Source organism: Phascolarctos cinereus, unplaced genomic scaffold, assembly GCF_003287225.1.
Source record: "Phascolarctos cinereus isolate Bilbo 61053 unplaced genomic scaffold, phaCin_HiC Scaffold_726;HRSCAF=1367, whole genome shotgun sequence".
NCBI classification, from domain to species: Eukaryota; Metazoa; Chordata; class Mammalia; order Diprotodontia; family Phascolarctidae; genus Phascolarctos; species Phascolarctos cinereus.
Genome location: NW_027556098.1, coordinates 28,818,748 through 29,107,105, shown reverse-complemented (window position 1 = coordinate 29,107,105; position 288,358 = coordinate 28,818,748). Strand labels below are relative to the sequence as shown.

The window sequence follows — 288,358 nt, the reverse complement described above, 5'->3', positions numbered from 1 at the left end:
CTGGAAACCTTTGCTACTGACTTAGGTTGCTGGAAGAAACTCTGTTGGCTTTCATCACTCTCCAGTAGTCAGTCACCTGAGCACTCATATCTCAGGATACTGATTCACCTAAAATCATGGAAAAAATAAACACAAAAGAAACAGAGGTACCTTTGGTGAGGCTGGGAGTGGCAGGAATGGCCAGTTCCATTATACCACCACTAGGAGTAGCTTCAAGCAACCTTCTTGAAAGTTATCAGAGAAGAGAGAAAAAGATTGACTCTTTAAATCTTTTGTGGGCACATTCAGTTCTAGCTCAGTTTCTCCTGAGTTATCATTCCTTCTGGCTTCTGAAACAAGAAGACTCTTAGTCACCAAACAATAGCAAGCAAGCAATTACTCATGGCCAGAAACTGACTTTCTGATATTTCATGCATTACATTGGAGCAGGGGAAGAAGTAGCTATACATGCTCTGCAAAACGCACCAAGAAGTGCAAGTCTAAGCACGCTCCAAGGACTGGGACCTCATTGGCTAGTTTCCCCTTAGCCGGTAAAGACCAAGGCCTCCCACTGCATCCTGGGCCATCTCCAGTTCTCCTGATCTATATCTGGCCACTGGACCCAGATGGTTCCGCAGGAGAAAGGGAGACTTGTGACTTTGCACAAACCTCCCTCGCTTAAATCCAATTCACCTGCATGTCATGACATTACCTCCCTGCTTTCATGATCTTCTTTAAGAATGAAGGACACACAAAAACAACAACCTCCATAACGTGTAAAATGAGAGAAGCAGACTCCATGGCCTCTGAGGTCCTTTCTGTTTCTAGATCCATAATCCAATGATCCTTCTATCTCTTTTTCTGTCCCAGAAAAGGTGGTTTCCCATCCTCCTCCATACTCCTTAAAGTGAGGTCCTGCAAAGGTCTCTCCTTTCTCATCTTTCCTTCTCTCCCTCAGAAATCTCATTTTTCTTTTATAGCCACCCACTTCTACTGCTTCCTCTACAGAAATAACTCCCGAATATACTCTGATAGCCTGACTTCTCTTTCAACTCAAGTCCCACAACTCCAGCTCCTCTGAGATATCCTATCATACCTTCAAACTCATTACATTCAAACCAGACTTATCATTTCTCCCCAGATCCTCCTCTTCCCCCTCCTCCTCCTCCTCCTCATCCTTCTGGCTTCCCTCTTACTACCTGTAGCATCACCATTCAACTAATCTTCTGTGCCAAGATCTTGATGTTACTTGTGATTATTCTCTCTCTTCAGGAGTTCAAATTTGGCCTCAGGAAATTACTGATTGTGTGACCCTGGACAAGTCACTTAACCCTGTTTGCCTCAGTTTTCTCATCTGTAAAATGAGCCAGAGAAGGAAATAGTAAACCACTCCATTATCTTTGGCAAGAAAACTCAAATCAGGGCATAAAGAGTTGGACATGAACTGAAAATGACTGAACAATTCTCTCTCGTATCCCATAAATCACCAAGTCCTAATGATTCTAACATTGTCTCCCTTACTGTCCTCCACTACTCAGAAACCTCATAACTACTTTTCATGGATACTTTCTTCCAGACATGACATATATCAAATATCACCAAAAATAATATATTTGCCTATGTCTTAACATAGAAGAAGTGACTGGTTACTGATATGGGAGTCATATCATAATTAGCTATGTGTACACAGTCAGACCATTGACTAAAACAAAAAGAAAAATCAGCATCAAGTTAGAAGAAAGGCTGAAGATTTTAAGAAGACACTACAAGCAATTGAGTTTATTCCCTCTTTACCTATTCAAACGAGATGTAGATGCTGAAAAGTGGGAAATGGTAAAAGACAAAGATATTGACCTTGATAATCACTATTTCTTGTAAAAAAAAAATTAACTGGTATAAAGGAAGGGACCAAAAGTTTCCACAAAACCACATTAGACAGCAAACACTTAATCCTCACTTAAACATTTGATCTCCTTAGCAAACACCAAGATATGCCAGCCAAGGGCAATACCAATTTAGAATACAAATTCACTGTAGAGGAGAATGATGGAACATTATAAGCAATAATTGCTTATGAAACTGTGAAAACAAGTCTAAAGAAAGCTTGGCATGAAACCAAAATGAGCAACCTCATCCCAAGAACATTCAGAGATGAAACTGGCAAGAAGACAACAGACATAAGATAGAACAAATTTGTCAGTTTATTTCATATAATGATCTATTTTCATCATCAGTAACAGACAAGCCACCAAATTTGGACTCCAACATCCCTGTCCCTGATGTGCTATACAAAGAAGAAGAAATGGCATTTAAGAAGATGAACTCAGAAGAGTGACTGGACCAAGCCATATAGAAAACAAGGAAGCTTCTGTTGGAAGTTATGCAGTCTTGAAGATAATTGATGAATGATTTTACAAGGTATCTCAGGGACCAAAAGAATGGAAAAATTCACAGACAATATTAATTCCCCCCAAAGCACTTGAGAATATCAATAACTACTAAAATGTGTCTGATTTCTCATCTTTGTGAAATCTTAAGAATAACCTATGTGCTTTTTGAAGGAATCCCTGGCAGACCTTTTAGAAGGCAGACCTAAAATAAGTCTCTACAACAAAACATAAAATCCCATCATATTTATTGTCTGTTGACTACCAAGAAATAAATAAATATATATATATACATATATATATAATATATTATGTATATATATATATATATATATATATATATATATAAATGTATATATAAAAGCAGTTGATGGTTGGTACAGCAAATCACAAACTTAAAAGCGTTCCTTTAACAAGGAATCTCTCAAATATGTGCTAAGCTTCCGTCAGATTCCTTGACAAACAGGACCACAGAAATAATTGTTCAATAACCCTTCCAATTATTAATGACTAGAGAGGCACAAAATAAAAAGACACATGATCCCTTAAGGTGTTTGCCAGTCTCATGGAGGGTGTCTTATACAAGATACAAATGGAAGAGGGATTCTTTTTAGCAAATTGACAATTTCAAGTATATGAAATTGAAAGGCACAACCATGTGCAGTGCATTTGGAATTAGAAAGAAAACAACTGAGCAAAAATCTTTACAGCATATTTGTTTGATAAAGTCTGATATCTAAGCCACATAGGAAATTGATACAAATATGCAACGAGTCATTTCCCAATAGACAAAGGATAAGAAGAGGTATGTTATCAACAGCCATATGAAAATTTCTGATTATTACATCAAGGCCCCAAGGTCTCATTATTGAGATCCATGGTTATTTAGGTGATCTGCCTAAAATCCATGCAGGAAAAACTGAATGGATTAAAAAATAACTATTGTTGAGATGATGAAAAAATAGTTAATTATCCAATATTTTGAGTTAGTGTCATAGCATGTATAGTTGGGGTGAGCTCTATAGTTAATGAATTGGCTCAGAATTGATTAACAGGAAGAGAGCAAAATAGATTTCATTTGGAAAACTACGTAGTACTTTTTATAGATCATGAGTTGCTCTCTGGTACAAGCACCTATCTTTTCATCACAAATGCTCTTCCAATAGTACACAATAGTTGTGAATTTTGGATTTGCACAATTTCAAAGGAACTAAAGTTGTAGGTGACCCAAAGGATAAAGGATGCATAGTGGATGCAGCAGCCTATTTCCAATGATTATCTAAACTCAAGAATGCATATGAGGGATATCATGGAGGAGGTATATGAAGGGAAAGAGGAAAGGAACAAGCATTTATTAAGCACCTGCTATGAGCCAATCACTGTGCTTTACAAATAGTATCTCATTTGATCTTCATAATAACCCTATGAGGTAGGTGCTGTTATTATCCCCGATTTACAGGTGAAAAAACTGAGGTATACAGAGGTTAGGTGACTTGTCTGGGATCAGAAGTGCCTGAGGCCAGATTTGAGCTTGGGTCTTGCTGACTCCAAGCCCGGTGCTCCATCCACTGTACTACCTCACTACTTTATGACCAGAAAAGGAGATAGATGGGTAACTGCAACAGGCAAGGAATAACAGATGAACAGGCTGAGGAAGAAGCGACTAAAAGAAAGCAAGGGCCGAAATCTTAAACTAGAACCAGCAAGATGTGATGAGGAAAGAATAAATACAAACAGAGAGGAGAAGGCCCAACTTCATGACCCCTTTTGGGATTTTCTTGGCTGAGACACTGGAGTGATTTGCCATTTCCTTCTCCAGCTCATTTTACAGATGAGGAAACTGAGGCAAACAGGGTTAAGTGACTTGCCTAGGGTCACACAGCTAGTAAGCATCTCAGGCTGGATTTGAACTCAGCTCTTCCTGATTCCAGGCCTGGCCCTCTATTCACTGTACTACCTACCTGCCCCATTCAATGTATAGAGAAGCCCAATCTTAAAGTGGAAGGGGGAGATGACAATGAAAAGAAAAACAATAGCAAAACCCTATGCCCTCTTTCCTCTATGATGACTGAGGTGCTTTGCTTAGGATAGCAAAGAAAAGTTATCTTGAAATAACTCACTCTACTTATTTTCTTTCCTATCAAACATCCTTTTTCTCCTCCTCAGCTTCCACCCCCACCCCTGCCAAACATACTGTTGCTGACAGGAAAAACTCAAAAAACAATTTGCTAATTTAAAAATACTAAATATAAAGAACAATTAGATCCTTCTTTAGGAAAACAATAAGAGAAACCAATCACAATTTTCCTTGGATTTGGAGGGGAGAATGGAGGGGAAGGGATTGGGAGGGGGATACTTCATACTCAACAATCTAACCCGAGAATAAATATATAATTTAAATTTGTCAATCTGACAACCAATTATTTTTCTAACTACATCCATCAGTACATGAGTGCTATTTTAAGATAAAAAGTTCATCAATTCAACATTTGTCTCCTATTTTAGTTTCAAAATTATCCCACACTTAGCTAAGCAAAAAATTTTTTTAAAAAAATATGTAAAACCTAGTCGCTTACTTTAAAAAAAGAGAGAGACCGGCAAAGGATAAAACAATTTATTCAATCTTAATGATAATGAATGTTGCTGAGTTTAATTGAATCTGGAAACTGGCAACTTTGTTAATTATGCATTATTCCTGTTTTATGGACAGAAAACATTTTTACATTTGTCAACAGAACTATCACAGCAGGATGTGAAAGGCAACAGGGGTCTGGCTAGTCAAACTGTGGAGCAAGGGTCAGAGTTAAATTGTAGGCAGAAGTCTTGAGCCAGGACCCTCACGTTACTGATTACTGTGTATGGATCTGCTTATACTCTCTTTTCCCATACAAGTAATAAAGAAATCTCAAGAAATGCTGGTTCATATAAATTCTACAAGATCAACCTAGTTGTTGTTGCTCTTCATCAATGTTTCCCTAGAACTCATCTTGTAAAGAAGGGCACTAGAACCCAAAGACAGGCATACAGTCTACAGGGCTAAATGCACAAATCTGGCAGGCCAGTCTCCATACCTGCCCACTCACTCCACGCTCCTTCACATCAGCTTTTCCTCCATACTCAGGCACACTCTTGTTAGCCTAGACTCCCCAGTTCACTCCTCCTAACTCATTCAAGATTCTTTCAAATCATTCTGCTTGACTCTACACCCACCCACCACAAGCATCAAGGATCTATCCTGAGCCTTCCTAAATAACCCATGGGATAATAAGCAGTTCTGAAGAGCTATGAGTCCTCATCAATTCTATGTATAGTTGATGCCTTTTGGAAGCATTCTTCAAATCTAACATAAGGGGCTTATGGCTTTGGGAGTTTCCAGGTTCAAAAGTTTCCAGGTTCCAAAAACTAAAAGAGCAAGGCAGTAGGGCTACAGTATCAAAGGTAAAAGCTTTGATGTTTGAGTCAAGAGTATGGGGATCAGGAGGTCAACATCTGGCTTCTTGGGAGTCCCTGTTATCTGTGTTATCCAAAGAAAAGAAATGAACAAAGTTCTCAGAACTGAGAGTTAAGGAAAAGATGAGGGAGTCTGAGGCATCATTTTCCAGAAGCCAGGAAAAATTCTGCAAGAAAGATGTCCAAACAGAGTTGTCAAGCAACTGGGTCTCAGTTGGCAAGGTAAGCAAAAGTCTGGAATCCAGAGAGCCCAGAAGAGTGAAATGAGGCCAGTCAGCAACCTGAAGAATGTGGAAATAAGCATGTTCCTAGGGCACCTAGTCATTATTGACTAGGGCAATATTATTTTGACCTCTGGCCTCTTTATGCCTTCTGTTAAGGGTAAGTAGGCATAGACCTACAGGTCACAAAATACCAGAATGTTAAGGATAGAAGGGGCCATAGAAATCATTTAATCCAACCTTTTTTATTTACAAATAAGAAAAATACTAAGTAGTAGAGCCAAGATTTGAACCGGTTTTCTGACTGCAAGTCAAGAGCTCTTTACACTACATCCTATGCAAGAAGTAATTGCAGCTGGTGAAGTACAAAGGCCTCAGGTGTGCTGTGATCATAGCTACTTTCAGAGTAAGACCACCAGAATGTTCTTACAGCAACCTTTTGTAACGTTCTGCAACAACACGCTCTTTGGCTATAAGTGACTAACTGGCCATTATTTTATCCATATTATACAACAATTGTAGACAATTATCATAAGGATATTATACAACCATTTCAGACATCTAATCCCAAAGAACCAAAAAACTTCATCACCTAGCCTACAATATCTAGTTGGCCGCAGACCTAAGATAATGATTCACCTTCCCATTTTATTCAGTCAACCACCCAGACCATCTTGCCGTCTTCCTGCCATGAATGCCCCACTTATCTCCACCTGTACCAGCACATTTCCCACCAGCCCTCTGCACCCCAGACTTCCAGAAAAGCATATTACTGTGTAAGTACTTATGGGTTAATCAAAAATAATATCGATAAACATTCTAGGTCAAAGAAATACATGCATTCTGTAACATATGAGAATGTGCCATCAGATGTGCTGGTTGAATTAAAATCAGCCGTTCCACAACCATTTGAGAGCCTATTCTGTTTAAACATTGTGCTAGATAGGGAAGATTGGAAGAAATCTTTCATTTCCTGAGTCTTTGATTAGAAAAGCAATTGAATCCCCTTACAGTAAGATCCTGACATTTCAGAGGGAATGAAGCATTTAGACTCCCATCAAATCTGGATTAGTGAAATTTTATAAAGTATCCGTATGTTCTACTAGAGTTACTAAAGGTTCATGGGCTATGGTGCATAATTTCAGAGTTGACCTGATAATTTGTGATTTGATTAAATTCAACAAGTATTTTATTAAGCGCCTGCTATGTGAGGCCTACCTTTAAGGAGTCTGCATTCTATCATGAGGATTAACATATACGTAGAATATTAAATACAAGAAAAGCTGCATGGTATAACCTTTTACAAGGCATTTCTAATCATGAAAAGTTTGGATTCAATGATCTCTGAACTCCCTGTCATTTCTGAGCAGGAAGGAGAGATAAAGGAAGGGAGGGAGGAAAGGAGGGAGGGAAAAAGAAGGGAGAGAGGAAGAGAAGAAGGAAAGAAGAGAGGGAGGGAGGAAAGGAAAGAAAGGGAAGGGAAGGGGGGAAAGGGAAAGGAAGGGAAGGGGGGAAAGGGAAAGGAAGGAGAAAGGGAAAAAGTGGAGGAAGAGAGGAAAAGGGGGAGGGAGGGAAAGAGATGTAAAGGAAGGAAAGAAAGGAGGACAGAAGAAACAAAAGATTGAAGGGTACAGACCTGGAATTGCATTGGTGTTCTAATAATGCAGGTTATCAACTATTCTGTAATTTAAAACATTAGAGAATTGTCTGGTGCACCAAAAGGTGAAGTGACTTGCCCTAGGATCACAGAGCCAGTAGGTGTCAGAGGTCACATCAACAACTTGGATCTTGATAATGAGGAAGGCTCTCTATCTACCACATACTGCTGCTTCTCTTTATTAATACTAACGTTGGTTTTTATTAATCATAATGTTTTTTCTGTTTTCCTAATCTAGGTTGGCTTTAATCTCCTCTCTGTCCTCTTGATCGAAGGGTGGCTCAATTTAATTTTTTTAAGCCAACAATGATTAAACAAACACTAAACTGCACTTCTGGAAAGTAAAGAAACCCTACACAGGACTGCTATGGAAGTTAGTATTGGGCAAGTCTGCTGAGCTAGTCATCCTACAAAAGCATTTAAGACTGTCACAAAATTTCTTGGAAGATTCCAGCCAAGTGCATGATGTCCCAGAGGGTATCAACTAAAACACAATATGTATCAATCTTGCCAACAAAAACAATCTCTGCTAGATGAAACAGAATTAGTTGGCTTTTTAACTCACCTCTCTTGCATTAGGAGTGGGCCAAAGCCATCATCCAAAGCAATACAGCAGTCGTCCTCTTCCGTTCCACGGGGAGAAGATTTCTGGGACTCCCCTTGAACAGCTGCTATCCTGCAGAACTCCTTCAGCAACCTCAGCTCATTAAAGTTGCCAGTAATTGGTTCAGCTCCCGTATGTCCATGTACATTTGCATGAGCTGGAGCTGATGTTTGATTTAATTCCATTTCTAGCTCTCTGGAAATGACTCCTCCATCTTTGTTCTCCAAGTACATATTTCTGATGTAGCTCCTATTGCCTAAAAATTGGTCCAAAAATACACATATATCCAACTGTCAGTATCACATTATATAACTCTATCTTAGGACTTTCATGCCATGAGACTGTCTTACAGGCGAGAGAGCCTAATTATGAGGTCTTTTGATTGTTTTAGTAATGTAATCTCTTTGGATCAAGTGTTGTATATCAAATTGCACTCTGAAATTAAAGAAAGCTAATGTGAATTTAAGGTATATTAATAATCAGACTCAGAATTTTCCACATTTGTCTTAAGTCACCATGTAGATTTACCACCCAGTAGCCTAGGTATTGTTGACTACATAGCAGCATAGAGAGACGCTCTGAGATGAGTAGTTTTGGGGAGAACCATGTTTGCCCTAAGTAAAAAGAGTGTCTAAATGAGAAGGGTCAGTACGTGGTTCCAGTTAGAAAGAGGGCTGGGTCAGGAGGTTGGAATCCATTCATAAACTTTTCTTGCTATTTCCTCTATTTTCATAGGTTTGTAATAATGACATGAAAGAGAAAGATGAGGGCAGGGGGGAGAGAGGGAAGGAGAGCACCTCAAAACATCCCAGTAGAAGAAGAATACATGATCCATTTTAAGTTTTCCTATTATTTTAACTAAGTTATCTTCCTACTACTAAAGTCATGAAGTAAACTATGCTCACTCATTTGAATTTCCAAAGACCATAAACACTTTGTCAAAGGTAGGAAGCAAGTTATCGCATTGGGAACAATACATTGGAAGGTAATAATAACAATAATAATAATAATGTTATTGAACAAGCTGCCTGAAAGGAGCTTAACATACATAATACCTCTGTTAAACATTGCCTCTTGCCCAGTTCTATACTCATAGCTTATTTACATACTAAAAATATCTAAAACTGACACAAGTAAAGTGAGAATGCTAGAGTATTTAATGTCCAGATAGAAAACTATTCTCAAACCCTGCCATCAACATAATAATGTCAAGAACATTATTCACATAAAATGTGGCATTTTTCAGGGAAAATGTAAGCCTATTATGGTTCTGCCTAGCCTTAAACCTATTATCATCTCTTATAAGCAGAAATAATTGGCTTCATATGAAAGCAGTTGAAACTGTATCTTATTAATCATGTGATACATATGAATGATTCCAAGCTATATGACTTCATCCAATACATATATATGTATATATATATATATATATATATATATTATATATATATATATATATATATTTCTTTCATCTTGTGGAATCTTTCTCCAATAGTATCAAAATGGCATTTGGTCTTAAGTAGAAAATTCTTCATTTATTCAAAGGAAATATAAAGACTAAAGGATTCTAACATGAATCCAGAGGTCACATTGAACAAATGAATGAAAGTGATAACTAAAAATACTTTATTCTTCTCCAGGAAACAGATATTGAGCACAAAGATATCAAGTCGAAAGTTATGGCTAAAAATGTCGAGACATTGTGTCATTCTGAAGTCAAAGCTGAATGGGAAGAATACATTTTAGATCATTAATGCCTAGACAATATCAATTTTATATATATAGATAGGTATTGATATATATCAATCAATATACAATTTTTTAATTATAAAATGAATGAAAACAGATTTGGAAAATACCCTAACAAAACACTAAATAGTATTTACAAAACATAAGTCCTATCATGTAAAGCAACTATAAAAAAACAATTAATACCTCTTTACCAAAAAAAGTGAGAGAATTGATGAGCATACTTAGAACAAATGAGAAACAGGTCAAAAACCTACCAAAATAGTTTTTGAATAAGAAGACATCACTTCACCATTGGATTTGTTGAATATTTATTGAAAGTGGCTTACTTCATGAATGACTAAGAATCAAGAATGGAATGAACTTGGCCAGAGGACCTTAAACAAATTGTGAAGTAACATGGATTTGTTCGTGGAAAGGGAGGGGCTTATGATTATAATTCAGGACCAAGATATTGGATGCAAGAAACTAAAGCAATGTTATTCTTGAAGACCTTTGCCTTAGTGATCAAATCAGATGACACAAGGAAATGGTAAAGACAATGGTGAACATATCACTGTAGGCTATAAAACTGAGCACTTACCTAGCAAAATGTGACCTGGCAGCTGGAATCACAAATCAGAAATTTTTAATGGACTGACAAACAACAAATCCTCAGATTATAGATATAGACCTTAAAACATCCTGGTGAATTTAGCCAATAAACTGCAGAATAACCAGACAATTGTCACATACCAAGCAGATGTTCTCAATTTCCTGGACTGAATTCACAGAAACATAAGAATAATATTTTTAATATATGTCAACATTTTTAAGAGATGACAACATCCCAAATACAATGTGTTTCCTGAAGAAGACATCTGTAAGGATCTGTAAGGATCTTTATCCACTGTTTTAATTTGTCCTCTAGATTCAACTTCAAAGCCTCACGATCCATATTCTTCTGGGTACACATTCTGAATGTTACACTTTTCAAAGGTGTTATAAGGACTTGATAAGAGAGTAACGAAGAGTGATGAAGAGAAAAAGCCATGAGTCTTGAGTAGGAGAGACATATCAACAGGACTTCAGTATATGGAGCAGCCTAATCTGAATGCTTGCAAAAAGCCAGGTTGGTGAACTGGGTAGGGCTGGGGGTAAAGAGAGCTTTCCAGGAATACTGAACAAGTTGAGAAAAGACAACTTGGTTATAGGTTGAAGCAATGAAAGTGGCAATGAATTGTCTGAGAGGACCAGAGGGAGAAAAATAAGAAGAAATAAAGGAAATGAGGTGACCTAAGAAGCCTAGTGATAGACTTGGAAGCAAGTGATATTTTGGTTCTATGAATCAGAACTAAGAACCATCACAGAACTTTATAAAGAATAAATATATAGTCAATACAAAAAAAAAATGGAGACTATATTGGTCTGACCATGTCACTCCCCTATACAATAGCTCACTTCTACCTCCAAGATCAAATAGAAAGTTTTCTTTTTGGCTTGTAAATCCTTCTATAACATGGTTCCTTCCTACTTTTCTAGCCTTCTTATATTTTATTCAGTTGTGTCTGACTCTTTGTGACCCCATTTGGGGTTTTCTTGGCAAAGATACTATAGTGGTTTGCCATTCCCTTCTCTGGCTCATTTTACAGATGAAGAAACTGAGGAAAACAAGGTTAAATAACTTGCTCAGGGTCACACAGCTAGTGAGTGTCTGAGGCTAGATTTGAACTCCAGAAGATGAGTCTCTCTGACTCCAGGCCCAGAACTCTATCCACTGTGCCACCTAGCAACAATCTTACATTTTACTCCCTTCCTTGTACTCTATAAATTCGCTTTACTGGCCTTCTTGCTGTTATTTGAACAAGACACTTCACTTCCTGATTGCATCCATGCCTTTTCACTGGATATCTTTCATACCCAGGATGTTTTCCTTCTTTATTTTCACCTCCTGGCTTCCCTAGCTTCCTTCAGAACTCAACTAAACCCAACACTTTGTAGGAAACTTTTCTTGGTCTCCCCACAACTACCAATATCACTGTTTGTGATTTCTCTCTGGGATTACCTTCCATTTACAGTGTATATATCTTGTATGTACAATTTTTTTTGTATCTTGTGTTCCCTATTAGAATTTGAGCTTCTTGAGGGCAGGAACTTTCTATTTTCCTTTCTTTGTACTCCCAGCACTTAGCACAGTACCTGACACATAACAAATCCACAATAAATGCTGACTGACTGACTGACTGGTTAGAACTGGTAAAGTGACAAACATTGGTACAGAAGTCACTATCCTGCTCAAAAACCTGCCATGGCTTCCATTACCCAGCAAATTATGGCCATATTCCTTCCCAGTAATTCAAGGGTCTCCATTATCTAGCCCTGCCCACCCATCCATCCTTATCTCCCACCACTCCCCCAAAAATACTTTTACTATGACAACCAGGCCAGTTTTACCATCCATTGAGAATGGCATGCCCATTCGTACCTCTAAGTATTTGCTTATGCTATTGGAAACTCCCTAAACCCTACCAATTCATCAACACCCATTTCCAGTTCTCCTTATACATTCCTGACGAAACTTAGCCAAAAAAATACAGTGTCTTTTCTTGATTACCCAGAGAAGATATTATCTGGACCTTACATTTTAGGAACTTATTTATATTTAATTTTGCTCAATTACCTAATATCTTGATCATTCTCTATTTTTCTTTTTAATTGGCTTTTGAGTTTAATTTCTTTGAAAAGACTGTAAATTCCTTGGAGGCAAGGATCTCCTATTTCTCTTATATATATTACATTAATTATGTATTGATCATATATGATTAATTACATATTAATGCATGCTTCTTTATTTCAAGATTTGCTACTGCCTCCTCTGGAAAAATCATATTGTTAGCTGCTAACTAAGATACAAAATTTAGATAAAACAGTCCCTATCCTCAAGGAATTTAAAGTCTAGTAAGAAATAAGATAAAAATACAGATAGCTATAATAAAAATAAAGAAAATAAGTAACATTTATATAGCATTTTAATGGTTTTGAGGTATTTTATAAATATTATCTCAACCTCTCCTCACAACATCCCTGGGAATTAAATTCTATCATCATTCCCATTTTATAGGTGAGGAAACTGAGTAAGGCAGAGATTAACTGATTTGCCTAAGATTCTTGTAGCTAGTAAGTATATGAAGTGGAATTTGAGTTCAGGTCTTCCTGACTCCAGATCTGGACCACCTAGCTGCCTATATAAGTAAGCACATAATAGTTGCTCAGTTAATATTTGATTGACAGCTAAATGGAGAATCTTGAGAAAGGTTGAAGTAGTCCAGGAAGTAGGTCACCAAATTGATCACCATGGTAGGAAAAATGATAAGAAAGGGCTTCAGAGATGGGGAACCTGTGGCCTCAAGGCCACACGTGGCCCTGTAGGTCCTCAAGTACAGCCCTTTGACCTCTGAATCAGGGCACATCACTTGATCTCTCTGGGCTTCTGTTTTCTCAGTTGTAAAATGAGGGGATTAAACTCAATGGCTTCTAAAATTCCTTCTACCTCTACGACCCTGTAATCCTAAAACTGACCCAAGAGCTCTCCATGGAGTGAAACAAAGACAATGGATATTAGGACTCTTGGCCCACATCTTTTCTTCATAATTTTGGTTAGCCTTCTGGACCACAGATCACAAGGAATGTTTATTAATTAATTAATGTTGGTATTCCTTTTCCTGACGAAGTACTTCTATACTGCTACTTTATATTCACAGCATTTCATTTGTTTACCACATTTGTACATAGTACAAAGGTCCCCAAGGGCCACCAAGTACACAGAAGTTTTTGAACAAATTGGAATAAAGGTATAAACAAAAGCTGTACCCACAAAATGTATTGCAAAAGAGTGTAAAGCTTTTTATTGTTATGTCAAAATCCCTTTATGAGAACTTCTAGCACCAGCAGCTGTGGTATGCAGATAGACAGAGGGGAGGAAAAGATGAGGTCATAAATTTTTGGTATCACACAGAATATTCAAGAATCACAGTAAACCAAGATTTTCACCAAAGTAACAAGATGGAAAATATAACAACTCCAAACATTCTGCTAGGTTTCCTTTCTCTCCTGTTGTCCCCTGGACTCGTCCTCCGTGGGTCTCAAAGTTCTCTGAGATTGAGATAATAAGCTTATACTGCACCCTAGCGGAAAGCCTCTCCCAAAATGCATAGAGAGGTCCATAGATTGTTAGAACTAGAAAACGACCTTGCAGATAGATCACCTATCTCTATCTTCTTATTTAAAGAAAACCGAAGCCAAGAAAGAGGAAGTGCCTTGGTCATGTAGGTTAGAGAAAGAGCCAGGATACAAATTCAAGTGTTCTGACAGACTGTCCATCATCCAAATATTTGAGCATCAAATCACTGAAAGAGACAAGTGGTGGTAAATTCATCCCATTCTGTCAGATATAATAATAATAAATTAATGCTAGTTACAATAAAGGATGGAAATACTCTTTTATCTGTTTTTACCCTTCAAGCCTGTATGAAAACTCATGTTTTTTGCAATGACATTTCCCATCTTTTCTGTTAAAGCAAAGGTGAAGGCAAGAAAAAAAATTCTTCAGTTTCATTGAACTGACAAAGAAAAGGGAGAAGGCTGTTCTTCCTGCAGTTAAAATGGGGGCAAAGAGGAAAGGTAGATATAGAGAAATGAAGAAGTAAATCTAAGAACTTCATGAATTAGTTTTCTAAGAAAAATACATATTTCTCTAAGGTTTTAAAAGGAAAGTTTCTTGAAAATAAGTATAATGGGAGTAGACTGACCAATGGAGGGTCAATCCTTGGAAGATGAATAAATATACTCTGCTTGGTTTCAATCTACGATGGGGAATTTTGGAAGCCAGTTTCAGACTATGCATGATGAGAGACACAAAGAAGGCCTTGTACTGTGTGATGACAAAAACATCTTCCAGCTAGGGAGACAGAAGACTCAGGGGTTGAATAGATGTAGAAGGCACTCAGTTTGTCCTCAACAATTGCCGAATCATTGGTTCTTCTGGCTCCTTAGTCAATTAGATGGTCAGAAACTAATTCCCCAAAGGCTTATGTGGCAGACTGAAACCAAGCAGAAAATATCTATGCATTCTCCAAAGATACTCCCCCATCTTAAGCAAGTCTGCCCCATTTACATGGGTAAATTCTATAATAATAGCTGAAATCTCATTTGATTATCTCACAAACATGTGAGGTAGGTATTACGAGTATCATTATACCCATTTCACAGATGAGGATACTGAAGGATAGGGATACGGTTTTGTACAACCTTGCCCACTCCACAAACTTCCTAAAACTTAAAATGGACCAAATTTTAGCTAATGGCCCATGAGAAAATGTAAGATACTTCATAGTAAAAATAACTGACCTAAGAAACAGAAAAAAAATTAAGAATCACTAGACTACCTGGATGACAAAAAAAAAAAGCCTACTCATCACATTTCAAGAAATCTTACCCAGATCTCTCAGAACCAGGAGGCAAGGGAAAAATAGGAAGAATCCTCCAATCACCACCTAAAATAAATTCCCAAATGAAAATTTCCAGGAACATCATTGCCAAAATCTAAAGCTTGCTGGTTAAAGAAAAAAAATACTACAAGTAATCAGAAAGGAATGAAAGAAAAGTATCCAGCTCAGCAATTGATTGGTATGATCTTGGGCATTTATTATTTGACCTCTCTAGGCTTCTATTTCCTCATCTGTAAAATGAGGTGGTGCATTGGACCTCAAGCTCAAGGGTCCCTTTCAAGCTGTAAATCTATAATCCTACTAACCCATTTGGTATTGTTATACTATATTATATTATTATATTATTACATAGTATTACATTTACTGTGTTATGCCAATCTTCCTGTCATGTAACTTTAAAAAAAAACCTACACTGTCTTTAGATTGAAATCATCAACAGTATACTAGTAAATAAATGTCCATGTCTATTTTTTTCCAGTCTCCTATTATGTTCTATTTCATTATAATAAAATTTGATAAGGAGAGTCTTCAGGAGTCTAGTGATTAGGATCTCCACTACTAGACTTTGCAAAAATAAAGTTGGTAGGTACAGAAACAAAAAATCCGTAACCCTGATATTCTTTGGTCCTTCTCAGATCATAACCAAGCCTTTTTCTTGGTTTCTGCTATAGCTGCCTATCCCTGAACAGTCAGACAGTGTATTTCTTTTCTTGAGGCTCAGATGATCTTAAGGAAATGGTGATGATAATTTCTTGAAACTCCTTACTATTAGCAATCCTTTGAGAGTAGTAGGTGGGGGGCAAAAAAATAAGTTGAGAAGGATGAGCTTTCTACTGATTTGGTTTGTGTTACAGTTTAAGGTTTGGATTAATTTAGCACAAAAAACACAATAAAACTTTCATTTCAAAGTATGAATGAAGTTTACTCCCTTCAAGGATGGAAATATTTTTCCAACTTATTAGAATATATGCTCTGTGTGTTTTAAAATAAAGCACAATAATCCTTCTGGCAAGGTTTGGGCTAGTTTCCTTTCAGGGAGAGCCTAAGTTGCTAAAGATCCTGGGAAATGTAAAGCTCAAGAAGAGAGAAAGCTAACAAGTAGAGGAAGACTGGAGGGCAGAGTATCACCTAGGATGGGACGAGAAAGAAAGCCCTCAAAAGAGGGAGAAAGAAGATACCCCAAGAGTTGGAAGGTGGTGGAATTCCCTTTCCCCCACCCACCCACCACAGGGAACAGCAATGTGTGACCACTGTGGGTCATCTGAGGTTCTCCTCCCAAAACTCAGTCTTCCAACAAAGATTCCAAGTGGTGAAAACTAAGACCACGTTTGTTTGTTTAAATTATTGATTGAAGGCACTCACAGAAACATTAAGGAAAAAAGCAGACATGAGAAAATGGCAGACTTTATTCCTGGCCCCCACCTGGTCCACTGAATGCTACCGGCTGAGTTCTTTTTATTTCACCAAAGACTACATCTGACTGCTCTAATCTTACTTCTTCTAAACACCCCTGGCTAACCCTTACTTGTGTATTTCTTTGTGATCCTTTGTTCATGGAATGATGATGTAATCATGAGCCATTCATATGTTTCCTAAGTAAACTTCTAAGAACAGAATTATTTTGAAACTGGGCCTTATAAAATGGACCTCATCAGACCATAAGCTTAAACCTGTTGTGACCCCTAGTGGTTACAAGATAAAAAGAAAAATACATTTAGGAGTGGATTTTCTCCCTGCCAGACAATGCAACCAGCATGTGGCTCCAGAGGGGGTGAGCAGCTTTTAACCTATGTAATAATAACAGCAAAAACAACAACAATAGCTACATTTTATAGCACTTACTAGTTGCCAGGTACTGTGCAAAGAACTTTACAAATATTATCTTAATTGATCCTTACAACAACCCTGGGAAGTAAATACTATTATTATCCCTGTTTTACAGATGAGGAAACTGAGGCAAGCTGAGGTTATATGTCTTACCCAAGGTCACATAGCTGGTAGGTATCTGAGGATGGATTTGAACTCAGGTCTTCCTGCCTCCAGGCTTAGAATTCTATTCACAGTACCACTCAGATGTCCATATACAAAGTGTCATGTAATTAAAGCCATTAAAAATCATAGAATCCTTAGGAGACTGTGAATAATAGACAAGAGTCTCACATCAAGACCCTGTTTGGGAAGCTTCAGGAACTAACCATTGCCTCTAAAACAAAAAAAAAAAAAACTCTATTTGGTCTTTCAAGATTCTCATAACCTGTTTCAACTTGACCTTCCAGACTGATATCATATTGCTTCCCGGCACACATTCTATGTTTAAGTCAAAGAGGCCTACCTAATGTCCTCCATAGAGGATATATTGTTTCCCACCTTTGCACAGCCTTATCTCTATACTTGGGATTCTCTTTTTCCTCACCACAGTCTTTTAGAATCCCTAGCTATCTTCAAGGCTCAGCTTAAGTATCATTATCTGCATGAGATCTTTCCCAATCCCCCCATTTGTTAGTTTCTATTACCTAGTGAGACTTACTAGGCCAGTGAAGTGAAATTTTCTCACTATATATGAGGGAGCTCTTAAAGTAATCCTTATGATTTAGTCTACAGTCTTGTTAATAGCTTCCTGGTGGAAGAACGTTAGCATACCTGCATACCAGGGTGACCCCATGGAGATGCTAGCTTAGTATAGCCTAATTTGGCTAAATTTCATTTGATTGTAGTTTTTTTTCCCTTGATTTCTAAACATGGGGTTTTTTTTCAATTTCTAAAATCTTTTATTTAAAGTTTTAAGTTCCAAATTTTATCCCTCCCTTCCCTTACCCCTTTCTGAGACAGTAAGCAATCAGATATAGATTATGTATGTACAATTATGTAAATGAGTTCCATATTAGTCATTTCGTAAAAGAAGGCTTGAATAAAAGAAAAATATTAAAGAAAGTGAAAAATAGCATGCTTCAGTCTATATTCAATCAATATCAGTTCTTCCTCTGGAAGCAGATAGTATGCTTCATCATTGGTCCCTTGGGATTGTCTTGGACCATTGTATTGCTGGGAATAGCTAAGTCATTCACAATTCTTCATCAAACAATATTGTTACTATATACAATGTTCTGCTGGTTCCATTCACTTCACTATGCAGCAGTTTATATAAGTCTTTCCAGGTTTCTCTGAAATCATCTTGCTCATCATTTCTTATAACACAATAATTCAAATAGGTTCTTTTCCCTTTTTTTTTCCTGCTACCTCTGGAATATAGATCTGCAAAAACCGTTGCTATAAATAATTCTGTGCAAATAGGTCCTTTCCCCTTTTTTGTATATCTCTGGGATATAGATCTAGCAATGGTATTACTGGATCAAAGGGTATGCAGAGTTTTATAGCCCTTTGGGCATAGTTACAAATGGCTTTCCAGAATGGTTAGATTAGTCATAACTCCACCAACAATGTATGGTGTCCCAATTTTCCCACATCCCCTCCAACACTCAACATTTTTATATTTTGTCATATTAGCCAATGTTAGGTGTGAGGTGATACCTCAGAGCTGTTTTAATTTGCATTTCTCTAATCAGTAGCAATATAGAGCATTTTTTTCATGACTATAGATAGCTTTGATTTCTTTGTCTGAAAACTGCCTGTTCATTTCCTTCGACAATTTATCAACTGGGAAATGACTTGCGTTTTAATAAATTTGACTCAGTTCTCTATATATTTGAGAAATGAGGCCTTTATCGGAAATACTTGTTGCAAAATTTCCCCCAGTTTTCTGCTTACTTATAATTTTGGTTGTATTGGTTTTACTTGTGCAAAAACTTTATAATTTTATGTAATCAAAATGATCTATTTTGCAGTTTGTAATGCTGTCTATATTTTCTTTGGACCTAAATTCTTCCCTTACCCATAAACCTGATGGATAAACTATACCATGCTTTGTTACTTTGCTAATGGCATCACCCTTTATGTGTAAATCATGTACTGACTTTGTCCTTATTTTGGCATATGGTGTGAGATGTTGGTCTATACCTGCTTTCTACCATACTGTTTTCCAGTTTTCCCAGCAGTTTTTGTCAAATGAGTCTTTGTTCTAAAAGCTTGGATCTTTGAGTTTCTATGGTCTTTTACCATAATGTAATTTGTACCTAATCTATTCGATTAATCTACCATTCTATTTCTTAGCCACTACCAGATTGTTTTCATAATTATCATTTTATAATGCAGTTTGAGATCTGATACAGCTAGACCACCTTCTTCCTCATTTTTCATTGATTTCCTTGATATCCTTGAGCTTTTGTTCTTCCAGATGAATTTTATTATTTTTTCTAGCTCTATAATTTTTTTATAGTTGCATTGGTATGGCACTGAATAAATAGATTAAGTTAGGTAGGATTCTTATATTCATTCGGCCTACTCATGAGCAATTAATATTTTTCCAATTATTTAGATCTGATTTTCTTCATTTGAAAAGTGTTTTAGGGGCAGCTAAGTGGTGCAGTGGATAGAGTACCTGCCCTGGAGTCAGGAGGACCTGAGTTTAAATCTACCCTCAGACACTTGACACTTACTAGCTGTGTGACCCTGGGCAAGTCACTTAACCCCAATTGCCTCACCAAAATAAATAAAAAATCTCAAGAAAGAAAAATGTTTTATAGTTATGTTCATATAGTGCCTAGATTTGTCTTGGCAGGTAAACTCCCAAGTATTTTTTACTACCTACAGTTATTTTAAATGCAATTTCTTTCTATCTCTTGCTTCTGGATTTTGTTGGTAATATATAGAAATGCTGATGATTTCTGTGGGTTTATTTTGTATCCTGCAACTTTGCTAAAGTTATTAATAATTTCAAGTGGTTTTTTAGTTGATTCTGTAGGATTTTCTAAGTATAACATCAAATCATCTGCAAAGTGATAGATTTGTTTCCTCATTGCCTATTCTAATTTAATTTCTTTTTCTTCTCTTATTGCTACAGCTAACATTTCTAGTACAATGTTAAATAACAGAGGTGATAATGAGCATACTTGCTTCACCTCTGATTGTATTGGGAAGGCTCCTAGCTTTTCCCCATTACAGATAATGTTTACTGATGGTTTCAGATAAATATTACTTATCATTTTAAGGTAAGTTCCATTTATTCCCATACTCTCTAATGTTTTTAATAAGAATGGCTGCTGTATTTTGTCAAAGGCTTTTTCTACATCTAATTTTTTTTTTTGGCTAGGCAATGGGGTTAAGTGACTTGCCCAGGGTCACACAGCTAGGGTTATGTGTCTGAAGACAGATTTGAACTCATATCCTCCTGAATCCAGGGCTGGTGCTCTATCCACTGAGCCACCTAGCTGCCCCTTTTTTTTTCTGCATCTATTGAGATAATCATATTATTTCTGTTGGTTTTGTTATTGATATGGTCAATTATGCTGATAGTTTTCCTGATATTGAGCCAGCCTTGCATTTCTGGTATAAATCCCACCTGGTCATAGTATATGATCCTTGTGATATATTGCTGTAATCTCTTTGCTAGTATTTTATTTAAAATTTTTGCATCAATATTCATTAGGGAAATCAGTCTAGAATTTCCTCTGTTTTGGTTCTTCCTGGTTTAGGCATTAACACCATATTTGTGTTGTAAAAGGAATTTGGTAGGACTCCTTCTTTGCCTATTTTGCCAAATAGCTTATAGAGTACTGGGATTAATGGTTCTTTGAATGTTTGGTACAATTTGCTTTTGAACACATCTGATCCTGGGGATTTTTTCTTAGGAAGTACATTTATAGCTTGTTCAATTTCTTTTTCTAAGATTGAGTTAAGTATTTCATTTCTTTTTCTGTTAATCTGGGTAATAATATTTTTGTAGATATTCATACATTTAATTTATATTGTCAAATTTATTGGGCATATAATTGGGCAAAATAGCTCCTAACAATTGTCCTAATTTCCTCTTCATTGGTGGTAGATTCACCTCTTTCATTTTTGATCTTAGTAATTTGGTTTTCTTCTTTACTTTTCTTTAATTCAAATTAACAAATGGTTTATCTATTTTATTGGGTTTCTTTTTTACAAAATCAGCTTCTAGTTTTATTTATTAGCTCAATGGTTTTCTTACTTTGAATTTTATTAATCTCTCCTTTGATTTTCAGGCTTTCCAATTTGGTGTTTAATTGGAGATTAATTTTTTTCTTTTTCTAGTTTTTTTAGTTGTATACCTAATTCATTGATCAGCTTTTTACCTATTTTATTGATGTAAAGCAAGTAGAGACATATATTTTCCCTTAGGTACCACTTTGGCTGCATCCCATAAATTTAGATTTGTTGTCTTGTTGTCATTTTCTTTAGTGAAGTTGTCAATTGTTTCTATGATTTGCTCTTTGATCCATTTGATTTTTAGGATTAGATTATTTAATTTCCAATTAATTTTTAATCTCTCTTTCCATTGTCCATATTGAATGTAATTTTTACTGCACTTTGATCTGCATTTACTACTTCTGCTTTTCTGAATTTTGTTGTGAGGTTTTTATGTCCTAATACATGGTCAATTTTCATCTGGTGCCATGTATAGCTGAGAAAAAAAGGTATATTCCTTTCTAATCTCTTTCAATTTTCTCCAGAGATCTATCATATCTAACATTTTCAGAATTTTATTCACCTCCTTAAACAACTTCCTTATTTTTTGGTTAGATTTATCTGAGAGGGGAAAGTTGAGGTTCCCCCACTAGTAAAGTATTACTATCTATTTCCTCCTGTAACTCATTCAACTTTTTCAAAAATATAGATGCTATACCATTTGGTGCATATATATGTTCAGTATTTAAATGACTTCATTGCCTATGCTACCTTTCAGCTAGATATAGTTTCATTCCTTATGTCTTTTAATTAGATCATTTTTGCTTTTGCTTTGTCTGAGATCATGATTGCTAACCCTGCTTTCTTTGCCTCAGCTGAAGCATAATAGATCCTGCTCTAGCCACTTACCTGTACCCTGTGTGTATCTCTCTACTTCACATGTATTTCTTGTAAACAACACATTGCAGGATTCTGGTTTGTAATCCATTCTGCAATCCGCCTCTATGTTATGGGTGAGTTTATCCCATTCACATTTATAGTTATGATAATTGTGTATTTCTCTCCCTGCTATTTTTCTTTATCCTCTCTCTTACATCCCTTTTCCCTCCTCACAAGTGTTTTACTTCTGAACACCACCTTCCCCAATCAACCCTCCCTTGTATTAGTCCCTCCCTCCCCATTAAAACATGTTTTAATGAAACCTTTGGTCCAGGAGTGTGCTGGTCAATTATAAGAGCTGGCTCTATGAAGAAAAAAAAAATGTACACAAAACACATTTTGCATTATTAACATTTTCTCCATCACTTTTTAAAACCTAGACAATCAACAAAACAACAAAAGCAAACTCTGATTAGTAGCCAATTTGCCAATTTCCCAAGATGTAAATATTTACACTGAAAATTTAACCATCAACTTAAACCTATAAGAGCTGGCTCCAGCACACCTCTGCTTTTGTCTTTATATCACAATGATTTCCCTCCAATAGATTGAACCCTCTCTTATAACAAAGAAAAACAGTTAAATAAAAACACCAGAGAGAGTGGTAACATTTGAGAATGCATTCAACATTCTATGCTGGTAGTCCCAATTGCATGGGCCTGACGTCAAGGGGCCAGTAAATTTCATTACTACATCTGTTCTCTGAGACCATTAATGGCTTTTTGGTTACTCAGAATTCAGCCTTCCATTTGGCTTAGTGTTTTACCTCCAGGAGAAACAGTATTCTTGATCCCTCTTAATTCTACAGCCTTCCCTCTATTGATTATTTCCAATTTATCCTGTATAGAGATTGTTTGTACATAGTTGCTTGCATATTGTCTCCCATTAGACTAAGAACTTCTTGAAAACAGATAATACCTTTAACCTTTCTTTGTATCCCCAACACTTAGCACAGTGCCTGACACATAGAAGGCATTCAATGTTTACTGAGTAAAATGAAGACAGGCGCTAGGAAAACTTTCAGGTGATTTTCATTAGGCTTCAATGTCAGAGAACAACTTTTCAAAATCCCCCTAGTGACTGCTTCTAAAGTTACCATCAAAATTTTAGGTATTATTAGGTTCAGTGGTTGCTCCAGGAGAACTATAACTAACATAGGAGTCACTGCAAATAAGTTCACAGTGAAACCCTTGGCTCAAAGGGCTAATTGTATGTAATTCTCTCCTTACTGGTGCAGACTGATTACTCACAGTGCCCCACACCTACAGGAGAGGTAAGCTTGAGTTGGTGAGAGGAGGAGGAAAAAAGAGATCCAAACCATTCTGGGTTTCCAGCTTTGAGAGACAAGCCATGCCATCCCAACCTCTTTTCAAATCACTGTATAGAGAAAAAGACTCCGGGGAAAAGCCAACATGTAGAGAAGCTAACAACTCCTACCATGTCCCTATCCCCAGCTTGCTAGCCTTTGGGAAATTCCCCTTAGGTAAAATCTAGGATTCTCCCCCTTGGATGAGCCAAGTTATTTCACTTCCAAAGGAAGAGTTTAATCTGTATTATCTGGTATATACGTTCATATGTATACATCCTCTAATTTCCATCTTGCTACCAACTTGTGTTCACTGTAGAACTGCTACCTGGTGGGAAGCCTTGGCTGTATAACTTGGGACACTCCTTTCCCAGTAATGAGTAGCAATCAGGAGGTTAGCTTGAACCTAAAGATTACTTCCTTTAAACTAATAATATTTAAGGGAGCAGATAGAATTCTAGCCCAGTAAAGTGGCCACCCTCTGGCCCCAACCTCCTGCTTCCCTTTCTGGGAAGGAATCAAAGTCTCCCTTGAAGAAGGGTGGGAGAAAGAGATGCTAGAGATGTCTGTTCTTGCCTCCTTTGAGCCACATCTAGAAAATTATGTTGTAATTATATCTGGACATACATAACTTACATGAGCAAAAACAATAGCAACACACACATACACACACACACCCCTTACAATAGAATAGCAAGATCAGAGGACTATAGGCTTCTTAGAGCTGAAAGTGTGTTTTTAAGCTAACTTGAGATCAGTACTTCCTACCACTTGTGGATTCCTTGAAAGTACCAGGAGATCAAAGGAGAACATCTAATTGTTTTGACTCTGTTACAGGGATGAATCTTTGCCATAGTTATTTTTGTTTAAGAGCCCTAGAAAATTGAGGGTCCCAAGACACTATACTGCATTTTTATTTTCCTGGGTCAGAAAAAGGGGCAATCAAGACAGAAGCAAAAGTCTCCATCTTTCCATTCCAAAATTAGAAACTAAAAAACAAAATTAGAAGGGGCTACATTTGATTTTAAATCAGTCTAGCATAGACTTGAAGCTCAATTAAAAGTTAATAAGGTGGGAATACTTGTAGTAACTGGGGCAGAGTGAAGCAGAAGAATTTATAGAAAGACTAAATATAAAGGAAAAGAATTTTGAAATACTTCTGAACAATCATAACTCCAGGAGACTGACGTGAGCACGAATACTTCCCTCTCCTTGGCAAAAAGGCATTGGATGAGATGTGTGGAATGAGATCTCCATTTTCAGACAAGGCCAACGTACACATTTGTTTTTTCCTAACTAGACTTATTTGTCACTACGGCTTTAGTTTTTGAGTAGAGCTGGAAGAATTGTTGGGGACCAGCTAAAGTGACAAAAAAAAAATCAATGAAACATTTGAAAATACACAGTGGAAAGCAGAAGTTTATAACAGAACATAGATGAGTACGGCAATGTTGGTACTTTCCTGTCAAATTTAATGTGTACTTTGAAAAAAGAACAAGCTGTTCATAATGGAGATTAATGGTTTCATAATCTTTTTCCTTTATATTTGGAGATGTTTGTATTTATCACAATAAAAAAAGAAAGGGGTCTTTTTTGGGGAAGTGAGGCAATGGGGGTTAAGTGACTTGTCCAGGATCACACAGCTAGTAAGTGTCAAGTGTCTGAGGCCGATCTGAACTCAGGTCCTCATGACTCCAGGGCAGGTGCTCTATCCACCACGCCACCTCGCTGCCCCTATTTTGAGAAAAACAAAGAGGTGTGCCAAATAGTAGGGACTTGAAATATATGTGGGAGCTGGAGAGAGCCTGGGGGAATAGAAGGGATTGTGTCTATGCCATGTCTGGAGGGGTCAGCCCTGCCCACAAAGCTTCAGCCAATAAGAATCAAATGAAGGGCTAGGGGGTAAAGGATACTGGGGGGAGCTGGCACTAAAGCTTTGGGAGAAACCAGGGCTAAGTAAAGGCAAGGATTCAAACAGGATGAAGAGTGTCCAGCTTGTCTTAAGTTGTGTTGAGGCTGTGCCTCTGGACAGGAGCAGGGTCACACAAAAGATACAACAGCTGGTGGCAGGAAGTCCCCAGACTGTTGCTGGCTATGAGAAGGATCCAGACTCCAGAATAGGAGTTCTGCACATTAACCCTCCTGGAAGTCATGAGTAGAACAACACTGAGGCATGTTTGCTTACCTCTGGTGGGAACAGGTAGTCTTGGAAACAGAGTCCAAAGGTGCATAAAATGTATCCAGAAATCCCTGAGTATGGGACATGCTCAAAAGTTGGTCAAGGGATGCTTGTGCCTAAGGAGAAGCTACTGGCACATTGCCCTCAAAGTGGCCATTTAAATATATTTTTACTGCATTTCTTTTGCTTCTTTGCTCATGAATAAATATTACATACAGTTAAGCCATGCTTGTGCCTGGCTTTGTTAAATCATGTTCTCATTTTTGAAGTTTTTTGAAGTATAGTAGGGAAGGGAGGAAGGCAGTTTTCCCCATGGGTGGAGGCACTGACCCCAAGAAAGGGTGGAATTAAATAATAAAAGCTCCCAGCTCTGTGACATAGAGAGTTGGGTAATTTCCTCTAAGCACCCTCAGGTTTGGGGGCAGCACTAAGTTGCCACCTTGACTATGGAATTTTCCCCAAATAGAACAATAGATTGTAAGCTCCTTGAGCCACAGACCACTTCGCTTTTTTTTTCTTTTTGCCCCCAGTGAAGTACTTAGCACATAGCTGTGGAAAGTGTGGTTGGGAATGCGTTCTCTCATATCACTCATCAGGGAGATAAGCAGCTGCTGGGGTATTGACAGCTGTAGGCTGTTGACAAGGAAATGTGGTGAATGGGAGATGTAATTAGGGGCAGAGACTCACGTGGGAAAATTAGGCACTCCGGATAGGCTGTAAATCCTGCATTACGCAGCCAATGGGGAAACAGCGGAGAGAACTGCGATTCAGGGCCTAGGGATAAAAAGAATTCCTCTCCCTTCTGTAAGGTGTGCAGGTCCATGGGACACTCAGCCTTACTAGGTTGTTAATAAAAAGTTGTTTTGGTGTTGCTTTTTTTTTTCCTGGTTCACCAACAGTTTCTTGGAAATTTTGTTGCTAACATAGCTATTTAACAAATGTTTGTTGATTGACAGTCAACACCTGGGCTCTCATCCCTGAAAAAGGTATGCCCCCTGGTACTTAAAAAATAAGGTGGAAAGAGAAAAGCTGAGTACATGCTAGACCTTAGCTAATCCAGACTCCAGGCCAGTGTGGGCCCAATTTCTGATAATTACAACAGCAAAAAGAACAGCTAGGGAGTCTTCACTTATAGTTCTAATTCCTGTACAAGCTAGAGAAAGCAAAAACCCTCTATGGTCACTGACAAGAATCCTGGAAAATTATCAGGAAAAGCAGCACAGGTGGCAGAAATATTTAAGGGAATTTTTAGATGTTATTAGGAACCCAGAAACAGAATCATAAGTACAACAGGACCATCTGGGCTTTGGCTCGGAGTAATGAAATGTGTAACTTTGGCCTTTTTAGTGAGATCTAACATGGAATAATGAATAATAGATAGTTGGTCTCTGAGTCAAGACATCCAGGATTTGAGCCCTACATTGGCAACGTTTTCTTGAATAAGCCACTTAACCTCAGTGGCCTGTAAGATGGGGTATGAGCAGGCACCAAACTACACTGGCAGAGGTAGTCTGCTCATCCAGAATTCCTATACCAAGGAAATCACAGATCTTGGCCCTTACCCACTCTCCCCCTCCAGCAGGTAGAAACAACTCCATCGAATAGACTGATTAATGTAAAAAGGAAACAAGCAGATGGTAACTCTCTCTGACCTGACCCTGCCCTGCTGTCTTCCTAACAGTAGCCTCTCCTGCAGGGCTTCCCAGAATCCAGTAGTCTCTGGTCGAGGGTCTCCACCCAGGAAGTTGGTGTGCCAGGGTCTCTGTCTGCCCCTCCAGTGAGCAGTGTTTTAAGACATCTCCTCTCCATGATGCTTTGCTTGATAAGGCTTAAGCTCCCTCCTTGAGGTCTCACTCACCCAACCACTGGCTCCAAACAAGCAACAGCCCAAAATAGGCACTAACATTCTGTGATACTTTCCCAAAGTACCAGAATTGCAAGTTATAGCTGCCTCACCAAGAGACTGGGACAGGGATGAATGTGGAATCATGAACTTCACCTGTTGTTTAGTGTAGTGCGGTGTGATCCCAAGGGGAAGGTCCATTCCCATCAATGGTAAGGGCCACAATGAACTCAAAAAGAGGGCTTCAAAATGCAAGAATAAATGCATGAGGACTAACTGTGATAGACTCAGCTCTTCTCAGCAATGCAAGGATCTAAGACAACGGCTAAAGACTCATGATGGAAAATGCTATCCACATCCAGAGAAAGAACTATGGAGTCTGAATGCAGATAGAAGCATACTATTTGCTCTGTTTGTTTTTTCTCATGGTCCCTCCCATTGGTTCTAATTCTTCTTTACAATGTGACTAATGTGAAAATATGTTTAATTTGAATGTATATGTAGAGCCTACAACAGATTGCATGTCATCTTGGGGTGGGGGAAAAGGAGAGAAGGGCAGAAAATTTGGAACTCAAAATCTTATGGAAGTGAATGTTGAAAACTAAAAATAAATTAATTGTTTTAAATGGAAGAATCAAAAGGATAACAGAGAACCTCTAGAGCAGAGTGGAAAAGAAAGGCCATTAAGCCAAATGTATTGTTGATTTTTAAAGGTTGCAGGCACAGCCTACCTGGTGCCTGATAGAACTGTCTAAGAAAAGAAACTTTTTCTGAAGAGGCAATTCTTTCCTGGGGTAGGGGAAACTTTAAAAGATTTTCTAATTTAATTTCAGAGATCTTAGAATCCTGGTGTGGATTTGGGAAAGATACCTAGAATCACTATATGTAAACATCAAATATAAGATGCATTTATTTCACAAACTGTAATTTGACATTTTAAGTATGATGAATTTAAACATAGAGACAATATACAATTGATGGATTTCAAGGTTATGAGTGGACAGAAAATTATTTTGATATTACTCTAATTATATACACTCTATTTGAGAAAGCATCCAGTTAGTGATATTATAATATTTAGAGATACTTAAGACATGTTTGATCTTCATTGTGCATAATAATTGATGGACAGTGCTGCCATACTTTTGTAGCTGACATATTGATAATTATACTTTGTGGTAGTTTTCTTCAATGTAATTTTATTTCTTTCAATTAACAAAAATCTACCTTCTCTCCCTCTAGTTCCCTTCTCCCAGTTGAAAAAGAGAGGAAAATTCCTTATAACAAATATGCAGTCAAGCAACAAATTCCCACACTGGCCCTGTCCAAAAAAAAGAAAGTCCCAATCTGCTCCTTGATTCTACAACCTGTCAGGCTATAAGAATTTAAATTGTGGTTGATCATTGTGTTGGCCAGAGTTAAGTCTTTTAAAGTTGTTCATCTTTTCATTACTATTATTATTATTTAAATTGTTCTCCTAGTTCCACTGACTTCACTCTACATCAGTTCACAAGTCTTCCCATGTTTCTCTGAAACCATACCATTCGTCAGTTCTTGTAATATTCTATTATATTTATATACCATAACTTGTTCAGCTATTCCCCAATCAATAGACCACTCAATTGGTTTCCATTTCCCTTACACCACAAAAAGAGTTACTGTAAATATTTTTTGTACATTTGGGTTTTTTATTTCTTTCTCGGATCTTATTGGGGAATAAACATTGTAGTAATATTGCTGGTGTGAAGAGTTTAGTAACCTTTAGAGCATAGTTCCAAACTGATTACCAGAATGACTGGACCAGTTTATCGCTCCACCAATAACGTATCTGTTTTACACAACTTCTCCAGCATTTGTCATTTTCTTTTTTATCAGCTTTTCTAATCTGATGGGTGTGATGGGGTACCTCAAGGTTGTTTTAATTTTAATTTAATTTAATTTACACTTAATTTTAATTTAATTTACATTTAATTTTAATTTAATTAATTTAAAATTACATTTAATTTTCAAAAATTGCAGTGCTCCTTACTGCTCTCTCTTATAGTTTTATTATCCATTCAAAATACCTGCTAAAGGTTCTCTGCCTCCCCCAACCGTAAAATCACATCCTTCTCCTCTCAAAACTAAACCCAAAACTCACTCCCAGTTGCCTTGGCTCAGCATCCTCCTACCTAGGACTCCCAACTATTCCCACCACCCATTTTTGTAATTGCAATCCCAGAGGTTTCATTCTGAACAACAACACGTTAACTCGCAACATGTATTTCCCCAAGCCTCAGAGGCACTTGGAGTACAAAAGTAAATATGAAAGTAATTTTGGGAGAAATTGAAGAGCACTAAAAAACTGGAAGAATCAGGAAAGGCCTCTTACAGGAAGTAGCGCCCTGAGCAGATCCTTGAAGGAAACTAAGGATTCCAAGAGTTGGAGAGCAAGCATACAGCCTAGGAGTAGCCTATGCAAAGGCACAGAAATGAGAAATATGATATCACACATTGGAGAGAGCAAGTAAACAATTTTGGCTGAAACATAAAAGTGCCTGAAGGGGAATAACGTGAAATAAATATGTAAGCCTCAGTGAGAGCAATACTGTGAAAGTTTTAAATGTCAAATAGAAGAATTTGGACTTTATCCTATAGGTAATAGAGTATTACTGAAGTTTGTTGACCAGGTGAGCAACTTGGTCAGATCTGCGCTTTAAGAATTATCAAATTAGAAGCAACTAGGTGGCACAGTGGATAGAGCTCCAGCCTTGGAGTCAGGAGAACCCAAGTTCAAATCCAACCTCAGACACTTGTCACTTACTAGCTGTCTGACCCTGAGCAAGTCACTTAACCCCTATTGCCTCACCCCCCCCAAAAAAAAAGGAATATCAAATTGGGTGCTATGTGGAGGAACGAATAAACAAGGAGATCCTGGAAAAAAAAATAATTAGGAAGCTATTGCAATACTCCAAATGAGAGGTGATAAGGATCTAAACAGTAGTAGCAGCCAGAAAGTGGAGAAAAGGGAGAGTAAGTGGGAAAAGAGCTCAGAAGTGTGAAATCTATAATAATAATAATAATAATGATAACATTTATGTAGCACCTATTATATGCCAGGCACAATGCTAATATTCACAAATATCATCTCATCTAATCTTCACACAAACCCTGGGAAGTGAGTGCTAATATTATACCCATTTGACAGATGAAGAAACTGAGACAAACAACAGTTAAATGACTCACCCACAATCACACAACAAATGTATATACTACGAAGCAGTAATCATCAAAATTATTTGGTACCAGCTAAAAGACAGAAAAGTTGATCAGTGGAACAGATTAGGTAAACTAGAGCAAGAAGCAGTCAAAGAGAACAAGTAGAGTATTCAATAAACCCAAGGACACCGGCTACTGGGTCCAAGGTTTACCACTCACCAAAAACAGCTAGGGAAACTAGAAAGGAGTCTGGAAAAAATTAGGATTAGACCAACATCACATACCATAAATCACAATAAGCTCAAAATGAATACATGATCTAAATATAAAAATTCATATCACAAAATACTTAAAGGAGAAGGAAGGGGATGCCTTTCATAGCTATGGACAAGGGGAGAGTCATTGACCAAACAAGGAATAGAAGTGATCATGAAGGATAAAAAAGGGGGGATTTTGATTGAATAAAATTGAAAGGCTTTTTCTCCAATGGAATCAATGAAATAAGAATTTGAAAGGAAACTTTTAAATTTATCATCGAATTCAACAACTCTCTTAACAACCCAGTGTGCTAAATCCTGTAGATAATATCCACATTTTACAGATGAGAAAACTGAGGCTGAGAGATGTTGAGTGGGATCACATAGCTAGGAAGTATTGAAGGCAGGAAGTGAACTGAGAAAAAATCTTTGCATCCAATGTCTCTGCTAAATGCCTAATATCCAAGATAAAAAAAAATGATAGCGGACACAAATCTATAAGAATAAGCACCACCCCAATAGAAAAATGGCCAAAGGATATAAACAGGCAGTTTTTAAAAGAAGAGATATAAGCCATCAACAGAATACAGCATGGTACTTGTGATTTCGTTTATCTAGGTGACTTCTACATGAGGAAACTCCCTTCGCCAATTCAGATGGCTACCTTCTCTGAATTTGTAGTCTTAGAGAGCCACTTAGATCAGAGATGTTAAACTCAAATTGAAAGCCTTATATAAAGATCCCTGTGGGTGGCATATTGACCTAAAAAACCACATATTAACAAAATATGTGTTCTATCATATTTTTATTTGTTAAATATTTCCCAATTGCATTTTAATCTGGTTTGGGCTGTTCTAGGGAGTGTTGGTGGTGGGGAGATAGTTGTTTGACACTTCTGGCCTAGAACCCTGAGAGGTTAAGTCAATTGCCCAGGGAAACACAGCCAGCATATGTAAGATGCAGTATTTGAACTCAGATTTTCCTGACACTAAGGCCATTATTTCATGCTGCCTCTCTATCAACAAGAATATGAAAAAAAAACTACAAATCACCTTAGTAACACAAATACAAATTAAAACATGCTCATTAAATTGGCAAAGATGCCATTATTATCCCCATTTTATAGATGGAGCTACTGAAAAAGGCAGAAGTTAAGTGACGTGTCCAGGGTCACAGTTAATCAGTATCTGAGGCCGAGTTTGAGCTCAGATCTGTCTGAAATCCCCATTTTAAGTGAGGAAACGGGTTCAGAGAGGCTTACTGGATAAGGGCCTCATAGCTAAGTGAAGTTCAGGACCAGAACTCAAGTCAAACTTCCAATCTCACCACCACACCCACAAGTTATCATAGGCACACTATGCCTGGGGTGGAATCAGAAAGTACTAAACACCACAGATGTGTGTGTCCAGTTTGGAAACCCTGAGCTGAAGGGTGAGGGGAGCCCAGCAGAGATGGAGAAAAGATTAAGAAACAGCAATGAAATTAATGCCATGGTGATTGTTGGTCATTCTTAAGATAAGGAATTTTGTTGCATCTGTGTTTAGGAGTGCGAGGATAGAAAAAACAGAAATGGATGCATTTCTTATGCATAAAAAATGCTATAACTGGAGACTGAATAAGAACAAATCTGAGAGCTGATAATCATATTCTTAACACCTGTCATCCTCAAGATGCTTTTCCAACTTTAATAAATCTTCATAGTCCTCAAAAGGTAGTTAATACCCTTCTCTGGGAGAAACAAGTACAGAGGAACACGTTTTCTAAGGCTACCATGAGGAAATCAATGTGGAAATCTAGAATTCGGCAGACATAGGTGCCCACATAGCAAGCAGACAGCATGCCAGACAGGCAATTAGAACGATCAGAGTTCACATCCTGCCTTGAATACTTCCTAGCTATGTGATCCCACTCAACATCTCTCAGCCTCAGTTTTCTCATCTGTAAAATGTGGATATTATCTACAGGTTTTAGCACATTGGGTTGTTAAGAGAGTTGTTGAATTCAATGATGTATATAAAGTACATTGCTACCTTTAAAACACTATTTAAACATCGGCTCTTGTTGTTACTGAGGTTTTCTGAATATTGTATTATATAAAGAGATACATAACAAATTTGCTCTTTCATATACAATCCTCTTTTTTTACTTCTTTCATTTAATTCATGGTTTTTGAAGGTTAAGTTCATAATAAAAAAAAAAAAGGTCAGCCAGGTGGCACAATGGATAGAGTGCCAGGGTTGGAGTCAGGAAGACTCATCTTCCCAAGTTCAAATCTAGCCTCAGAGGCTAAACTGTGTGATCCTGGGCAGGTCACTTCACCCTGTTTGCCTCAGTTTCCTCGTCTATAAAATGAGCTGGAGAAGGAAATGGCAAACCACTCCAGTACTTTGCCAAGAAAACCCCAAATGGGGTCACAAAGAGTCAGGCAACTGAAAAACAACTGAACAACAACAAAAAAAGAAAATTCAAAATTAAAGAAAAAAAATCTCATACTGTAGATCTCCTTTTTCATTTCAATGCTATCACTCTAAGGAGGCCCTCCTTACCCCATAGTGGGATTACCACGTCCTGCCTAGTTCTCTCCCTTTAGTCTTTCCCCTCAGCAATTCTTTCTGCAGAGGGCCACCAAATTAATCTTTCTAAAATAATGCTTTGATCCTTTCCTTGCCCATCTTCTCTTTTCCCTGTGGAATGAAGTAACTGGGCAAGTCACTGTAATGCCAGCCTCAGTTTTCTCATCCATAAAATGAAGAGGTTGGATTTGATGGCCTCCAATATCCCTTCTAGCTCTAAATCAGTGATCTGATAGCCCTATGAAAATCTGTAACTTGGCATCAGTTTAACCCAATCTACCTTTTTAATCTTGGCACCCTATTCTCCTACACAAACCGTCTACTCTTGACAGTAATCTACTCACTCCTCCCCTACCCCATACCTTCCAGCAAATGTGTCATTCACAGGTATGTGTTTGCTCATGTTGTTTCCAATGCTTGGAAAATCCTTCTTGCTCATCCCAATTCTATCCATCTTTCAAAGCCCTATCCAAATCCCATCTCTCCAAAAAGTCTTTTCTGACAATATTACCCATGGTAGCTCCCTTCTCTGAGTTCATATGATCACAGGATTTAGACCTGGAAAGGACCTTAGAGATCACATGGCCCAACCCCCTTCATTTTATGTAGGAGAAAAATAAAGGCTTCCATTTCATATCCATCAAATTGGTAAAAATAACAAAAGGGAAAAACAGCAATATTGGAAAGACTGAGGTAAGACAGAGACATTAATACACTGTTGGCTGAGCTGTGTATTCATTGAACCATTTTAGAAAACCACTTGGAACTATACTCCAAAAGTCACTATGTGTACAAGCCCTTTGACCCTGCAATTCTACTATTAGAAATATAACCCAAAGAAATCAAGGACAGAGGGAAAGGACTCAAACTTACAAGAATACTAATAGCAGCCTGTTCTGCTGTAGTAAAAAATTAGAAATAAAGTAAGTGTCCATTGGTTGGGGAAAAGCTAAACCAATTGTGGCATATGAATGTAAATAGAATGTTATTGTGCCTTGAGAAATTATGAAGCTGCCAATATAATATACATTTATGAATCACCTACTATGTGCTAAGTGCTAGGGATACAAATAAGAAAAAGAAAAACAAACTCTGCCCTCAAGGGGTTTGCAATCTGATGAAGGAAGACAACACACAAAAGAAAGTTAAAAAGGGGTGGTAGAGAGAGGAGGAGAAGGTACTTAGTAGATGATGGCTGAGTCAAATCCAAAGAGTTCAGATGGTGGGAAATGAAGGAAAAAGAGAAACACTGAGAGGCAGTGTAGTATTTTACGTATACACACGTACATATACACCCTGTATGTGTATTTACTTTTATGTGTGTGTGTGTGTGTGTGTGTGTGTGTGTATATAAAGAGAGAGAGAGAGAGAGAGAGAGAGAGAGAGAGAGAGAGAGAGAGAGAGAGAGATGTGTGTGTGGATGTGGATGGTATGTGCCTGTATATATATGCACATGTGCATATGTGTGTATACAAATGTATATACAGGAATTGTTACAATGCGGTGTGCATGTGTGCATGGACATGTATTGTGCATGTGAGCACACATGTGAATATGTATATATGTTACAAAGCAGGAGTTCATAGGGAGAAGGGAAGGTGGGTTAGTGGGCAGCGAAGAACATCCAAATGCTTTTAAATGCACAAAGGAAGAAAAAAAAAATATTCAGAAGAGGGCACAAATAGAACAATTTTGTTCCCATCTCAATTTCTTTTTTTGAATCGTGCATAGCAGACATTCGGTGTCTTCTTACAATCCTCTTCATTGGTCTTTGTATCTTGAAATGTTTGTTTGTTGATATTTACAATAAATAAAAAACATTTTAAATGGGGCCCAGAAAGATCGTCGAATCATAGATTTAAGGCTGAAAGGGACCCCAGAGGCCATCTAAGACAACCCTTTCATTGTACAGATGAAGAAACTGAGACCCAAGTAGTATAAGTAACTATTAAATATTTATTTATTAAGCTATTAGATAGCAGGGTTGGGATTCAAGTCCTGATCTCTCAACTCCAAATCACCAATCTCTTTCCAATATACCATAAGGCTACTCTTTCATGATACTTGTCAGCACCACTTACTTAGTTTCTTGTGTTGTTAGTTTTTCTTTTTATTCCCACGTAATATTACCCTAACTAGATTATAAATATGCTTTCTGACAACAGAGATGTCCTATACTTATTGTATGGACTCTACTACCCTACCCCTGCCCCCCCTGTGTCTAGCAAAATGTCTTCCACGTAGAAGGTGATCAATAAATGTTTATTATTTCTTCCACAACATTCTCATGGCTTCTCTGGATCCTAGCAATGCAACTAAGTCAAATCTACAAGCATATGGGTTCTGAAGCATAAGTTTGCACTGATATCAACAATTCTCAAGTATCTTTAGAAAAATATGTATCTGTAGTCCACATCTCATTGAATGCAATTCATTCTAGACTTTGAATTTAGCCATTCTACTCCTTCCTCAGCCTAACAGTAATCAGTTCAAAATGTCTTTGAACAGATCAGATGAGAAAAGATTTACTCTCTTTGTCCCGTCACATCCTGCCTTCTTCACGGCCCATACATTCTCCCTCATCTGTAAAATGAGGATAATAATAGCACTTACCTCACAGGGGTGTTGTCAGGATAAAATGAGATAACATTTGTAAAACACTTTGCATACCTTAAGGCATTAAATAAATGCTGGTTATTATTATTATTACTACTACTATTATCATCAAGAGTACCATACAAAGGCAAAGATAGAAAGAGTAGAACAGGGGCTGCTCTTTCTGTTTCTTTCCTTGATCATTTAGATCAAAGGAATGATTTCTTGGCCTTCATGAAACTTGTAAGATTTCTGCCGCTACAATCTCCCAGCCCACCAGGCTTCTGGGTACAATTGTCCAATCAGCGTCACAGAGATTTAAAATGTCAAAGAGCCAACCATTCAAAGCCACACACATCCTTCAGCAACTGCTATTTAATTGCTTAGAGAACATGTATGCATTTTATCTTTCACCATATTCTGCAATCCAAGCTCTTCCTTCCTAAAAAGTGCCTATAAGCTGTGGGAGGCTCTACCTTTGAGGCTCCTATCAAGCAGGTAAAGTCTCAACCAGAAAATTGCTCTCATTTAAGCTTTTGTATGTATTGTATTATATTCTATAACTGTTCTGGGCCATGCCATGGAAGGGGCCTGGTTTGGCTAGATATCTCTCCCTTTCACCAACAGGCATTTCTCAATTAATGATGTCTCCATCATTCAGTTAATTTTCCAGTACAGTGAATAAATCATTGCCAATATGGATGGAAAATGTGTTTTTGCTGTGAATATTTTAAGGACCAGCTCCTTAAAGGTCTTTAAAATCTTTTGAAGGAACAAAGTAGCCAAGAGGAAAGAAAGGGAGAATAGAAATGTGCTGCGGTGAGAATTCTTTCATTTGAAAAAAAAAATACTCCAGCAATCAATTCTCTCTCCTGCTTTAGCAGTACTAGTCTATGACTTTTCAAAGGTCCTGAAAAAAATGTTCTAGTCATTGAATTTCCCTTTTTGTTTAAAAGCACAGCTTATTCTATAAAGCTTTCATTAAAACATTGAATTATTTATGGGACTGTCTTAGTAAGGAAATGGTTACATGCTCCTTTGCATTTTATGTGCTCCTCAGGATTCATAAACCATGAGGATAGCTAAGACATCCAGGGTCTCCAAGGGGACTGGGGCAGGGGGAGAAGGGGAGGGAAGAGGGAACCCCTCCATGGCCTGTCAGTTAAATGAAACAAATATTAATTAAGGCCTACCATGTGCAAGGTACTGGGAATAATACCAAGATGAAAAATCAATGCACGGTGCCTGTACTTACGGAAGCTTACATTCTAGGAGAAATTCTAGTGAAAACACAAGCAAACACAAGTAAAACTCACCATTCCACCGGGTCAGTTCTCCTGCCTTTAGGTAAAAAGAGAAGGCCATTCTATAGTTCTCTAAAACCTACCTGGTCTCACCTTTAGGGGAAGAGGGCAATCACCATCCTACAAGCCTTCCCCCAATGGTCTTCTCAGCCGAGCTGCCTAAAGCCCAGAGAGGACTTTACCCTGAGGTCAAACCCCTGTTGACAAAGAAAACCTTCCTGAACTCATTCCCCAACGGTTAACACACTCTCCCTTAGTCATACCTTTCCCCATTCCAGTGATTTTGAACCCTCAGCTGTCATCATTCAAACCCCATCCAGATTGACCCTTCCACCATCCCTACTTTCTCGTTTATTTTCAATCTCTCCCTGTCTACTGAGTGCTTCCCAACTGCCTACAAACAAGCTCGTGTCTCCTCCATCCTCAAAAAACCCTCACTTGATCCTTCCATTCTCACTATCACACAATAGCTCTCCTCCCTGTTGCGGCCAAACTCATTTGGAAGGCAGTCTATAATAGGTGCCTCTACTTTCTCTCCTCTCACCTTCTTAATTCTCAGCAATCAGGCTTACAATCTCATCATTTGGAGAGTGAAAACACTCTCCAAAGTTAACAACAATCTCTTTTCTGATGACTCTAATGGGCTTTTTCAATCCTCATCCTTTTTGACCCTCTGCAGCCTCTGATACTGTTGACCACTCTCTTCTCCTGGATGCTTTCTTCTCTCTAGGTTCCCATGATAGTACTCTATCCTCTTTCTCCACCTACCTTTTGGATCTCTCCTATTTTGCTGGATCTTTGTGCAGGCCATACCTGTGAACTGGGTGTCCCCCAGGGCTCTGTCCTGAGCTGCCTTCTCCACAATCTCATCCGTTCCTATAGATTCAATTCTCACCGTTATAGGTTCAATTCTCACCGTTATGCTGATGATTCTCAAATCTAACTTCTCCAGTCTTAACCTCTCTCCCAATCTCATCTCCAAATGCTTGACATCTTAAACTAGACATTCTGCAGACATCAAACCCAACACATCAACTCAACACACGCAAAACTGAATTCACCTTTTGTCCCAATCCCTCCCCTCTTCTGAACTTCTCTATTGTCAAAGGCATCACCATCCTCCCAGTCATCCAGGCTCAGAACTTGTTTTGTCCTTGACTCCTCACTCACCCCCACCCAATATCTAATCTTTTGCCAATCTTGTCTATTTTAAGTTTATAACATCTTGCATATGCTCCTCTTTTCTCATCTGACACTTCCACTGTTTATTTATTTGTCCATTTATTTATTTACTTTTGGAGGCAATGGAGTTAAGTGACTTGCCCAGGGTCACACAGCTAGTAAGTACCTGAGGCCAGATTTGAACTCAGGTTCTGCTGACTCCCAGGCCAATGCTCTATCCACTGTGCCACCTAGCTGCCTCCCTAACTGCCACTACATTGTTGCAAATTTTCATCACCTCACACTCAGACTACAGATAGATCTGCCTGCCACGAGTTTCTCCCTACTCCAGTCCATCATCCACTCAGCTGTCAAATTAATCTTGAGATCTGGCCCCGTCATCTCCACTAAATCAACTCCAGTGGCTCCTTATCACCTCCTGGATCAAATATAAAGCCTGCAGCTTAGCATTCAAAGTCCTTTACAACCTAGCCTCCTACTGCCTTCTAAGTCTTTTTATGCCTCACCTTTCCCCACCCCTCAATATACTCTGAAATACAGGGACAGTGGCCTCCTTTTTATTTCTTTCACAAGACACTCTATCTCCTAGCTCCAGAACTTTCGATGGCTGTCCCTCATGCTCAGAATTCTGTCCCTCCTCAACTCTATCTCCTGATTTCCCTGGCTAAGTCCCAGATAAAATCCTACTGTCTTTTGAGAAGTCTTTCCTAATTCCCATTAATACCAGTCCCTTCCCTGTGTTTATCTCCCATTTATCTTGTATACCTCTTTTTTGGATATAGTTGTTTGCATGTTGTCTCCCTCATTAGACTCTGAGCTCCTTGAGACCAGAGTCTACCTTTTGCCTGTCTTTATATCCCCAGCACTTAGCACATAGTAGGTGCTTCATAAATCCTTATGAGCTGACAAGATAGATTCTCATGTGAATTTTTCAAATAACGTAAATTCTGATATCACATGTAAATTATTATTTTACTATACCTTGCTAAAACTATACATGACGAGTTTAGGTGTTGTATAATATATAAATGTTATTTTTTTATATTTCCCCACCTAAAAGAAATGTGACTTGAAGATTAAAATATTTAAGAATTCAATTTTCAAAATTCCAAATAGTGTTCACAGATTTTTTTAGTGTTAACTTGTTAACCCCTTTTTCCTTAAAAAATATTTCATATGTTATAGTTCTCAGAAAAAAAAAGGGCAAAGGAAGAGCCAAGTAAATTGGCTCCAGGAAAATATGAAAAGGGAGAAAACACTTTCAACTCAGGGAAAGAGTGGGCACAAAGAAGGAATCAGAAAAGGCTTCATGAAAGAAACAGAATCTCAACTAAGCTTAGAAGGAAGAAAAGGATTTTTTTATTATTATTATTACTTTTTTTTTTGGTGAGGCAATCAGGGTTAAATGACTTACCTAAGGTCACACAGCTAGTTAAGTGTCAAGTGTCTGAGGCCAGATTTGAACTCAGGTCCTCCTGACTCCAAGGCTTTATCCACTGCACCACCTAGCTGCCTCCGATTTTAAATTTTTTTCTTAATTTTTTTTTGGGGGGGAAGAAAAGGATTTCAATTGGCAGAGATGAGAATAGGTGAATCCCAAGCGTAGGAGGGGGGATGGCACATAAAAATGCAAAGAGGCAGGTAAATGTAGGTTGGGATGGGGAAGTGACTAGCAGTTGAATTTAGCTGGAACAGTGTAAATGGAGAAGACTATCATGAAATCAATCTGGAAAGGTGGATTGGAGCCAGATTGCAGAGAGCCTTAAATGCCAGGCTAATGTATTTCTATCTTATCTTGTAAGCAATAAGGAGCCACTGTTTGATTTTGGGTTGAGGATGAACATGGTCAGCCCATCACAGCTAACTGGAAGAAAAAGGATACTGTAGGATCGGATATTATCTTAGATCTACATAGTAACTCATGGGGGGCCCCCACATACAACTGTTATATATGCTCCTGAATTTCATAAATATTCTCATTTTTCTGTACCTTAACTCTTATAAGGTAGTTAGGTGGTGAAGTGGATAGAATGCTGAGTCTGGAATCCGGAAGACCTCAATTTAAATGCTGCCTCAGATACTTACTGACCTTAGTGTGATCTTAGGCAAGTCACTTAACCTCTGTCTACCTCAGTCTCCTCAAAAGAGAAATAATAACAGCACTTAAGAATCAAATGAGATATTTATAAAGTACTTAGCATGGTGCCTGGCACACAGTAGGTATTGTTTCCTTCCTTCCTTCTTTTGCCTGCAATACAGTGACACCCATTGCCTTCTTGCTTTCCCAAATAGTTAGCAGTAGGAAAGGACATTTTTGCTCTGACTATCCTGTTTTGCCTGTGCTAAGAATGGGCCAGGTATATGACTATAATCTTCTTCCTAGGTGGAACTGGAAAGTCACAGAGATATAATCCAACAGAAGAAGATTCTTTCTCCAGATTTCAACCTAGTGTCTCTTATTCCTCCACATTAATTTCCAAACCTCCTGAATTTTCCCTTAGGAATTCTATTTGTGACTTTCAATCTGTTCACTCTTTATTTTCTATAAAAATCCTGTATCTCAATACCTTCCCAACACTCAGATCACAGCATCAGAGAATGTTAGAGCTGGAAAGAGATCTCACAGATAGCTCTAGTCTACACCCCCACAAAGAAAAAACAATTTGTTCAAGATCACAGAAGTAAGAGATCCAAGACTTGAACCCAAGTGTCCTGGGTTCCATGCCCTTTCCACTCCTACCATGCCAGCTCAGAAAACTTATTTATTCTAAAATATAATTTCTTTAGTCTTGTTTTGCATAAAATATACTGTTGTACTTAGTAAAAAACTTATCATTCAGATATTAAGTGGCCACCCTTCTTATTTTAAAGAACATTTTCATTGAAGCCCTTAGGGAGACCATGAAAGTCTCTTTCAAATATCTGAAAAACCACGATGTGATAAAGGGGTTAGACTCCAAAAGTGTTGCTCCAAAGAACTGGGAATATGGGTGAAAGTTACAGGGTGGAAAATTTCAGCTCTACCATGAGAAGGAATCTTCTAATAATTATAGCATCCAAAGATGGCTCAGGCTGCCTCTAGAGGTCATGAGATCCCTGTTAGTAGAAGTGTGCAAATAGAAGCTAGACAACCAATTATGAGGGATGTTGAAGAAAGGCCCTGCATCAGATAGAGAGTTGGACTTGAGGAGTTTACAGATCCCTTCCAGCTGAAATTTTCCAATATTACTCTCCTAAATATTCACTGAGTACTTTTCTAGTCAATTCAATTTAAGGGGAGGGCAGAAAAATTAGATATCATACTTAATAACTTAAAATATAAAATTCAAACTCCTGAGCCAAAAGGCTTTAAATTTTTTTCCTCCTCAGTTACCAATAATTTTTTTTTCTCCCTCCTCACTAGCTGGAAAATTAAAAAAAAAAAACCTTCTACGAAATATAAGTAGTCAAGCAAAACCAATCCCTACAATGGCCATTCTCATTTTGCATTTTTAGTCCATCCCCTCTCTGTCAAGAGGTAGATAGTATTCCATGCCATCTATCCTCTAGAATCATAGCTGGTCATTGTGTTGATCTGAGATTTTTAAGTCTAAAAGGTCTTTCTGCTCATGCTTCAGTGTCTGAAGATGTCTATGTCCCTTGAAGTGTTAGAAAGAAATCCCAGAGGGCTAGTACCAACGAACCACATGCATGTGATTTCAGAAAATAACCCTAATGGGCCATGACCCTCAGCTGATGAAACAAGACTATCCATGAAACAGATGTAGACTTCAGTAAATACTCCAACCGAACCCTAAAATGTCTTCTCCAAAAGGTTAGAAACTTCCTCAGCATTTCGTGCATACATGCACAGGAGATCAAAGAGCTGGCCATCACATGCAGAATCATCAGCAAGAATACTAGGCTTCTAGCGTCAGTGTGCACAGAAGGGGATTGTTCATAGATGAATATATGCTTTTTAGGCTAGCATGAAACGCAAATGATTCTCCAAAATACAGTATCCAAGTACCCAACCCATCACTATACCATGGTTCTGCTGCTAACTGTGAAATTGTAGAACAGGCAAGAACCAGGATAAATTTGGAAACCAAATATTTCCTCTGTTGGGAAAGAAGAGGAGAAAACACTGCCCCTAGGCAGAATGTGGCCATACTTAATATTACACAGTAGGACAGGGTCAACAACAAGGGTGTTTAATCATCCTCCAGCTTTAGTTATTTAATGAATGAATTAATAACACCCCTTCTTTATACTCATATGGTCACTGCCTTAGTTCAGGTCCTTATCACCTCTAGCCTAAATGATTTCAATGGCCTTCTACTTGGTTTCCCTGCCTTCTCTTTCTAATACATCCTCAACACAGGTGATGACAATTTTCCCAAAGCAAGGGTCTGGCCATGTCATTCCACTATGCAAAGTATAACGGCTTCCTATTATCCTTAGGCTCAAATACAATCTCTGTTTTGATTTGTTGTTTATTTTTCATTTAAGACCCCTTACAACCTAGCTCCAACCTACCTTTCTAGCCTTATTATATATTCCTCAACTTCACCAATTCCATAGTCCAGACAAACTGGAATGTTAATCAGTGAGTCAATAAGCATTTCTTAAGCCCTTCCTATGGTGCCAGTCACTTTGCTAAATGCTGAGGATTCAAAGAAAGGCAAAAACATGGTCCCTACTTTCAAGGAACTCACATTCTAATAAATACAACATGCAAATAACTAGCTACATATAAGATAGATGCAGTATAAATTGAAGGTAATCTTAAAGGAAAAGGACTGGAGAGAGGAGGGGAAAGTCCTCCTGTAGAAGGTGGGATTTAAGCTAACACTTGAGGAAGCCAGGGAAGTCAACAGACACAGGGGAACACATACCAGGAATAGGGCACAGTCTGTGCAAAAAACATGAGGATGGGAGTTGGAGTGCTTTGTGATATAGTAAGTAGGTATCCTCACAAAAAAAAAAAACACTCTATCTCCCATCTTCGTGTCTTTTTCCGATGCCTGGAATGCACTCACTCCTTGTCTCCAGATTTTATAATCCCTAGTTTCATCTTTAAGCTCAGCTCTACAACTGCCTTCTATACTTTCAGCTGCTATTGCCTTTCCACAAAAAATCTGTCTTATATTTAGGAATATATTTTGTATATCTATATGTAGACATATACATAACATAAACCCTTGGAGGGCAGCAACTGTTTCTTTTCTGTGCCCAGAACCTATCACGGTGCCTGGCACATAGCAAATGGTTGCTAACTACTCATTGATAGATTTATCAAATAACTTATTGATAATGATGATTGCTAACATTTATAGCATTTTATGGCTATGAGGCAATTTATATACATTATTATCTTATTTGAGTCTCATAAAAATCTCATTTCCTCAAGTGAATATGAAAGGCTAGCACTCAATAATTCATCCAAGTTCATATCTGAGTAAATGATAGATCTGGGATATGAACCTAGGTCTTCTCAGTTCTAATTCAAAATGCTTCAATGACCTTCATGTCTTTCTTTTCTTAGTTTTTTTTATAACATTATAGCTATCTCCTCTTTTCCCCCTCACAAAAAAGAAAACACAATCATTGTAACAAATAAGCAGAGTCAAATAAGCTATAAATATCAGCTATAATCAAAAACATATGTCTCATCCTAGTACCTAGTATTTTCAACACAAACTTACCTTAACCTACAGAAACTCATGCTATTTTGGCACTTCCCACATTTTCACATAAAAATAATAACAACTTAAAAAGAAGGCAGCACTATCTGGTAAGTAGACAGTAATCCCCCACCTGGGGATTCCTTGGACTATACACCACCATCACCACCATCATACTACCTCCTGCCAAACGTCATTTTGTTTACATTCAAGTAATGAAAATTAATTTTATCTCTAGCCTAAGCAAACTCTAAGCAAAAATGTATGTATTTTTAATACACATCACCAAATAATCATGTAATGCAATGCAAAACTGAAGAGGTGAGTCGGATTATCCATGCTATTGCTTTTCTGTCATAAGATACTTCAATGTTCAAGCATACTGTTTGACAGAAACCAAGGAAACAGACTCTAGCAACACAAAGGGCTTCATAAGAATCTGAGAAGGTTTTCATAGTTGAAATATTTGGCTTGGACCAGAGAATTTGCATGACCAAAAAAGGAATAAGTAAGGCATAGATGGGGCAACCAGAATTCTATTAATATCTCTATCATTATATGATCCGAGTTGAGTTACATTATCTCTGGATTTCAGTTTCTCCGTCTCATTGATTTCAGAAAGCTTGGTGTTTTTTTTTTTTTGTAAAAAGCAAATCTCCTAATTACCACTGTTCCCTATGGCCACTCAACAGGAAGTGAGCCATGTAGAGAGCCAAGAGCTTCCAAGGAGAGGGCTAATTACCACGAGGCATCTATGGGTGGCATTCTGCAGGAAACATAATTAAAAAGAATATCAGCATTAGAGTGACTAATACATGGGGGAGGGGATAATACCCACTTTACAAAGTTACATAGTTGTAGACACACTCCATGATTTCAGTGAAATATTCCTCTTCCTGAAAGATTCAACCAACCCTGGGTATTATTATTCTAGCAGGGGTAGGGGTGTGTGGGTGTGGGTGTGTGTGTGTGTGTGTGTGTGTGTGTGTGTGTGTGTGTGTGTGTGTGTTCCCACTTACCCCTGCCCCACTTCCTCCTACCCCACTCACCTCCCATCGCCTGTCGATGAAATTACAGAATTACAGAAGGGAATTGCTAACAGAGAAACTAAGTATTAATGTGTATACTTCCTGTAACCCCTTTAGGAAGCATAGTTTTCCCGCATGGAATTAAAGAACCTGATTGCCGCTAGATGTCCAAAGACAGGCCATGCCTCTGGCCTTTAAAAAGCAAGCCTGCCAGTCCTAAGAGCCAGATGAGACAGTGCAGAGAAGGAGCAACTTTGTAGACTGTGATCCCTGGCTTCTACCAGAAGGGGTAGGGGGGGGGTTGGGGTGGGGGGGTTGACCAGATTTATCTCCCCAGCCCCTGGCCATGGTGTCTTGCAGTAGATCCGTGATGGGAAGGAAACAACAGATTCAGAATGATTCAATGAAGGCTGCTTCAAGGAGTGTGATCAGGGGCAACACAGAAGAAAGCCAACTATGGATTTGAGAAAGTAGTAGACCTGGAAGTCAGTAATCAAGCTGCCCAGGGAGCCCAGCTGAGCAATCCACCCCATAGGGATGCTGTGCCCATAAATGAGCAGCATGAGAACACCATGAGAAGAAAAGGGACAGCAGAGTTCGCAGAGTATTAACGGTAGGATGCAAGAAGGAAGAGAAGCATAGAAGTAGGAGGGATTAACTTGCCAAAAAGGGCCATCTCTTCCTCAGAGACTAGAGTAAGGAAGAAAGTGTGAAATTTAAAAAAAAACGTATAGAATTAATATAAAAGGGTTTTGAGTTTCAGAGGAAATAAAAGAACTCAGAAGAGAGAGCTTTGATTTTCTTTTTTTTTAATTTTTAAATTTATTTTAAATTTAAATACAAAATAAGAAAAGAAAAGAAAAGTTTCGATTTTTGAAGTGAAGTAGGAGGCAAGGTCATCTGGTGAGAAAGGCAGAAGCTAAGAAAGTTTCAAGACAGAGGTAGAGGTTTGGACACAGGGGACTGTGTTAGAATCAATCAGAGAAGAATAAAGGAACTGCCAGGTTGCAATGAGGACCCAGTTAAGATTGGATAGCATGAATCTGTAATGGACCCAGCTGGAAGGGTTATATAACTTTTCAACAGTAGCATTCAGTTAGGAGTGCAGAAGGGAAGTGGAAGGGTGACCAAGGATTGAAAATTGGCAGGTAATGAACAGTGATAAAGAAGGCAAAGGATTCAATTCAAGGGTAGAGTACAGCTTTTACATAGTTAAACTGGTCAACTACAGGCCTGTGAAGAGAAGAAACTGAGGCAGGGGTAATAGTTTAGAACAGAGACACAGAAGAATTAGGTTGATTGAAGATGAAGACTGGTATTAGAAGGAATAAGGCAGAGGGAAAAATGGAAAAATATAGGGGCAGCTAGGTGGTGCAGTGGATAAAACTCCAGTCTTGGAGTCAGGAGGACCCGAGTTCAAATCCAGCCTCAGACACTTGACAATTACTAGCTGTGTGACCTTGGGCAAGTCACTTAACCCTGATTGCCTCACCAAAAAAGAAAAATAGGAAATTAAGAATGCAAGATCATGGAAGTGGCACAATTAAGGATATTAAGATCTTAAGTATGATAACACCTATGAGTAGCTGAAAGTAGAATAAATGATAGAGATAATGAGAATTGAGAAGGGTGATGAAATGGGAAGTTAGGGTTATCTGAAAAGACATGGACATATGTATTAACATCCCCAAATATGAGAGGAGTGGAGGTGCAGAGGAAGACTGTGAACCAAAACTCCTTGAGAAAAGAGTGAGGGTAACCTGGACAACTTTTAGAATTAAAATAACACTATTTTAACTTGAAAACTACCTATAAAGAAAAAAGACAAAAATGAGAATTATATGCAAATTCATTTTTAGTAATCTTATTTCACACATCTGGAGATGGTACTCAGGACAACTCTAGTATATAGCAAAGTTCCCAGGAAGATGTCAGACAACACCTAAAAATAGCTAGGGAAACAAGCAAAAACTAATAAGCTATTATAGATAAAAAGTGACCAGAATACAGAAAGCACACCTATGAGTTCTTCTAAGCAAAGGAGTCTCAAACATATCAAGAGTGAAACTACACAGAGATTAAGAAATATTGGGATGAATCAAGCCAACCTAACCAAGACACATGAGTGGAAAAAATATGAAATTACAATAGATGAAGACATAAATTGGAACTATGACTGTTCAAGGTTATCACTAACAAAAATGTTTAAGGTTTGAAGATGAAAAGGAAAAGCTTGAGGGTTTCTGGTTGTAAAAGTAAGGCTGAATCCTTTTAATTAATGCTTCATACCTCCACCGTAAGTGCTTTGGTCTTTCTAAAAGCAGGTGTCAATTTTCATTCATTTTCCCTCTACTTAGTGAGGGAAATTCTGGAACTTAAGTGATACCAACATCTTGAATGTGATTTAAAGGTCACACATAAAACACCATAAACCAATTCTGCAGCAAGGTAATATGAAAAAACAAGTTTTTCAAGATCAGTTTTTAAAATTTAAAAGTAATTTTAATGTAATTAATTAAAATGTAACTTTAAAATTACAATGCTCTGAATGTTGTTTTTTGGTGGTGTTTTTATTTTAAAGTTCAGGAGATATAAGGCATCTGCAAACACTAACACAGGAGTTCTTAACCTGAAGTTCTTAGACCCATCAAAAGATTTCTAGGGGTCCACAAACATGGATGAGAAAACAGTTGCATCTTTATTTTCAAGAAACACTAATTGAAATTAAGCATTTCCCTCAATTATTTTAAAACATTATTCTGAGAAGGGGTCCATAGTCTTCACCAGACTGCCAATGGGGCCCTTTACACACACAGAAAAAATGTTAATAATATAAGAAAAAGAAGACTATTTTTCTTATATTGAATCACCATCCTTGTGCTTTTAATGAATTGCTGCAGGATTTTCTATTTCATGTTAATCTATTACCAATCAACAAATATTTCTTAATTGCCTACTATGAGCCAGGTTCTTTGCTAGGTGCTAGGGATACAAAAGACAAAAGCAAGACGTAATTTCCCCTAAAAGAGCTTATATTCTAACAGGGAAAACAACATGCATATTATACGCACTTCTATAATAAACTACATACAAAGCAGATACAAGGTAACCTTAGGGCAGGAGTTTCTAACCCGGGCCCATGATTTTTTAAAAATATATTTTGATAACTGCATTTCAATATAATTTGTTTCTTCTGTATTTTTAGGTATTTTATGTATTTAAAAACATTATTCTGAGAACGGATCCATGACACAAAAAAGATTAAGCATCCCCTACCTTGGGGAGAAAGTATTAGAGGCTGGGGGCACCAGCAAAGGCCTTGGGAACAATGTTGTGCTTAAGCTCAATCTTGAAGGAAAAGCCTTTCAGAGACATTCTGGGCTTGGAGGAGAGTCAGCACAAGGGCAAAGAAAGGGGAGATGAAGTGCGTGTGACAAACCGTAAGGCCAGTGGGCTATTGAGTGTGTAGAGGGAAATAAAGTGGATGAAAGTTGGAAAGGCAGGGTAGGGCCAAGTTGTGAAATTTAAATCCAAACAGAGGAGTTTACATTTAATCCTAATAAGTGGCCACTGGAGTTAATTTAGTAGTAAAATGATATAGTCAGACTCGTGCTTTAAGAAAATCAATGTGGTAGCTGCGTGGAGAATGGATTGGAGTGAGAAGAGATTTAAAGAAATTATGCAGTTATTGCAATATTCAGCTGAGAAGTGATTAGGGCTTAATTAAAACAGCAGCAATGTGAATGGAGAGAAGAAAACATACATAAAAGATGTTGTGGAGATGATAGATAAATAGTATAAGATTTAGCAGTGAATTGAATATGTTGGGTGAAGATTACAGAGTGACAGTGAGGTTGCACACCTGGGGGATTCTAACGACACTGATGCCCTCAAAAATTACAGGGAAGTCCAGAAGAGTGATGGGTTTTGAAAGGAAAGATAATATTTTGGATTGGATATGTTGAATTGGAAATATTTATGAGATATCCAGTACAAAATGTCCAACAATCCACTGTTGATGTGAGTGCTCATAACAGAGATGATAGATAGAAATACAGATAGATAGATAGATAACTGGGAATCATCCATATAGGGATATCAAACCTAGTGAAGCTCATAAAATGAGAGCATAGAGAAATGATACAAGAGAGTCCAAGACAGAGCCTTAGGTTACACCTACAGCTGTAATGGGACATTGAAGAAGATTCAACAATGGAGATATGAAAAGGATCAGTCAGACAGGTAGAAGCAAGAGAACAATGTCATGAAAATCGAGGGGAAAAATGGATTCAGGGAGGACAGAGTATTCAGGAAGAGAGAGTGTTCAAGGCATCAAATGCTGCAGAGACATTAAAAAGGATGAGAACTGAGTAAAAGCCAATAGATGTGACCTTTGAGAGATCATTCGTAACTCTAAAGAAAGCAGTCTTACCCTGGAGAGATGTGGTTGGGAGCCAGACTGCAAAGGATTAAGGATTGAGGGAGAAAAGAAGTGGAGGCAACAAGTGAAGCATAAATTTATGATGCAATCCAACAGCTTTCGCATTCAGTTACAATTTGTACTTAAGATACATTGCTACCCTAGAATTAATGCAAGATCATTTCATTCCTGTTAAGTTCAGTAATGATGTCAATGACACATTTTCTTAAGTAACACTTTATGTTGAATGTCAAATTCATACTTAAATGAACTGATTATTTCCCAAATAAACTGGTTATTCTGTTTCAATGCTGTGTAAAAAAGGAAGAAAGAGAAAGAGAGGAAAGAGAGGAAGGAAGGGAGGAAGGAAGGAAGACAGAAAGAAAGAAAGAAGAGGAGGAAAGAAAGAAGGAAGGAAAGAAGGAAAGAAAGGTGAGGAGGGAGGGGGAGGAAAATGTAAAACTCAAAAGCTTATGGAAGTGATTGTTGATAAATCAAAATAAATTAATAAAAAAAAAGAAGGGAAGGAAGGAAGGAAGGGAGGGAGGGAGGGAGGGAGAAAGAAAAAACATACTATTATTATTTGGACTTTCAAGCCCAGCTAAATATACTACAACTGTAACTAAACTATATAAAAGCAATTTTAACACCTAAAACCCACCACAGTGGGGAGATATGGAAAAGTTGGAGGGATATAAGCAGGTATTACTGTAGTGACCCATTAAAGCTAAATAAATCATTCAAACTTTTTAGTTCAAATTTCTAATCCACAGCACTTGTTACTTACAGAGTTACCATCAGCAGGTTTCAATCCCCACAAAAGTATTTTTATACCACATATAACCTGGAAACAAACCTAAGTCACTTTTTCATAGAGTAGTTTCATATAATGCAGTCTGGTAAAATACAATATCATTCTGTCTGTTAAAACCAACAGCTGAAGGTTCTTAGCATTATTATAAGAAAGTTGGTTTCTCAGTCATTAAGGAGAAGCTTTGAAAGCAGCTATTATTCAGTTGAACAGATTACACTTAAATCAGAAAATATTTTCTGGAGTGCTAAGCATTGTATATTCGTAACAATATTAATCTTGTGCATATCTGAATGCTGCTTCATAAACCAGTATTTTTTATTTCTGCTTGTTAAAAATCCAGTCTTTTCATCTGACTAGGCTATAAATATACCACATGCACCCATAGCTCTCCACTCCCATTCTCACCACCACTACCACCACCACCCCTATCACATACATATATAACCCCACCATACTAATATGGAGCAATTAAGATATTTTCATTTTACCTGAAATTTTGATGAATTTTCTTGGAGAATTCAATTTAGGAAAAACCCTATCCAGTAGTTTCTAAAAGAAGGAGGGGGAAAAATCTTAAGATTAAAAAATTTCCTCAACTAAGTTACCAGCATGGTGCTTAAGAATATCAGAACCAAAAAAATATCTTGAGTAATCAAACAGATCACAGAAGAATCAGCCTCAGCTCTTGTTGAACCCAGCCCCTCCTGTTTCTAAAGGAGGAGTTACCGCTGACACATACATATGTAATTGAAACAAGAATGCCTAGGTTTGCTCTCATATGATCCCAATTTTGTGGCCAGCCCTCAGAGTCAATGTCATCACTAATACCCAATCTCTTAAAATAAATATATCCTAATCAAGAGTTAATTGTTTCAGGAGGAAGAGAAGTGTTAATTGTTCAAAAGCGCAGAAGGATTAGAGAAGAAAGTAATCTGAAGAAGTTCAGGACTTTACAGAGCCTAGCCTTCTGTACTCATCTAACAAAGACAAGATTAAAACAAGCAAAGAGAAGGATCTGGGTTTAGTATCCCACAAGCCAATGTCTTCAAGTAATGATATACTAGAGAAAAGTCATTTTGACAATTATCTTTATCTTTCTTTGAAACTCAGTGATTTTTCTTTTCAACCCTCATACTAACTTTCAAGCCCCTGATCTACACTGTCAAAATAAGCCCCACCACTGCCTTTATTTTATCTATTTCAAATAACTGAAATGCAGTGGAAAAATGCAAACTAGAGTTCACATTCTTCCTTTTTTTTTCCTTAACTTTTCTACATATTAAAAGAAGCCTCTTCATAGAACTTGGGTATTTTCCTGTCATTTCTTTTCATTTGTTATGATCTTGCTAACTGATTACCTATTCAACAGACAACGAAACAGAGCAACTGTGGGACCTACACTCTCCTTTATCCCACAGGCACTTTTTCAGTCTCACCTCTTGTGAAAGTTCTAGATTTAATAGCTTTGTCCACAATATAGAAGAACCAAAAATAGTTACCTCTTCTAAGAGACCTAGATAATTCTTATTAGGAAACTTCACTGCAACATTTTCTGTAAATACAGAAAGATTGTTTCAGATTGACCAAAGATTAAAGGACTGACTTGCAAATGTTAAAAAATAAATAAATAAATGTAGCTAATTACAGTTCAAGGGCCTCTCTTCTTTTAAGCATGCGCACAAAAACAATAGGTTCTATTACAGCATTCTGAAAGATGAACACATTTACCTAACTTGCCACCAGCTGAACATTTATAAATCTCTTACTGTCCAAATCACCTACATACTATAAGATTTTAAACAGAAATGTTGGTGAATATGGGTGTCTGACAACCCAAAACCACAGCTTACAGTAAATTTGAAAGAAGATTCTGTGGTTGTACCAGGACTGTGACCACAGCTAAAGTGTGGAATCCTAGAGCCACCAACAATGAGAGGCTTGAACTCTCTCACAACACTGTATATGGCCCAAGTCACCCACAGATTTACTTCATCTACTTCAGGATAACAATGTGCTACACCTGGCCAGAAGTACTTCTCAACTAGAAAGGAGGTTACCAAGAGTACAGGGTTGGTTAAGAGACACTTTGTGCACCTCAAACAGGTCACTTAACTTCCCAGTCATTCAATGGGGATAATACCTGCCATATCCAATGGGGTTGGTTTTTAGGAACAAGTGATATAGGAGATACAAAAGCTCTTTGCAAAGTCAAAGGGCACAATACAAATATAAGATAGTGGCAAAATTTCTGAATGAAGATTTTTCCTTTCTATTGATCTTTCATTTTCACATCAACTTTATTTCTGAATACACATCCATCTCTCTTTCTAGTCAGTGTAACAAAGGTTAAAAAATTGTTCAGCAAAACCAACAAAACAACCATGATATTCTCCACATCCAATGCTCCACACCCCATCTGTTTAAAAAAAAAAAAAGGAAAATTTCTCAACTCAGTAAAAAAAAATTTTTTTAAATACCAGACTCATTTTTGTTGTTGTTGCATTGTTTTCAGTCACATCTGCCTTGTCATGATCCCATTTGGTGTTTTCGTGGCAGAGACACTGGAGTGGTTTGCCATTTCCTTCTCAGGCTTATTTTACAGATGAGGAAACTGAGACAAATAGGGTTAAGTGACTTATCCAGGGCTGAAGCTGGATTTGAACTCACAAAGATGTCTTCTTGACTCTAGGCCCAGCACTCTATCTCTCTATCTAGTGTATCACCTAGTAACACCAGAGTGTTGTCCGCCTTCAAAATCATTACCTTTGCAATTCACCGATGCTATCCTTGCCCAAAACATCTTTCACAACTCTCTTTGAAGACTGTGGCATGTCTTTTTGAATACTCTCAATAGTGGCAAATCTTCTATGAATGGAGCAATCAAAAGTCATTTGGCACCAACACTGGCAGGGCATCAAGATGAAGACTACCCTGCTTGGCTAAATCCAGGATGTGTTAACTAATGAGACTGACCTACTTGTGTTGCTTATAAGAGGGCCTTGTGCAAGCCAGCTCAACTGGAACATATGTGGGTTCCCACCATGACTACTTGGAAACTCACTTGCCCATGTGCCAGTTCTGGAATGATTGCTATAAAATTAATCATATCACATTTGTAAATGTGAGTGATACACTGGATAGTCAGTTGTCTTCTGATTCTTTTAAGACAGGTCTAGGATCAAACCACAGTCCCTGAAGGCAGACAAAGTACTTAGAGGTTCTTTATCACCACAGTAGCTGAATAATATTCCCTTCACATCATCCTGACCTTCATTTTATTTCCTTTCCTCACTTCCTGATTGATACCCTTAGAAGTCCTGCAACATTTTTTGAAAGAAAAAAAATTAACTGCCTGGGATAGTTACCTGCTCAGGTCCTAGAAGGAGATTGGATGACGTAGTAAAAAGAGCACTAAACTAGAACACAGAAGACCCAGATTCTGCTCTTAGAGCTATTAGTAACTCTATATGACGGAGCTGGTCACAGCCTTTTTTAGAGTTTAGGCTACCTCGGTAAAGCAAAGGCATTATATTTCAAGTTCTAATAGTCTATAACTTCCAGCCAGCATCATAGAATCCGGGCAAATAAAAGAGCTGAGACTCAAATTGCTGGTCTCATTTCCCTAATTCTGGTAGATTTTCACGAAGTCTAGCACTTAGCACAATATCCAGCATATATATCTGGTTGTTTAGTTGTGTCCAACTCTTTGTGACCCCATTTGGGGTTTTCTTGGCAAAGAATCTTAAGTGTACTGACCATTTCCTTTTCCGGCTCATTATACAGATGAGGAAACTAAGGAAAACAGGGTTAAGGGACTTGCCTAGGGCCACAAAGCTAGTAAGTGTCTGAAGCTGGATTTGAACTCAGGAAGATATGTCTTCCTGACTTCGGGCTTGGTGCTCTATACACTACACCACCTAGTAGAAGCTTAATAAATAATTATTGATTTGAGTCATTGGAGTCCCAGGACTCAAAAAATGGAGGTGAAAGGGTCATTTAATAAACTGAATTATATTGCAGTAGGCATGGTCCCAATCAAATAACAGTAACAAGGTCACACTAAGATCAAAGGCCCCGGGCACACATCTCTGTTTGAAGAACAGCCACCCCAACATCCCCACCCCCCACTCCCAAACCCTTCTTTGCTTCTTCTATCCCAATGACTAACACCAAGAGAAAGAGAAATATACCGAGCAAGAGTCTTTGCTTCATTGAATAAATGGTTATTTAGAAATGGAATGATGTATTTCAACATTCCCTCTTCATGAGCCCTTCTCCGGTCCCTCCCATTCTGCTGCCACCTCACCATTTCCCTGCAGCTATATTCCTCAACAATTTTCCTGGACACTTCAAGTACCCTCCTTCATTGGGTCGATTACCTCAGCTAACAGACCTAGGCAGCTGATCATCCCCCTCTCAAAAAAAAAGAGGTGAAAACACATACCTCCAGTGACAGCCTCACCCATATTCTTGTACATAAATGCAGGTGAATTTAGAGCAAACATGTCCTATTGAGTAAGAAGGGATCCTCTGGCTAAACTCTCCTCCTGCTATACTCCATTATGCAAGGATCACTTAGCTTAGCCCTAAATGAAACAGGTTTCTGCATTCCTAACAGACTTTTCCTTGTGTGAGAGTTGTGTGCTGAACCAGAAGGGATAAAGAAGAGAGGAACCTGGGATCTCTGCCATGTCGGAATTCTTCTGATGATTCCACTGAGATGAAGAGAATAAATAAAAATTAAACTAAAAAATTAAGTTGAAAAAAAGAAAGGAGATGAAACCACACTGTATTCTAGCAAAGGGCAGCATTGACTTGTTTACTAATGGGGGCTAAGTATCCTGAACCAACAGGAATGTGTGAAATCCCTAGAAGACTTCTCAAATTCAGGTTTGCAATTAGCAGCATTTAATGTAACTAAAACTCTGATTCCTTATGTCACTCTAACAGACAGCATAGGCTTCTAATTCATTTGTGTTTTGGGGGAAATAGTTTCCAATTACTGTACCTTTGTACCAGGGAAGCCATTTCACACATGTGAACATGAAGCTCTTTTACCATTAGAACGAGTTAGCCATCTTGCTATTTAATTATTAAACACTAATACAATGCTATTATTTCATTTTGCAAATAGGGCATTTGAGGCATAGGATGTACATAGTTTCTTGTCCAAGGCTGCACATTTAGAATCTACAATCATATATTAGACCTAGGAGAGATCTTAAAAATCATCCAGTATAGAGGTATCAAAGTCCCTGCCCAAGGACTCCAAATGCAGCCAAATTACATTTAAATGTAATTGGGAAATAACAAAATAAATAAAAATATAACATAGTTAATGTATGGATTTCTAAATCAAAGAGATTTAGATCCTTTATTATTTGAGTCTGATAACACAGCTCTGGTCCAATCTCTTCCTTTTACAGCTGGAAGGAGGCCCCAAAGAAGTTAAATGACTTATTCAAGATCACATGGGAATAAGTGGCAGAACCAGGGTTTAAAACTTAGGTTCTCTGATGTCAAAGCCAGGGCTTCCCACAGTACTAGAAGTAGCTAGGTGGCCCACTAAATAGAGTACTAGACCTGGAAGATCTGGATTCAAATTTAACCTCAGACATTAGCTGTGTGGCCCTGGGCAAGTCACTTAATCTACCTTCCTCAGCATTCTCATCTGTAAAATGGCGATAACACCACCTACTTTGCAGGGTTTTTGAGCTTCAACTGAGAAAACATGTAAGTTATTTTTGCAAACCTTAAAGCTATATAAATACTATTATTATTATTACACATAATCTCCAAGTCACTTGCATAATTCTGGCACTGTCCTCTCCAAGCATATTCTGTGAGAAAGACTAGCACCTCCCTAGTCCAGAAAAAGAGAAATACTGAACACAGACAAAAGGAGAAGGCAGGGAGGGAAGGGAAGGGAAGAGATGGTAAACATGAACAATTACTTATTATTACTCACATATGAATTATGCATCTTTTCCTAGGGTTTCTGAATAGCATTTATGAGTAAATGCCTTGGGAAAACGGTTTTCTGAAAACGATAATTTTGAGAATGGCACTTCTACAGCAATTTAAGATCTTTTCTTCACAATAGACACACTGTTCCATACATACTCCAATCCCTGCTGCTCACTCTCCTATCACTATCTAAATCAGAGAGGGGGACAGAAGGAATGTGAGAATGGTGGTACTGGCTGAGGGGAGAGACCCTATACCCACAACTTTCAAATGTGTGGCATGGACAGAACCAAAGCTGCAGCTAGGGAGTAACATGCTGACAGTAGCAAAGAATGAAAAGCCCAGAGGCACCTGAAGTCCCCAATTATGAACCTGCTATTCACTTACCTATACGTTGTAATAAAAGGAACTAAAGAAAACCTGATACTGCTAATGAAAAATGTTCTTTGTTTTACAATCGAGATATGACGATAACTAAAACACAGAATTAACTTGCCTAAAGAGCCTTCTAAACAAACTCTCCATAGGATTAGGGATGTAAGAGTACTATACCACATAAAAGTTGGGGAAACAATGGAGTTTCTGATGGAATACCACCCACCCACCTAAGACCTACAAAGATTAGGAATATGCCTGAAAGGAGACCAGAGGAGCACTGTGATGGAAGTAAACAGCCTGACCTGATTAAAGCTGGACTCTTTAGGCATTAAAGGAATTTTGAATTGAGCATTACCCCCTAAAGAATGAAATATTGAAAGAATGCACTGAAATCTACCCTAAAGCAATGAAATAGAGGTCTAGCCAAAAATTCAGTCTTGTGATCCTGCTTTTTAATCAGCAGAGCCTTTACACATTTGTTAAACCTGCCTACCAGCCTTCTTCAGCTGCAGCTCTCTCATTGGTCACTTCTCATTCCCAAGCATCACACCAATATACCAGTCTGAAGAATTCAAAAGATCATTCTGACAGAAGCAGAGACGCTGCTAGGCAACAGTTTCAAACACAAAGGAAAAAAAGTATTATGTATTTATTAAAACAAGGAAATGCGACACGCCATTTACTAAAAGGGAGGAAATTCTTAACCCTGGTGGTCAATGGAACGCAAAGCCTAAGATGAAGGCTTACTAATGACTAAGAAAAACACAACTTTAAAAAAAGGAGCATGCAAATAACAGAGATATCCTACAAGAAATCTAATTAGCAAACTACAATTTTGTTGGGTTCCTAAATGGTAGTTTTCACAGGACTCTTGGGCTTAATATTATGCCCTGGTCATTCCCACAATACTGAAATATCAGAGTTTTAAATAACGTTCTGGGAACCTACAGAATGGTTAAAAATAAATCATTTCTCGGCCCCGATAAACAACAAATGAGTCTTAAATCCTTTCCATGAGTCTAGACAAAGGAACTTAGTAATACAAATAAATGAGTTATCTGAGCCTGTGATATAAGTTAAAATGGAAATCAAAACAATAAAGAATCATGAGATTTCATGAAATTGGAAAGAAAGGCTCCAGACTTGATAGAGGAATTTCCCATTTGAAGTTATTTCTTAGATGCTTTTCTTTATTAGCCTCAAAGTCAAGATCAGGTAATCTCTAACTCTATGGCTTATATTATGTGAATGTCATGTTAACAGTAAAATATGTGTGAAATAAGATTAAACAGTCTCATAAAAAACACTACAGCACTTCTAAGAAACAATCCTTTGATCTCAAGAGCTTATACTCTACATGCTCCATTAACTAAATTCAGAGTAACTCATATCCTTCTCTTCTCTCATACTTACTCTACCACAACAAAATTGAAAGGAGCACTTTTGATTGTATTTAAGTTCAACACAATCCAAATAACAATTTCATCAAAGATTTTTCCTAGCATCCCTAATAGCTTCCCAGATGAGTTCAAGAAAACTTAGAAAATGTTAAACTATTAAATCAATATATAAAAGTGTATTATGCTAAATAGCAAATGAGTGACCTGCAGGAATGGGCCAAAAAAAGGCAGTAAGGAAAATAATTTTCAGTGGTAAAGGGAAAGTTAGCCACCACTAAAGCTTTAGGCAAGTTTACTTTTCACTGGAAAATAGGTCCTTTCTCTTTCCACTACCAAGCAACTCTTCTTTTCACCCCTACCTCAACTCCACACCCAGGTACTTAGTATGCTCTAAGACTGGTGGAAAGATCCCCACCCAAGGCATTCCAAAATTAACTCTTTTCTTTCAAAAGATCCATTCTCTCCTTGCCTTTTTTCTGACTACACAATTAATTTCCTCAAGTCTACATCTGACCTTGTCCTCCTATTAATAATCAACTCTAGACGTGGCTCCTTATCACGTTAAGGATCAAATCTAAAATCCTTTGTATTTTAGACTTTTATAACTTGGCCCTCTCCAACCCTCCTAGTCTTTTTACCTTACTTCCCTCCATATATAGTGTGATGATCCAGTGACACTGACCCCCGTGTTGTTCCTCACTGTACTCCATCTCCTGAATTCATAAATTTTTACTGGCTGTCCCATAACTGGACATATTCCTTCAGTGAAATCCCCACCTTCAGCAAGAAGCCTTTTCCTGGTCCTCCTTAAACTTGGTACCTGCAATTTATCTTCAACTTATTCTGTATATATTTTGTTTATTCATAGTTGTTTCCATCTTGTTTCCCATTAGACTGTGAGCTCTTTGAGAGTCGGCACTCTTATCTGCCTGTCTTTGTAATCTCCAGCTTTTATCACTGTACCTGGCAAATAACAGGAATTTAAAAAATACAAGTTGACTTAACCCTACACTAAGGTATGAATCAACCTAGGCTTAATTACTTGCATTTTAAAACAGGAATGAGTATCTAATTTATAGAATGGGGAGGGGGGCCCCCAGAAGAGTATAGTTTTTGTACAAAAGGATCTTGAGTTCTTCTCTAGGCCAGCATCTTCAACCCACCCCCCAACAAATCAGCAACCTTGGCAAACCATTTCTGAAAGACTATTCTACCTGCTACAACATAGCAAAGATGACAAACCTTCTAAAAGGAAGCATATTCTAGTAAGTATAAAGAGTTTAGGTTTGAGGAGATGGTCCTAAGAGTTTCCTAAAAAACCATTCAACTCTGGATTGAAAATATTTCTAAATGATTGTTTGGGACTGAGACACATACTATATTAATTACTTTGGAGAGGGTATGAACAATGAATTGAAAGATGGGAGATAAGGAGGCAGACGGATCAGGTAGGTGGCTATTACAATTGCATATGTGAAATGTGTATGTGATGAGGGTCTGAACTACATTAAAAGCAGTGGCAGTGAAAAGGAGACAGAATCCACCTGTTGGAGGTATACCAGACAGGCCTTCACAACTTGGAGTGGGGCTGGGAGGGTGAGGAAGGGAGAGGGAAAGATGATGACTCAAAGGTTTCAAAATGGGTGCCCAGGAAAATGGTGGCACTTTCAATGAAGTTTGAGATATTGATATAATATCCAGGTGGAGATGCCCTTCAAGCCATTGGAGGATTAAAAAGTTGGAGTACAGGACAGCTAGGTGGCCCAGTGGATAAAGGGCCAGGTCTGGAGGCAGGAAGACATGAGTTCAAATCCAGCCTCAGACACTTACTAGCTGTGTTATCCTGGCAAATCACTTAACCTTGCTTGTCTCAGTTTCTCATCTATAAAATGAACTGGAGATTACACCAGCATCTTTGCCAAGAAAGCCCGAAACAGGGTCATGAAGAATGCAACACAAGTGAAATAACTGAATAACAACAACAGGAATGGAGCTCAGGTTATGGATTGAGATAGATTTGAGTCTTTTGTAAAGAGGCAAAAAATTTTAGTTATGAGAACTGATAAAATGGCTACAGGTGAAAGTGGGGAGAAAGAAAATGGGCTGAGACAGAGGTTTCAGTGACTCCCATATTTAGATGGTTACAGAAAAATGCAGAACTAGTGAGAGACCAAAAAGCATAGGTAAGACAGGAGAACAACTCTTACTGAAGCAAATGGAAGAGAAAATATCAAGAGAAAGGGATAATCAACAGTGTTGTGATATACAAAGGTCAAAGAGGATGAAGACTAAGAAAAGGCCAGTGAACATGACAAAGTAAGTGGTCATGAGTCATGGAAAGAAAGTAGTTTCAGCAGCAAATGCGGATGGAAATATATGTGTAAGGGGTTAATTTGTAAGTTCATGTGGAGTAAGTAAAGGCAGCAAAGACAGTAATGTAGAAGGAAAGAAAGGATACAACAGTTTGAGGAGGTAACAGGATAAATGAAAAGGTTTTTGGATGAAGTAATAAAATAACCATATTTACATATTATTCTAAAATATATGAATGCTTTCCTCACAAAAACTCTAAGGTAACTCAAATATCATTATTTCTCTTTTGCTTATGGGAAAACTAAAAGTTTACAGAGGGTAATACAGATAGTCACACAGCTAATAAGTGTCATATATGAAACATAAACCCAACTCTGTCAAATCTAAGTTCAGCACTCTTTTTCACTTCATCACATTTTCTCTGGCCACGTTTTCTCAACTGTTGAATGTGGAGGTAGAATTAGATGATCTAATGGTTCCCTCCAATTCTATGACTTTTTCATAGAAGCAAGCTAGTGATAAGAGTGCTAGGCATGGAGTCAGTGAACCTGAGTTCATATCTGGCCTCAGACACATACTAGCTATGGGATCCTGGGTAAGACACAACTGCCTCAGTTTCCTCAACTGTAAAATGAAGATAATCACAGCACCTATTATTGCAGGGCTCTTGTAAGGATCAAATGAGATAATTTTTGTAAAGCAGGCACCGTGTAAATGTTTTCATTTCCTTCCTTCCACCTGCATGTAGGCGATGGGGAACCACTGAAAGTTTCTGGACAGAGGAATACTTATTGAAGTTTAATAAGGTAGGCATATGCAAGAAAGACTGAAAAGGGCAAATAGGCGGAAGGACAGAGATCAATTCGATTTTTGTAATAATCCAGGTATGAAGTGACTGAGGGCTTGAACAAGTGGCAGCTGAAATAAAAAGGAAAGGACTGATGTAAGAAAGAATGTGAAGGCTGAAGCAAGATATACTCATAGTTGATTCAATATGAGAGAATGGAGCAAAAGGCAAACCACATTGAGGTATTATTAGCAGGCAAAGTAACTGTAAATCTACAGATCAGATATTCATTAATAAAAATAATGATGTTGATGATGGCAATAAATAGCTGATATTTACATATGTCATTAAGGCTTGCAAAGTACTTTGCAGGCATTATTTCCTTTGATCCTCACAACAAACCTGAAAGACAGGTACTATTACTACACCTATTTTACAGATGAGAAAACTGAAGCTGAAAGAGAATAAAAGATTTGCTCTGGGTCATACTAGTAAGTGTCTGAAGCAGAGTTCAAAATCAGGGCTTTCTAATTCCAAGTCCAAAATTCTATTCACTATGCTACCTAAAGTTTCTGAAACAGTTCACAGCTTCCTCTTGAGAAGTATAATTGTTTTGGATATGTCTAAGCTAATATTCCAACAAATGGTTTCAAATTGGGGAAATCCCATAATTAATTCTGGTGGTAAGAATTATATGAAGTTTCAATAAATCTACACACAAACACACACAACACAACACAAAACTATAGCCGAGAGCCTACCATCATTATACATTAACACTGATGGCTTGTTACACAAATTGGTAATGGAACATACTAACTCCTAATTTCTAGTGTACAGAGATTTGCCTGAAATATGCCATTGAAATATTTGCAGAGTCAGATGAGACAAAATAATTCTTATCTGTGCCATGAGTTAAGAATTTAAATTGCCAAAAGTAGTATCTGCCCTAATAATTTTTTCTTCCTCTAGTAAAGACTTCTGCTGTATCTTATTGACTCTGAGCAGAAAGACTGTGACCCTGCCAGAATTTACAAACAGGATCGGGGTAAAATGCCAGATTATAAAGGATACAAATTACTGACCTAAACAGTAGCCTAAACACAAATAATGAGGATGTGGCCACCTGCTGTATTAAGTAAATTTTCTATTCTTCAAAGAGAAAATCTTCTCAAATAAGTTTTAGGAAACTATTACATATAAAAAAAGTACAAGACCTTAAGGAAAGACAGAATTCAAGAAAGAAAGCACCACAGCTCTATAAAATCCAGGCCAAGATGGAGATAAATCTGACTATCCCCTGGCTTGGTCACAAGTTAAAGGAGACGGTTCTATTACTAACTACTTGTGTCACTATGGGCAAGTTATTTAACATCTCCAACCTTAGTCTTCTTATCTGTAATATGAGTGCTATATAATCCCTAAAGTCCCTTTTTCAAGTAAATTTAAGAGAAGATTGCTTTCTCTATTTTTGTCTTTCATTTGATATAGTATCTCCTCTCCCTTCATAAAGTACCTTTCACCAGCAATAAAACACTTTCACGTTCTTGGAAGTTACAATATTTAATATCATTTTCTCAATATGTCACTCACCAGAAAGGACTGACCACTGCTGTGTTAAAGACTAGGGTTGTTTTTTTTTAATAGTAAACATTGATGCTATTCTAAGTAGATAAGAAGTTCAGCCTAAATTCTTGTGATGGATGGTTTATTTGAAGGGAATAATAATTTTTGCATATACATGGCACAAATTAATTATATACAGTACACTTTCCATGATAAAAGTTATGATGCTGTTCACAGAAAGGTATCAATTTAAGGTACATAATACATAATCTAAAATATACACATAGGGAGAAGAGTGAGAACCAAATGGCCTTTTTTATTATTTAATAACCTCAGGATGTATCTCAAGGAATACTGATAATTTAATGTTCAAAAAGTTTTTAATAAACAAACTTCTAGTAAAGTTAATCAAAATATTTATAATACTATTCAATAGTTGCACAATATTTCCAATATACAATCAAGAAGATGCACAGTACAACACTCAATAAGAAAAAAAAATCTATTGCACCCACAATCAAAAATGTTTCACTTCCTTATTTTTGGGATGCTGCACTATCATATTTATATAAACATTTACAACACTTTAGTAAACACAAAAGTTCTAAATGTAATGCAGCATAATGAGCATAGGAGAGGTGAACCTCACCTTTCAAACTGAATGTTAATTGTCCATATACAGTGCCATTTACTGAAAGTCGATTTATAGGTCATAAACCATTATTCCTATTGTGAACAAACAACACACTTTCCCTGTCTCATGTTGAGAAGATTAATATTCCTTTGTTATACACAACTGGTATTCGGCACTTCACACAGTCCTGTAGCAGAATGCCAATGCTGGCTTTCTGTCTCAGTGCTTGACATAACCCGATGTCTTATGACAAAATATTTTTCATTTCAGTGTCCTGTTAAATAATCTTGGGTAGAGTCCGACGCAAATGAATCTGCATCTTCATTATCTGAATCATCACTGCTGTCATCAGCAGCTGGTTCTCCTGTGAGCGCTATCCGGGCATAATCATCAGTGTCTATAGATTTGCAAAAATGAATGGCATATTTCAGTTTTTCCTCTAGGACTTGCTTACAGGAATACCTGGGTAACTTCAGCAAAAAGAAGCAAGTGTATGATTCTGGAAGGAAGTGGTCAGGTGGATTGTACTTATCCAAAACCTATCAGTGAAAAAAAATTAACTTAGACCACATAACAAAGAATAATTATAAAATTCAGTAAACATTTTAAAAATCCATGATACCAATATCAAGCATAGCAACACATTAACCAAATTACATGATTTCATATAAATATAAAATATATAAAATGTAAGAAATATAGCATCAGTCTCTTTTTTTCTATTCTAGATCACTTGGACATAAGGACATTTTTATTAGTTCTGGCATAATGTTGGTGCTTTGAATTATTCTATTTTTTTTATTAAATTCTGGACATTTATAATGTAGAGGGAATTGAGTTTATAGACATGATTAACTTTTTTTTAAATGAAAACTATATTGAACTAATTTAAAAAACACAAATATTAAAATTGTATTTGTGGCTAAGTTCAAAAAAAACCCTCAAAAAAGGGGCAACAAACAGTAAATTACTGCTCCTGCTACTTTACTCATATCAAATACATAACATGACAATTAAAGTCAAATGCTTTCATCACTTAACTTTTTGCTTGCACAGCAGGGACCCTTTAATACTTGGAGGGTACCAAATACACACTGTCATATCTCAATTCAAGTGAGCGATATTTCAAAAAAGTCTCCTCCATTTCAGTCTCCCATGGCCAGAAATATCATGAAAGCCCTTCTGTTTGGATCAATAAGCTCAGCGGTCATTCCTGCCACTCAGAAATCTAGGAAACAAATCTAGAGACGTATGTGTAGAATGGAAACCGGGGACCCCTTGAGAGGGAAACTAAATTATTTCAAAGCACTTTCTGATCTGACAATACTCATTTCAAAATTGTAGCCTTTTGGAGGAACTGGTCAAAGGATAGCTTCAGAATTAGGAATCAGGGGGCTCCAAATCTTATGGATTCCTAGAATCAGCCAGGAAAAAAAGTGGCATGAGATATTCTTGTAGAGTACTCTCAAATATGATCCTTCAGTAGATCTATTTTTCCTTTAAAAGGGAGTCGAGTCCCATTAGACATATTGTGATGAGGTTTGAGGACAAAGGCACTATATCTTAATTTCACAGAGTCCCAAAACTCTTAGCATTAAGGCTTTTGGGACACCCATATAATTTATCTCTGTAACACACCACCTGGTACATAGTAGGCACTTAACAATGCTTGATTATTTACATAACATTCCTGTTAGGTTAGGACAGGTAAAATTCATTTTACAGCCAGGAAGACTACGGCACAGAACTTATTACAGTTAACAATGATTCAGACACAAAACTAATATTATCTGTAGCCTTCTGATTTTCTAGGTCAAATGATTTATGATTCTGAATGAAAAACAATGTATATTTTCTTAAACAAAACAGCCTAGAGAAAACACATACATCAACTAGTACCTATATGGCACCTTAACAAAGCTGCAAAATTTCAGAGTATATTGATATCCAAATTTAAACAGAACTTTAAGCTATGAAGGATACTTTCCTCAGAACTGGCGGGGCACATAGTATATCACCATTTTACAGATTAGGAACCTAAATTCTGAAAGTTAAGCGACTTCTTCATGACCATACAGCTAGTCTCTTAGACAAGACCAATGTTTAACTTGACCTAATATCTCATGACTCCACTCTATCCCTGACACCATGATATCTTCTAAATGGTGGTCGGACAAATTACCAAAAGGTAAGGGAATAGCTTTATTCAGCCATGGATAAACCTTTTCAACCTTCTAGGTTTGCCAAATCAGTAGAGGTGTGTGATGTTTTTCAGATGTATTACATTTCAGGGAGAAGAGGAGGTGCAAAAATACTGAAGAAACACAAAAAGATTTAAAAAGGAGCTAGTCTAAATCTGTGAGATTGACCACTGACAATACAATCTATTAAAAATTACTTCCAGATATGCATAGCCAGAACAATAGATATCTTTCCATTTTCCTGAGAACCTAAGTGGATTTATCAAAGTTATTCCTGTCGTATATTATTTATTAAATTAATTTTTAAGTCACTGAAGGAACTCCCACTGTCACAGAACTCCTGCTTTCAACAACCAACACCATCAGCCTTACCTGAATAACAAAGTCTCTACCTCTGAAATCAGCAATTGTTCTAGGAAGTCGTGTTCTGCCCCACACAAAACGGAGGAAGAGAGAGCGCTCTGTATTAGAGAAGGATTCCATCACTTCCCAGAACCACTGGATCAAAGAGGCAGTAGGTTCAATTCCTTTATATGTGGCTACAGATTTTAAAAGATGAAGTGGAATATCAGGGCTTCCACATACCTGCGAAAACAATGTCTCATTAGAACTAACAGAAAATTTTCAAGCTTTTATATTTTCCACACAAAAAAACAATTCTCTTCTTCCCTGAAAGTCTTACATGACTAACATACACTACCTGCTATTATTGGTGAAACATTTAACTGCTTGACTCCAGAGATTTAAGTATTAGAGACATGCTGTATTTAAAGTCAATACAACCCTTACATTAATTTTTCTTTGTGTTAGAACTATCTACCCAATTTAACTTTGTTTTCTAGCTTCAATTAACATGCATGCATACACTTTAGGCCTGCAAATGAGAGCTTAAAAAAAACAAAACTAGAGCAATGTTTTGGCATCAAGATAAGTTCTACCTATATCATCTAAGAGACAATCCAATGAAAATAGAAAATAAAGAAACAAACATACCATAGTTTCCAGTTCATATCCAGTAAAGAGTGAAAGAAGAGGAACAGGGACAACACGAGCCATCCCTTCCCGTACTGCAGCAACTTGTTCATCAAATTCATGGAGCCTAAATAAAAGTATACATTATGATTGATGCTGGGGCTTTAAATTCTTGTCTTTGGTGGGTTTTTTTGCTAGTCCTATCAAATGCCACAGTATTGGTGTTTCATTTCCTTATCACATTACAACTTAATAAAAGGCCTCAAATAACAATTTTTTTTACAATATTTTGCCCATTTAAGATAGTACAAAAGTATTATTCTTTAGAAAAATACTGTTGTAGAAAGCTATATAAAAAGATATGAACATTTAAAAATCAAGCAGTCAACAACATTCAGTTAGACCCCACTGTATACAGAGCCTTGAGTAAGATACAAGAAAAAACACAAGTCCCCTGAAAGAATTAAGGAGAAAGTTTCTCTTACCAAAGAATAAGTAATATAAATGACATGACTGTCCATTTATTTATATAAGTACCAACTAAGAGGTTAGTTTTATTTATACACACACATATATACACATATACACATATATATATGACAGAACAAATGTTTTAGATCCAAAAGGTAAAAATATCTGTCAGAAAACCTACATGATCATAATCATAATAATCCATCTATAAACATTTACTGGACACCTCCTACATATAAAGCACTGTACAGGATAGAAAATAGTATGAAACAGGGCAGTTGTCTTCAAAGAGCTTATAATCTAGTATAGGAGACAAGAAGTTAATGTACTATGTTACAACACTAAGAAACAATTATTATCAGCTACACACCCCAAGGCCATATGGGATGGATGTTAGTGGAAATTCAAAGAAACAGAAAGACAGTCTCTTTTTCTCACAAAATTTCCATATAGACTTGATGACCTCTGAGCTCTCTTTGCAATTTCTATACCATGATTCAATTCCTAAAAAAGTATATATAACTGCTGAGTTTTGTTTACCTTTCATCTAGCTATTGTTCTAAGAAATCTGAAACCTGGATCCTATAACCAGAAAAACAGCTTTGAGGATATAAAATTATAAATAGGCAAAAAAATACCAAAGCATTTATTATCAACTGACCAATCTGCCTCTATCTAGCACATTCTACTTACAATTTCAGACAAGCTGCATAAACTCTGGGCCTCAGTTTCCTCATGTAAAACAAATGTAATGAAATAGCAGTCCCTTCTAACTCAGAATCTGTGAGCTATGATTCGATGATCTTGGGAAATTTTAGACTTCTATGAGGAGCATTTTGTCATATACAACCAAAACATTTTAAGAAATGGTGAATGTTACAGGAAGTCTAAACAATCAGGAAAAATAATTCCCACAAACCTGTAATTTATTGCCAATCTAACATACTCAGCACGGTTATCCAATGTAATGTGGGTATATTTAGAGCTCAACTGAATATCCTGACCACTTGCACTTGGCACTGTGAAGGGAAGGCTCATTGCTTCAAACTCCTCAGAAGTAGCTTCATTGTCCCGGATGTACATCAGCCCAGGAATAAAGTCTTTATCAACCTTTCAAAAGAAAATAATACTCTGCATAGAACACCAACCAAATTATTCATCCAACAACAATAAACATGGATGCTGATTCATATGAAACCATATGCTTTATTTGGCACATTTACAGCACAATCTATTTATTAGTACTTTGTACTATCTGTGCTCATAAATAAATTTTTAAAAATTGTTTTTTGAACAAGCATTCCTGGGAGAAAAAAACATGAAGTAATTTCATTCAAAAGAGCTTCTCCAAATTGACATCTGACATTGTACACAGTAACAGCACTACTCTATGATGATCAACTGTGGATGACTTGGCTATTCTCAGCAACACAAAGATCCAAGACAATTCCAAAGGGCTTATGATGAAAAATACTGTCTACCTCCAGAGAAAAGAACTGATGGAGTCTGAATGTAGATCAAAGCACACTATTTTTTACTTTCTTTGTTTTTTCATGGGTTTTTCTTGGCCACAGGGTTGGATTTTCCTTTCATAACACGACTAATATGGAAATATGATTTGCATGACTACACATGTATAACCTATATCAAATTGCTTGCCTTCTAGATGAGGGAGGAAGAGAGAGAAGGAAGGAATCTGGAATTTAAAAATTTCTGAAATCAAATGTTAAAAATTATTTCACATGTAATTGGAAAAAAATATATTAAAAAAACTAACTTCTGTAAAAAAGGCAGGGGTTTAGACTCCATGACCTCTCAAATACTTTCCATTTCCGACATAGTAAGATTCTATGGATCTGTAATTTTGAGCTACATGACTATTAACTTCCCAAATAAACTAGTTTAGCTACAACTCAGGCTATATAAAAATTTTTCAAAATTAAGAAATAATACCAGATGCCATTTTTTTAGCCACATATCTCTGCTTGACAGGAATACATTTCTTTCCCAGCTCTACATTTTTTTTTGCCTATCATTTTAGGTAAATACAATATGTTATACCTTACCTCACTGAGATCAGCAATTGTAAGACTCATTCCAGCCAGTTGCTTCCAGACAGGTTCAGCAAGGTTGAGGCTTAATGGACTGCCAGTTCGAATGGCAATGCCTAGTAACACACCTGATAATTTTTCAAAATAAAAATGACAGAAATATTTTGAGGATAGTGTCTAAGTATTTTCCCATATAAATTACAACAGGGAATTCAGCTGCTCTCAGTAGGATTTTAGCACTTTATTAATGCTATCAAAGTTCACATTCCACACAGTTCGTTTTTTGTTCAAAGTGCTTTGCCTCATCTAAAATCTGTAAATCGAGCATCTTTTATTTTTATAGTGGTTAGCAAATTTTTGACAGACATTGGTTGTTCCAAATTTCCAATTTGTTTTTTCATCCTAAATGCTCTATTTCTAAATGGCTAGAAATTTTTCAAGCTTTTTTTCACCAATGGAAAAGAGTTAGACACGTTTATCATCACATATCTTGGAAATCCTATTTTTAGGCTATATTAGGGTTTACAAAATGCTTTCCCCACAAAAAAAGACCACAATTTGGTGAGGTTAAATGTATAGGACTTTCCTATAGTTACAAAGGAAAAATTAGGAAATGAGGCCTCAAACCTAAGTCTTCTGATTCAACTTCCAGGAGTCCTGTCCTAAATTAACAAAGCATTAGATAGTTTATCACAACCTACCCAAGAAACGAAACATATTTGTATGCAAGGAAGATTTGGCAGCTGGGTTCAGTAAGAAGCAATCTCTATTGGCTCCAGACTCATCTCTGCCATTTGGAGTTACAATTAGGAGAGGAGTAAGTCCATTCTGAAGTTCTTCACACATTTCTGCTATTGACTCACTATAACCACCTCCACAATCATCCACAGACTCACCTTGAAACGAAAATAAAAGTTGACAGAAATTCATAGACTGTAAGAAAAACATATGTATGTTACATATGTATATAATGAGCATTCCTGATATCACCAATCACTAATGACTTTTTTCTCCTAGGATCTCAAATAACACTTTGTTTCTATAACTCTCTTATGCACGTACTCATCACTGTTGTTTATGAGTTATAACCCTCTACTAGATGACGGAACTCCATGAGAGCAAATTATTTCTGTTCTCCTCAACCTACATTCCTAGTAGTTATCAAAGTGGCAAATGTTTGCTCAATTTTAACTTTCATATTAAAACTTTTAACATTTAACTTTTCACATTAAAATTATTTTTTGCACTAAGCTGAATATTTACTTAAGTTAATAACTGAATACAACTTCATGGTCCTCATGCTTTTTGTCTATTTAAATAGCATGTTATTTTTTTTCCCACTTTTTGTGAATAAGATCAATATATCATAGAGCAGGCAAGGTAAATTAAAAAAAAATTATAGAGGGAAAAATTCTTACCGACAAACTTGACTTTCCACACTCGATGAGGTAGGAGGAGGCTGTCTGGACTAAATGAACTCATTTTAGCACACATTTGGCCAAAAACAGACTTGGTACCGTCAGGGCCAGCTAAACCACCCTTACTCCTTGATCGTTTTACCTGAAACATAAAAAGACGTATGTACACTGTAAGGGTGGTGCAACACAAATTTGTATAACTCATTTTTTTTTTTTGGTCCATTAACCAAAACAAATAAAATGTAAGATATACTGCATGGAGAAAGATGCAAGATTCAACTATAAACAATGTACCTATATACCTATATTCCTTAATGGAGAAATTACTCCACATGTCTAGCCTGAGTCTCATCTCAATGTTTCTTGTTACAAAATATCTCCTGTATCTAGAACTTCTAATTCATACCTATTGCCACAACCTTAGTATAGGTTTTGGTCATCTCTCACTTAGACAACTGTAACCCAAATCTGAGTGCTTCATATCTAACCCCAGTCTCCTTCAAATTAATATCCTGTGCCAAAGTCGGTTTTGTTGCCCATATTTTCTGACCATACTGACCAATGAGAATTTTCCACTGAACTACAGAGAAAGTCCAAATCGTTCATCCTCTGATTTGAAAACCCAGACAACTAAAGCTCTGAAACGCCAAAATGTGACTATTTTAACAGAATTATTTCTGTACTATAATAAACCTATTCTTAACAGAGTACAATGTGCAGGACTTAACCTTTCCTTGATGCCTCAAGGTCATCAGCTTACACAGTAGTACAATATACAGTGTTGCTCTCAGGAGTTCCTGGAGTATACAAGGCTGTTTGCCGCATACTAAATATCCCTGAAGTGCTATCTTTGCCTTTGAGAATTGTATCTGCTTTTCAGTCTTTTGTATATTCCATTGTCAATCTGTCAGCTGACACTTATTACCAACATCCCACATCCTTCTATCTCCACTCTGAGCCCCAATCTGCTATTGCAGGAACTGAACTAAATGTAAATAAGCAAGAGTAAGGGCCTACACTGTAAGCCCACGAACATTAGTTCATTAAGTTCATGCACCAATTCTACTTACTCAGGCTCCTCCTCTTTTGCTTACTCTCCTGCATTGAGGAGAGAGAGAACTGCCAGAAGTATGACCTCCAGGTAAGCATGGTTTTATTGCAAAGATTTTTTTTAGATGATGATTTTGGCTATTTGTAAGTAGTGTTTTCCACTCCTAAGGTAATGGAGCTCTTTTAGGCACTTAGAGATTACTATTCAGTGGATTAAAGTTCATATTATAAACTTTCCTCCTCTTGTTAAATGCCTGTCTTTTTGAGTTCTTTAAGTTTAATAAGATTCTGTGTGCTAACTAGCATGTATCAGTTACTACTCACTTAGCAAATCTAATGAATAGTAGGATTTGCAAATTTACTATGAGTGATTTCCAAAGCTACTAACAGTACCATATCATATCCATCTTTTTTCTGCCGAGCTTTCGAATGTTATAACACATTTCTATAATACTGATCTTTTTTTATACTTCAAAAAGCCCACTATTTCCCAAGTGTGTGTACCTTTTCTCTCAACACAGAACATAATCCCTCCATGCTTTAGTAAACAGTCTCTATGAGCAGTGATCAAAAACAACGCCTCCCCCCCCAAAAAAAAAATCCCCAAGTAACTAACTTTCTAGTGATGAACTGCCAAATTTAGCTAGACCATTCCTCTGAGAGAGACTTGTATGGTCAATCACCAGAATGACACTTAAAACCTTTCCATATTACCGGGCATAATCACAGAGATTGTGCCTTTGGTATTACCTTCAAAAACCAAAAGTATTTAAGTAAACTTTACTAAGGTTTGGTGTCATGCTACTGTTCAGAAATTAGTCCTAACATAACAAATTCAAAGACAGACGCCAGACTATACATTTTAATAAGGAAGAACTACTACACATACTTACACAAGGATCAAAAATTAGTTTTACATCTAGAAACTAATCCTCAAATTTTGAAATTCGACAAATTTTTCAGCTTTCAGAAAAAAAAAAATAAATGGAAGGGGAAATGCCCTAAACCTGTTGCTTTCCAATTTAAGGTCAAAGGCTGTCACTCAAGGTCTAAAGAAAAATATCCTCAAGAAGGACTTAAAAATGATGAGCACATCTATCCAAGGTACTTCCTGGGCCACATATGGAGTGTACAGAAGTACTCACAAGCAAATAACCCCTTCCCTGTACACACACACACACACACACACACACACACACACACACACACACACACACACACCCTCAAAGGAAGCAGAGTACAAAACAAAGGTCAAGCTGGAACGGATTTTATGTAGCCTAAGAAGCAAGCTTCCATTGATATTCATACCAAGGGCATTACCCAGTCCAATATTCTTTTCTTTTTCAAGTTATCACTACAGTGAAGTAAAAATGCATATAATAAGAATTATAGATCTATACACTACTACAATGGACAACAATGAAAAGTGCTAAATGTCACAACAACCTAGTACCTGAAACTTGTTCAACTCACTGTAACACTATTACAATTAAAGGACAGCATAGTTAGGGACAACAAAACAGGAACCTGTTATTATCTTAGCAATGTCAACCTATTGTGGATAACTTTGGACTACTCTGTGCCTTAATTTTCTTTTACGCTTAACTGAGATATCTATCTTCTCAGTTATTGCAGATGGGACATACTGTAAAGTCACCATAAGATAAGTGTATTTCATTTTATACAATATTCCTAAAAGTAAACCAAATTGATGATATAACTTTAAAAGAATTCCATTGATAATGATCACCTTTCTATATCCTCACATTAACACTGAAGCCTTTAACCTTAAATTGGGAAGCAGCAACATATTAGGGTTTTTTTCCCTTCAGTTTGTTTTTCTCTCTGAAAGCTGAAAAATATGTCTAATTTCAAGTAAGGGTTGATTCCTACATGTAAAACTCATTTTTGATACAGTTATAAATGAAATTATATGTATAATAGGTCAATTTAGATTTTCACAGACTATAAAATCTTAGTTAACCTAAAAAATCAGCTACCATTCTGTTGTAACTAAATTTTTTAATTAACCATAGAACTTTGTTTTTATTTATAGTGAAGTTCTTTTAAAAACTGTTATTAGTCTACATTCCTACTTCAGTTAAGTATAGCATGTTAAACCTAATTTAAACTTCCTTTAATAGATGATTTGTCAAAAGGTTCGGTTTTGTTATTCCATGAGTCTTTATTATATATATGCATTATATGATTTATGAAACTAAGCTGAATTGAAATTAAGCTAAATATCTGTTAAATATATTAATCTGTTTTGATAGGGCCTCAAAGTTCCTTTTTGACGTAGTCCTTGATATAAATTCACTATTCTATTACTTCTTCCATAAAAACCTACTCCAATGAGCCAAACAGAATACAATACGTAACATGGAAATTCTTTTTTTTATATAGTTATAATGTATTTGCTATTTCAAAATTCACTCCAAAAGTGAAATTTTAATTTGAAAATGAGTAAGAATTTTTTCAAATAAATTTTAGTAGTACTTTGTGTTTTTATATGACCTAAATTTCTACATCTATCACTCACTTTCTCCTTTTCCAAAGAGTCACCATCTTGTATAACAAATAATTTTTTAAAGTAAAAACAAAAAAAAGAAAAAATCAGCAGCGTATCAATACATGTAAAAAAAATCTGACAATATATGCAGTGGGGAATATCAATTCATAAAGGTTATTGCCTAATGAAAACAAGCTGTTCACATGGTGTTACACCAAGCTAGAAAGAATTATAGTTCTAGCAATGGCTCATCACAGGAAGAGTCAGCCATATGGTAAGTGTTATGACCAAAGCAAACCAAGAAACCATCTACTAAGCCCCAGTGAGGATGTGATATACATCAGGAGGTGTGTCTCACAGTAATTAAACTGTGGATCTTTAATATGTTTTTACTTGTATTTCTGATAAAAAAAAAAGGACATGTGAGAAAAGGGAAATTCTGATTAACTAAGGGTTGTCCTTAATTAGGACTTTACAGCAAGGTAAAAATCATGTGTTAATACAAAAGATATCTAAACAAAGGATTTTTTCTTTGCACTATTTCCTTTTAAAAAACTCAACTGGAATTAGGAAGATATCTGAAGAATGGACTAATTTCATTTGTATATTAAATGTCAAATAACTTTCAATGGAGGCTTCTAGTTTGCTTCAAGTGAAGAATACCTTTACCATATTCTGAAGTGCTAGCTTCTTCACAATAAATAAACAAACAAATAAATGAATAAGTGAATAAATGAATGAATAAATAAATAAGTGCCCTTTGAAGTGAATAAATTTAGTTACATAGCAGCCACTAGAGCTCCTGTTTTCTAAACCGTACTGTCGTTTGTTATGGTTACAAAACCTACATCAAAATGATCTTAACAAGAAAAGGCCATTTTATTCAGTTAACTGAAACAATGCATTAATAATGTGGAGCAAATATTTGTGGAAATAACTTCACTGGCCTCTGGCATAACATTAAATATTCCAACGTCAGCGAACAGGAAAAGAGACACCCATGACCACTTCCATCAATGTAATCACATGTATTACCCAACAAAGAACAAAAGTTTAGTAAACTTTATTCAAAAGGACCCTAGTATAACTGTGGAAAGACTTCTAGTCATGTAATCAACAGCAGGGTAAAAATCATGTGTTAATACAAAAGTTATGCAAACAAAGGATTTCTTCTTCATATTATCTTTCCTTTTCAAGAATTTACTAGTGTTAAGAAGATATCTGAAGAGTGGACTAATTTCACTTGTACATTAAATGAGAAGTAACCTTTAAAGTAACCTGTCCTTATAAATAGACTATTGGGTCTATTTAGTCAGAAAAAACCTTGTTTCAAATCCTACCTCTGACACTTACTAGTAGCTATATTAATGCTAGGCAAAGCACTAATTCTGTATGTGCTTCAGGCAACTTTCTAAAACTTAGAAATCAAATACAGTGACAATCTGCCTTGGTGGAGGGAAAAATCTATACTCAAGAGTTTCTAAAAACCAAGAAAATCACAGATTGACCTCATATTTGCAGTACTCATCAACATTATAAACAATAATTTATCATTTTTTCAACATTAGAGTCCTATAAGCATCTGATGTCATCAGGAGTTCAGTGCTGGAAACAAGATATAGGTAGGGGAGCAAGGAACCAGAAGCCTACATATATCTAATAATGCCATTCTTTTTAGCATTTCCCAAGGGATTAATAAAAGTGCCTAGAAGAGACACTTGTTCCCAATATTCTCTTTTCTTTATTTCTACCATCACTATGACATATAATCCATCAATTGCAAAACATCACAGAAAGTTCCAAGTTCTGTTACACTAAAAAAGCATATGTTTCTTTTACCTGTATTCTGTTTAACTCTACTACAGGACCGTGTTGACGATCTCTCACCATAGTTGCTTGTACAACTTTTCGGAAAGCTGCTTCCTAAAAATAGGTCAAAATGGACAACTTTAGGATAAAATATAAAAAGTATTTTTAATGATGTAACACAAGAAACTACTGAAAATTCACTTATGTAATTCATTTAAAACTTTTATGAAAGTTTAAATATAAAAATTATGTTTTGCTAAACTCAGATAATAACTTAGAAGTTCTCTTTTTTAATGTAGTTGAAGTCCGAAATGAGTTGAAGAACTTTCAGATCATCTCTCTTAATTATTAATACTATATATGGATACAAGGCAAGGCAGATATCAAAAGGAAGAAATTTATGTGAAGTGAATAAAGGTATTAGAAATGAGAAAAGACAAAATGTTCCATTCTGGTAAACCAAGGGTGGATGGGTGTGTGCACATGTAAAATCTCTTTCTGCTTTGACCTGTGGAACAAAAAAGATGCAGAAGTCATTTGTACTCAGAGGGTTGCCTGAAAGAATTGATAATCCAATCAAGTTTTTCTGGGACTAGCAGAAATCCTTCACAGATAATCTATCAGCAAGAATTTATTACATATCTACTATGTTCCAAACGCTGTGTTTAGCACTAGGCATACAAAGAATTAAACTTTCTACTCTCAAGGAGCCTACATTCTAAAGGAGGGACATGTATATATCTAAGTATATAGGAAATAAACATAAAGAGCATAAACATGAATAAATACAAGGTAATTTAATATAAGATAACTGGGGGGAAGAGAGTGTAAGCATCAGCAGTTGGGGTAGGAAGATCCGGAAAGGCTTCATGTAAGTGGTATGGCTTGAGCCGGAATCTTGCAGAGAGAAGAGATGAACAAATGCATTCCAAGCATGGAGAATAATCATTGCAAAGGCATAAAGATGGGAGATGAAGTTGCATGTGCAAGAAAGACAGAGAAGGCCAGTTTGGCTGGACACTATAGTATTGGTAGGGGAGTAACTGTCCAACAAAGCTGAAAAAGATAATCTGGATCCCAGCTGTGAAGAGCATTATAAGCTAAAGAGGAATTTATATTTATCCTAGAGGTACATAATGTCTTGAAGCCATGTAGCATCACTAGAAGAAAAGTAAAGTTTAAAATAAGGGCATTTTTGTTCTGGGAGAAACGTAGGGGTTCATAGAAGAAAGTGTGTAAATTGGTCGACATTTCTCCTCCTGATCTATTCTGTGTCCAGTTTATTGTTCATCAACAGTATTTGTCCAAGACAGGAGGCACTGATGTAACAGCTCTTTAAGTTTTCCATCCAACTGCATGTGTCATCTAGACAATAAGCATATATTATCTATCTACTCTTATCTATAAATTTCTTTTCTGGAGATTTAGACCAAGCCATTAAATGTGATTATACATGTGAGGATGTACTATAATGTTCCACGGCTTGACACAATCAAAACAATGTTATCTACATGTAGAAGGAACTGGGACCAGTCATTCACTCAACTAGAATTATTAAACGCTTACTCTGTGCTAGACCCTGTGTTAAGTGGTACATCACACCAGCTATTGGGAATTCCTCTTCCATTTGTACTGCATAGGTATTTTCCATCACAGTAGCTAATATGTTTGGCTAGCATCTCCCTCCACTGTTTTATTTGATACCTTATATTAATAATGAGAGAATCAAAAGATTTCATTATTGTCACATCCTCAAGAACTCCTGTAGGATGTTAGCACATAACATGAAAACAATAATTTGAAGGAGAGTTTTTAAAGCAGTTATTTTGCTCTAAGAAATAAAAATAATCAAACTTTGTGTAAGTCAACAAACTATAACCAAAGTCTTATATTCTCTATATGCCTTTATGCTAAGATGGGCTATTCTATAGAAAAATAAGTAGGCAAAAACCTACTTATTCCCTTCTCATGCAACTTCATTACAGATAACTTTGGACCAGAGGTGGTATGCACATGCCTATAATCCTTCCCACCAAGGAAACAGGGACTAGTGGATTAAGCTCTGAAACTGGTGGAATGATTGAGCTCAGAAATTCTAAATATCACTGGGTTAATCTAATCAGGCATTTGTATGGTCTAGCACCAATATGGTGAGCACCTGAGGGCCACCAGGCTCTCTTAACATGGTGAACTGAACCAGGGCAGACACAGGACAGGTCAAAGCTTCAATACTAATCCCTGTGGGAGTAGGCCAATCAAGGACCACTGTACTTTTATCCTGGATAAGATAGGGAGACCCGTTCTATTTTTTTAAGATGTCTTTGATGCATGGGTAGATTATTTTCAAAAAAGATTTCTTTTTACAAAGATCAGAAAGTAGACATATGAATTGGTAGATATTGATAGTCTCTCAATCACCTTTGTTTGGTGATAAGGCTTTTTTCCAAGCATCTAGAATCCATCCTCCTGTCTTTTCAGATATCTTGGGAATCAATCTCTCAATGTCTTCAAAATTATATTACCTACAGTATGAAAAGTCCACTTGTTCTTCCCAGTACCTGGAACATAGTAGATACTTAGTGTTGTTTGATTACCTTTGCTACCTTAAGCATTATTTCTACTTCTCTCATGTAGCAGATCTAGGAACTGTGATGTTAAATGTGGTGATTTCACTGCTGTCAATGGGAGAAGTTTGTTATAAAAAGCTGAGCGGTTCTTTTCCATTTTTTAATCTGTTGTCCTTGTTTCTATATGAACTTTAAATGCTTTGGGATGTTACAACTTAACTGGCAGGCAAGTATTATTATTCCCAGGAAACCAAGACTCAGAGAGATTAAGTGAATTGTCTACCATCACACAGCTAATCAGTACTGGAGGCAGGATTTTTAACCTGGGTCTCCTTTATAATTTTAGTACTCTTTCTGCTATACCACACTGCCTAGGTAAGGTCAAAAGATTTGTTCAATAGAAACCTAAATGTCAATAGCTTCTGAAAATAACAATTATCACAATACTCTCTGCAAATGTCAAAGTATTACCGTTTTTACAGTCTTTTACTTTTTGTGATTACTTTGAACATCAACCCTCTCAGAATGACACCACATTAAATACTTGTTAATTTCCTGCTCTTAAAAATACAACTTGGCAGGAATTTTTCATTATCTACAAATCTTCAAGTGGGGGGGAAAATTGTCTTATTTTCTTTTTAACAACCTGTATTGACCACAATCCTAATTCAATCAGATTTTTCTACACATTTCAATGAATGTTTTCCTCAGAAATATTTATTTATCATTTCTTCAAGAAACATTCCCCAATAGATTAAGTGGTCAAAGGATATAACAGTTTTCAAAAAAAGAAATGCAGACTAGCAATGATTATATGAAAGAACGCTCCAAATCACTACTAAAGAAGTGTAAATTAAACCATCTCTGAGATTTTACCTAAGAGACATCAGACTGGCAAAAATGACAAAAGACAAAAACATTAAATGTTAAAGGGGCTATGAGGGGAAAAGGCAGACTAATGTACTATTGGTACAGCTGAAAAATGGTCCAAATATTCCCGTGTGGTGTAGCACATAAAAAATGGGAAATTATACCCCCAAAGTCATCAAATTATACAAACTATTTGACCCAATGATATTAGTATTAGGCATGTACCTCAAGGAGGTCAGAGGGAAGGTCCCGTACATATAAAAATTTTTATAGCGGTACTTCTCTGTTAAAGCAAAAAACTGGAAAGAAAATGGTGACTAACTAGGGACTGAATAAATAAATCAAGGCTTAAGAAATATAATGTATTATTGCTACTAAAAAATTATAAATATCAGTTGGAAGGCTTCTTTTTATGAACTGATATACACAGAATGAGGACAAACAGCAAACAATGTATATGATAGCTACAATAATGTAAGAGAACATACCACTGAAAGGCCACGGCCAACTGTGACCTCAGAACACTAAAGGTGAAACACAGCCCCTGCCTCTCTGCAGAGATGGGAGACTCAAGGCGTTGAATAAAGTGAAACATGTAAGACATGGTCAATGTACTGGTTTGTCTTTTTGCTTCACTATATATATATGGTTTGCAAAACACTTCCTGTATATTATCTCATTTTAAACTCACAACCACCTTTCAAGGTAGATGTTATTATTACCCTCATATTACAGATGAGGAAACTGAGACTGAGAGAAGTTAATTGACTTGTCCAGAATCACAGTTCTTCAGTATCTAAAGTAGGATTTGAATTCAGGTCTTCCTGAATCCAAGTCCAACACTATTTACTACCCCACCCAGCTGATGGACAAGAGAAGATTCTATAGGAAAGCAGGAGAAGTGAGTCAGTGAGGGCAGTGCTATTTTTTTTTTAAAGTTTTAATAAAATTGAGGGGGAAAAAGTTAAGGAGAAAAAAAAACCAAGCTTCCCCAAATCTCTTCTCTTAAGTCAACTGTCTCTTATTCACAATCTGATCATCTAGTCCATGGGATGCAGTTTTTCTGAGGGGGTTGAAGGGAAAGTAGAGCAACTTCAAATTACCTACTTTTGCTGGTTGTAAGAGAAAAGAAATTTAAATTATTAGTTAAAATCAAAACTTTAGATCACTATAATTTTTCCTATCCATGTTTCTCTCTAGACTCAATAATCACAAATACATAAGATATGATTATAAGAATTATGTAAAAATTATGTAAAACAAAATTGTTTTTAAACCTCAACACTGTACACTAGTTCTCCCGAAACCTGTGTGTATTACACAAATATCAGAGTTCTAAATAAATAAGATCTTTTCTGAAAACTTCGTTATTCCAACATCATTCTCAATGTATGCCTTCTTAATGCCAATACCTAATATTCAGAAGGGAATCCTATTCCATACAAAATTCATAAAATCCTACTTCAGTCACTAACATAGCACTTCTACCTAATAACTCAAATATCGTCTCTGGTTTATACAGACCTTAGTGCTTGTTTTCTAGCTATTGCATTCATAGGATCACATATCCAGCGCTAGGAGTCACCTCAGAAACAATCTAGTCCAACTCACTGCTTTTTTAGATGAGGTATAAGAGGCATGGGAAAGTTAAATACTTTGTCCAAGGTCATTCATGTACTAAGCTTTAGATGTGGAATTTGAACCCAGGTCATATGACTTTAGAGTCTCATGTTTTTTTCCTTATCTCCCTTGATAGATAAGTTTCTGAAAAACAAGAACTCTATCTGATTCATCTTTTCAAAGAACACATTCAGCATCCAACCCATAGGACAATGCCTGGCACATGACAGATGCATAATAAATATTTCTCAAACTTATCAAAGATGATTGGCTCGTGAAGGGGTATGAGAAATAATCCACTTCAAAGGTAAAATTTATAGGTGAATTAAAGTAACTAACCTGAGGTTTCAAAGCTAGCTAACAAGAGAACCAGAACACTCTGTATTTTATAGATAAGAACACATCATTACCCCTTTATGACAACTCCTAACCCAGATATCTAATTTTAACAGAAAACCTCAAAGTGATCCCTGCACAATAAGCTCTCTCAAAAGGACAATTTAATTTTACTATTTGCTGAACACTCCAAAAGGCACCATTTTTAAAATCTTATTCTATCATTAGCCTATGTATTCCCTAAATAATTTCTGGTAAAACAACATCTGATGTCATTTACTGTCTGCCATGTTATAATTCAAAGAGAAATATATATGGTACCTTTACATAATTTGTAACTAGAGTTTATGATACTATGGAACCTGCTGCTGGACACTCACTATAACCACAATGACCAAACTAGTTTTCTAACTTACCCTGCCATAGTCTCTAATAAAATAAAATTTAGCATAGTGTCTTTAAAAAAGGCTCTTCAAAAGGTTTTCATGGTAATGACAATCAATTATTGTTATTATTTTTGGGAGGCAATTGGGGTTAAGTGACTTGCCCAGGGTCACATGGCTATTGTCTGAGGTCAGATCTAAAATCAGGGCCTCCTGACTCCAGGGCCAGTCCTCTATCTACTATGCCACTTAGCTGCCCCACAATCAATTATTATTAAACGATACTGGAAGCAGAAATTATTTTACAGTATCTAGTAAACTAAACTGTTTTACTTCTTTTGTGTCTCCATATTGTTCAGTTTATAGTTTTTTTTAAAAATCATATTCAAGTTTAATTAATCAAAGGTGCCATTTAAAATGCTATAGCAAGGATTCTCATAAGTACCTTTCCCTGAGATATCAGAATTCCCCGTAATGTGTCAAATCCAACTGAAGGTCCTTGGCCAGTTTCATCAAGACGCCCCTCAAGGTCAAACATAGGAATGCATGGACAAAAGAGTTCTGAGATATGATGCAATAACAACAGTCTGTTCCGCAAAGATATTATTGGAATTTCCTGTAAATGGTTATATTCCATAGGAACCTGGGAAGGGGGAAAATTGAAGAATCAGAAATGCTTAAACATCAATATGTTTAAATATAAAATATTCAGAAGACTGTACAGAATTCCATCCTCCACTAAGCTATCAAACTGATCTTCCTAAAGTGAAAGTTTGACCATGTCACCCTACCAAAAACCTGCCCCTGCCATCTAATAAATTCCAGTGGCTCCTCATTACCTGCAGAATCAAATGTAAAATCTTTTTTTTTTTGGCTTTCAAAATCCTTTATAACCTGCCCCCTTCAGACCTTTCCTGTTCCTAATTAAAGTTAATGTTTTCCTTCTGAGATTTTCTCAAATTCATTTTGTATACATCTTTTGACATATAGCTATTTATTATATTGTCCATCCCCCCCCCATCACCACACACACACACTCCCATAAATTACATTTTAAGCACCTCAAAGACAGGAGCCATTTGTATCCCCAGCATTTAGCACAGCATCTAGAACATTATAGGCAATTAATAAATGCTTAACGATTGACTTGATCTTCCTCTCCCATATTTACATTTCAAATTGTCTATACTCAATTCTGACTTTTTCATAAAGAATACTTGGAAACAATTGATTTCACTAAAAGTCTATTCCCCCCCACCCTACCCCACCCCCATATGATTATATTTGGTTCTGCCAAAGAGGTGATTCTTGCTTTTAAGTCTTTATCTTTGCTTTTTGGAATATTTGATTAATAAGTTCTTTTCTCTTTCAGGGTGGAAGCTGCCAAATCTTGTGTCAAACTTACTACAGCTCCTTGGTATCTGAATTCTTTATTACTGGCTGCATGAAGTACTTTTTCCTTTTACTTAGAAGCTCTGGATTTCAGATAGAATATTCCTATGAATTTTCATTTGGGGATTTCTTTCAGGAGGTGATTTGAGGATGCTTATTTTCATTGTACCCTAACTGAAAGAGTTCTGGGAAGTTGTCACCAATAATTTTTCTGAAATATGGTATTCTGGCCTTTCTTAAGGTCACAATTTTCAGATAACTTGAAAATTTTTAGATTATCTCTCCTTGATCTATTTCTCTAGTCAGTCGTTCTTGATACTATGCTTATTTTTTTGTTTTGGTTTTTTCCCCAATTTTTTAGTTTTACTATTTCTTGTTGCCTCACTGAGTCAGTTATTTGTTTGACTAATTCTAATTTTCAAAGCATTCAGTTCTTGGGTGAGGTTTTCCACCTATAAAATCAACTCTTGGTTTTAAATAGATGTTACTTATCAAATTAGTAAATTAAGGAAAGTTTGTATTTTTTAAATTTTGTCAAAAGCTTTTCCTTCATTAATTGATATGTCTCCATTGTTTTGTTATTGATTCCTCTTATTGACCTAATCATCTCATTTAACAGTTTTGTTGGTTTGTGACTGGGAAAAACAGTTCTTATTAATCTCCTCTAACCCTTTATTTGTTACTTTCCTTTTCATTTCTAATACAACAATTTGGTTTTCCTTTCTTCTAAAAAAATAAAACTGATTTAATTTTTTCACTTTTTAATTAGTCCCGTCCCCCCCAAAGAAACATGCTCTAGCTTTATTCATCAATTCAATGGTATTTTATTCTTAATTTTATTTCTTCTTTGATTTTCTGAATTTCTATTTTGGTGCTTAGTTAGGATTTTTTTTAAATTTAATGATTCTCTACTTTTTTTCCTTTATGTTTAACTGCATGCTAATTTAATGATCCATTCTTTCTCCCTTTTATTGACAAAAGTGCTTAGAGAAATAATTTTTTTCTTATTTACTTTGGCTACAAATCAGAAGTTTTGTCATTTCTTTTTTTCTTGTCATTTTCTGTGGTGTTGAAATTATCTGTTGGTACTATGAATTGTTTTTCGATACCAATTTTTTTTTAGAATTAAATCAGTCTTCATTTAAATTAGTTTCTTCAAATGGCCTCTTTTTGCTTATAATTTTTATCATGTGGTCAATAAAAATGTTTTAACAATTTTGCTCTTCTGCATTTGAGGTTTTAAAACCCTATCACATGGTCAATTCTCATGAAAGTGCTATCTATGCACCTTTAGTAATCACCCTTTAGTAATCACCACAATGCTACCAAATCTAACTTCTCTGTAATTCTATTCAGATCCTTAACTTCCTTCTTGTTTACCTTTTTGTTAGATCTGTCCAGGTCTGAAACAGATACATTAAGGTCCCAGACTATTATGGTTTTACTGTTTTTTCCTGTAACTTTTTCTGTTTGTATTTACATGCTATCCCATTCAATGCATATAAATTAAGCACTGGTGATGTTTTATTGTCTGTGGTGCCTTTAAGTATAATATGTTTTCCTGTCTATCACTTTCAACAATGTGTATTACTACTGTCTTTATCTGAGATCATGATTGCTGCTCTCTTTTTTTTTTTCAGTTTGCCAAAAGCATAAGTAATTCTGCTGCAGCCCTTCACTTTTATTTTCTGTGAATCTTTATTTTTCAAATAACGTTCATTCTAAAAAATAAATTAGATTCTTCTTTGTAATCCATTCTGCTATTCCCTTTCATTTTAGGAGCTAGTTCATCCCATTCACATCACATATGAAATATGAGTGTCCGTTTTACTTCCTTTCTCCATATCCTCCTAGACTTTCTCTCTTTTTGCCTTCATAAAAATGTGACCAACACACTTGCAAGCTATAAAAGAAGTGATTTACTTTCACTCAACTGCCCCTCCTCTTTTTGCCTCAGTGTCCAATTATTGGTTCTTATACTTTTTTCATTCTTAATGCCTCTATTATGATCCACCCTCTGAAGTCAATGTTTGCTTTGCTTATGAATATTTACTCCGTGAAATATACCTACTCTCTCAAAATCCCTTCCTCCCTGTGCCTGACTGCTCTAGTACCGAATTTATTATATTTCTATACCAAACTTTTGGGGAGGGGAGCGATGGGGGGGGGAGAGAGGGAGAGAGAGAGAGAGAGAGAGAGAGAGAGAGAGAGAGAGAGAGAGAGAGAGAGAGAGAGAGAGAGACAGGAGAGAGAGGGAGAGAACGTGTGTGTTAGAATGAAGTTCAAATGATGCCTACTTCTCTAACATTTCATCCTCCAATTTTTGTCCATTTTTCTTTTATACCTCAATTTTGGAAAATAAGTCCCCTCCCTTCTTCTTTACTTTCCTAGTATATTGTTCCCCTCCTTTTATCTTCCCCTTTCCTTAAGACTGTCACAAACAATAAACCAGCCCAGCCCTTGTGCTTGTCTTATTTAACTCTATAATCTTCAAAAACATCAGGATTTTGAAGGATCACTTTTCTCCAATAATGATAATAATGACTAGCATTTAAATAATCCTTTAAAGTTTGCAAACAGCTTAACAAATATTTCTCAATTTTTCCTCGCAACTCTGGAAAGTAGGTGGCATTATTATTTTCATTATTCATTTATTTATTACTATTTTATATATTTTATATATTCATTTTATTATTTATTTGGTATGCTATTATATATTCAGTGTATTATTTATTATTATTTTATATTACTGTATTCTTATAATCATATTGTGTTATTCTGTATTTATTATTACATAAATTATTGTTGTTGTTGTTATTATTCTTGTATTAATTTTCATCTTGCATATGCATTGTCTGAGGCTGGATTTGAAGTCATGTTTTCCTGACTCTTGTTCCAGTATTCTATTCACTACACTACTTAACTGTATAAATAAATGTAAGCACTAAGTGTTCAGTTCACCCTTTCCAATTTATCAAAAATTTTACCTTCCTAAAATTTTCTGGAGTCATATATTTGCATTTGAAAGTTTCTACTCGACTACATTCTTTTCAGCAGAAATGCTTCTGTTCAATTAATGGGATACAGGAATATATTTAGTCTTGCAGGTTAAGTTATTCTTGCTTGAAAGCCTTTATCTTTTATTTTTTCAACTATTGTTTTCTAAGATTTTTCTCTCCTTCATAGCAGTTGCTGCCCAATCTTCTGCAATTCTAACTATGGTTCTTTAAAGTTTAGCTCATTTCTTTCTTGTATTTTTTTTTAATTTTAGCTGTAAGCTCTGGATTTTCACAATGCCATTCCTAGGAGTTTTTCATTTTATGATTTCTTTCATAACATGACTAGTGGAATCTATCTATTTTACTTTGCCCTCTGGTTCCAATGAATCTGTACACTTTTCTGTTATGATTTTTTGAAATTTATCCAGACTTTTTTTTTTTAAATCATGGTTTCCAAGAAGTTTCATGATTCTTAAAATAACTCTCCTTGACCTGACCTCTTATAAGGTCATTATTTTTCATAGTAAATATCTTATAGTTGCTTTTATTTTCCATAATTTGATTTTTTATTTTGTTATTATATTTAGTTAGTAGAAAGCTAGATGGCAGAGTGAATACAGCAATGGGTCTGGAATCAGGAAGATCAGAGTTCAAATCTGGCCTCAAACACTTACTAGCTGTGTGATCCTGGGCAAGTCACTTCAACTCTAATTGTCTCTGTTTCCTTATCTGTAAAATGGGGATAATAACAGCACCTAGATCCTAGGGTTGTTATGAGGATCAAATAAGATAACTGCAAAGACTTAGCACTATATAAATGTTAGCTATCATCATCATCATTACTATTACAATATTTATTGTCTCCTAAATTCAACGAATTAATTCTATTTGCTCTCTTCCAATTTTTAGGGAGTCAGCTACTTAGGTAAGGTGTTTTGTTTATTTTCCTTCTGATTTTTTCCTCCAGAGCTCTTATTTAATTTTTATCTCTTGCTTATATGTAATAATTCAAAGGTTCACATATAATTCACACAAATTCTTTATGTACTGAAATATTTGTGCTGATAACTAAAATGTAGGTTTAAGTAGTGATAAAAACTTGTCTGATGGTGTCACCAGTTTGGCTGCTTAAACAGCATTCCAATCCTGTGGACTTTAATTACTACTGAAAAGAAATGTGTGTGATGTGCCTTCAAAAGAGTTGTAGCTACTAATATACAAATTTTTTGCTCTATTGGAAAAATTCCACATATACTTTACAGAGAAGAATTAAAGCACAATGTAGAAAGACAAAGTCAAAGTGTTCTCTGGTGTAAAAACTAGAGTTCTTAAGTAACATCATTACTTATCTTCTAATAAGAACAAAAAAAATTTCTAAAACTGAGAAGAAAATCAATGAAAAAATATGATTAGATTTAAATATATTAGCTTTAATGCAATTTTTCAGTTACACAAAGAGAATTAAAATTAAACTAAAATTAAAAATTAAAGCAAAGTTAAGCTACTGTGGTCTTTTTCAAAATTTCCTGAATTCAAAATTTTACAAGTGTATTGTCTATAAATGGGCACTTTACCTGCGTAGGAAGCTTCCCAGCATTGGCAGGTTTACTAGTGGACCACGCTAGGGTGTGTGCTGAACCACAAGCCACCCTATTGATCTTTTTACCCTGAAGTGCTGCAACCAGCCGAGGTCTCTGGATTGCATTAGTTGTTCCATCCCCAAGTTGCCCTTCATCATTGTCACCCCAAGTATAAACTTCACCTAAATAAAGATTAAAAATTACTTTTAACATACACACTGGTCTAAAGGAAAGGTTTACTTTAAGGGCAGTTTCCTTCACACGACAGAAATGAAGTGTTAAAATCTCTAGGATTCACTCAAAATTGGAACAAAGCTTATAAAAACATGCTCTAGCTACTCAATAATTTCAGGTCCTCTGTTATTTGTCACATATAAGAGAAAAACTAACAAAAGGAAAATCTATACTAGTGGATTCTCCAGCTCTTCTCTATAACTCTTCAGGTACTTTTTACCTTCTAAAAATAGACCTTGAAAATATTTGCTATATGGCATAGCTATCTGGGAGGGTTTTAGAGAAGAGTCACTGGAAGAAATTCTGGAGATATAAAAAACAACAGGTAGCAATAAAATTTATTTAAAATATTAAAAACAAGGCTTGATTTATTGGGACCATATCATATTTCACAGCATAAGAAGATATGCCATGCTAGACAAATAATGCTGAATATCATGAACATAGACTAAGGACATAATTAGTAACTGTTTTCATGTTAGAATCTTATTAATAGCCATGTAAAATCTAGACTATAAAATCTTGGTTTATAATAATAAGCATGTTTACCCCTATACATAGCTTGACACTATATATTATCTGATATCAATATATATTCTACAGTATACTGATGCTCATTTTATCAACTATTAACTTAAAATCTCAATGAATATTTCCAAAATGGGTTTACCTAAGAATATCTGACTTATCTGTAAGAGAAGTATCTGAACGAAAAACACCTATTCCTTTAACTATAGTGTCTATAAACATTAAAAATGTCCAAAAGCCTAGAGTATAAAAAAGAACAGTTTATTTAAAATCAGTATTATAGGATTTAGAGAAATAACTTTAGAGATCACTGAGGCCTGGAAAGAGTTAAAATAACTTGACTAAAACACAAAGTTATATTGGTAATAAAAAATAACAGAACTAGGATCTGAATCCAGGACTTAAAATTCCAAATCCAGTACTCTTTTAGCTATATCATGCTGAATTCAACCATTTTGAATACATCATGAATCTTAGGATTATGACTGAAAACTATTCTTGCCACCTGAATAAGTTCTTTACTTAAAATTAGTTGATTTGTAATTTGGAACATTCTGAGTTAGAAATGAAGATTATTTTTTCCATATACATACCGTCTTCAGTGCAACACACACAATGTAACGAACCAGTAGCAATTGCAATTACTTTCTTTCCCTGTAGTCCTTGCACTTGTCGAGGCCGTCTAACATGGTCATCTGATCCATGACCCAGCCTGTGATAATCACCTTTACCCCTGTGAACAAGAGAAACTGACTATTTACATATATTACATGATATCCTGTCATTCCCACTCCCATTCTCAGTCACAAATGACTTCATGCAGACTAAAGTTTTTAACTATTTACAAGTTTACTGCCTAATACAGGGCTGTTATATTGAAGTGGGGGGGGGGGTTCTAAAACTATAGAATCTTATAAAACCAAACCTACCAAGTATAAACTGCTCCAGACTTGGTAAGTGCAACAGAAAAACTGTGATCCACACTCTACTTTAACCACTCCAAGACCTGTAAGAGAATCAATCTAAAGAACAATAAAGATAATTAAAAATAATTAAATGAGTTTCTATTGTATGTGGCTACCACCAAAATATTACAAAATTAATGGAAGTATTAAAATATTCTTATCTAAAACAATATTCTAAATCAACAACTACAGGCTTTATATTTCAACTATGGATTTTATTTTTTATATACTTCAGGGATAACATAATCCCTTCAAAGTTTACTCCACCATTACACATCACAACCCTTCCTTTCAAAGGGTTTCTCCATAACCCACTAAGCATTATTATTTTTTATCTACATGCATATACAGCTAAAGATGTTGATATCTGTGGCCTATACTTTCTCACCTTAGTTTACTAGCAGAAGGAAAAGTGGTACAGAATGTAATCTTTTCCAAGAAAAAAAAAATTCTTCTTTAATGTGTATTGAACTAAAATTATACTCTGGTTCACTTATTAAATTATACTAAGTGAACAATAAAATACAATTTTGTTTTGCTTTGTTTTGTTTTGGGGGGCAATGGGGTTAAGTGACTTGCCCAGGGTCACACAGCTAGTATGTGTTACAAGTCTGAGGCTGAATTCGAATTAAGGTCTTCCTGAATCCAGGGCCGGTGCTCTATTCACTGCGCCACCTATGTGCCCCAAAATACAATTATTTTAAACATTATGACATATCTAGATTCCTTTTTGAAACAGGCAATGAGGAAAGAAATACCTTTAAAATAAGCTTCTAGATCAAAAATATTTATAGTAGCTCTATTTTGTGGTGGCTAAGAACTGGGAATTGAAGGGAGGTCCATCAATTGGGAAATGACTGAACAAGTTGTGATACATGATTGTAATAGAATATTATTGTGCTACAAGAAATGACAAGTAGGATGATTTCAGAAAAAATCTGTTAAGACTTACATGAACTGACACAAAATGTAGTGAGCAGAACCAGGAGAATGTATACATAGTACAGCATAACTGTACAATGAAGAACTATGAATGAAGTAGCTATTCTCAGCAATACAATAACCCAAGACAATCCCAAAGGACTCAACACAAAAACTGATATCTGTCTCCAGAGAAAGAATTGATGTTGTCTGAATACACACTGAAACATACTATTTTTCACTTTCTTTTTTTGTTCAAATCTTCTTGCACAAAATTACTAATAAGGAAATGTTTTTATGTATAACCTATATCAGACTGCTTCCCATCTCAGGAAGGTGGTAATGGAGAGAGGGATAGAATTTTTAACTCAAAACTTAAAACAAAGAATGTTAAAAATTGTTTTTACATGTAATCAGGGAATATTTTTTCTTCAAAAAAAGAGCTTACAGCAAGATATATTCTTTAACAATCTCTAATCTTAAATAAGGAGCCATTATTTTGAAAAGTACATAATCATGTGGCTTTGAATACCAACTTGGGCTCCATAAAAACTTGATTCTGGTCCATTACACAAGAAGAGAGTAGCAGCTTGTGACAACAGCACAAGTTTCTGAATATTAACCTTCTTCCTGAAATTAAACTGATTCCCCTCTTGACAATTCATCTTAAATCAGCACCTGAGAGCTACCAGACACTAAACTCTTTTCTGGTAATTACTAGGTCAGTGCTTTACATGTTGTAGAAATAAACCTGCAATACCTTCATTGGCACTTTACAGCCATCACTGCCTCCTCTGCCAAGTTTTCCATAGTCTCCATCACCCCAGGACCACACGGTATCATCATCAGTGAGGCAAAGCGTCTGTGCATCCCCACTGCCACAGGCAATATCAATAACTCGATAGCCCTGGAGGGCTTCCACCTTGCAGGAAAAGAAATCATCTTATGTTTGAACCTGATATAATTAACTACCTCATTTAACCACTCAGATAAAACAAAGCCAGAATACAAAGGGCAGAGCAAATCTCCTAAGTGTATTTGACAATTTTAAGGTAAAGCAATGGAAAAATGTAGTGACACACATTCCTACTAGACCATACAGGAAATAATTTGTAGTAATATTTAAGAAATCTTAACTTTAGCAGAAACAATTCTCAGTAAGAGAGTAAAAACAATAGCTAGAAAATCTTATACTGAGGTTATTCTGATGAAACAGCACCTCTCTAAGCAGTCACCACCACTCTAAATAAATTATTAATTTATTTTACAAAATACAAAATGCAATGAGTCTTCTGAAGTTATAGTCACTGAGTTTAAATGTCAGGTGACATGTACAGTATTATCACTGTTTCATTATTAAGTGAATATTGTAATTAAAATACTAGCTAGCCAATTTCAATTAATCAACAAGTATTTGTTAAGCACCTGTTATCTATCACGCACTATGCAGCGTGCTAGGGATATAAAGAATGAAACTATCCCTACTCACAAGTAGCTCATACTTCTTGTGGGAAAGACAATGTGGAAAACAACAATTACATATATAAAAATATACAGCATAAATACAAAATGAATAAATATAAATATGTACAAAGATGTTATTCAATACAAGTTAGTTTGTGGAAAAGGGCACTAGCAGTTGGGGAATCAAGAAATCAAATAGAGGGGAATCTTCATAGAGAAGATTGTGTTTGAGTTGAGTCTTAAAAGAAGAATGGACTGAGGTAGAGTTATACATTCTGGGAGATAGATTATCATGTGTGAAGAACATAGAGAAAGTCAGCTTGAATGGATCAAACAGTACAGGAAGAAGAGTAATGTTCAATGAGGGTGGAAAGATGGGTGGGAGCCAGGTTGTATAGCACTTTAAAAGCTAAAGTGACTTTATATTTTATCCTAGAGACTAACATGAAGCCCCTGGAATTGCTTCAGTAGGGAATTCACATGGTTGAACCGGGAAGACTGGAAGGGTGGTGGTGCCCTTGACAGAAATAGGAAAATTTAGAAGAAAAGAAGGGGGAAAGATAATGAGTTCATTTTGAAAATTTTGAGTGAGATATCTCCAAGATATCCAGCTTAAAAAAGTCCAATAGACAACTGGTGATACAGGAATGGAAGCAGACCAACAGATCTGAGAGTCATCTGCAGAAAGATAATAATTACAAAGGAATTGATGAGGTTAGTGAAGAAGTAAGGAGGAGAAAGAGAAGATGGCCCAAGGCAAAATCCTGAAGAACATCCACATTTAGGAGTGTTAGTGAGACAGTGAGAACTAGGAAAGAGTAGCGTCATAAAAACCCAGAGAGGAGAGAGTGTGGGAGGAGAGGGTGGTCAGGAATGTCAGAAAAAGCATACAGGCCCAGAAGGATGAGGACTGAGAAAAGACCATGAGATTTGGCAATCAATGTTAACTTTGGAGAAAGTAGTTTCAATTGGGTGATGAGGTTGGAAGCCAGATTGTAAAGGGTAGAGCAGTAAGAAAGAAAGAAGTAGAGGTAGCAAATGGAGTAGTCTGGCTGAAAAAGGGAGGAGAAATACAGGACAAAAGCTTAAGGAGATGGCAGGCTATAGTGAAGGTTTAAGGATGGGGGACACTTGGGAATATTTCACAGCCACAGGGAAGGAACCAGCAAAAAGGGAAAAGCTGAAGATTTGGCAGGCAGCAAAGGGGAAGGTGGAGAGGGAAGATGATTGAGAATGCAACTACTGAGATAAGAGGGCAGGATTCAGTGCATTTGTAGACAAGTTAGCCTTGACAAGAAGAAGGGCCACCAAACTGTCAGAGACTAGGGAAAAGGAAGAGAGAATGAAAGATGATTTCCAGGGTTTTTGAGATGAGGTGAATGGGAGAAGTGGAACTCAAGCCAAATAATCTCAATTTTCTCAGTAAAGTAAAAGGTCAGGGCCTTAGCTGAGAGAAGAAGTAAGGGGCAGCTATGGGAAGCTTGAGGAAAGCAGGGAAGGCAGAGCTTCTATGGAGACTGAGAAATTAACTAGGAGAACTAAAATGAATTCCCCATGGCAATGAGGACCCAGTTGAGGTACAATAACATTAATCTATAATGTACCCAGGCAACAGAGTTGTGAACCTTCCTCCAGCTGCCTTCTGCAGCTTATGAATAAGAGTGGAGGAGGTAAATCAAGGAAATAATCCAGATCTAAGGTTGGGCAATAGGCGAGCAGACTGAAAAAAGGGCAAGGGATATGAGAGTAGACACAGTGAACAAGAAATGGTCAACTACTACACTGAGATTAGAGATGGAGGAAAATCAAGTCAGAGCCAAGGTAATGAGAAAGTAATAAGGGCTGGAAAAAGTAAAGATCTCAGTGAAGATGAAGAATATATTTACAATGGATAAAGCCTAGAAAAAAGTAGGATTACAGGAGGCAATGGCAAGATAAGGGAATATCACTTTAAATGCTATTTAAACTGTCAATTTAAATGCTATTTGTCAACATATACCAAGATGACATATTTTAACCAATAATGAAGTCTCTGTAATAAACTTATATTCCTTCCCTTTTCCCTAACCCCTTGTCCCCACCCTACCAGTTCAGCCTATTTCCTTAAAAGAGAGAGAAAATAAAACACAAATTTCTCAGTTTCATATGATTCCTGACGCATCTTTCTTACCAGCTTAGGTTTTAACTGATCTTCACTATCACCATGACCTAGGCGGCCATATCTTCCTTTACCCCATGTATAGAGGTCACCAGCTGCTGTAATACATGCACTGTGGGCTCCACCTGCAGCAATATCAACGACTTCTATTCCTCGCAAAGATTCAATTACACGTGGGCGATCACAGGGACTGCAAAAAACAAATAAATAAAAATACACCAAAACAAAGTTACAATATATGTGTGTCTCCTAATTAAATAAATGCTAAACATAATGAGTGTTACACTGTTTACTAGTACAGCTAGCAAGATACATTTGCCCATCCATACACATACACAGAGCCAAGTACGTTTCCAAATTACCTTACTGCCACACGTTAATTAAGCACAAAGAATTAACAATATTTTTCAACATCAGCTAAACATTTAAAGTTTTATTCCTTTAAGTCATATCACTTTAAACACTGAACCCTTAAAACTTAAAAAGTTCAACTGTTATTAGGACTACAAAGTTTTGATATACAAAAATCAGATGTCAGTTACAATGAATAGACAAGTAACCATAATAGCTAACCATTTTGCTAAACCATATAACCTACACATGTCTAGTAATGTCTACACATAAGATTATCCATAATTTGGGGTTAGGACTGATTAAGACACGAGTTAAGATCAGAGATATTTAAAGAGGACATCATGCCCCCTAAGCCACTGTTTGAAAAAAAGTTCCTCCCAACTGAGTTGGAGTTGTATTGAGCAGTTTTTCTCAGTAAAGCAGTCATTAAAAACTAAGTAAGCAGTCATTAAAAATAAATCAATGTCTATGACACACCCATCATCATGACTCCCTTCCTTAACCTACCCAGTCCCAAACTTCTCAGAAACATTTTAATTTAGATATGCTTTTTAAACATAATTGTATCCATAAATAGGTATGTATTTGAACATTTTAATATTTCAGGCAAGTAATGTTTTCATAACTTTTATATAAAAACAATCATGTTTTAACATTATAAATGTTGAAACTATTTAGGCATAATTTGTATTCAAACCCATAAAACAATGTTTATTTGTATTACCTTCTGTTTCCATGCCCCAATTTTCCATCTTCAGCTTCACCCCAGGAATAAACTTCTCCTTCTGATGAGAGTGCTAAGCAATGTTTTCCTCCAGAGTTCACAGCTACTTTCTTTATAAACACATGCTGAATAGATTCAAGCAATGTTGGAGTAGAAACTGATTCAGTTCCTCCAATTCCCAGTCGGCCACCTGCTCCATACCCGGTAGCATACAGCTAAATCCCACACCCCCCAAAAGCAGAAGTTATAAATCTGATGAACTAAAACAAGTAGTCTTACAATTGGTTAACAAAAATCTAAACATTGATCCTGGACATTTTCAACATAGGAAAAAGAAAACTTAACATTTTAAAATGAAGTAAATCATCTTTATAAAGAGTATTTTATAAGAATGACCAAATCAAACACTTGGTACAGGCTTCTAAGTAGCACTGGCAGGGGGAAAACAATTATGTTTAATTCAACATTTATTAAACACCTACTATGAATAAAGAATAGATGTGGGGTACTAGAGATTCAAAGATGCCCAAAAGTCCTTCCTTTAAGGGGTTTAACAATTTAATGGAGTGGGAAAAAAATTATGTCTAAAAAGAGTAAGAAATAGGTATAAAGGAATGTCAAAACTGTTTTTAGCTAAAGGGTTTGGGGAATACGAGAGGAAATCATGGAAAACTTCATGGAGAAAATGGCACCTGAGCAGGACTTTAGAGAATTTCAAAATTTGGAGGATTTCAAAAAGCAGGGATGAGCAAAACATATCTTCCAAACATGGGGAAATAATACTGAATCACACAGGTAAATATGTCCAAGATGCAACTGAAGAATAAGAATTCAGATTAAGGAATGAAACTGGATATTTTCCTCATCCTCCTCCAAGGCCCATTTTCTTCCATGTAGCCTTACTGGATCTACACTTCCTCAACTGTGTTCTGACCAAGCTAAGTGTTATCTTCTTCAAATAGTCCTAGAGTTCTTTGTCATAATCTCTCCTTTGCCCCCTAACATTCCTTTGATGTTCATCATATTTGTGTTTCAGCAAGCCATCCCTAAGCAAAATGTGTAATCACTTACGAGCTAGACCTACTTCACATCTGTCTTTGCATGCCCAGCAATCTAGTACAGTGCTCTCTAAATAATTTAAGAAAAATGTCATTTGAGCTGAAATATAAGACTTAGGAGTTATCCATAAAAAGAAGTCATCAGTAACCCATAAGCCAACTAAATAGATGAAAAAGGAGAAATAAGACAGGAAGAGAACTAGGACATCAAAGTGTCATGAAAGACAAGAGAACAGAGTACCTGGTATAGAAGTTTATCAAATTTTTTTTTGCCATTGACCCATTTGTTAGTCTGGCGAAACCTATAATCCTCTCCTCAGAAAAATGTTTTTAAACATTTTTAAAGTGAAATTCATAGGATTACAAAGAAAACCAATTACACTGAAATAGTTATCAAAAATATTTTTAAAAATGTAATTGACTCTAGATTAAGAACCCCTGATCTGAAGGGATAAGTAGATGCTGCAAAAAGAGTAGACGGGATGATCTGTCAAATTAGATTGAGCAATCAAGTGTTCATTACTCTTCTGTCTTTTCTAATAGACTGTCCTAACTACCATCTCCCCCCATCTCATCTTTAATGTATCCTTATCAACTTTTTAAACACACGAAGAAAATATGAGAAAACTGTCCTAGGCAACAAAGCACAGACAGACTGAATCAACAGCTCATTGTCAGAGAAAACCTCCATGTTTAAAACCATATGATAAGCAGTAGTTAAATTTCAATTTCATCAATAATTTTGCAAAGAGTCAGAAGAAAGAGCTTGAAATACACAATTTATATAACCAAGGCTAATTCTTCAATCATGAGGAAAGAACAATAAAACAATAAATTCCAAAAAGCAAAGGTGCTCAAAGCTGCAAGCCAAATAAATATAGCCTGCAAAGGTGCGTCCAATAACCACTCTGCTGACCTCAAGTATGACATCTACAATTGCCTATTAGATATATCAAACTAGCTATCCTAGAAACATCTTAAACTGCACATATCCAAAAATGAACTTATTATCCTTCCTCCAAACCCCTCCTCCCCAACTTTTCTATTACTGTGGCATTACCATCCTCCCAGTCACCCAGACTCCCAATCTTGGTGTCATCCTAGACTCCTCACTCTCTCTCACTTACCCATTCCCATATTCACACTACTGCCAAGACCTGCTGATTTCACCTTCGCGACATCTTTCAAATACTCCCTCTTCTCTCTACTGCTACCACCTTGGTAAGACCCTCACCTCTTCACGCCACTGGCCTAGTGCATAGCTTGGCCTAGTGCATAGCTTACTGATTAATCTACTCTCTTCCTACTGCAATCCAACCTCCACTCAGCTATGAAATTAACCTTCCTAAAACGCAGATGTGACCATGTCACTTCTCTACTTAATAAACTCCAGTGGCTCCCAATCACCTCCTGGATCAAATACAAAATCCTTTATTTAGCATTCAAAGCTCTTCAATGCCAAGACCTCACTTCATCCTTCCTTTACAGTCTTCTTACAACTGGCAGCCCACACCCCATGTATTACTCTGAGGTCCAGTTGCACTGGTCTCCCTTCTGTTTCTCTCATAAGTAACTCCATCTCCTGACTCTGGCCATTTTTACTGGCTGTCCCTCTTGCCTAGAAAGTTCTTCCTTTCCACATCCTGGCTTCCTTCAAAGACCCAGTTAAAATCTCATCTTATATAAGGAGTCATTCTCAATCCCCCTTCAATTCTTGAGCTTTCTCTATTAATTATTTCCTATGTGTCCTAAGGGCAGCTTATTTGTACACAGTTGTTTACATACTGGCTCCTTCATTAAGTTATGAGGTCTTCAAGGGAAGGGACTGTCTTTTACCTTGCTTTGTATCCCCAGTGCTTAGCACAGTGCTTGGTATACAGTGTGTGCTTAATAAATGTTTACTGAATGACTAATAATTAACAACAAAAAAAAAGATTCTCAGCAAAAGAGAGAACTTGAGGTATTTCTGCACTCAAAATCAAAAATAAAACAAAATCAGAAAAAAGCTTAATTTTCTAATCAGAATGAAAACCACAATTAACAATGATAAAATCTAACATTTGATAGCACTTTGCTTCAAAAATTATTATCTCATTTGATCTTCACAGCCTGGGAGATCAGTGCTATTATTATCCCCATTTTAAAGTTGAGGAAACTGAAGCAAAGAGAGGTTAAGGGATTTGCCTAAGGTCACATTCTTTGTAAGTTTCTGAGGCCAAATTTAAACTCAGGTCTTCCTGACTCCAGGCCAAGCATTTTTCTTTAGTGCACCATCTAGCTGCCCTAATTACAGAATCACAGAATTTCAGAGTTACAGTATCAGAGACTACCTAATCCAAACCGTAACAAAAAGGAAACCCTATACCAAACCCAATAAAGAGTCATCAAGTCTCTTCATTACGACTCCTAATGAGGGGAAATTCACAACAACTCCACGCAAACCATTACATTTTGGACCCCTCTATTAGGAAATTTTTTTCTGACATCAAGCCTAAACTTTTCTGTTTGCAACTTCTCCCAGTGTTCTTGTTTCTGCTTCTTCATGACAACCTTTTATAAACAAAGCTATCATGCTATATGAGTTTTTTTCCTTCTTCAGACTAAACATCCTCACATCTTTCAATATGACAAAAGTTCAAAGCTCTTCAATACGTTTCCTAAATTGTGTCATCCAAATGGAACATGATATTCCAGAGTGATCTGACCAGGTGAAAGTATAGTAAAGCTTCACCTTCTTATCCTTGAAAGCTCTCTCTACATGCAATCCAAAATCACAATAATTTTTTGGCGGCCACATATTGTCATACTGCTGACTTATGCCAAGTCCATTAAAACCTCCAAATCTTTTCTTAACCATGCATCCCCTATTTTGAATTTGTATTGTCTTTTTTTGAAAACAAATGATAAAATGGTGGTAAGATGAAATTCAATAAGAATAAAGGCAAAGTCCAACCACTGCTAGAGCCTGTCCAGATGTTTCTGGAGAGTTATTATCCAGTTAACTTTCCTTCCCTACTTTTTGTCCATCTGCAAATCTGATACAAATGTCATCTATGTCACTAAATGAATGCCATCAAAGTCACTGATTTTCTTCCCTTTTGGTCTAGACTTGTGATTTAACAGAGGTTCTTAATCTTTTTTGTGTCATGGACCTCTTATGCAGTTTGGTGGAACCCTTCTCAGAATGAAGTTTTCAAATGTATAAAGTAAAATATATAGGATTACAAATGAAGCCAATTATACTGAAATATAACTAACAAAAAATGGTTTTAAGTTAATGGACTCCAAGTCAAGAACTCTTAGTATAGAAGACGCTCCTAGGTAAGGAGGATATAAAATGAGATCCCTCTACCTATGCAGAATTGCACCTTCTCTACAATTTATAGTCTTAGAAAGTAGCCAAGAGGTGCTGAAATGATTTGCCCTGGATTTATGTATCTGAGCTAGCCTTTTATCCACTATACACCCTGCCTCTCACTGATAAAAGTTTTAAATAATATGAGGGCAAGCCTAGACGAGACACTACACTGTAAACTTCTTGACAAGGTGAAATTGAACATAAAAATTACTCTTTGTTATTAGTCATTTCGTCTAACTGTATTATCAATTAGCCCATATGTCTCCATCTTTTCCACAAGAGTGATAAAACCAATTAAAGCAACATATATTTATTAAACACTGATCACAATAGAATATTTAAGTCTTAACAGCTATTTTCATTACTTAAACAATGACCTTAAGTTACTGGACTCCAGGTCAAGAACTCTTGTTTTGTTTTGTTTTTCACTTTTTTGGTGAGGCAATCAGGGTTAAGTGACTTGCCCAGGCCAGATATGAACTCAGGTCCTCCTGACTCCAAGGCTGGAGCTACATCCACTGAGCCACTTAGCTGCTCCCCCCCCTTTTATTTTTTTTTGCTACTTTCTAAGACTATAAATTGTAGAGAAGGTGCCATTCCACATAGGTAGACAGATCTCATTTTGTACCCTCCTTACCAAGAGTTCTTGACCTGGAGTCCATTAACTTAAGGTCACTGACCTTTGCATTTATATCCCATGAACAAAATTTAGTTTTTACAGTCATTAATTATTTCCTGGGAACGTGCTGCAAATTGGGTGACAATCTTATGAAACCTTCAGTTACTGAAGATGTGAAACTCAAATTTTAAAATCATGTTCAGGACCGAAAAGTTTTAGAAAGTCATCCACTTTCAAACATAGCATTTCAAAGGTAATTCAAGGTAACTTGAGATACAATCTGTATAACTGTGCTACCAAGTTGTAAAACACAAACAAGTCATTAACTCTGCCTAAAAAACTACAAAAAACTAAATATATCACTTACAGGAATAAATAGTTTTTACCTTCCCATCAGCGGTTACTGCAAAGAGAGTCTGTTCCCCCCCAATTAACTGTACAGGCCGCAATGCTGCGAGAGCTTCACAAGGTGTTGGAACTTTGACTTTTGCTCCTTCAATACCTCCAAGCTGGCCTCGGTGATTGTGACCCCAACCGTAAATGGTTCCACTGCCTCCAGCAGAAAGAGTCCAATCATCGGGTCGCCTACAATGGACACAACATTTTATGTGAAAAAAGTACATACACAGAAAAACATACCATTTACCCACACATTAAAGCCATTCAGAGAAGCAAATGTAAAGATATTAACACACCATTAGTTTGTTTATATTATAATAACCTGTTCATCCACTGGACAAGTTGTTCATCTTGTTCTCTCTTAAAAATGTCATGGCTCTCATGGAGAACATCCAGATTTTCACTGTCGGCCATTAACTCCCTGATTTTCTTTGCCACCTGGTCAACATTATTATGATATTAGAAATCAAACATTCTCTTCCAGTTTAACAAGGGCAACAATAAGAAAATAGGAGTAACAATGAAATTTGTACCTCAAAATAAAAAATGATTATGATTTTTTCATCTCACAACTAAATCAATACAATTCTATCAAGTCTAAAACATTAAAAATGAAATGTTTAAAGAAAAAATGCTATCTAAAATTTCTAGTATTTTCAACAATTTGTTTATATTTATTTATATATTATTCCTTGGCAGAAGTACATCTAAATTTTGACAGTCACCTTTGCTATAGCAAAACGTATGAAATTTCATGGATTCAAAAAGCAATTTTACAAATTATTTCAGAATAATCTGCAATACCTCATCAAGGAAAAGGCGAGGTAATGGTGTTCGTTTGTCCAAGGCTACTGCAACTCTGGAGGCCATACAGTATCTTCTAAACCAAGCCCATTTGTGTGTCTCAGCACAGCAAGGAAGAGTATCCAGTTCTAGGTCACAAGCAAGAGCTACCAGCACCTGCAACCATCAAAAAAAAATAAAACTTAGAAAATAATTATAAAAACAACTTTCTTATCAAAATTACATCTTATGAAGTCACTGAGAAGACTAAAGACATTAAGTATGAGTACCTTTAATCGCCTCCTTTATGACTCAGCAAAACTATCTAATCTCTCTTCCTTCCATCTGGTTTCAGAAGATATACCCCTGCTCATCATTAAGCTAATCTCTCCACCTAAGCCTTGATTCCTCACCACCAAGTCTCTCTCTAACATGTGTTACTCTGGCTTCCACAACTAGCCAGCCAAGTCATAAAATCCATTTGCATTGTTTCGGTCTTATTAAAAACCTATATGTATCTGTCCACCTCCACCACACTTTCTTGGTTCTTTTTTCCTACTTTCCTCCTGATTCCTCATCTAATTCCTAACCCCTTAACATGGATATTCCCAAATATACACTCTGAGCCCTGACATTTTTCTATCCTCTTTCCGTCCTCTTAATTCACGATGTCAAAATAGAAGCCCTATCCCATTGGCATCATAAACTCAACATATGCCATGCCCCCAAAGTTTCTCTTCTAACTTCATTATTTTGCCTGTGGAAAAATAATTCTAGCAAGCACAAAGCTTTGATGTTATACTTGATTCTTCTCTCTCTCCCTCTCTTACATCTCATCATCTATCTAGAATTGTCCAATTCAAAATCCATAAACATTTATTAAGCAACTCTCATGCACCAAGTGCAAGTCTATCTATAATTAATTAAGTGCTTATAATATGGCAAGCACTGTGTTTATGATGAGGTTACAAAGAGAGAAAAAAATAGTCCCTGCCTTCAAGTAGCTTACAGTCTAAAGGGGAAGTTACATAAATAAATACACACACAACATATATAGTAGATGTCAGGTAATCTTTGAGAGAAAGGCTCTAGCAGTTTGAGAGGGGTGGGAGGAGGAAGCTTCCTGAAGAAGTTGGGATTTGAAGTGAGTCATGAAAAGAAGCTAAAAATTCTAAGATATGGAGATGAAATGGGTGAACATTCTATGAATGGGTGACAACTAGTGAAAAATCATGGAGACAGGTGTTGAAATGTACTTGGGGAACTATAATTAGGTCAGTTTAGTTACAGTGAAAAGTATATTGAGGAAAATAAAGTGTAAGAAGACTGGAAATGTAGAAAAGGTTAGAACTGTATATGTTTGAGTGTGGGGGATGATGAGCTGGGGAGAAGACTGAGATGTGTTCAGACCTTTACTTGAGGAAGATACACTGGACTGGGAAGACCAGTCCAGGCAAGGGGTGATGAGGGCCTGAACTAGAGATGTGACTAAGTAGGACACATGCAATAAATGTTGTGAAGGTAGTAATTACAAGATTTTACAAACAGAATGGGTATGTGAGGTGAATGAGAGTGAGAAGTATAGAATGACACCAAGATTTCAGCCTGGGTCTCTGGGAAGATAATGGTATTTTAATCAGTTACAGGGAAATTCAGAAGAGGGAAGGGATCTAAGTCAAAAATGTTCCCTAGGTAATTGGTGATACATGACTGCAATTCCAGAAAAACTAAGGCTGGATATATAAAGTTGGGAATTGTCTTCATAGACAATCCCCATGGTGTTGATGAAATCACCAAGTAAGACAGTACAGAGCAGAAAGAGAAGAGAGCCCAGGACAGAGCTTTGGAGGACTCACATGGTTAGTGGTCTAGACATCCACGAAGACCTAGCAATGTAGACTGAGTAGTAGTCAGACAGGTAAGAGAAGAACAAAGAGAGAGCACTGTCACAAAAACCTGAAGAAGAAGAAGAAGAAAGAGGATCCAGAAGATAAAAGTGTCAGATCCTATAGGTAAGTCAAGAAGAATGAGGACTGAGAAGAGGACATGAGATTTGCCAATTAAGAAATCATCATTAACTTTGAAGTGAGCAGTTTCAATTGAATGATAAGGTTACAAGCCAGATTACAGAGGATTTAGAGAAGAATGAAAGGAAAAGTCAAGTACAGATGACTTTTCCAAGCAGTTTAGCTGAGAACAGGAGGAAAGATATAATATATAACTGGTGGAAGTGACAGGGCCAAGTGAACATTTTTTTTAAATATGAGAGGCATGTTTGTAGGCAGCAGGGAAGGAGTCAGTAGACAGAGACAGGCTAAACATCAACGTGCTAGAGAAGACAGTAATGGGTGGGACCAAGGGTACATGCAGAGGGTTGACCTTGGCAGGGAGGAGGGTCACTTTTTCATTTGAGACCAGAATGAAGAAGATAATGAGGGAAGATGCATAAGGAATGTGACATAAGGAGAAGCAAAGAAGAGGTAGCCTTCAGCAAACTGCTTCAATATTTTTGATGAAGTAGGAATGCAGATTTTTAGTTGAGAAAGTAGGAGGAAGGAATATAATGGGAGACTTGAGGAGAGAGGACGAATGAAACAACTGCTGTGAAGAGTGGTATAGAGACTCAATTAGGGACTAGTAGGACTTATTTGTTGAAGAGAGGGCCTGGTTGGAAATGGATAATAAAAACTTTAGGTGCACACCATCACCATGGTTTCATTATTTCCCCTAGCTCAGTAGCACGTGAGTAGAATTAAAGGAGGAAGGTGGCAAGAGTAATGCAGGTTTGGAGTTTGGCAAGAAGGGAATGGAGACAGGAAAGAGATTTAAGAGTATAGGAAAATGTAGAATCGAAATGGTTCACCAAGGGCTTGAGACTGAAAAGGGAAGAAGATGTAGCAAATGCAGGAGTGATAGCTTGGGAAAGAACTAAAGAGAAGAGGGAATGGAGGTCATGGTAAGGATAAAGAACAGAATTAGGTGTCATAGGGAAGACACTTTTTATTATTATAAAAGATCATGTCACGACAAAGATATTTCAGAATTCATGAACATAAAATAGAATATTGGTGGGGTAATAGCAAGATTAAGCTTATGAAAACTCTGTGTGTAGGTTCAAGTAAAATGGTGTAGGACCAACTATGCAGATTAAGGAACTGGAAAGTCAAGGTATTCCTCCCCTCTCCTCTCCAGTCCAGTTGTCATTGTTCTGTTATGGGTTCTCATTACCACTTGCCTTATAATGATTTTCCTGATCCCACACTCCTCTCATCTCTCTGTCCTACTATCCCTGGAAGATAATGCTTCTTGTGCAAAGATCTAATGACACCATTTCTCTTCTTAAAAATTGTCAAAAATTCTACCCTTTTTATCAAGGAAAAGACATGATATTTGTCCAAAGTTACAGAAACTCTAAGACACCACATGCTATTTTCAAAACAATTTGTGTATCTTGGAATGCAAGGGAAAAAATCATACTGCCAGTTAAGTGATGCAATGTATAGAGCACTAGGCTTGAAGTTATGAAGTCCTGAAGTAATGAATGCCTGAGTTCAAATCCAGCCATAGACACTTACTAGCTGTGTGACCCTGGAGAAGTAACTAACCCTCTGTTTGCCTCAGTTTCCTCAACTGCAAAATGGAGATAATAATTATACCTCCTTGCATGGTTGTTGTGAGGATCAAATGAGATATTTACAAAACAATTAACACAATGACTAGCACATAGTAGGCACTATTTAAATATTTACTCTCTTCTGTTCCCCAAATTAACTTTCCTCCCATTTGTTTGATTGCTTCTCTATCTTCTTTGCTGGACTGTCATCCATGTCATTTGACCTAGACTGTCTTCTCTTCTCCCTCTACATTATTTTACTGGGTGATTTTATCAGCTCCCATGGATTCATCTCTGCCTCTTGGCTTCCCTGGCTTTCATCAAGTCTCAGTTTAAAGTCTTACCTTCTGTAAGAATCCTTTGCCAGATCTCCTTAATCTCAGTGCTGTGCATCTATCTTGTTTATACATAGTTGTTTGCATATTGCCTATACCATTAGATTATGAGCTCCTTAAGGGCAGGGATTGTTTTTTGCCTTTACTTTTATCTCCAGTGCTTAACACACTGCTTGGCACATGGTAAGCACTTAGCAAATATTAGCTGACTGACTCTGCCTAGCATTCAAGGCCCTATACATCCCTGGTGTCGCATTACCTTCATTCTTTTTTTTCCTTTAAATTCAGATTACTGATTTCATTGTAAAAAAATCTTGGTGGGGAAGCTTCTTCCACCACTATAACTGCACTGATCTGCAGCTTATAGTCTTAGAAAGAGGCCTAGAACAGTGAGCACTGAAGTGACTTACCCAGGCCACACAGGCTAGTATGTGTCAGAGGCGAGACTTGAAAAGAGGTCTTCAAGATTCTGAGGCATTCTGTCTCTCACACACCACCTTTTCAAACTTATTTCAAATCATTCCTTCCACATATTCTATGCCCCAGTCAATAAGGATTATTCTCTGCTTCACGCAGCTCCCAAAAAAATAACCTATACATTGTCTTCATGCCCTTGCTCTTTTTTACCTAGGCCTAGAATTTCCTCTTCTATCTATTTGCTGGTTGAATTAATTTTTAAAATAATCTTCCTCAATTACATGTCAAAACAATTTTTAACATTTTTAAAAGCTTTGCATTCCAAATTCTATCCCTTCCTCTCTCCTCTCCCTGAGATGGTAAACAATCCAATACAGGTTATACATGTGCATTCACATAAAACATTTCTCTATTAGTCATTTTGTAAAAGCAGATTCAAACAGAGAGAGAGAGAGAATAGTATGTTTCAGTCTGTATTCAGAAGTATCAGTTCTTTCTCTGGAGGCTGATGACAAGTTTTATCATAAGTTCTTTGGGATTGTCCTGGATCATTGTATTGCAGAGAAAAGCTAAGTCCTTTACAGTTCTTCACCGTACAATATTGTTGTATTTACAACTTTCTGTTTGCAATGTTCTCCTGTTAAGTTCCTACTCACTTCACTTTGCATCACTCTAAGTCTTTCCAAATTTTTCTGAAATCATGCTGCTTGTCATTTCTTATAGCAAAATAATATTCCATCACAATCATATACCACAGCTCGTTCAGTCATTCCCCAGTTGATGGACATCCCCTTGATTTCCAATTCTTGGATACCACAAAAAGAACTGCTATAAAAATTTTTGTACAAATAGGTCCTTTTCCCTTTTTAAAAAAACCTCTTTGGGATATAGACCTAGCAGTAGCATTGCTAGATCAAAGGATATGCAGAGTTTTATAGCCCTTTGGGCATAGTTCTACTGGTTGAATTCTACCACATATTTTTAAAGCCCAACGTATTTGTAAAAATGTCAACAAAAAACAGTTTACACAATTAGGGCTATAGGAACTTAAAGTAGTTCACTATTACACCCACTATCACCCTTACTCCTCTTTTTTTAGAGGGGCAAGAGAAATGGGAGGCAGTAAGAAGGGGAATAATTTTCACCTCCAATGTTAATATCTAATTTTATCACCGTGGAAGAAATAATGTTAAATGCTGCATACTAAATTTCACTTGGCTTATTTTTTTAATATCTATCCCATTCAATTTGTTCTATGTCACTTATTTTAAAAATACTACCTTAAAGAAAGGGCTGTGGAGCAATTGTTTGCCTCCTCTAACAATTGGATCTTCATATTCAAATTGCCTTTGCAAAGCTTCTGGAAGGCCTTTTACCAAAGCTGCTAGAGCACTACCTGTAAAACTCTGATAAGGAAAAGAGAAGAAATAAATTAATCATTAGACATACTGGAACTCAAACCATTGGAACAGTTAATGCATAAGTATCAATATCAAGATATAATATTAATAGCATAGTGCCTGGCACCCAGCAAGCACTCAATAAATGCTTTTTCATTCATTCATTCATTTATTCATTCTATACTTTAAAAACAGTTAAATGGGGGACAGCTAGGTGGTGCAGTGGATAGAGCTCCAGCCTTGGAGTCAGGAGGACCTGAGTTCAAATCTGGATTCACACACTTGACACTTACTAGCTGTGTGACCCTGGACAAGTCACTTAACCCCAACTGCCTCACCAAAAAGCAAAAAAAAAAAGTAAAATAAAATAAAAACAATTAAATGCTGGTTAGCATTATCAAACAGGTATGGAAGGAAGAGATAAAAATGACAAAAGGACAGTGAAAAAAAGTCAGACAAGGAAATAGAAATTGCTCAGAGAACCTTAGATAAAAGGATTTACAACTTTCTATTTGGAGTCCTTTTTATAGAAAAAAAGAAAGTAGATTTAAAAAAAAAGAAGTAGATTAGGAGCAATCCTTCCTTCTCAGGCTTATAAATTTCTTCTGTTTTTTTGAGTGATAAGGATGAGGTCCATTGTTATCAGCAATTGATGTTACCTAGCATGACCAAGCCAGTAAGTACTGGACTGCTAAAAAAAAACTACAATGGTATACTAAATGAATGTGTATGCAACATGGCTCTGCTTGGACAACTGCAATCTAGTCACTATGAAATTGTAAAGATCACATGGACAATAAAATAAATTATCAGTAACTTCTAACTGAAAACTTATACCTATATTTCACTATAATCTTTTAGTGTAAGAAGTAGTGTGATATAGTGGATAGGTAGCAGGCCTCAGAGTCAGGAGACCAAGATTCAAGTCCCTTCTCTGACATGTGTCCAGTTGTGTGACCCTAAGGAAGTCATTTAATTTCTCAGTGTCTCAAACAACTGTTAAAACCAAAAATTTCAGAGCAGATGCAACCTGTTTTAGCAAGAGATCCTCTCTCTCACTTACTACTCATATCTAATCATCTGCAATTTTCTCCATAAAATCTCTCTCACATATTCTTACAGCTACCACCCTAATCAGACCTTCACCAACACCAACTCTCATTTGGACAATTTTAATAGTGCCCTGCTTCAAATCTTACACGACAACTCATCTCCTTTATAGCTGTCAAAGTGCTTTTCCTAAAGTGTAGGTCTGGCCATGTCCACACCGTACTCAGTAAATTCCAACGGCTATTTATTACCTTTATGGTCAAATATAAATTCCTCAGTCCTTAAAAGCTTTCACATTTCTCCGTTCCTATCATTCTAGTCTTTTAACATATAATTCTCCTTCCTATATTCAGTGATCTAGCTACACAGGTCTATTTGTAGGTCACAGACAATGAGTCACACCTTTGCTGTACCCCATGTAACCAATGCTGAATCCCTAGGATTCCTTTAAAACTCAGTTCAAGCTCCACTTTCAGGAAATTCTTTCTTGTTACCTCCATCAACTAGTGCCTTCCCTTCTAAGGCTCCTTCTTCAAACCATCCTGTATTTATCTTCTATCTTCTGATTTATGTACATGTTATCTGCCCTGCTGTAGCATCAGTTCCTTGAGGGAAAGGACTGCTTTTGTTTCTTCCCGGTTTCCCTAGTACACAGCACAATGCTTGGCATATAGTAAGAACTTAATCAGTAAATACTTAGTGACTGAATGACTATCCTAAATTGGTTGAGGAAGTCCCTCACTGGGAATCCTAGGCAAATAAAATCATGGGTCTGGTTGAAAAAAATCTTGTAAGGGGCAGCTAGGTGGCGCAATGGATAGAGCACCAGCCCTGAATTCAGGAGGACCTGAGCTCAAATATGCCCTCAGACCAAACACTTGACACTTACTAGCTGTGTGACCCTGGGCAAGTCACTTAACCCAACTGCATAAAAAGAAAAAAAACCTGGGGGGAAAAAAAAGAAAAGAAAAAAATCTTGTAATAGAGTAGGAAAATAGATGCATAAATCTTTGACACAACTTAAGTTTATAGAGTGGTATGAAGATATCTGCAAGCTTCAAAACCTTGTTATTCTCATTCTAAAATTTCTCATTTCTTTTCCTAACTTACATCATTTAATGACTAATACAGACAGATAAAGTTTTAAGAAATCTTCCTACCATGGCTCTTGTTTCTCCATCATTATCTCCAAGTATCCTATTTATATTGATTGATTGTCCAAATTCAGTTGTAAGCAGTTTCCTCAATCTTTGAAGGGCCCACATCCTGTGACCAGCAGCTGAAATCAACAAAGAAGAATCAATCTGAGGCTTAAAAAGCCATTATACCCAACTAAGAAAATGCTCATTCATGTAAATTTTACACATACCTAGAGCACTCAATTGAGCACATGCTGCAAGTGATGCTGCCAGTCGAGGAACAATACTTCTATTGGAAGCTAAATTTAATCGAAAGTCCAACAAGCATGTGACCAAGTCCATTGAAGGACAGGAAAGAATACAGCGATCTGAAAGAAGATCTTTAGGGCCTATAAGATTAATAATTACAAACTGATTAGTGCTTGAAGAAGTTACAATAATGCAACTTAAAAGTCCATCTGTTTCACACGTTTTTTACTAAGCATTTAAAGATGAAAACCAAGAATTAAATTAGTACCGCCACAAAATCAGAATAATTAAGAAGTTGTATTGCCTATATTAAACATTTTAATCTTAAATTGGCCATAATCTTTATCATACTGTAACTCAAAAAAAATAACATTTTAAGTACGAGTTGTTAGGAAAGTTTGACTGCAGTTTTAAACTATAAAAGCTTAAATTCAAATCTATTCTTAAGCTTAAAACTTTAGAATACCTTCTATTATACAATAGGTGATTATATTTCCTTGGTTAGATTTCTCTTAAATAGTTTCCATCACAATATGATGTAAAGCTAGCACTCAAATTACTATGTTAAGAAAATTAATCTGCTAAAAAATAAGAAAAATATAGGTTTACTTTTAAATAAATATTAAAATACCAGCATTCCATGAAATATGTTCAAATTAAGCTATAATTTCTAATATAATACATCCTGCTTTACCTGCAGCTGGCATAATGGGATAGACAGTGAATCGCCAACCCCATCCATTCACTGATCCATCACTGATGAACTTCCATTTTAATTCATCTCCAGGAATTCGAAGCTCACTGGACCAATCAGACCATTCTCGACCTTAAACAATGAAATAACAAACAGTTTTTACATTAATATAATCATCTGGAGTCCATAGCTTTGAAGAGGAAAGGGAGAGAGAGAAAGTGAGAGGGGGTGAGGAGAGGAAGGGGAGGGAAATAGGGAGGGAGGGAGGGAGGGAGGGAGAGGGAGAGAAAGAGACAGAGACAGAGAGCATGCAAGCACATCTGTACAGCAAGGATCTTACTTTCAAAAAGCTAAACTGGGATAGTAATTAGTAACTTCAGAAGTCTGCATTCACTGCAGTACAATTCAAAAAGACTAGATAAAGAAACCAAAAACTCTACTGCTAAAAGTAGAAATCAAACATGAATATTATACCTTGGAGAATAATTTTTTACAATTACCATATACACAATAAAAATTCTTCACTGATTAAACTCTGAAAAAAGAATTTACAAGTGATGTGCATCTTTGAAAGATTTTAAAACTTTTCATACAATGATAAAACACTAGTGCAGTGGACTGAAGATGAAACATGCTACCTACTTATTGCCAAAAAAAGTGATGGCTTTAAAATAACCAATGAAGGAATTTGTTTTGCTGGACTATGCACATTTGTTAATGAAGGCTTTCTTTTTCTTTTGTTTTTTTTTTATACATTGTTCAATCCTAAGAGACAACGGGAGAGATAATAAATGCCTATAAAAACTGGAGGAAAAAAAAGGAAAAAAATCTGAAATAAAATGGAATCTGATTCCCCAATCAATTTAAATTAAATAACTTTCTCATAAATATACATCCATTGTAAGATAGATAGTTTATTTTTAGAGTATTTTAGACATCCTACAAATGTTGCGGCATTTAAATATTGGCACTTTATTAGCACGTGAACTAAAAAATGAAAACTCTCTTTAAAAATGTTCTCACTCAACAAAATTGGCTAAATTTTCCCATCATTCCTTTTTATTTGTTGAATTATTTCAGAAGACCATCTGAATGGACACTAAGCTCACTGAAAACATGTTAATTATTTATGATGAAAATGTATTGTTGTCATTCATTTATCAATAATAATCTTTTCAAGTTATTTTAAAACCTGCTTTAATTTCAATGAGTATTTGATGCACAGGATAGCTACCTTACTTAAAAGTTTTTGAAAAACCTAGAAAATGGCTTAATTATCCAACCTAGGTATTTTCCAATAATATTTAATTAAATTGTAATACTATTTTATATAAGATAAAAGCTATTATAATTTAGTTTAATATTTTCTTGATCACCTGATCGAACTGAAACTATCCTGTTCACACCATCCATTATTGTGAGAGGATCATGACGCCGCTCTGTAGAACACTGTCGGTCAAACTCCACTCTGAGTCCTTCAGCACCTAAAGAACAAAAGGCACAGCACTATAAATTTCCTATATTACCACTCTTTCTTATTATGTGAAACAAGTGGAAAAAAAAAACCAAATCCAGAAGCTCCATGCATCCACAATGGATCATTACTATATCTGTTCAATTTAACTCAACAAACATTTATTAAGAGTCTCCTCTCTGCTTTAGTGAAGAGAGTTTCTACAGCAGGAATTCCCGACATTGGTATACTGACAAGTATGGACTATCACCTGCCAAAAATAAACAAGATATTATATGGTATTAGAAAGATGAAAAATTATGATTTCTGTCCTGAATGAGCCTCAAGTGTACTAGGATAAGTAGTAAAATCAAATAGAAAAGGAGACTAATAAATCAGAAAACTGGAATCAGTATCTCAAAAAGCTATCAAAAAGAGCTATGGACAAAGGCAATTCAGAAAGCTTTTGATCATCCTATTTCTTTCTAGCTTCATTTTCATAAAATTTCATCATTATAGGACACTTCCCACCAAAAAAAATGCTAAATTATTTATGGTTAGCAAATTTCTAAAGCATATTTTAGCTTTATTTAAAGCATTTTTTATTTTTAAATTTTAAAGCATATTTATTTAGCATACTTTTAAAGCATAAACCTTTTTACTCTCTTAGAATGAACTTGCTTATTTAATAACTAATGGCAAATTAAATAAAATATAATGGAAAGCTTATTCTATACCTCAAACCCAAAATAAACAGTCTTTTGATAACATTTTTATAATCCATTTTTTAAAAGATTCTAAATCCAATGGATTGAGCCCACATAAGTTTTTTAATAAACAAAGTTAATATGAAACACCCACCAAAAAAATTACTGACTCACAATAAAGATAGATAGATAGATAGATAGATAGATAGATAGATAGATAGATAGATAGATAGATAGATAAAGTATCACAGAACATTAAATATTCTACCACTATATGGCATTATTACTTTGCTACTTAGGGCATCACTGACAGAAACTGCCTCCAACTTCAAATTAAACATTTGATACCTGAAACATAAAAGGCTACTATATCAATTGTGCTGAATTTCTTCTGAGAAAGATACTACATATCTCTGTCCAAATGTTACCAATTTATTTTGTGTTATTATGTTTTCTGGAACAGGAAGTAAACAGGCAAGTTTCCTCCTATGCATAAAGTGAGTATCTTAATAATGAGTAAATTGTGTTAGCCTTATACTTTAATAAGCAGCACACTTAACAAATTACAGAATATAAAGACAATAAGAGAGGAGGGGTAAGCATAATTCATGTTTAGTCCAGCAACTATCTAAGCATATAAAGTTTGGTAGCATCTTACACCTTGTACAAGTTCTAAAAATAATTGTTAATGAACTAGAAGTGATTTTTTTTTAAGGCAATTGAGGTTAAGCAACTTGCCCAGGGTCACACAGCCAGTGTCAAGTGTTTGGTCTCAGCCTACATTTGAACTCAGGTCCTCCTGACTTCAGAGCCAGTGCTCTATCCACTGCGCCACCTAGCGGCCCCTAAAAGTGATTTTTTAAAAAATTTGATAACTGACATTTCAAACAAAAAAAAACTGACTCAACAGCTGATCACTGTAAGAAACCATCAATGAATTCTGCAGATTAGAATAATCTTGAGAATGGTTCCTGGATAGTAAATGTAAATCCAAATTAGTGATGAAAAGTTAAACTGATAATTTAATTACATCTAAAAACAGGAGAGGGCTATTCTTCAGCTTTCTAGGAAAAAATTAGCCTTGTTTCCTCATGTATCAGGCAGTCTTGCCCTCTGTTTCTTTCTTCATAATTTTCCTAATTTTTTTCTTTCTTTTCATTAAAATTGCCTAGAAGGTAATTAGGGCTTTAAAAGTGAGAATTATAAAACATAACACACTAATTTAAGATTTCTAGGCTCTAAATAGTGGTTGTCTTCTCAGAGCAACCAAAAAAAAAGTCTGATAAATCATACTTAATAAGTCATACTAAGTAAGTCACTTCAAATTCTCAGCATCTGTTCCTTATTCATAAAATGAAAAGCTTGGATTAAGTGATCTTGGTAGTTTTTCTAGCTCTGACATTCTACAATTTTCTTTAGCCCTTTTAATTTCAATGTAATAGGACTTTATTTGCTAGTTAATTCAAATAAGGGATTCTATAGAAATTCCAATTTTGTGTTTGTTTGTTTGTTTTGCTTTTTGCTAGGCAATGGGGATTAGTGACTTTCTCAGGGTCACACAGCTAGTAAGTGTCAAGTGTCTGAGACTGCATTTGAACTCAAGTCCTCCTGACTCCAGGGCTGGTGCTCTATCCACTGGGCCATCTAGTTGCCCCTTCCCTTGTTTTTTTTAAAGCTGTAATTATAGTATAGTCACTTACACAATTTGAGGAGGTGATATTTATTCCCACTTCTTATACCTGTGATTTTATTAAGTACCTGGTATTTTGACAGTGCCACTGGTAGAGGTATCATCAGTATATGGATGGCTACTTTCTACCACAACAGGCTGGGAAGAGAGTCGGCCACTCTGAGAGTCTGTAGCAACATCTTCTAACTCTGTAACACAGAGCTCCAACAACATGTCAGCTACCTGAAAAAAAAAAAAAAAGAAAAAAATGTGAACTATAACTATATCTGGGTCAAAAAAAAGTTAAGTAGGAGAGTTCTCACCACTACCACAACCCCCCCCCCATTGTCCCACACAAAAACTTCCAAATCAACACCTCTTTTTATGTCAATGCAAGGACAGGATGGACTAAATAAAACTGATATGTTTATTTCCCCCAATAAGGATGAATTCTCTTGGGAAAAAAATTTTAAGCATAAGATAAGGAATTAACCATATTCTTGATAATTTAGTTCTGGGGAGGCTGTTCTCTAAGGGGAAGATGGAAAAGGAAAAACAGGCTAAACATCTGAATGGAAAGGACATAAGGCAATTTTAAAAAGGCAAAAAGGGAGTGGGGTGGGAATTTGTATCCTTTCTGAAGATAGTCCCATAAAGACTAGAGCACTAATGTCCTAAGGAAACTTAACAAGTACAGATGAAGAGACATTAATGAAACATCTGGCTTCAGGGCACAGAATGAGGAAGTCGTACTTTTCAACTAGCTATAGAAAACATTTCTGTATGGGAAACTGAGGTAAATGTAGATGCTTCCAATTACAGCTTGGTACAGCATTAGAATTTGAAATATTATTGATGGAGAATGTCTAATAACTTTTTATAACTAAAGTAAAATGAACACAAAGCAGTCCTAGGATGAACTAGGAATCTAATAGTCAATTCAAGCTACCAGGCCTCAATAGTCCTAGAATCCTCATATTTATTACTAAAGACGCTGTTAAATCATGTAACTCATGATTCAAGTGATTAATAACAGAGTTCTGGTGAAATTCAATTAGATTAATATAATCTACATCATACACCTCAAAAAACTGAGACTTTACAATAACTACTTCTTTTCTAGATGTATGATTTCATCAGCAAAGGGAGTTGGGGGAGAAAATTCCTTTTACTAATGCAGAACCAGCAGCTGTTTTGTAACTTGTGCATTTGGATTTTTTTCCCCTAGTTTGAATAGCATACTTTTATTTCTGAAAGTAATTAGAAATATTTGAAAACCATATATTTTTAAGAAAAAAAACTTGTTTTTCCTATTTCTTGTAGCGTTGTTGGTACAAGGGGGGAAAAAAGCTTCTGGTTTGGATATGAAGAGTTCCTAAATGAACTTTGTATTTGTAAAACTAATCATGACTATCACAATTCTGACTGAGCACAAAACACTTTGAAAAGAACAAAATGCTTTGCCCAGACACAATTCGAAAATCATTTTGCACTGTAGGGAATTAAGGCTTAGTAAACCACATAAGAAAAAAATAATTCTGCTGAGGACAATTTTTTCACACTGAGGTTTTAAGTATAAATCCTAAGTCCCTAATTAAGTCACTATCTCGCTCATCACAGTGGCTCAAATCTCTCAGTTTCCCCTGCCGCTCCACTCACTCAGCTGAGAACCTTGCTTCATATCTCACTGAAAAAAAGGGAGGTTATTCACCAAAAGCACCCTTTGTTCCTATTCTTGTCAGACATCAATCACACTTCTGCCACTATATCCTCTTTTGCTTCTGTCTGATATAATGAAGTGGCCTTTCTTGCCAAAGCAACCACCTACATGCTCAAGCGATCCCTTTCTTCCCCGTCTTCTCCAGCAGTCTGCCCCCTCTATTATCTCCATTCACTGATCTTCAGTCTCTCCCTGTCTGATAGTTTCTTCCCTACTGCCTACATTCTCACGTCTCTCTCATCTTCAAAACACTCTCACTTGATCCTCACATTCCCACTAGTCATCATCCCATAATTATCCTCCCTTTTATAGCTAAATTCTTTGAGGATCTTCTACATTAGGTGCTCTGTTTCCTTTTCTCGCACTTTTCCCTTAACTCTCTACAATCTGGCTTCCAACTTCAATTAATTGAAACTTTCTCCAAAGTTACCAATGATTTCTTAATTGTAAATCCAATGGCCTTTTCTCAATACTCATCTTTCTTAATCTTTCCTCTTCTTCTTGATACTCTTTTTCTAATTTTTTGATGACACTGCTCTTTCCTAGTTCTTCTTCTATTTGACTATTTTTTTCTGTCTCCTCTGCTAAATCTTTATCCAGGTCATGCCCACCACAGGTGTCTTAAAGGTCTCTTCTGGGGCCTCTTTTCTTCTTCCTCTATACTACTTTACCTGGTGATCTCATCAGCTCTCATAGATTCAATTACCTCTATGATAAAGATTCTCAGTTCTTATTCAGCCTTAACTTGTTTCTTAACTCCTAGACTCTCATGTCTCACTCTCTATTGGACATCTCAAATATCCCACAAACATCTTCAGCTCCACATATCCAAAATGGAATTCATGATCTTTCCTTTAAAACCCTCCCCTCTTCCAAACCTCTCTATTACTGTTGAGAATGCCATCATCCTTCCAGTCACCCAGGCTCCCAACTAGGTGTTATTCTAGACTCACTCTTGCCCACCTGCCCCCATATTCTATATGCTGCCAAAGCCTATTGATTGTAACATCTTTCAACAACACCTCTTCTCTCTTCTGATACTGCTACCAATATGAAGAGGCCCTCACCTCCTCACACCTGGACTAGTACAACAATCTGATGGATGGCCTGCTCTCTACTGCAGTCCAGTAGCTATCCAGTAGCAGTCCAGTCTCAGCTATCAAATTCATATTCCTAAAACATAGGTCTGAACATGTCACTTCCCTACTCGATAAATTCTACTGGCTCTCACTCACCTCCAGGATCAAATATAAAACCCCTTATTTAGCATTCAAAACCCTTCAAAGCCAAAGACCTCACTCCATCCTACCTTTCCAGTCTTCTTACAGCCTAGATTCATCGCCCCATTTACTACTCTGTGATCCAGTTGCAATGGCCTCTTTTCTGTTTCTCTCCCAAGTAACTCCATTTCCTGACTCTGGACATCTTCACTGGCTGTTCCCCCCTTTGCCTAGAATGTTATTTCTCATCTTCACCCCCTGACTTCTCTAGCTTCCTTCAAGACCCAAGACCCAATTAAAATCCCATCTTATACAAGTAGTGGTTCTCAATACCCCTCAATTCTTTCTGTTATTTCCTACTTAACCTAGATGCAGCTTGTTTGCACACAGTAACTTGGTGGTTGTCTCCTGCACTGGACTGTGAGATCCTTGAGGGCAGGGTTTGTCTTCTACCTTTCTTTGTATCCTCAGCACTTAGACCAGTGCCTGCTGTGTAACAGTCATTTAATGTTTACTGAGTATTATTAGAACACACACCATCAGGAAGCCAATATGCCATGTAATGTGTTTTTAAAAACATTCAATCCCTAGATATAGCTGTATCTCACTTAAAACAATGTGATCCTATCCAGTTACCTGAATGACAAATGGGTATAATTTACCACTGGCTTTTCATTTCAGATGTGTTCTATGAAAGTAATTCCTTTAGCTGCTCTAATTACTTTAGTCCTTAAATAAAATACAGGAAGTACATATAGGTAGTAAACTGCCCTCAAAGAAAGCAGTGATGACATCTTTCATAAAACAAACAATCCTACCATGCAAAACAAGAGTCACAATCTATTTATAGACCACATTTTTTTATCTTAGATAATCCAGAGAAGTTCACCTGAGTCTTTATATGTCCACTAATTCAAACTTCATGCTCTCCTTCCCCAAAATGGGAAGATTAATTTAAATGTAATTTCAAATAACATTTCCAAAGTGAAAGACCATGTTTTAGTACAGAAAGATAAGTAATGCTGAGATTCCCAAACTCCCACTGAATTAAAATGAAATCTCTTCGCCAAATGAGAAGCTTAAGGGCTTATTAGCCTATGTATAAATTGTAAGGATTACATTTTACATTAAATCAAATATTCAGCAATAATTACCCAATTAAGTATACTTTACCTTTTTTTTAAAGAAGTATTTTTTTAAGGCAATTGGGGTAAAGTGACTTGCCCAGGGTCACACAGCTAATAAGTGTCTAGTATTTGGTATGAGGCCAGATTTGAACTCAGATCCTCCTGATGTCAGGGCCCGTGCTCTATCCACTGCGCCACCTAGCTGCCCCCTTAAGTATACTTTAAAGAGAAAACAACAGTAATACTGATTGAAAAAGCTGGTTTTGGCCCAATAAATTAGTTTGGGAAAATAACTAAAAACATGGGCCAGGTATCTGCTGTTGAAACACAATCAGTATTCATCAGTGAAGAAAGAAAGGCACCCTTCTTTTCCTACAGAGAAAGACAAACTATTATAATGACATGTTGGACAAGAAAGGCGCCAAGACTGCATGGTGGTAACCCCATCTTACCATTGTATTTGCAAAATAAACATACCCTCTACATCACTGCAGCATTTGGTTACTCTGTTCCTATCCACAATACCTCCAACTTTGTAACACATATTCATGGTATATAAAATTTGGTAAAACTGCTACAACACTGCTGCAAACTCCACTCTCTGCCCAAGTAGTTAATAAAATGCTGGTGGTCCTACATCTAATATTGCCAACAAAATAAGCATGCTGTGGTGTTGTTTTTTAATTTTTTTAAACTCATCAACATTTAAAGAAGAAAAGAATCAAAATACCACAATAGGCATAAACCTACTTTCAATTTTACATAGTTAAATAATGAAGAATGTTCAGCTTTCCTTGATTGGACTAATTTTTCCAATTTACTGAATAAGTCTTTAGTACTCTGAAATCCACTAAAGTCCTAGAGAAAGCCAAAACAATTAGTAAAGAAATTAAGTTTATGCACTACTTTCCTTTTCTCCTGTAAATAATTTTAAGTTTTAGGAAAATGCTTTTATGTTTCTAGTTAAAGTGTGTGATTCTGAGTAGGAAAACATCTGACTAGACTAACAGCCAACCAAACATTATAAAAATTGCTTCTATCACACTGGAAGAAGAGGAAATCATTTTCAATGAATACTATCTTTCTTCTCTAAAAGATCACAGGTAGATGTTTGCATGGTCCATTAAGCGATCAGGGATGTTTTTCTCTCAGGAAAGGCTTTATACGTAAAAAGGTCATTTATGCTTGACTTCCAGTTTGGCTCACAATTTGATGATGAGATTCATAACATTTGAGTTGCTCTGACACTCTGAGATGTTTACGGGATAATGAGCCACATCTTGGAATGCCACCATAACTTCAAAATCCTATATGGTTATAAGAACTTCTAGATTCTGGCACTTCTGCCAGGCCTGCCATTCCAAGAATAGCCCCTCCTATACTAGGCATGCCTCCTGGAAAATTCCCAGTCATACTTCCAGGAAAACGACCAAATATGGCTCCCACATCTCTTTTTTTTGGGGGGAGGGGGTTGGTGAGGCAATTGGGGTTAAGTGACTTGCCCAAGGTCACACAGCTAGTAAGTATCAAGTACCTGAGGTCAAATCTGAACTCAGGTTTTCTTGATTCCAAGGCTGGAACTTTATCCCCTGTGCCACCTAGCTGCCCCTTGGCTCCCACATTTCACTGGGCCTCCTTCTCCTTCTAGGACGTCTGAGGTTCCTTCTAGGACTTCTTCACCCTGTCTTTCCTTTCTTTTTGATCTCTTGCTCCTCAGTGTTTCTTCTGTATTTTCACCAATGTTCTTTTGGGCCCTTGGATGAACTTCCCTCAGTATAATACTGACTTCTTCATCATAGCGTAGTTTACATACCATGAAAAGATCACAGACTAATTCTTCTCAGCAGTCTAGATGAGTCAGGGTTTATTTCAGTTACTCTGTCACTATTGCTGATAGTGTATGATCTTTGAAGTTTTAGAAACATAGCTGATCTCTTGGCATATAAAATACACAAGTAAGAATTCAGTTGGATGTCTCCCTGAGTAATTCAATGGCTCTCTAAAGTTCACTATTCAGAGCTTCAATGAATACCATCTTCTTTTCATTGGCCAGATCCATCATCTCATCTGTTATCTCTACAGGTTCATTCCCCTTTTCCTGAAAATGGAATCTGATTCCTTCATTCAATTATTAATTACTATTATTATTAATTACCCACTTTCTGATTCCTCTGGCTTTGAGAGGTTCCTTTGGTTTCTTACTTTGCTTTTCCCCCCATGATTCTTTCTTCTGATTTAGTTTTATGTGGAACAGGGTTTAATTTTACCATCTATACTTTCTACCTAGTCTCTGAGGAAGTGGACTTGGCATACAGGAGGCCCAGTTCCTGTTGGCAGAGCCTGACAAAAGCCTGGAGCTCACCAAGCTTATTACTGTCCAGGCTACTGATGTCTAACAAAGCTGGTGAGATGAGACCCAGGCACACTGGCACACTGTGAGGACCAGCAGTTGTGCTTAGATGTGACAAGGCTGGAGAAGGGAAGCCAAGCTATAATCTTAAAGAGCTGCTTACAGGAACTGAGTAGGTTAAGTTACTCACCCAGGGTTTTCGGAGCCAATGTATGCCTGACGTAGGACCTGAACCCAGGTCACCCTGACACCAACGTGCCAACCCCTGCTGCTTCTCCCATAATTACCTAATAACAAGTTACTATAATACTGCATTAAAAAAGGAGGAAAGAGTGGTTTCCATGGAAATCATAATTCTGCGTCTCTCAAAAGCATGTGAAAGACAATTCTGCTAATATTCCACAATAGGATAAAAAATGCGCTACTTAGAAAAGTTACTGTTACTTTTGTTGGAACTCATGCTACTACTGATTTTTTTTTAACAACTCCACACTAATCTTGTCTTTGCATAATTGTATTTCCCTTTCATTGAATATTCTTTTGGTTGTAAGACTAAAAGAAAGAGTTGAATGTTAAAAATTTCTAATTTCTAAAATATTCTTAAAATTCTGTAAAATACATAGGAAAAAAACAGATCAGCATCAATACTATATGGATAAAATAAATAAGCAAAAAGTAAGTATGAACACCCATTTTGCCACTAGAAAATCTGTGAGCAGTTGCCTCATGTACTTATTCCCCATGGAGCAAAATTTTAACTACTAGAATTCAAAAATTAATAATTTCATTAATTACCTGGCTTCCTAAAGATATGGTCAGAACCTTCTACTGATTGTCAAGAAGTTTCTTTTCTGGGGTCTATAAATAATTTTGCTCTAAATTTTTTGACTGACGTTTATATGTGCAATTGCCAAGCGATACTTTTTTTGTTTTTGTGAAGAGGGGGAGGAATCTAGACCTGTGATTTCATCAGCTGGGTACAACACCTGTTGTGGGCAAGCCATCTATCAATGCAAAATGGTAACTTATCTATAATTTTCAGTCTTAGGGTTTACTGGGTTCAGCAACTTAAGTGATCTTCCTGTGACTCTTTAGTTACATCAGTAACAATCTGGGAAAAATCAAGCAGTACAGTACAACTGAAAAATAAAATGGAAAAAAAAAGAGACATTTCTAGTCCGTGCTTTAACTCACCTGTGGATAAGCAGTGCCCATACCAGAGAGCACAGCTGAAAGAACATCTTTTCCCTTCTCACCAGCCCGGTTAGAAACAGACAGCTTGAGCAAGTCAACCATGACACGGGTATCATCTGGCACTAAGAGACTAGTAAACTCATCCAAATATTGTGGTTCGGGACCTGATACTTTATTTTGGCTTTCAACATCCTGAGAAATTAAAGAATAAAGATTATGAACATAATATAAACTACATAGTTTTACATTTTAATAATGAATGCATTCATTTTTAATAAAAAGCACTTAAGGAACATTATGAATTTTATTCTACAGTGTAAAGTCTACAGTACGATAAAATACCTAGAAGTCGAATATTCAATAAGTATGAATCATTTATAGATAGCAGGCTCCTAAATAGCCACACATTCACAAACTTATATTTTCTAAACAGCCTTGATTGATTCTTTTCAAAGTCTTACCAAATACAGGCACTTCACCAGGTAAATTTTCAAAATATAAAGAAAAGTGAATCAAATTAGTAATGTGACCAAGCTAGTACTGAAATTATTCATCGCAGTGGTATGCTTAGAATTAACAAGCCCTTTCTTCTTACTTCATAGAAGTCTTTGCTGCAATTGGATGAGACTCATCTAGAGAATGGATTGTGTCCATTTTGGGTTATTTTTGCTGTTCAGTTAACAGTTGTATCCAACTCTTCGTGACCTCTTTTTGGGATTTTCTTAGCAAAAATACTGGAGTGGCTTGCTGTTTCCTTCTCCAGGGTCATACAGCTAGTGTCTGAGGTCAGACTGAACTCAGGAAGATGAAGATTCCTGACTTCAGGCCTGGAACTCTATCCATTGCACTACCTCGCTACCCATGTTGGGTGCATGAGCACAAATACTTTGAGGGTTTTTAGGAACGAAAATACTTTTCTAATTCTATCTTTGTTCTTAAAATGTAGTAAAAACAATGGCAATTTTTAGCATATCACCAGAAAAGGAAGCAGCAGCTAATGAAAACAGTGAAACAAAACAAAATGTGTGGGACAAACAAAATATCACACATTATTCAAGTATCACTGATTTTTCCTTATAGAATATTCCACAAGCATTTAATCAGGAAACAAATAACTAATAAACAACTAGAAGTATAAATGTACTTTTAAAAAATTCTAATGTCCAATATGAAAAATGTACTCCAAGATTCTTTCACTGTAGTATTTTTAAGTATAGCACTGTAAGCAAATGTAAAATTCATTATTTAAATATACATCCACAAAAAGCACATTGGTAGCTTTTCTAGTATTTAGTATAAACATATTATTTGATAGCAGATCTCTGCTATTATTTTACCATTCAGCTCTAGGAATTAATTTATCTACAACAAAAGAGCTCCACCTCAAAGAATCTGCAACACGTAAAGCCAAAACTAGTGGCTTCCCCTTATACAGTATGCTTTAAATATATCTACTGATTTGGCCTACTTAGCAACAATAATCCAAATACTCTCAGTATAATTTTATATATCTGGTCTAGACACCTCTAATGATTCCTTCCGAAAGTCTTCTTCTAAGCAACTATAGTACCTGCTCTTAAATTTGAGCCTGGTGGCTCAATATTAATACTATTTTTAAGTCTACAAATCAACAAACTACTCTAAATCAAATTCAATGGCAAGTAAAACAATTAATTTGTAATGATATACCTGCCTTTTTTCCTTCAAGATGAAAAAAGAAATTATATCTGATTGTACATTATTACACATGAGGCCTAGAAGCAATCAAATGTAATTTAGCAAAAATACTGATGTTTCAAATCATGTATAAATATAAAAGTTAAGATGTTTAATTTAGTAAGTGCGAATTTAGACTTTAAATTATTTTATAATATTTTAAGAATATTTTTAAAATTATAAATTCTTAATAGTCAATTCTTTCTTTGGGCCTTACAACCAAAAGTATACAATTAAAGGAAAATGCAATTATACAAAGACAAAATTAGTATGGAATTGTTAAAAAAAAAATCAGCAGTGGCATGACTTTCAACAAGAATGATAATAACCTAATATAAAATTAAATGGGCTAAGGACATAGGATCTTGATAATCAACGATGTTATTCTCTTATACAAAAGGAAATGCTATCCCCCTCTGCAACACAGGGGAGTAGTAAGTCTACTTATTTTGTACTTTGAAAAATAATTCTTGGGTTAATCCTTTAGCCCAGGAGATTTCTGAGGTTGATGACAAACTAAGATTTTAAATTTACAAAAAATAATTATCTTTACACTGAAAAATGGATTTAGGTATGTTTTATGTGAGAATATAACTACTGGCATAATAAATCAAGGTTTTCAATTAAATTAATAATAATGGTTATTACTTCTTTGGTTTTAGTCATGGTCTCTGCAATGATACTGGCAGCTCCAGGATCATCAGTCACTGGAATAAACGGTCGAGAGGAGGCAGAGGAAGCTGAAGGAGTCACTGCTGATGGAGTCACAGCATCTTCTGAAGAAACCACCTAGTTTAAAAAAATTAAAGCAGAGAAAGAATAAGAAAGATAAACCAACAAAATCCAGCAGCAACTACATGTTTTTGAAATATTAAAACTATAGTCTAAAATAACATAACTCCCCTTTTTCCTTTTCCTTAACCTTAACCCACCACTAGCAACCACCACTTCCAAAGGCCTTGACATAATAAACAAGTCAATTTCCATCAAAATATTTTTAAGCTTTTTAAAATAATATTATACCCTATGCAGCTAGGTGGTGCAGTAGACAAAGCACCAGGTCTGGAGTTAGGAAAACCCAAGTTCAAATATAGCCTCAGATAAATACTAGCCATATGACTCTGGGCAAATCTCACTTAATTTCCATCTGCCTCACATTCCTCATCTGTAAAACAGGGATAATAAGAACAAATACCTCACAGGGTTATTCTGAGGACCAAAGTGGTAATAATTGTCAAACACTTAGCACAGTATCTGGCACGAAATAAGCAACATATAAATGTTCATTACCATTACTGTTATTATTATTGTTACTATTATTTCAATATAGACACAACAGTCTATTTAAAATAGTAAAAATATAGAAATTATATTTGTACCCAGTCAGCATATTAAGGCTGATAAACTTTAAACTATCTCTTTCCTTGCATTCCTTGCATTCCAGGGTAGGTGTTTTCCCCTATGACAACAATAATATCACCAATTATTTTCTACAATTGATTGATTACCTCCCCTCTCCTGTCCTGCCATGGATTTGGGCTCAGTCTTTCTTCTACATCCACAACCATCACACAATCTTCACCATTCGTAGAACTTCCCACTGAAGACACCTCTGAGGGAGGTGCGGGTGATGAAGAAGATGGACATTCCACTGGTGCGATCATAGTAGCAGGCATTAAGGCTCCAACCACGGCATCTCTAAAAGAAATTTCAGTTTAACATTTAGTGCACTTTGCCATTTTCCTGGCTGTAAAAAAAATAAAAATAAAAAACCTAGAAGTATAACATGATCTTACTGTCTAAAACTTGTGCTCCAATCAGACAACAAATGTTAAAGGTCTTCAGAAAAATAAAGTGCTTTGCTTTACAACAGCAACATTTTATTTCTTGACTAAAAGGAAACATATTTATGACTTATCGAAGTGAAATAAAATTTATGAATTACAATAAAAATGACACTTGTAACCTCTTCCCAAAAATAGGCCAGAAGACATTCAGAAGAGTTTTTCTTGAAGGACAGAGATACTTTGATGATGCTATCAACAAAAGCCAGCCTTGGATTGAAAAAGAGACCAAGTATATGAACGTAATTGAATACTATTGTGCTATAAGAAATGATGAGCAGATGGACTTCAGAAAAACCTGAAAAGACTTTTATGATCTGATGCTGAGCAAATGAGCAGAACCAGGCGAACATTGTGCACAGTAACAGTCACACTGTGTGATGACAAACTTTGAAAGACTTATCTCTTCTTAGCAATGCAAGGATCTAGGAAAACTCGAAAAGATTCATGAGGGAAAATGCTGTCCACATTCAAAAAAAAAAGAATTATAGAGTCTGAATGAAAACTGAAGCATATTATTTGCTTTCTTTTCTTTTTTGTTCCTTCTTTCTCATAGTTTCTCCCATTGGTTCTAATTCTTCTTTACAACACAACTAATGTTTAAATAGGTTTAATATGAATGTATATCTTGAACGTACATCAATTTACATGCCATCTTGGAGTTGGGGGAGGGGAGAGATGGAAAGAAAATTTAGAACTCAAAATTTTATGGAATGAATGTTGAAAACTAAAAATAAATAAATATATTTATTTTTAAAAAAGAAAAAGAGACCAAAAATTTTCAACCTGTATACTGCTTGTAAGTGGGTGACTTATATTGAAGCTATGAGCTTTAATTCTGGTATAATTCATGTCAAAAGACTGAAACAAATATCAAATGATAAACATTCCGTTTGTAGGAGAGATGATACCATGTTAGGTGTCCTTCATAATAGATTATAGGTGTCCTACATAATAGGTGTCCTACATAATAGAACTACAAGAAAATCTTGGTTCATGTTCATGCCTTTGGTAAAGATATCATTACAGTACAAAGAGGACTACCATTAGCCACCAAATAGCATACACTGATATTGTACTAATGCCCCTAAGTCAAAAGTAATATTTACAAATAACATTTAATAGTCCTAACATACTTAGGGTTTTAAATCTACTTGAACAATGAAGAAAAGTGTACATGGCAAGTCTTAGTGCTTGTAAGTTTGTTTTTTAAATAAGTTGACAAACCTACCTTGCATACATAATTTGCAATGCTGTAAGAATATGAGATAATGCTTGCTGTTTGGCAAGATTTCCATCCAACGACAAGAGAATCTTAGCAAGGGAAGGGCGATTAGGCTTGGAACTATTTGCACCACTGATTTTGTTACTGGCAGCAGAAGAATCCGCATCGGAAGGAACACCTTAAAAATGGAAATGGAAATTTTGCGCTTAATTTTAAAATGATAATATTATTTGTTTCTAAACAGTTTTGCCTTTCTAATTCTAGCTTCTAAATAATTCCATTTTGATGCATACATTCAGTAATATTAGAGTGGATGTCTGGACTCAATAAACGTTTACTTTATTCATCTACATACATAAATAAATTAAAGACTATTACTCCTAAAATATACTTTCCCCTTATCACATTAAAATTTCAACACTTTGACAAAATGTTTGAACATCATAAATTATGAGTACTAAAAATTCTACCTAAAATAATTAATATTCCTAACTGAAGGGTTACATTAGAAAAATCTACAAATTTACTTTCCCAAGAAAATGGAAACAATATAAAACCCTATGTACAGAAGCTAACAAATATGCAAACATTGTATAGACATTGCCTTTCATTAAAGGCAGGATTCTGCAGAGTTAGACATTTACCAATTATTTGGTAAACTGTTTTAACTAATTTGAATCTATATATATCATGCAGAATATGGCATTTTATTATTAGTCATTCAATTAAGGACACAATCAGGAAAAGGGCAAGAAGAAAGGTTTTCCTTTCTTTAAACATGAGAACATGAACTTCTGTAATCTTTCTAATCATTAAGAGGAAAGCAGATTCCATTATTTTATCTTTCACAAATTCCCATTTTGACTTGGATAAAATAAACCCTCTTCCACAGCACAAGGAATTTTCTTTCTGCTCTGATCCATACCTCAGTTCAGACAACAACGGTCCCTAAAATGTTAGTGGCTATAATCCACACTTGTAAGATCTTATGTCTATATTCAAACCAACTATGTTACCTAAGTAAGAAGCGCCTAAAGGGTCTCTAGCAGTTTGGAAGAGGACAGGTTCATGGACAGATGGGGTTGCTACATCTACTGTTGTCCATGCCACACTGTGTGATGAGCCACAAGCTACCCGGGTGATTTTTTGGCCTTCTAAGCCTTGTACAAGAGTGGGCTTTCTGTTGACAGTAGTGGTCCCATTGCCTTGCTGTCCATGATCATTGTCACCCCAAGCATACACCTGTAAAGAAAAACCAATTATTTCTAAACAAATAATTATTTTACATAGATCTATTTATGTTAAAAATACTTATTCAAGCACCTCAATAAATTAAATTAAAAATTTTTTTTTACAATATTGTTCTATTCACTAATAAAAGCTAGGTTTTTTGTTTGTTTTTTTGCAGGGGGATTAGAATTTTGAATAAAAGAAATAGGTATGCTTATCACTAAATTCTAACTAATCTTTCAGTTTAAATATTACTATTTCAGGAAGAATAGTCAATGCTGTGCTGAATCTTGACAAGATGGATCATCACAGAGGATTTCATGATGCTATAAATGAAATAAATCATAAGACCTAAATGGTGATGAAATTCAAACTATTAACCAAGAACCTGAGAATCTTAGTTTTACTTCTCATTTGCATTTTTAAAAAAGAAAAAATAATGAAGTTGGTATAACAAGGTAGGACATCCTAAGAATCATGCTAACTGAAAAATCTTTCTGTAAATATTAATAAGGATCTATGTATACACTTTATTTTCTTCTTAGTTGTTTAGCCTGACTTTCACATATTCCTAACAAGACGTATCTTTAAACAATTTAGTAGGTAATCTCTACAGTATTTTTTACATTTCACAAATCTATAGTTTGAGCTGTAATCCTAAAATTAGCAATCCTAAAAATAACTATTAATATACAAAATAGTATAAATCCTACTGTTTTTAACATCTCTTTAAAAACATAGCTTTGGATAATCAATTTATTATCAGTATTCTCAAACAGAAAAGCAGGCCACTAATCCTACATAAGAATTCCCACTTAGCCACATACTGCTCTGCTGTATTTTTATTGATTTTATTAAACATCTCCCAATTAAATTTGAATCTGGTTGGTCTGAAGCTGGGAGTTTTGCAGGCCATGAATTTTCCACCTTTGATTTACAGTATATAGTCAACAGAAACACCTAATACCAGTATAATTTCTATTGTTTTGCTATTCCATATATGTTAAAAGTAAGCTGTCCATACTTACTTGACCTGTATCAGTGACAGCTAAGCAGTGAAGGGCACCTACTGCCACATGAACTATCTTCTTTCCTCGTAGTCCTTCTACTACTTGTGGTTTTCTCACATGAACATCGGTGCCATGACCAAGCCTAAAGTAATCCCCTTTACCCCTAAAAAAGAACAACATTTCTCAAAGTTTGAAATCCATCATTTCCTTCCCATAGGTATTCCCTCCTTTAACATACCTACCAACATCTCAGTTTACGGTATTTGTGAACTGCGAAAACCAAAAAATTTCATCACATCATGGTGATGAGCTTCTCTATATTTTCTATATATAAATATTCAACTGCAATGGTCTTTACATAGAACATCATTATCAGACCCAAACTCAAAGCTTATTTCAACTTGGTAGGCTGTTGGTGGGCTTTGAGAATTCAAGGTCAATCTTCACACAACAGGGCACACTGGAGAGGAACTTTAGTAAAAGAGTAACAAAGTATGCCATTATCTACCTAATAATCAGAAGTAAATTTTATTCACAAAATCACAGTATGTAACAGTAGCTAATTTAAATACCCACAGGATAATTAAAACTATAATAATTTTATACTACCATCACATTCATACACCATGTAGATGTTTAATATTAATACATTCCTAATAATGATATAAACTCATTTCACAGATGATGAAACTGAGGCTGAAAGAAGTTAAATGACTTTCCTAGAGTTACACTGCCAGGAAGTCCCAGACTATCTTTATGTCACCTAGCAGCCTTAATGACTATATCTAATCTAAGTGCACTTAAGGTATTTTTAAAAGACTGTTATAAATTTAGAGAACAAATCAATTCAATCCATCCTACGAGGCAAATATTTATATAAGTTTACTCAAATAATCAAATGTAAATTACTTGCCGATATTTTTAAATAAAGTGGATCAAATAGTAATAAAAATCTCTTCCTCAAATGCCTCTCTGGTTTGCTAGGGTCTAGCCCCTAATTCTCTGTGTTGACTGTGATTTTTAAATAAAACTTAAAAAAAATATATTTCTGATACCTATGGAAGCCACTTTTGGTTTCTTCACTTACTTGTGGAAAAAACAGTCATTTTTTTTCCAGAAATTTAGAAATAGATATGAAAACTACTTTTAGCTCATTTCTTAAATGGCTTCTTCTATAACAGCTTAAGATAACTTCCATTTTAACTACAAAGTAAATAAAACAACAACAAAAGCTTGTGGCAGTTTTTCTACTGCCTTGTTACCATAATCTCTTGACTAGAAAACATTTCTATTCACAAGATCTTAACATGATTTAACTGAAGGATGAATAAAGCATGAGGAACAAAGACTTGAACCAAAAAAGAAAAGTATTAAGTTTATTTTCACATGCAAAACAAAAACAAAAATCTAGTATTTCCAGCATGTTGTAACTGATACTGAGCAAAATACTTTACATACCAAGTCCATACTACTCCTGACTTTGTAAGTGCCAAGGAAAACTGAGCCCCACACTCAATCTGGCAAACTCCTTGTCCATTAAGTCTCTCAATGTTTTGAGGAATGTTACATCCTTCACTTCCTCCCCGGCCCAGTTTCCCAAAGTCACCGTCTCCCCAGGAAAAGACCAACCCTAAGTGGAAAAAAAAAAAGAAATAAACATATACTTCAAAGAGACATCATGGTGTTGTCGAGACAGAGCCAGTCTCAGTGTCCATAAATTCTGCCTCTGACATATATCATCTGTTTTAGTAGTCACTTAATGTTTCAGTGTTTTGGGCAACTCTGGACTGTAAGTTATGGAGAGATGCTGACCTGCATTATTTGAAGGCATTTCCTTCCCTGGGAGTTCCTATATCCATGAAACTAAACTTAAGATCAATATAACATTTTCAACCCATTTAAGTTTTGGGTAAAGCATATTCTTACCTTCATCTGTCAAAGCCAGCGTCTGGGCATCTCTACTTCCACAAGCAACTTGAATAACTCGATGACCAAGAAGAACTTTCACCTATTGGAGTATTGGGGGGAAGAAGGAGAATAATAAGTCAGGTTAAACACACACACACACACACATACCCCAAAGTTACTGCCCATAATAAATCGTTTAAATCATTACAAATTTAGATTTTTTTAAAAAATCAGATTATTAATTAATCCCTACCAAATGTTTCTTCCCTTAAAGTTCTCTACTTTTTCTGTAAAAGTAAGCAATTAATTTTATATAGTCACCATTTTGGGTTTCAGCTGTGTGGTATTATCCCCATGTCCCAACCGGCCATATTCTCCAAGGCCCCATGTATATAATTCACCACTTGATGTGATGGCAGCACTGTGAGAACTGCCACATGCTATATCACGAATACGTTTGGTCTTCAATGCCTCTATCAATCTTGGTTTATCACAGTTCCTAAAACAAAATTTTTAAAATGATAGTTTCTATAATCAATCTCTAATTCCTAAAGAAGCAACAAAAATATCAATGGTATTGATTCACCCATACAGAGCCACAAACTCAAGAGTCAGTCTGTATATGTTGACTGATTGTAAACATCCCAAAAAACTGTTAAAACTGTCAATAAGTATTTTAAAGCAAGTATAAAAACTGTTTCATATCAGTAGAACCTATTTTAAAATGTCCAACAAATGCAAAAATCAGAAACTACCAAAATAGCTATTTCTCCTCATTAGCAAGAAAGGCTAGATATAATATGCTTACATTCTGCTGAAGTGTCCAAGTTTTCCATCATCACCTTCGCCCCATGAAAATACCTTTCCATCAACAGTTAAAGCCATAGCATGCCGGCCACCTACAAGATTTAAAGGGTATGTTTTTCATATTATCTGGTCTTCTTTAAGAGGTATAAGAATCAATTCTTATCAAAAAATCTAGTTTGTTGTTCTGATAAGGTGGTGTGACCTGGACCCCAAAAAGCCCTAAGACTGTCTAAGTAACCCAGCCCCGGACCCTGTGAGAAAATTCTTTCCTTGTCACAGGCACAGACAAAATTGATCCTGTAATTCCTCAGATAAAAGCTATAAGTACAGGGTGCCAATGACTGTTTCCCAGGATGCCTGCCCAAGGATCCTGTCTCTGGTGCCTGCCCAAGGTCCATGCCTCTGGCAACTAAACAAAAAGTGCCTTTTCTCCCTCAATGTCTGGTATCAACAAAGCTGTCTTTCCCTAAATCTTCCCATCCATAGATCACTAATGCCTGCTCCCAAAGACACCATGACCCCCTGCATTACCTAATTAGCATCCTTAACATTCATTCCCTGCCTTTTTTCTATATAAGCTTTAGATTCACCCACATTAAGCTGCAAGTTCACCAAAGGAATTTCACCTGCTACCAATGGTGTTGCAATAAACTTTTGCCACTTGACTGAGAGAAGGCTTGAGTATGTGAATTCATTCCGGGCAATTCTGCTTTGGCATTCTTGGGGTCCCAGCACCCCAAACCTCTTTAGTTCCAACTAAATATGGTACTTGCAAATAAATTTTGTTAACCTACCATTATGACATTGAAAACAAGGCTAATTAATGATGTTATTTTAAATAAGTGACTATTCCAGTAAAGAAAACAAGACGACATACACCACCCATTTAAAAATGTCTTATTAAATACGTAAGCTTTTTAGATTTTTTTAAGAAGAAAATATTAATCAACATGCTAAAGAAAAGCACTTTCAAAAAAATGCATAGTAAAATGTAAATAATTTATAAATAAATATTGGTTTAAACAAAGGCAAGAATGAATGCAAGAAATGGAATATTTTACCAAATATTAGCTTTAAATATATAAAAAGAAATTTAAAATAAGAATTTAAAAAATTAATTCCTAGAGTCTGAAAAAGCTACTCCTGTTAAAGTTCAAACTCCCAACGATGTTAAGATTAGCTAGAGAGATGCTACTTTGCAGATCTCATAGATATAACCATTTCATTAAAAATTACTTTCATACAGCATGGGCTTAAGCATCTATAACTCATAAGATTTGAAGTGCTAACTGCTTAATTCTACTAATGCTAAATTGATGACAACAGTATTTCAATTTCTACATAGTCTTTTTTTTAAAATACTTTTTTTTTTTGCTTTTTTTTGGTCAGGCAATTGGGGTTAAGTGACTTGTCCAGGGTCACACAGCTAGTAAATGTCAAGTGTCTGAGGCTGACTTTGAACTCAGGTCCTCCTGACTGTAAGGCCAGAGCTCTATTCACTGCGCCACCTAGCTGCCCCTCTACATATTCTTCTAAAATAATAACAGTCAAACATGCTAACAAAAATGTTAAACATTAGCCCAAATTTATATTTAAAGAAGTAAAAATTGGTGCCAAAATCTTTCTAAGAAAGCGTGAGAAAACAGCTGAAAAACATCATCCATAATAAGTTCATGGCTCTAAGGGAGATATATTAAAACTGTACCTGAGTGAACAGCAACTTTCTTTACCACATAATTGCTGAGAGCCGTAATCTGCCGGGGAATGGGCACAGTTCCACTAGATATGCCTAAACCCAGTCGTCCATTAGTAGCTTCTCCACAAGCATACACCTTACCCTCCACAGTCACTAAAAACAAATAAGCAATAGGAAATCACATGAAGATAAAGTACAATAACTAAATTAACATGTCAGAAAATTTTTTAAGTCTTCTTTATGTATATAAATTTAAAATAGAAAGAAAAATAAACAATAAAAATTAGGATCACTATACCTGCAAACAAACTCTTAGATCCACCTGCCACTTGAACCACATTCAAGGCAGAAAGAGTTTCAGAGAATGAAGGAACTTTTATCTATATGTACAGGAGACAAAATAAGGAAAGATATGCTACTACTTTTAATTATGCATTAAAATCATACTTAAATTTGAACGTAAATAGCTCTAAAAAGCATATTTCCTTCCAATTATTCATCTGACAGCAATTTTCCCTTAGATTTTTTTTATGTGAAAAAAATTTTCAAAATCTCAATTATAGATTTTTTTAAACTACTGACTCATTTACACAGAATATTGCCCTAAAATAATAATACATTTTGAAATTAAAGCTCAGTGTCTATTTGTAGAAATAACATTATTCCACTCGATTAGAAATTATTAATTATAGTTGCACTTAACAGATTTTACACAGAATCTATATTAAGTTTATACCACCATTTAAACTGTGGTCAGAGCTAACATACACTGTCCTTCTTATGGTGTTAGTTATCTCTGGTCCAAAAGGAACTCTCTCAAACTTAATGTATGTCTAGCAAATCTACCTATAATCGTATCAATGTCCTAAATGATTGGGTATCTTATTTTTCCTCAGGAATATAAAATATTTGACAATTTTTTAAAATACCTTTGAGATTTAAGTTGATGACAAAGGTAACCTCCACTTTTAAAAGCAGAAACTGAAGCATATAGCTACAATTTACTTCGTTACATGAGGCAGTACGGAAACTAGAAATATAAAATCAAGCTGTCTGCCTTTAACACAGAATTAAAATTATCTGTAATTGACATGGGACATTTCAATTCATAATCCAGATCTTAGCATGATTCCTTTCTATATGTGAATCAAAGAACTTCACTGCTTTATTTCCTTGCCATTAAATGGTAGAAGCATCAACTACATTAACTTATCACCATGGCTAAGGTTTTGGCACTACTAAAAACACAAGGATAATGTCTATGCTTTTTGGGGGTTTGGTTTTTCTTTTTAGGCAACTGGGGTTAAGTGACTTGCCCAGAGTCACACAGCTAGTAAGTGTCAAGTGTTTGGTCTGAGGCCGTATTTGAAGTCCGGGCCTCCTGACTTCAGGGCCTGTGCTCTATCCACTGCGCCACCTAGTTGCCCATATGATAACATAAAAAACTAATTCAACATATGCCAATAAAGGCTAGTAAGTTCAGAAAATTTTCTATGTAGAACAAGAATGTTAAAAGAATAAACAAGTCACTTTTAACAAGAGATCAAATTCCCTCATGAACAAAGAAATTTTCCTTGTGTCAAGGCATAGTCACAGATTTTTAAAGCTCAAAATAATAGCTTCACAGAAAAGGGCCTTTGTTAATTTTTATCTTTTTAAGGCACACTAGCAAATACCTTAGAACCTTTTAATCCTCCCAATTGATCCTTGTCGTTCAGCCCCCAGACAAATACTTTGGTTCTTATTGTAGCTGCTGATTCCAATCCAGAAGCTTTCTTCCTAATAAGACTAAATGACGGAGCAACAGAGACAGAGAGAAAGAGAGACAGAGAGAGGAGGAGGGAGGGAAGAAGGAGTGGGAGAAGGAAAGCATGGTAAATAACATGTTATCTTTAATAACAAAATTGATTTCCTGCACTAATCCCTCATTTTGTAAATATGCAAAATTCTGGCCCTATCAGAGATCATCCAGTCCACTGTCCACCCTCTGTCCCAACAGAGATAAATCCTATATGATTTTTTTTCCCACTAGTCAAGGGTTAACTTTCTAAGGATGAGTGTTTTCATTTTGATTGTATTTGATGCAAAACCAGAACACTTAAAATAAGTATCTTCAAAAAAAGTTAATCTTTTTTTCATTCAATCAAATTACTGAATGAGTACATATTATGTGCAAGCACTGTGGAGGATGAAAGGAAAAATAAGACAGCTTTCTTTCAATCATGAAGCTTAAAGTCTAGTATGAACAGTATGACATTATACAAATAATGGTAATGATGATTCAGGGTCATCATTCAACAATAATTATTGATATAAGGTAAAATGGATATTATGTGAGGCCTGTTTGAATGGGGATTGATCACTTATGACACTAGAACTTGCTTTCTTGAAAAAATCCCTATCATCTTTCTGTTTGGTCATATCTCATAAAGAAGGAGGCACATGCAATGCAGCTCCATGATCTATTATGCAAAAAAGTAGCAAAGAAGAGATGTCTTGTTCCTCGAGGTACAAATGAGGCAGGTAGCTATTTAGTCCTCCCTTATCCCTGACCACAACATAAACTGAAATTCAATTCAATATACATGTATCAAGCACCTACTACAGGATAGGCACTGAGAGCACAAAAATCAAAGAGCACTTGTCATCAAGGTGCTTATGTTATATTGAGTACTTTGTACAATATTCACAATATACAAAAAAGTACATACAAGGAAATTTGGGGAGCAAGTATAATGACAATGGGCAGTGGAAGGAGGTATATCAAGAAAGGTTTCACAAAGCAGATGGCACGTAAGTTGAGCCTCAAAGGAAACTAGAGATTCTAAAAGACAGAGGTAAAAAAGAAATACATTCAGGACATAGCAGACAGAATGTGCAAAGGCTGGGAGGTGGGAGAGGGAGTTCTGAACTCAGGAAACATTAAGTTGGCCAGTTTGTCTGGAGCATAGTACGCATGCAGAGGAGTAATGCAAAATAAGCCTGAAGAGACAGGCTAGAACCAGGTCATGGAAGGCTTTAAATGTCAGCCAAGGAATCTGAATTTTAATCTAGAATTTATGTACATTTTGATGAGGAAGTGACCTGAGTCTTAGAAGTTATGTGGAGAACAGACTGAAAAAGGGACACTAGAAAGAGACAAACTAGAGGCTAGTACAATAGTTCAAATGAGAAGTGATAACTGACTAAACTACAGCAATGGCCATGTGCCTAGAAAGAAGGGGATATTTGCAGAATTACTGTATAAGCAGATCCAAGACTTAGCAAATGAATGGATTAAGGGGTGAGGGGTATCATAGATTTTGATCTGGAAGAGACTTCGTTGGTAGTCCATCTAAGAAACACCTCGTCTTACACATGAGGATATTGAGAATCATAAAGATTAAGTGATTTGCCCAGTATCATATAGGTAGGAGGTATCAGAGATAGGATCTGAACCCAGGTCCTTTAACTGCAAATCAATGGTCTTTCCACTGCACCACTCTCTTCCTTCAAGCCTCCATTACCATGCTGTCTCCTCTATGAAATTCTCTCACTCTCTCATTTATACACACACACACACACACACACACACACACACACACACACACACACACACACACACACACACACACACACACTTCTTCCATCTACTTGTTATCACTGAAACCAGGCTTTCCCCAGATGACAGTACATCCTTGTCAACTGTACCTTCAATTGCACTCCTGACCTATTGGTCTTACAGGGGCATGTGCAATATTCCTTCTTCCCCACTACCATTTTCAGAGCCAATCTTTTCTGCAAATGCTCAACAACCCTATTCCTTTGAAATTTACAGTATCAACATTTTCCACCTTATTCAAATAATGGTCAGTACTATCTACTGGCCCCCATGTCATTCTCCACTACCCTCCATTTATCAAGTCATTGACTGCCTTTCCTCCTCAATTTCTGCCTTTATACTAGCAGACAACAACATGGATACAGCCAAACATTTCATGGACTCTTAAAGGGAATGGCAATATTACACAGTTGTTTGTAACAACACTTTTGCCAGTAAGAGTTTTTATTCATTCATTCATTCATTCAACTCAGTGCCTAAAGATGTTCCCAAAAGCATATTTAAGCATAAGAAAATATGCTATAGAAGACATCTTCACTCTAACAGGTGAAAAATATGACAATAAAACACTGCTCAATAAAACTGGCATATAAGTCTGAATGACACACATGTATTGCATATTTAGGAGGCATTCATCTAGATATTAGATAGACTGATAAAATATCTAATACCTCTTCTGAAATCTGGGTTAGAATTCCAATGACAAATTTATTTAAATATATTACCTCCCAGTGTTAGCTTTATCATCATCTTCTTCTTCATTATCTGAGGCTAAGAAAGGAACAGCAGCCAAATCTTCATCTTCTGCCCGAATTCGTCCCAGTATAATAAGACCATGAATTTTACAATCTATTCCTGAGCTTCTGCATTGCTTTATGGCAACCTCAATATACCTGTGATACTAAATAATTTTTTTTAATTAGCCATAGTATTTTTATATAGATTTACATATTATATTCCAAATAAATGAGTGGAAAGAGAAAAGAAATCTAATTTAAGGCATATTTGGAAAGCTGAAATAATTTTTTTTAAGTATAAGGCATTATGTGAAATGAAAATATCCTTCCTTTAGTAAAGGTCTATCTTTTAAAGTAGGATTCAATTTATTCATTATTCATTCAATCAATGCACAATGCCACAGCCAATGCAACTGCATGGAGACAGGAGATGATGTATGTAAGGAACAGAAAGAAGGCTAGTTTCGCTAAACTGCAGAGTGTGGGATTCATAAAGCTATTGATATAGGTTGGGGTCAGGTTGTGTAGGGATTTATAAGCTAAAGAGAGTTTTTATTTTATCCTAGCAGCAATAAGAAACAACTCAAACTTGGTCAGACCTATACATAAGGAAAATTACTTTGACAGCAGGGTACAGGACAGACTAGAGTGGTGAGAGAATCAAGTCAAGGGAGTCTGATTAGAAGGTTACAGCAATAATCTAAGAATTAATGAGAGTCCAAATTAAGGTGGTAGCTATATGAATAGAAAGAAGGGATCAGATGCAAGAGATGCTGCAAAGGTAAAATTGGCAAAATTTGGCAACTTACTGAATTCACAGGATGAGGGAGAGTGAAGAGCCTAGGATAATACTGAGGTTACGTACCTGGGAGAACAGATGGAAGTTAGGAAGAGAAGAAGATTTGAAGATAAAGATAAAGATTTCAGTTTTAGACAAAATGAATGAGAGGTATCCAGGACATCCATCTACTGGTAACTGGAAAACTGAGCAGACTAGGGCTTGATATATAAATCTGTGAGGCATCTGCATAGAGAAGATAGTTAAGCCTATGGGAGCTGATGAGTTTACAGAGAGAGGAAAAAGGAAGAAGAGAAAATGGTCTAAGACTGAATCTTGGACAATATCCACATATAGGGGTGTGTTACATATAACAAGATAGCAAAGGAGATTGAGAAGGAACAGTCAAATTGGTTTAGGGAGAAACAAGAAAAAGTACTGTCATAAAAAAACCAAAGTGGAGAAAATATGCAGGAGGACAAGGCAGTCAGTAGTACCAAATGCAACAGACATATTCAAAAGGATGAGGACTGAGAAAAATCATTAGATTTGGCAAATCACTGATAATACTAGAGAAGACAGCTTCAGTTGAGTGATGAGGTCAAAACCCAGACTATAGAATAGTGAGAATGGACTGGAGTTTGGCTAACAAAGGGATGAATGATATAGGACAATAGTTTGAGCGGATTGTAAGGTCTAAAGAATAAGGGAGACATGGGCATGTTTCAAAGCAACAAAGATGGATCCAGTAGAAAGGGAGAGGTTGAAAATGGAGGGCAGGGATAATTGAGGATGCAATGTACTAGAGAAGACAAAGAGGGAACAAGATCAGTACACATGCAGAAGAGCTGACTTTGGCAAAGAGAAGGAGCACCTCATTGTCAAAAGACTGGGTAAACAGGAGGAAGGATGTCAGGAAGGTGATGTCAACGGGTTTTAAGCTTAAAAGAATGAGAAAAAAGGTGCTCATGTCAAACGATCAATTTTCTTAGTAAAGTAAGAAGTAAGGACCTCAGCTGAGAGAAGGAATGAGAGAGGGCTGTGGGAGGATTGAGAAGAGCAGAAAAGGTCTAGAACAGTTTCTGCGGGGAGTGAGAAAGAAAATAAACTAAGGAAAAATAAAGGGACTTTCTTAATGTAGTGAGGGCCCAGTTAAAGTTGGATAACACAGATTTGTAAGGTACTTAGTCAACAGAGTTATAAGACTTCCTCCAGCTGCATTCAGCAGCTAGTGAGCAGGATTGAAAAAGATAGCTAGTGAGAATAATTCAAGCCTGAGGTTTGGCAACAAATGAGTAGCTATAAGACAAGAGGTCAAGGGATTTGAGAGGAGAGGACAGTGTTAAATTTAAATAGCTATGAGGCTGAGACTATAATGAGAGTAAACTGATAATTGTGCCTTTGACAGAAATAGGCAAGTTTGGAGCAAAGATGGACAGCAGGGGGAGGAGGAGAAGAGATAATGAATTCAATTTTGAACTTGCAGAGTTTGAGATATCTCTGAGACTTTAGTTTGAAATATCCATTAGAAAATTGGTGGTATTAAAGCTCAGGCGAAGAGAATTAGGCATAGGTAGGTAGGTAGGTAGGTAGGTAGATAAGTAGATAGATAGATAGACAGACAGACAGACAGACAGACAGGCAGGCAGGCAGGCAGAAAGAAAAAGACAGATTTAATTACCATAAAGACAATCATTAAATTCTCTGGAAGTGATGAGGTTACCAAGAATATAGAGGGAGAAGAGAAGAGGGCCTAACACAGAACTTTGGGGACTACATTTAGAATACCAGATGCAGATGTTTAGCCACCAAAGGAAATTGATAAGGGGCAATGATAAGATATGAGGTAAACCAGGAAAGAAGAGTGTATTAAAAAAAAGTGTTGCAAAAATTGAAGAGGAGAGAGTATCAAGGAAAGGTTATCACTAGTGTTCAAATGCAGCAGCCAGAAAAGCAAAACAGCAATTACAGAACTCTCCCTGTGTTCTTCTGTGTATGTTTTTTAACTAGCTAAGTTAATCAGACCATTTATTTCAGGAAAGTAAAAACATCTCCTCTTTCACACAACAACTATACTACTACTCAAAGTGGTCTTATGTAAACTTTTCATAGAATATACAAGGACTGTATATAATAAACTTTTTACTAAATATCTAAACATAATACATACTATGTCAAGGTTACTTGGAAAACGGAATCCATAAGATCAAGAATAAAAGCAACTAATCACTTGAAACCACACAGTGCGACCGCAGAAGCAACATAATTGAGTTGGATTATGTGAACACCAGTTTGACTCCCATGTGTATGAAGTCAGAGGATCAAATTTAAAAATTTAAAGAACAAATATTTATTAAGCAGCTGCTTCATAAACTCTTTACAACACTCTTTACTGCCTTTTAAGAGATTTTTTTGTATTTTTTAACAAAGACAATTTTTCTTAAGAGCATAAAAATAAATTTGTTATGGACTTTTTTCTCAAAATAACCTGAAAATTTACAACTGTAATTTCTTACAAGCATAAAATAATAAGATAATATACTAAGATGACATTATCTAACCCTGAATCATCAAGAAAAAAATAAAAATGGAACAAAAGAGACTAGACACTAATATGGAACTGAAAGCATTAAATAGTTTGAACTGCTGAATTATAAAAGACTGATTTCTTGGTTAAGATCTTACACCTACCTCTGTGCAGTCACTTAGAAGAGGCACTGTGGTGTCAGCTGGGTTAATATTGATTGTCTTCAGTTCAATTAAGTTATTTAGGGAATTCCCACCTAAAGAAAAAAATAAAAGAATCACAGAAATGGATTTTATAATCTGAAAGAGAAGACTTCTTTTTCCAGTGATCTGATTCAATTACCTGAAACTACAACTAGTGAAGGCATGTAGCTACTGTCAGCAGGATCTACTATCATTTTCAGTCTATGAACAAGAACATCGGGAAAATCTCCAGTCGAATCCAATGCTTAAAAAAAAAAATATTCTTAGTTAATTAATAATCTAGACATTTTTTTAAAAAATCAATTCCAAAATCTCTAGTCAGGTTTAATACATGACAGTCTAGGCTATCTCTATGCACTAGTCTGAAAATCAGCTCAGTTCTAAATAGTCATTCTCATACAGTTTCATAATTTTTGTTTTGACATTTACAGATTGGACATATTCATATTCAAATGCAAACACAGAAAACCACCCCAAAGCTAAATAAATGATTTTTCTGTAGTAGAAAGATAGAGATATATAATTTATTAAGCTCTTACTATGTGCCAGGCAAACCTTCTAATAAGGTAAAAAAAGGAAAACAGGAAACCTGGCAAGGGGAGAAAGTCGCAAGGTGGGGGGGGGAGAGATAAAGCTGCTGGTGAGGAAGTGTCAAAGTTCAGAGTCAAGCTAGGAGTAAAGTGAGCCTCATGGGGTCCCTCATGAAATGCTGGCCCTGGCTAAAGACCAATGAAGATATCTTGAGAGTGGAGAAACTGCTGGCGCTACACGTGTGCACACACACACGCGCGCACACACACACACACACACACACACACACACACACACACGATGTCTACATAGAATGTAAGTTCCATAAAAGTAAGTATGACTTCTTTTTCTGGTAATTGCATCCTAAGTGCCTAACAGTACCTGGCACATGGTATTGGTGCTTAATAATTGCTTTTTGATTGATATACTTCCTTCATCGGTGAAAATAATATATATTTGAATTTATGCACATAGTTCTATGGCCATTTCTTAGGAGAAGAAAAATGATCAATGCCATAAATATTTTTTTGCAAATATATTAAACAAATAAGCATATTTACTCTAAAGAGAACTCTGTTATACTGTGTTCCAACAGATTTTTTCCAGATATTCTCAAAATGAGTATGTACTAGAAGGTCTTCATCAATTCCTTTCAAGCTCATTTTGAAAATTTAAATTAACTGAAAAAGCAGAACTATATTATACAACTATTTCCATTCACCTTGCCTTGTGACCCAGATGACTGCCAGCATGGTTCACTGTGATCAATCAGGCGAGAAGCCTGATTTACTGATGAGGACACATTGAGATTCTTAACAATTCTTGACCAATTATCCAGGAGCATTCCAGGCTGACTACTGTGACAACGTTTCAGCTGTTTCCCAGAACGCCCACAAAATACAGGAGACTGACCTGCTCAACATAAAATGAATAGTCAGCTACATAAATAGTATTATCCTGTGAATCACTGGACTTTAGAAAAAGCTTTTATAATTAAGAGTCTTATTTTGATGAATTTGATGCTCCCATATTCTGAAATTGAAAAAGTGGTAGCATCACTATTCCCTTACACAACCAATCACATTTATACATGCACTTACATCATGGGTGCCTACTCATTTCTCTCAGGTTTTTACAATGACTACAGCTGTACAAACCACATGGTTCCAAGCCAAAAAGAATAAGTACAAGACGGTGAGTACAAAAATAAGAAATAACTTGCGCTTTCTCAAAATAAAAATAAGCAAAGCTGTTTTGTCAAGATAACAGAACTGCACATATTCAAGTATCTATACGTGACAAGTAATAATTAACTATCAAAGAAAATGTTAAAACTGCAAAGATTCTCTTCACCATCTAGTCACAGATACTCATTTACAGAAATTCATTTACTTGCCCAATGACATAAAATTACTGCAGGGAGGTTGGAGATCAGACACAGGTTTTTCCTGATTCCCAATCTAATGTTCTTTCTAGTCCCCTGTACAATTCAATCTAGTTTGACTGGTATATTAAAAAAAAAAAGTACACGTAAGTACGGTATCTCCCAACTCCCTTTCATATTGCTGAATCTTAGAACAAAACAGCAACTACAGAGATGAACCATTAACTATGTACACTGCTGATATGCAAGTGATTAAATTCATTTGAATACATATTGTATATTTGATAGCTGTCTTCTCCGTAATTTTTTCCTTGATGTTTTTGTCCACACCATCTTTATTTCTCTAACACTGAATAACTTTTTCAATTTAAATTTCTGAAAACAGACATAAGGTCATTTGGTAAAAGTTAATCTTCCTATTTCCTCAATAATTCTGCATTTTTCAAACCATCACTGAAGTATACTAATTGAAGTATTTATTGACATACCGGCTTGAAGAAAATCATAGAGATACTCTCACTTGACATACCTGGTTCATTTATTCTGCCAAAAGTATGTCTGGTATTATGCTTCCTGGTTTTAAAACAGGTTTCACAAAAGTCAAAATCATCACAATTTCTGCATTTGAAACGAGGCCCATTAATAGGAAACATCTGGCAGCCATCACACCTAACAATTGGAAAATACATGACAAATTCTATCATTTAAAAGATAACAAATGAATAAATACAAGCAGTCCCAGTTTGTTATAAAAAATGAGGTTCTTGATCTATAATCCACAGACCACCAAGGTAAAGAGATTTCAGAGGACCCAAGAACTTGGAACCTTTACTTTCCTTTGTAGTCTTATATATCTTATTTTATTCATTTTAAAACATCCCGAGAAGCTATGCCTGACAGCTTCACCAAATTGATAAAGGGGTTCATGACACAAAAAATGTTAGGAACCCCTTTAGAAAAGTTCAACCACTGCTCCACAATGTTAATGTCCTTCTGAATGTAAGAAAATCAACACGTACGTAACTCCAGGATGAATACTGGGCACCAATTCCATTTCTGACAATAATCCTGTCCAATGAGACTGCTGAGGAAAGTCCACAATGACATCCTTTCCATTGGCACTAAAAGCTAAAACATAGCAGAAACTTCTTGGTGGAGGAAACGAAAAACTTTTCAGTTAACAAAAAGACTTTAAAATTAAAGCTATAACTTTAGTCATAAAACATTTTTATTATACTTATGTATACTTAGAAAAATTATCACCTATCATTAATACCTAAGAAATAAACCTACCACAACCACAGCAAGAGTATCTTACTAAACAAAAATATTAACTAACAACAAAATCTTTGCACTGTCACCTTTCAGTGTTAGAATGTTTAAAATGATCTCATTCTTAAAACCAGCAAAATTTAAGAAGAAGAAAGAAAGACATTTTAAAAGAAAAAGGTAAGTAATTTAGTATTTTATCCAATTTTCAGAAATATTAACTTAAATCCCCTTCCTCTTCTCCATTTGTCACTACAGGTGAAAATTTCTCAAAATAGGACAATACACTTAGGAGTTCAAAATTAAAAGGGAAAAAGATACTAGTATTTTAAAATTTCTTCTGCAATCTTTAATAACTTGACATTGCTAAAGTTCTTCAAAATCTCAGCTTCTGAGACTATGGGTAATTTGTTGACATGTTACTGATTTCACTAAAGAATGAAATGGAACATTTTTACTGCCAACTAACTAACCCAGTTGCACAAATTTTTATATAGAGAAGCAGCATCCAGATTTTATAACACACATACACACAAAAAAACATGGGAAAATATGGCTATTTTAATACTTAGCACTTTGGGGTCACAGATTTTTCTAGACATAAAATATGATATGTATTGATGGAAAACTAACATTTTGTATATTATTCAAATGGATAGATACATTACCTTTCACGACTCCCACACTTCTATGAGTAACTGATCCCCATTTGTATTTTGGTGTGGTTACTGATGTTTTCACTCTAACTTTATCACCAATCTTGATATGGGAAGGAGAACTCTGTGGTGGGAAACCTAAGAATTTCAACCAGACAAACACACTGTTTCTAAAAATGTTTTTCTTCAGATTAAAATACATAGAAGAATTTACTGAAAACTGCCCTTACCTATAAGTTCAACATGGATATACCTAACCCAATAGGTACTCCCCTTTTGTTGCCAATCACACTGCACATTGAGGTCGTGTAATCCATCTCTGTCCAATTTAATCACTTTACCTATATCTCCTTCACAAACTTCTTCATATGTTCTGCAGCACCTAACCATCATTCCTACCTAAATTAAAACCAAGAGAGCATATCCAATCACAGCTATATGAACTGAATGGTTCACACAAGCCAATATCCAATAATCTGGAGCCTAAAAACACTACTCACCTGAATGTTTTCTCTAACATATACTGCATAGTCATCATTACTTAAGAAATCAGCTCGTTTTTTATAAGTTTGACTCTCCGTTACAACAGCACAACTAGACTAAAACACAAAACCAAAAGAAAAATTTAAAGGTATTTAACCCCAAATGTTATTCTACAAGTGAACAGAATCATTTACATTTTGACAAACGTCAATATCATTTCCAGAACTGAATCTAGAAAATTGTAAATATCTAAAATTCCTGAATTAGCCTCAAAGTAATCTGTAAGATAAAAGCTATCCAGAACAGAAAATTAGGACGATGTTCATTTCAACATATTTAATGCCAGAATGTCAGATAATCATAGGAACAGAGTTATATCTCTGTGCCCAAAGCCCTTTATTTCTCATTAGACATTAACTACAACCCATTCAGACAAGAAAAATAACAACCAAATATTTATTGATCTACTACTATATACCCATCACCTTACTAAATGCTATGACAAAACCAAAGTACAAGACTTTTTCACTCTTCTCAAGGGTGAATCTAATTGGGGGAAAAAAATCTAACAAACAAAACAATCAGTCAACACAAAACAATATGTGTTAGGCATTAAACTCTGTTACCTTTTTTTTTTGCAAGTTTAAGTTACCCAAATAATGTTAAAATTAATTACTGATTCAGCTTTTAAGAAAGATTACAGAATCACAGATACTGAACTGGAAAGTTCCTAAGAGGGTGGTAATCTATTCTAACTCCTTCATTTTACAAATAAGCAACATGAGGCTAAGAGAAGTTAAGTGACTTGTCCAAGGTCATACCAATGGTAAGCAGGAAGGCTGGGTTTCAAACCCAGGTTCACCGAATTCAAATAAAGAAGTCTTCCCACTATACCACATTGCCTCCCCACATACTAACCACAGGGTAAGAAGCCTCAGTCTCTTCCACATCTTCCACTATTTCTTCATCTGAATATTCATCAGAGACTGTATCAGCATCTGAGAGATCAGTAATTTGTACATCAGGATGATCCAACAGCCAACCAACCAAGGCTTCAACACCTTAAAAAAAGTGCATAGATAGTATTAGTTCATACAGACTTTAATGTTTTATAATATTAACAAAAATTAAGGAAAGTTGCTGTCATTATATTGACATTTAAACTTAATTCTATATATAAATGCAATAAATTGCATATGAAAAAGCAATACCTGGTAACCCAGAAGCACTTCCAGTAAGAGACTTCAATGCAAATTCAATGTTTTTCCTAGGAAATCCCATTTCCATGAGCTGTACTACAATAGGCAAGGCAGGAATAGGAGACTGTTTTCGCTTTTTTACTTTTACAGGTCGAATATGCTGTACTGTGACAGGTGTTGTGGCCTCACTAGAACTACACTCTTCAAACACTGGAGTGGATGGATGGGTCGACTCCACAGCCAAACACTGGCACACAGCCAAAGCAGCAGCCTATCCACAAAGGGAAGAAAAACCCATCATTTGGTGATAAGCATTCTGAGAAATGAATATTGTAAAGTCATGTTATAAATTGATGACAATGATATTCTTAAACATAATTAGTAGGTCTTTGAGAGTCGTGATATATAATTTATTGTTGGAAGGCCTGAAACATTTTTCTCTTAAACTTTCTAAACAAAACGACAGAATAGAAAAAGCATGCTCAATATATTTATTTTGATACTTCAAAAGATTCATGATTTCATAAGCATGGAATATTCTTTTCACTGATGGATATTACAACTCCCTCCACACCTTTTCAGTCTGCACAATTCTATGCCTTTCAATAAAGGATTTACCGCATCTCTTTCAATGAATACAGTATTTACATGTCTATGTTGGGTTTCATTCCCAGCCCTGCCACCAAACCCCTATGACTATTTCACACACTCCTCCATCAGACACCCTGGGTACACAGTTCCAATTATAGTTGACACTTCTGTGCTATACTGAGAAAAAATAATATCCAAAAACAATTTGTATCCAGATAAAAATTTTTCTTCACAGTGAATAAACAGAACAGAATATAATTTTGAGGTACTATGAACATGTGGAAATCCGTAAGAGAATCATTCTGGAAGCAGAAGTAATCAAAAATCATTTATCTACATCTAAGAAACAATGCTCTTTTATCAAGCATAAAGATTATAAGCCAGCAGTATACAGCTTTTTTACCATGGTTGGAATCAATGAAGCTGAAAACGAAATGGATGTATATGAATTCATCCAAAACACCGCAAAAGTTCTGGGTAAAAGTATCTCAGCCAAGTCACTGAATCAGACATAATGATTAACTTGGAAAAAGTACACATCATTGGGATCACACAGCGCTGAAGAATGGCATGGTGAAAACTAATAAAAGACTAGAGTCCTGAACCCTCCACTAATTCTTGACAAAACAGCAAGAAAGCTGATAAAAGAAGCAACAGCTTGACCACAGTGAATGACAGGAAATACCACTGGCACTGAGTATCTCCTTTCAGTTGTATCCCCAAAAAATCCACAAGACTACACATAATGACAAATTGAGGTCTACTGCCAAAAAAAAAAAAGAAACATGTCTTGGGGAAAGAAAGTTTTCCACTGTTTCTTCAGTGGAAAACAGAAGTGGCATTTTTATAACGTGATGTACATTAAGAAATTAACTAAATTAAGAGTGGAGATTTTTACTAATTATAACTCTAAGCATCTTTCCAATTCTTAAATTCAGATAATAAAGTATCTGGGCAATCATTTGAATTTAGCCAATCAATTCAAGGAATAACAAGGTGAGGTGGAAGGTATTTCTTAGAAAATGAAGTTGGAAAACTGGGTTTAAAAACTATATGAATCATTCAAGATATACATAGACTCATTCTTATTTCAAATTCTCCAAATAATGTTTTTTAACAAATGTAATTCTTTTACATTTAAGTTGCTGTTGTTGTTCAGTCGATTCAGTGTGTCCAACTCTTCTTGGCAAAGACACTGGAGTGGTTTATCATTTTCTTCTCTAGCACATTTTACAAATGAGGAAACTGAGGCAAACAGGGTTAGGTGAGTTGCCCAGAGTCACATAGCTAATAAGTGTTTGAGGCCAGATTTAAACTGAGGGCTCTCTGACTCTAGTCCCAGCCTCTATGCACTGTGCCACCTAGCTGTCCAAATCTGAGTATCGTTTTCAAAATAAAATTTCACAATTGAGGACCAGAGACAAAATGGTGGAGAGAAAGGAGGGACTCACCTAAGCTCTCCCAAATTCCCCTCCAGACACTTTAAATAATGCCTCAAAACAAATTCTGAAGCAGCAGCACCCACTAAAGAACAGGCCAAGACAACTCAGAAGGTCGGCAGGAAAGGTCGACCTCACCAGGGTAAGAGCACAGCACAGGCCGCTCCCCAGCAAAACAGCTGCAGGCTTTAGGGGCAACTGAATCGGCAGAGGCAATAGCTTCAAGAGCTCTCAGCCCCTAGACAGTAAGGGGACAATTGGTCAGAAGATTACAGGGGATCCTTCGCCGGCACTGGCTGCATGACTCTGTTGCAGCATCCATATGCAGATGTGGGTTGCAGTCCTAAGTCACAGTGAGAGGGTGAGGAAGAACATTAGCCCATCAGAATTTGCAGTCATAAGGGAGCAGGAACCCTGATCACAGTTCCAGCGTGGAAAAGAGTGCTTATGGCTGCTCATAGACCAGAGCACAATTCAAGAGTAATAAACACACTTCTCCTTAGATCATACCACCTTGGAAGAACTGAAAACTTACAGATGTGCAGAACTTGCTCTGAAAACAGCTGCATTAAAAAACCTAAAGCTTAGAACAGTGTCCCTTCCACCTGGGAGCAGAGCTCAATTTTAACAAAAAGCTAAAAGTCAAAAACTTAGGCTGGAAAAAATGAGCAAACAACAACAAACAAAAAAAGCCCTGACCATAGAAGGTCACTAAGGTGACAGGAAAGATCAAAACAAACTCAGAAGAAAGCAATGTCAAAAGTGCTACATCCAAAGCCTCAAAGAAAGTGTGAATTGGCCTCAGGCCCAAAAAGAACTCCTGGAAGAGCTCAAAAAAGATTTTTAAAATCAAATAAGAGACAGTTGGGGAAAAGTGATGCAAGAAAATCATCAAAGAAGAGTCAAGAGCTTGATAAAGGAGGCACCAAAAAAAAAAAACACTGAAGAAAATAATGTCTTAAAAAACAAAATAGGTCAAATGGTAAAAAAGGCACTAAAAAATCCACTGAAGAGAAGTAGTACTTAAGAATTGGACAAATGAAAATATAGACAGACAGACAGATAGGAAGGATACAAAAATTTACTGAAGAGAAGAACTTTAAAAATTGAATTGGCCAAATGTAAAAGGAGGGACAAAAGCTCACTGAAGAAAATAATTTCCTAAAAATTAGAACTGGGCAAGTGGAAGCTAATGACTCCATGAGACATCAAGAAACAATCAAACAAATCAAAAGAAAAACAGAAGAAAAGTGAAATATTTCATAGGAAAAACAACTAAACAGGAAAACAGATCAAGAAGAGATCATTTAAGAATCACTGGACTATTTGAAAGCCATGATCAAAAGAAAAAAAGAGTCTAAACATCATCTTTCTAGAAATTATCAAGGAAAACTGCCCTGATATTCTGGAACCAGAGGGCAAAAAAGAAACTGAAAGAATCCACCAATCACCTCCAGAAAGAAATCCGAAAACAAAAACTTCCAGGAATGTTATAGCCAACCTCCAGAGTTCTCAGTTCAAGGAGAAAATAGTGCAAGCAGCCAAAAATAAACTATTCAAATGCCATGGAGCCATATTCAGGATGACACAAGACTTAGCAGCTTTTACATTAAAGGATCAGAGGGCTTGAAATATGGTACTCCAGAGGGCAAAGGGGTTAGGATTACAATCAAGAATCACCTACCCAGCAAAACTTAACTACAATCCTTTAGGGAAAAAAATGGAAATTTAATGAAAGAGGACTTTCAAGTATTCCTGATGAAAAGATGAAAGCGGAATAGAAAATCTAACTTTCAAATACAAGGCTTATGAGAAGCATAAAAAGGTAAAAAGGAAAAAGAAATTATAAGTAATTCAATAAGGTTAAACTGTTTACTTTCCTACATGGAAGATGATACTTGTAATTCCTAAGAATTTTCTCATTATTGAGGCAGTCAGAAGTATACATAGACAGAGGGCATAGGTGTGTGTTGACTATAATGGAATGAAGTCTAAAAAAAAAAAAATAAAATTAAGGGGTTAGGAAGAGGAATGCACTGGGAGAAGGGGAAAGGGAGGTGGGATGGGATAAATTATCACACCTAAAGGAGGGAAAAGCACTTGATCATAACATTACTCTCATCAGAAAGGGAATAACATAGACATAGAGTTAGGTACAGAAATCTATCTTACCCTACAGGAAAGTAGGAGGGGAATGAGATAAAAGAAAGGGGGTGGGGGGCAGGGAGGAGGCTGACAGAAGGGAGGATAGATTTGAGGAGGCAGTAATCAGAAGCAAAACATCCTATCCATTTGAAGATGGATAGGATGAAAAGAGAGAGATAGCAGAATAAATGGGGGAAGAATAGGATGGAAAGAAATACACAGTAATCCTAACTGTAAAAAAAATTTTATAGCAAGTATCTCTGATAAATGCTTCATTTCTTAAATATATAAAAAAACTGAGTCAAATTTATAAAAATAGGAGTCATTCCCAATTGATTTATAGTCAAAGAATATGAACAGGCAGTTTTCAGACAAAAGAAATCAAAGCTATCTAAAAAATAAAAAAAATGTTCTAATTCACACTACTGATTAGAGAAATTAAAAGAACCCTAAGGTACCACCCCATACCTATCAGATTGGCTAATATGACAGAAAAAGAAAATGACAAATGTTGGAGGGGATGTGGGAAAATTGAGACACTAATGCTTTATTGATGGAGCTGTGAATGAATTAATTTGACCATTCTGGAGAGCAATTTGAAACCATGTCCAAAGGGCTAAAAAACCACGCACACCCTTTGACTATACCCTTAATAAGTCTGTATCCAAAGGAGACCAAAAACAAAAAGGAAAGAACCTATAAGAACAAAAAATATTTATAGCAGCTAACTTAGTTGTATAAAAGAACTGGAAATTGAGGGGATTCCCATCAACTGGAGAAAGGCTGGGACAAGCAGTAGTATTTTGGGGTGGTCCTCATGGAATGGTTTATTACAATTTCATCTCATAAGGTGGGCAGCAACAGATGAGATTAAAGAACTGGACAGTAACAGGCAGAAATTGTTAAGGAATACTATTTTATTAATAAGAAGTGATAAGCAGGATGCTCTCAGAAAAAACCTGGCAAGACTTACATGAATTGTTACAAAGTGAAATGAGCAGAATCAGAACACTGTACACAGTCAGTAACAGCAATGTGGTATGATGATCAACTGTGAAAGACAGCGATTCTCTGCATTACAATGACCCAAGACAATTCCTAAGGACTTATGACAAAAAATGCTATCCATCTCCAGAGAAAGAATTAGAGTCTGAAAGTAGATGGAAGCATACTTTTCTTTTTACTTTTTGTATTTAAATTGTTTTGGTTTGGGTTTGTTCTTTTTTGGTTTGTGTTTTCTTTCACAACATGACTAATACAGAAATATGTTTTGCACAACCGCAACCTATATCAGATTTCTTGTCTTCTCAATGAGAAAGGAGGGGAGGGAGACAGGGAGAGAATTTGGAACTCAACATTTTTTAAAACAAATGTTAAAAACTGTTTTTACATGTAATTAGGGAAAAAAATTAAGTATTAAATAATGAAACTTTACATACATACATATACTGAATGAATGTATCTTGTACTGTTGTATATTTCATATCATTTTAGCACAATGATGGGTACATAGTTGAGGCCAATAAGTATGTTATTGTTACTTACTCACTATGAATATCAGCAGCTGCAGTACTGAGCAGCTAGACTGGTGCAGTGGATTGAATGCCAACCCTGGAGTCAGAAAGACTCATCTACTTGAGTTCAAATCTGGCCTCAGATACTTACTAGCTGTGTGACCCTAGGCGAGTCATTTAGCCCCATTTGCCTCAGTTTCCTCATCTGTAAAATGAGCTAGAAAAGGAAATGGCAACCCACTCCAGTATCTTTGCCCAAAAGACCCCAAATGGGGTCATGAAGAGTCAAACACAACTGAACAATAACTGCAGTACCATCCAATTAATTTCTTAGGTAGTTGTAAATTCAGTGAAAATTCCAAATAAAAATATGTTTAAATAGTACAAAAAGAAAATAAAGAACTTTCCCAGACTCAAAAATCTGTACATAATGGCTTTAAATGTCATTATGTACATTTTTAAGTATTCAAAAAAAGATTCATAAATATACTACTTATCAAATAACATTATACTGTTAACAGAACCTAGAAAAGTACCTTAAAATACAAGAGGAACTAATCTGTTTGTTAAATGACTGTACTTTTAAAATACATATTGGAAACCAGAAAAGTAGGATAAAATCTAAGAGCTATGAGCAATCCTCCAATAAAATTCGAAAAACTAGAAAATGACTGAATTGGCTCTGCAACTAAACATGGATATGAAGAACCTAAGGGGAGAAAAAACCCAGTAAGTAATTATAAAAAAAAACTGATGTGTAATGATCATAGAAACTAGGATTATTCACTCATGAGAAGAAAAGCTAGAGACTTAGTAACCACCTTAGTATGTAGAAAGGGTTCCTACATAGAGAAAAGTGCCCAGATATGGGGGGGGGAGGTGTTTGAGAAAAAATACAAGTAAATTGTAGCACGAGTGAAGGCATGGTATAGTGGATTCAGAGCCAGACTAGGAGTTAGGGAGAGCTGGGTTCAAGTCCTGTCTCTGACCCAGTGGCCAAGCAATTCAGCCTCTAAAGACCCTAGAAAACTCTCTAAGTAGCTAAGTGGCAGAGAAAGTATTGACACAAAATGATACAAGGAAATGTCTATACTAGTGATATCACAGGTACAGTCCCTAACCCTGTGACAGGTAGAAAGTCAGATAAAAAGCACTTCCTTTCAAAACTTGTTTAAAAAATGTTAAAAAATTGTTTTAACACGTAATGGGGGAAAAATAAAATAATTTTTTTTAAAAAAGCACTTCCTAAGATTGACAGCATTATAAAAAAAGATTACATATGGTTAAGGCAGATGAATGTTGCGAGTATAAATAAGAACATACAAAAACTTTAAGCTTTCCTAAAAACATTAATTACAGTAATCACAACAAAACTATATAATTATTACAACAATATAATTACTACAACAATCTGTTTCTTTCAAAAATGAAACTTTATAAGCATCTTTCTCCAAAGTTATCAACAATCTCTTAAAGGCTCAATCGAATGGCCTTCCCTCAATTCTTACCTGTTTTGAGCTTTCTGCAGCCTTTTACATTGTCAATAACCATCTTCATGATACTCTTCCATATAGGGTCTTTTGACACTGCTCTTCCATGGTTCTCCTCTTACCTATGTAACCACTCCTCCTCAATTTCCTCTGATAGAACTTCATCTAGGTTATGTCATACGGTGGGTGTTCCACAGCATTTTGTCCTGGGTCCTCTTCTCTTCTCCCTCTATACTATTTCACTTCATGACATCATCAGCTCCCATGGATTCAATTATCATCTCCATGCTGATGAGTCCCTTCTGACCTCCAGACTCACACCTCCAACTGTAGACATTGTAAAACTCAACATGTCCACTACTCGCTCAGGCTCACAACCTGTCATACTTAAGTCCTCTCTCATGCCTCATACACAATCTGTTGCCAAATCCCATTCACTGTACCTTCACAACATTTTTCACATATGCCTCTTCTTTCCTTTGACACTGCCATCACTCTGGTACAGGCTTTCATCACCTCATGTTTGGACAACTGCAGTTGCATTATGGTTGGTCTTCCTGCCTAGTTTCTCCCCACTCCCATCCATATTCCACTCAGCTATCAAACTGATCCTCTTAAAGGGCAGGTCTACTATGTCACATCCCAATCCAATAAACTCCAGTGCCAGATTCAAACATAAAATCCTCTGTTTAGCTTTAAAGACTTTCATGACCTGGCCTCTTCATACTTTCCCAGTCTCCTTAAACCTTATTCTGCAAATGTACTGTCTGAGTCAAAGACACTGGTTTCCTTGCTGTTCCTCACTCAAGACACTTCATCTCCTGACTCCATGTATTTTCAGCAGCTGTCCCATGTTTGGAGTTCTCTCTCTCCTCATTCCGACTCTTGCCTTCCTTCAGATTCAAGCTAAAATTCCACCTTCTTCAAGAAGCCCTCTTAATACTAATGCCTTCACTCTACTGATTATCTTATTTTTACACTCCTTTGTAAGCTGCTTGAAAAAGCAGGAACTACTTTTTTACCTTTTTTTGTATCCTTACCACTTAGCATAGTGCCTGGTGCGTAGCAGCAGGCATTTAATAAATGCTTGTTGACCTGACTTTGAGAAGTACTTGGATAATAGCTAATAAAGTATCTAAAAACCATCACACAAAAATTTCCTGGCCAAAAAAAGATTCCCTGGTCCTAAATCCATCAAAAAAAAAAAAGGAAAAATATATAAATACCTTCCCAAGCAAAATCTAATTATAACAAATACCATTAAAACTTTTTTAATAACATGAACTGTTAAGGGGTCCCCTGAACTTGTCTTTTTCAGCTGCCATATTTTCCAGAAACACTGCACCCAGAGCATGCAAGAGACCCTGAATGTATCTAGGATGAAGCCCCCTGTACACACCCTGCCACCAGCTGACATAATTTGTTGTTTGCGTCCCAAACTGGACTCTCTGTGTGTTCTTGAGAGTCAAGACAGATGCCAGCCAGTCTGTGCCAGGCTAGGAAATTTGCTAGTGCAGCTTGAGACCTGTAGATACGCAAACTTTCCTATCTTCAGAGTTAAGCAGTTCCCAAGGTTTGAAAAGAATGCAGCTTTTGCCATTACCTTGCTCCTCCCCTTCAGGAGAGGTTTTTTTTCCCCTTTTTCTGCAACTTTCTCCCTCCTATGCCATGCCTCTTACTGGTATCTCCTCCCTCCTTTGTTCTGTTGTTATAAATACACAAACTTCTATATTAATTGTGACCTCTATGAGTTCCACATGCATGTTCATACTCTTGTAATAAACCTTGTCCTTCCTTCCTTCCTTCTCCCCCTTCCTCCTGTCCCTCCCTCCATCCACATAGGGAATCTTACCCTTACCTGTGGGGGCTCTAACCAAAGGAATATAAATTTTGACTGCTGAAACCTCACAAAGGGTAAACCTTGGAGTTTACAGGCTAGATTTCTTTTTAAGGACCATGCCTTAAACCCAAATCACTCCGGCTCCATTGACTAGCCAACAACAGGTCCCAGCCCATGCCCTATTTGGTCATTGTTTGGGCTCCCAAAGCTCAGAATGAGTGTAAATAGCAATTGTTTCTGTTCTGGCCAGAAATTGTGAGGGTCTTTCCCTCTCAGACTGATTTTTTTTTTTTGGACTAGGTAAAAGAGGCCATTCTTTGTCTTGTTTCTTTTTTTCTCTCTCTTTTTTTTTTTTAAAAGGCAATTGGGGTTAAGTGACTTGACCAGCATCACACAGCTAGTGAGTGTCAAGTGTCTGGTTTGAGGCCAGATCTGAACTCAGGTCCTCCTGACTTCAGGGCCGGTGCTCTGTCCACTGCACCACCTAGCTGCCCCCTTTGTCTTGTTTCTTACCTGTCCTTAATCACTGAATGGGTATCACCTCAGACAAACTGAGACAAAGACTTTAGCTTAAAAAGGCCAACATCTCCCACTGCATCCTGAGTCATCTCCAATCTTGATCTATATCTTACTCAGTGCAGGAGAGAGTGAGATGACTTTGCACAGCCCTGCCTCACTTACATCCAATTCACTTGTAAGTTATGACATCACCCTCCAGATGTCAAGGTCCTCTTCAAGAGCAAAGGACAAAAAACAACAATAAACTTAGTTTTCACATAAGTTTCATGGCATTGTGATTGCCTGTTGGCAAAGTGGTAGCAATGGAACAGAACCAAGGTGACATGGTGCTTGTTTTTTTTAACTGCTCAAGTATTATATGGTATTACTGTGTCTAAATTTCTAATGCTGAAATAAAATTGTCACTTTTTTAAAAGGGCAGATGAAAATGCTACCAAGTATCTCATTTTTCCAAACTAGTTTTGCAGTTTCAGTGTATCATGAAAAACACTGTGATCTTACAGCAGACCTGCACAACTTGGTAGTAGGCAGAGGCCAAAATTAAAATAGGCTAAACTTCTTCAGGCTGCAGATAGGGTAAACTTACAGACAGACTGATGATGGTTGGTTTTGCGGGTCACATGACAGCTGCCTAAAATCCTACACCGGGCCATGTGTTATGCAGGCCTGCTTTAGAATTATACTTGAAAAAACATACACTCTGAAGAATACACTTAATACAGTGTAATAAAAATTAATCAGGTTGCATAATTATACCTCAAGTTCCTGTTTGTCAAATATTGCCTTTACAGGTGATGGCTGTGTGGCAGATGTCAACAACTGCTGTAAGAGGATCATTGGAGGTTGAGGTCCTTCAGGAGACATATCTCCAATATCAGGGGATGCTGCTGTACCATCATCTGAATTTTAAAGCACATCATGGATGTTAAAGGAATAATCAATGTTCTCCAAATGAAATCCTACTGAATATGAAACATTCACATAATCAAAGAATATAAACATTGTCATTGAGCTATGATTTCCAATTAATCTATGCTTTGAGAAGGACGTGCAACTAAAAATACAAAGAATGAGGATACATGTAAAATAATATATGCTATTGGAAAGAAACCTTTTCATTCACTGATATCTTTTAACAATTCCTATTCCCCTCTTTCTTTTTCCAAAATACAGATACTCCCAAGGTTCTTTCCTCACTGCTCTTTTCTCTTCTACCCCCAGGAATCTAACCATCACTTTCGGGGGTGGGGGGGCGCAGTTGCAATTGGGGGTGAGGGGAGGGGCAGAGAAGAGAATAACTCTCAAATCTTAATCTCTAGTTTTTAATCTCTTGACTAAATTCTAGTCCTTTATTTCCAAATGGTTGCTAGACATCTTCACCTAGAAGCAACTGAAGTAGTTCACATGTAACATCTCAAAGCCAGCATCATATCCCACCAGCCCAATGCAGGAAAACAGCACTGATCTGGAGTCAGAGAACCTAGATTCATATTCTTGCCTCTGAGTCTTACCACCTATGTAACTTTAGCCAAGTCACACCCTGTGCTTAAGTTTCCTCATCTATCTATAAAATGAGGAGTTGACTAGATGGCCTCTGAGGTCCCTTTAGCTCTACATGTATGCCATAAGCATTCCAGTGAATGCTCACCTGGGCAGAAAACCTCAGTCATCCTTTTTCTCACTCTACTTGCTCCACTCCAGCCAGTAGCCAAATTTTGCCTTTTTATCTTCTCCATCTCTCTCACACTCACCTCTACCTCTTAGACTCCTGTGTTTCCTTCAATATTCAATTTAACTGATACCTTCTATATAAAGGCTTTTCCTGATCCTCAAAAAATGGTTTTCTATATATTTATTTTGTAAATATTTATACATGCACATGTTGTCTCCCTCTATAGAATGTTAAGTCTGTAGAGTCAAATCAGTAAGTATTTATTAGGTGTCTACTATATGTGAGGCTCTGTGTACTGGGAACGCAAAAATTGATCTCTATATCTACTGCTATGCAACACTACTTCAAGCTGTCATGGCCTCCCAGACTATTTTAATATTTCCATTAACTGGTTTCCCAACATACACTCTCTCTCTTTCCATGCCAATTTACCTTAAACAAACCCCCATCAGAATAATCTTCCTAAACAAAGCCCAATCATATGACCCCCAAACAAAATCTCCAAGTGACTATCAAATAACTTCTTAGCTTGGCATTCAAAGTCCTTTCTGATCTTAAGGCCTAGCCTCATCACTTATTTCCCTACACATTCACTAACTATAACCAATCTGAATCACCTTTCATTTCCTAAACTTTCATATACTTTTCTGATTCCATACCTTTCTTCCTCTACCATGTCCTTTCTTCTACTTCCTGTTGAAATGACAGCTGTCCCTATAGGGCCAGCTCAAAAGCCACTTGTACCATGAAACTGTATATGATCTCCAGTAGCCAAAAATGATTTTCCCCTCAGCTGAAATTTTATGGCACTCTGTATCCCAAATGAAAATGTACGTAAAGAATTTTCCAAATCTAAAGTGTGATATACATTTCAGCTATTATTATTCACACCCTTATTGTGATAATTCTTATGTTATTTCTTGCATTATGGAGATAGGTAATATAGTAGAGGAATCACTAACTATTTGAAGAACTGGATTCAAATCCCAGCTCTATCACTCAGTACTGTGTGACTTTGGAAGAGTCATTTAAATCTCTTCAAATCTCAATTTCCTCATTTGTAAAATACAAGAGTTGGACTAAATAATCTCAAATGATTCTTCTAACTTTAAGAAAGCCTATATTTACTTGCCCTACTAAAATGAAAATTCCTCAAAGATTGTCTTATATCTTTGTTTCCCTCATATTACCTGGCACAGTGCCATACAAATAATAACTGACCAATAAATGATGCCTGAATTAAATTTTAAAATAATTTAAAAAGGAAGTACTTCTCAGTACTTTAACAAGAAGAGAACCTTAGGTGATTTACACTACTATCAGCATTTAGCACAATGCTCGGCACATAGCACACATTAAAAACAAATGATCACTGACTGCCTACCTTCACTTTAGTTCCAAACCTGTCATTTTCTATTTATTTAAAAGAAAACATTTCTCTGGACTAATTTTCGTGAATAAAAAAAAGCTGGTAAAAAAATGCACATTAATTTTTCTAAGAAGACCTGAAAATAAGATACCTGTAGAGATGACTCCATTCTCTTGTATTGCTGGTTGAGACAAGATCTGCCTCAGTTTATCCTGATGGGAAAGCAATGCTCGCCCTGCTTTCAATACGTATAATTTCAATTGTTGGCATCTTAGCAAGTCCAAGTCTACTTGTCCTATAGAAAACAAGAGTCATCAGAAAAGTACAACATACCATATCAAAAGCTTCACAAATGATTAGACATTTTGGGGGCCTTCCAGTAATGTTATAAACATAACATCTGGCCTCTCCATTTACAATACTAACAAAAACCTGTTGCATATACAAAGACCTGATCAGTCAAAAACCTCATACTCCAGCTAGTAGAGACAAAGGGCTCCCATATGGCAAGAAAGCACAGTGACTCTGCAACTTTAAGTCCTACCATCAGAATCTACCTTGGCCTTGGCCTCAGCCTCTCCACATCTGTGTTATCTTGAAGCAGTTACTTAATCTTCCTGGGAGAGTTACCTCCTGTACAAAATGAAGGGGTTGAACAAGGGAGCCTCTGAGGACCCTTTCAGTTCTAAACTGATGATCCTAGGAGTGCCACAAAAGTCTAAGGAAATATCTCTGGGCACCACACCAAATGGACAAATCAGGACATATTACTACCTACCCCCAGTCCCTAGGGAGAGAAGCTTTGCGTTTTGACATTAGATCCATGCATTTCTGGAGCCCTAAGTCTTCAGAAGAAAGTGCGATCCAGAAATGTAGAGGATAAAAAGAGTTAAGGTTATAGACCAATGTACAATCATGACTCAACATTATGACTCCATGGCCCCTCTCACACTGATGTGCAAACTTCTGGTTTAGATACATTTCTATGTACGGAAAATTCAAACCAAAGCACATTTTTTTCTCTTTGCACTTGCTACAGCAGAAAGATGATTCTCTAAGTCAGTTGTGTTCTTTGTAAGGAAAATGAGAATCATCCTACCACAGAGTAAAGTATTAATCTGACTATTTTTACAGAAAAGCTCCATGTTCTTAGCTCTATGATTAAGGAGAATATTTTTCCTATTTGGTATAAAAAATGGGTAAAAAAATTTTAATTAAAGCAAGCTCTTTGAATCACTTTACCACTAAGGATAATGCAAAAATCATTCTTTTAAAACAAAGATAAAATGAATATATGTCTCCTATTAATTGCCTACCCACATTGTAAGTATTTCATTCCTTTAATTCATCAAATTATGCCCATCTGATTATTCAAATTTTTTTTAAAGTAAAATACATCTTTATCAGGGGATCCATTTTTAAGTAAGAGTCAATACTGGAGAAATTCTCATGCAGAACCTATCTAATCATAAGATCACCAGTTTAGAGCTGAAAGGCCTGTCAAGTCCAGCCCACTCATTTTTAACAACAGGAAACTGAGGCAAACAGTAACTTGCCCAGAGTCACACAACTAATAAGGGTCTGAGGTGGGATTCCAACTCAGGTCTTCCTGACTCCAAGTTCATTAAGTTCCCTTTATATTATGCCATGATATAAGTTTATCCCATTCTGCAATTCATTTAATTCTATACATATGTATCTGTGAAAGATAAAAATATATTTGGCTTATTTTACCTCCTCCCATCTCAGAATCTCTTTCTAACTGAGGATGCAGTTATTTTCTGATTTGATTCAGAAGGCTAAAGACAAAGCAACCATGAGCCCATTATTAAAAATTTAGTTATATGGGAATTTTTGCCCAATACTTTTTTTGAATGGGTGGGGAAGGAAGGAGATATAGAGAAGAATATGCCTTTTGAAGCCTGAATAATATAAATAACAGTTCAAATTGTAACTACAGATACTAAAGCTGAACAAAACTGTTTGCTTTTTGCTACTCTGTAGAAAGGCTACATGCAACTGTTAGCCTAAAGCATATGTGCTATGGTTTACTGGCATAATCCAACTCATAAAAACTCATTATTACAAATCACAGAGTCATGAGCCTGACAATTAATCAGTAATGGTTACTGGTCATAATGAAAAGATCTAGTTTTTTGGTGGGGTTTTTTTTTAAACAGACTTCATCTTTGCTTCTAAATTCCAAATTCCCCTCTTATGCACACCACCCTGTTCAATCAGCATTTCATAGGATCTTGTGAATTAAAGAGAAAACATACTAACCTGTGAGGCCTTGGTTAGTAGACTTCTTGATTCTGTGTTTTTCTAATTTACTTCCTGCCAAGTTGACCAATTGAGCCCAGACAGAGAGCATGGATTCCGTGAATGGCAGATTGTTCACATTAAATGCCACAACTGGGAGCTGAAAATAAAGATAATAATCTTCAAAACAGAACTGCTTCTGTGACTTACAAACCTTCATTCACACTGCATTCTATTTATGATCCTTTCAATCTTACTTAGGATCATAAATGAAAAGCAGAAAGGAACTTTGAAGTCTACTTAGTTTAACCACTCCTACTTTAAAAGATGAAGTTACAGGTCTTAGAGATGTTAAGTGACTTGCCTAAGGTAATAAAAGCAGTAACTGTCCAAGACAGGTTTTGAATCTTGGTCTACTAACTCCTTTTCCACTGTCCTGTGCCTTATGTTCTGTCCCAGAACTTAACTAAAGATGACTATTACATGAGAATGAATCAACTTTAATTAATTAGTTAATTAATTTAATCAAAAAATTCAATAAGTTTAATTCACTACATTATAATATATACCATGCTACATTATGCTATTATAATACTATAAAAATATTTGAACTGTGCTTTTAATTTCTGAATATGCAAACACATCATATTTTATTCTGCAAGAAAATTATTAGCTCTATTTCCTAGATATGAATATTGAGGCACAGAGAAGTAATATTACTTATTTCCCCACAGCCAGAAAGTTAAAGTTAATAGCAGAACCAAAACTATACCTCAGGAGCAAAGTCTGCTAACTATAAACCAGTTAAGTTAGGCTTCAATTCCTTGTTGGGGAGGGGGGAGGATGGATTCTATATTAATACAGTAAAGATATGGTTAATGAACCTTAAAGGAAGCAGGGCTCACAAAAAAAAAAACCAAAATAGTTTCATCAATACTAGATCTTGTAAGATTAATCTCATTTTTCCTTTCAGACAGGTTAGAAGACCAACAGAATAGGAAAATATTAAAGATAAAATTTACCTAGACTTTAGCCAAGTTTTTATGAAATCTGATGAAATCTTTAATATGATTCTTGTAGATAAGCTAAAAAGTGGAAGGCTCAACCAGTAGTATCAAACTCAAATAGTAAGGGATCTCTGCAGGCTGTATACTGACTTAGAAAACTAAAAAGCAACATTATCTATGTTTTACTTTATCTTTACTTGTTTTGTTAAACATTTCCCAATTATATTTTAATTTGGTTTGGACTATATTCCAGAGCTGTGCAGGACTTAAGTCTGACACCTCTGGGATAGACGAATATACAATTAGCTGGATTCAAATCTGGTTGAACAGTAAGATCCAAAAGGATGTGACAGTCTTAGTAGACTACAAACTCAATATGAGTAAACAGGCAAGATATAAAAACACCAAACAAGTTAACAGATTTTAAACTGCCTTAAGAGAAGTATATGATACAGGAACAGAGAGGTTGTTCTGTTGTCCCATGTCACAACACAATCTAGCGCACTTTTCAAAACTGTCAGAATAAGCACCGGGGAGGACAACCAAGCTGGTAAAAATCTCAAGATTCTCATCGCATAACAATCTGGAGATGTAAAAGACTAGAGATTTAGCGGAGACATGTCTTCAAATATTTCAAGATTTGTCACACAGAAGTGAGATTAGACAAATTCAGCTTGGCTCTAGAGAATGGTATTAAGAACAATGAGTGGAAATTACAGAGGCAGACACAGAATCAATCAACCAGAGCTATTCAAGCATGAAGCAGATTGCCTCAGACATTCTTCACCAGATATGGGTGGGACCAATAGCTTCTGAGGTCTCTTTCCTGTTTTCTAATTCCTAGCATTAGACCACATTTCTGTGCTGTGATTTCTCTCTATTTACAACAGTCAAAATCCACAAAAGCTCACCTACCGGTTTTAGCTGACTCAATGGACAAATTCTACACATTCGCATATCACAGAACTGGACTGTGATTTTGCCTTTAGGAGTGATGCGTGTCACTGTGCCTTCTCCAAATTCATCATGTACCACTTGGCCACCCAGCCTCAAGCGACTGTCTATTCCACCAATTACAGCTAGCACTGCCATTAGGCCACCAACTTCAGGGTTCTCAGAATCAGGAAAGTAATCTTCTAACACAGCCTAACACAAAACAAATACAAATAAATCATTAGTAGAAAATCAACATTCTTATCTGTATTTTAGAAAAATAGTCAACAAAAAAGCTGTTTAAATAAAAAGCAATTGCTTTCTAAAATACAAATTAATCCAATTAAATTAAAATACCTCTGAGTCAATTATACATTTTAAAAGTAAATTTTTTATATTAAAAATATTCTAGAAAGAAAAAAATGAGCTTATTTTAAAACGTGGAAACTACCCCTTCCGACTGTTTTCCTGCAAAGATGTGGGTGATGGAGTTTAGCTGAGAGTTGATGTACTTGTTTATGAGTCCATTCCACTGGCTCAGTGAATGTAGAGTCCTTAGCAAGGCCACTATCTCCTCTGCCAAAGTACTACTATGGGTTGCAGTCAAAGATGCCTGGGGTCTGGCCTTCCTCCTTCTCAGAGTTGATTCTAAATTAAAAAATAGGGTAAAAGATTAAAAGTGAATTTATAATTCATCTAATTAATCAAATAATGTAAAAAACCACTTTACCTCTGAGTAGTGGTATGTCTGAAGAGCATGTACTAAGTAGGCTGCCCAAGAAGCCAAAAAGTTTTTCCACAAGAAATTTCATATCTCTTGATCTTTCTGTTTTGTCCCAGGATGGAAGTACTGCTTGCAATAAATGCACTGCTAAGATCTAATGAAAACATAATTATGATCAATCATTTTTCAGTCAACATATTATACTCAACCATTTTTTTCTTTTTCTACAATTGAAGTACTCTCATCTCCTCCTCCTCTCCTTAAGATTGCGATTTAGCTCACAGTAATCCCTTCCTCCCGTTATCTGTGAACATAGTCTCATCCTTACCTACCCGAGCCCTATCATTCCAAAACTAATATACTAGTCTACCCTCCAGCTGTACTGTACCTCTGGAATGTTGGACAAGACATGCCTTTGTACCTCAGTTTCCACAAGTGTAATATGAGGAGGTTGGACTAAATTACCTCTAAGGTCCTTCTCTGCTCTAGATCTATGATTTTATGACCCTCTGCTCTTATCAAACTCTCCTTCACCCGAGATGTGGTCATCTATCTTCTAGCCCAAAGAACTCTATTTCTTTCCAGAAGTCACTATATCCTGGTTACCCTCTCCAGTATTGGGTGTTCATGCCTCCTACGTGTCCAGGAAAAGATGAAGGCATATTTCTTATTCTTCACTGTCATGTCAAGACCACCAAGCAGCAACTTCTTTTGTTTTAAGGTTTACTCTATCCATCCATATCCTTCAGTCATTATTCTAATTACAGTCTCTCTGCCCCTAATCCAGCTCTTATATTCAGGATTTCAATATAGATTCTTTGATATTTCTTAAACAATTTGGTCTTTTAGTTCATCAAGGTCCTTAAATCTCTTCACCTTCACACCATCCTTCTACTTCAGCCACCCAAAGACAACGTCATGCCTTAGATCTCCTAACCACCCCTAACTGTACTACTTTTATCATCTTAAACTCTGAAGCTTCTCTCTGTAATCCTAGCCTATTATACCTTCTTTCCCCTTGCCTTACTGCTGCTAAATCCATTCCTTAACCTCATTGGAATCTCTAGTCCCTTCATACCTGTTTCCCAACCTTCACTCCTGCTTCACCTCAACTTTTCCACTTCAAAGTCTTAGCTCCACAGTTCAATTAAATTATATCATATACAAATTATCTTCTACCACTGAACCATTTACCCCTTGTTCTACGCTACTCGTACTTTGCCAAATCTCAGTTATGAGTACCCATTGCACACAGAAATGTACAGACACACAGAATCCTCCTTTTCTTTTGCTACTCTGAAGTGCTGCTGAACATTGCTGGAGGAAGCCACACACCTGTGCTGACCTTGCCCTCTATAAATTTATGTTATCTAATCTCAACTGAGTTTTCTCTCCGTTTCATGGCAATCATTTTTAAGTCTTGCCTGTTTCCAAACCTTCTCTGCCCTCCTCAGAGAACAGGAATCACTCTACCCTTTCCTTTCTATCTCTAAGGAGAGGACCCTGCCATCTACTTCACTAAGAAAAATTGAGACCACCTATCTTCAGCTCTTCTCCCTCAAAACTCAAAATCCTTCCATGTTGTCCCTCATTCTTTCCAGAATTAAAACCTCTTTGCCAAGGCCAAGCCCCTATGTGGGCCCTTCAGCAAGTCTCCTCCAAGAACGATTCCCAATTATTTCCATTCATTCATTCTTCCTCTCCTTTATCCACTCTTCTCTTCCTTTCTATCTACAAACACACCCAGAATCTTCCCCCAAATCTTAAAAAAAACCTTTTCACTCGACCCTATCAATATGTTGAGGTACTATCCTACATCTCTTTTTCTTTCATGTCCCAATTACTATTCATCTATCCTTGTTTACACTGCCACATCTCTCACTCAACCCCTTACAATCTGACTTCACACTCAATCATTCCACTGGGAGGAAAAAACAATTTTCTTCAAAATTTCCTATGATATCCTCATAGCTTAACCCAATAGTTTTTTTCTTAATCCTCATTACACTTAACTTTCTGCAGCATCTTTATTGTTGGCCACTCTCTATTCTTGGGATATTCTATCCTCCCTTGGCTTTCCCTGACCCTGCTCTCTCTTGGTCTTGGTCCTCCTCCTAACAGTATGTTTCTTCTTAGTCTCTTTTGTAGGATCATCTACCTCCAATAAACTATGGTTAGCCTGCCAAGGTTCTATTCTAAGCCCTCTTCTTCTGCTGTCTTTCTATCTCATTTAGACCCCAAGCATTCAAATACCTTCCCCAGACAGATAATTCCCAAATCTACATATCCATTTCTCATCTTTCACCTAAACTGAATCCATATAATGTCATCTGACTACTGGACATCTCTACCTGGACATCCCATAAGAAACTCAAACTCAATATACCCAAAACAGAATTATCTTTAGCCCAAAATTTACCTACTCCAAAATTTGCTATTTTTCTGGAATGCATGCCATTCGTCCAGTCATCTATGTTCACAATTTAAGACAGCTCTGACTATTCCTTCTACTTTATCCCCCACATCCAATCAGTTGTGAAGTCTTGACAACTCTAACTTCACTTCTCTCAAATCAGTCCATTCACTTAACCATTGCCTCTCGTTCAGGCCTTGATCACTTTGAACTAGAACTCATTATCTTTCTCCCCAAACCCTGCCCTCTTCTGAAATTTCCCTACTACTGCAGAGGTGACCACCATCCTTCTAGTCACCCAGACTCAAAACTTTTATGTGGCTCTTGACTCTTCTTTCTCACCAGACTCACATATCCAATCAGTTGTCAAATTTCTTTCTCTACAATATCTCTATCATACATCACTTTCTCTCCCATAGATAACACCTTAGTTCAGGCCCTCATCACCTCATACTTGGACTACTGAAATAGCTTCTTAACTAACTGGTCTCCCTGTCACAATTCTTAACCCACTTAACTGCCAAAGTGGTTTTCCAAACACAAGAATCTGATGATGCCATCTCCCTATTCAATAAATTTTAGAGTCTCCGTCCCCCTTACCTCTAGGATGAAATATAAAGTCCTTTATTTTGCATTTAAAGCTCTTCACTACCTTGCCCCTTTTTACCTTCCCAAACATCCCACATTCTGTTTCCCTCCACCAGCTCTAATCTACCCATACTGGTCGAGTTGCCGTTTCTTGCACACGGCACTCTATATATGCCTTTGAACTCAATGTCCCAACTTTCAAAATCTGTGGTTTCCTTTAAGACACAATTCAAGCACCTTCTCCTTTTGGTCCCTTAGCTACAAATGCCATCACTGAGGTTACCCTTCAACTACTCTCTATTTCTTTTACATTGTGATTTATACAAGTTGTCTCCTCCTTAGAATGTAAGCTTCTAGAGGGCAGGGAGGTTTTGCTAATAAATGTTCATTAATTAATTGTATTACAATACCTTTATAATTTACAATGCTTCTTTCACTCCCTCACTTAAAACAGCCTTCTAACATTTGCGAAATTAAGATCAGACCATGTCACTTTCTATTCAAAAAATGTTAATGACTCCTGACTGCTTCTATAAAATATTGCTTCTGTATAAATACAAACAAATATAAAATATTCATTCTATAAAATGCAAACTCTTCCACTTGGTAGATTTAAAGACTTCCACAACATCATTGAAAAGCTAGCTTTCAAGACTTCTTTCCTGTAACATTCCTTCAGGCACCCTATGGTCTAGCCACCCTATGGGCCACTTCTTATGTTAATGAGGCCTTTTCGGATTCCCAGTTGTTAGTACTCTCAGGCTCTTTCTATTACCTTTTTGTTAACTTATCTGTGTACATGCTGTTATCTACCTAGTAGATGCCAAGCTTCTTGAGGGCAGGTACTACTTCATTTTTGTCTTTCTATCTATCATGAAGAGTGGCCTGCATGTAGTGGGCATTTAATATATACTTGCTAAATTACTAAATGCTCAATTTAAACATGTTTATTAAGCACTTGCTATGTGTAAAGAAGTCTACTGGGCAATGAAAGAGATACGGAAACAAGGCACAGTCTGCTCTCAGACTACCAACAAATTTGCAGTAGCGGAAAACATGTCTAAAAAAGACTATACTGGGGCAGCTAGGTGGCGCAGTGGACAGAGCTCCAGCCTTGGAGTCAGGAGGACTTGAATTCAAATCTAGCTTCAGACACTTGACATTTAGTAGCTAGATGACTCTGGGCAAATCATTTAACCCCCACTGCCTCACCAAAAAGAAAAAAAAAAGACTATACTGATGACTCTATGAGGATATATATGAGAAAACTATCATAATAATCATCAGAAGCAACAAAACATATAAAACAGATCACATAATGATGAAAAATGAAAATGTTTGTTAAAACAATATTCTAAGAAGCCATCATGAATTTCACAGTTCTAAGAAAAGCCATAAGAAGTATTTTATGTTAGCATTTTTCAGACAAGGAGACCGAAACAAAGAAAAGTTAGCTAACTTACCAACCAGTCAATTATCAGAACCCACATTTTCTAAAAACCTGTTTTATGTTGCTTCTACTTCTAGATGATTCTGCTATTTATTACCATAGAGAACCATTTAAGTACTATAAGAAGAGTTCAGTGTCTCAGAAGGATTTACAAATCCACTGAAAAAAGGTTTTCAACATGTAGTATGTTTACTTTCATTCAACTTGAAAACTATTTCTTGCATCATCATATAGCAAGTACATATCTGTCAAGTCAATCACCTGTCTCTGAAGAGAAGCTGCTGTAAATGACTCGTGTCCTTCCACAATTTTCATCAGTAATGTGATCCACTGAGATGTACTAAGGGTGCTACACATTTGAGGCATAAGTGCTATACTGCGAATAAATCCAAGCGTACACCAACTTCTGTGCTGCTCTTTATAAACCAGCTTATTTGGTAAAGAAGCTAAAAGAGAAAAGAAAATGTCAATACTCTCCCCACTAGGTTCCCAAATTTGATGCTTTTTAATGCTTTCTCTTTCTTTTAGATCTAAAGGTATTAAGAACATGCAAAAACAATAAAGCCTCATTAATTTGAAATAATTTGCAATAACCCAAAACAATGGGAACATTTTCTGAACTAAGTCTTAACTTTATGATACTTTTAACAAAAAGCAATTTGACTATACATTTTAATTAATTTGATAACTGAAACAAGATGATGTTTTAGCTATTAGAGTTGCTTATGCTTCTTTTCATAAACAGTAAAAAGAATCTGTAATCATGCCAGTTTGTTAATATCTAAATGGAACGTTGCTCTCCCATCCCCAACTTTACTCCATCTGTTACATTGTATGCTTAAATCAAAACAAACTACTCCATTCTGAATAGCTGGAATTACATAAATTTCACATGTACTTCTATAAATTTGAGGTTAATTCTCACAGTATTCCTAAGAAATAGGCATCAAGCCCAAAGTCTTTGAATACCACTAAAATCATAGAATTTAAAGCTGGAAGGAGCTTGACTAAACATCTAGGCCAGTACTTTCATTTTAGAGAGAAATAAGCTGAAGCCTAGAAAAGTTATTGGCATAACCAAAATTATACATGCAGCAGAGCTCCAACTGAACTTAGCTTAAGTTATGATAATCTAAATTAGTGAATTTAGATTCTTTCCACAACCAAACATTGCCTTTCCAATGAAAATGAAAAACTAAGCATAAGATACTAAATTACTATTCTAAATCAAAGTGTGTGTGTGTGTGTGTGTGTGTGTGTGTGTATATATATATATATATATCTGTGTATATATATGTATATATATGTATATATGTATATATTATATATATATGTATATATATATATATATATACGTGTGTGTGTGTGTGTGTGTGTGTGTGTGTATCAGATAGATCAGGAAAAGGACTAAGAACTCAATGAACTGAATTCTTTCTTTCTATCCATTTTCTCCAACTCTGTTAATATCACTACTATTTTATACTCATTCTCCCCCTACCCCTGGTGATAAAGACAACAACCTTCAATAATATCTCTCTGTTGTTTACTAAATTCCTTAAACTTGCCATATCTTCCACCTTACATTTTTCCCTGTCTCTCAAGCTCAAACTTTAATCATCTGGATTATTATAACTTTTTTACCAAGGTCACTCATTTATTCTACCAAACCCGTATCTACCATTACACAATGATCATCAGTTTTTTATTCTCCAAAATCATCTTAACATCTCATTGGTAATCTCTCCACCAGAACCAAACACCACATCTTAGACTTCAAGGCTCATCAGATTAACTAAATGTACCCAATCATTCTTTCTTACTTCTCATCTACCCTCCTCTCTTTAAGACTGACCTTCTACAATCCTCTTTTCCTACAATATCCTCAAGAATAGTTTCCATCTCCTGAGCAACAGTTTCAAAGTGTAGCATTCAGTGATTCCTGTAACAATAGCATCCATTTTCTGAAACTGCCCTATCTTTATCAAAATATTTCATCTTTTTCTCCTTTGAGGCACAGCCTCTTAAAGCTTTTTCCTCTCTAGGATATACAAGGTAAAATCCCAATTACAACATTTGACATGTCTTTTGTACTATCATTTCTATATTTTCACCTATCCCAAGATTATAAAGAACTCTCCCACCAAGACTACATTCCTGCCACCCCACCCCAGAACACATCTTTTCAATCCAAACCAGTACAGTGCCTAGTATAATGACCAGAATCCACTGGCAGTTACTGATCAGAGGTTGGCAAACTCCTCCCAGACCTTCCACTTAAGGAGGGTATCCAGGTTATCCATCTCTTTTTTTCCCAACAGGTTACATTCCTTAGAACTTCTCCATTTTACCCTCAAGTCAGGTACTTTTCTCTTCTTTTCCCTCCTGGTCCCACTCTTCTTCCCCTGGAACTCAGCTTCCTTTTGTATGTCTTTGCCCTTTAGACTATAAGCAACTTGAGAGAAGTGACTGTCTTTTGCCTTTCTTTGTATCCTTGGTGCATAGCACAGTGCCTGGCACGTAGGGTGTTGAATAAACACTTACTGACTATAAACTATAGTCAATATAATCAAATAACTACAAAGAATGATATTAAAGGACAGGAATGATTTTAAGTATCCTCACCACAGATTCTCTCTTAAGTACATTTAAAATGTTTCTGTGTTAAAATTAGTATATATTTCTGTATAGAACACCTGAGGTTTAAAGTACCAGTTTCTCCTAAAACATTAAAAAGATGAAACACAGGATATTACAACTGAAAATATAGGATAAAAAGGTATATTAAAGAAAATGGTATCACCCAAGAATATGTTTATTTTACCATTCACACGACATATGACGTACATGTTTTATCTATTGTTCCACTTTCCACTAACATTCGAAGCAGACCACACAAAGTTCTTGTGGCTTCATTTTGCATGATTTCTGCATGAATTCCAGCAGAGAGACACAGAGTCTGTAGTAGATTAACAGTACTTGTAAGCATCATAGAAGTTGGGTGGAGGTTTCTTTCCATTTGTTCACCTTCTGAAATGGAAACCAAAATAAAGACAAATAAGAAACGAGTTGAAATATGTATGCAGCTGCAACTCACTGACTAATTATTCTAATAAAAATGGTTTGAGATGTACCTTTTTTAAAAAAAATTCCCAACAAAATATCCAAAAAAATTATTTCAACTGAAATGAATCTTTGAAGGTAGGAAGGAAGAGCTCAATAGGGGAATGGAGATAGGGAGAGCATGAAAGAGGCAAGGAACAGAAAAGACAAATTACAAAAACAGTGTTATCAGATGAAATCTATTAAATGACTTTTGACTATCATCTGCTTGGGGAAGGGAATGTTTCAATGTATGTTGACCAATTATCTCGTTCTGATGTGTAGTATGCACCTACAGTGTATTCATGAGAAGAAATGATTTTTCATTTTTCCAAATCTGGTAGGCAAATAGGGGATTCTACCAGTATCCCTAAAAGGCAGTTAGCAAAAGGTAGGTCGCTGCCAACAATGCTTCCCTTCCTAAGAATATAAGCAAATGACAGAAAGGACCTGGAAAGCAAGTGGTACCTATACTGCATACATGATTTAAAAAAATTCTCAGCTGTCAGACATAAGTAGTTCTAAAGCACAGGTTCTTAACCTTTTTTGAGTCACCTGGCATTATGGCAAAGCCTATAGATTCCTTCTAAGAATAAGGTTTTTAAATGCATATAATAAAATACAGAAGATTACAAAGGAAACAAATTATATTGAAATATAGTTATCAAAATGAACCCCTGTCCTAAAGTTTAATGCTAGCCATTAAATGTTTGCTAAAAAATAGATGCATATGTTGGTCTATTTTTGTCTTTAAATACATGGTTTCTTATTCCCACCTAAAATGATTAAAGGAAAAGTTAAATTCAGGTTTTCAAATTTCTGCCTGTCCTACTTATGTAATATTCAAAAGCAAAGTAAGAAAAAATATAAAGGCCATCCTAGTAAAAACAATACATTTCTTTGGTAAAGCCAATCTTGAAGAACTCTACATCATTTAAAATCATTTGCTTTTTATTTCTAACTCAGTAAGTCAGTATTCACTGAACAACTAATGTTTACCAGACACTGTATACATGGGGTCTCTCTGCTGGTAGACCTCACAGTATGGCTGAGGAGACAAAACACACACATAAGAATAAAAGAACAGTATAGGAAGGCAATAACCAGTGCCACCAAGTGGGAGATACAGAGTCCAGGGAAGGAAGACAAAAAATACATATTTGATTTAGGTTATCTTTAAACTCTTGCTATTTACTAACCAGAATCCTCCTCAGTATCTGAGTCCTCTGTTGTGGGCTGAGCTGCAGGTGGAGGCTCAGCCAATTTGAGGTCATACTTTCCTTCCTTCCCCATTCGGTATGAATTGGTACTGCCTGTATCCCACTGGACCCTTATCCAGCCATCCTCTCCTAATTCACCAATCACACGACCTAAACCTGGGGGTGGGCCATCCTGAGAAGCAAAGAAGAAAATTAAATATCATAGTTTCAGTACAATATAGTAACTTAACATTTTTCCATTCTATTCTAATATCTTTACATGGAGTATATATTACACATATTATCGTTTTTCGTATATAGTATCAAAAGCACAGAAATCTGACCAACTCACTGAGACAAGAAAAAGAAAATGATATCATGAAGAGGTTAAAAAAAAAACACCTTAATTTTCAGATTACACACAATATTGCTATGTTTTAGATACATGTATAGGGATGTAAATTGACAGGTGTCAAAAGAAGACATAAAGGGAATAACAAAAAGGTTAGCATTAACATTAGAATCTGTATTTTTAAATGTAAGAACTTTTGAATGCATATTGATTCTGGGGCTTTAAATTAATAATAAAATATTTTAAAACAGAAATTTAGCTTTATAAATGTATGTGTATATATGCCACTAGAAGAATATTTATTTCCATGACTAATAATATCTTCACATTCTATACAAAAACTTCAAAAATTGTCTATAAATTCAAGCATTCAAAGATTTCAATCTCAAAGAGACTTTACAGGCAGTCTACTCTAACTTACTCATTTTATACATTAGGAAACTCAGGATCAGAAGTTAAGTGATTTCTCCAAGGTCGGATGTGAACCTAAGTCCATCCGGGCTCCAAGTCCAAAATATAATTTTCTATAGAGCTAATATAAGAAAAATTTGAGGGAGAAGCATTTCTCGTAACTCTAAACATATGTCATATTCTGAGATGTCTACACCTACATGACTACAGACTACAAATACTTTGTCCATACAAAGACTGGGGATCCAAAGGACATTAAGAGACAAACTTAAGTCACATAAGGGTAACTATCCTAAGACAGCCACTAGTCTCCTAAAGCTTCTCTTCAATCAAAACCTCCTTTATCAACAGGGATGGAGAAGGGAAGGGAGGGAGAGATAATAAAGGGAGAAAGGTTCTCTTTTCTGCCCTATTGTTTCTGCCCTTCTTATAGTTAATCCCTGTTTTAAAACAATCTTTACCTTCCCTCTCACACTTCCTTCTGCAGAGAATTCACTTCTTAAATGGAGGCTCCATCTGCTGTTTTAAGAACTGCCCCCTTAACTGAGAGGACGCCCATCAATTGGGGAATGGCTGAGCAAGTTGTGGTATATGAATGTAATGGAATACTACTGTGCTATAAGAAATGATGAACAGGCTGACTTCAGAAAAACCTGGAAAGACTTGTATGGTCTGATACTGAGTGAAGTGAGCAGAACCAAAAGAACTTTGTACCAATAACAGCCATGTGGTGTGATGACTAATACTGATAAACTTAACCCTTCCCAGCAATACAAGGATCTAAGACATCCCCAAAGGCCTCGTGACGGAAAATGCTATCCACATCCAAAGAAAGAACTATGCAAATTGAATAGCTATCATTTTTTTTCTCTTCTGTTGAGTTTTGTTTCCTCTTTCTAATGGTTCCTCCTATTGGTTTTAATTTTTACTTACAACTTCACTAATGTGAAAATATGTTTAACAGGAATGTAAATGCATAGCCTATATGAGATTTTGCACCATCTTGGGGAGGGTGGTGGGGAGGAATGGGGAGAAAAATTTTAAACTCAAAAGCATATTGAAGTGATTGTTGATAAATCAAAATAAATTAATAAAATTTTTTTAAAAAGAAAAAAAAGAACTCCCCTCCATTTTCTTTGAGGAATGAAGCAATTTTTATAGCACTACCTCTTATCACAAAGCAGTTATTCACTCACAATTATCTTTTCTTTCTTTCTTTCTTTCTTTTTTTTTTGGGGGGGGCAATTGGGGTTAAGTGACTTGCCCAGGGTCACACAGCTAGTAAGTGTCAAGTGTTTGGTCTGAGGCCGGATTTGAACTCAGGTACTCCTAACTTCAGGGCCGACACTCTATCCACTGTGCCACCTACCTGCCCCCACAATTATCTTTTCAAAGGATAAATATTATTACCTCCCGGTGTCCCTGTTTGCAGGTCTGAGATAGATCTACGAATCCTTTCTAAAACATTAATATATGAAAAACATTCCCTAATTTGTGGCACTGATGCCCTTGTACAGAGATATCTTGTCTTTTAGAGGTAACTTAAGAGGCAGCACAGCAAAACAAAAAGAATGATAGCTTTGGAGTCTGGAGACCTGGTTCAAATTCAGTCTCCTGCATATTATTATTACTGAGTGACCATGGACTTCTTAGAGTCTCAGTCTCCTCATCTGTGAAACAGAGATAACGTACTATCAAATTCACAGAATTGTCGTGAGGAGAATGTTTTGATCTTTTAAAACATGGGGATAAGGGTGAAGGCCAGAGTGAGGGTAGACTGATTAGGGAGAAGAGGGGGAAGTTGCTGCTATTACTGCTGTTTTCCGAAATTCTACAGTTAAGCCATACTGCTCCAAGTTCCACTTCACTATGTCCATGATGTTATTTATTTGTCCACTCCTTCCTTTGATATTATTTACCCCTTAGTCACAAACAAATGTTTTTAGCTGTCGTCTCATCTATCAACCTCACAGAGAGCTAGAGGAGTTATATTCTGGGCTGTTTATACCATAAATTAGACAGAAAAAGGAGATTTTTTTTTCTTATTACTATCTAAAATGGACATTTACTAATGCTTACATATATAGGTATCAAGACACTGCAGGGGCAGCTAGGTGGCGCAGTGAATAGAGCACTGGCCCTGGAGTCAGGAGGACTTGAGTTCAAATCTGGCCTCAGACACTTGACACTTACTAGCTGTGTGACCCTGGGCAAATCACATAACCCCACTGTCTAGCCAAAAAGCAAAAAGGAAAAAAAAGAAAAAGACAAAAAAAAGAAGATACTACAGTCAGATTTAATACCTGATCTCCCCATTTCCAATCCACTCCCCTCATAACCCTGGTACCAATCTTCATCATTGCTGCCAGTTCTGGCCCTGAAACAGGAAGTTGCACTGGAGTGGTTTCTTTCCTTGATTCTTCCAAAACAGTAGCTGAAGCTCCTCGGGCAGAAGCATTCATGTCTTCTTCAATATTGTCAGAACTAGGACCTGACCAAAGAACCACTATCAGTTGTTTAAACAATATTAAGCAACCAACTCCTAAAAATGATGTAAAAGTAGACAATAATTCTTGTTTTACATAATTATCCTTAGTGTATTAAATCTATTTCCACTGTAAAAATTACTGCAATGAAAGAATTTTAAAGGTATTTCAATTTATTTCCAGTCTATCATAAAAAAGAAAAAAAATTGCAGACTAATTTGTATCACCATTAAGGTGTTCTTTATCAAACCACATAGTTTGGTAGAACTAACTTCAAGAGTAAACTAATCTCTTTTAGTTCTCAATCTCAAAATATCAAGGTAAATCTCTGAATGCAAATTGTAAATGATTTAACAAACTACAAGTGCAGGTTACTAAAATTTTATATTTTTTACTCAAGGATATACTACTCACCTATATAAATTTTACCTGAAAACCTGAGATATGGTAAAACTAAAAAGAGGCCCTGTTTTTCATTTTCATACAGTTCCTCCTACTTAGAGAAGAGCATCTAAATCTCCTAATCAAATTACTATTTTATCATTATCTAGCTCCAAAAAAAGGAGATTTAACAGACTCCTTTAATATTCATGTTTATATTAGTTTTGAAAGTTCTTCCTTAAAGCCAAAGCTAAATTTCAAGTGATATGAAATAAGAACATCTCTTCTCTCTCTGGTGACTGGAAATAGTCCTCCTTCTTTCATATAACACCTCTGAAAGTTAGTGATCATAATTTCTTTTAAATGTCTGAGATAGTAATTCTATAAATTTTCATTTTAAGGGGTAAAATGAAGAAATTACAAGTAGTCAAACAAAAATATTACCATCCATAATAAGGTACATTTATCCCTCTGTACTGCAGGGATTTGGATTTTGGACAAGGTATACAATCATTAATCTCTAAATAACCCATGGCAAATTACTTTGCCTATAAAATGCAAAAAGCTACAATATAAAAATATTGCCAAAATCAAAACCACCACCAAAACAAATCCAAAGGGCTATCTACCTATTAATCGCAATGTTGTCTGAGTCAATGCTAGCATGCCAGAATTCAAAAGAAGATTCAAGTTGTTTGCACCATATTGATGGGTGAGCATATTGAGCATAACCAGGAGAAAACGTGCTTGTGGAATGGTTCCAAGGCTTGGTCCTGCTGGATTCTCATTAGTAATGGTCTGCAGAGGAACAGGCTGGATACCTGGTTAAGAATCAGAACATCTTTAAGTAGGGTAAAATATATGAAATATAAATAACAATAATACACATTAAAAAGAGAAAAAAAAACTCAATTTCTTCCTACTGCTCAAATGCCACTTTATTGCCCTATATAACATGGGAAGTACAGCCATCAAAAAAGCTACAAATCCCTTATATCTTTCTACTGATTTTTCTTCTTACACACTTGACTTCACCCTAGTTATAGCTCTTACTCCTCCTGTTTCTTAGTATCCCTTTTACATACCAATTAAGTTACTTACTTTTTTCCTCAGTTATCCCTAAAACTGACTTATAAATATTACTGTACTATTATAGGTGCATTAGGTGTTTGGAATATGAGATCTAAGATTGTAAGGACATGTTAACTCTAAAATTATTAAATTAACTACATACAAACATCTAATAATATTCTAGAATTTGAAGAGACCTAAATAATATATTCCAATTCCATGATGTTACAGACATGAAAACCAAGGTTCCTTCCACACTTGGTGAACAGTTATCAAGACCCAAAATTAAAAAAAAAAAACTAAATTATGTTAAGTCAAGAAATTATATTAAGTCAGAAAAAGTGGTGCCAGATTTTGACTACAGGTCATAACTAAATGCCATAACTTGTCTTCTTCTTAGATTACCATACCAAAAAGGGAGGAAGAGAAAGAAAGAGAGAGAGTGAGAGAGAGAGAGAGAGAGAGAGAGAGAGAGAAGAGAGAAAGAAAGAAAGAAAGAAAGAAAGAAAGAAAGAAAGAAAGAAAGAAAGAAAGAAAGAAAGAAAGAAAGAAAGAAAGAAAGGGAGGATCTTCAAAAAGCTACCACTACCATCATGGACACTGACTGTAAAAATACTCTTTAAAAGGTTCACAGGGACTACAAGGAATGTTCTCTTTTTATTACAGTCTACAATTATATGATACACAGACTTAGTTACGTAGTAAAGTTGAATTATCTCCATAATTATTTTCCCTTCGACCAGGAGTTAACTTCGTTTCACAAGGCTCCTTTGGTAATCCATGACACTTACGAAACCTTTGCCAGAATGTTTTAAAACATATAATATGCAGAGTATTACAAAGAAAACTCATTTTACTAAAATATAATAATCAAAGTACTTTTAAAATAAGTTCACAGATGAAGGTTGTACATCTCTGCTCCACACTATAACACAGAAGACCTTTAAACACTTATATTAACTATTAATAGTCCCCCAACCTAATCTATAAAATCCCATTCTAACCTAAAACATTACTAGCCGCAATGCCAAGATTCTATACAAGACTATCTAACAAATGGCTTAGTTAAAAAGCAAACATAATTTTGTTAACCTGTAGTTACAAAACTAAAAGACAAGTCAGAGAAAAACAGAATGATAATTTAGAGCTGAGGTTAAGTAACACACATAAGGCCACAGAAGCAGTAAGCAATGTATCTAGACTCTCTGACTCCAAATCTAGCATTCTTTCCACTACACACCACACTGTTTCTCTCTAGTTAATTTGTTTTCACATAAAAATGTTTTCTATGCGTTCATTTATCCACATTTTATCAGCACAGAAGTAATATAATTTTAACTCTAACAACAACATGACCAAATCTTTCTCTTTTTTCATTACAAAGCTATAATGTTATTTAAAAACCCACACTTTCACCAAAGGGCAGAAGCCATTCACCAAAGAAATATTCATTTTTCATATACATATAATAGAAGTTTCCTTAATTGATGTCTTCATTCACTATAACAACTACTCTGCAATTCATTTTTTTTTTTGGTGAAGCAGTTGGGGTTAAGTGACCTGCCCAGAGTCACACAGCTAGTAAGCGTTCTGTGCCTACAGCCAAACTTGAACTCAGGTCCTCCTGATTCTGAGCCCAGTGCTCTATCCACTGTGCCACCTAGCTGCCCCTAATTCATTTTCATTCAAAACATTTTCTTAAATAAGTAAAAGGTACTGGATTAAGCCCCTTAGACACAAATAAGAAACAAAATACTGTTTTCTACCTTTAAAAAGCTAATAACAGAAACAGAATGACAGAACTGAAACTTTTGAAATTTTATAATTAAATACTTTAAAGGTGAAGTTGACTTTTTTTTTTAATTTTACAACCCTGGAGATAAAAAGCTAAAAGCTTTTAAAACAAGGTAATAAAAAATAGGTAAACAGAGTAATAAATCAAGTTACTAAAGTATCTAAATCAACAAAACACAAACATTAGTATTTGTAGGTTTAATAACAACTAGCCAAATAGCAAGAATATGTAATGCTATCTTCTTAATTATGTACTTCTATATCAATGTGAAGATAATTATTTTGAAAAGCAGACTTATCTTGGCAAAGTAAATCAAAGCTTACCTAGCTCTTTAAATCTGGCATTTGCATCCAACAAAACATTTCGAATATTCTGAATGGCCCAAGCATACAACTTTCCAAAAGTTACTTCCAGTAGCATTCGATTAAATGGTGGAATCAGATCAACATCCTTTAAGCAATCTGTAAGTGGTTCCCTTTAAAAAATAATTACTTTATGTCAATTTAAATCCTAATATAAACATATTCCTCTTTAGAGCATAATTTCCCTGAGGAATAAATACAATAATGCCAAATTTTACCCTATATTGGTTCCTTCTGGGATAAGTCTTTGCCATCCACAGAACATAGCATATTGCACAGATGGAAGCAAGAAATTTTTGGTTGCCAATTTTAAAATTGTGTCTATGCCTTCCAAACGAACTTCTGCTCTCTCCAACTGCAAAAATATAAATATGCAGCTTTTAGATTCTGTAAATTATCAAACACATAGCAGTAAGGTGTTCTTAACAAGTTTTACCTGCTTGAGTAAGCACTTTCTCATCTTTTCCACATCAACTGGCTCTTCTTTAAGTGCAAATTCAACAATTGTGCTGAGCAGTGCAGACTGAGGATAGAGGCCTTGAACATTCTGCTTTAGCCATTTGTATTTGTGAACACCTGTGACTGTACTCAGAAGCGGCTGCCATTTATCCTTAAAAATACAAACAGTTACTGCTATTGGTTTTAAATGTCATTACTGACTTTTGTTCTAACATTTTTAAACTACGATATCTCATTAAGTTTACTTCAAAAAACAATCCTAACATTAATTCAAATCAAAATTTATATAATCATGTGAATATACTTTTATCATGACTGACAATTTTCCATACTATTCAAGAACTCTGAAATACACACAGCAAACAAATATATTTTTCATAAAATATTTGCAAAATATTAAAAAAAAAAGCTTTCATTATGAAACTAAAAAAAACACATTTGTTTCAGTACAAACACATTTTTCTATTCCTACATTCAGTTTAAAGCTCCTGGGGTTTCTTTTAAGTTCTATAAAATGGGACAATACCAACAAAATCTAACTCACGGTAGTTTTAAGAATCAAATAAGGTAATAAAGCTAAAGTGCTTTGCAATTCATAAAATATGTCAGTGAAGATGATGCATAATATACAAATATGCATTAATAACTAGAATAATTTCTCAGAATTACTGCTCATTGTATATTATGCAATGAAATGGTAGAAACAGAATCAGAAAAGAGAGCAAAATAAAAATGGTGATTATTTTTTTTTCTAGCATTAGATATGGTACTACTACCCATATTTGTCAGTATAGCAATGTCACTAAACTAAATTTTACTCAACATATTTTATCAATTTTTTTAATTGCCTATAATATACAAAGCATTATGCCATACTCATTTCAAAGAGTCTAAGAACAAAATTAGAATACCAATTGGCACTTTCCTTTCCTAAGTTACTACTTTTCTATTCAATAAACTGCAAAGTTGAATAACATCCTTACATAACATACCTTAGGTGATTTAACTGGAACAGGTCTTTTATCTACAGATACAGGACTATGTGGTAGAATACACGCTTCTTCTAAATCACCCTCTTCATTTCCAATCTTAGATTCTTCTATATCAGTAGGTTCTGACTTTTTGGGTACTATGTTAAAAAAAATCACTACATTATCATTTAATAATGTAATTACAATGTATAATTTAATTAGCCTTCTTTCAATTTGGAAATATTTAAACTTGAATCTAGGTCTAGGACATTAAAATTTCATTAACATTAACTTACACAATCAAAAGACTCGAATAACAAAGTGAAAAGTTATTTCAGAAACTCTCTTTGAAATATAGCTTCGGGGTTTAAATCAATCAGGTTGGTTGTCAGAAAAATAAGACTACGAATTTATGTGAATTCCAATGAACTGGGATAAATATTTAAGAGAACCTGATGTGGCATAAATCAACAAATATTAGTTAATATCCTACAATGTGCTAAGCATTATATTAGGCTCTGGAAATACAAAGACAAAACAAAATAGTCCCTGTCCTCAACATGTATACATATAAGTATATACATGATTATCTGAAGGAGGAAGGAGGCATTAGCAGCTGAGAGGACCCTGAGGTGCTAGTCAAGTTTCAAAAAAGGAAAAATCATATGTGAAAAGTATGGAAGTGAAAAGGAAGAGATGGACAATGCCTGAAAGTCTGAGTTAAAGTAGTTTGTTTTAGGATTCTGGAGATCTGAACATGTTTATAAGCAGATGGGAAGGAGACAGTGGAAAAGAAAAACTGAAAATCAGGATGATTCATGGTTTATGGTCCCAGAAAAGGCAGAAGTGACAAGCTCAAAGACAAATGAATGGTTTAGTCTTGGGGCAAGGAGTCAGGAAACCAGCGACTCAAATAACATTGATGAGACATGGGAGTTGAGGGAGCACATTTAAAATGGCATCCATCTTCTTCATAAAAAATAAAAATCATTTGTCATGAATGGAGGTCTTGGAAGAGTAGTTGTGGAGAATCTGAAAAACGATCAAATAAGATCTAAATAAAAACTGTCCAATAGGAGTCAGGGCCATTCATCTAGGGTTAAAAGCAAAAAACTTTACAATGACTGAAATCCATATAATTATTACTGTCTTCATCAATATTCAACAGGCCAGGACTAACTACCCAAGGTCAAGAATTAGCAGTAGAACATCACACCTATCAGATTAGTCAACATAACGAAACAGGAAAATGTTAAATGTTGGAGAAGATGTGGGAAAATTGGAACACTAATGCATTGCTGATGAAGTTGTGAAATGATCCAACCATTTTGGAGAACAATTTGGAACTACATCCAAAGGGCTATAAAAATGTGCATACCCTTTGACCCAGCAATAGCACTTCTAGGGCTACACCCCAAAAAGATCATGCAAATGGGAAAATGACCCACATGTACAAAAACATTCATAGCAGCTCTTTTTGTGGTGGCAAAGAATTGGAAATTGAGAGGATGCCCATCAATTGGGGAATGGCTGAGCAAGTTATGGTATATGAATGTAATAGAATACTATTGTGCTATAAGAAATGATGAACAGGCTGACTTCAGAAAAACCTGGAAAGACTTGTATCGTCTGATGCTGAGTGAAGTGAGCAGAACCAAGAGAATGTTGCGCACAATAACAGCCATATTGTGCGGTGACAAATATTGATAAACTTAACCCTTCCCAGCAATACAAGGATCTTAGACATCTCCAAAGACCTCATGATGGAAAATGCTGTCCACATCCAAAGAAAGAACTATGGAAATTGAATTGCTATTTTTTTCCCTCTTCTGTTGAGTTCTGTTTCCTCTTTCTGATGGGTTCCTCCTTCTGATGGTTCCTCCTATTGGTTCTAATTTTTACTTAAAACATCAGTAAAGTGAAAATATATTTAATAGGAATGCATATGTATAGCCTATATGAGATTGTGTGCTGTCTTGGGAAGGGTGGTGGGGAGGAAGGGGGAGAAAAATTTTAAACTCAAAAGCGTATGGAAGTGATTGTTGATAAATCAAAATAAATTAACAAAAAAATTTTTAAAAAAAGAATTAGCAGTAGAATGACAGTAACACCAGCAGCAAACATTCACATCTTCCTTTAAGGTTAACACATATTACATTATTTACATACAGTATCTCATTTGATCCTCACAACAACTGTGAAATAGTTGCTATTATTACCCCCATTTTGCAGAAAGTGAAATTGAAGCTGAGTGAGACTCAATGACTTGCCCAGGATCACTAAGCTGATAAGTGTCAGGTTGGATCCAAACCTAGATCTTCCTGACACCATATTCAAAACTCCATCCATTATGCCACGAAACCTAGCAATTAATAGTGGATGTGGTCAGTGGAGCCCGATCATATCCATTCACACAATTTAAGTAGCTAAGACAATGTAGGGAAGCAGGTGAAACAAGAGTGGGAGAAAACACACTGGAGAACATGAACGGCAGAATGGTAGGAAGATCACTATGAGAGGGAAATAAAATTTCAGAATGAGTGACAGATTGAGAAAATATAAGTACAGAAGATTGTGATTCAAGATTAGAATTTCAGAATTCAGAATAATGAAAGTAATATATACAACGCAGCAGTAAGATAATGGGTGTCAAAAGTACAAAAACTGACACTAATTCCTATAACAAGCTTTTTGACAACTCATCAGAAAACGGAAATCTCTAACTGAGTTACCCAGGAATGCAACAGGAAAATTATGAAAACTTGAGTCACTGAGGAAGGCAGAAGTATGAACCCTCTTCTTCCATGTTCTGTGAATTAGTAAAGAACAGAAGGAGCAGCCTACATCCAACTGACAAGAGACAGAGTTAAATCAAGAGACAGAGAAAGCCATTTTTCAGTTATTCCGAGGGAATAGGAAGACACTGGACATATCCCACCTTGCTGTCCCACAAGCACCTTAAACTTGACCTTAAATGAACTTATTCCACATAAACAATATCACTTACAACAGTCATAACTGATTGACTAAAGGAATATTGATCAACCAACAAGTATTTATTAAGCAACTACTATATGCAAAGCACTGAATGAGGTACTGGGGATACAAAGACAAAAGTGAAGCAATCTCTGTATCCAAGGAACTTAATAAATTTTATCAGGAAAGACAATATGTGTGTGTATTTAAACACACTTCTACCTATGTGCATATACACATATACATACACATACTATCTATGTACAAAAGTCTCCCCTTTCCAGGCCATCTTCATTTGTTAATGAGAGATCTATTTTCTGATAAAAAAAAAAATTGTTATCCCCTGCTAAGAAAAAAAAATAAAAATTCCCTAATGCAATATTAAAGACCTTCTTAAATCTGGTTATAACATATCTTACGCACCTTTATTCATGTTACTCCCCACTTCAGACACTTTATTCCAACAAAATAGGACTACTAGCTATTCTCTGCTATCTTACTATAATCATCTTATACATGTATCTCAGGCAAGTCATCCCTCCATGACTAACATGCACATCCTCCTCATCTCAGTTAAAATCTAAGGTACCATTCTTCTATGAGGCATCTCTAGCTCTCTGCAGCTGAAGTGTTCTCTCCTTTACGTCTATTATAATCTACCTTGTACTACATTTATTTGGATACACGTCATATGCTCCATCAGACCGTAGGATCTCATATGATCCTAGTTTTAGAAGTAGAAGAGACTTCAGTAGTCATCTAATCCAATCTTCTCATTTGGTAGATGGAAACTAAAGTACAGAAAGCTGAAGTGACTCACCTAATGTCACAAAAGTAATAATAGCAAAAACAAGATTTACACCTATGTCCTCTGAGGGCAAACTACCTTGAGGACTGGACAGGTCATGTTTCTTATTCATATCCCCAGTGCCAGACATAGAGCAGAAATTAGATAAATATTTGCTGAACTGAAATGATATAGAAGAATTAATTAAGAATAGTGTGGGAGTCCCAAAGAACACAACAGAAGATGCAAGTAGACTGAGTATCAAATGGGTGAGAATATTAAAAAAGAATACAGGGAACTCTCACAAAGATATATAACTTCAGTACAAAATAATGCAGAGGTTCTTAAGCGATACAAGAACTGAAGACCTCAGGGGGAAAAAACGCCTTTCAAGAGGAACATACAACTATTAATAAAAGATATCACTAACATACTTTTTTTCTTCAAAAAAAAAATGCAGATTAGACTATATCAGGTGTAAAAATATCCAAAAGTTTCAATCCAATTATAGTAAATTCAACCAGATATCAACTACCAAAATTTTAAAATGATTCATAATGAAATTTATTAAATTTAAAAATAAAAAAATCTTAAGATTGTGATAAATTATATCATTTTGAATTTGCTTTCTAAAAAGTAATCATCTAAAATAATACTCATTTCTATCATATGGCTCAAGAACAGAAATTCAAATGTTTTTTACATTATTAGGTAACGTACAGAAATAAGCAGGATTTCCACCTCTATTACAAGCACATATAAGAAATTTAGGGCTGTAAGGCTATATGCCAACTTACATCACAGTTAATGATTACTCATTATTTGAAAACTATAACCAAGGAAGGATCTTGCTTCCCCACCCCACCCCCCAAAAAAACAGTACTTACAATCAAGAAAAAAAAGTTTGACAATATTTTCCCACTTTCCTTATATTCTTACCTCTTTTTTTCCTTCTCTCTCGTATTATCTTCTGAGCTATCCTTCTCCATCGAGGCAAAGAGCTTAAAAGTTTGAGTTTGGACATTATTGAGAGGTCATTGCAGACTGCAGGACGCAATTCATTAAAAAGGAATCGCAAACGTTCAATGACAGGAGCACACACTTCCTTATAAGAACGCCCCTGTTCCTGATGTGTCTATAAGTTAAACATATGGAGGTTGAGAGAGGAAGGGAGAAGAGACAGTCAATTGGTTTTTTTTACATAAAACCAGAAGGTATAAAGAAATATATAGTCACTGATAATAAATAAATAAATTTACCTTAATTAGTGAGCATTTTGCTTGGTAGACAACTCTACAAACATCCACTACAGACTTAGGCAATGTTCTGTGTTTAACTTGGTCAACACCAAGAGTAACTGGGTGAACTAAAGATAAGGCCACATGACCTACACAAGGCATTTTAAAAAACATAACAAGGGCTGTTAGCATAAAAGTAAGGTTACTCAAAAATATACTTGCAGTACATTTAAGACCAAAATTTTAATACCTAAATCTTCATGCTTTAGAAGACAACATAACAGTAGACGCCCCACCTCTTCCACAGGATGCTCAGGAGGAAATGTTATTGGTGTGGTCAAATGGCACTGCTTGCAGTACCTTTCTATCTGACATAAAAAATCCTGAAAACAGAAACAATTAAACCTAAACTCTTAATAGGCATCACTATTAAATTATATAATCTTAAATATTTCATATACTCTGATACCTATACTGGTGCCAGACATCTGAAATACTTTGGAACTTTACTTGAAAATAAAACCAAAGTCATTACCAAAAAATTCTTCCCTCTCATTTAATTAAAATTGCCTAAATGAGCCCCAAAAAAGAATATATAGAAATCAATGACAGAAAAGTGCCTGTGGCATAAGAAAGTAAAACTAAATATTATGAAATGATTGATGTGGGTATCTTTAAACATTTTGTTCAATTAATTAAAACACTAATCATGAGAATAATATTACCTTCACAGTATGATCCTGAATGTTATTGTCTGCAATGGCTTGCAAAAATGGTTGGGAATGATCACTCAAAGTCAATCTATGGGAATAGAGTTTGGATTTGTTTGGAGTGGAATTTCCAGGAGAAGTGCAATGGTCTTCATCTTTTTCTTCATTGTAACTATAATGTATCTGACTGGTTTGCAAACCTCCAGAGAATATAGATGACTTAAGCCACTCTGGGGAATACAGAAACAAATTTTAAGAAGAAAATGTAGACACATTAGTAAGCAATAATATTCTTTACCTTGGGGAGGGTAGCAGGGGCATTAATCATTGGGGTATAGTCTAAAAAGTGCTAGACTTGACATCAGAAGACTTGGTCTCAAATCTCAGTTTTTATTAGCTGTTGACTCTAAGGCAAATTGCTCTGCCACTTTAAATTTCAGTTTATTCATATGTGAAAAGAAGATAATTATCCTTTCCTTATTTGTCTTAAGTCCTTGTTGTGTGCAAAGTGCTTTGTAAACCTTAAAATACAACAGGAATGTGTGGAGGTATTTATGTGCCTTGAAAACTATACACTGAGCACACTCAAACAGCAGTGTTTGGAATCTGGAATATTTCCCCCAATCAAAAATGTTCGATTACTTCGCAGCCTGTGAAGAGCACTGCTTCTGGCCCAAAAATAATAGAAACTAATCTACTGCCCTTGTTTTCAAGATTTTTCAAGTAATGGTTGATATGCAAAGAGATATTAAGAATACTTATAAAGGAAAACACAAATTAACTTTAATATACTGTAAAATAAATAAAATAAAATAAAATAAAATAAAATAAAATAAAATAAAATAAAATAAAATAAAATAAAACGAGTAGATACGCCCTGATTTGGGTCAGCCTGGCCTGGGAAGACAAGAGTTGGGAGACCTACCTTTGATATACACTAACTATGGGAACATAGGTAAGTCACCCAAGCCAGTAAAACTGTAAGAAACAGGCTACCAATCTTAATGAAGGGAAGGAGTTTCGATACCAGTACCAATGAAATAAATCACAGGTCCAGACCCCTCAAAAAGCCTTGCCAGGGGTATTAAGTAAATATAGTAAGATTAATTCTGAGGTAACACTTTCTAAGAAAAAGCTGACAATCTTGAACTGAGTTTTAGAGTACGGAAGTATGAAGACTAAAAAAAGGGATGCTTTTCATATGAAAGAAATGACAGGGGCAGCTAGGTGGAGTGGTTGGATTGAGCTCCGGCCTTGCAGTCAGGAGGACCTGAGTTCAATTCTAGCCTCAGACACTTGACACTAGCTGTGTGACCCTGAGCAAGTCACTTAACCCTGACTGCCTCATACACACACACACACACACTAAAGTCATGGGCTCAAGAAATGACATATGCTAAGGCACACAAGTCAAGTAGAAAGAAAGCAAATATGACAACAAACAACTGTTCTTGTCCACTATCAATCAAACAATTATGCTCCACTGAGGTGAGAGCTGGGAATACAAAGAAAAAGTGAACATCTCTGTTCTCTGGGACCTAACAATCTATTGGGGAGACAACATACACTACACATAATTATATGCAAAAAAGATACAAGAAAACTGGAGGAAAAGAGGCAACATCAGCTCAGAGGAATGAGGAAAGCTTCTTGTAGAAGGCAGTGCTTAAACTGAGCTTCCAAAGAATCTAGGGATGTTACAGGAGAAAAAAGGCAGCACATTTCAGTCAATTAATGCAAAGGCAGTGACTGAGGTAGTGAAGTGTGAGCAGGGTAAGTAATAGCCTGAGAAAGTACTCAGAGGCAAACTGATTAATTAGTGTTTAGGATAAGGGCATAGGAGGAAGGACCAAACATAAGAAGAAATGGAATTATCCTGACACAAGAATGTCAATATTTTTGACAGACTGAAAGACATGGAAATTCAGTTCTTAATTGCATACAGCAAAAGGTAACAGACAAGTGAGTAGCTCTACATCCTATCTTGGCACCTTTATCTGTAAATGATCTTAAGCACCTCCAGAAAAAATACCTTTTACAATATTCACAAGGCAATCATCTGTAATATGCCAAGGGAATACTACAGTTACTTCAATTAACAGTACGTTGGTAGGAGAGGTCAATTATCACTTCTTTGTAGATAAAAAACAAACTACTTAGTGGAAGGACAACTTATTTTTAGGATCATCTATCCCATATAATTTTAATTCACACCAACCAGAACAAGTGATAATACAAAAACTGACAGTGACCATAAATATACACTGATACATGAAAAACTACCATTAAAATAAGTGTTTAAGTAGCATATTTCCCATACTTGATGCAGCAAATCAGTTACAAATCAGGAAGAAGTGAGGGTTATTTTAAATTAGATAATTATCACTATCATATAACATTTTTATCTTGAGCTCTTCATCAAAATAAATAAAATTGGAGCAGGGATATGATACCAATTTTAGCACACTGAAAAGTAGGCACTCTTTGATAGTTTGTAAGTTAGGCCATTTTTGTAATCATGTTTAAGAGATCTGATTTATTCCTAATTGTATTCTAATGTTTATCATTCTGATATCACTTCAAATTTAAATTTGCATAGTCTTTATTTTCCTAAATATAAGAGTAACTTAATCACAATTTTTACTAATTAACAACAATACCTCCTCTTCCATAATGCTACTTAATGGCAACTTGATACTAAGGCCAATTTATGTACTGATTAATATTTAATTCAAAGGAAGAAAAATTTTTCTTACTGGCACATTCAACCTCCACAGGAGACAGTGGTGTGCTCATTGCTAAATAGGAAGCATGAAGTCCAAGAAGGAGACCCAGATTTCGTTCTGGGTCTATGAGAGGTGAAGACAGACTGCTAAGGTCTGGCGTTGTAATCACTTCCTGGTCAGGCTAGTAAAATGAAAAAAATCCATCATCAACTTGAGAATATAGGTTTAATTTAAAATTATAAACAAGAAAAAAATTCACAGTTTACATTAAAAACAACTAGTCTAAAAACTCAACTTGGGTTCCTAATTCCTACTCACTTAATACTACTGTTTGTGAAGACAACAGCTTTCTAAAAATAATGGTGTGCTACAATGGCAGAATTAACTTTTTCGCATGTTATTTGAAAGTCTAAAGCACCCTAATTCAATAGCATATATCAAATGCACATTTTTATTATAAATCAAAATGAAGCTACAGTTACATTTACATTAGAAAATTCTCAAGAAACAGAAAGTTCCTAGGGCTAAAGTACCTAGTTCTTCAGCATATACCTTGCATAAAATGGTTACAGTCTGCAGCAACCCTGTGGAAAGCAAAATAACTACATACTTACATACTACTAACCTGTGGCCAAAAACATCAAATGGATAAGTAGCTTCTGCTCTACTAAAAATGGAACTGTTTCCACCGTTTCCAAATAAGAGTCAAACATTAATCGGGTTCAAGATGATTTATTCATTATTTGACAATGAATTTGTCAAAAAACAGAAAAACTAAACTTTACTCATTTGCTAATCCTCTAATATAAAGTCTTACTTACAGAAAAGTTTCTAAGTAAGCCAAAGGTGATAATCTTTGGTTTTATCATTCATGTTTTATAAAAAGTTATTTAAGTAAAAGCAAGGTTCAGCATAAACATTCATTAACTTTACAGAAATCTTCTGCAGGAAGTAATTTAGCAATTTCACACCCAGAATAACTATCCTCTTCAGAGCAACACTGCCTTAATTACCTTAACTATTATGGCATAAAATGCTTTTTTGCTTTCAAGTTATACAGCAACACCAAAAATCAAGATACCTTTTAAAAGAAGTGACTAAATAATTCTCCAACATCTTTGGTTATACCAACTATGACAATAATACTGTGCTGAACTAGAACGAGTTAGTGTATCCCAACATAAAAACAGGCATATATTTTTTTCATTCTTGAGCTAATTCAATACTGAAAAACTCCAACTTTCCATATAACTTAGGAAGAGAACATTTAAGCAAAAAGGCATACAAACTACATTTCTTCTGAAAAATACTCACATCTTCCATATTAAGTATCATTTTGCCAATAATTTAAATAAATAATTAGCACACCACTGTATTTTAGGTTGTCTTAAAAATGATAAGAAAAATGATAAGAAAACACGTGTTAAATTACTACTGATGACAAATACTTCATGTTTCACCTGTTAGATGTCAATTTGTTACATAAATCATTATATCACAAAACTAAAAGCAAATTTCATCAAACAGAGATACAATATGACATTTACTCAACTCAAATTTTACCTCCATATACTGGCCAACACAAAATGCATGCATGGATTCCCTTGTATCCTCAAATTGCAAAGCAGCTTCCAAAGCAACCACTGGGTCATCACCTGCAAACTGGGCTATAATAAAAAGGTCCAAAAAAAACAAGAGAAGGAAAAGCCAATAATTATAAAAAAGGAATGCCATTTCAAAAATATTTATAGGCCCAACTGCTTAGCTTCCAGCCTTAATATAAGGAGCAGTGTTTGACAGAGATATTTATCAACATCCTAAGAACAGGGAGCATCTAAAGTCTCTTCCTAATTAAGGCTAAGGTAAACTCAAGAATGAATGAATGAAGAATAATGAGAGAGGTGCTTAGCCCCAATTTGGCTGGCACTGCATAAATACTCTAAAGCCATGGACACATCAAGGTGTACTAGATGATCTACAAAGTAAATAACCTGTTTTCTATAAAATGACAGCTGATACAATTTCTGATTATGAAGTTAAAAATTACGTCTTACCGAGAATACTATTGCCTGTTAAAGATTGTGTCTGAAAGTCTTTTATATCATACACTTTCCCATCAATCACTGTCCAGAAGCCTCCATCTTTATTGTGGTTTTCCAGATCAGCTTTACGTATAAGTGTTACTTCCTCATTATTTCTACAACTTTGACCTGTAAAAAATGACCCTGAACAGGGAGTAAGAAAAGAAAAATATGTGGTAAAATATCTCTCATTGCTAAGATGCACCCACTATATTTTCATCGTGAAACTGACATTAAAAAAGAAAATAGCAAATTGAGGGGGAGAAATGGTAATGGAATGGTCTAGAATTGGTCAACAGAACTTCTCATAGAAAACAATGAAATAAATGCTGCAGTATTCAGCAGTGCTAACTAGCCATAAAGTACTATGAAAAGGAAAACAGAAATAAAATACACACAAATTCCTTTCCAAATGACTATAATAAATTTTGGACATGTTAATTATTTACAAAATAAATTTAACTGAAAGTCTTTAAAGTTTCCAAAAGTAAATGTAAAAAAAAAAAGACTGACAGAATCAAGTCTATGTATGAGAAAAACAAAAATGGATAAAAGAACGTCTGTCCAAGAAGGCAGCAATGAGCATATAAACTGATACAGTGGCAATTAGATAAGAAGAGGGGACAGATATGACAGATGTTATGGAGACAACAGACAGGACTTGTTAACTGACTGGATACAGCAAGTACAGGAAAAAGAAGAGTCAATATTTATATTAAGATTTCAAAGACAACAGACTAGTTGAAAGACATTGCCACTAAGTCAAAAGGAAAAGTAGGTTTTTGGAAAAACAAAAATGTAATTTGATTTTGGACAAACTTGAGATACAAGTGAGACATGCAGGTAAGGGTCTGCTGCTCAGGACAACAGTCAAAGCTTTCTTATAAGTCATTTACATAGACATGATAAATGAAGCAGTGCAGGTAAATGAGACTGCCAAAGGGAAAAAATCATAAACACTGAAAAGGGACCTCAATGCTGAATTTCTGGCATCCCTGATTCTGAGACAAGCATTTTTTTTCAGAAACAAATTTAATCTCATCAACTTTTTAAGCTGTACCCTATAATTAAAGAGGAATTAAGTAAAAGTAAATACATAAACCTAACTAGCACCAAATGTGAAAATAATCAAGATCATGTACCAAGATGAGTGAACTATAAATCTAGGTTATGACTTCTTGTGTCTTTACATTTTATTATGTCCCTAAGTCCATGAGACTTGATTCTCCATCACCCAGACGTGTGACCTCAATTTAGAACACACAAAAAGTATAAATAATAAAATGGATACATCTATATTTCAAGTAGCAAATATAATGAGAATGAATTTCATCACCAAATCACACAATTTCTCTAATAAGATGAAAATAATAAAAGTAATCAAAAGATTCAGAGAATGGAACTATTATCAATCCACAAGCTTCATTCCAAAGAAAAACAATTTCATCTGGACAGTTAAAGATAAGATTAGTAGCTATCATTAATACAGAGCATGTAAAAAGAGATATTGGAGTCCGCCTAGTTCCTCCTTCTATATCTACGCTAGACTGTATCTTATAGATGCTCTAAAACAAAGAATCTATTATTTCTCTGAAAACAAACCATCCCATACCTTCTGTTACATTTTCATGCTGCCTCATACTCTTCCCATTTTCAGACTCTCTCATTAATCTATTCCACTATTTGACAAAACTAACAGAAATTATTCATACACACATAGTATAAAGTTCTAATCCCGTACTAAAAATCATTTTATTTCTTACTATCCTTTTTGTGGACAGAAAAATTACTTCTTATCAATCTCCTCTTCACAATAATCACAATAATTCTTCTTATCAATCTCCTCTTCACAATAATCCTTGCACAAAAAAGCAAGGGAAAAAATCCAGTATCTAGAATGTTACTTCTAAACAAAAGATTTTTATGACAAATAACAAAGTAAGATGTTTCTTACATTTCTGACTGTGAATACTTTAAGTTAAAACAACATACCCATTATTCCAGGCCATGCTAAATCCTCATTATCATCTCTCTCTTTTCCTGGTGCCAAATGGTTAAACCTGTCCAGATGTTCCAGTAGGCCTGCCAAGAGAGGAATAGCCCCAGCTTCCTGCATTAATCCAGGACTTTTACTTAGGAGGAGGACAATAGATACTATCAACTCTGGAAGGAGAACACCTAAAGGAAAAAGAAAATATAGTAAGCTCTAAGGTAATATTTTAAGACAAAAGTTATTTCAAAGTATCCCTTAAATTGAGTTACTAAAAAACACCTCAGGTTTTAGATTCTGTTCCCTTTTCACTGTCATGATTTGATACTTTAAAAGTACGGAATTTTTATTTTACAAAGCTATAAGAACATATTTTTCCTAAATAATTTCCTTCAAAAATCACATCTATTAAATATGTCATCTATCCTGAAAGTTCTAAGAGCATATCAGTACTCTTTTCATCATAAAAAGGCATCAGGTTAAATTTCCAACCAATAATTTCTTTCCATTTCATCAAAAAAAAAATTCTACAGAGGCTGTATGTCACAATATCAAAATTTCTTATGTTTCTAACAGGAATGATAGTCTTTTGTCACTGTAACAAAATTCAAAATTAATATCAATCTCTAATTTAAAGACATGCTGAGATTAGTCGAAATTTAAGCAATCAAAAATCGCATTCATCTATTAAAAGAACTACCTGTTAGATCACCATCCACAACACGAGATACTTCTGCAAAGTGTCGATAACTGGTAGATGCAATGCTAGTTGCCACAGGCAGTATATCTCCAACGTGCGTACACAAAAGAGCTGTATATTTTTTCAGTAAAGAACCAACTCCTAACAGCTCAGGACCTTGAAGAAAAATTACACAATTAAGGATTCTATTTCAAATTGCATTTTATTCGTTATTATATTATGCTGCTTTGTTTATAATTAATTAAAGTTTTACCATCATTCTCTAAGGGGATCTTAACCTTTTTTATGTCATGGACCTTCCTTTGGCAGTCTGATAAAACCAATGGATCTGTTCTCAGAGTATTCATAATTGATAGATACGCTAAATTTTAGTTAGAGGTTTTTGAAAATAAAGATGTAGGTTTTTTCCCCTACTTAAGTTCTTTAACCCCCTGAAATCTATCCAAGGATCTCCAAAGGATCAACAGACCCCAAGTTAAGAACTTCTGTACTATGTACTCCTCTCATCTACTACTCTAGTAATCAACTTAAGTTTAGTACCTAATTATTCTCCCTATCCCGTAGGTCTTATCTATATGCTTAGATCACATGGTCAGGATTCTTAATGTATCAGATCACATGACCAATCCAGTTAAATATTTAGCTATACAATACCTAGGACAGAGTTATTAAAATGCTAAATAAAAGGAACAACAGATGTTTTGCAACACATAACTTCCAAATTCTCCAATTTAAGTTAGTAAATAGGAATAATTCTTGGCAATTTTCCCAAAAATGCTAGGTAGTACAGTGAATGGTGGGCTAGACCTAGAGTCAGGAAAATTTAAGTTCAAATCCAACCTTAAACTCTTGCTGGCCCTCTGTCTGCCTTAGTTTTCTCAACTATAATATAGGGATAATAATAGCACTACCTCCCAAATCTGCTGGGACGTTCAAATGAGATAATATTCGTAAAGTGCTTAGCAGATTTCCTGGCATATAATAATGTGTGCTTTTTTTAAAGTCTCAATTCTTTTGAGCATTGAAAATATTTATACTTTAGATGAAATTATTTAAATTGCTAACCTGTAATAACAGGGTTTTTTTTTTCATAAAAAATTCTAATTTTTTTTAATCCATTGTTGTTTTCCACGTCAAAACCAGTAGCTATCTTCAATTAGATGTCATCTTTTCCTATTTACAAAATCTTGTTTTGTTAACTTGAGGGTGGGGGAGGGGGAGTTGTAGCATACATACGTGTGTGTGTGTGTGTGTGTGTGTGTGTGTGTGTGTACCTTTTACAAAGCCAATCTTATTCACAGAGAACCAGACGAACTTAGATTCAAAAATATAAAAAATGCAGCAAGCCTCAGCCTACTGAGATAGAGCAATTTACTTATATGATTCCTTATTTCCTAAGTATGATAGTTCCAATGTTCTGACACTAGTATGTATATTATAATTCTGATAAGTTTACTACACTTAATTTGAAATAACAATTTTACTAAAGAAGTACAAACCTGTATTCTCTGACTTGATCTGTATTCGGTCTAAAAGCACAATTAAATAAAAATGTTCAATGATTTTAATAAAGATATGTTCAATAGGAAAACTGAGAAGAAAATAATGTTATTAATTTTAAGTCAGCATTTAATATGAACATCCAAGTTCAAATCGAAAAGTATAGATAACAGACACCTTAAATATCACTAAAAAATTAAGCTACTTACTAAAGGAATTTGAGACCTGACCACCATTGTCTCCTGGATAGAGTTTACTGACAAGTAAACGCTGAAAACGAAGCAACAAATCCAGGGAAGCAGATCTGTCTTGACTATATTGCTCATGGTCAAGACAGGATGAAATTCGACGTGCAACATCTTTCAATTTGGCTATTGTCTGGGAAGCGATATTTCTAAGCGAAATGAAAAAGATGTTTTTTAAAATGTTATTACATTGTGCAAAAAAAAAAGGCTATGATATTCTCTGAAAAGCATCATAAAATTCTACTCTAGAATAGACTGGCAATTTTAAAAAAAAATTAACTATATGAGTTGAAAAGAAATAGCAGTAACTTCCTTCACCAAGCAATCTCAAATTGATATTAGAATCTGAACCATTATCAAAGAGAATGCTGTGGACCACCAAACTGTTTATAGCTATTACTGCTACAACATTTTATGACTTTTTTTTTAAGCCAAGGCTGTTACTTCATTTGCACAGGCAAATCCTAGCATGAAAACTCCCTCTTACCAATGCATTTTGGCACTGCTCTGCAACTTTCTTAGACTTAAAAAGTTGCATGGAACACTGAGAGTTTAGGGTAAGTGATTTGTCCAAGGCCCTATACTCTGTTATAAGCACTACAGAAAACTTACACAGTACAGGGTCTGTGAAGTCAGAAGAAAAGTAAGTTTTGAAATTAGTACTGAGGTTTTTTCATGCAGTAAAGGAGTACTGGATTTGAAGTCAAAAGACACGGATTTGAATTACAGTTCTGCCACTTATTACCTGAGTAAGTTTGGGTAAGTAAATGAACCTCTCTAGTAATTATCAGTTTCCTCAACTTAAATGAGGGGACTGAAATTAATCTCCAAGTTTCCTTCCAGCTCTAAATCCTACGAGCCTATAATCATCATTACTAATGTGTGTATCATTCAACAAACTTAAAATATTCCATATTCTAACTCACCAATTCTCCCATCCTGTGAGATTGAGAAATAAAAGGACACCATTTTACAATAGCACATTCCCCAAAACAGTTCTTTATGAATCAAATAACTGTAAATATCCTGGCAGAGCCTGGCTGGTTTTACTCAATTCATAAAGCATTTAATAAGTGCCTCATGTATAAAGCACTGAATTAGGCACTGGGGATACAATAAAATCATTCCTTTCCCTAAAGGAATAATCCTTCCTTCCTACTTAGGGGTAAGAGATAGAAGGGACACAACATTCACAAAGGAAACACAAAGGATACTAAACATATTCATAGTAATTTTGATGGGGGTTAGAAATCTCTTGTGGGAACTGGCACCTCAGTTAAGATCTTAACGCAGCCAGAAGTTCTAAGAGGTAGAAGTTAAGAGACAGGGCATTCATGTACAGGGGGCAGCCTCTGAAAAGGCTTGGAAACAGTCAGCAAGTCACAAAGTCTGGCTTACAGAGTGTATGAGGAGGAGTCACATAAAATAACTCTACAACAGAAGTTCTCAACTTAGTGTCAATGGATAGTGGATAGAGTCTGGGGATAGATTTCAGGGGAATCCATGAACTTAGACAGGAAAAAAAAATCACATCTTTATTGTCACCTCTAACTGAAATCTAGTACTTCCTTCAACTAGACAACTGGGCAATAGACACCATTCAGAGAAGGGATCCACACAAGCTTGAGTAGGCTGCCAAAGAGGATCACAACTCAAAAAAAGTTAAGAACCCCTCCTCTAGAAAGGTAAGCTGGAACAAATTTCTCAAACGCTTTTTAAATGGCAAACAATGGCCTTTTCATTTTATCTTAGAGGTAAAAGAGAGCCATTGAATTTTGTTGTGAAGGAGAGTGACATGGCTTTGTATCAGTACTTTAGGAATATCAATTTGGAAGCTATGTGCAGAAGACAGCAGAGAATGGAAAGGCTGGACAAAGCAAAAGCAAATAGTTGCATGTTACAGTAGTCAGCCATCAGGTCACAGAGGGCCTGAACTAGGTTAGTAGCCCAGGGAAAAAGGGGACAGATGCAATAAATGTGAATTAGAATCAACAAGATATGAAAACTAGCCAGACAGGGGATTGAGAGATAGGAATAATCAGGATTATGCAGAGTTTACCTACCCTAAGGATTTCATACTTTTGTGAAGCAAAAAAAAGACTCAAATTTTCATATTATTTTTCATATAAATCTATCTTTATATTTTCTTACCCACTTTACAGGTTTTGAAATAGAAACAATAATAGCTGTACTATTAGTGTTAACATTTGCAATGCACAGCTGCCAAATACCCTCTTATTAAAGTTGTGTGATAGGGAGAAATAATACCATGTTTACTGGAGGGAAGGGATGATGTACAATCAAGGTGAGTAAAAAATGGGCCAAAAGTAAAGCAAAAATCAGGAACAGAATTAGCCTATAAAGGGAGCAGCAGTAGCTAATGCTAGCAATCTGACCTATTCACTAGTTTCTGTATTAAAAGAACAAATTATTATTTGTTTTAAACTCAAAGAAATATTCTTGAACAGTCTAACAATAACCTTAGACCCCAAAACACTGGCCATCCTTCTGTCTACCCTGGAGTGTCAATGTTGTTTCCATAGAACCTTCTCATTTGGGTATAAGTCACAAAAACAGCGTATTATCTCTAAGTTTCACAAGAGAACAGGAGTTTTTAACAAACCCAGTTAATCTCTGTCTTCTTAAACTCTAGAAAACTCTAGAAAAATGACTGCATTCACACAGATCAAGAGGGGAAATTGGTGAGGATTACTCCCAGAGTAGGTGAGTTTGCCTATTGCACAACTCTAAGGCACTCCCTATCTTGACCTCATCAACTATCTAAAGAAGTCTGCAGTCTTAGTTAGGCAACACCTGCAAGCATGAGACAAGAAAATGGAACACAGTGATCTATCCACTGTAAGGCATCCAGGTTAAGGAGCATATATTTGCTACAACTTTTTAGTCACTTTATATGCTAACGCCACATGCATTCTTGAGAAATCTACCAGCATTTCTGAGAATACTTCTGCTGAAAGGATCACTCAGAGTTTTAAGTCTAGGAAAACTAAAAACTGTAAGAAAACAAGCATAAGAATGAGAGACAGCAAGATTCCTCTTGTCCACTTTCAAGCCACAATAGATGGATGTCTGAGAAATAGTCTTATCTGACCATAACGACTGTCACTTCTTAGAAATGCTGAACAATAGTATGTAAGGCCTCATCTTCCTGTTTATGGACAACCGTTAGAATCTGTACCTGGCACTAAAATTTTCCCGACTAGACAGGATAGTATGACCCTAAAAATGTAATTTGTTGACTTGCTTAGGACAAATTTAAGAGTGGAATTGAGAATCTTGGACTTTCTGATAAAACATAAGATGAGGTATTTCCTATTATTTTGTGGTTTAAAAATAAACTTTGCTATACTTAAAACAGTCACACTTAACATTTAATAACTTGGAAAAAGATCATCTTTTCTAAGAATAAAATTCAGTCTCCTTCCTCAGGACCCTAATAAAAATTTACAATCAAGAAAGGCTTCACCATTAAAGCATAGAGACTATATATTTCACCTAGCAGCTTATTTTCTTTTTGTTTAGTTATTTTTATTTATTTCATTAAATATTTCCCAATTACACATTAAAAAATTTAACAATTTTTAAATTGAGTTCCAAATTCTCCCCCTTTCCCTTTCTTGAGAAAGCAGGCAATTTGATGTTGACTGTACATTTGAGGTCATGCAAAACATTTCCATGTTAGCTATGCTGTGACACACCTACATACACAATGAAACAATCAAAAAAAGGAATTTTTTTAAAAGTACACTTCAATCTCTAGCAGCTTGTTTTCAAAATCAGGTGGCAATTATTGGCCTCCTAAAAGCAATTGTCATAAGAAAAAAAAACTATTTTCAAATTACTTTCCATTTTGGCGGCAATGTTTCTTAACTCAAATTTTCCAAATGATAGGCAAAATAAAATATATTTTAATTTTTTTAAATTTTTCATCTAAAGTTTGGAAAATATTTTATCACCTAACAGATTAAGTATTCAATAACAATCTCACATAAGCATCTCTATTTCACTGACAATACCTACAATAATTTCATTGTATGTAAACTGGAAGGGAATGCTGACATTAGAATGGTCACGTTAATGAACACCCTCTTCCACTGCATGTCCCTAAAAGTACTACACAAGAAATGGGGGGTGCAAACAGCATCAATGTATGTAGCTAAGGTAGCCAATTCTCATCCTAAAAGTTCAATGCAAAGATACAGTGAGATCTGGGGAAGTTACGATATAAATAAAGATTTCTTATCAATTAACCAAAGACCCATTAAATTCAGTACTGAGCCTCTAATAGTGGCACCAAAGAATATGCTGAAGGAGGGAATTTTCACCCTAAGTAATATCAAACTTACCTCACCCTTTCTGGACTTATTTTTCGGATTACTAACCACTGTACCCAAGTTTTTCATTTGAGTCAAAATTAATCAAAAACTGTCTGAGTTCCTCCATGTAGCTGGTACAGTGTGTATGATAAGTACTAATTGTAAAACGTCTTCTGTTTCAATCTGCAAAGGGTGCTGCACACTTTTGACATTCTCACTTTGGTGAACAAGCTATATTCAATCTATCCACATAGATAATTTTAAAATATGAAACAATACTGGTGAGTTGCTTTATAAACCTTAAGGTGTTATATAAATATTAGCTATTATTATAATTAAAAACCCTAATTGTAACTAGTCACCCAAACCCCTTCTAGTCTTGTCTCACCAAGTCAAAAGTTCTAAATTTGTTTAGTCAGTCATACGGATCACTTTATTGAGATTTTACTCCTTGTTTATTACGTCTTCCTTAACATGAAGGGACCAGAGTTCTTTAATATATACAGCACTCAGTACTCCAGGAACAGCTTAACTACAGTACTGCTACATAATCAGAGGAGAACTTCTGCTGTTTCACTGGCATTCATGACCTTAGAAGCACAACAGGTTTTCAGGGAACAGCTTAGAATTATTCCTAGGTTCTGTTCCTACAGTGTCCTTGACAAAGGTACCATCCACATTTGTTATTTTAGATCTTTTCCATTTCTGCCTATTACTCCACTCCTATTGCTCCACCAGGTAACCTCCCTCACAACTTCCAATTTCATAAAAATGTACCTCCATAATCTTTCTAATGGGTGGAATGATCTAAGTTACTTTGGTTGATACTTTGGTTGACTGCTTGAGCCAATGTTCTTAATGAGCAGCAAAGGGCCAATATATTTATTCTTGCTTCACCTCAACCCTAAAATTTACAGAAGAGTGATGCTGATTTTAAATCTGCCCACTGTTCCCACAGGACGTGAAGTAGCTGTCTTTATCTGATACTCTTGGAAGAAAGAAAAAAAGCTTAGTAGAGACAATTATTCACACCAAGCTTCATAGGATATCTTTCTGATCACACTTTTCAAAGACTATTTACCTAAGGAGCTGTTGTATTAGTTGAACCAGAGGTAAACTCTGTTTTCCAGCAGATTCATAAATTCCAGTATTAATAAGGTCTTTATCTAATGGTGTCCTACTCCGATGAAGTGTTGAAGCATTTGCTTCCTGTTCATCAATCTCTTTTTCCTTCTGAGCTTCTTTTTTTGCTTCAATATCCTACGACATAAAAAGAAGGGAACTATTAATAGGTGTCTTGTTGGCAAACTAATAAGATTCTTAAGCAGTCTATGAAAGAAATCAGCAGAGTCAAGTCACTATGGATTCTCATAGCTCAAACAAGAAGACATAGAAAGATTCTAAATAATTCCTAAAGGAAATGAAAAATTAACAAATTTAACAAAATTATTCAACGCAGAAATAAACTGCCTTGATATGGTATAGTTAGGCCAAACTAAAGCCCCAAATAAAATGAGACCTTGTACCATCAATATTGACAAATCTCACACTGTCAGTTTCTCCCTCATTACTGACTTCTTCTCCTATATATATAAAAAAGTTCAGTCCTCCTTAAACCTGAAGAATTAATCTTCCCTCACTCAACATTAACCAACTAGAAAATATCCTATTTCTCTCCTTATTTCACTGACAATTCTCTCAAGAAGCTATCTACACTTATATATTGATCTCCTGTCATTTTCCTCTCCCAAATATTCCACTAAAAATGTTTCTGTAAGGTTACCAGTAACCTAATTACCAAGTTCTAAGGTTTTTTCCCTCCATCCTCATGGTCCTCTTCACTGGCTGCTGACCACATGTTCAGCAATGTTGACCACTTTTCCAAAATTCTCTACTCCATTAATTTCCTAGATATTATACTCTTGTGATTTTACAACTACCTCTGACTTTTACGATCTCTTTTCTTCCCTGTCTCCCAAGTGTGAATAGTCCCCCAAGAATTTGTCCTTAGCCCTCTTCTCTTCTCTGTCTACCTATTCTGTCTCAAGATTTTACATCTTTAAGGCTTCAGTTATGCAGGTAATTATCAATCTCTAGTCACAATCTTCCTTGTGACCTCCAGTTCCATATTTCCAAACACCTGCTACATATTTCCATTCACACATCAAAACAATCTGTCTCAGATAAAGCTCAATTTCTCCCCTTCCCACTCCCAAATAGTTCCACATCTTCTCACTATAATACTTTTGTTAATTGTACTACTGTTATTTCAGTCATCCAGTTCGCAACTTCTCTCATATTTTACTTCTTTCTCCCCCCGTAACTCCATCAAGGCAGTTACCAAGTCCTATGAAAGTCTTCTTCAAAATCTCTCTCACGGCTCTCCATTCCTTTAAGTTTCCACTGCTATCATCTAAATGAAGACCTTTATTAAGCTCATGCCAAATTATAGCAGTACTCCTAACAGATCTCCAGGCCTCCAATCTCTTCAATCTCACATTTATCTTAAGGCAATGCTTTCTTTGTGTCAATCAGATGCTCAAAACCTTTAATGGTTCCTTGTTTCTTACAGGATAAAATATAAATTTCATACCCTTACATTCCAGGTCATCCAAAATTAGGCCCTGATACATGAAGCTTTACAGGCTTCTTTCCTACTATCTCTTGCAAGTATTCTATGCATTAGCCAAAGTTAACTACACATTCCCCAACCCACTCTATTCTTTTCAACTCTCTTCTTCCTTACACAATTGTATTCCTCTCTAGTATCTTCTTACCCAAACTTACTCCATTCTTTAAAGTCCAACTCAAATTTCACTACCTCTACAGATCCTTTCTTGATCACCCCAGTGAGAAGTTATATTATACTCCTAAGAATTTCTATGGCAAACTGCAAGCTTCCTAAATAGAGGAACCATTTCACACACCTTTCCCTCATGTTCCAAACCATGCCCTGCTTGGGTTCAAATATCAGTGATAGATAGATTAAATAAATAGATGAACAAATGAATGAAGTTATTTAATAAGTGTTTTTCAATGACAGCAATTAGACTTCACACAAAGTAAAAACTTTTTCACTAAAAAAGATTTTTGGATTCCTTATGACAGGAGTGGGGAACCTAAGGCCTCAAGGCCACATGCGGCCCTCTAGGTCCTGAAGTGCAGCCCTTCAACTGAATCCAAACTTCACAGAACAAATTCCCTTAATAAACTTGACAGAACATCCTCCATGTCAGGTCCCCACAGGTGTTCCTCTTCCTACTGTGGAAAATTGAGAGTGCTAATATCACTATATTCCTCATTTTGAAAAATATAAACACTTCAGAGTAGTATGTTGTAAATTTTTTTGTTTGTTTTTTGAAAGGATGTGGTCCTTTTCTCTTACTACTGCTTATTTTAGGTAGGGTGACATATTCTCTCTTTCTCAATCTCTCTCTCATTTCATATTTTTCTGGAGATCAAACCAATAAGACACATTTCATTTTTCTACCCAAACAAAAGCTACAATACACCCCAGAACAAATGATCCAATGCATCCTTGGGAACTTTCCAGGAGTATCTTTCACTACAAGCTGAAGCTTCCACTTTTGTCCTCAATATTGTGTGTGTTTTCTCTCCTTTGAGCCTTAGCACTGTTCGCCTTCCTTGTGTGTTTCTTTTCTACCTGACTATAATGTATATGATTATTAGACAATGTTAAAGCTCAATTTTTTATGCAAAGTAGTTATCTAAGCAAATTCTTATATTAAAGAACAATGATCTGCATATTTGTATTCTCCCACTGTGATAAATGTATTATTTTATAATTTTGTAAGCATAAGAGACTTAAATGTATACTTTCATAGGAATACTTGTAAAAGTATGAGTCACTGGGTACAATTCATACTAATGACTAAAAGATGCCAAATTCAAAGAATTCGTGGAATAAAACAAACACATATTCATGAAAAAGCTCTCACTTGTATGTGTGTATATGTGTGTGCACATGCATACCACACACACACACACACATACACACGTGCACATGTGGCATATCAAAAAAAAAAGTTTATTGTCAGATTATACCTGAATTTCTGCAGTGATGGCAGCATTTAATGCAGACTCTAATCCTCCATCAGCCATCAAACTGCCTACAAGAAGATCAATCATAAACCGACGTCCTGGGCTTACATTCATATCATTTCCTGAAACTTAAAAAAAAAAAAAGGAAGACTTGAAATGAAAGCAAATCACTTCCCATGGGTGGGTGGGGGGTGGGGGGTGGGGGTGAAGGGTAGGACTGTAAGACTGCTGTATCTATTCCTTTTTTTCCTTAGTCCCACACCTATTTGCAAGCCTACCTGCACTGGGTAAAAGAGCTGAAAGAGCCCTTGCTCGCTCCTCTGCTGTAGGAAGCAGCACAGACCATCCACTCTGTAGTACTGCTTGAGCAGCTGATTGCACCGTATTAAGAACTCCAGCATTACTTGCTAGTGTTACAACTGTCTGTTTCAAGCTATTCAATAGCACACTTCCCAGACCCAATCCAAGACATTCCGGATCAACCTGGTGACTAATAGCAGCATGCAACTGAAAGAAAGTAAATTAATTTCACTCATACTTTGAACAATTAAATGGAAATCTATCATAAAAATTCTTAAGAACACAGTAAAATTTTATTATAATGTTGATCTAAATAAAAACAATAATTTATATTCATATAGCACATTACAGTTTAAAAAGGACTTTCTTCACAACTATCATTTCCCTACATTACAACACATCAGAAAGCTGAGGCTTTAAGAGCTAAAGGGCCCTGCCCAAGATCACAAAGCTTAGGTGCATTAGAGGAGGTCCTTGAACTTCAGTCTTTAACAACAAATCTCATGTTCTTGTATTCCATCTGCTTCCAATAAAAATAAATGAATTTTAAAACTACTTTCATACGTTAACTGATTCCTTCAATGTCATCGCCTCCATAAAGTGTTTTCTATACTTTTCACCCATTTGCAGCAGTAACAATCTCTCCTCACTCTCAGACCTTACGTAGTTCTTGTTTTATGCCTCCTTTATGGTCTTATAATATTTCATTTTTATTTATTTTTGTCTATCATACCATTACACCATAAGATTACAGATTAGGTCTCATTTAATTTTTATATCTCTCCCAGTACCTAGAAAAGTGGTCTGCATATAGTGGCTTTTGATAGCTGCTTTGATAGGAACTTAATGTCTGTTAAGGTTAAATTAGAATAACCCTGATATAAACACCTCAAAATACCCAGGATAAGTCAAATTGTGGGTCAAATCATGCCACTTAGTAATTTCTGACATTCAAGTCTCTAACCTTATGATAAATATATCCTGTCTATGAGACAGGAAATTATGGCCCAGTAGAAAAAACATGGAATCCCTCAAGGAGTTCAAATTCCAACTCTGCCACATTCTAGCCATATGAACTTGGGCAATCATTTAAATGTTCTAACCTCAATTACCCTTTCTGAGAGACCAATATATACAACTATTGACTTCAAAGGGTTATTGTGAAGGTAACAATTTGCAAACTTTAAAGAACAATAATTCTTTTCAGAAGGGAAAAAAGCAGCATTGTATATGCCTCCAAATAAAATCAATTCACATCAACAAATATGTGTTAACTGCTACTTCACACAGACCACTGTTTTTGGTACTAGGAGCCACACAAACTTTTTTTAGATAAAGACATTCCTCATATACTCAACGTAGGCTGGCTAGTCATGGGATAATAAGTACACAGATACAGATACATAATACAGTAAGTGTATTGTATAGTTGAAAAACCAATTACTACATAAGGTGATTAAAAGAGGCACAGGGTATGCACAGAAGAGCAAATAGCAAAGAGCACGAAGGTAAGAATAGAAAGGTAGCATACCACCAGACTAAAGAAAGCCTAGGACGCCAAGCAAAGTAGTCTGACCTTTATTTTACAGGCAAGAAAGATACTATTAAAGGTTTTGAGAATAAAGTTATTATAATAATTCAGGCAGGCAGAAATGAAAGCACATACTCAGTAGCAGCAGTACAGAGACAAGCAAATAACTCAACCAAACTAGAAAGGCCAATGTGGAAAAACTGAGTTTCAAGAAAATAAAATTAAATAACATGGACTTAAAACAAATCTTCCTCTTTGTTTTTGTTTACTCTGTAAATGTAAATTTGAATAGTTTTAAATTTACATTACTGTAGTATATCATAGAATAAATAGAACAATGTGTGTACTCTTGCATTCCCCTGAGTCTTGACTTAAGTGACCATACAAGTCACTGGAATGATTTCCCTAACTTCAAACATCAAAAAAATTTAGATTCCCATACTACAATCATCCCTTATATTTGGAAAATTTTGTTAGTAACTCATACAAAATGTTAGAAAAAAATTTCTTCAACTACTTTATAAATATTCTTAAGCACATCTAAGTAGACATTTGGGAAAAAAAAAAGGAATATAAGATACCTGAAGTCTCAGAAGGTTCAATGTTGCCACTGCCATACATTCTTTCTCCTGTGGTGGTGGCCAATCAGAGGTGCCATCCATTCCTTCACTTACTTGTCGTAATAAGAGATCCAACTGTTCAAATGTCATTGGGCAAACATCCACCACAAAAGGTACACGTAGTCCAATGGACCACTCAGAACAAGAAGACCAAGCAAAACTCTATACATGAAATATAAGTACCTAACATGAATCTCCAAAAGTCAACTCAATGTGTTACAAAAGATATAATATGTCATAAATATTAGGACAGCTATTATTCATTACATCAGCATTATAACTGTTATTTCATAAAATCATTTCCTCTTTAATCTTTTTTCTCTCAAATGAAACTCAATTTTGAAATTCTATAAAACTTCCTATTCTCCAAATGTATCTGTCTCTAGTTCTTCTGTTTATCTATCTCTCCCTGTTATCATTACTCTATCAGAGAGAGAGACCCTGTTTGTGCCATGGACACCTTTGGTAGCCTGATGAATTCTACAGACTCCTCAGAATAATGTTTTGAAATGTGTAAAATAATATAGAACGGGATTGGAAAGGAAACCAACTACAGCAAAATACAGATGTCAAAACATTTTTTTAAATGAGTTGTTGGGGGGACAGCTAGATGGCACAGTGGATAAAGCTCTTCTGGCCTGTGAGTCAAGAGGACCTAAGTTGAAATCCAGCCTCAGACACTTGACACTTACTAGCTACGTGACCCTGGGCAAGTCACTTAACCCTGACTGCCTCACCAAACACAAAACAAAAGAAACAAACAAATAAATGAGTTCATGGGCTCCAGGTAAAAAAAAAAAAACAAAACCCTGCTCTGATGTCTCTTCTACACTTTCTCCCTCAGTCTCTAGGTGCCACAGTGCTTATTAAAAAAAAAAAATTTCACTCTTCAACTGGAAAATTCCTTGTTAGTGGCAATTAGACCTTGGGCAACAAATTAAAATCATGCATTCAAAATAAAGAGGAAAACATATTTTACAACTGAGAGTACTCAATGTGAAAGTAACATTTAGCTGATAACTTACTAGATGGGGGGAAAAGTCATTGCCATATCTTTTTTGAATATAAATTCTACACCTAAAACAACTAATACCTTCCTTGTTTATGAGGTACATATAAATACCAGAACTGACTTCTAGTCCTTAAGCACTAAAATATTCTTAAGATGGAAAAGGAAAATGGCATTTATCCATATTGCAACCAACGCAGAAAACAGAAAGAAGTCAATTTTGATGTGAGGTCACTTAAACCACTTTTGAACTTCTGAAATAAGGTGTATTTATACAGTGTATTGCTAAGAGTTCTACAGAATAATCTTGAATTAGGGTCAATGCTAATAAATGTCGTCGATTCCATTCCTTAAAAAAAAAACATAGCTAGTTGAAAGCTATATTGATAAACTAACAATGAATATTATAATCCTGTTCATCACTAATAACATTCCTACCAATAAGCAACCTTTTGTTCAGTTGGCTTTATTCATTCTAGATGCTTCACTTAAAGACAAACATGAGTCAATAATAATATCAGAAATTACTTTCTTAATGCACTCCATTTCTTAGTCCATTGAGTCATTTACTCTCCTGCAATAAAAACATGAACATAACTTCCTAATTCCCAACCCAGAAAACTTAGTTTTTAGTTTATAGAGATGGTAAACCTTCAACTCATAAATTTGGATACAAATATTTCCAAAATCAGAAAGATTTATCCTACTTATCCTATACTTTAAAAAGCAGCTATAACTCAATCTCTATCCCGTAAATGAAAAATGCCTTTTCTTCTACTTTTTTCTTTTTATTCCTTTTTTTTTTAAGTGGAAACTTTTATTGGTTACCTGAGCAGGACCACAAGCAATTCCAACTATATGTTTTGTATCTAATCCTGGCAATGCAGTAGGTTCAGGTTTGGTAATCCGAAGGGTGTCAAAGTGCTGACACTGATCATTGCTTCCCCAGCTATGAACTTCACTATCCTCAGTAAGCGCTAAGCAGTGTGTAGAACCAGCAGCCACATCAACTACTTTTTTACCTATGGGACAAAAAAATATTCAAGTTTGCTATTAATCATAAAATTCTGGTAACAATAAAAATAACTTACAGCATATCATAACTTGTTTTACAGTTAAACTGCTTTATATCCATCTGTTAACGTGACCCTCTCAATAAATTTAAATACATACTGTAAAGCATTATTACCCCCCTTTTACAGATAGGAAACTTTGGTTCAGGGAAGTTAAGTGAGTTGACCAATACTGACTGAATTCAATAAATGTTTATTAAAGCATCTTCTTTTTACAGAAGTCCATGTTAAACATATTACATGCTAATGGACAGCATAGCCATGACTGAAAGCAGAATCTTATATGACTTAGGGCCAGTACTTCCTCTACTACAGGCTGCAATCTCTCAAGAAAAGTAAGATATAAGAAATCAGAAGATACCCAAAAGTAAAATAAGTGTAACTCAATCTTTTATTTTTAATAAGATTCATTCAGATCTTAAGATTATTGCTAGGCTTTAAATCACTAGTGTTGCTTACAAACTATAAGTTTTAAGTTCCAATAATCTAAGCAGTAAATACTAAAGGAAGGGGATTGTTAAGTCATCGCTCCTTACTAAACTTCTCCCTGATTCAGATAAGTGATTATCAAATAATTATCCCCTCTTTTCTATTCGCTCTATCACATCACTTCTCAAAAATAACTTTTGCTTTTTAAGCAAGCTCTTTTCAAGGAGATTCTTTTTTGCCTGAAATACATTGCTGAAATCAGCAAAAAAAATCCAATCCTTTTAGGAATCATCAGTAGTTTGAATGTAAATGTGAAGAAATACTATAATTTATAAGTAGTGGAACAAGACCAACACAAAGAGAATTTCCTAAGATATCACAATGTTCCTAACTCAGTTGGAACTGGAAGGTTCTCAAATAAATGCAGTAGCAGCTGTGCTCTGAGCACAGACAGCACCACAAACTTCTATGAAATACAAGTAAAAAATGACAAAAGCAAAAGAAATCTGAGGATACAAGAATTAATTATGATTGGTTAGTATTCCAAAAGAATATATCTGAGGAAATGTATTTGTTTGCTGAAGGGAAAAATACAAACAAAAGGGTGAATGAGTACACTGCTGTAAAGTTAAACAAGTATTCAGTAATAGTAAATTACAGTTCAATTTAATGAACAATTACTAAGTATCCAGTGAGGAGAGATACAGCACTTAGGCCTGGCCCTTACCCTCATGAAATTCAGTCTATAAGCTTCATGTTACACATATTAAACATAACTTCAATACAAAATATTGCATGAGAAGGACATAGAGAGGTACACACAAAGTATAACATGGAAGGTCTGAAGAGAGGACAAGGTTACCTTTTTAAGAGATTTGAAGAATTATAAATATTGTCTTCCAGTAATACATAACTCTTATTAGAAGCAGTATAAAAATGCTTCTTTTAAAAGTAATTGCAGATTGGTTTGTAATACTTAACTTAGGAGAAGGAATTAAAATGCTTCATCTAAATGTATTTATTCTAAATAAATAAAAGTACATGTATAGACATATAAATTATATGCATATATTTCCATATATACATGTATATTTAATTTTATTTATGCAATAATTTTTACTTATTTTTTAAACACAGGAAGCCTTAAAAGCTTACCATGATGTAACACCAGTCACTATAAGAATCTAAATTTGCTTGATTGGTATTTCTGTCATATTGTGAATGCCTGCAATTAATAATGATGAGTGAAGGCTTTAAATATATAAATGTAGAGAAATATAAATTTTAGTTAAAAATATTAAAGCCTTCAAAGAAATTATCAAAGAAACCAGCTCCATCATATTTCCAGTAAAGGAAAAGAGGTAAAAACAAACAAACAACAAACCTTACTTTATATTTTGCATTACACTCACCTTGTAAGCCTTCTAATAGTTTGGGATATCGAACATGTTCCTCTGTTCCATGCCCAAGTCTCTGATTGTCACCTTTTCCCCATGAGTAAACTTGACCATCTTTCGTTAAAGCAACAGAGAACTGACTCCCACAGCGTACTTTGACAACATCTAGGTCTTGAAGTTTTTCAATCAGTTTTGGTGTTTTACAACCATCACTACCACCTCTTCCTAGTTTTCCATAATCGCCATCACCCCAAGACCAGACTTGACCTGGAAAAGAAAATATGATACTCATTTCCAGGTACACTACATTTTCGTAATCAATAAGCATAATGACATATCAAAACTGGAACCGTCAGATTTCTAAGAAAATTGAAGATATTTTACAACAACAACAACAATAAAAACTAGCCTCACAATGCTTTACAGAGAAAAATCTGGCAATAAAAACTAAATCATAATATATTTTTTATTATTATTACATTATAATTAATAAATATTATATCTCTAATTTACAGTTAGCAATTCAAATTGACATAGAATATTTTGGAATTATAAGCCAAATCTATTGAGGAACTTTAATGTAAAACACAGCACTTTTGGGGAGAAACAGCTAAGCAGGTGTTCACATGGGGAGATAAATCTTGGATGTTTTAGTACTCAGTGCTAATCAATAATATGATGGAGCAAATTCAGCACACTCCGCCCCTCCACCAAAAAAAAAAAAGAAAAAACCACTAACAATCACAGGCTGTAAAAATAAAAAAGTACAGAGTTCTAAATCTAGGAGCTGACAATCCAACTGGACTCTGCCCTGCTTAGACTACATCCACAATACGGTGCTCCGTTCTAGTGTGTGTGTATATATGTATATATACATATATATTTATGTGTATATTTTTAATTGGCTCAACAAGCTACAATATATCCAATAAAGGGAAACCATAAAGGTGAAAAGTCTGCAGAGCATATTATATGAGAAATGTTTAAAGAAACAGAATGTTTAGCCAAGAAAAGACAAGACTAAGTTCTTGGAGTATTTTGTTAAGTTCATGGGGTCTTTTATTTTGGGGTGCAGATAGCAGGAGAGAGTAGATGAAGGAGGCATGGAAAACAGACATTACTGTCTTCAATTATGTGAGGGTTGCCACACAGAAAAGAGGAAGTAGACATTTTTGCTGGCACCAGAGAATATCTTATTTGAAATTCAACAGAATTTAAAGCTCACACTTAACCAACAAAAACTTCACAGTAAAATGGTATACAGTTCTAAACTTTTTGTGGAAATTTTATGAAATTTTCTTTGATCCTAAACAGTAATCTTGGGAGTTCTATAAATTGCAGATGTTAAACATCATTAAATACTGATTTTCTACTCCACTCAAATTGGATATGGCACCACTCTTATTTTTTCTAAAAATTAACACATTAGAAAATATGTGCACATAATTCTTCTGTAATTCTTAACAGAAGTAAAAAGAAAATGAAATCTTACTAAGTACTTTTAAATACAAAATTTCCAAACACTTATGCTATTAGAATAGTCAAACTAAGACAATCATTAAGTAGAAATTATTCTATTTCAAATCACTATACCAAATCTAACATTCATCTACAGGACAAAGAATACTACACTTAAAAGTAGAAGACGGATACAGAAGGATGTGATTTAAAAAAAATGCTGGATTTGGAGTCTAGAGAATCTAGGTTCAAATCTCAGCTCTGCCACTAGTTAGTGTGACCTTTGACAAGTCACAATCTCTGGGCCTTAGTATTCTCAACTACAAAATAAGGAGACTGGACCCAGCTGACCTCTATGATCCTCTCCAGTACCCTGAATCTGTGTGTCCATGATTCTAGTAAGCCATTAACACTTCCCATCCCTGGACAAGCCATTTAGGTTCTTCCTTTATGAGAGAACAAAAACTTTACTTGACTTGAGACAGGAAGTGGAATCAAACAACCTGTTGAGATCAATTCAAAATCCAAGATCTACGATTTTAAGGTTTTAAAGAAAGCTTACTCTTTTCAAACTAAAATTCAAAATCCAAAGTCCTTTTTCACCCCCTTCAACAATCGGAGTTAAGTGACTTGCCTAGGGTCACACAGCTAGTAAGTGTCAAGTGTCTGAGGCCAGATTTGAACTGAGGTCCTCTTGACTCCAGGATTGGTGCTCTATATACTGTGCCACCTAAGTGCCCCATCCAAAGTCCTTTTAAAAGAATGCCTAGGCTAAGAAGTTCTCATTGGGGAAAAATTCATTCTTCACTTACCGTTCTCAGTCACTGCAAGAGTCTGTGCATCCCCACTCCCACAAGAGACATCAATAACCTTCAGTCCCTTAAGTCCAGTTACAAGCATTGGAATTGTCTGGTCTTCACTTGAGCCTTCAAAAAGAAAGTTCAGTCACATCAATCAGCAAGTATTTATAAAATGCCTCTTATGTGCTATGTACTTCAGATACAAATAGAAGAGTGAAAAGTCCCTACCCTAAGGGAAATCACATTTACACACTTACTGAGATCAAACAAATTTTACCAAAAAAGTTATCCTTTAACAATTTCATATTAAAAACAAAAACATACCATGTCCCAGCCTGCCATAGTTTCCTCGACCCCAAGTATATAACTCTCCTTCAGCTGTAATGGCTGCACTATAAGTACTTCCACATGCGATATGAACTACATGTTTCCCTGCTTGCTTTCCTGAGAGAGCAGATATCATCTTAGGCTCTTCTAGAGGCCTAGTGAGACATAGAAAAAACAAGAAAACTTTTAAAAGTTAAAAGTTATTTAATGGTATGTGGGAAATGACAATGTCACTTGTTGAGAAAAATGATTATAACAATTGCAAGTAATATTAGCAATCACAGACAACTGCTTTCTAAATTGTTTTATGAAAATATATTATGCATAATTATACATAATATAATGTTTAATCTGTTTCACATAATCCAAAGGATTATACAAATATCAACATAATTTTAATTTTGCATATGCAAATTATAGAATAGCAATTATTTCAGAATGGGAAGGATTCTTCAATAAATTTTCAACCATTAAGTGTCCAGTTTAAAAATAATATCTGTTTGTAATTAATGTTTCCAAAAAAAATTGTTAATGTTAAATAATGTTAAATAAACTTTCTTGGAAACTTCTAAAATATAAATGTTGAGTGCAGTTAATCTACTGTCATCTACCCCCAAAGACTTCCCCCCATAACCCATTCTGACCTGAACCTTTTCTGATTTCCTAAAGCACTCTGTATGTGTCATTCAACTGAATGCTAATACTCTGCACTATCACTTAACTCAGGTTTGCATGTCTTTTTCCCCCCAACTACATGGGAAGTTCCCAGAAGGCAAGGATCATGTCATATTTCTTGGTATTAAAATATTTATTAACTACAAAGTACAAAGCACTGTGAAAACCTTAAAGAATAAGGATATTCCCAAGTAAGACTATCCTCCTCAGTGCTTAATAAAGCATTATAATCACAGCAAACTCTCAAAAAAAATACTTGAACAAACACCATATTCCTACTCATGAGCCATTTAGTTAATATTCACAAATAAACTACTTCATAATTAAGATTAAGTGTGAAGATGTTTATTTTTCTACTGCAGCCTTTTAGCTAGCCTAATCTGAAAAAGGCTATTATAAAAACTGTTTATAGTCTAATCTGAAAAAGACTATTATAAAAACTATTTATCGCCTCATAAGAAAACAGTGATAATACATACACTGTATCACCATGGCCTAACCGTCCACCATCTCCACATCCCCAAGAAAAGACCTCTCCTGTGGCTGCCAAAGCCAGGTAATGGTGACCATCTGAATGTGCCGCAATTTTCACAATATTTCTAGAGGCAAGACCTTGAACTAGTTGTGGTCCCTAAACAGGATAAAAAAAAACCAAGAGTCATAAGAAGAGAAATTAGTAAAATAACTTAAAATATAATCTAGTAATACACCACATAGCAACAAATACCCAATTTACTAGGAGCCCCGAATGTCTGAAGTAAGACTTTTTAGTTTCTCAGTTCTCATGCTGCCCAATTTTTAGTCACTTAGGGTTTTCATCCTGTTTTATTGTGAATATCAGATTTTAACTTCTAAAGTACAGAAACGTTGGGAGCCTTTTGAGAGAAACATATTAAGCAATTTTTAAGGAGTTCTATAAAGTATACTGTATGTATGAAAAAAATCTAGAGAACCATTAGAGTTCAAGAATATCAATAATGTGGGGCAGCTAGGTGATGCAGTGGATAGAGCACCAGCCCTGAAGTCAGGAGGACCTGAGTTCAAATCTGGCCTCAGACCAAACACTCGATACTTACTAGCTGTGTGACCCTGGGCAAGTCACTTAACCCCAATTGCCAAAAGAAAGAAAAGAAAAGGAAAGAAAAGGAAAGAAAAGGAAAGGAAAGGAAAGGAAAGGAAAGGAAAGGAAAGGAAAGGAAAGGAAAGGAAAGGAAAGGAAAGGAAAGGAAAGGAAAGGAAAGGAAAGGAAAGGAAAGGAAAGGAAAGGAAAGGAAAGGAAAGGAAAGGAAAGGAAAGGAAAGGAAAGGAAAGGAAAGAAAACAAAAGAAAAGAAAAGAAAACAAAAGAAAAGAAAACAAAAGAAAAGAAAAGAAAAGAAAAGAAAAGAATATCAATAACGTACAATTAGCCTCGTGTGATTCTGGCCTATTACAAGTCATTTATACGTTTTGCAAAATACTATTTATGTCTTATCAATGCATTTGCATAGGAAGTTAAGTATAACAGGGAGAAACTAATTCCACAGTAAACAAACAAAATGATGTAGTAAAACAAAAAAGGTAAAAATGAGTGCTATAGTGACAACTCAATGACATGGCATGAAATCTAAAAGGGACTCATGACATAAAATAAATCAAAACTACTACTGAAGTTCACAAAATGAAAAAATCTAAGAGAAGTTTCACTTTTACACCACGACAAGTACAAATCTATATTAAGTAAAGAAAAAAGGTTCAGAACAGGAGGGAAGGGAAAAAAAAATACCTACCAGTGTGTCACTGTTGTAAGCCTGCATGTAAACTCGCCCATTCCGAGATAAAATTAGGAAACGCTTTTCTGCACACGCAATCTGTGTTACCCCAAGATTTGCAAGTCCTTCACACTGAATTGGGCCAATCACATTAGCATAGTATTTCCACCCTATTAAGCCCCAACCTATGACTTCTTGTAAAGATCCCTGTAAGACAATACAATTCAATTCAATAAACATTTATTAAGTACCTACAATGTACCAAGTATAAATTTTTTCGCTGTATTTCTAAAGCAATGTATTTCGGATATTTATTTCAATGAATTAGAATTACCATAGCAACATCATAATCAAATTATCTTGTGGGAAAACCATAATAACCATTACTTATGAACTCATATATGCAGAAGAAAAGAAAGTTACTTATAATATAAGCATCATGATACTGCTAACACTAAAAATAAACACTATAGCTGATATACACCTTTGAGTGACCACTATGTATTGAAACTTAGATCTTCTTTTTTAATACAGGCTAGCTAATAACAAATTCCTCAATATCTTCTCAACTATAGTTTCAAAATTGGATCACTGTTCTAAAGGCTTTTTTTAAGTGCTTTACATTCATATAATGTATGTAAAGCATGGTGCAATTAAATTTTGAGCTAGAAGGCTTAAAAGCCTCTACTCTGCTCTAACAGGCAATGAGCTCTCATTTTCCTTCACCCCTTCATGTTACTCAACAAACATTTTAAAGGTGCCTATTCTGGCTGTAAAAGGTACAAACTTTAGGAAAGGCATGGTTCTCTGCCTTATAAAGCTTGCAGTATATTAAGGAGAGAAATAAGAAAAAGAGAGCCAATGAAAAATAAACTATGTTTCTTCCACTCAGAAGGCACATGTGGATATGCTGTCCAAACCACTCCCCTTCCTTCCAGAAGTGGTAATACTAGTATTGTTTCTAGTGATGTACATGTTCTATTAAATAGAAAGTAAGACCTTTAGAGGCCAAGGACTATTTTGTTTGTGATTCTGGATCTTTAGGACATAGCACAGTGTCTTGTGCCCTGAAGGCACTTATTAACTATTCACTGAAGAGGATTTTTAAAGGGCAATCTCCCTCAGCAGACAAGCAGGAATAATGACTGCTACCCCTAGAGCTTCAGAACGTAAGGAGGGTATGCATAATCAAGAAAATCAGCAAAAGGTCCCTTCATGTCAGAGTATTACATAACCAGGAAGGCCAAACAAATGAAAAACTATACGTTTAATCACTGGAGGCCTTCAGCTCTGAGAAAGGAAAGATGTTATTTCTTAGCAAGACCAACCTTTCACCTAGAAAAGAATTTAAGGAAAACTGTGTTTGACATTAGGTACTGACAATCATAAGACATAACTGAACAATCTAAAGAGAGAGAAAATATTAGCTTCCTAATCATAACCACCTAAATAATGACATTGAGAAAAATGGCAAGACAACTTGTCAACCAAGACAATTCTCAATATGAATTTGTTTCCACTGTCAGTGCAAAATGAAAAGCTGGACAGCTGATGGTCACCATCAAGTGAGAGTAGGGGGCAGGAGCAGAACCTTTCCAAGATTGTATCTGGGACAAATGTCGAAGAGAGGCAAATCAGTGCTTCAAGATTTAAGTAATTAAAGCTAGAAACTGAGGCGCCCTGTGGAAACAGATATTAAATAACTTGAATCATTTGGGCTAGATTTTGACTCAAATCAATATGGCTTCAAAACAAAATTTTAAAATACTTATACTGAAACTCAAAGTTATAAGTTGATTTTACTTGGCCATCCAAATGTTAACATGCAACTGGTTTGTGGTCAAGTTGCTCTCAGAACACCAAAATAGCTCACAAAAATGGAAGTTAGGGACTTAGACTGCAGAAGGCATAACAGATACATGGCCATTTAATAAAAACAAAAGAACTGATTAAGCTACTCTAATATCAGATCTCAACAGCAACACTAAGGATATATCTGGTGGTTAATAAATACTTTATCTACAATTTTTATAGTGTACATTTGTATGTATACATATATTTTGTTTGTATATATATTCTGTTTGCCCATTCCAACACGGCCCCCCCATTTCATCAGCTGAAATTTGTCATTTTCCTCACCCTGACAATGGGGATAACACCTATGATACCTATCACAAAGGATTATCATGAGATTCAAATGAGATAATATGTGTAAAGCATTCTGCAAACCATAAAGCATTCTAATGATGTCAGCTATTATTATTCTCAAGCCAAACAGCAGAGAAAAGGGAAAGTACAAAGGTTCTCCCCTCAGGAAGAGGGAGAAGCATCAGGCTGTTTGGGATGAGCTGCTAACTGCCAGAGTTCTGGGGCCACAAGAAGGATGCAGTCTCTAAAAAAGGAACAGGCATTCAAAGAAGGAGGCACGAGCAACAAAACAGATGTTGGCTAAATCCAACCAACACCACAGTCCAATACTAGAAGGTCAAAGAAGGTTGGAGTTCAGCAGAGAGTTCAAGGCAATTTACAGCACTGGGCTTCTTGAAGGTGAGTGTGTATTTTTATGCCTGGATAAATTAAATTTAGCGGGACACTATCCTGCCACAGGGAGTAATACTCAACAGCTTATTCTAAGAAGTGGCAGGCAGTTTAAGGACTTTCAAGACCTTATGTAAAAATCAAATGATTTCTGTTCTCTTCTGATTAAACAGTCTGGTCTTTATAGTTTATGGCTGAATTTGGAGTTTTCCCAAGTTTTCCAGGTTCAATCAGATGGTTATTCTTGAGAAATGGGCAGCAAATGTTCGCTGTCAACAGTATAAGCTACTGACAAAAGTCACAGGAAAAATGGCACAAAACAGGGAAGAGAATACAGCACTGGCAGTCATTCCTTTAAAGGACTTAAGAAGATTGGGGACAGGTAGAGTCTAGGATAAGATGAACAAGGAATATTGTATTACTCAGAAAGGCAAATTAGAAGGCTGAATAGGAGTCTACAAGGACACTGACAGTAAATCAGGATGATTTTTTTTGTTTCTTTCCTCACTTTGAGATGTAGGGAACCGGGAATCTGTAAAAGGGATCTATTCAAGGTAATCTAACCCAACACTTCTTAAACTGCAGGACCCCATATGGGTTGTGCTGAAGGGGTCACAAGTGGAAAAAGTTTAAGAAGTCCTGATCTAACCTACAATGAATAGTGAAACTGGGGAAGGAGCCTTTAACTCTAAAAATAGACATTAAGTCCCAGGTCTAACAATAACTAGCTGTATGACCTTGGCCAAAGCATTTTAACTCCTCTATACCTAAGTTTTCTCATCCATAAAATGGTGGTAACATCACAAGGTTATAAGGAATGCATTTTGCAACTACAATGTGCCATGTAGATTGTCATCATTTTTAATAATATGTGAAACAACCCTTTAAAAATAGTCTTCCTAAGCACCATTTATCATAAGATGCTAAATCTGTAAAAAGTAACAGAGTTCACAAAAGAATACCAAAAATAGTTAATGCTTCCAAGAATATAGTTGATAAATTTGCTATGCTAATTAAAAATAGTTTAAAAAGTAACTGCCTTCATAACAGGAGCACCAAAAGATAATTTAAAAGTTATTTTAAAAGTTATTAACTTCAATTACAAAGAAAGCATGTGAAATTCCTGACAAAACAGTAGGTAAAGAATTTCATTTCAGTAAATACCTTATGTGATGTAGGAGAGCTACACTGAGGAGGCATGCAGGGAGTGGCCAGACGATCTAAATGTGCCATAATCACTACTGCAGTTTGACGCAAATCAATAGCTAATTCATTGTCTTGTGGTAAAGTAAGGTACCTCAGAAAACTTTCATTGGGACTCAGAGGACCAGACAGCATCTAAAGGAAGAGGGGAAAAAACTACAGTAATCAATCATTTCAAAAACAGTGTGAAGAATATAAACATACTAATAACACTAATAAATACTGAATATATTTTCCAATTATTTATATTTTGGTATGGATGTAGTAGCCAAACACAGCCAATCTATCTATTTTAGTCATCCCAAAGAGCAATACTAATCAAATGTCTGAATTAACTCTGCACAGATCATAAAGAACATTAAGACACCAAATGCTCAAACTGACCATTATACAATCTAAGGATTTTTCACATAAAGATCTAGCATATGAGTGGAGGCATCAAACTATTTGTATTTTTCATCTCAATTTAAAGAAATTACCATAAATTTCCTATTTTAACACTTGTAATTTTTCTATAAACAAGTGAAGAACCCTATTAGCTTACAGATTATCAAATGTTAATATACAGAAGGGCTAGAAACTAACTGCAACATCATAATATTATTATATGTTTCAACAAAAAAACTTACAAAATAAAAGTGAAAACATTCCAAAGGTTTTAACATTAGTCTATAAATGTAACCTTTCTAATTCTAGTCTAATGCCAGGGCGCAAAGCCAGAAGTTAAGAAGTTGGGCCCTCTCTAGAAAGAATATTAAGGAGAAAAAAGGATAATGCTGAATCTTCTAAGCTTAAACACTTTCAAAATAAGCTGAATAGGGGAGAAAGAAAACAAGCATTTCAGATAAGATGACTAATAAAATTTTTGGTTTTCTTGGAGCAGGGCAGAGATGTTGCTGGGTTGTTGTTGTTTTTTAAGTTGAGAAATCGGATGACACCAATCCATCCAAAAGCAATGTCATTTTTCTTTCATCTTAGAGCTTTTACAACCTAAACTGCTTATTTTATGATTAATTTCATATAGCCTTATGAATATCTCAGATGGTTGTCATATTACTTTTATAAATAGTTAATTTAACTTATCACTAATTTTACAAACTAATTGGGGAAAATATAAAAATATATCAATCAATCAACTATTATTTATTAAGTATCTACTATGTACCACGCACTTTGCTAAACAGCAGGAACATAATTTTATAATTACATTGGATGAAATTATATTAAATGCAATAAGGCTGCTCTCAAAACAACTTTCCATTCTAAAAAAGAAACAAGAACACATGTAAGTACATACAAAATAACTATGAAAAGAAGTAATTAAATACAAATTAGCTTGGGAGAGAGGTATTAACAGTTGAGTCAATTAGAAAGGGCTAAATCTAGAGGGTAGTATTTAAGCTGAGTCTTCAAGGAAGAGAGCGGCTCTATGGGCTGGAAAGAGGGAATGTGGGAAGACGGTACAAAGACACAAAGAACTCAAAGGGAGTGCTGTTTGTGAGCAACACAGGAAAGGCTGGTTTTGCTGTACTGCAAAGGGTGAGAAAGTTAATAATGTACAAGGAGGCTGGGAAAACAGAATGGGGATAGACTGGGGAAAGCTATGAAAGCTAAAAAGAAGAATTTATATTTGATACTAAAGGCAACTGGGAATCAATGGATTTTACAAAGCAGGGAAGTCACATGGTTGGATCTACACTGAAAAAAAAATATTTTGGCAAAAGTGCAAAGGATAAACTGGAATAGAAAGAATTGAGGCAGGGAAACCAATCCAGAGGTTACTGCAATAATTTAGATTAGACATTATCAGAGCCTGAATTAATGTGGTGGCTATGTGAATAGCGGGAAGGGACTGGACACTGATTAAATAGAAAATTAAATAGAAAAAGGAGGAATGAGGAATTGAGGTTATGAATCTTGCAGATTAGAAAGGATGGTGTCTTCAACATAAATAGGGAAGTTTGAAAAAGGGACAGGTTTTGGGAAAAGATAAAGAATTTGGTTTTGGACAGGCTGAGTCAAAGATGTCTCCAAGACAATCAGTTTAAAATATTCAACAGGCAAGGGTGATGTGTGATTGAAGCTCAAGGGAGAGAGACTGAGTCTGGACAAACAGATCTATGAATCATCTGCATAGAGATGATAACTAAACCCATAAGAATATGATGATGAAGAGAGCACGTTAGAATGAAGAGAAGAACTATACATCATGACTAATGTGAAAATATGCTTAATATGCATGTATAAGTAGAGCCTATATCAGACTATACACTATCTTGGGAAGGAAGGAGGAAAGGGAGGGGAAGAAAATTTAAATCTCAAAATCTTATGGAAGTGAATGTTAAAAACTAAAAATAAATAAATTTAAAAAAAAAAAAAGAAAAGAAAGAAGAGAAGATGACCATTAGAGTCTTAGAGAATATTCACATGATGTGATATAGATGATAAGCCAGCAAAAGTAACTGAAAATGAATGGTTAGACAAATAAGAGGAGAGGCAAGAGAGCAGTATCATGAAAATGCAAAGTAAAGAAAGTGGTCCAAAGCCAGATGCAGGAGATAGATCAAGAAAGATAAGGAATGCTAAAAGATCATGAGTTGCTATATTGCTACACGAATATCCTTTTTGACAGACTGTAACAAACATTTTCCTCCCTCCCACAACATCTAACATTAAGTGCCTTGTTCAAAGTAGGTACTCAATATGTTATTAATTGAATGTGAACACACATTCAAGAAATCCATACTTAATAGGGAAATAACTTAATCTCATGGGTAATTAATGGAAAGGTTCCTACAATTATTGCAAGAATGATAAAAATCAGCAAGATTATTTCTTATTATTCAGACCACTGACCACTTAAAGATTGAAACCTCAAGCCCACCATCACCCCTGACCACTACTCAGAAAAGAGGACACAGACCTGCTTCTGACCAGAGTACTGCCCGAGGATGGACACCACAAGACACCACAAAGCAGAGTCAAGACACAGAAAATCCCATTGCCTGCTGAGACTACTAGATCTGAGGAGTGTCAAACTGACCCCTTACGTCTAACCAATACATACTACCTCTTTCCCTCCAATCTCTGCGACAATGAACCAGTTGCTGCCAAGGAATAAATGAAGCAGTTCAATTCCACTACCCTCTACTCTGGATTCTCTTGCTCCCTATCCTATCACCACTCACACAGGGTCACACAGCTAGTAAGTATCAGGTGTCTGAGGTTGGATTTGAACTCAGGTCTTCCTGACTCCAAGGCCAGAGCTCTATCCACTGCACCACCACCTAGATGTCCCCAAAGCAATCCTTTTACAACTTTTCTCTAATTGATTCTCTGTTCCATTCACCACATCAGATGACCTTTCTTCTCTCTGCAAGCCTCCCAGAGTATGCATCTTCCTTCGAGAATCTCTCATCTGAAGACCTTTAAAAAGCTTCTGTTTCACACAGTGAATGAAGGATACTTGCTGTAAGCTCGCTTTCTCCTTCTCAGGTCATACCCCTTGACATCATCTCCCACACTCTCTCCTTCTTCACCCATCTCTGAAGAAGAGGTGGCCATTTTCTTTGCCAAAGTCAACCCCTCTACATGTGCCTTGATTCCATCTCTTCCCTCTCTTCTGCTGAAGACTACCTGCACTGTCATCTATCCCTTCTCTCTCTAATACTCAGTGTCTTTTTATCTATTGGCTCCTTCTCTGCTGCCTACAAATATGCCCAAGTCTCCACACACACCCATCTTTAAAAAACCCTCATTAAATTATGGCATCCCTGTCAGGTATCAATCTATGTCTCTCCTCCCCTTCACAGCTAAGTTCCTTGAAAAAGATGTTCACAGTAGGTGCCTCTCCTTCCTTTCTTCTCTCTCTGATCTAAACCTCCAGAATATGGCTCCTGATCTAAAATCTCAAATGAAGCTGCTCTCTCCAATTACCAATAATCCTACAATTGTCAAAGCTGATGTCCTCAATCATCATCCTCCCCATCCTCTCTGAAGGCTTTAACACCCTTTATCTTCTCCAAATGGATAATCTCCCCTCCACGGGTTTTCATGATACTTCTCATATGGCTTTCCCCCTACCTGCCTGATACCTGCTTCTTAATATCTTTTGTTGGTTCTTCATCCATATCATTCCCCCTAACTTTAGGTACTCCCTAAGCTCTGTCCTGTGCACTCTTCTAATCTCTCTCTAGACTCTGCATCAGTTCCTATAGTTCAGTTAACACATCTATGTAAATGATTTTCACATCTAAATACCCAGTCCTAATTTCTCTTCTGCACTCCAGTCACACATTTCCAACTGCCTACTGGACCAATAAGATCCCAAACTCAAAATCTTTCCCCAAAACCTACCCATCTTCTGAATTTCACTACGTCTATCAAGAATACTACCAACCTTTCAGTCACCCAGGTTCATTACCTCAGCATTATCCTCCTCACTCTCAGTCAGGCCAATCAGTTGCCAAATTCTGTCATTTATACCTCCACAAAATCTCTCACATCCATTCCTTTCTTATTACTCACATAACCACCATCCTAGCTTAGGCCCTCATCTCCTCTTACCTATGCTACTCAATAGCTTCCTAATTAGTCTCCCTCTCTGAAACCTCTCCCATTTCCAATCCATTCTCCATAAAGCTGTCAAAGTGATTTTTCTTAAGCGATAATATGATCACGTCACATCTTCACTTAATCCAATCCAATAAACAATTGTTAAAGAGAGTACTATGTGCCAAGCATGATGCTAAGTACTAGAGATACAATTAATAAAAAGACAGTCCCCTTCCCTCAAGAAGCTTACAACCTAAAGGGAGGAAACAACAAACAAAAAGAAGGGGCCAAGGAAGAAGGGGAGACCGGGGAGTATCTTGTTCTGTAGAGCTAAAACCAAGCAAAGCAGCAGATGCGTATTGGAGTGAGCCCAAAAGTCCAGTTTCTGGCCTCTATAAAGGAGAACATTAGGAGAAATTTGGTACTCCACTCTCTAGTCCTCCAATCAGAGGGTAGAAGAGGCTGGGGGAGATGATATCAGTCAAGGCTTTTACAGCCATACTTCAAAACTTGGCTACAATTTATCTTTCCAATCTTAGTACATACTAATCCTGTTCCCACACTCTATGGTCCAGCCAAACTAGCCTTCCTTGTTTTTGTCAAACAACACTCCATCTCCTCTCTCCACAACTTTTCACTGTCAGTATCTCCACATGGAATGGGCTCCCACCTCACTTTCACCTCTTGTATACCTTTCTTCCCTTCGAATCTCTATTCAAAGGCTACCTTCTACATGAAGTCCTTTCTGACCTCCCTAGCTTCTCAAAAGAATTTTTTTTAACCTCCCTAGCTGCTCAAAGGAAATTTTCACCTTTTATTCTGTATAGACTTTGTGTTAGGCTATATACAAACTATTTCCCAATAGAATGTAAACTCCTTGACAGCAGGAACTATTTCATTTTTGTCTCTGTATTTCAGTGCTTAAAAGTGCCTTGTATACAGTGAGCACATAATAAATGTTTATTGATGGATTAAGTTTTCTTAAATGTTCAGTCAGCAAACCCTAGACAATTAACAAGTATTCTGGATGGTAGTTTCAAAATCATTAATTCTACTTAAAAAGTTTATTAATATTAGATGACAAAAAAATTTTACAAAACCAAGTATCAACTTTTTCGCTTCCTGGCTTCCAAGATGACCAAGAAGAAGAGGAACAATGGACGTGCCAAGAAGGGCCATGGCCACGTGCAGCCCGTCCGCTGCACCACCTGTGCCCGCTGCATGCCCAAGGACAAGGCCATCAAGAAGTACATCACTGGCAACATCGTGGAAGCCACGGCCATCAGGGACATTCTCCGAGGCCAGCATCTTTGACTCCCATGTGCTGCCCAAACTGTATGTGAAACTGCATTACTGTGTGAGCTGCGCGATCCACAGCAAGCTAGTGAGGAATCGGTTCCATGAGGCACGAAAGGATTGGACACCCCCACCCCGCTTCAGACCTGCTGGTGCTGCCCCCAGGACCTCCCCAAAGCCTATGTAAAGAGCTATCTGCTCATCAACATTCCTGAACTGATCAGAGGAAAATAAAATGGTTGGTCAACCTTTTAAAAAAAAAAAAGTATCAGAGGCCTATTCAGCTTTCTCTACATCAACAAATACTTTCTCAACTGAGTGAAGTGAGTTTCAAATTATACAAGAAGAAATAAACCTTTTGCAACCAGACTTCTTTCCCCAAACCTCTGTTGCAATCACCAGATAATACATGCAACATTTCCAATGCTAACTCCAAAGTTCTTTCACCTTTTTCATTCATAAATCAAAAATGACAAGAAATGCGTTTATTTAACTTACAGGCTTATAAATTTAGCAGGGATTCATAAACATCTTTAATTATTTTAAATCACACAAACTATCATTTAGGCACAAAGTTTATAATGGATACACTTACCTGAATCTCATCTTCAGTATTAGGCATATCTTTATTACAGATTATACTCTGAAATCTTTGTAATAAAGGGAGAAGTGGTGCACTAGTTCCTTGGGCAGATCGTTCATTATCCGTTTCCCTTGTCCCGCTGTCCCACAATTGAAGTAATAACATAATGGCAGATAACATTTGGCTAAAAGAAAAAATATGTAGTCATCAATCAAAGTATCAAACAGTTATCTGAATCCTTTGAATGTTCTATGAAGCAAATAGTCAAACATTTATAGTTTAATAGCTAAATTTTCATATATAAATACAAAAACAGTTAAAATTTATGAAGGTTCTATATGTCAAGACCAACAAGATTACCACTTGGAAAAAAATTTTAATGAAAATGAGAAGTGAGCAAAATTAACTTCAAAAAGCACTGCCAGACTTTCTCTGTTTATCAAAAAAAGAGAAAAAGAAAAATTCAAGTATAAAAATGTTAAAATGCACTCATTCTTCAAGGAATTTCTGTTCCCTCAACTTACTAGAGTATTTAACACATAATGAGGAAATAAAAAGGAAAACAGAGAAGCTCCTTACATGTCAAAAAATGGAGACCACAAGTGGACTATGTAAACATACTTAGTTTTGTTTTAAAAAAGGCTATTTGCAAAGGCCCTTTAATTGCCAAATATGGTACAAGTGCTAATACAAAAGAAAGGGGGGAAAAAAGCATTCCAGGATTACTCATTAAATATTCATCTTCTAATAAATACAAGGTTCCTTTAAAATCTTTTAAGAGAGAGTTCTTAAAGAGAGATTACTGCATTCCTCACCTCAGAGTGCCTCTCTGCACAGCCAACTCTAACAATATGGCAAGTGCTAAGTGCTGGTCTTGTAATGGAATGTTTCCTGGCCCTTTGGTACTTGGAGTTCCATGAACATCACTATTGCAAAAGCAAAAGCAATTGATTCAGAGAATCAGAAACAGAAAATATGAGATGTACATTTATTAATAAACTAGCTCCAAATCCTACCACTAACTGAACCCCCTCCAACAAACTAAATTTACAATGGAATAATAAGATTTCTGAAGTTTTCAATAGCGACTTTCCAAAACAATGGACTAGCTATCAATATTTTCAGAGATATTTAGAGTTTAGAGTTCAGAGAATTCATATTTCACATGTTTTACAAATAAAGATCAAAGAAGTATTTATATCTATATCACTTAAAGAATGTTCTAAAGCTAAGCTTTATTTAAATTAATTCAACTTTTAAAAGGTATGCTCAAAGTTTCCAAAGTATAAACTCTCTTATAATTCTGTTATAAATCAAATGCAATATCTTTAACAAGTTACCGTACATAATATGAATAGAAATATTTAGATTTAGTTTCACTTTTAATGAAATATAAAGTTTCTATGGTTTCCCTACATTACTGAATAACAATAAACTTCTTGCACTTCTCTAGGAATCAAAAGGCAAAATTCCTAAGGTTATTCTTATTTCTAAGTTGAGAATGATTTATTAGATCTTACTTTTAACATGATTTATACGTAATTATTTTAAAGTTACTATTAAAGATTCTAATGTGAATCATTATTGCAAATATTTTTTTAAATTAAGTTTGAAGCCAGTTAGTTAATTTTACAAAGTACACTTTATTTTATACTTTATCACAAATACTATTTGGAACATCAAGTAAACACAACATTGTGTATGTGGTGTATAAAACGTTGAGGTATTAAAAAATACCTTAAAATACTCTGGACTTAAGTTCAGACTGAATACATTTCCCTAATAAAACAGCATCTTAAAAAGTCAAAATAAAAGCAATTATACATTATATCAGGTTTACAGGTTTTCATCTTAAGTAAATATATGTCAAACAAATTCATGATCATTTACACAGAGTCAATGACTCTGAATTTATACTGGTAATAGGTACAAAACAAGCATTCAAATACATAAACTGTTTACCAATATCTGAGGGGAAAAAAATGACCTAAGGGAGATATTTTTGATCTACCACCATACAGACAAAATTACAAGTTTTTCAATTCAATTCAACAAATATTTATTAAGTGCCTATTATGTACAATATGCTGTGCCAAGTAAATGTAAATAGAATCTCTGAATGAAAAGGCTTTATTTGGATTCACTGAGTTAATAAGAGTTCAATATACAAGAATACTATCCTAAGTTAAGAATTAGATAATAATTAAGGACTGGACTGTGAAATATGTGACATAACTTAATCCAATAAAGAGGGAAAATAAAACTTACCCAGTCACAACAGACCTTAGGAATTTAGTTGCTCTCTCCACAACTTCCAACCAAACAGATGACACCGTGCTTTCATCAAAAAGAGATGCTTCTGGTAGGGCTCTCAAGGCATCAAGAGACTCCTGTAACAATTCACTGCATAGGTCGGCATCCTCTCCTAAAAGAACCAATTTAATTCAACCAACATTACTAAGTACTTACTCATGGAGCATAGGGTACTCTGGTACATACTACAAGAGATAGAAAGCTTTAAATAAAAAACAAACATGGTCCCTGGTCTCATGAACCATAATCTTGTAAGGATATGTGATATATAAATAGAAAACTATAGGTTTTGACCACCTGAACATCTACAAGGAAGGCTCAGGGGTAGAAAAGCACAAAGTACTTTCTGGAGAGCAGCCCAGTTTGACTAAAGCACAGTTGATATACAGTAAGGTGGGGCTAGATTATGACAGGTCACATGAGGAAGATTAGCATTTCTATTACATTATGGAAAAACTATTTTTCTCAAAAGTATTTCTGGATATAATAAATCTCATGTGACAATTATTAACTTCATACTCTTACATCAAGTAATTATATCAAATCAGTTTTTACTCCACTGGCCTGATGAGTTGCTATTTAGAATATGGGATCTACTTTGGAGTCATAAAATGTTAAAGCCAAAAAAAGTAGAGATCAACTACACTATTTCAAAATACAAGAGAGAAAACTGAGGTCCAAAAGAGTTAAATGATTTGTCTATAATCATACAGATACTTACTATAGGACCCAGGTCTCCTGACTTATGATAAAGTATTCTTTGCATGATAGTATGGGAGGGAAAAAAACCTCTGTGGAAACTGAAAGATGTAGCTCAACTTTACCTGACCGCCAAGCTCTTCGTAAGAATGCAAAGGCAAATGAAAGGGCTGCTCTGGATCCAACTCTTGCAAGTCCTTCTACACCTTTTCCTATAGGTCTAGAACTATAACCAAACAAAAGAAAAAGAATAATCTTCTGTGCTGTTTTAAAAGTCACAATTCACATGAAATTAATTTTTTATCTTTAATAATCACTTCAAAATGAGTTTAGCAATTGTAGTTAGAAGAAAAACATAATAAGAAGCATAGTCTCCTATGTCACCCTCCACAAACTCATCACAGGTGGCATCATCATGAAACATTGCACTCTCTCCCAAGGGAATTCAATATACTCTAAAATCCACAGGTTTATGAGAAGAACTAAACCCGCTGCAGTAGTGAATTTCAGATTCTTTTCATTTCTACTGGGCCATTAACTCATTACAAGCAATTTCTGTGTTAATTTTGTAAACTCGGTTAACACCGTCCCATAGTAGGCAAAGAGTCAACCTCAGAATGGTGAAGACCTAGATTCAAAAGATACCTTTGACATATACAGACTAAGATTCTAGGAAATAACTCCTTGGTTCTAGGCAATTCTTTGAGACTCTAAGCTAGAGAGAAGATGCTGATCAGCATTAGTACAGGAAGTTTCCTCGACACAAAGTTCCTTTACCACCGAAATGACAGATCCTGTTAACAGCCTTATCCACCACATAAAGCAAAATGCTTTGGACACAGGAGGTGCCTAAAAAGAGTATTTTGAATCAAACTGAAGGGTCTTTCCTTGGATGTAACTCATGACCTTCTCACAGATCCATTTGCATTCTTTCCTGCCCTTGACATAATTATTTCCTTCTCTGGAAATTACTTCCTCCCCTAGTCAGCTGGAGGCTGGGAAGCACAATTTTCAGCTTTGAAAAGTGACTGATTATACATGGTGGAGTTATTCAAAAGCAAACATGAATACTGAAAGCTATCTAGCACTGCATTCTCTCCTACCTAAAGAGCCCCAATTTAGGAAGCTGCCAAAAATGGGCAGTTCAGAACTCTCCTGGTTCTATATGTGTATATACATATACACACATACATATATATATGTGTGTGTGTGTGTGTGTGTGTATGTGTGTGTACACACACACACACACATACTATATATAGGTATATATACACACACATGTATACTATTTATGTGTATGTATACACATGGGTGTGTATACACACACACACACACACACACACACCCCTTCCCTTATGTTCAAATAGAAAACTGAAATAATCCCTACCGTCAAGGAGTTTACATTCTACTGGGGAAATAAAACATGTATAGAAATAAACATGGGAGAAAAAAATGCATATACATATATATAATATATACACACACACACACACACACACACACAAATAAACATATACACATACACACATATACATGCATGTATACGTGCATGTGGCAATAAAGTAATTTCAAGAGGAAGAGAGTACTAGTACATGGGGTAGTAGGCTGGGGAGAGAGGGGGAGGCTGATCGGGAAAGGCCTTCTATACAGATTGGCCCTTGAGCTGCATTTTGAATGAAGCTAGGGACTCTGAAATGAAGGTACAGAGGGAGCGCCATCACAGACATGGCGGGGGGGGAGGGGCGCCACCTGTACGAAAGCAGAGAAGTGGGAGATGGAATCTCATGTATGGTAAACAGCAGGCAAGTCTGTGAATGAAATACCAGAAAAAGAGAAGAAGCTTTTTTATATGCCAAGCTGAGGCTTTTGTATTTTATCACAGAGGAAATAGTTATTAAAAGAATTGTGAGTTGGGAAGGTGATTTGGTCAAATCTACGTCATAGGAACATTTAGGAAACAACTGAAATAGTCTAGGCTAGACGGGCTGGAGGCCTGAATGGTTAGGCATGTGTGAGCAGAGAGAAGGGGATGGATACAAAGGATGTTGTAGAAGCCAGATCTATAAAATCCTACCTCCATATATAGCCAACACACCCAGTGGCCACCCCACCAAGTTCTCCAAAATACCTCCCATTTAGAGTATCATAAAGTTTTCTCAGATAAAAGCATGTTTTTGAAGAAACCAAGTAATAGCTTGCTCTGTATTACCATAGGACTAAATTTATATTTAGAATACAAATATAAATTTAGAACAGAATAAAATTACGAAAGTTCTCACTTATTTTGATACCTTTTCTTGTCCACAGCAGGTAAAGGAACACTGCTGCTCTTCCACTTCACTTTGCCATTTTCCTGAAGAACAGTTCTATTCAGTGCAATGAAATAGCGCTCCAGTATGACCAGCCTCTGCTTCAGTCTCACTGCTGAAAGAGCTGTTGTAGCCGTCTGCGTAGCAAGAGCTTGTTGTTCTTTCACTAGCACGTAAAGGCACTCTTTCAACTCATTCACATCTAAGAGAATAACGAGAAAACATCGCAATTCAAGATCAAATATATGTCTTTATATCCTAAATGTGATCTATAATTTGTTAACATAACCCATTTAATACCACCATACCAAAACAGCCTATTCTGAAAGACTACCAAGAGCCCTTGGTGACTAACATGTAGCAAAATTTCTTTACAACATTTTCAGAAAACTACAGTTTTCAACGTATTATGTATAAAAAAATCAAAAGAGGCACTACTGACTTGCGGACAGACTTTAGAAATTTTTAGGTTTACAGGCAAGAAACATTGGCACAAATTTTTTTTGTTCTTAATGATAACAACATTCTCATGAATAGGTAAAAAGACAGGGCCAAAATCACACTGCATTCTCACTCAGAGATACCCCTCACCAGCTCAAAATTTCCCTTCTGGTTGCCCCCCAACTATTATTACTCAGATTTTCTCAATGACAATTCAATATTTATTAAGCATCTATTTAAAATCATAACCTTGACATTCTCATAAAATATGAGACAACGTCTTCAGATGAGACAGGAGGGAAATGAGTACTCCCAGGAAGCTTGAAGAAAAGAAAAGATAGATATCTATTCCACTCAACTGCTATGGTGAATGGAATAGAGAATCAACTGATTATCGTCCTTCGTTCTTGAAGAGGACTAAAATGACATCACTATGTTAGAGTCGTGTTACGGTGTGTCCAACTGTGGCTGATCAGACCAATATGAGCTTGGAATGCTCTACGACAGAGTTCAGGCACAAACAGTCCATGTGAACATTTGAGGTGGATTATCTAAATTTGCGTATCTCGAGTTTCTTTTGAGCTACTTCACTTCTGCTTTGCTCACAGAGTACAGCGCCTTCTTTGATGTAGGCACACCATGCTGAATGGTCCTGTGCTAGTGTCTCCCATGTCACACAATCAATTCCAAAGTTCTTAAGACAAACCTTGAGAATGTCCTTGTGTCACTTTTTTCTGATTACCATGTGACTGACTGCTCTGTGTGAGTTCTCTATAAAGGTCTTTTCAGCATTCTCTCTCTTGCCAAAAAGAGAATCAATTAGAGCAGATCTGCACAACTTGGCAGTAGGTAGGGACCAAAATTAAAAAGAGGCTAAACTTCTTCGGACCACTGATGGGCTAGCCTAGAGACAGACTAACAATGGTTGGTTGCTGTGGGTCATGTGACAGCCACTGGAAATCCCTTGGGGGAGGTGGGGGCCACAAGCAGGCCACAGCAGTATGTTGTGCAGGCCTGAATTTGAGAGTAGTAAAAAGACTGCTTTGCTGCTATAATGGCTCAAATGAAATTAGATAATATAAACGCACTGGGGACCCAGTTAGTACAATGGCATGGCTTTCTCTAGCTCCATTTAGCAGCATTTGAGTAGAAATGGGGGGAGGGGAGAGAGTAATCTAAGGTTGGAGTTTGGCAAGATATGAATGGTGATAAGAAAGGGGAGCAAGAGATTCCAAAGCAGAGTAAAGGTTGGAGATCGAGAAGGAAAGAAAGTAAGCAAGGATGGTGGCATTAATAAAGTCAGAGTCAAATAAGGCATGTTCACTGGAGCTAAGAACGAATAGAAGAGAACAAAAGATAAAACAGAAATAGGCAACAGGGCCAAAAGCACTAAGGGCCAAGAGTTTGTATTCACATGCTAATTATTAAATGCCTATTATATGCAAGAATGTGACTGATTCCTTTCAGAACTATTGAAGGATTATTACCACAGGAATCACAAAAGCAGCATTTTAGGAAAATTAAACTAGTGCTGTATTATTGTTGGAACTGTGAACTGATCCAATCATGTAATGCTGTTAACCTCCTTTCTCTTCATACCAAATTATTTTTGAGAAGGGTTCATATATAACAAAATATTTTTGGTAACAATTTTTGTGGAAATAAAAAACTAGAAACAGTGGAAGACCATCAATTTGGGAATGGCTGAAAAATTGTGCTATATTAATATGTAATGAAATTTCATTACACTATAAAAATAATGAATATGAAGAATTCAAATGAATTGAGAAGACCTATGAACTGCTGCAGTGAGATACACAGAATCAAGGAAAAAATAAAGTGACCACAATAGCATAAGGGAAATAACCACCAAAAAAATATTGAAACTCAGACAGCCAATCTTGACTCCAAAAGACTTATGTTGAAAAAATGCCTCCCCTTTTTTTTTGTGTCACTGACTTATTCCCATTCTGGCTGTTCTTTGGTAGCTGGGTGAAACCTTTGGACCTTTTCTCAGAATAATGTTTTTAAATGCACAAAACAACATAGGATTACAAAGGAACCCAATTACATTGAAATATAGTGATTAAAATGTTTTGTTTTTAAAGTCAAGGATCTCAGGTTAAGACCTCCTGCAGTAGACATGGGGGGACTATAGGGACAAAATGCAGCATATAATCTCTGACTAGGTCAATGTATGTGTTTTTCTGTTTGTTTTTTGGTGAGGTATTCTGGGCGGGTTTGGGGGGGGGCAGGGTAAGAGGAAACTATAATTCTTTGTTCAGAGTCCAACAAAGGAGTCATGGGGAAATGACAGTTTAACTTTTATTTTCTGTTACAAAACAGAATTAAATTTGGGAATAGGACTACTGTTAGGGAATGATTAATGTATACACTGGTATAAGAATTGAGACAAACAATAATTTTGATAAGGTTTCATTTTGTGACAGCAATGGTCACATGCATGCTTCTACTGACACCAGGCAGACTCAAAACATCGGACTTTTTTACCAGATAAAAACCGGATTGAGCTGAGATTTGGTTAGTGCTCTACCAAGTTGTTAGAGTTAGAAGGGCCTACGTTTCCACACGTAGACTAATGCAGAGATTTAAAGAACAGCTCCAGGAAGTAGTATACTATAGGTGTGCTCGGGCTTAGCCAATAAAAAGTAAGTTGATGGTTCCATAAAGACCCCAAAATCAAGATAAGGGTCGAGCCAGCTCAGACCAGTTAGGGTCAACCTAAGGACACCCGAAAAATGTTAGTGCTCCTGCTTAATGAACTTCATTACTATTATCTGACACACCCCGCATAAAATTAGAGCCTCAATAACGAGTCATGGGACATATGACCAAGGGATGGGTAACATACTTGAGCATATCAAGGGGAAACATGTAAGGAAAGGTGTAACCGGGGAAGGGATGGACCAATCCCGGCCTGGTAGGTTTCGTGCTGAATTCAACTGCATAAAAGCACACTTGCCCTTGCACTCAGGGCCCACCCCTCCTGAAGAGGGGTGGAGCCCGCTTCTGACCAGAAACGTCTAAATCCTCTGGACTTTCTTTGTAATAAATTTTCTTCACACTAAATTTTTGGTGTCAAGACTATTTCTAACAAAGTGAATTGCTAGCTTTCTTGCCATATACCTAGTTTCACTGTTCTATTTTAACTCTGTGCTCTTTTTTTTTAAAAGAATAGCTGTTACTCCAAGGAAACATGCAAAAAGTATAGCTCTTAGAAGGGAATGTTGAAAACTAAAAATAAATAAACTTTAAAAAATTATAGCTCTTAAAAAGCACACTTTAATGACTATTATAGATATTATAGTGGCTGTTGAAATGGGAAAGTAAAGCTTTTCGAGGATCATTTAAGAATATATCAAAGTCAGGGCAGCTAGGTGGCACATGGGGCAGCTAGGTGGCACAGTGGACAGAGCACCAGCCCTGAAGTCAGGAGGACCTGAGTTCAAATCTGGCCTCAGACCAAATACTTGGCACTTACTAGCTGTGTGAGCCTGGGCAAGTCACTTAACCCCAACTGCCTTAAAGAAAAAAAAAGAATATATCAAAGCCAAACATAATCAGTCACATCTAAGCACAAAAGAAAAGTTCAGTTGAAATATTTACATGTTTTAAATTGAAAACTACTAGTGTAAAATAGCATAATTAACTCTGAAAACAAGCAAAGACTTTCAGAGGAACCTTGCAGCTAGAGATACCATTAATGATTCATCTACAATTCCAGGAAGATTCCCTGAAGTTGGAAGATGAAAAAGACCAGTAAAAAAAAAGATTTGCTAACTAAGGCTATGAAGAAAAAAAATGCTAATTATGGGGAAAATAATGAAAAGATTAGAGTACTAAAGAAAAGTAATTTTTACTGTTGATAATCACTTTTTCATTCAAAGCTATGTCAAAACTGCTGTCAGAACAAGTCCAGATGAATCTCTAAGATCTGAGCATCTTCATCAGACTATAAAACATCCACACAAAAAATGTTGGAGGGATTTTTTTCAAGTTTCTTATCCTAATTAAGGAAATTATGAATTCAGATAAATATTATTAATATACTGAGAAGCAGAATTGTTTCAGAATTACAAAAATGGAATGCTACAATGACCCTGCATCACACACGTCATGAAAAGTCAAGAATATGTATCCAAGAGATGGAAATAAAAATCTTTCAATAACCTAGAAGGAATTCACCTGATTTAGGCCCCATTAAAAAATCTATAAAGCTGAGGCAGCTAAGAGCACCAGCCCTGAAGTCAGGAGAACCCAAGTTCAAATACGGCCTCAGACCAAACATCTGACCCTTACTAGCTGTGTGACCCTGGGCAAGTCACTTAACCCCAATTGCCTAATAAATAAATAAATAAATAATCTATGGGCAAAAGTTACTAAATTGTACAAATTCTTTTGACCCAGGAATACCCCTAGTAGGCCTATACTCCAAAGAAAACAAAGAGGAAAAGGACTTTATATGTATAAAAATATTTATAGCAACTCTTTTTGTGGTAGCTAAAAACTGGAAATAAAGATGCATCCTCCTAGTAGGTGGGAAATGGCTAAACAAATTGTGGCACATGAATGTAATAAAATATTGTGTCAGAAAAATTATGAAATCATTACAGAGGAAACTGGGAAGATCTCTATTAACTAATGGAAAGTACAAAAACCAAAGGAACAATTTACACCATTTACTATCCTTTTTTTTTTTTTAAAGGCAACTGGGGTTAAGCGACTTGCCCAGGGTTCACAGAGCTACTAGTAAGTGTCAAGTGTTTGGTCTGAGGCTGGATGTGAACTCAGGTCCTCCTGACTTCAGCACCGGAGCTCTATCCACTGAACCACCTACCTGCCCCAAACAATTAACACTATAACATTATAGAAAAAACTTTAAAAGGCTTTAAAAACTATGATAAACACAACTGATAAATCACCAGTACAAAAGAACAATGACAAAACATGCCACTCATCCCCCTCTAGAGACATGATGATTTTAAAATGCAGTTAAAGATACATATATGTATTCAGACACCGCCAACGTGGGAATTTGGTTTGCTGCACTACGTATCCATGTATGAATTAAGGACTTTATTTTGGGGTATTTTTTTTAATTGCTCAGTGGAAGAGGGAGGAATAAAAGCAAAAGGATATACTGTATATTAAAAGGTTAAAAGATGCAAAATTTGGTTTTATTATATTTATCAATAAATGTAATTATTTTACTTTGTCCCAAGTACTTTACACAGCAAGGTAAAAACAAAAGGTATCATAAGACATGAAAAAGCCTTAATAGTACAATATAAGTGATCATTATTGCTAAGAGTATTATTATTAATATTATCATTAAACATTCAACACCTAACGGGAAAACTGGCAATGAAGCTGACTTTATTTTTTTGGTAACCATAAAAGTCCCACAATTTGTTTGGGTAAAAATAGATTGCAACTGTCTACATCAGTAAAAACTAAATGTAATTTCTTCTACATTCCAGAGTTTAATAGATAAATTTCACCTTCTATTAACTATGCCAAGTCTACAAGAAACTACCTGTAAAGAGGTAAAGAAAAGGGTATCAGTTTCTAAAGGCTACCAGAGAAAAGCAACTGGAAATTAAAAATAGGACTTTAAAAATAATTCAACCATATAACTAAATGATTAGCTAGCTGAGGTCATGTGCTATCACACTTAACTTGATACTACAGTTATATATCCTACTATCTAATTACATGTATAATTTTATTAGGATTTTTTCTTTTAACTTGTAAGAACTCATGTCTCTGTATCTTTTTTTTCCTCAAAGAGTAACAAAGAAAAAGAAAATTTTAACTCAGAAGGGATCAAATAACAGATCATTTATATACCTCCACTATGCAGATGTGTATATTAGTGATGTGGTGCTTGGGTGCCTATACTTGGGTGCTTGTGTTCGGGTGCTTGTACTCGAAACCCAATTTCTCCCTAGCCTCAGAAACACTGTCCCTGACAGTTTCTCCCCAGCCCAAGGACCCTGTGCTTAGCAATTACTCATGAGTGGGCCCCAGCAAGACCCTTATCTCTCTCCCTGGTGCAGTTCCAAACAGCACCTGAAGGATTTATTAGTTTAAACTGGCTTTGCACTGGGTCATAAAGACATTCTTACCCACTACTATACTATCCTACCGCCCCACCTTATTATCTACAGCCTGGGCTCCTCATTAACTGTATTCTAGACTTAAGACATATGTATACTCCCTACATCTATCTTGTCAACCAAGACACTGATTGGTGGCAGACTGGACAACTCTCAGTTACCCTAAACTCTAGTTGACTGAATGTCATAGCAGGCCTAAAAGCACACCTCCATGTGGCCCCCCTGTGGGCTTTTCCTAATGAACTAAATGCCTGCGCAGTAGGTACAAGAAGTTCATGTTCTTTTAAGAACTGACCACTCCTTAACCACTCCCTAATCCTACCCTGAATCCCCTAGTTAGCATATTTGGCACATGTTTTATTGTATTTTATCCTATATAAACTTTAACTGTACCTCTCTAAGGTTGCAGGATCCTTTAAGAATTCCTGCCCACTGAAAAGCGTAACAATAAATTTTGCCACCTTGGCTTAAAGAATGCTTGAGTCTGTGAATTCATTCCAGATGACCCATCCTGTAATTCAGTCTTTGAGGGGTCACAACCCCTCAACCTCTCAGCCCGCAACATTAGCAATTGTACAATTGCTAGTACACCTGTAGCAAAGACTAAGAATAGTATGGATACAATTGCTTACCTTTCTTTCACTCAAAGCAAATTACAATAAAGTTTCACTGAAAGGCATTAATAGAGAGAAAGGAAATTAACTACTGTTATACTACAAAGCCTGAATTACCAAAAGTTTCTTTAAAAAACGTAGTTTTTCTTACTAGAACACACTAACCAAATAAACACTGCCCTGCTTTAAATTAATATCTGTTTGCTGAAGTCAGCACTGTGTAGTAGTATCTACTGTATTTACATTCCAAAAAACTTGAAATAGCTAATTCTCCTAAACATCCAAAGTGTTGCCATGCAATCTTGCCTATACTATTCATCTTCCTTTTTTTCCTCATAAATTTACACAAAGGAATTTTTAATTCAACCTTGAGCAAAAATTCTAAAATTACCAAAAACTTCTAAAATACTGAGGTTGCAATTAATGAGCTTTTACCTGGATTTTTCATCATAGAACACACAGAACAGAAAAGGAACCTGAGGATGTATTCAAGTAGAGAAATATAAAAAGCTGTTATACTACCTAAAAATGTAATTCTAGAATATGCTCTCAAAAAAGTCCTACTCTAATGCCTGGTGGCTTGGGAGTGATCCTGGGTTCTTGAAGGCTATACAGGGGAATGCTCCATCCATGACAGTTTGCCCCAGCTGCAAGTGATACCTGCTTTACAAGGACCAATCTGGCTAATTAGGCTCATGACTAGTACACTATCAACCCAGGATATAAACAATAACTCAAAACAGCCCTTGCTCCTGCTAAATTTTCCTTCTCCTTTAGCTAAACTTACACTGTGCATGATATTATTAAAATTATAGTCATTCACTATGTATGTTTTAAGAAACAATGTAATGCCACGGACATGGATCAGCACAGAAAACATTTTGTATACAAACCTACCTTAGCCTTATGCTCAATAAATGATCAAAGTGAGGGAATGATAATGCTTTTCACTTCAATTCACTTTTATCTTTTAAAGTCATTAAATTCAATTCATCTAAAGGCCACTGTTCTCAAACTTGAGAGCTTTCTTTTACCTAGATCTTTATGTCTCACAACCAATAACTTAAAATATTTCTTCTTTTCTCTCAACCCTAGTGAGTGCATACTATTATATAGTTTACTATTATATAATTTCTCTCCTCTCACTTTCTTTTTAACCCTTACAATCCCACTTCCAACTTCATCAAGTTACCAAAGAACTCTTAATTATCAAATCCAATGTTATTTTCTCCATCATCATTCTCCTCAACCTCTCTGCAGCCTTTGACACTTTTAATCACCTTCTCCTTAATACTCTTCTCAGCAGGTTTTTGGGACACCACTCTTCTGGTTCTCCTTCTAACTTCTTCTCAATATACTTTGTTGGATTCTCATCTAGATCATACCCTCTAACTCAGGAATCCCAAAGGATTAGATCTTGGTCCCTCTTCTCTTCCTCCAGTGCTCTCTTCCCTCAGTGCTTCTTAAACCACTTCACATGATGATCGTATCAGCTCCCATGGATTAATTACCAAGTGTAAGCTGATGATTCCCAAATCTGTCTTTCCTGCTCCATTCTCTCTGCTGATCTCACAACTCCAACTGCCTTTCAGACATCTTGAACTGGATGTTCAGTAGACATCTTAAGCTCAACATTTCCAAAACTGAACTTGTTATCTTTCCCCCAAATGCTCCCTGACTCCTACCTTCCCTATTACTGTCAAGGGCAACACCATCCTTCTAGCCTCTCAAGCTCAAAACCTAGATATCACTTTTAACTTCCATCTCTCACTCCCATATCCAGACTGTCGCCACAAACTATCAATTTCACCTTTGCAGCACCTCTTGAATACATCCCCTTCTCTCCTCTGATACTGGCACCACCCTAGTTTAGCCTTCATCACCTCCTGCCTTGACCACTGCAATACCCTGCTGGTGGGTCTATCTACTTCAAGTCTCTTCCCATCCCAACCCATCCTCCATTCAGCCATCAAAGTGATATTCCTAAAGTGCAGGTCCAACCACGTCACCTATCTACTCAATAAACTCTAGTGGCAGCCTATGAGATAAATGCACAATCTTCTGTTCGCTTATTTCAAAGTCCTTCATAATCCTCCTACCCTTCCAGTCTTCTTAAATCTTACTGCCCCCACCACATACTCTTCAATCCAGTGACACTAGCAAACACAGTTTGTTCCACGAACAAGACGCTCGATCTCTAAAACTTCAAGAATTTCCTCTAGCTCTCCTTATGTCTGCAGTGTTCTCCCTCATCATCTCTAGCTACTAGCTTCCATGGTTTTCAACTAAATTCCCAACTTCTACAGGAAGCCTTTCCCAGCCCCTCTTAATTCTAGTGCCTTCCCTCTTTTAGTTATTTCCTATTTATCCTACATATAGCTCGTTGATACATATCTGTTTGCTTATTATCTCCCCCATTAGATTGTGAGCTCCCCATGGGCAGGGACTGTCCTCTGCCTCTTTCTGTGTCCCTAGTACTCAAGCAGAGTACCTGGCACTCAAACTCTGCAACTCCGTAAGTAACTAGCACAGTGCTCTACACACAATAAACACCTAAATATTTTTTCATGTTCTATTTTCTACAGAAGTGGCCCTTGAAGAACTACTTCCTAAGGTTATGACTTTGGATAGCTCAGACTATATTTGTTCCAAGAGGCAGAAACAGAAGGGTAAGGGAGAATCCCAGGGTGGAAGATTTCAGGGCCAATTGTTAAAATGACCTTCCCTATGAAATTATCTCCAATAATGGAACAGAGTCCCTTATGAATAAGAGACACGCTCATCACTGGAAACAGTGAAGCAGAAATTAAATAAACAACCACTAGGAGTATCAAAGAAGGGATTTCTCTACTGGGAAGGAGGTTGAACCAGATGCACTTTAAAGCTCTTTCCAACTCTATGATTCTATAAACATTACATACTGAAATTTTAGAACAGAAATGTTGCAAATTTGGGTTCCAAACTAAATCAAGTATTTACTACTTGTGTGACCTTGGACAACTTACTCAACTTCTCTAGACCTCAAATTCTTCATCTGTAAATGAGAGAGCTAAGGGGCAGCTAGGTGGCACAGTGGATTGAGCACCGGCCCTGAAGTCAGGAGGACCTGAGTTCAAATCCAGCCTCAGACCAAACACTTGACACTTACTAGCTGTGTGACCCTGGGCAAGTCACTTAACCCCAATTGCCTAAAAAAAAAAACCTGTAAATGAGAGAGCTGAATTAAACAACCTCTAAGTTCGCTTCCTATGATCCTACAACTTCATTAAAAAAAATTCTGGTAATACTCATCAGACACAAATATTAATGCCCTTCAAAAAACTTTCTGATACAAGTATTAGTTTGCACCAAGAGTCCAGCACACACTGAACCCTGGAGTCTGGCACACACTAAACATCCTGAACTTGGAGTTTTATAATAAGTACAATACACTTGAATTTTTCATCTCTCACTTAGAAAAAAAATCACAAATCCATCAGTATTATTTAATCATTCATTCATTTAAATATGTGTTGAGCTAGGTGCTCAGAGGAATATAAGATTATCTTGCTGTCAAGCAGGTTTGACAGTTATCAGGAAACAAGAAACAATTACAAAACTATGCAAAATAAAGAACTGGAAATTGAGGGGGTGCCCATCAACTGGGGAATGGCTGAACAAGTCATGATATATGATTGTAATGGAATATTATTGTGCTATAAGGAATGACAAGAAAGGTGATTTCAGAAAAACCTGGAAAGACTTACATGACCTGATACAAAGTGAAATAAGCAGAATCAGGAGAACATTATACACAGTAACACAATACTGTATGATGAAAGAACCATAAATGACTTCGCTATTCTCAGCAATACAATGATCCAAGACAATCTTAAAGGATTCATTCTACCTACCTCCAGAGAAAAAACTGATATTGTCTCAATATAGACTGAGGTATACTATTTTTCGCTTTCTTTCCTTCTTTTTTGTTCAAGTCTTCTTGTGCAAAATGATCAAAATATGGAAATATTTTACATGATTGCACATGAATAACCTATACAAGATTGCCTACCATCTCAGGGAGAATGAAGGACAAAGAAGGGAAGGATAGAATTTGGAACTCAAAACTTTAAAAAAAAATGTTAAAAATTGTTTTTTACATGCAATTGAGGGAAAATATTATTAAAAAAGAAAACTATGCAAAATAGAATTTAAGTACCAATAAATGCTATAACATTTAAATGAAGAACGATTTATACAAGACTGTGGGATTTGAATTAATTTTTGAAGGATGGATATGTATACAAATGAGCTAAGAAGAATCACAGAATCTAAGAGCTAGGAGAAACCTCAGACACCTGCTTGAAGGCTTCCAGTTTTCAGGGGAATCATTACTTCACAAACCACCATACTCTACTTCTGGAGAGAGCCTTGAGGCAGAAAGACCAATTAAGACAAAATTTTGATAGTCCAGGAATAAAGCAATAAAGGCTTGAAGTAGGGCTATATAAGCCATAGCAGGGGCAAGGATATAGATGCAAAATATGTTTAAGATGCAGGAAGGGGGCAGGGATATAGATGCAAAATATGTTCAAGATTTTAGAATTTATTAATTATAGGGGGTGAGGGAAAGTGAACAGTTAAGGACAACACAAAGGGCTGTGAACCTGGGTGACTGGAAGAATGGTTGTGCTCTCAACATCAATACAGAGGTTTGGAAGAAAAGTGGATTTCAGAGAAAAGATGGTCTGTGATATACACAGCAACTCATCCACGTCTACTCATGCTGTGCAATTTACATTTTCCCACCAAAAACTCATCACTGCCCCAAACAGAGCCTACCCTCCAAGAGATGTCTGCCACAGCCACAAAGTAAAAGGGTAGGGGTGGCGGTAGGGGAGAAACCTGCTCAGCTGCTGTATTAAGTACCATATAATGATTAGGTTATATGTGTCCTGAACGGCCCATTCTGGTCTCACAAAAGGGAAGGTTAGGATCTTATTCAGCAGAGGGAAGGGGAAGAGTAGGGCATCGTTGGGAAGATAAGGATAAATGTGGTAGTGTTGAAGATAAATTCCATGACTATTATGGAGAGGATGGCATGACTCATCTTCCCACTCATCTGAATGGCTTAAATACAGTCCCTGGGGTCATGTTATGAATCAAGCCTTATACTGAAGGAGATACCAGGGGTTAAAGAATGTCCTGTAAGCACTACAAAATATGCTGTTAATTCAAAAAATAGAGCTGGATCATGGACAGCCATATCTTTAACTTCAAACTAAACCCTATGATTTACCTTTCTTCTTATATGTCAGATTCAAAATATAATTGCAATTCCTTTTGCATTTTATATGTATTATACAAGGAAAAGTCATAAAAAACTACCCTGAACCTAAAGATTAATAAAGTGACTGTAAATATGAAAGGAAGACTGAGAAAAATTCAAGACTTAAATTGCTAAAAAAGAATTACTCAAAATTAAAACAGTCCTAAATTCAGATCTGTCTTAGAAAATAAAAACAGGTTATTACTCACACAATTTTTATTTTAATATGGCATTTATAAACTAGAGAGAACTTTTATAAAAGGACAAAATTCAAAGATGTCTTATAATAGCAAAAAGGAAGAAAAAAATAATTTGAATCTCAGGCATCTACTGACTAACAAGCAATCATTCTGCCACAAGGAGGTGGGAAAAGAAAAAATAAAGAGCTTTTTTGTTTTTTGCAGCTTTAAATAAATCTTTACTTCATTCATAAATCTGTTAACCATTAAAAGAATTAGCATGTGTTCACAAGTTATATAGAATACATGGTTAAAATCTACCAATTGACTGTCTCACAACAATAGGTATGTTAATGAGCTGTACCTTTGTTAGTGTAGAATCAAAATAATTTCAGAAGTGGAAGGGCCCTCTGAAATCAACTAGATCATGATTCTTAACACAAGGTCCACGACCTTTTTTTTTTAATCTTTTGATTACTGTACTTCAATATGATTGGTTTCTTTTGTAAACCCTATGTATCTTATTTGACGCATTAAAGAAAACAAACCATTATTTTAAGAAAGGGTCCATAAGTTTCACCAGACTGCCAAAAAAGGTTCATAACACAAAAACAGTTAAAAACCCCTAACCCAGTCCAGTCTGCTTCTTTACAAATGAGAAAATTGAGGACCACTGATATAAAGAGATTTGCTCAAAGTCACAAAGGAGATAGTCTTGAAGAGAAGTTATGGAATAGCTGCTGTAGGGAGTGTGGTAGAAAATCCATCAAAGATAAATATAAAAAATGCCACATGGAAGTGAAGACCTAGAGGAAGTTAGATAACATAAATTTATTTCAGATCTAGTACTCACTTCCTCCATTCAATAGCTAGGCCAAGAAAAGAGAAGGCAAACAGTGAGTATGACTCAGGGTTGAAAAGCATCAAGGTGCAAATGGCAGAAGAACAAAGGGCAAGAGATTCATGGGTGAAGGGCAAGGGTTCCTTGTTCAACTGGTTAACTATAGGGTCAAGACTAAGACTAGAAGAAAATAGGAAGATGGATGACACTAAGAGAACAGGGCAGATAAAGTGACTAGAGGTTGTGAGGACAAGAGATTATGGTGCAAACTAAGAACAACTCTGGGAATAGTTTTATTTGGAAAGTAATGTACGGATGAGGAACACTGGCTGTGGAGTCAGAAGGCTGCAGTTCAAACCCCCAGCTCTGCCAACTCACTACTGTGTGTGACCTTGGGCTGCAGTCACTTCACCTGTCTAGGCCATGGTTCCTCATCTGTACAGTAAGAGGACTAGTCCATATGGCCTCTAAGATCCCTTCCAGCTCTAAATCTATGGTCCTACTGAATGAAGCAATCCTAGCAATCTGTGGGCATTTCAGAGTTCAAGACCACATAGGCAGAACAGCTTTGGGTGACAGTGAAGACAGTGGAGCAGTAGTTGAGGTGGAGTGAAGATGGAAGTTACGGAAACTTAAGAAAACTGATGACTCAGGAAGGCATTTCCTGAATACCTGGTACTTGAAGGCATATCAATATGAATACTAAAGCCAACAAATATAAACATAGGGGATGGAACAGAGAGAAAACCTGTGAGCCAGGTTCTCAACTCTCTCCAAAAAGTAAAGAAGAGACCAACAATATAGCATTTACACAGTTTCAAGATATGCAAAATGCTTTGCATATGTACCTCATCTGAGAATGGTATGAAGTCAGTAGTTCACAAAGACAAAAATCTGGACAGGTTCATATAAACAAAGAGATTCACTTCAAAGAAGGAAAGGTTGTGGATGTTGGCAAATGGAGGCTAGTAGTAAGGAGCAGTAGTAGTAAGGAGCAAGGAGGATGTAAACTCCTCATTCTAATTCAGTTCATGTACCACACATGAGAGGGAACAGCTAGCAATGGAAAATGAGGCAAAGGAAGAGCTCTCTTCTGAAGAAAGCCTCCATGAACTCATTCCTATTGAAACTTCACTTTTCTACTTGAAGGATCTGTAATTTCACCATATGGGAACTCTTTCACCAAAGCAGGCCACAACCACTCCTAACTAAGGAATTATCTCTAAAGATTCCTGTTGCCAAAAAATTCATTAAATTGAAGTCAACTTCATGATAAACCTCTCTGAAAATAGGTCCTTCAACAGACAAAAGTCTACCCTTGGATATGCACCCAAAGTCTTTCCAGCTTGGTTTCAGCTTCAAACCTATCTGAGCTGATATTCGTTCATTTGGTAGGCCTAATACAGAGTAGCTGGCACAATCTCTGAGAACCCACGGGCTACCTCCTGTCTTCCATGAAGCACTAGAGTACAATTCTTAACAATAAAGGAAAAATATTAATCACATAATTGATTGTTGTTTTGCCTGACTCACTACACAACTAAAAAGTCATCTCCACCACGATGTCTTCCCTGATCCCCACATCCACTGAACTCTCATAGCACTTCTTACTAGAACATTCTTTTTTAATAGGACATTCTTTTTTAACAGGACGTTCTATTCTGTATTAGTTATTTGTATCACAGCCTCCCTACTGGGCTATAAATTCACCATAACTAGTTCTGTGCTCTGCACACAGTAAACATCTAATAAATGTTTGTTGAACTGAATGGAGTCAAAAAATTCCAATAAATTATTTTAACCAAACATGTGCATTTTAAGACTTTTATTTCCAAATACTGAAGAAATCTGGCTATAATCCCTAGAACTAGCATTTTAGGCAACCAGCAAGGTAAAGCTGGAAAACTACCTTACAAGTCATCCAAATCCTCAATTTCAGACTCAGAGAAGCTAGTTACTTGCCTCACATTACAAACATATTAAGTTTCAGGGCTGGGATTGAGCCCAGTTCCTCTAATGCCATATCTACCACTCTTTCTGCTATGCCAGCTTGAGATTTTGAAGGTCAAAGGACTCCTTCAAGTCAAACTATCTCTATTTATGAAGCCAACCCCAGAGGCAAACCTGATTTAGTTCTCTCAGGTAACCAGAGGGCAGTGAGAAAATAAGCAAAAGGAGCATCAGAAGTAATGATTCACAATCTCTCTTCTCCACTCCTTTTGAGAAGGACAAACAACAACAACAACAACAAAGAGATAGATAGTCTTGGCTGCCTGAGGGAAGACAAGACAATAACTAGCTCTACAAAGGTACTTATATCCAGAAGCTGGCTGGGGAAGGAGAAGGGAACACAGAGAACCACTGGCTTCTTCCAAGAACTAAATCTACTTGCAAAGGTTCATCCAGCAAATCATCTTTATAGGGCTTCTCCCTCACTACTTCCTTGCCAGAACCCACATGAAGCTTCTCTCTTCTCCCTCTAATCCCAATATTCCTAGACAGACAGATGGAGACAGATAGACAGAAAGACAGATCTATTGATTTAAATGTCCTGTTTTCTAACACAAGTCATTTAATTATTAACTTAGACACCTGACACGTACTAGCTGTGTGACCTTGGGCAAGTCACTTAACCCCAATTGCCTTGACAAAAAAAATAATTAAATATAATTAAATGAAACTGACTGATATTCCTGCATTTCGCAACTGATGCTGGGCAGCTTTTAAGTCCTCCACTCCTCCCTGGTAAAGCTCATTGCCTCTAATCTCATCACCAAGCCTGCTAACTCAAAACTGAGGCCACCTCCCTCAGCTTCCTCTCCCTACGACTAAAGGGCTGGAGGGTAGAATTATCAAACTCTTTCCAATGCCTTCCTTTATAGAGAGCAGAAAATGGACTCACCCTGCTCTATCCGTTGCCCTGCCCAGTTTCAACGCCACAGAATCAGACGCCAAGGACACCCTGGTCTCTCTCACCGCTCCCACCTTCCTGCTTCCTTTTGTGGACTGCCTCTCCAATTAGAGTGTAAGTGCCTTGGGGCCTGTTTCTTATTAATTATATCCCTAGCACTTAGCATAGTGCCTGGCAAATAGCAGACACTTAAGCACTGCATACAGGTGCTTAGTAGATGCTCAATGAATTGAATATCTTTATTTCTCCTTCAGGTAAAGATTCTGCATGGCACTGGAATTCATCCTTTCCATTAACGGTCCTACTACTGCAGCAACTTTTCTATCAATCAGCACAGCGTAACAAATTATAACTTGCCGAAAGCTTTCTCTAAAACTGCAAAGTACTATACTCTTATCAATTCTCCCTTTTCAAAAATCTATGCCGATGAAACAGCTAGGTGGCGCAGTGGATAGAGCTCCGACCTTGGAGTCAGGAGGATCTGCATTCAACTTAGACACTTGACACGTACTAGCTGTGTGACCTTGGGCAAGTCACTTAACCCCAATTGCCTTGCCAAAAAAAAATAATTAAATATAATTAAAGTTAGCTTTTTCCCTATATTTATTTCAAGTTAATCTTCCAAATAAGAATATTTAAGATTCTGATAAGGGTCAAAAACATAGAAAAGAAAAAAGATGAATAATGTTCTTAAAGAGTCTACATTCAAGAATTTTCAGAGTTGAATGGACAGCACCATTGTATCAATGATTCCTTTGACAATGTTATGTAAAGCTCATGTTCTGAGACCAAGTATGCTTTAAAATGCAAAATTTACAGAGTATATCCTGTGAAATAAGATTTAAAAAACTAGCTAAGATATGAAGTAGTCAAAAAGATGACTAAAGCATTGAGTTTTATAGGTAAAACAGTAAACAAAAATGAAGAAATAAATGAGTCTTAATTGCTTAGCTAAATATAACAGTCATCAAAGTCTAATATTAAACATGTATCCAGAATATTACATTTCCAACAAGTCCTGGGTCAAATAGCAGAGTCACAAAATTTCATAATACCTGGTTGTTTGCCCCACACCCAACTCTCCACAATTGATTTGGCCCTATACATAGGCATTGGAGTTTCCTCTTCATCTTTCTTCTCTTTGTCATTTTGATCTTCTTTCTTCGTTCCACTTTGGCATTCCATGGTATCATCTGAGAAATTAAATACGGAAACTATTAAAACTTTAAAAAAAATGCTTTAACATTCAGTTCAGCTGTGATGTGTATCTCTAATCTTGAAATGGAAAAATCGAGCTATTGAATGTCACCACACTTACTACAATATTGTTAATGTAGGAAAGGCAAAAAAGAAAGAGAAAAAGAAAAAGAAAAAGAAAAAGGTGACAAAAATCACAGTTACAAAATGTGTGCCAGATCTGTTTTGTAACATGCGTCAATGAGCCAATTCAGTGATCCCCTTTTAATCATTAAGTCAACAGCAGATTTTTGTTTGAAGCATGCTATTCCTCATATTCATTACTCTATCTCCCAATTCTAAACATTTTCACTGACTGTCACCCATGCTTGGAATGCTCTACCTCCTCATTTCCACCTCGTGGTTTCCCTAGTTTCCTTCAAGTCCTGCTACAAAATTCCATTTCTTGCCTCCATTCTGTTCATGAAATTAAGAGAAAATGATGAAAGAGAGAAAGTTCAGAACAGATCTTTGAGGTATGTGCACAATTAGGAGGTAGAATCCAACAAAAGAGACCAAAAGAGAACAAACAAAAACCAAGAGAGGGTGGTAATACAAAATGCTAGAGAGGAAACAAAACAGTATCAAATGCTGCAGAGATCAAGAAGGATGAGGTTTAAGAAAAATACACTGAATTTGTAAATTTAGAGATTACTGTTAACTTTTGAGGGAAAACATTTCAATTAAGTAAGGAGATCAGACACTATACTTGCAAAGAGTTGAGAAGGTAGTGAGGAGAAAAAGTGGAGGTTAAGTAAGTAATAGCACAACTTTTTCTAAAAGGGAAGAGAGATACAGGATGATTAAGGGCATGGAAGAGTCAAATAATGGTTTGTTTATTTTGTATGCATATTTGGGAACTGAACTATGGCTGCTAGCCAGAACCTCCCAAATTTTACTATTATTCTCCATAGAAAAGCCTCTCGTTTCTTCAAAAGCATCTACAGTATACTCACTACTAGCTAATTTCTGAAAATGCTTAAGTTATATCATTTTGAAATTACTGCTGAAATATGACATAAAGACTTCACATCATCAATGACTTGCTGACATCTGTTCTCAAATTCATGATTTTTAAATAAAGATTGTGCTCATTTTTTGGATTAAGCCTATACCAAAATAGTGTTTATTGAGCCTGGCAAAAGGATTACTACGTTTGTTTACTCTTGTTCCTAAGACTAATTGTTAAGACTATTTTTAAAATCTCCTCTAGATGCACTAAGAGGATAAAAGGACTTCAGCCAAGACACGGAAAGGTTCAGAAGTTCGGTCCATGAATGAAAAATTAAAAACCCACAAAACAAGGGCGCTGAACTTGACCTCTTGGGTTGTTCCTGGCTCTAAGAATATGATCTTAAAAGAATGATTTTTTAAATAATCACATTTTTACTTGTGAGTACAAATCAGGAAATTTTAAATATGCTTGAGGAAACACTAGATTTTATTTCCTAGGTAAATCAAGAATTTAATATATTAAAGTCAAGCTAAAATATTATGTACCTCAAGCAGACATACAACTTAAGAAAAAGCTATAATGAAATCAAAGTTACCAATATATGAGACCAAGTTAAATTCAAAAAAGCTTCCATAACATTACTCATGGTTTTTCAACATCTTAAACGGTTTCAGGGGGCAGCTAGGCGGCACAGTGAATAGAGCTCTGACCTTGGGTCAAGAGGACCTGGGTTCAAATCCAGCCTCAGACACTCAACACTTACTAGCTGTGTGACCCTGGGCAAGTCACTAAAATAGTTTCAGGATTCATCTTGTTATAAACTACCAGAACCTGAGAAACATAATCATATGCTGTAATAACTTTTTTTTTTAAATCTTGGGCAGCTAGGTGGTACAGTGGATAGAGCACTAGCCCTGAAATCAGGGGGTCCTGAGTTCAAATCCAGCCTCAGACCAAACACTTGACACTATCTGTGTGACCCTGGGCAAGTCACTTAACCTCAACTGCCTAAAAAAAAAAAAGGAAAAGAAATCTTTACATCATAACATATAAGGAGCAAAGAAAAAGCAAAGAAAAAATATTGAAAATGGGCTGAAAATGTACAATTTCTTCTGAATAAGCATGAATCATTTTGCCTCCCCCCACCCCATAAACAAACAAAACATATTTGTTCTTTTTTATAATAATGCGGCAAAGAACTGGAAAACTGGAAAAAAGGAAGACTACTAGGGGCAGCTAGGTAGCTTAGTGGATAGAACTCCAGCCTTGGAGTCAGGAAGACTTGAGTTCAAATCCGACCTCATATACTTTACACTTAATAGCTGTGTGACCCTGGGCAAGTCACTTAACCCCGATTGCCTCACCAAAAAGCAAAAAAACGACAAAAAGGAAGGCTACCAATGTTACCTTATAATTACAAATGCCACAAGCTAAAAACAAAGGGGTAATATTTCTTATAAAAGTTCAATATGCTAATTTAAAAGTTTTTTAAAAACTAATTTCATACTGATGCTGACATAATCACAAAACCACTGATGCTGACATAATCACAAAACCACAAACTATTAGGACTAGAAAAGATCTTAGCAATCATGTAATGCAACTACATGATTTTTGAGTTGCAGGAATTGAGTCCTAAGATGTAATGTGACTTGCTTCAGGTCACACAGTAAAATTGTGACTAAAACCCATATATCCCAATTTCAAGTTCCTTATACTTTGCACTACATCAAAATGCCCATGTTAGGACTATCAGTGTATGTCTTAGATGACAAAATAACCCAAGAAGAAAGTATACAGAAACTTCCCAACTTAACAAATAATCACTAATAACAAAGAGTTTGCTACACCCCTCTTCAGGCTTACCAAATAATAAACATTAATTTATGGCCATCCCCTAGTAACTCCTTACACATCAACTAACAAACTCCCCTTTATACTATTTATGACAAATGGAGTTGCCAGATCAATTGGCCCATAGACTACATCACCGTCAATCACAGGCATTTAAGAAATAAAACAACTTTCTTATTTTGATGTTAGTCCTTTTCTGTTTTGTTTCATTACCACTAGTGCAACATTTCTACTTTCTTTAAATGTAAACACACAGTACCTTTTAGCTACTGACTTGCAGAACTATGGCATCATGGGTTAAACAGGTTTTCGTATCCTAAACTGGGAACCTTAATAATCATTTGGCTATGTAGTGCAGTAGAACAAACCCTAGTAATGAAATCAGGAACTCTGGGTTTGAATCCCAGATTCATACCTAACACAGCACTTTTATAGTCATTAAAAAGTAACTAACCCGCCTTGAACCTCAGTATGCATTGCCTCTGACAAAGTAAGACCTGGGAAAGACCTTAATTTAAAAAGGCCAAGGTCACCCACTGCATCCTGGGCCATTCACTGCCAGTCATCCTGACTTCCGTCTTGCTACCAGACTCTCCTATGACTCTGGAGGAGAGAATAAGGCTGGTAATTTTACACAGCTCTGCCTCACTTAAACCCATTTCACTCACAAGTCAAGATACCACCCTCATTATAACACTGATCCTCTTTGAGAATGAAGGACAAACAACAACTTGCTTGTAGACTGCAGATACTATTTGTACTACCTACCTCATAGAGGTTTTGTATACGGTAAGTGCTACAGATAAATGTAAAGAGTTACCTTGTTCCTCTCTGAGGCAGTGTGGCCGGAAAGACAGAGGGGTAGCCCTGGAGTCTCTAAGATCTGGTTTCAGGTCCTTATTTAACACATACAGGCTAAATACCAATAGGCTAGGTACTTAACCTCTCAGTACCACACATTTAAAATCAAATGAGACAGTATATGTAATGCACTTGGCACAGCACCTAGTACATATGCTATATGTGCTATATAAATGCTATTCCGTTCCCTTTCCTCCTATAAGACTGTAAATTACAGACAAGTTGCAATTTGGATCAGATTAGAATTTCCACATTTGGAAATTACCTGGGTAAAATCACATCCCAGCCCAATCTCAATGTAACTCCACTTATCTTCTCCCCAATTCCCCCCAAAAAAAAAGTTTCTATGAGAAAAAAAGACTCAATGTTTCAAATAAATCTCATCAATCACAAGATCTAGAGCCAGAAGGAACTTAGGAGGTCATCTAGAAAAATCCCTTCATTTGACAGATAAGGAGACAGACCAGACCACAGGAGATGATGTGGCTTATTCAGAGTCCCACAGGTAATACCAGGGGCAACATAAGTATTGGAACTCTTATCACGACTACAAGTTCAACATTTTCCACTGCACCACTCATCCTACTTCAAATAAACTTCTGGAACAAAACTCATTTTCAAAACGTAGAAGGCACCTATTATCCATTTAGTGGCTTCCTCTGGATAAGCCCTAACACAATAGTACCAATGTATAGATATACTTATAATAATGTGATCTCATTTAGCTAGAGTACTCAGTGAATAAAATGGTCTAAATAATTTTACTTTCCAATCAACTAAGAGAGTAAAGAATTAAATTTTGTTGTTGTTGTTTCAACCCTTGCTGGAAATATTTCTAAATTCTAAAAGTAAGAGCTAACATTTATATAAGGCAGCTAGGTGGCATAATAGAGCACACAACAGATGTCAAGAGCTAGTGTCAAAAACACCTGAGTTCAAATCCAGCTTCAAAAACTTACTAGCTGAGCCCCTGGGCAAGTCACTTAACCTCTGTTTGCCCCAGTTTCCTCATCTGTAAAATGAGGATAATAACAGCACCTACTTACCAGGGTTATTGTGAGGATCAAATGAGACAATAATTGTAAAGCACTTGGCACACAGCTATTATCATTATTATTTTTTATTACTATATATTACAGCTTAAGGTTTGCAAAGCACTTTATAAATATCTCACTTTATCCTCACAAAAATCTTGGGAAATAGGTGCTATCATTATCTCTATTTTACAGATGAGGACGCTGAGGCAGACAGTGGTTAAGTGATGGCCCAGAGTCACAGAGCCAGTAAGTTTCTTAGGCTACATTTGAACGCAGACTTTCTTGACTCCAAGTCCAGTACTCTATCCACTGTGCTAAAAATGATCAATAAAAACCATGCTGATGGTTTCAAATGCTAGAGATATGAAAGGGACATGTGGGAAGGTGTGTATGGGGGGGGGGGTTATTTTTTATTTTTTATTTATTTATGTATATGTGGATTCAAACTGTACTGTCTCCAGAACATACTCTCATTTTAAAAGGCTCTTGTTGGTATTTTTTAATCTCTTACATAAGATCTGTTGGCCACCATTTGCCTTTTCCTAAAAATATATCATAGAATAAATTACAGCTGACAGTTCCAATTAAATGTGGTTCCAACTGACTCCTTTTGCTTTTACTGTTAATCTTAGTACAAAAAGGAAATTCACTGGAATTAAGATCTTGAAATTGTGAGATTTTATATTATAGAAAAGCAAAAAAACAGTCAGATGGGTTCCCCTTGAACCTATTGCCTTACTAATATGTACATAAACACATATCTTTCACAAGACACCATGTTATCCTAGTCTCAACACATATCTTTCACAAGACACCATGTTATCCTAGTCTCATCTTATAAGGTTATAGAAATTATTTTAACAACTATGACAACCTCACAAATAACCTAAGAATAGATTAATTTTGGCAGAAGTCTGTTCATAGATTTAACAAGAGATTATGTTCCTTTCTTATGTTCACTTAAGTAAATGAAAGAATAAGATAAAAGGCAAAAAGGAGAAATGGATGAAAATAAAAGCAGTGGATAGGTAACAAATGAAGTTATCAGTGTTGAGTAGGAAAGGACAGTAATCACTAGACTCATTCACCCAGGAAAAATTATAACATGTGGATATAAACCACTCTCAAAAAAAAAATAGATGCTTGTCAAATTGCGAAATAAAACATTTTCATGCTAAGCTGGTACAATATCACTGCTCTTTGGGAAAATTTACATTGCTTCTTCCAAGGTTTATACTACTAATAAACAACTGTTCTAAATCTCTCCACCCCTCTGTCCTATATGCCCAGCAGACCTCACTTATGACTTTGGTGAGAAAATAGCCATGAAATATGTTTAAAAGGAATGTATATGTAGAACCTGCATCAGATTGTGGAGGGAGGTAGGGAAAAATTTAAAACTCAAAAGCATATGGAAGTGATTGCTGAAAACTAAAAATAAATTAATAAAAAAAAATGAAAAGTCATGAAAAACCTCATCCTCTCTACTTCACACTTCAAAATCTCCACATCTTTAACCATCTTTTCTTCTTTTGCTCTAATCTGGAAAACATACTTTTTCTTGCCAAGATCAACCCCTGAATCCACTGACTCCAGGAAGTTGACCTTTTGATTACTCCCTCTCTCACCTCAACATCAATTTTATCAGAAACTCATTAACTTTCTCTCAAAACCATCCCTCTTTCAAGTTTCACCATTTCTATTCAAGACTTCATCATCCTTCCAGTCTCCCAGCTTTATAATTTCATCTTCAACTCTTCCCTCTCCCTTACCCCACATATCCACTCAGTTGCCAAATCTCCCTTTCATAAGTGAACCTTCAATAAAAGGGCTACCACACATATTCGATGCCTCCACTTCTTCCCCTTTCCACTCACTTGTCAATCCCTTGCCATCTGGCTTCTGACTCAACCACTGAAACTGCCCTGACCAAAGTTACCAGTCCTCCCAAGAGTAAATCTAATGACCTTTTCCGAGCCCTCAAGCCTATAGCTTTTAACCCATAGGCCACCATCCTGGATCCTCTCCCTTCTCTTGGTTCTCATGGTTGCTCTCTATTTCTCCCTCCTACCTGTCTGACTATTCATTTTCAGTCTCCTCTGTTGAATCACCATGGCTCTATGTCCTGGGTGCTCTCCTCTCTATATCTTTTTTTTCCTTCACCATTTTATCAGTTCCTATTCTCAAATCCCTATATCCAATTTGAATTTCCCTCCTGAACTCCAGTTCCATACCACCCTTTGCTTACTATTAACATCTCAAACTCAATATGTGCAAAATAGAATTCATCATCTCCAAAAAAAACACATCTCTCCTTGTCCCTCCTCCAAATTTCCCAATTTCTAATGGGAGCACCATCATGCTTCCCCTTAGCCTGAAATCTCATCTATGATTCACCCCTTTCTTTCACCCCTCAAAGCCATTCTGGCTCCCACCTACCTTTCTAGACTTGTTTTATATTATTCTCCTTCATAAAGTCAATGCCACAATCAAACTAATCCACAAGTTTATTCTCTAAACTTGACCTCTGCTCTCTGCAGCTTTTTAGAGGTTAGGCCTGCAATGCACTACCCTCCTCACCTCTGTTTCTAGCTTCTTCTTTGAAGGCCCAACTCAGAAGCCCCACCAGCATCTAAAGAGAACATCTCCTCCACATGGACTTTGTGCTGGATCTCCTCCTATGACAATGGCCAATATCTCTGGCATGTAAATACCTCCCAGTTTTATGTCTCAATCCATATAGAGTATCATTAAACAAGTTTTCCTCTGTTGTCATATCTTTCAAGGAAGGGTGAATAATTTTGATGTATGCAAGGGAAACACTTTGAAGATAAGCCTTTGAAGACGTTTTTTAATAGACCAAATCAAGTGTTTGGATTTTTTTTAATAGTCAACAAATAATAAGCACACTAGTGTCTCAGAACCCTCCTATTTTTCAGTCAATTGTGTGATGATAAAGATGTAGGGTACAATGGAATATTACTTGCAAAAGCCTGCCTGTTCCCCACAAATATCCACTTAATTGATGTCCTCTACACATGAACAGAGTCACATTAAAATGTTACATAGACGGGAATAGTTACCAAGATTTCTCCCAGTTGTCTTTTCTTTTAAAATAAGGTTCAACTTTTTTCTTCCTGAAAATATACTTGGTCCACTCCAGCTATGTAACAAGCCTTGCTTTGACCATAAGAGAGAAGTTCCTTTCCACTGGGGCAGAGGTATCGGACCCAAGACCCCTGTTCCCAGCCCTGCTCAACAGTTCCTACATCCAAGGGACATCAAAAGAAGGGAATCCCTGCCACTCTAAGTCAGCACAAGGCTTAGACTCTCAGCCCTTGCCCTGAGCCACAGGATTTAGACACTCTCTCCTGCTTTTTCTGTTAAGGCTAGGAAGTCCTACCCACAAACGGCTGCCAAAAGTCCTAATTCCAACCCTGGTCAGAGACTTATGAACCTAAGGGAAATAGAAGAATCCCCTACTGCTGAGGCATGGGGTTTAGGTTCACCTGCCAAGGGTCAGTGATTTCTGAATCTAGAAGGAAAGGGGCTTCTCTACCTGAAGGACAAGGTTGAGTGACCTGGCCCTTGTCCTCCACAGAGAACAAAGTGTGGCAGCAAAGCTTCCCACCCCACCTTGTCCACTGAGATGCAACAAGTTCTATTGGCAACCAAATCTCAGCTTTAGTTAGTGGGTCATGAGCAAAAGGGTGATCCAGCTGATCCAGCTTGACCTATTATCTGTCAAGGTGGTTTGGTTGGATTCTAACAGGAAAGGAAAACTCCAAGAATCATTACAGGAAGTTTTATTAGCAGTGCACTGACACTCACCACAAGCAGAGGACAGTATTAGATGCAAGCCGGGTCCAGCAGCCAGCTGCACAAGAAGTGAAACCTTTGAGATGGAATAGGGAAGGGGAGAAGGGGAGAAGGGCAGAAATATCCTGGGTGTGTGGGAGAAGAAGGAAGACCCTCCATTCAAGAAGTTAAGTAATATCTGTAAGATGGAAGAGTTAATCTCTGGGCATTAGTCAAAGGTGGGAGACATCCATGTTATCAAGAGATTAATAAAAGCCCCAATGATTAGGAATTTGAGTGGGGTTTTTCTAGGGCATTCCCCCACCTATTAGGACAGGGACAGGGACAGGGTGGGTTCCCCCTTAGCCTCTAAGTGAGCATGGGGCGTTCCCCCCAAACATCTAAGCAGTGGTAGAACTTACCTCCAGAGGCAGTGTAGGTGAAGATCACCCAGTATTTTTACTTCAGGCCATCCCAACAGTGATAGCCTTATGCCAAGGATCAGGGTAAGGGATAGTAGCTTATCATAATAAACAGTCAGAGGAGACCAAGGCATGGGGGTGAGAGTCAGCAAACCAGCCAGTGAATTTCCACAGCAAAGTAAAACTGTGTCACAACCAAGATGAGCCCCAGGTGACAAAACAGAGTTTAAGAAACACCAAAGGGATAACACAGCAAAACATCTGCACTACAAGCTATTTTCCTCATCTTTGTTTTCTTTAACGTCATTTTCACTTCCTCAAGAACCGCATCTAGTACAAATGTTCAGATTCCAAATGTGATGAGGAAGGATAGTCTCCAGCTAACTCTTTTCTTAAAGAAAGTATTCATGAGACTTCTGTCTATAATCTTTAAGTCTTTGGCCTCTCTCGCTCCTTACTCTTGAACAATATTTTCCTACATATTTTTGCTATTCTATATACCTACTTACACTTTTGCACTAAAGTCACTGAGTATATAAGCCGATTCAATCTGGAAGAAGTACTTGGTCAAGATCTTTGTAGAATGTCTCTGTTTCTTCAGTCTGTGCAATAAATGTTGGCACATAGACTTCAATGACTTTCATGATGAACCTTTTGCAAATACCTTATAAAGTACTACAATACCCCTGCAACCAAATATCACACAAAGTAATGCTCCTCTTTGGATGCATGTTAAAACAAGCTCTACCAACTCCTTTAAATGCCTCTCTAAAATAAAGCTAGCAGTCATCTGTTCTATTAGGTGGTGCAGTGGGTAGAGGGCTAGGCCTGGAGTCAGGAAGACATACCCTTCGGAATTCAAATCTGGCCTCAGACACTTACTGTCTATGTGACCCTGGCCAAGTCCTTGACCTGTTTTCCTGAGTTTCCTCATCTGCAAAATGAGCTGGAGAAGGGAAGGCAAACCGCTCCAGTATCTTTGCCAAGAAACTGGGGTCAAGAAGAGTCAGACATGACTGAGATGATTGAACAACATAAAATAGGCACTGTTTTGGGTAATGAAGATTGTAAAAAATGACTATTAATAACCAATATCTTGGTGAGGTTTAGAGTTTCCCCTCCCCTCTTTCCAAAGCCTTGACCTTAAGTTCAGTTGGTTTTTTTTTTCCTTCAGAAGGACATAACTGAGATTGCACTGACTCTCCTTATTCTGGCCATTCCTGCACTCCAAGATTGCAAGGAATTTAATCTAAAGTAGGGAAGCCCATTGTGTTCTACTCAAGCTTGGGTGGAGACAGATTCTTCAGTCTAATAACCCAAGGCTGGAGTGGTCTGGTAAGGCTGGAGGTGATCTATATAGAGGTATTTTCTCTATTTTTTCAATACAAGGGTGAAATGATGATGGAGTGACATCAGCCCCTGTTGGGAGGGTTAATAAATTGTGCAATCAGTTTTGACTGCAGCTCCACAAGCATGCTCCACTCACTCTGAGAGAAATAAACACACAAACAACCTAATTCTGTTTGTCTTTCCTAGACAGAACTCTGAAGGTTGACAGGACCCAAAAAATAGTAGTAATTCCTGCCTTCAAAAAGCTAACATTCCACTGGAGGAAAGAATATTTAACACGCAAAAAATAAAGTGAACACAAAGTATATTCAAAGTAACTTCTAGGGGCAGGCATTAGCATCTGAAGAGAATCAGAACATACGGGCTTCCTACAGAAAGATGGCACTTGAGCTCAGTTTGAACAAAGCTTCAAATTCTGTAAGGCACAGCAAAGTACTGCTGGGGAGAGGGAAGGCAGTATTGCCAAAATAACAGCTTTTGCAATAGTACAGATATAGGAAACAAAATTTCATATATGGGGAATAGCAAATAAACACTCTGAGGTTTTCTCAACAAGCTCTAGTGTTCAACTCTTTCTTGTTCCTCTGATCCATACCTGGAAAAAACATTCAGACACATTCAACCACTAAACATAAATGCCATTTCTCCACCTGCAGTCTTTCTAGATCTTATCCTGCATAGCAGCTTTAACAGCTAAGCCTGTAGTAGGGAGGGAAACAAATTTCTTTCCATTAGGGTTTCAGAAGAGGTGATAATGTCAACTGAAAACAAACTAGTGGGATTTCATCATCAGTGAGAACTTTAAAAAACTGCTAAAGGTAAAAGCACGTTTCCAAAGCAGATCATGTATAGAATAAGATGAATGACACTGAAAATTCACTCAAATATCAGTTTTTTCCAAGGATTACAAATATGTATCTTCCCTGCCTTTGAGTGTCCTGGTTCTATATTTTCTCTGTCATCAATATCTCTACATGTGTTCCTTTGCTTCCCTACTGTCACCTTCTCCAACACATACAAGAGATTTTAAACAAAATAAGACAAGAGAATTTCTACATGGAAGATGCTTTAAAACCTACATGTAGGGGCAGCTAGGTGGTGCAGTGGATAGAGCACTGGCCCTGGATTCAGGAGGACCTGAGTTCAAATCCGGCCTCAGACACATAATAACACTTACTAGCTGTGTGACCCTGGGCAAGTCACTTAACCCCATTGCCTAACCCAAAAAAAAAAAAAACCTACATGTAACCTCTTCATTTTATAGAGAAAAGGAAATTTAGGGCCAGAAATGCTAAGTAACTTATAAGATTTCAGATTTAGTGCTGGGAGGAACTTTAGGGGCTACTTAGCTCAACTGCCTCATTTTACAAATGAGGCAAAAAAGACCCAAAGTCAAACTGGTAGCAAGTGACAAGGGCAAGATTTGACTGCAGCTTCTTTGACTCCAAAACCAATGCATTTGTTGGCATCGTGTGGTATGACGGTATGCAGAGTGCAAAGTGCATGTGTTGTGTGTTCAGAATCAAGGCTGCAGTGAAGCTGCATGATGCAACACAGGCAAGTGCTGCCAGAAACACCTCACATTCATTACACGTTTAATTTTTAATTCATTTTCAGCTGTTGTGCATTCAGAAACCTTTTTTTGCTGCCAAATTTTTTGCGATCCTACATGGGGTGGCAACCCACAGTTTAAGAAGCTCTGGTCTATACTGAGACAAAAAGAAGTTGAAATTTTCATCAGTAGAGGAAATCCTCAAGTAGAGAAGTAATAAGTACTACTTGATATCATTGCAACCTCCTATTTCTTCAATCTATCAGTTCTTTAGTTAGGACATTTTATTTACCTTTTAGGACACATTTGCATCATCAGAGAACTTAAATAATTCAAAAGGTACATTCTAACTAGTAAGTTTCTACAAGAAAAATCACCTATACTAACCAAAATGAAGTGGGTTTCTTGCCCCCTTGTGTTATCTATGTTTAGGCAGCTAGGTGACACAGTGGATGGAGTACTGGGGCTAGAGTCAAGAATTCAAATCCTACCTCAGACACTTACTAGCTGTGTAACCTTGGGCAAGTCACTTAATTTCCATTGCCTCAGCATCCTCAACTTTAAAATAAGGAAGGGAATAGCACTTACCTCCCAGGGTTATTGTGAGGTCCAAATGAGATAATATACATAAAGCAATTAATCCACTGCCTAGCACAAAATAAGCACTATAAAAAAAAACCTACACATGACAATGATGATGCTACAGTTCAGCCACACAGAATTCTACATCACGAAGAAAATCACCTAAATCTCAGTCTTTTCTCCTACTTCGCTACTTTCACTTTGACTCAGTTTCTCATAAAGTACTATGAAAGTAGAATAAAGATAAAACTGCCACAGTTCTTACCAAGAAAAGTCACACAAGTCTGTCCATCAACTTGTATACATTAATGCTCAAAAAACTTAGTATCCTTCAAAATAAATTCTACAATCAACCTTCAAGATTTGTGAAAAGAAGTCTTCCCAGACAAAAATATTTCAATACAACTAACTTGCCTATGTACAGAATTGACAGAAAAGCTACCAATAGGCAAGAGTTGGGTTGGTTTTTTTTTTGCAGCATAAAACTAAGATTCTTTTCCTTGTACTTTTATAATCAGAAAATATTCACACAACTACTATATTTATGGTATAACAGGTAGGATACTGGCCTTGAAGTAAGGAAGACTGGTTCAAATCAAACCTCAAACATGAGCTAACTGGGTGACCAGAAATGAACCAATTGACCTCTCTAAGCTTGTTTCCCCAACTGTAACACTGAGATAATAATAGCATCTATCCCATGGAACTGCAGTGCAGACCACAAGAGATAGTATATGTAAAATGCTTTCTAAGCATTCAAGTATCATACAAGTGTGAGGAGGTGGGGGTGGCTGATGATGATGGTGGGCTGGGGGTGGTGAAGTAGAGGTGGTATCTGTGGTGGTAGTAGAGGTAACTGTGGAGGTGGTGGTGGTGGCAGCAGTGGTAATAAGTAGTGTGCCAGTCAGTTTTAATTTCAACAAATGGCTTTTATTGCCCTGAATCAAAAAACAAACGGCTAGAGAGGTCTTATCTAGGCATTGCATCGTATGATCAGTCAGCCAACTAGCATTTATTAAATGCTTATTACCATGTGCCAGACACTGCGCTAAGCTCTCTTCTGTTACTACAACTATTATTGCTAGTTGTAGGCCAGTTGTAGGTAGAACTGCATAAAAGTCAATATGTAGTCTTTACTGTTCCTCAGTTTTCTCTTCCACATCTCTGTGCTGTTTCCATGTTCCCTCCCTCTCCACCACCATCACCATCCACACACAAACACATTTTCAGGCCCTCAGAGTCCCCTTGCTATCCCCCATCCAGGATCAGCAAAACTCAATCCAGAAAATTATACTAGTCACCCTATGTAAATCAATTTATTACTTTCTATTGGATAAATGCATTTTAAGCTGATTGTGTATTTGTTGTCTACTAAAGGAAATTCTGGTATCAAAATGACAGACAGGGATAGCATTTGGTAGGTGGGAGGGTTGTCCCTGGTCTCCTGCAAATTCTGCTTTCCTTCTCTATACTGTTAATGCCAAATATGCTTCTTTCTGCATTCATAGGCATGGGTCCGTCTTCCCAGACACTGTTATTTTGAGATGGCAATATACAGATACTTGTACGACATTCTATGAACAAATTATTTCAGTCCTAAGAATTATGGGAATCCTACCCACCAGAGTAAAAGGCACTAGAATTGTTATCAGTATTGAAGAAACCTGGCGCCAGAAGAACAAGACAGTGAGGAACTAACTGAAGTAGAGCAGCAAAGGGGTCAGAACACTAAATCCAACAAATGGCCACACACACATGTCTGACACTGTTAGAAGTTTACTTTCTGGTTATTTGTGACTCAAGTTATAGTCTTTTTTAAAATACAGCTTCCTAATAATGTAATTTTGGCTTCCTTACTCAGAAGCGTTTTATGACTACCCAACACAGTTGGAAGGCAATCTTTCCATCAAATTCTTCAGCATTTTGGTCCAAGTTTAGATCCCAGGTTGCTCTATTATATCTTTTGGTGTCAGCAGACCTCTTGGCCATCTCCTAATTCTATTAAAAATACCACCCTGGCTCATGCTTCAAACACTGCTAACTCTAGAAAGAACACTAATGTGCTCAGAACTCATGAAGAAGTTTCTTGAATTTTCTGGTTTCTGGAATATAAGTTGCAGCTGAGGAAAGGAATGAGATGGTGATGTAAGATTTAATTAATGATTCACATACTCATACCTGGTCATAGGAGACACATCTGAACCCTTACAGGTCCATCATCCAAACCCTATTCCCTATCCACTACTACTTCAGTCTTTATTCCTATCCTCCTCAACTCACCAAACCCAAAGTCCCAACTGAATTACCCATCCCTTCCACTGTGTCCTCCAGAATGCCTGCTCCACAGGCAACAAATTTGCTTTCATCGTAAATCTTGTCATATCCCACTCCTTCCATGTTCTGATAATCACTGAGACCTGGCTCCCCCTGATGACACAGCCTCACCAGCCATTCTTTTCAGTACTGGCTACACCCTCATTCCTTCTCCTCAGCTTGAGGTGGAGGAATTGCAATACTCTTTGCTCCCCATTGCCAATCCCATGTTCTCTCCCTACAATCTATCACTCAGTAACTCTCCTTCTCTGAAGTCCACATAATCCACATCTTCCACCCATTCAACATCCTGGTAACTGCCGTCTACCAGCTTCTGGGACACTCCCTACCCTTGCTCAAAAAGAACAGTACTTAGCTCACAATCTTTCCTCCCCAACTCATGCCTTCACACTAAGGGACTTCAACATACATACTGACATACTCCAACACCCTAACTTCCCAGTTTCTCAACCACTCACTTTCCTTGATCTACTCCTCCACCCCACCTCAGTTACACACAAAGATCGTCATACCCCTCAATACTACCATCACCTACTCCATGTTCAGGAAGTCTGAAATTCCCTTATCTGATCACATTCTATTGGTTTTCCATCCCCTCTCACCTTCTGAGACCAAACCCTACTCTTCATAAACATCATGACCTCTAATCCCTTGACTCTATTTTCTCTCCTCTCACTCTCTTAACTCCCTACAATCAGGCTTCTGGAAACTGCTCCATCCAAAGTTACCAAAGAGCTTCTAATTGCCAGATCTAATAGTCTTTTTTCTCAATACTCTTTCTTACTGACCTCTATACAGTATTTGATACTGTCAATCACTCTCTTCTCCTTGGTACTGTCTTCACTCTAGATTTTCAGGACAACCTTTTCTTCTGGTTTTCCTCAGTTCTCTCAGAGGCTATCACCTCTGCACCAGCCACTCTCTCCTTTCCCCATCCTGACCTCAAGTTCAAGTTGAATCAGTTCAACTATACACTGTCCTCTTCTCCAGTCCCTGAACCTCTTTGTCATATCAATTGTATTTTCCAAGTTTCAGCTCTGGATCACTCCCACTATCCTCTGCCTTCTCTCCTACAAATATGATTGCTGAACAAAGATGGAGAAAATCATGCAACTTTTCTGACTGGGCCCACTACAGATTTATGTTACACAACCTCAACTGGGCCCTCACTGTTGCTAGGCAACCCTTTTATTCCCTCCTTTATCAACTCACTATCCTACTCTCCATGGCAGTTCTTCCAAACATTTTCATCTCTCCTCAAACTTCCTATGGCTCTGCCACCTCCCACTCCCTCAGCTGAAAACCTGACCTCATAAATTATTAAAAAAATTGAGCCCATTCACCTGGAGCTTTCTCTTCTTCACTCCTCCCCACCTTCTATTACTGAGATACTTTTTGCCACTGTTTCCTCCTTCACCCCAGTCTCAGAAAACAGAGTGGCCCTCTTGTTAAGGCAAATCCCTCTACATGTACAAGGGATCCCATTCCATCTCACCTTCTCCAGCCGACTGTTCCCTCTGTCATTCTCATTCTCTCATTCATCTTTCTCTATCTAATGGATCCTTCCCTACTACCCACAAACATTGAGACCCCCCTCCTCAAAAATACCTCACTTGATCTTTCCACTGCTATTATCATCCTTTATCTCCTCTGCCTTTTGTGACTAAACACCTTAAGAAAACAATCTACAGTAAGTGCATCCACTTCCTCTCCTCTTGCTCTCTTAACTCCCTATGATCCAGCTTCTGACTTCATCATTCAACCAAAACTGCTTCCTCCAAAATTACCAATGATCTCTTAATTGTCAAATACAATGGCCTTTTTTCAATATTCATCCTTCTTAACCTCTCTGCAACCTCTGACACTGTCAATTACCCTCTTCTTCATATTCTCTTTTCCTTAGGTTTTCAGGACACCATACTCTCCTGGTTCTCCTCCCATCTATCTGACCACTCTTGGCTGGATCCTCACCCAGGTCACACCCTCTAAATCTAGGTGTCCCAAAGGGTTCAGTCTTAGCCTTCCTCTCTTCTCCATCTATACTACTTCACTTGGTGATCTCATCTGCTCCCACTGATTGATACCATCTCTTTGTTGATGATTTTTAAATTTACCCTATCCTGCCATAACCTCTCTACCCTAACCTCTCCAATCTCGCATCTCCAATTCCCTTTTAAACATCTCAAACTAGGTGTCCAATAGGCATCTTAAACTCACCATGTCCAAAACTGAACTCATCATTTTTCCTCCTAAGTCCCTCCATTATCCACTATCAAGGAAACCACCATCCTCCCAGTCCCCCAGGTTCACAACCTAGATGTTATCCTCCACTCCTCACTATCTCTCACCCTCTCCCTCATCCCTCCCCATCCAACCCAATGTTTCCAAGGATTGTTGATTTCACCTTTGAAACATCTCTTGAATATGCCCCATTTTCTATGCTGATAGTGCTACTATCCTGATGCAAGCCCTCCTCACCTCACACCTAGCCTATTACAATAGCCTGCCAGTTGGTCAGCCTGCCACATGTCTCTTCCCCACCACTCCAGTCCATTCTCTATTTCACCACCAAAGTGATTTTCCTAAAGCACCAATCCCCAGACTATGTCACTCCCCTCCATCAATAAGCTCTAACTGCTCCCTATCACCTCCAATATCAAATACAAAAGCCTCTGTTTGCTGTTAAAAGCCCTTCATAACCTAGCCCCTCCCTCCACCTTTCCAGTCTTCTTACACCTTACACCACTCCCCTCCATATATTCTTTGATCCAGTGACACAGGCCTTCTGACCGTTCCACAAAAAAAGATACATTTCTCAGCTCTGGGAATTTTCTCTAGCTGTGCCCATGCCTGGACTGCTGTCCCTCCTCATCTCCACCCCCTGGCTTCAAGTGACAGCTAAAATCTTACTCTCTACAGGAAGTCTTTCCAATCTCTCTCAATTTGTAGTGTTCATTCTGTTAATTATTTCCTATTTATACAGTATATAGCTTCTTTGTATACAACTGTTTATGTGTCCCTCAGACTGTGAAGGCAGGGACTCTTTTTTGCCTTTCTTTGTATCCCTAGTGCTTAGCATAGTGCCTGGCACATATCAGCTGTTTAATAAATGTTTATTGACAACTGCCTGAAAATTATAGACTGTGGTTTAATGTTATTTTCATTGTGTTGTGTGACCACAAAACAAACTCCATTTAGTGACTACAAATGAAGTAGTTGTATATTATCCCATCAGTTTTCTAAATTGCTTTAGAAAAGAAAATGACATAAATTTATCTCAGGGGAAGGTGAAAACAGAATAAATGCTCATATGTCTCAGGAAAGATTTTCAAACTTAACAAAAATTTCTGAAGGAGTCAGCTAGAAACAACAAAGACTCAAGAGTGGAGATCTACGTAAGAAACATTACTAATTGTGCCCCTGGGAAAAAAAATACACACCGGGTATTTTCCAGAAACTCTAGTTGCAATGCCTAATTACTTTTATTTTTCTTACTATTATCAATTATATCACCACTATAAAAATACAGTATTAACAAATTTCAAATTAATCTATATGAGAACATCAGTCAAAGTTTTTAGCTTGTTTTTGTTTTTATTTGGGAGAGAGGGGGAGAGTATTAAAAAAGACAGGCCATAAACACATACCATACCACACCAAGTCTCTGAAAGTTTTTCTATTAAGAGCCAATGACATAGGTGAAAAAAAACATGTAATCAAGGACCATATAAATAAAATGCAACTTAATTTAATTATATTTAAGGCTTTTTAAAACTAAAGAAAAATGAATATAAAATGCTATTCAATAAATACAACAAATAATTTAGTTCTTTTTTATCAAGTGAGAAAGGATAAGAGAAAATTGGGAGGAGGGGTTACAATCTCTGTATTTGACAAAACCCTGATAAAGACCTACCAATACTGCTTTTGAGGAAAATTACATTTTTAATCTAATTAGACCTTGCTAGAATTTGTTTCTAAAGGCATTTTAATTCACATTGAAAATTTAGAAATACTAACATTCTTGAAATCTTCTCCTTTTCAAAAGTGAATAACCCTAACTTGCTATTCTAGATAGCAAGCTGTTGCATCTCAATTCACAAAAAGAATGATCTACTTTCAGAAAACAATAATATCTCTATCTTGCTCACTTTTAGGATGTTGAAGATAATGACCTTAGAAAATAACAAGCTCTCTAGCCCTCATTTTCTTCATCTGTAAAATGAGAAAGCCAGATGAAATCCCTTTCAGCTCAAAAGATTCTACATTTACACTTTAAAGCCTCTAACATTATCTCAACTACAAGAATAAATGAAATCACGTCTTAGTACTACCTTAAAGGCCAGATAAAATTAAACCACAGGGCAGATCCAATCTACATGTCAGAGATAGTTCCTATCGCTACTCCATAAACAGCAACACAGAAAATTACCTACTAGTTGTTGGATACCAATTATTGTTTCTATACAAACAAAATTTTAAAAAATGAATAGTTTTAGGACAAACCAAGAAATAGATATTTAAATATTTTTGAAATGAAAAAATTATTTTAAATATAATTGTGATGGAAGACATTATAAAAAGACTCCAAAAAGGCAAAAAAAAGATTTCTCAAAGGGAAAATATTAACATTTCCCAGGAAATCCTTCTATTTATTATACTGATTATTGCTTCACACTTGGTATTTGTATTCGACATGTCACCAACAAATGAAAAATCTAACTGCTCAAGATATAAGTTCATATTCCAGTATATCCTACATAATTTTAGGAACATACAATGTATGCACCAGAAAAGGCTGTGCAAACTAGAAAGTACTAGAAATACCTTTTCGAGGAGGTAGTTCTCCATTCTGTATTAGCTCTGTCCCAGGGTATACAATTTCTCCATCTTTGACCATTTCATTCCATAGGCCACAGAGTCCATCTCTTGTGAAAAAAGCTAACAAAAAGGAAGAAAGAAAAGTGTATTATAATTGAACTTAATCTGTGAATTCTTAGTTAATAACCCTTTTATAAAAAATTTTCCACCTATATTTCATTCAACAAACATGTAAGTATATAATATATACAAGAAAGATGCTGCTCTTTCACCAACAGAGAAATATTATTATTTTTATACAAACATTATACCCAAGACTTTTTTTCTGCAGATTACAATCTAGTTAGAAGGTTAAGGCACAATGCACAAAAGCAATTATAATACAGTCTTATAGGTCTACAAAGGAAAGAAAAACCATTTTGGGCTAAGGTAACTAGCAAAAGATGAGTATTCCAGAAAAGACACAGGATGAAATTAAAAGAGACTAAGCATTTAAAGTGAACTTGAAGTATATAACAAAAAGAATGGATGAGCAACGCTAATGAGAAATTAGAGGAATAAAAGAATAATGCAATGAATTTGGAATAGGTCAGTATTAACTCAGTTGTACATTTGTTAGTATTTGTTCAAGCATGTCCTCATTAATGTCAAGTTTCCACAAAAGTTTCTTATAGGCATAAAATATAACTTAAATTTTCTTTATAAACTTTCTTCATACAGGATACAGACAATAGCACTACTTATCACTATTTAAAAGCACATCACTTCTCACAGTGGTTCATTTTCCTATTTTCCACATAGTTCACTGATTTAACTTTATTATGTAAGATTTGTTGCTGATGGACTAGAATGATGCTCCTTTCTACATTCAACTGAATAATTATATTCCTTCAAAATATATAGGATCTTGAAAACAGGTCTATACTCTATTTACTAGAGTTAATATTTCAGTGGCATGGTAGAACAGCCCCTCCTACATGCAGGTTAGGATAGTTTTTCCTTAAAAAGACATTCCTTGGGGCAGCCTTGGAGTCAGGAGGACCTGAGTTCAAATCTGGTCTCAGACACTTGACACTAGCTGTGTGACCCTGAGCAAGTCACTTAACCCCAAATGCCTCACCAAAAAGCAAAAAAAAAAAAATTCCTTGAGACTTGGTTGGCTCAGAGTCTGAAGTCCTAAGACAAGTGATTGACTTCCCCATTGTCTGAGCACCAAGGAGGTATGAGGAGGTAAGGAAGGAGAGTCTAGAAGAGGATGGGAAAGAGGTGTTTTGGAAGTCTGACTGGTACTTCATGACAGATAACACGAGTGAAGGAATTCCACTTAGCTGAAGCAACTCAAAATGTCCCCAATGCTTCTCCCTATTAAGTATCTTTCTCCTGCTATGGCTAATTAAATTTCCTTTACTAACTGTTAATGCCTTAGGAATATCTCATTTTCTTCCAATATTAAACCTATACTATTGAGGGGAATGGCTTAAGTCAGGGCCAGCTCAGAACAAAGGGTAACTAGCATCCTTACCTCTACAGAGAGCAACATAAATTACAGGAACATGTTAATACATAGAATTTTCATGCAATGTAACTTCTTAGAATATAATTTCATGTATATAATTTAAAACTCATATTTACAGAATTATGCCTCCTATAATCTACTCAAATGCACAGCCAAGATGAGAGAAGGTAATTCAGCAGTCCTTCAACTATTGAATTCACAGCATAATTTTATGTAGTATTCCAGATACCTAAGAATTAGAAAAACAGGATATTGACTGAGCTGACAAAACACTTCCCATTAAGCATATTGGGAACATGGCAAAATCACTTCACACAACAGATGCATTCCCTAAAAGAAGTTGTATACATTTAATTTTTCTAAACTAACATTTTAGTGCACTAGAGAAGTTCACTATTTAAATGACCCATATACAATAAAGTATTTCATAGACTGAATTTATAATGTCTACATTTTTAAAGATTCTTTACAATTTCCTTAAGGGAATCCAGCCCATTCTCCTCCTTTTTAATTCTGTGAACTAACTGTCCATTTGTAATGTCTAAGTCTATATACAGTGAGCTCTACAGGTTGTCCGTCTAAGTCAAGCATCTAACTTTTTTTGTTTCATGTACCCCTGTGATAGACTAATGAAGCCTAAAGACAAACCCTTTCTCAGAATAATTTTTTTTAATTCATAATTAAGGGAAATGAAAATTTTTAGAGGCGAGTAAAAATAGAGATGTATTTTTCCCATCCAAGTTCATAAAGCCCCTAAAATCTATCCATGGAACTCTGAATTCTAAGCCACAAACACTTAATTTAGGAATTTTTCACCCACATGTTTTGTTTTCAGGTTTTTCCTCAACACATAGGGTTAACCAAACTCATTTGAGTGGTTAACCATCTCCAAGAAGCTGTGTAATGTTCTGGCGCTTGAAGCAACCAGCATGTCATTTGCAAAGAGGATTACCTTGAAGGACTTCATCTTCCAGAGAGAATCCCTCTCCAATTTATACTCTGCACTATATCCCATTATAAAGATCCTTTGGGGAACATATGTATCTTCTTCTTCATGTCTCACCTGATATTAATCAGAGGATCCCCCCCTCCCAGAAAAAGGTCCATCTTTTTAAATCAATGTTCTACCAATGATAATCTATGCTTCCAAAAATGAGTTGTCGCATGCCCTCAAAAATGAGAATCAAAGCAAGCACTGGAGAGGTACATGAAGTATATGAGCAGACTGAAACTATAAAACTTTAAAGAAGCTTCATAATAAATGCCATTAAGGAAATGCATAATCAAAAATAAAGATTTGTCAAGAGAGAAGGATAAGAGATAGAAAACCCTTGTGCCTCACTGTTCTCTACAATGTCAAGAAAAAGCAAGTAAGCCCTTCAAACTTATAAAGGCACAAATAAAAACTCACAGGACACATCCTCATCAATAGATTACTATGAACCACAATGGAGGGAACAGCCACATCTATGAAATCACAGATTCATCTGAGTAGTTTTCTTCAAAACAAATCTGTGCAAATGAAGGGAAGGGAGTATGAATTTATTAAGTGTCTTACTATGTGGCAGGCACTGGAGTGAGTGCTTTACAAATAATATCTCATTTGGTCCTCACAACATATTAACACAATATATGGGTGCAAAAGTAAGAATAAATGAAGAAACTGAGTGAGAAAAAAATCAGAATCTGAAGAGGTTGATGAAGGAAGACTTCCTAAAGGTGATCCTTAAGCCAAAACTAGAAGAATGAAAAAGAAATGGATTGGCAAAAGGAAAGCATTCACTATAGAAAAGGAGTACAGACAAAAGTACAAAGACAAGAGGCCTTCCTAATTAGAATGTAATAAAGAAAGAATGTCCATTATTATCAACATTATTTGACATAATGCTGGAAGTGATAGCTCCAGCATTAAGAAAAAGAAATTGAGGAAATACACATAGGCAAAGTAGAAGACAAAATGATCACCTTTCTGCAGATAACATAACATTTAATTACAGAACACTACATGGTCAATCAAGTAAAAATCAATTGAAACAATTAAAAACCAGCAATGTTGCATAATGTAAAATAAATCATCATCATTTTTGCATATTGAAAAAATTACTCAGGAGGAAGATATAGAGAAATTTTATTCAAAGCAACTACAAAATGTATGAAATATCTAGCAATAGGACATCTACCAAGACAAACATAGGAACTACATGAATACAACTAGAAAGCACTCTCTACAGAAATAAAAAAAAGACCCAAATAATCCAAGATATATTAAATGCTCATGAGTAGGTTCAGGAAATAGAACAGTTACTTATACTCCAAAATAACTACCAAAGCATTATTTTGTAAAAAGCAAGAAAAAATAATACATTTATCTTGAAGGAACAAAAGTGGAAAGGAAGGAGGTACTGGATCTCAAACTATATTAGAAGTCAGTACACATCAAAATTATTTCATACTTGTTAAAAATACAGTTCAATCAGTGAAAAAAATAGGTACAAAACATGTAGAAGCCAATGAAGACTGTAGCATAAAGTTCAATAAACCCTAAGACCACAACTATTTGGGCATGGACTCAGAATACAACACTATTGTTGGGTAATCTGGAAAACAGTTTAATAGAAATGACCAATATAAACTCCAAATAGATACATGACTTAGATATAAAAGAATATATCACTAACAATTTAGAGGAACAAGGAAGAAATTATCTTTCACAACAGGCAAAGAGTTCATGACTGAAGGAATAAAGAAGACCACAGAAAATTAAATGGATAATTTTAATTACATATGATTTTAAAGTTTTTGGATAAAACAAAACAATGGCAGTTAAATTAGGAAACAATTAACTGGGGGAAAAATTATTTGCAGCAAATTTCTAGGATAAAGGTCATATTTCCAAGATATACAACAAACTGTTTCAAATGTTTAAGACTAAGAGCTGGCACAGCTAGGTGGCACAGTGGATAGGGCACAGGCCCTGGAGTCAGAAGGACCTGAGTTCAAATCCAGCCTCAGATACTTGATACTAGCTGTGTGACCCTAGGCAAGTCACTTAATCCCAACTGCCTCACCCCCCCAAAAAAAAAAGACTAAGAGTCATTCCTCCCAACAGATAAATAGTAAAAGATACAAAGAAGTGGTTTTCAAAGGAAGAAATCCAAACTACAAAAAACCATATGAAATTAGAGAAATGCAAATTAAAACAACTGAGGTAGCACCTCACACACATCAGATTGGCTAATATGACAGAAAAGTAACAGGACAAATGCTGGAAGGGATGTGGGAAAATTGGGACACTAAAGCACCATTAGTGAAGTTGTGAACTGATCTAACCATTCTGGACAGCAATCTGGAACTATGCCCAAAGGACTCTAACACTAGGCACACTCTTTGACCCAGCAATACCAATACTAGGTCTGTATCCCGAAAAGAACAAAGAAAAAGGAAAAGGACCTATTTACATAAAAATATTTACAGCAGCAATTTTTTTGGTGGCAAAGAACTGGAAATTGAGGGGATGCCCATCGATTAGGAATGGCTGAACACGCTGTATTACAGGATTGTGATAGAATACCACTGTGATATAAGAAATGACAAGCAGGATAGTTTCAGAAAAACCTGGAAAGACTTACATGAACTGATGCTGAGTGAAGGAAGCACAACCAGGAGAACATTGTACATAGTAACAACGACATTGTATGATGATCAGCTGCGAATGACTTGGCTATTCTGATCAATACAATGATCCAAGACAATTCCAAAGGATTTATGATGAAAATTGCTATCCGTTTGATGGGAAAATTGATGGGAAAATTGATGGGAGTCTGCATGCAGATTGAAGCATAATTTTTTCACTTTATTTTTCTTGGGTTTTTTGCAACATGGCTAACAAGGAAATATGTTTTGCATGATTTCACGAGCATAACTGATATCATATTTCTTGCCTTCACAATAGGTGGGAGAGGAGTGGGAATGAGGGAGAGAATTCTGAACTGAAAAATTTTTTAAATGGATGTTAAAAATAGAGGTTTTTTAAGCCTATAAAAATCTTCCTACCATAAACAGAGAGATTAGAATTGAAGCAACTCTGAGGTTCTACCTCAGAACTATTAGAAAGACAAAAATGATGATAAAAAGAAAGGAATACCTGTTGGAGGGGCTGTGGGAAAGTAAGCCCATTAATGCATTGTTCGGTGTTATGAATTGGTCCAACCATTCTGTTAATTAATTTGTAACCATGCCCCCAAATTTACTAAACCGTACAGACTATTTGATCTACTGATACCACTACAGACCTATACCCTAAAGGAATCAAAGAAAGAGGAAAAGAATCTATGTTCAAAAATATTTATAGCAGCTCTTTTCACGGTAGCAAAGAACTGGAAACTAAGAGGGTGCCCATCAGTTAGGAAATGGTTGAATAAATTATGGTATATGAATATAATTGAATATTATTATACCATAAGTAATGATGAAAGGAAATTTCAGATAAAACTGGGAAGTATAAATGAATGAAGCATTTATTAAGGAGCACTTACTACCTGCAAAAGCTCTGTGCTAAGCAATGGAGATACAAACAAAAGTAAAATATCTATGGTCTCTATATGAATTGATGCAGAATGAAGTGAACAGAACCAGGAGAACATTTTCTACAATAAAAAGAATACTGTAAAGAAAAGTAACTTTGAAAGACTTAAGAACTACAATCAAAGCAATGATCAACCACAACTCTAGAGGACCAGTGCTGAAGCATGTTACTCAACCTCCTGATATGTGATGGACTCAAGCGAAACACTTCACCTCTCAGTCTTAGTTTCCTCACCTATAAAACAATGGAGCTATACTAGAGAGCCTCTCTAATATCTCTTCCAGCTCTGAATCTATAAGCCTGTAATCTTATAAATAACAAGAATGGGGGCAGATAGGTGGCGCAGTGGATTAAAGTTCCAGCCCTGGAGCCAGGAGGACCTGAGTTCAAATCCGGCCTCAGACACACAACACTAGCTGTGCGACTCTGTGCAAGTCACTTAACCCAACTGCCTCATATTTTAAAAAAAAAACTGGGGGCGGAGCCAAAATGGCGGAGTGAAAGCAGTGACTTGCTTGAGCTCTCCCCCAAACCCCTCCGGCTCTAAACAAATTCTGAAGCAGCAGAACCCACAAAAAGATAGAGTGAAACAAATTTCCAGCCCGAGACAACCTGGATGATTGATCAGAAAGGTGTATCGCGCCGGGCTGGGAGCACAGCGCAGCACAGCATGGGCACGCAGGCCCCAGCAAACCTGGAGCAGGCCTCAGAGGACTGAATCACGGGCAGCTGTGGAGGTTTCCAGACTCCTTAATCCACCAATGCCAAAGACAACTTAGAAGGTCAGTGGGAAAAGTCTGTTTCTGTCGGTGCTGAGACAGGAAGGTGGGTTTTCAGCTCCGTTCCCCAAGAGCATGGCCGGGGGGGGGGGGGCAGCTGCTTCCTGCCCACAGACTGAGGGGGAATCCAGTGGCTGATCAGAGAGGGATTGCAGGGATCTCTTTGCCAGTGCTGAGGCAGGAATCTCTTGCTTTGCCCGGGTCTGGATCACAGTTCTGGGCGATGGTGCTGGGGTGAGGAGGGGCACTGAGCTTGTAGTGGCTGTGGAGGGAAACCCCTCCTCACAGTTACAGGACAGAAAGGAGTACTTGTGGTCACAGGCCAGGAAAGGAGTAAACACCTCACCTCTTATCATACCACCCTGGAAGAACTGAAAATTTACAGGTCCCTACAAGTATCTCTGAAAACAGCTACAAACCCCTGAAGCTTGGGACAATACATTCTCCACATTGGAAGCAGACTCTTACCTTAACAAAGAGTTTAAAACTCAAGTAATTGGCCAGGATCATGAGCAAGCAGCGCAAAAAGAGTCAGACCATAGAATCTTACTTTGGTGAAAAAGAAGATCAAAATATACAACCAGAAGAAGACAACAAAGTCAAAGCTCCTACATCCAAAGCCTCCAAGAAAAATATGAATCAGTCCCAGGCCTTGGAAGAGCTCAAAAGGGATTTTGAGAAGCAAGTAAGGGAAGTAGAGGAAAAACTGAGAGTGATGCAAGAAAATCACGAAAAACAAGTCAACAGCTTGCTAAAGGAGACCCAAAAAAATACTGAAGAAAATAACACCTTAAAAAATAGCCTAACCCAAATGGCAAAAGAGGTCCAAAAAGCCAATGAGGAAAATGCCCTAAAAAAAAATTGGCCAAATGGAAAAGGAAGTCCAAAAGCTTACTGAAGAAAATACTTCCTTAAAAATTAGAATAGAGCAATTAGAAGATAGTGACTTTATGAGAAATCACAACACAGTAGAACAAATCCAAAAGAATTAAAAATTAAAAACAATGTGAAATATCTCATTGGAAAAACAACTGACCTGGAAAATAGATCCAGGAGAGAGAATTTAAAAATTATTGGACTATCTGAAAGCCATGATCAAAAAAAGAGCCTAGACATCATCTTTCAAGAAATTATCAAGGAAAACTGCCCTGACATTTTAGAACCAGAGGGCAAAATAGAAACTGAAAGAATCCACCGATCTCCTCCTGAAAGAGATCCCCAAAGGAAAACTCCTAGGAATATTGTAGCCAAATTCCAGAGTTCCCAGGTCAAGGAGAAAATATTACAAGCTGCCAGAAGGAAACAGTTCAAGTACTGTGGAGACACAATCAGGATAACAAAAGATTTAGCAGCTTCTACATCAAAGGACTGCAGGGCATGGAATATAATATTCTGGAGAGCAAAGGAGATAGGATTACAACCAAGAATCACCTACCCAGCAAAACTGAGTATAATCCTTCAGGGGAAAAAATGGTCATTCAGTGAAATAGAGGACTTTCAAGCATTCTTGATGAAAAGACCAGAGCTGAATAGGAAATTTGACTTTCAAATACAGGACTCTAGTGGAACATGAAGAGGTAAACAGGAAAGAGAAATCATAAGAGACTTATTAAGATTGAACTGTTTACATTCCTACATGGAAAGATGATATTTATAACTCATGAGACCTTTGTCAATATTAGGGTAGCTGGAGGACAAAAATTATACGTATGTATATGTAGATAGATAGAAAGAGGGCACAGGGTGAGTTGAAGATTAAGGGGTCATATCTGGAGAATAAAATTAAGGGATGAGAGAGGATTTACTCAGAGAAGAAGAAAGGGAGAGGTAGAATGGGGTAAACTATCTCACAAAAAAAAACCAGAAAAGTCTCTTACAGTGGAGGGGAAACGGGGGAAGGTGAGAGAGAATGAGTGGATCTCATTCTCATAGGATTTGGCTTAAGGAGGGAATAACAAACACATTCAATTGAGTATGGAAATCTGTCTTACCCTACAGGAAAATAGGGGGAGAAGGGACAAGAGAGCAGGGGGATGATAGAGAGGAAGGCAGATTGGGAAAGGGGTAATCAGAAGTAAATACTTCTGAGGAGGGACAGGGTCAAAAGAAAGAATAGAATAAATGGGAGGGCAGGATAGGATTAAGGGAAATAGAGTTAGTTTTTCACAACATGTCTACTATGGTCGTGTTTTGCATAACTGCACATGTACAACCTATATTGAGTTGCTTGCCTTTTCAATGAGGGTGGGTGGGGAGGGAGGAAGAGAAAAAATTTGAAACCTAAAGTTTTAAAAACATATGTTTAAAAAAAATGTTTTCACATGCTACTGGGAAATAAGAAATACAGGAAATGGGGTACAGAAGTCTATCCTGCCCTACAGGAAAATAGAAGGGGAAGGGGATAAGAGAAGGGGAGAGAGATAGAAGAGAGGACAGACTAGGGGAAGGGATATTCAGAATGCATGCCATCTTGGGGGGGAGGAGGGGGGAGATAGGGTATAAATTTGGAATTCAAAAACTTGTGGGAGTGAATGTTGAAAGCTAAAAATAAATAAATTTATATTAAAAAAATTGCAATCACAGAGGAAAGGACATAAAATAGCATAAATCAGAATAAAGGCTAATCAGATACATTTCCTCAATAAAAAAAAAACCAAGAATGAATGGGAATGAATAAAATCATAGTAGGACTCAGAGCAAGTAAATGAAATGCAATATTTTAGGGACTGAAATTAATTCTTTTAAACAAATAATCATAAAGAATGATGTTCAACATTAAATTTATAATAAATAATTTTCCAAAATCAACATTTCACTCATTAAGATTCATTAAGGCAAAATATCAAAATCCCAATACAAAAATTAAAGAAAGAAACTAGATATGTAATAATCAGGTTTTTTTTTTCCTGAACTTAACTAAAAAATTGCTAACTAATCAAATAACATAACTAGCTATGCATAAGGCATGCTACTATACTGGGTACAACATAGGAAGGAGCACAGCTATCTCTATTCCCACTCTTCAATGCACTCATTCTTGCCTTGCATTTGTTTACTGTTTTCCTCTCAAAGCAGCTAGCATACTGCTCAACATGCTATGTACTCAATAACCACTGCTGATTAAATAAAAGTCTGACAGTGCTGACTGCTGTCCTGCTAGTTAGGAAACACACAGACATACACATCTCACAGGATGTGTAGAATTTTTATTTAAAACAGAACTTCTAACCACTCTACCTAATGCAAGAAAGTCACTGAGCTGTAAGGGACACAGAACTGGCCATGGAGTCAAGAAGATTAGGTTTAAATTCCACCTCTGATACATACTGGCTATATGATCCTAGGAAGACCACAATACCTCTCAATGCCATAGTCCAGTGGTTTCCAAAGTATACACCTATGATATGATCCTAACAGGTGTGAGGTCAACCAATTAGAGAGTGGGAAAATGAGTTACTTCTCATCCTTCCAAGGAGTGGGCTTGTCTCCAACACAACCATCAATAGCTGCTTCACCTATTCAAAACTAACTTCCCCTTACTCCATCACATGCCACTGACTTGCTACAGCTATGTCAGGATCAGCTCCTTGGGGAAGTTATAACCCAACTGCAACCTAGTCATCACAGCAACTGCCCAGGCAAAATTCCCTGCCCTCCAGTTCATCTTGTAGCCTCCACCAGCACCCCTCAGTGAGTAGGGTCTGCACTCCTCAACAGTGGCCATTGAATAAAACTACAAACTCCCAACTTTTCATTTTTTAGTGGAAAAAAATTAACAATGGATAAATAGGCATGAATGGGTTGCAATCTGTAATGCAGATCTCATTACATTCTGTCACCAAAACTAATTTCTCTTTCAAACTTCTCTATTTCCATCAAGGGCACCACCACTATCCTTCCATTCTCCCTAATTCTCAAACTCCTTATCATCCTTGACTTGTCACTCAACAAACTGCTCTCTCCAAAATTACCAAAGAACTCTTAATTGATAAACCTGATGATCTTTTCTCAGTCATCATCTTTCTTAAGCTCTCTATAGCGCTCCACAACTGATGACCACCATATTCCTCCTGGCTTGCTAAAAACAACATATGTATTATCTATAAAATCTCTCATTTCAGCATGTAAAAAACTTGGAAACAATCTTCTAATCTGCTTAAAAATCTCCCAAATTAAGATGTAGAGTGAGTTTTGAACCCCTTTGTCAAAAATATAAAAAGTCAATATATTTTGTGATTACTTCACAAGAACAGGGAATCGGGAAATTTGCTAGCTAAATTTCAACAAAAAACTTTGCATAAATGATGGATAGGATTGAAAATGAGTATTATGCTTTTGTAACCACAGCCAACAACAGCAATCATTTCCCCTTATTTTATTTTCATTTAGATCTTGTTAACTTTATGAGGGTTGGTATTTTTTTAGCTACGACAGCCATTAAAACCAAGTATCAAAATAAATTGATATGATTTTCAAAACTAATGAAGCATACTCACATTACTCTCACTAAAAATATTACGTTTAATAAAAATACAAAAATAACAAAACTAACAAAAATATTTTAGTGAGAGAAAAAGGTTTCTGTACCAATAATATTATTTGATGCCTCCTTTTAAGTTACTATTTTGTGTATAGATTTTATAATATATAATTGTTAATATGCAATACTTGTTTTTTAAAAAATAAACATACTAAGGTTACAGGCTCAATTTTTTTTTAACCAACAGGGGTGTAAAATGATAGCATGATACAAAGCCAAAAAACAACACAATCTCTATCTTCAACGCACTTGCAATCTAGACACTATGTCAAATAACTATGATTTATTTCACAGGTGCTGGGGCAGATCACAACCAATGGCTGAGGCTAGGAAAGGTTACATGACCACAGTCACAAATCCATCATGTACCATATGTAGTAGCAGGATCTGAAAGCAGGTCTACCTAACTCCAAGTTCTGCATTATATCCCCTGTTGTCTTTTTTACAATTTCATAAGGAGGATTTTTTTTTTTGCAACCACTATTTATCTGGCCCTTTCAGATTTATCTTATATAAATTTTAAATGCTTTCCATGCATTTTCATTTGCTCTTCACATCCCTGGGAGGTTGCTCCTTCACCTATCATGACCCTCATTTTACAGATGAGCCACCTGTGGCTCAGATCTCTTTGAGTGATTTGCCCACGGTTAATTAACACAAGGACTAACTGTCAAAAACAGGACACAATCCAAAGTTTACAAAATACTTTCCTCACAACAACCCTGTGAGCTAAGTAGAGTAAGCATTAGTGTGTCCACTTTACCGATCACTAACCTAAGGCTCAAAAGAAGCAATGTGACTTTTTCCAGGATCCCACTGCCAAAAAGCAGAACCCAAGCTGAGGTTTCTTGTATCCAAGATCCATGCTCTTTACTACACAGAGCAGCTAGCAATAAAAAGAGAACATGTTCACAGCCTCTCCACTATCCTTTTTAGCTCTAGATTTGTGACTCTTCAATACAAGGGCATAAGGGCAAAGGAAAGAGAAAGGTAAAAGCTATAATAAAATTTAAGGAGAGATCACCTTTACCTCTGGGGTAGGGCACAGGGCTTACATATTTTTCACAGGTGATAATCTAGTAAAAGGACATGCAAACAGCTACTCATTACATATGTTGGGGTAAGACTAGAAAGCTCTCCAAAATTTACAATACTCAGAAAACTGATCCTATAATTCCTGCTGGAATTATACTCAAAGGATATTAAGGGGGAAAGGACCTTAAAAAATAGGATAAAATAGTAAAATAATAAGAAAATAATAATAATTCATAGCCACTTTATTTGTAATGAAAAAAAAAAGTGGAAACACCCTAAAATCCCAATGACTAGAGAAGGGCTTAATAAATTATGGTATGTTAATTTAATATAGTATTGTGCAAAAATTACACATGTAAAGACTACAAAAATAATGGAAATCTTAGAAAAAGTGATAGGTCAGCAGAATAACATACTGACTACAACTTTTAAAAAAACTTCATATGTATATGAATAGATTCAAAATGGGTCAAAACAGTTATTTTACTATACTGTTATTTTCCTATTAAAATGTGAATACTTCAACACATAATATAAAATACAAATGTGACATAAAAATTTATTTTGAAATGAAACCATGTATAAACAATTTCAAGGGGTTTTAAGATTTATTTTCTATTTTGTCACACTTGAAAATTCATAATTTTCAAGACTTAATTTTTTTAAAAGAGAATGACTACAAAGTTTGATTACCAAGATTCAACAACCAACTGAAATGCAGGAATGAGAACAAGAAAAGTCAAAGAGTAAGATAGGTTTGGGCCTAAATGATGTGGAAAATGGTGGTACCAATTAGAAATCTGCAGATAAGAGGAATGATAGGTTTTAGAGGATAAATGAATAGTTCAGGTTTCGATATATTGATATCCAAGCACCACCCGAATATTCAGCTGCCCAGCAAACATATATCTGGGGCTAGGGATCATGGGAAAAGTTTGGTCAAGATAAATACATTTGGGAGTCATATGCATAAAGGTAATAATTGAAACCATTAGAAAGAATAAGAGTGAAAAAGAGTTAAGGAAGAGAGCCAAAGACAAAGCCCTAAGGACATTTATGAGATGGAAAGATAAGTCAGAAAAGGAAAAGAAAAATCCAACAAATAAGAAAACCAGTATAAGACAGTGTGACAGACAAAAGTCAGTCAATAAACATTTATTAAGCACCTACTGTGGTGCTTAATGTGCCAAACACTGTACTAAGCACTGATGATATAAAGAAAGGTAAAAGGCAACCCCTGCTCTTAAAAAGCTTGCAATCCACTGAGTGAAACAATATGCAAACAACTATGTACAAACATGATATAAAAGGATAAATTGGATATAATCAACAGAAAGAAGGAACTAGAACTGAGGAGGAATGGGAGAGGCTTCCTATATAGCAGGTGGGATTTTAACTAGGACTTGAATGAAACCAGGGAAGTCTTTTAGAGAGAAAGTATAAATAAAGAAGAAGAATCAGGATGTCAACAGTATCAAATACTACAGGAAGGTTCATTGGGATACAGACTACTAAAAAAGCTACTTGATTCAGTGATTGCGAGATCACTGGTCACCTTGAAGAAAACAGTTTCAATACAGTGTAGAGATGGAAGGAATATATTCATACTTATAATTACTTCTGTATGTCCTTCTAGTTGCAACCTAAGGAGATAAATGTTTTATCTCTGTGTATCCTTACACTTTGGCACACAGAAATTTACTGTTGTACTAGGAATCAATAAGACAACTTAAGCAGTTAAGCAAAAATTTGAGATGTTTAATATAAAATGATCTGTGTTACCCTAGGATTTATTCCTAAGATAATACGCTTTTGCTTAGTCAATAAATCTTTAAAGCTCAAAATTCCATTTTTATTGGTGATCTGTCATAACTGCTTTCTCCTCCAGTTTCATATATTTATCATTACTGCCTAATACGGAGTACTGCTGAATATAGCATACAAAAATGCCATGTAGTTTCTAGTCAATTTGGTCCCTGAGACAAATTCACTCCTATTTTTGGAAAAAAAAAATTTTTCAAAAAAACTATCAAAATTCAAGTGACTATCCTACAGTAGGATTAGTGAGAGACAGGATGATACAACAGTCTTATCACACCACACCATGAAGGATAGAAATTATGCTTAGAGAAACAATGATAAAAATTCTGCTAAGTTTTCTAATTCTTTCCTTAAGAAATCCTAAAATTGTGCTCAAAGCCTTCAAACTTGGACATTATAAATATATTCTCCATTTTTTCTCTCCAACTAGAGGCAAAGGTATCGCTAAATTTATCCTCCTTTTTTATGCCAAATGAACCTTCTCATATCAAGGTGTTTGTTCGGTTCCTCATACTCAAGTTGCTTCCACTTTTGTAAGCAACAGAAGCAGGAACAAAATGGTGTTTGTAAGATATAAAACGGGAACTTTATACTAAATAAGTTTGGGATAGACCTTAATTTTTAGAATGATTAAATTCATAATTTCATAAATAAATTATAATCACATACGGACAAGACACCAAGCAAAAATGCTAATTTCAAGGGCTTTGTTTCCCAATAAGAGTGTGCAACCCTCTAACAACATTTTCCATCACAAAGTTAGCTAATTCAACAAATCCTGTATTCTTCATCTAAACTAATATAAACCAGCTGAAAGAGCTGAATTCTTGTGAGCATTCACCATATCTTACCTAATCTTCATGAAGTTACCAGTCCTGAAATAGCCAAAAGCAAAATGGCAGGAACTAGCTTTGGTTATGTTTCAAAATGTTAAAATTTCTATTTTCACCAAGATTCAGATATACATTCTAAAAAAGAAACTTCAAAAACACTTCAATTTTCTTAGCCAAAAAGCTCTTCATTCTACTAAAAGTTTCTTGGTAAATAATAATTATAATTACTTCCAGTATAATAACACCAATCGCAAAACAAAAGCAATTCAGAAAATAGTTAAGACTGATAAAGCTGTAGGACAAACAAGTACTATCATGCCACAATTCCAAGAAAAGGACTAAATTAATCTATCCTATTCTACAGCAAATTCTCTGTTCTTTGTTCTAGTTGACATTTGTGTCAACAGTTTATATATAATCTGTTAACATTTCCAAAACACATATATCTACAATTTGCCCACATTCAACATGGGACAAGGAAGGAAGAAGAATAATCTACCTAACAAACCTACCTGACATTCTGCATGACTTTCATTCACTAACATTTCTTTGACAATCAAAACAAAATATATTCTTAAAGAAAAAAAAAGGTAGATTACTCTAGAAACATTTAGAACGATACAGCTCCATTTATATATATTAAACATCTAAAACAAAATACGGACTACAGTATTTTAGGTTTTTGTTTAGAAATGTCTTATGTATTAGAGTTATTGCTTGGAAAGTTAAGTTATTGCTTAGAAAATGTTTATGTTTAAATAATAAGCAGTTATGAAGATATGTGTTTTCTGTAAAGTTTATTTCACCCTTTGAAATTTAAAAAGCAATCTTTTTTTTGGTTTGGTTTTTTTGGCTAGGCAATGGGGTTAAGAGACTTGCCCAGGGTCACACAGCTAGTAAGTGTTATGTGTCTGAGGTCGCATTTGAACTCAGGTGCTCCTGAATCCAGGGCCGGTGCTCTATCCACTTCGCCACCTAGCTGCCCCTTAAAAAGCAATCTTAAGACACCACCACCACACTACTGTTTTTTTAAAAAGAGACTGAAAGAGATAATGTAAATGACGCAAACCTTCTGATTTGAAAGCACTGCTTTGCAAGGAATAAAAACATTTCTTTTTAATTATGATAGCCACTTTGAAACCTAAACAGAAAAACATCTCAATAAACTCAAATAGTAATGCAATTAAATAAGTTTGTTTACTCGTATGCATAATAAATTGTTGCAAGTAACTACTAAAACTCCCTATGGCAGTATGAGGACAAGGGAGGGAGAAAGAAGACAAACAGAATTACCAAGAAATCATATATGTCCATCTAAAGGTAAATCAAACTTGTTTAAAAAATATAATATGAACTTTAATCTTCAACTACATTCCAAAACTACCTCCATTAGATTAATGATCACAAAACTCTAATCATTACCCATCTACAGATAATCTAATTTAAATATTTTCATTACAGAAATCAAAGCTCTCTCCACTAAAGTCAACATGAAATGCAAACCGAATAGTACAAGTCAAGGTGAAAGACCTACAACAATTTAGTTAAGATTATCCTAAGCTGCAATCATACCATGGAAAAAAAAAACACCTGACATTAGACTCTTACCTGTAAATCTGTTTTCAACCACTTGGAGTCAAACCTAGCCTGGGCAACCAAACAGAAGGGTTCAGAAGACATCTTTTTTCTATGAGACCCCCTCCTGGCTCTCAGACCTATAAGTAAAACAAAGATATCATAAAGGTGTGTATACACACACACACACACACACACACACACACACACACACACACACACAGCTGTTTCAAAATCTATATGTAAAACACAGCTATTTTAAGATACAGATATACACACATATGTATATACACACATACATACATAAATATACATAAAGTTATTCCAAGACCTGCAAGTAGAACAGGTATCTTAAGATACACACACACACACTCATTCTGGTGTTCTAAGTCTTGGTGTAGTTTTAAGCTATTAGACTTTGGGGATCTCTTGTACATACATATGCATATATATGTATACTGTATATACACATATATACATATGCATAGTTATATTTAAAGGGTAAGGTATAGGATTTAATTAAGCAAAAGCTATTAGTTTTTCTAAAAATGGGACCCATAACATTGAGATTCTTCAGTTCCATGTATGTTACATTATAGGTACAGTAGGCAGAGTGTCTGAGATTATTAAAAACCATAGTCATGTCACCAGCACATACCCTCTCCTCCACATCCAAATGGTAAACCCAAAAACAAACTAGGAAGCATCCTTTCTGGGACAAATGACTCCATCAGGGGCTCTGCTGCTATTCTCTCAGACCCGTAAATGGTGCATGAAATAAATAATTGATCATGGATTTTCCGTCCAAGTCAGTAACTGCTACGGGAGGATGCAGGGTGCACACACGCACGCACACGCAAGAAAGCAAACCCGGGCTCACGATCTCCTGTGCAGTCACCTCTATGTAACTAATCCCCGAACAGGAGGGCTCCGCGGCGGTGCACACACACGCACGCGTGCACACGCGCTTCCACACACGCGCTTCCACACACACGCTCCCACACACACACGCGCGCGAGCGCGGCGGCGGTAGCAGCAGCAGCAGCAGCACCGGGGCCGCCGAGCTCGCCGGTCGCCCCGGCAGCAGAGGGCGGAGCACGGATCGGCAGCCAAGGTGGAAGACGGTGCCCGCACCGCCAGCCTCGCCCCCGCGGAACGAGACGTGTTTACCCCCGGGTTGAGCCCGCCCGCCTCGCTCCCACCCCGGAGGCGCAAGGCCCGGCCCCCGGGGAGGCAGCTGCCGCCCGGTAACTGGCCCACAAAGGCCGCCGCTGCCTCCCGCGGCCCCGATTAACGGAGCCCCCACAGCCCCGGCCCCGCCGGCGAGGCGCGTCCTCTCACCGCCCGGAGGAACCCGAGGCCGGGAAGCCTCCCTCTCCCCGCCTCTCGCTCCTCACCGTCAGCCCGCCGGCCCGCTCCAGTGCAGGGCAGCCGCGGCCGCCGACTCACTTCCGGACGCCTCGGTTCGCTCGGGGCTCCGACTGCGGTCACAGGGAAGCCGCCGCCGCTACCGGCCTTCCCTTCCACTTCCCGCAGGCAACCGGGCCCGGCCTTACTCAGACCGATCCCCTCCCCCCAGCGGCCCAGGGAAGGGGGAGGATCGCGCTACGGAGAGCGGCCTCCTCCCCACAACCCAGCCAATCAGCGCGAAGGGACCCCCTCCGGCGCAGCCAATCGCAGCGACCCCTTCCCTCCTCCCTCACTCCCTCTGCATTCTATCATCTTCTTACTCCTCCCCCTTCCCTGCCCCACCAGGGGACTCGGCCTCAGCCCAACCCATTGGCAGGCTCCGGGAGGAGGGACTTCCGCCTCCGCCCTGCCCCTTGCACCCCTAGTCTCCCTCCCCTCTTCCGTCATCACCGCCCCTCCTTCTCCCTACGAGCTCAGACACACGCGCCCACCCACCCAGTCGCTGGCTGCTTTTGCTGGACTCCTAAACCTCCCTACTGTAATGATTAGAGGAAAGGGAAGCTCTGAGCCCTTGAAAAAGACAAATGCTGCCTGCTTCTGTGCATGCGACAGAGGGAGGAGAGGAGAGGATCTGAAAGATGGTTGCAGGCTGAATAGCAATAAGAACAGATGGGATTGAAAAAAATAGAAAAGTGGGAGGTTGAATGGAAAAACAAGGCAGTGGAGGAGATGAGAGGAATGTCCCCAGGGCCTTAGGCTTTTTTTTTTATTTTAAGCTTTTAAATCTTACCTTATATTCATCATTTTGCCTTTGTATTTCCAAATGCTTTTCACATAGTCTCTTAAATATTCGTTGCATTAGAAAAGCTCATGCATTCCTATGAGAACACAAGAGTCTCAGGGGATGCCATCATCTTCTGTATTTAATGCTCCAGGGATACAAAAGCAAAAGAGCTTTGTAATGTTTTCCAATGATAGATTCAGTGAAATCATGACCAAAAGAAAGAAATTTGAGGGACTCCATTAAAACATTGTGCCAACAGGCTGATATCTAACAGGTGTACCCTAGGAAAAACTCACAGATAAACTTGTATTTTAAATGAACCCAGCACGTGAAAATGGCTGTCAATTTTTTCTTAAGGACAAATTGGGAAAAATTACTAACTTTATACAAGAACTGTGTATGTTCCTGCCTCTGTACTCTTATTCATATTGATTCCTAGATTTGAATTTTCCACACTCAGCCCCCCCACACACAGACACACCTGATGAAAGCCTTCCCATACTTTGAGACCCAGCTCAAAAGCAACCTTCTCCACGAAGTGTTATCGAGGTCTTCCCTCTCCCTCCCTACCCAAATACTAGCCAGATATCTTCCCTAAATTCCTTCCTCAAATTCCTTAGGG

General features: G+C 36.3%; 2 protein-coding genes and 2 pseudogenes across 2 annotated transcripts in view; 1 reads left to right on the top strand and 3 right to left on the bottom strand.

The window, feature by feature from the left end:
• OCA2 (OCA2 melanosomal transmembrane protein) overlaps positions 1–8,531 on the bottom strand; it is a 542,641-nt gene extending 534,110 nt beyond the window's left edge. Inside the window, exon 1 of the mRNA XM_020992730.2 lies at positions 8,260–8,531. Coding sequence (XP_020848389.1) covers positions 8,260–8,531 — 272 coding nt within the window. The remainder of the gene's footprint in view (positions 1–8,259) is intronic.
• Positions 8,532–63,418: 54,887 nt separating this feature from the next.
• HERC2 (HECT and RLD domain containing E3 ubiquitin protein ligase 2) lies at positions 63,419–287,015 on the bottom strand. Its single transcript, XM_020992762.2, is given in 95 exon segments — positions 63,419–64,466; positions 66,501–66,713; positions 67,122–67,227; positions 68,491–68,681; positions 69,638–69,750; positions 70,324–70,518; positions 71,041–71,182; positions 76,442–76,525; positions 82,633–82,830; positions 88,153–88,340; positions 89,514–89,653; positions 89,850–89,890; positions 89,892–89,942; positions 91,567–91,728; positions 94,441–94,618; positions 95,507–95,721; positions 100,928–101,126; positions 101,263–101,378; positions 101,745–101,900; positions 107,369–107,494; positions 109,699–109,817; positions 109,908–110,066; positions 110,621–110,752; positions 111,997–112,104; positions 114,539–114,692; positions 122,061–122,252; positions 124,425–124,565; positions 125,285–125,474; positions 126,852–127,023; positions 127,862–128,087; positions 129,104–129,248; positions 130,544–130,715; positions 131,012–131,093; positions 131,315–131,492; positions 131,802–131,892; positions 133,506–133,649; positions 133,795–133,876; positions 135,173–135,284; positions 137,823–137,998; positions 141,304–141,395; positions 141,482–141,568; positions 141,571–141,586; positions 142,595–142,785; positions 143,787–143,926; positions 144,277–144,385; positions 145,195–145,320; positions 145,413–145,581; positions 145,683–145,781; positions 146,584–146,726; positions 146,877–147,135; positions 157,159–157,301; positions 159,595–159,738; positions 161,727–161,865; positions 163,628–163,858; positions 164,097–164,293; positions 164,376–164,523; positions 169,082–169,266; positions 171,665–171,847; positions 173,119–173,311; positions 176,185–176,372; positions 177,378–177,569; positions 179,938–180,089; positions 180,195–180,331; positions 180,413–180,586; positions 181,428–181,564; positions 186,109–186,304; positions 186,429–186,556; positions 186,658–186,790; positions 187,133–187,347; positions 189,874–190,024; positions 191,407–191,510; positions 191,898–192,068; positions 193,917–194,102; positions 194,615–194,770; positions 196,324–196,508; positions 201,778–201,956; positions 204,762–204,886; positions 205,037–205,265; positions 207,171–207,371; positions 209,047–209,240; positions 211,133–211,384; positions 213,388–213,501; positions 213,700–213,857; positions 214,857–215,008; positions 216,146–216,334; positions 219,830–220,003; positions 226,314–226,485; positions 227,117–227,227; positions 228,570–228,726; positions 229,439–229,539; positions 231,605–231,824; positions 249,112–249,249; positions 268,865–268,978; positions 285,563–285,682; positions 286,940–287,015. Coding segments are annotated over 94 exon segments (14,526 nt in total). The 5' UTR covers positions 285,648–285,682; positions 286,940–287,015; the 3' UTR covers positions 63,419–64,193.
• Positions 120,140–121,870, bottom strand: LOC144454195 (putative protein FAM10A5; annotated as a pseudogene).
• On the top strand, positions 225,557–225,905 carry LOC110212744 (small ribosomal subunit protein eS26 pseudogene; annotated as a pseudogene).
• Positions 287,016–288,358: the final 1,343 nt, after the last annotated feature.